Below are 278,125 nucleotides of genomic sequence, written 5' to 3'. Positions count from 1 at the left end.
GATGTATAAGACGAACTCTTTTCTTGCAACAAAACGTTAGTTTGCAATACTTGTGTTTATCTTTCGATTTATTAAATATTTTGCAACACTTACGTACGCGGTTAATAACATCACTTATATACATATATTTTAAGATCGTGGTCTTCATCTATTTCAATGTAATCATTATAAATGTCATCCTCAATATCACTTTCGATGACCGTTTAAAAATCACATACTCCATCACATTCAACTCCACTTTAATCTAAGTTAAAATTTTGATTATTAATTCTTCTAATATTTCACCAGCTATATAACAAATATTTTATTTCCGTACCTTTTATTTTCATTGGTTCAAGTCAATGTTGAAAGATTTATTTTTAGAATTGTAACTTTTTGCAGTAATATTTATATATTTATAGAAGGAGCTATCATCTACAGTAATCGAAAGTTCCTTTGTCTTTAGTTATTTCTCGAATTTCAGAAACAATACAAATTTTGTGAGTCATTATTACTTATTTAAATTTGGAATTATGAAAAATTTTAATCAATTTTATAAATTTAAATATATTGTACATTTATTCGTTTTATTCGATTATTCTACATAAAATTGTTCGAATTATTCGTTATTCGAAAATGGCCATTTTTAATTTGTTCGAATAATTATTCGTAAGAAATTATTCGATTAATCGAACGATCATTAGTCGAATGAATACCCTAATATATATACTTTAAAGGGTCTGAAATGAAAAATGCAGAAATTACAAACGGAATGACAAACTTATATATGTATACCCTTCTCACGAAGGTTAAGGGTATAAAAATAACTAAAAAAAAATATTTCGAATAGATCGGGCTACTAAAAGTTAGTAAAACTTTGATTTAAAAAAAAAATGACACACAAAATTTCACGCTAAAATTATGACATCACTCACAAAACAGCTGACAGAACAAAAACAAAAAGTCAGAATGGATTTCGAGGGAAATGTTAACAAATCTGTAACTAAAGTAACAGTTAAATTTAAATAAAAAAATTATAATAGATTTTTGAGATAATTGGTGTTTTGTAATGCATGCCTTGAGGCACTCTTGCGGGTTAGAGCGGGTTAAATAATTGTTTTTATTGTCGCCTAACGACTTATTTGTAATTCGTCTTCAAGTCTTATTATTTCTTTAATCAGTCATTTAATCAAGTTTCATGTTTAACTCTTTTGTTTTGCCATTATTTCGTTCTGTCCTTTTTTTTACTTGCATTTTATTTTCGGTATATTTCTATTCTTTTTTTTTTACAAGGAAATACATTACTTTCAATTTAAGTCCATAAATTTTAATGTTAACAATCCAATTTTTAGTATTTCAATATAAATTATTTTGTCACAGTAAACAGTACAGTAGAGTGAACAAGTAAACTCGAAGCACAGTAGCTGTATAAATGAAAAGTTGCATACAAAATGACTGATTTTTTTCAATGTATTTGTATTTGTTTGTGGCATGTAAAATAGTTAAGTGGGTATAATAGGGTGGCCCTTATTTGGGAGTTTATGGAATTTCCATATCCCTAAGCTCTAAAAATTAATCTCCAGCATAAACATTTTTAGCAAAATCCAAAAACTTTAAGAGGTTGCACATTAGATTTGAGACAAAGTAGCGACCTTTTCCCATCTTTCTGGCAACATATGGATTCCGAGCCAAATGAACTGCTCATCTTTTGAGGCCAAGAACGAATCAAGGCAATATCGGGTACTCGGTTCCAAAGTGAAGCGTATCCCATAGAGAGCGTTTTGCTTCGATCGAATATTAGGTTTCATGTCCGGCCGCAAATTCTGGACGTTTTTCGGTCAATGCTCGCTTCAAATGAATCAATTGCCTGTGAATGTCTGTTCAGATTTCAGCAGCTCATAATATATAGTACCCTTTTACTCCCAACAAATACAGAGAGTTACCCTAGCACCATGGATATTTTAAAATAAGTTCCTCCCTACTCTATAAATATACTGCTACATATTTTTTTTGGGGGGAATTTTTCACAATATGTTTATAATGAATAATTGCTTTACAATTTTTTGACTGTTGAAAAGTCTCTTGTTTAATTTACTTCGTTATAATTTTAAATAATTTATGTTTGCAGCCTAAGTTTAAACATTTTGTGTTATAATTCTTATTATTGTTTTAAGTAATTGTTTTAAATTTTGCTTTTTTCAGTTAACAGTTTATGTGTTACCTTGACTGTAGTCTAGTTTACATAAACTTTATGGCGATCTATATAAAAAAAGGTTTTTTAAATTACATATTTATAAAATTTTAATGATGTCTACAGTTTGGTGAGGGCAATTTTCAGTTAAATTTTACAGTTAAGTGTTCATAATTTTGTTTTTGGTTTTTTTCTTGATAATTCATATTTAAACGAAATCTACAATCATACACGTTTCAATGTAAATGACAAATTAATGGTGTTAAAAGGTGTTCATTAAGGTTTTAGGTTTATTACCACCACGAATTTTGTAAGAGTAATAATTTTTGTTATACAAAATTTTGTAATATTTAGTGTGTGATGATAAGAAAAGTGTGTATATGGTTTTGTCATATAATTGTCATAAATCAAAAATTTCTATATGTTTTTTCATATTCATAAAAAGTAAAAGTGATGTATTTGCCAGTGCCATATATAAAGTTATTCAAAAGAGAAGTTTTCTTTACTAGATGTGTTGCTTTTGCAATTCAATAAACACACACAACTTAAGAGAAATTGTATATACAGCAATATACAGCAGTTCTGTGTCTCACTAATTCAAGATAACATCCCTACAAGAACAATGACAGTCATTTGATGCATCATCTGATGGGTAGTGCTGATGGGTTTATACATCATTAGTTCCCATCATTTTATTAAGGGCAATATGATAAAACTGATGTAAACATTCGTGTACGTGTGACATGTTTTCTCTTTCTAACTATTGTTTTCTCTTTCCAACTTGTGCCGTATTATGCATGTGTTGGTAAATAAATTGCTAATGTGTTAGTTTCCATCAGTCATTTCTTGTAGGGATGTCTCTAACTTCATGATTCTCAGTTCTCGAATGAGTTAGAATCCATATTACAATGGATTCTAACTCATTCGAGAAGTATCATTAGAATAAAGAATAAGTACCATAAACACTCACATTTTGTATTCTGAGTCAGCCAATTCTGTTATAACCAATATTGGAAAAAATCCTGAAATAATTGTTTATCAAGAATTTTTGAAAAATGGTCCCGAATAACAGTTAAAAATAACCAATATTATTTTGGTCTTTGGTAACCATTATAAACGATTTTTATTTCATTTGGTCTTCAATAACCATTATGAAAGATTTTTATTTTTTTAGGTCTTTAATAACCATTATAAAAGATTTTTTTTGGTCTCCAATAACCATTATAAAATATTTTTATTTTTTTAGGTCTTTGATAACTATTATTAAAGGTTTTTATTTTTTTTGATTATAAACAGTTTTCTTTTAAAATGTGCAATATGTGATAGCTATGACTAATTATGGACCAATCGGCATAAAATTAAGTGACATGTCTTCTGTATATATGAAAGTTATTTGTGCTAAATTTTATTTGAATACCAACATTTTTAAGAAATCTATACTCGTTAAAATGCTTTTCGGAAGTGGGCCTTGTATGGGAGCTATGACTAATTATGGACCAATCGTCACAAAATTTAGTAGTGAGAGTTCGGCTTATATAAAACTTATTTGTGCTGAATTTGGTTTGGATATCTATATAACTAAGATATTTATGAGGGATTATCTATTTTCAGAAAGTACAATCGTTTGGGGGCTAGGAGAAATAATAGACCGATTTTAACCAAATTCAATAGACTTCGTCCTTGGGGCACTATACGCTATATCACTATGGTGGTGTAGGGTATAAATATTTGTAATGGCTGTAGTCTATCGAAGACCAAAAAAATAAAATTTTTTTATAATGGTTATCAAAGACCAAAAAAATAAAAATCATTCATAATGGTTATTGAAGACCAAAAAAATAAAAATCTTTCATAATGGTTATCAGAGACCGAAATAAATAAATATCTTTCATTATGATTATTGAAGACCAAAAAAATAAAAATCTTTCATAATGGTTATCAAAGACCTAAAAAAATTTAAATTTTTCATAATGGTTATCATAGACTAAAATTTTTTTGAGTTATTTTTAATTGTTATTACGGGACCTATTTTTTTGCAGTTATTTTTACTATAACCAATTGCTTATTTAAAAAAAATAACAGTTATTTCGGGTCCCTGTTAATTTCATATTTCTAAGTCCATTATTATAAATCATCCAAAAAGTACAATTAACAGGAAAGTTACATTTTGTAGATTCTAACTCATTCAGGATCATAAATGCCTAATTACATGATTTTAGATTCATTGTTGTAAAATATTCAAAAAGTACCATTACAATAAAGAAATAGTACCATTAATTATCCATATTGAATTCTCAGTCACTCAGAACCATAAATGGAATATTTAACTTAACTTAGACAAGATTATGTGCGTTTAATTTCCTGATTATAAACTCGAAAAGTATCGTTTATAGAATGAACAAGAGAGCTATATTCGTCTGTGCCGAATCTTATATACCCTTCACCAAATTATACTTCAAAATACAAATTTTAAATATTTTTAGGTTCACAAATTTTTTTTCCAAAGTTGTTTTTCATTTTTTGGAAAACATTTTTTTTTGGATTATTTTAAATTTTTTTTTTGTTTAAATTTAAAAAAAATTTTTTTGGTTATTTGGTGAAAAAAAATTCGGGTTAAAAAATAATTTTTCCGATTTTGACCAATTGTAGGTCCAACATATATACGTCGTTGCAAAGGTCTTTGAAATATCTATCATTAGATTTAGCTGATTTTAAATACCAGAGACCGAAAATAACGGGTTCACTTTCATTTCAATGGTAAATTCTCATTCGCAGCCATTTAAAAGTAATTTTTTCTGATATATCACTGAGTGAGTGATTTATTCGAGAACATTTTAGGTTTTGGGTTGAGAGAAACAGAAAAGAAACAAACACAAATAATCTGGATGACTGATTTATAATTTATTTTTTTCGTAAAGATCAGCTCGTGACTTTAATTTGCGAACATGTAAAATAAATCGCAAAAATGCAAAAAAAAACATTTCTGTTACTCAGATTTCATTACTTCATATTCTTTCCATAATTTGTTAAAAATTACTAACAATATAATATTGTATGTAAATAAAAGAGAAAGCAACAGTTATTAAGAACAAGAACAAATGAATTGTTTATCTCACACCAAACCATTAAAAAACAACAAAAACGAATAAAGGTCATACCAAACCATTTAAATAAAAATCATTTTGTAACTGTTATTTTCAGTGATTTATTTTTATCACAAAAATATAAATCACAATTTCGGTTTTTTGGTATATGGACGAGTTATTTTCGATCTCTGTTAAATACGAAACTTCTCGAAAGCATGTCCGACAGAATTATTGAAGATTTGGATCCCGAAGATATCTGGGGTCTTTAGAAAATTGATTTCAACAGACAGACAGACGGACATGGCTTAATCGACTCCGCTATCTAGGATCCAGAATATATATACTTTATAGGGTCGGAAATTTATATTGTGGAAATTACCAACGGAATGACAAACTTATATATACCCTTCTCACAAAAGTGAAGGGTATAAAAAGTACCATTATTTCTCCCTTTTTGGTACATACATGCCATTAAGCCATGTGTAAGTGGCAATAAAATATTTTTCTGATATTGGGGTTATATAAGAGGAGCCGCAGAACAAAAGAAATTGAGTTTTTGGTATTTTAATAATATTTGGCTTAAAATCTTCTAGAAAAAATCAATTTACCAAAATTGAGCGATCCTCACAAAAGTTGGTAGAAAGATTTAAATTCATATAAATTTATTTTAAGTCCAATTTCATCATGATAAGACAATTACGAATGTTGAAGTAATTTTTTGAGGGGGACCTTGTATGGGGACTGCAGACAAATGTTTTTATTTCCAAAAAGTTCAATTTTCCAAAACGTACCAAACACCTGTCTGCTAAACCTAAACCTTCAAAGTGGATCTACTCTCCTTAGGTGACCTTATAGTCGATATTTTATATACGAAGGCGGGTAAATAAGTCCGTGGCTTTTTGAATTTCGCCACAAACCTTAAAGGGCAACACTGATCCTGCCAACAGGCATCTGTCAGTTGACTCCTGTCAAAATTTGAACACGCTGCGTCATTTCGTTTGTGTATGTCAGTTGACTCCTGTCAAAATTTGAACACGCTGCGTCATTTCGTTTGTGTTTGATAGCCATTGGTAGCAGACTATCGCGTGAGGAGAATATGGAAAAAAGGGAATTTCGTGTGCTCAAGCATTATTTGCTAGGGGAACTCTGCACCATCAATTTCAATGGTAAGAAAGTGGTTTACTGAATTTCATTGTAGCCGTACAAGCACTGAAGACGACGAACTTTCTGGACGCCCAGTTGATGTCTCTGCACCCGAAACAATTGAAAAAAATCACGATATGATGTTGGCCGATCGGAGATTGAAAGTGCGAGATTGTGGAAGCCATAGGCATCTCACATGGCTCAGTGGTTTCAATTTTGAATGATCACTTGGGTATGAGAAAGCTTACCGCAAGATGGCTGCCGCGTTTTCACACAATCGGTTACAAAAAATTATACATACATGTGCAGTTTCCATGGCAAAAATCCATGAATTAGGCTACGAAATGTTCCCTCTTCCGCCATATTCTCCGGATTCATCTCCGATTGACTATTTCTTGTTTCCAAACCTAAATAAATGTTTCGGCGGACAGCGATTTGACTTCAAATATGAAAGCATATCATAAAAATACCTATTTTGATGACCTCGACAAATCATATTTTTTGGAAGGGATAAACAAATTGGAGGAACGTTGGACAAAGTACATACAGCTTAAAGGATTATATGTTGAAAAATACAATAAAATTATTTTGTATTGAAAAACTTGTGTTTCATTAAAAAATTCACGGACCCATCCTCCTATATTTTTGATCGTTATAGATAGAGCAGTCAATATGGGCATGCCCGTCTGTTGAATTCAGCTTTCCGAAGGCATTAAATATCATTATACATGATTGATACATCAATCCAAATTATATTGCCATTTAAACTCGAGAAAATCGTCCCACAAATATCTGAGATATAAACATAAACTATTTTTACCTATTTTTCACCAAAATATTATTTCAGATAATTTTGTTTTCTGAAAATTTTGTTTTCAATTTTCAAATGAAAAATTTATTATTTTTGGCCTCGTAAAAGATATTGCTTTAAATTGTTTGTATATAATTTTCTTATAATTGTTTAACATACACTGTGTGTAATTTTTTAAGTCATGGAAATATAACCATATACGGACACCAGTACGTGATAAAAGACCAAAAAATAGACTCGTGAGACACGTTTTGCCCAAAGTCATTCACTTTTTTTATGGGCCCCCTAAGGTGTAGGCCCTCCGTGACATTTTGGCAAAAAAGTGTTAATTTTCTCAGGCTCATATCTTGCAAACAGCTCGGAATTTTGATTTACTCTCTGAGGTAAAGTTGTAGCCCTTGTCATAAAGAACAAAAATTGTGAACAAATAAAATAAAAACTTCATCTTCAAGATCAAAACATAGTGGTGGCCGTATATGGTTATATTTTTTGTGTTGCACTGTGTTATAGAACAAATGAGGGCCAAGTTTTGGTGGAATTTTAAAATTTAAAATGTTTATAATTCAATAACTAAGAGGCAAATAGCCCACGCAACTAGGTATGTTTTTATATGCATAATCAAGGTATTTTTAAATATATTAAAATCTTTAATTTTAGACAAACCACAAAAGCATTTAAAAATTGTACATATCTGAGATGACCTACTCTGAGGCCCCACAGCACCGCTCCTGAGGGCTCTTTAGAGGCCAAAAAAAATCTGTCATTTTTATTTCCAAAATATTTTGGATTCTGCCCCACTGTGATACGTTTGATAGTTAACAAGCTAAATTAGCAATAAATTATGAAGAAAAGTTAAGAGGCACAAACTTCCTCCTTCAATTATATATGATTAAAATTGCTCTGTTAATTCTTTAAACCACAAATCTAATTAACAAACTAAATATTTCCTTAATTTAACATCAATTAACATTGAACTTGAATTCTTAACAACTTGTATAAATAATTGTTAGCCATTTTTCAAAAGCAAATCAAAATTTCTTAAACTGATATCAATTTGTTTTTTGTGATTTTTCAAAACTCTTAATAAAAAGTGCGTGCAAAAACTAATCAATATAAATTGTATATAAACAATACAAATAAAAACTCCCATAAAAAATACATGAACATGTAATGAGTATAATTTAAAATAAGCAGCCACAATAAACAAAAAAAAATTAAATTAATTTTTGTTATTTATTTTGTATGCAATTTGGCATATTAAATAAAGGTCAAGACCGGTAGTCATGCAGTGCGTAAAATACAATTTATTTGTATTTATATTACTATTATTGCTTATTGTTTATTATTGTTATTGTTTATGACTGCTTTGATTTGCTATATATTTTGATTTTACCATAATTTCATGTTTAGACATGTTTTTTATCTACTATAATTGGTTTTATGGTACGTGCTTTAAAACAAAATATAAATTGAAATTGAAAATTATTTTGCACAAAAAACTTTATACATAGAAATTGAAATGCAATTTTAATTTATGAAAAAAAAATTGAATTTCAATTTCAAAACATTAACTGTGTGTGGCCCGCTTAATTTATTCATAACAATAATTATTTATTCGTTTCGGTTTCTATTGCAAAAATCTTAATCATTAGACATTTAAAATGGATCAAGTGTGTTTACCATTTATCTACATATATATAAATGCCTTTTTAAATTTAATTATTTTATTTTATTTATAAAATATATACAAACTAGCATGATTAATATCAGTTTTTGGCTTTAATTCAAATTTGCAAAAAAAAAAACCCCAAACAAAATACTGAAATCAAAACCATATTGCTAAATTAAATTAAACTTTAAAATGTCAAAATCTTCAACGTGTGCCAAGTGACCGATTTACCGATATTGTATAAATTTTAAAGGAATTTTTTTGTTTGTTTGCTCAATACAATGAATTCACGTGTGTCTCGAGTCTGCTTGTAAAATAAAATGTCTTACAATTCTAATTTATTTATATAGACATGTTGTTAATTTTGTTGTTATTGTTGTTGTAGTCTTACATTGTTGTTGTTAAATAAATTGTTGAGTTAATGGCTTTAAGGCAGGGATACCCAACGTTTTATAATGTTTAGAGTTACAAAGAATAGAAAATGAACTAAGAGGACGGGTCAATAAGTCGGTGACTTTTTGAATGAAACTCGGGTTTTCGATAAAAAATCATTTTATTTTTCAACATAGTCTTCTTTGAGCTCTATACACTTTGCCCGAGGTTTCTCCAATTTTTGTATCCCTTCCAAAAAATAAGATTTGTCGAGGTCATTAAATAGTTATTTGTTTGTGAGATGATTTCAACGTTGGAGTCAAATCTCTTTCCTTCGAATCAAATTTTTATCATTTTCTCCTCAAGTCGCGCGGGAGTCAATCAGTGGCTGTCAAGCACAAATTAAATGACGCGGCTTGTTAAAATTTTGACAGGAGCCAACTGACAGATGCCTTTTGACAGGAGCAGTGTTTCCCTTTCAGTTAAAAGGCAGGAAATTCAAAAACCCGCCCGAATTCGGGCAATGGGTGGCTTGAAGCGCCCAGAATATACCGCTAGACATGAAAACGTAATATTTCATCATGACAGCGCTCGGCGACATTATGCAATATCAGTTGAAAATTATATAAAACAAGTAAGAGTGCTGTATTCGGCTGTGCCGAATCTTATATACCCTTCACCAAATTATACTTCAAAACAGTGTTTAAAAAGCTACGATAACTAACAAATTTTTAACTGTTGCTACAACTACTGCTTCAAAAAAGTGTATGTAGCGGTAGCAGTAGCATTTGACTTTTTTCGTTTTCTTGTTTTATTTAAAACTACTGCTACCTTCAAAATATAAAACTCTTAACAGAGCAGTAGTAAGAAAACATGAATTGTAAATGGAGTAGTAGCATAAAAATACAAATCATTGCTACTGCTCTATATCGAGTTTTAATTTTTATTATTTAGAAATAAGGTAGCAGTTAAGTAGCAATTGATGCAGCAGTTAAGGTAGCAATAAAAGTAGTTAAAAAAGAAAATCTTCAGTCATAACACCATTGACAGAATTAAACACTGTGTGTTGTTTTTGTTTTGAGAGTGTTTGAAAGAATTATTCGTTTTTATTCGTCTCAGATGTTTCATGTTGCTAACAGAAAGATCGTGTTGTCTGTGTGTATAACAAAAAAGCCGAACTTTTGTTTACAACATGACCAACTTACACAAATATACATTCACAACAACAACACACAATATACTTTCTTGGCTGAAGATTTTTATTTTGACTTATTTTATTGCTACCTCAACAGCTACTTAACTGCTACTTCTTCTACTTCTACTAAATTTTAAAAGTAGCAGAATTAATAAAAAACTAATGGCTCTGCTACATGAACATTTTTTTTAAGGTAGCAATAGAAAATAAATTACTCTGCTACTTTTAAATTTTTCTTTTATTGGTACTACTACGACTACTGCTACCAAAATGTGAAGGTAGCAGTAGTAGTAGTAATTGATTGACTCCGAGTTTTTATTAATTTTTAAACTAGACTATTTGTGTTTTTTCGTTGCTACTGCTACTTGTAGTCTAGTTTTTCAAACACTGCTTCAAAATACAAATTGTAAATATTTTTAGGTAAATAAAAAAACAATTTTTTTCCAAAGTTTTTTTTTCGAATTTTTATTTTAAATTTTGATTTATTTTTTTTTAAATTTAATTTTTTTTTTTAAATTTAAAAAAAAAATTTTTTTTTGGTGAAAAAACAATTCGGGTTAGAAAATATTTTTTCCCATTGTAAGTTCAACTTACGTCGTTGCAGAGGTATTTGAAATATCTATCATTAGATACCCATATTGTCTATATTAATGACTTAGTAATCCAGATATATGTAGGTCAAAAATCGAGGTTGTCCTGGTTTTTCCTCATATCTCAGCCGATTTGCTGATTTTAAATAGGAAACTTCTCGATAGCATATCTGACAGAATAATTGAAGATTTCGATCCCGAAGATATCTGGGGTCTTCAACAGACGGACAGACAGACAGACGGACATGGCTTAAACGACTCCGCTATCTATAAGGATCCAAAATATATATACTTTATATGGTCGGAAAATTATATTGTGGAAATTACAAACGGAATGACGAACTTATATATACCCTTCTCACGAAGGTGAAGGGTATAAAAATTGGGAAGTTTCGCCTCACCCGCCTTATAGTCAAGACCTTGCTCTGTCCGAATATTATTTGTTTCTATCGATGCAAACACTCTCTCTGTGTTACGCTTCACTTTGGAAAGGAGTATTCGAATTGGCTTGATTCGTTCTTGGCCCTAAAAGATGAGCAGTTCTTGGACTTTAGTGTTGACTCTAAGTCCGTTTGACTAGGTGATACGGTGTAATACTCTATGTGATTATTGACGGCACATAGTGGTATTAGAAACCATTAATATGTTTTGGGCAATTCAGAAACCAACCAGTTCAAATTTTGAGAGATACACGATTTAACAGATCACTGATCATGTGCTTTTAATGATTGACTGCTTTAGGTTTTTGCATGGAATGAATTAATTTTGTGTAAGATTTCAATATGAAATAAAAACATGTTTGATGTTAAATTTTAGTATGAAATGTGTCTATGCTTGGTGTAAGATTTCATTATGATATCAATCTAAGTTTGATGTAAGATTTCAGTATGAAATGAACTCATGTTTGATGTAAGATTTCAATATGAAATGAATCCTTGTTTGATGTAAGATTTCAGAATGAAATGAAACCTTGTTTGATGTGAGATTTCGGAATGAAATTAATCCATGTTTGATGTAAAATTTCAGTATGAAATGAATCAACGTTTGATGTATGTTTTCAGTATGAAATGAATCCATGTTTGATGTATGATTTCAGTATGAAATGAACTTATGTTTGATGTGAGATTTTAGTACGAAATCAATCAACGTTTGATGTATGTTTTCAGTATGAAATGAATCCATATTTGATGTATGATTTCAGTATGAAATGAACTTATGTTTGATGTAAGATTTTAGTATGAAATGGATCCATGTTTGATGTAAGATTTCAGTATGATATCAATCTAAGTTTGATGTAAGATTTCAGTATGAAATAAACTTATGTTTGATATAAGATTTCACTATGAAATTAATCTATGTTTGATGTAAATTTCAATATGAAATGATTCAACGTTTGATGTAAGGTTTCAGTATGAAATCATTCCAAGTTTGATGTAAGATTTCAGTATGAAATGAAACCAAGTTTGATGTATGTTTTCGGTATGAAATGAATTCATGTTTGATGTGAGATTTCGAAATGAAATGAATCCATGTTTGATGTAAAATTGCAGAATGAAATGAATCCATGTTTTATGAAAGATATCCATTTGAATCAATCCATGTTTGAAGTAAGATTTCAGTGTGAAATGAACTCATGTTTTATGTGAGATTTCAGTATGAAATAAATCCATGTTTGATATAAAATTTCAAAATGAAATGAGTCTAGGTTTGATGTAAATTTCAATATGAAATGAATCAACGTTTGATGTAAGATTTCAGTATGAAATGAATCTTTGTTTGATGTAAATTTCAATATGAAATGAATCAACCTTTGATGTAAGATTTCAGTATGATATCAATCTATGTTTGATGTAAGATTTCAGTATGAGATGAACCCATGTTTGATGTAAGATTTCAATATGAAATGAATCAACGTTTGATGTAAGATTTCAGTATGAAATGAATCTTTGTTTGATGTAAATTTCAATATGAAATGAATCAACCTTTGATGTAAGATTTCAGTATGATATCAATCTATGTTTGATGTAAGATTTCAGTATGAGATGAACCCATGTTTGATGTAAGATTTCAATATGAAATGAATCAACGTTTGATGTAAGATTTCGGTATGAAATGAATTCATGTTTGATGTAAGATATTTTAAAATGAAATAAATCCATATATAAGATTTCAGTATGAAATGAGCTCATGTTTAATGTAAGATTTCAATATGTAATCAATCGACGTTTGATATAAATTGCAATATGAAATGAATCCATGTTTGATGTAAGATTTTAGTATGAAATGAATCCATGTTTGAACTCGGAATCTGTTTTGGTATGTGATACGGTTTTTCATTTGGAAAATCCTTAAGAATCTCTGCCTTTAAAGTTTATCTTTATTCTCATTTTTTCTTTTGTTAACTGTGTCAATTACTTTATTTATTCTCCTTATACTTTTTTCCATACATATTTTAAAATTCATTTACAAAAACCCATTCGAACCTGTTTGTTTTTATATGTTTCAGTTACTTTAATATTCGTATTCACGTCTTGTAGCTGCTGGTTTTTTTGTTAAGATAAACCCATGATTTATGTTATTGAAATATAAGTTTTAAATAAATATTCTAACAGTAGCTAACAGTATAATCAATACAAATCGAACAAAAAATCTAATAAAATAATATGTTTGAACACAATTACTTTGCTAAAATATGGAGGAATTATTTAATTAAATAATAGCAGTATTTATTGTCGTAGAGTTTTTAAGATTAAAATAATTTATTAAAGATGTAGTAGTTAAAATGAAAGACATTAAAGGAGTGAAGAACGTGATGATGGAAGCGGTGATGAAATGACCTTTAAAAAAAATTAATTTAAGTTTAATTATTAGAAGACAGTTTAGTTAAATGGAAACTAATTGGTTGTGGTTGCTGTTTTTTTTTAAATGCGGAAGAAACTTTATTAAATTTTATATACAAATCTGATTGTTGCCAAAATTTTTTTTTTTTAATTTTCTACAAATTATTAGGCTTTCTTTTGTTTTCCTTATATAACTTTAACAATTTAAATACTTTTCATTGATTATATTTTGCACACCTGCTCTAACCAGAAAACCTCATTTTAACTACATACATCATTTAATAAACAATATAAAAATCATAAAATTTTATTAGCACCAAATATGTCTTAAAAATAAAATAAATTTATAATAAAATACTTGAATAAAATTTATCCCTTCTTACCACAATTACATCATAAATATGCAAATTGTCGGTTTATTTAACAAAAAAAAAACACTCAAACATTTTATATCGGCTATAAAAAATTTACATTTGCAGACATGTCTACAAAAATGTTTTTGTAGAAAGCAAAAAAAAAGCATATATTTTATTTCTTATTTTAAGTTTTGTGGCACCGGAAGTGTCAACATGGTTTTAAAAGCTGGTCTTTTTTATTATTTCTTGTATTTGATAAAGCCAAATGAAATGTAAAAGAAGCCATATTTAACAATTAGTCAGGCATGTAAATAAACATTTGTTGCTGTTTAGGGTCTTTACAGTTTATTTAATGTGAATACAATGGTGTTTTGGGCCATAAACTACACGACAAATAACAAATTTTTTGGCAAATAAAGCAAAAAAAAAATTGAGTTGAAAGCGTGCTTTATGATTGTTTAACAAGATCAGTGAACATAAATGATAAATAACAAATAAAGAAAAAAAAACGTTTACAACAAGGAAACTTGCACGTGCGACTTTTTGACTTTATTACGAAAGTCTGATAATAAAGCATTACAGCATATTTTGTAAGGAGTTTAAAAATTTTTAAGTATTGAACAGGAGTTTTTAGTATTTTAAAGAAGTAAAAGTTATAATCTTTAGTTTGAAATAATAAGCTAAATAGAGGTGAATTTTGCTTTAGTTTACCTCAATAAGTCTATATTTCAACTTTTAGACATAACAAACTTCTGTGTAATTCTTGCTGTATATAATACTACTCACATAACAATGCCACTACCCTGTGCCCCTCCTTTTGCAGACATTTTCCATTGACTTTACTCAAAGCCTCTCCATCCATACATAATAGGGTGGCCCTTATTTTAAACCTAAACCAATTTTCGATGCTCTCAAGGTCTAAACTCCATGATTGATGTAAGAATTCAGTATGAAATGAATCCATGTTCGATGTAATATTTCAATATGATGTGAGACAATTTGATGTAATATAAAATATTTGATGTAAGATTTCAGTATGAAATAAATCCATGTTTGAGGTAAGATTTCAGTATGAAATGGATCCATGTTTGAAGTACGAATTCATTATAAAATGAACCCTGGTTGGATGTCAAATTTCAGTATAAATTGAATCCAGGATTTGTGTAAGATTTAAGTGTGAAAATAATCCATGTTTGATGTAAGATTTCAGTATGAAATGAATTCATGTTCGATGTAACATTTCAGTATGATATGAGACAATTTGATGTAATATTTCAGTATAAAATTAATCCAGGTTTGATGTAAGACTTCACTGTGAAGTGAATCCATGTCTGATGTAATATTTCATTATAAAATGAATCCATGTTTGATGTAATATTTCAGTATAAAATGAGTTTATGTTTGATGTAAGATTTTAGTATGAAATGAATAAAATTTTGATGTATGTTTTCAATAAGAAAATCCATGTTTGATGAAAGATTTCTGAATGAAATGAATCCATGTTCGATGTAAGATTTCAGTATGAAATGGATCCATGTTTGAAGTACGAATTCATTATAAAATGAACCCTGGTTTGATATCAACTTTCAGTATAAATTGAATCCAAGATTTGTGTAAGATTTCAGTATGAAATAAATCCATATTTGAGGTAAGATTTCAGTATGAAATGAATCCATGTTTGATGTAAGATTTCAGTATGAAATGGATCCATATTTGATGTAAGATTTCAGTATGAAATGGATTCGTGTTTGAAGTATGATTTCAGTATTAAATGAATCCTCGTTTGAAGTGTGAAATGCAACCATGCTTGATGTGAGATTTAAGTATAAAATGAATCCATGTTTGATGTAAGATTTCAGTATGAAATAAATTCGTGTTTGAAGTATGATTTCAGTATCCTCGTTTAATGTATGATATCCGTATGAAATGGATACATGTGTGAAGTAAGATTTCAGTTTGAAATGCAAACATGTTTGATGTGAGATTTAAGTATGAAATGAATTCATGTTTGATGTAGGATTTCAGTACGAAAGGGACCCTGTTAGAAGTATGAATTCAGTATGAAATGAATCCATATTTTATGTAGGATTTCAGTATGAAATGGATCCATATTTTATGTAAGATTTCAGTATGAAATGGATCCATGTTTGAAGTATGAATTCATTATAAAATGAACCCTGGTTTGATGTCAAATTTCAGTATAAAATGAATCCAAGATTTGTGTAAGATTTAAGTGTGAAATCAATCCATGTTGGATGTAAGATTTCAGTATGAAATGAATACATGTTCGATGTAACATATGAGACAATTTGATGAATATTTCAGTATTATATAAATCCAGGTTTGATGTAAGACTTCTCTGTGAAATGAGTCCATGTTTGATGTAAAATTTCAGTATCAAATGAATCCATGTTTGATGTAATATTTCAGTATAAAATGAATTTATGTTTGATATAAGATTTTAGTATGAAATGAATCAAATTTTGATGTATGTTTTCAATAAGAAATTAATCCATGTTTGATGAAAGATTTCAGTATAAAATGAATTCATGTTTGAAATAAGTTTTCAGTATGAAATGAATCCATGTGTGATGTAAGATTTCAGTATGAAATGAATCCTCGTTTGATGTAAGATTTCAGTATGAAATGGACCCATGTTTGATGCAATATTTAATTATGAAATGGATCCATGTTTGAAGTTTGATTTCAGTATGAAATTAGTCCATGTTTTATGTAAGATCTAAGTATAAAATGGATCCAATTTTGAAATAAAATTTCAGTATGAAATGAATCCATGTTTTATGTGAGATTTAAGCATAAAATGAGTTCATGTTTGATTTATGATTTCAGTGTGAAATGAATCATTGTTTGATGTATAATTTTAGTATGAAATTAATCCATGTTTGATGTGAGATTTCAGTATGAAATCAATCAAAGTTTCATGTAAGATCTTAGTATGAAATGAATCCAGGTTTGAAGTATGATTTCAGTATGAAATGAATCCTCGTTTGATGTAAGATTTCCGTATGAAATGGATCAATGTTTGAAGTAAGATTTCAGTATGAAATGGATCCATGTTTGATGTAAGATATCAGTATAAACTGAATCCATGGTTTTTGTGTGATTTTAGTAAGAAATGGATCCAACTTTGAAGTATGATTTCAGTATGAAATGGATCCATTTTAGAAGTAAGATTTCAGTGTGAAATGGATCCAAGTTTAAAGAAAGATTTCAGTTTGAAATGGATAAATTTTTGATGTATGATTTCAATAAGAAATTAATCCATATTTGATGTAAGATTTGAATACGAAATTAATCCATGTTTGATGTATGATTTCAGTATGAAATTAATCCATGTTTGATGTAAGATTTCAGTATGAAATTAATTCATGTTTAATGTAAGATTTCAGATTCCAAAACGTGCCAAATAAGGGTCACCCTACTGCACACCAAGAATCAATTTTTTAAACAAATAAATAAATCAGCAACCGTCTCATTAACAACTCAATATATGTGAGGTCTGTAAATTGCAAGGTGTTGCCCTCCTTTACACAAATAAAATTGAGTATAAATAAAATTTAAAATAAAAATATATTCTCTCAATTTGGTGACAATTCTACAATTAACTCATAAATCCACTAAAAAAAATTTAGTTTCTTTAAGCGACACTCATACAATATCTACATAATTCATCTATAGTTTGTTTGTCTTAATAATTTCTCACCAGTCAAATAAAAAACCTTACAACAAACTAAAATATATTTATTTATATGTTTAAATTGATTAATTGTTATTATGATAAATATGCTCTAAAGGTGGTTGAAAAATAAAATAAAATAAAAAAACACAACTACATTACACACATGTTACAATTGTGTAGACACTTATGCAAAAATCATTTGGTTTGTACTTCATAAAGTTAGAAAAACAACTTAACACTTTACATATTCGTTGTACAACAAATAGCAAATATACCTTCTCAGACAAACATCAAAAAAATTAAAAAAAAAACTCATAGTTAATTAAGATGCGTAGGCTGTATACAAGTGTCATACGGAGTACATAATGGAGTGGCATAGAGTAAGAACGACAACACACAAAATACCATACAAACATATTTATAACCAAATACAATTCAAGTGGTGGTCGCTTTTAAGAAAAAAAACAGCGCACAGTGGTAATCAAAAATTACATTACATACTTTTGTTAATGGATCCATGTTTAGTCAATATATGATTTCAGTATGAAATGAATCGATGTTTGATGTAAGATTTTAGGATGAAATGAATCAATATTTGATGTAAGATTTTAGTATGAAATGAACTCATGTTTGATGTAAAATTTCAGTATAAAATGAATCAATGTTCGATGTAAAATTTCTCTGATATGAATCTATGTTTGATGTAAGATTTCAGTATGAAATAAATCCATGTTTGATGTAAGATTTCAGTATAAAATGAATCCATGTTTTATGTAAGATTTCAGTATGAAATGTATCCATGTTTGATGTCAGATTTATGTATGAAATGAATCCATGTTTGATGAAGGATTTCAGTATGAAATGGAACCATGTTTGATATGATATTTAGGTATGAAATAAATCCATGTTTGATATAAATTTTTAATACGAAATGGATTTCTCTTTTAAAGTATGATTGCAGTATGAAATGCATCCATGTTTTATGTTAGATTTTGGTATGAAATGGATCAATGTTTGAAGTATGATTTCAGTATGGAATGTATCCTTGTTTGAAGTAAGATTTTAGTATGATATTAGTCAATGTTTGATGTAAGAGTTCAGTATGAAATAAATCAATGTTTGATATAAAATTGCTGTATGAAATGGTTCCATGTTTGATGTAAGATTTCAGTATGAAATGGATCCATGTTTGGAGTAAGATTACAGTATGAAATGAATCAATGTTTGATGTACGATTTCAGTATGAAATGGATCCATGTTTGATTTCTGTTTGAAGTATGATTGCAGTATGATATGAATCCATATTTAATGTATGTTTTTAGTATGAAATGGAGCATTCTTTGAAGTGTGATTTCAGTATGGAATTTATCCATGTTTGAAATATGATTTCAGTATAAAATGAATCTTCGTTTTATATAAGATTTCATTATGAAATGGATCCATGTTTGAAGTAAGATTTCAGTATGAAATAAATCCGTGTTTGATGTATGATTTTGGTATGAAATGCATTCATGTTTGATATAAGATTTCAGTATGAAATGGATCCATGTGTGGAGTATGATTGCAGTATGTAATGAATCCATGTTTTATGTAAGATTTCAGTATGAAATGAATCTATGTTTGAAGTAAGATTTCAGTCTGAAATGAATTCATGTTTGATGTAAAATTTTAGTATGAAATCAACCAACGTTCGATATAAAATTTGGTATGAAATTAATCCATGTTTCAGTATAGTAGGATATCAAATGCTAAAGCTCGACCGACAATTCATTCTTAGTTGTTTTTTTTTTGATGCCCTGTGAGTTGTGATACCTTCAAAAGATGTTTTAAGTCCAGGCTGAACAAATACAAAATTTACCAATGTAGAAAATTCTTACTAAAACATCTACTTCATTTCTTCAATACTTCAGCCATCAACTGTCAGCCATCTCTGCTTATTGAATGATTTGTACCTTGAGTGTGTCTTAGGCATTTACATCAGCTCACTTTTATTCCAATCTCAACAGGACGACTTTGAAGGCTAGAAAATTGCGAGCATGTGAATGTCACGCGTTCAGTAGTTTCGTCTTCTTCAGGGCATTCGTAGACTGCAAGGTGAGTTGTCGTTTCCGAAGTGATACAAATAGCTTTTATAGACTCCTCGTCCTGTAGGAAATTAAGGCATATTGTCTCACCATGACATCTACTAATATGTGGTACTATTTTAAAGATCAAACAATCGTTAGGAAATTTACTATATATTATTTTAAAGGAATCTTTATTCTTATGTCTTTCCTTGTTAATATTAGTTAAGGTTTGTTCAGACTAAGAAATTATTCTAACTATTGCATGTGCTGCTTATGTAGAAATGATCTCTTGTTCATTTGAGCAACTCACTTAGAAAATGACTTGAACATTCACAATTGTTTATAATCTTTCTACCAATTTTTGTGAGGACAATTCTATCTATAGAAATTTCTACTTATCAACAATGATGATAACACGCTGTTATTAACATTGTTTATAAGTAGGACAACACTAACTGTTAAAGCTATTAACATTAAAGCTGTCAAAAGATGTAGGTGATCATTGTAGCAAAAGGACATTCTAGATTTTTCCTTTAGATAATTCATGAAACTACTAGAAGATGGTACTGTGTACATAAATAGTTACAGCGAGTTGCTGAGAAGTTAGTACATCAATGGCGCTGTTATAGTTAACAGCAACTATTTTTAAACGCGTGTGTTTTGAAATAGAGTGACAATTTAAATTGTTTATATTTAAATAAAAGAGTTGTTACATTTTTTAAACTACTGGTCCTTTTCATTTACAATTAAAAGAATCCGGTTTATTTAAGCAAATAAACCACCATTTTTAAAAGGTAAAAATGTAACAAAATGTATATTTTTTTTACCTTTTGTACCACTGTTCCTCACAATTTACCAGCCTTTGCAGTAAAAATCTGTTCAACTTGTTTCTAATACAAACTAATATAAATATTGTTTTATTTTGTTTATTTAAATACAAACATGTTGCCTTAAATGGTAAAAGATGTTAACTAAACTAAATAATTTGTTAAAAAAATTGTTAAAAGATGTATTGAATTGTTGCATAGAATTAACAAAAAAATATATGAATATGAATATTATTACGTTACATTAACAAGTCATTAGCATAATTGTTAATAATATTAAAGTAATAATTTGAATAGAAGTTTTGGTATAGGTGGAATTTTTTTAATTTTTAACTATTAATTTTTATCTTTTGCATCAAATATTCTTAACGAACAGCTAATTTGTATATAACTTTATATGGACAAATTCCAAGACAAATTTCTGTTTATGATTTTGAAGGCGTAATTAATAATTTAGATTTATTAGTTCGTCATTTGTTGTGCACATTTTTTATTTTTATTTTTTTGGTTAATTGTAATATATGAGCTTTCAGCGCCAGTTTGCTACTGGAGTCTTTTGTTTGGTTCATTGATTCTATATGGAAAAGGTTGTTGAATAACCTTAAATGTAAGACGTAAATGGTAGCACAGCACTCCTTTAATTTGTGGCTTAACATATAAGTAAAATTCGTTTTTTGGTAATATCATTAAACTTCTGAGGAAGTTTAGCGACTGTTGTGGGTTTATTTTTGGGGGGTTAAACTGAAAAATTAACATTTGGTTATAGTTATCTTTGTGTTTTAGATGGGTAAAGTGATAGTAGATTTGTTTGAATTGTTTAATCGGAAAAACGTTTGATTATAAATTTAGTAGAATAAAATAAAATATATGTAAATGATAAACGATTAATAAACATTAGTTGTTTAAACAGTATTTTAGATTGGTTTAAAATGGATTTTGTTAAATGTACTACGGGTAGTATGAGTGATATTAATAAATTTATTATTGCTATTTTTTCCTTGCTTTTTGGTAATCCTACAATGTTCACATAAAATGTTTAGCCCCAAACTAATTTCACTCTTTTTTCTTACAGTTCATAGCTAATTTATTACTATTACTTATAAGATGTTAAAAAAAAACCTCAAGCACAATGGTCTTAAAACTACTTTTCACAATGTTCACATCCATTGTTGCTTCAGTCAATGAATAAAAAGGAAGTGATTACTCGTTATTCAATTGACTCAGAATTACTTTCTATTATCTTCAGCTAATATTTCAATTATTTGAAATAGTTTTTTCTTTGTAGTACATACTTGTACAACATTTTTTCCAAATTTTCCCACACTACATGTACAAAACGTTAATTTGCTAAAAAGAAAGAATGAGCACAATAAAAGAAAGAAAATGCCAGACTTCAAATTAAATCGTATCGCAAATATTTTTTACGATGGTTTAAAGGGTGTTGTAATAAGATGTACCATTTAAATTTTGTATAGAAAGATACATAATTGATTTAATATTTCTGTTATTTTTAGAAAGACTCATGAACGTGTTCAAACGATTTTTATAGAAAGACTCAGGATTAGTTAAAGTGTCGATTGAGAGAATATTTTTTTTATGATAGATTTAAAATTAATTATTTAAATGTTCATTATAGGAAGTATCATGATCGAGTTTTTTTGTTGATTTAAAGTTTTTAATTTTTTTTATGATCAAGTTGAAATGTGCTTTATTGATATTAATTTGACATTTTCTTTATGATCGAGTTAAAATGATCGCTATAGAAAAACTTGTGTGTCAAGTTAAAATAAGGGTACATTGTGCTTTATTCAAAGACTAACGATCAATTTGCTATTTTCTCTATGCTCATGATCGATCACTTAAGAAAGACTCATGATCAAGTTCTTTAGAGAAAGACGAGTTAAAATAATTTTTTGAAAGACTCATTGTATATCGAGTTACAAGTTTCTTTAAAGAACCATCGATTTAATTAAAATAAATCTCCGATTGATCAGATCAAGTGCTCTATATAGAAAAATCGAGTCAAAATGATTACGAATTTACTTTATAGAAAGATCCAAGATCAATCGAGCTAAAACATTCTTTATAGAAATATCCAAAATCGATTTGGTTAAAATTTTTATTATGGTTAGATTTACGATCGAAATACAATTTTCTCCATGATATATTGAGGCAATTTTTCATTACTGAAAAATCCACGATCGATCGGGTTAAAATCTTATTTATAAAAAGGCTTTTATTATAGAAAGATTCACGATCAATCGTTATATATAAAAGGATCAACGATAGATCGAATTAATTTTTGTTTTTATATAAAGATCCTTCATCAATTGTGTTAAAATTTTTGTTATAGAATAATTCACTAGTGATCGAGTTAAAATTTTCGTGATCTACCGAGTTAGTATTTTGGTATAGACAGCCACATGTTTGATCGATTTAACATTTCCTTTATAGAAAGATTCACGATCGATGGAGTTAAAATTTGTATGGAAAGATCCACGATAAATCCTGGGGTATTATTGTGTAATTCAATTCGAAAAAAACATTCGAATTTGTAGGATTTATTCATGGAATTCGAAAATGTTTCTTCTGCTCTTGTTAATATTTTCTTTACAGAAATATTTAAAATTATTCCAGATTAATTTATCTAGATCGACGATGGAGCTAAAATGTTCTTTAAAGAAAGATTGAACGTTTCTTTATAGAAAGAGCCAAGATTAATTGATCCAGTTAAAGATTTCTTTATAGAAAGATGCATCGAGTTAAAATGTTCTTCCAAGAAATATCTACGAGCGATTGAGTTAAAATGTTCTTTCAAAGAAGATCCACGATCGAGCGATTGAGTTAAAATATTATTCCAAGAAATATCTTCGATCGATGCGATTGAGTTAAAATGTTCTTTCAAAGAAGATCCACGATCAATCGATTGAGCTAAAATATTTGTTTCCAAGATCGATGGAGTTAAAATGTTCTTCCAAGGAAGATCCATGATCGATCGATTCAGTTAAAATATTCTTCCAAGGAAGATGCACTATCAATCGATTTGGTTAAAATGTTCTTCCAAGGAAGATCCATGATCAAGCGATTGTTCTTCCAAGAAACATCCACGATCGAGCGATTTAGTTAAAATGTTTTTCCAAGAAATATCCACGATCGATCTGGTTCAAATGTTATTTATAAAAAGATCCATAATTAATTGATCGAGTTAAAATTTTTATCCAAGAAAGATCCATGATCTATCGAGTTAAAATGTTCTTCGAAGAAATATTTACGATCAATTGACTGATTTAAAATATTTTTCGAAATATATATAAGATTGATGGAGTTGTTTTCGAGTTAAAATGTTTTTATCCGTTCGAGTTAAAATGCTTTTTGTAGAAAGATCCACGATCGATTGATGGAGTTTACATTTTATTTATAGAAAAATCTACCTTCGAATTAAAATTTTATTTGTAGAAAGATCCACGAACGATCTTTAAAGTTTTATTTCAAGAAAAATACACGATAGATCGAGTTAAAATTATCTTTACATAACCAAACGGACCACGACCGAACATGTTAAAATCGTCTTTACTACTCGATCGATTTAAAATTTTCTTTACATAAAGATTCACAATAGATCGAATTAAAAAGTTCTTTATGGAAAGTTGCACGATCGAACTATAGTTAAAATTTTGTTTATGGAAACACCCACGAAAGGATCATCTTTATAAATAGATGTGAACGTGCATCTAAAGTCATCATGTAAAGTATTTTTTATAGATTCTCCATTTAATGTTTATTTTAGAATGATTTCTAATTGAATTAAAAATTTATTTAATGAAAGATTTTTAATTGTTTTAGAATATCATCGATAAATATAAAAATTTCTTTATTCAAAGACTCATTCATGATCGATAAAGTTTAAATTTTCTTTACAGAAGTACCCATCGAGTTAAAATGTTTTTGATAAATGATCGATGATCAATTAGGTTAAAGTTTTTATTAAGGAAAGATCCACGTACGAGTTTAGATTTTCATTATAAAAATATTGATGATCGATCAGTCGAGTTGAAATATACCTTATAGAACTACAAGTTATATTTCTTCATAAAACGATTCATGATATTTTTAGTTAAAATTTGTACCAATGATCGATCGAGTTAGAACATTGTTTATGGAAATAGTTACGATTGTTTGTATTAAAATGTTAAAATTTTGTTCATAGAATGATTTACGATTGTTGCACGATCAAATAAAATACATATTTATAAATCCTCGATAGAGTAATAACCTTCTTTATATAATGTGGGGGAGTATATTGAATTTGTTCTGATGTTTGTAACGCCCAAAAACCGATCGACTCAGACTCAATTTTGTCCGTCCGTCCGCCAGTCCTTCTGGATATCTGTTCATTTAAACTTGTGATAAAGTTTTGTTTAAAGAAATATCGATGTAGGATATTCTTTATAAATATATCAAGAAACTATCGTAAATTTCGCTGAAAGATAAAGATCTTCTCAAAAACAATAAATTCACTACAGTCCAATTTCTATCCAAACATAACCAACTATTCTCACACTCTATATATCTGGCTTACAAACCATTTACACTATTATTCAACGGTTGGCCATCATTTATACAAATGAAAGTAAACCAGACAATTGCACTTATTTTCTCACATACCGAATGGTGTTTGAACAAGATAAAAGCAGCTTGATTTTCCTAGTTAGTTTTTTTTATTTCCAAAACCACTTTATATATTTTCTTCATCACATACTTATACAAGTTGTAGTGGTAGACCTGGTTGGTTTAATACAATGTTTAGCTGAAAGAAATTAAAGTTTTTCTGTAAGTTTTTTAGGTCTACACAATTTTCTGTATTTGTTAGATCGGTTTTTATTATTAGGCGTTAAAAGCATACCATAAGTATCTGGCAGTAATAATCTCTAAACAATTTGCAACACTACATTGCTGTTGTAGTTTTGAATACAAAAAGTGTAAAAAAACTAACTTTTCTTATAGATTACTTATGGTATTGTGTACTATATTTAAAGTCATGTCTTAAGGGGAGATTATTGCAACACAGTCGGACCAAATTTACTTTACTTTTTTTTGTATTCATTCACAGTCATTTGTAAAGCTAAAGCTTTTGTTTTCATTGGCTTTTTTTGATACCAGACTCTGGTTAAAATTGTTTAATGGGTAACTAGGTTTTCATTGCAAGCTGTACAGACAGACAGACAGCAATATATTGTGGTGTTTAAGTTTGGCAGTGCTTGTAGCCAGCAATATTGATGGTCAGAGGAGGAATGGTCAAGGTGTTATTTAAGTGTGTACTAACTTTCAATTGTTTAACTTGTTTTTTTATATTTTGTTTGTATTGTTTTCTTAGACTTATTGAAATGATATTAAAAGTAAGAAAACAATATTGCATTATTTTTTTTTGTTTATTGTAAACAATTATGGTTTAACAAAATTGTCTTGAAAGCTCGCCTTAAGTTAAAAAGGAAACACAAAGAGTCAACTTAAAAGAGATCATGTTTTCATGTTTTGTTACACACCATTTAATAATTATGATTAATATGAAATAAATGAAAAATTAATTTCTACAATACAGCAAACCTAATGGTCTAATAAACAAAACAAATAATGGTTATTGTTAAAAAATCTCGCGATAAATTGTGTTAAAATGGTATTAAGTTAAAGGTAAATTAAGTAAATTTCTGGTTTAGATTATGACATTTCATAAGAGGTTTACTGAATGACGAAAGCGTGTCCAGATATATGTAATATGATTGCAGTAACCTTGTAATTGAAAAACAAAGAACAATTAATCAGGTTCATCTCTATAGATGTTAACAAGGTTGCCTATCGTTGCCCCTAAAATTCCTTTCAGCTCAACTAACATTACCGATAAGCTACCGTTATCTATATATAATCATAAATAGCGTTAACGATATTCTATAAATAATTGAAATTATATTGGCATAAAAATGCGAGTTTTTTTTTTAAATTTGAGCTTCTATTTAGGAACATTTGTACAATATAAATTTATTCAAAGTATTGGCAATTGTTAGCTATGACCTTTTCCCATCATTCTGGCAAAATATGGAATCCGTGCCAAAAGAACTGCTCATTTTTTGAGGCCAATAAAGAATCAAGTCAATTTCGGATACTCTGTTCTGAAATGAAGTGTTTCACAGAGAGAGCGTTCTGTATTGATCGAAAGAAATGGTAGTCGAACTAGGCAAGGTCTGGACTATAAGGTGGGTGAGGCATAACTTCCCAACCACTTATTTTAAAATGGTTTTTAACCCCCACCATCAAGAGTGCCTAAAGGCAAGCATTACAAAACAGCAATTATCTCAAAAAGTAACTATAATTTTTTTTAAAAAATTTAACTGTGACTTTAGTTACAGATTTGTTAACATTTCCCTCGAAGGTCGAAATGCATTCTGGATTTTAGTTTTTGTTCTATCAGCTGTTATGTGAGTGATGTCATTATTTTAGCACGTGGAATTTTGTGTCATATTTTTTTTTCATCAAAGTTTTACTAATTTTTAGTCGCCCGATCTATTCGAATTATTTTTTATTAGTTCTTTTTCATTAGTTTTTCAACAAAATCGTATCATGTTTTTTACACCGGCAACAATGCCCTGAGGAACTCTTCACCTTTTTGCACATGGTTCCTAAACTTAATTTGCAAATTAGTTTCTGATGGCGGTTCTAAATTTATTGGGTCATAATTACCATAAAAAAAGTTATTCGACAACTTTTTTTTTTAGCTTTTTAAAGTTTGAGGGTTAGAGGGTTAACAGGTATTGCAAAATCATATCTGGCAGCACATTCTGAGCGTTTTTCGACGAATGTTTGCTTCAAACGAATCAGTTTCTTTCGGTATAGGTTCCCTGTGGTGGTCTGGCCAATAGATAAGACGCTTTTGCTCCCACCAAATCAGAACAATTGAGAGCAAAAATTATTTTCTTTTATAGCTTTCAAGCTTAATTTCGGATATGCAAAATCATCTTTCATGGTTTTTCGTCATGGCTGCTCGCAAACATTTTGAAATTGCTGCTTTAGTAGCTTCCAATGATTTTGCAAGCTCTTGTTAAGTTTTACAACATTCTTCCAATTCTTGGTCTTCAAACTTCTCTTCGTGTCAAAATCACCTCTTCTGAACCGCATAAACCATTTCTTGCACATTGAAACCGATGGAATAAATTTTCAAATTAAAGAACTAGATCAAAACTTCCCGCATATGACGCTTTATTGGCATAAAATTCGACATTCTCGAAGCCAGAAAAACTTTGTTGTTTACTCTATAAAGTTCAATAATTTAGTGAGAATAAATGACAGATATGTACCCTTAAAAATGACATATAAGTCGCCGCTCCTGTTTAACTTCTACCTCTCTATACTGCCAGTGCCCCCACAAGGCGTGAAGATAATCACATATGTGGACGACTGCACTATATTGGCAACAGGTCACAACGTTGATGAGCTTTGCACGTAACCAGCAGTTATCACCAACGATAATAGCCTTTTTAGCTCCACAGCAAACGCCACTGCAATCACGCATAAACTGCGAAATAGGAACAAGGTCCTCAAAGCACTAGCCGGCAGTACTTGGGTTATGGACAAAGAAAGCTTACTAGTTACCTACAAGACGATAGGTCGGTCAGTGCTCAACTATGCTGCTCCACTGTCGCCTTCGTTGAGTGATACTCAGTGGAGAAATATTCAAAGCTGTCAAAACGCAGCCTTAAGGACATTCACAGGCTGCCTTCAAATTAATTCATTCACGAGGAAACCAAGGTTCTACCGGTCAAGGAACACAACGTCATGTTGACACAACAGTTTCTTCTGGGATGTCACCGGAGGAGTCATCCATACTTCAACATTACACAGTTGTAGTCTCCCCCGAGGTATGTCAGACAGGACCTACGGAAATACGAGGAGAACATACAGCGATATGTGCAGGATACATTTGATCGTCGCTCATATATGACAGCTTTGAACGACATTTAAATAAAGTAAATAAAGAAACTTGCCTTCGTATAAACGACACGACGAGTGAATCTTTCGTTTTGTACGGTTTTTACAGCCCACATTGCGACGGTGCTCCAGGGAATCAATAGAGTGTGATACCCTACTGTCACCAATAATCACCTTCGCCCTCTCCTGTACGCTCCAAAATAGTCTTTGAAGCACCGGCCTATACATGAGAGTTGTATTCCATTTTCGGCCGGATTTAGTGAGGAGATTAGATGGAGTGAAGTAATTCCTACACCGTTTCAGAAATCCGAGATACTTGAGAGGTTCTTTCGACACTTGAAAAATGTGTTTAGACAGTGGATATCAGATTGTATTCTAATGCCTAGAACATCAAGAGCGTCTGATTCCACAATATTTATACCCATAAATACAGATGAAATGACATGGTCTGCCGTTTGTTTTCATGTCAACATGCAACACTGAGTCTTGCGAGCTGAAACTTACCTTATTTGCACGACCCCAGAAGGTCAGAAGGTGCCTCATTACTCCAATCTCCGACAGTATTGATCTGTAATTGAATGAATATTAATGGCAATTGTTGCTGTCATCTGCAAAATAATAGACAGGATTGGATGTTTGACGTAGAAGATCGTTTAGAAATATAAGGAAGAGAGTAGGAGAAAGAACGTAGCCTCGTGGTACCGCTAAATTTATCTTGAACTCATTTGATGAGTTGCCATCCATAACGATCTCTGAGAAAGCTCGATATAAATCGAGAAAAGTTAATAGCGACACCAAAAGCAATAAGTTTTGATAAAAGTGCACCATGCCCCACACTCTATCGAACTCCTTGGAAATATCTACAGTCTCGACTTTACTTTCGCCAAAATGGTGAATGGTACGGTACCATTTTTCCGATATTAAGGATAGCAAGTCTCCCGTAGAGATTTTCCATACTGGCGGTCGTTAAGTAAATTGTTGGACTCCAAATATTTACCCTGGTAGATAGTTCACCATACATTCCATAACTTTAAAAAGAGCAGAACAAATTTCTATTGGATGGTAATTTTCAGGGTTATTCCCTCTACCTTTTTAGGAATTGGCGTGACATTAGCAACATACAGGAAATACGTGGGTACGGTATGAAGTACTGAAAAGGTTAGCTAATGGACAAGCTAACGTCGAAGAGCACTGCTTCAATAACAGCGCTGGTATGACATCTGGCCAAGAAGACTTATTTACGTTGAGATCCGATAAAACCCTTTTTACAGCACGAGTTCGAAAGAATACATTTGGCGTAGTCATTTTCGAGTTCGGCAGTAATTGATCACTTTCCGGCAAGTGGGTTTTACTTGCGAATAATTCTGCTAAAAGGTTAGCTTTATCGGGTTTAATGGTCAGTGAATGTTTGGTCATTCTTTAGAAAAGTCGGAATTGAGGAACTAGCATTATCATTTACTATTTTAACGAATGACCAAAAGCTTTTAGTACCCCGGGCGAGCAGTAAGAACTTTAGTACGAAGCTGTTGCTTTGACACACGAAGATCTTGCCTTTTTGCGTAGCGAGTTAGTTTTTGCGTTTTGGTTTTGCGCTAAGTTCCTAAGGATTTCTCTCTGAGCAATCATCACAATATAAAGGAAGAGTAACGTTGAAATTCTCTCTTAAATAAATAAATTGGTGTCAATCAAGTAACTATTTCCTAAAAATCCCATAATTTTTGCACACCAAAGATTGAGCAAGTTGGTAATTTTGCGCCCAATAGATAACATGGGGACATTAAAGTACCAATTGACCCTATCATAGATGAATTTGGGTCAGTAATGTGTTGTAATTTATGTAATTTTAGTTTTAAGAGTTTTAGTATTTAAGATTCTAAGTTATTACTTTTTTCATTTGCTGTTCCAATAATTCTCCTCATTCTATCACTGTCCACTAACCCATATTACTAAATGTACGACCTATTTTTGTTTCTCCAACCATAAGTAACTGCCTGTTTAACCCTCTAACCCGCAAACTTTAAAAAGCTAAAAAAAGCTGTCGAATAATTTTTTTTAGGGTAATTATGACCCAATAAACTCAGAACAGCCATCAGAAACTAATTTGCAAATTAAGTTTAGAAACCAGGTGCAAAAAGGTGAAGAGTGCCTCAGGGCACTATTGCCGGTTTAGGTGTAAAAAACAATAATTATGATACCATTTTATTGAAAAACAAATTTAAAATAACTAATAAAAAATATTTCGAATAGATCGGGCGACTAAAAGTTAGTAAAACTTTGATTTGTTTTTTTTTAAATGATACAAAATTTCACGTGCTAAAATTATGATATCACTCACAAAACAGCTGACAGAACAAAAACTAAAAGTCAGAATGCATTTCGATTTTCAAGGGAAATGTTAACAAATCTGTAACTAAAGTCACAGTTAAATTTAAGAAAAAAAAGTTATAATTACTTTTTGAGATAATTGGTGTTTTGTAATGAATGCCTTGAGGCACTGTTGCGGGTTAGAGGGTTAAGTATTTAACCATATGTCTGTCATTGCATGTTACTATCTGCCTATTAACATTTCTTTAACACTGCTTGTGTTTGAAGTTTACTAAGTATTTCTACCTCATTAATTTGGTTTAATTGGTTTCTTTAAATGTAAGTCATTAGGTTGGCTGTTAAAAATAAATCTTTCCTAATTGAGGATGTGTTAAAAATGCAATGAAATGATTGTTATTTAGCAGATGCTGGTATATTTTTTATTTGAGTGACATTTTAGCTCATCAGCCGTTAGTGTTTATTTGAAATTTTATTTGTTTTTTCTTATTATTTTTCTATTACAGTTTGAGCTTTACACAATTTCCTAAAATGTTCAAAACAAGTGTATTTTTATGGTGGCATTTTAACTGCAGTTTTTTTTGTATGTTTTCCAAATTGCTAATGAATGTTGCAATGTGTATGTGGCTGCTGTTTTAGTGCGCCATAAAATGTTTAATTTAGTAACGATTACTTCAAATTAATTTCAATTCAAATAAAGCGAAAAAGTATTAAGAAATTCACACATATTTTATTGCAACTAGATGGCATGCCATGACTATTGTACATGAAGGAATGAATAACTGACTGATTTTTTAAATGATTGCAAATGAAATTTAGTTGTTTATCAATATTTTCAATAATTTATTATATAAATTCTATGCCCATCATGCTGGTTCTACATAAAACAAGTACTTTACTTTTTAATTCTTCTTTTATTAATCATAATTGAACTCTTTAAAGTCTATCCAATAATTCATTTCTTAAACTTTGTTTTTTTTTTTTATTAATAAATTTATTAATTAATTCATTTAATAAAATTTATTATTTCAACTACAACATTTATAAGCAACTTCGAAAGAAAACAATTTTTTAATTTCAACTTTATGTGGGAAGTTGAAACCGCACACACAATTTTATTAACTCACATCATGCGACTTTTAAAAAAAAATATTAAAACAATGAAGACACCAAATAAATTTGAAAAAAAAAACTCAACGCTGCACCTTCATAAACAATAAACAAGGTGTTGATGTTAATATAAAGATAATTATACAAATGTTTTTTGCTCTCTTTTAGCTAAAATTTTTATGAAATCTATAAATTATTCAAACATTTTTTTTTGCAAAAAAACTAACATTTTATAAAAGTTAATTGTATGTCAAATACGTAGACATTTTGGCACCATTTTTATGCACATCATGCAAACTTTAACAAACCAAATTAAATTTTGAAATTGAAAAATATTTTATTTCAACAAAATATGAAATCATATAAAGAAATATTTATTAAATATTTTTAAATAATTAAGAACAAATGTTGTAAGTTCTTAAACTCATATCAATCTTTATATGCGGAAGTGTTTGTTTTATATGATTTATTTGTTATTTTTCTAAACTTCTTTAGTTTGTTTATTTATTTATTTTTTTAATAATTAAAGTAAAAATTACGCCACACGCTTTTGTATAAGTCTTAAGTGAAGACAATTGTTTAAATATTACTGACAGTATCATTATGTTATAATAATATAAAAACAACAAATATTTAACATGACATGCAGTTTTTTTTTTTTTTTTGTAAACAAGATTCTTAATTCCATATAAACACACTAGAAATTCTTAAATCTTTTCAAAGCAGTGGTCTGCTCAATGAGAACATATCACATTTTGAAATGTATTCGGTTGTATGCAATAACTGTGATTGAAAAAAGTACACAGAGAAAACAGATTCGTTGTGGCAACCGACCTTTAATTGTCACTAATGTCTCCAATTTATATATTTTGGGTCATTTGACACGTATATGTAGTGCAGAGAGAATTGTTTACTTTATACATCCCAGCGTAAAGTCAATTGTCACTTAAGTGTCTCTAAGTAATCTAGAGTGTAGTCACTTTAAGCGTTTTTTTCGTACTGCTATTTTTTATGAGTAATACGTAAAAACTGGTTTTATAAAAATTGTGTTGATTGCGTACGACTTAAAAATGAGGATTTTTTTTTAAATTTTTTGCTTTTATTTTGAAACATTTGTAAATTTCTTCTTTCTGGCAACATATGAATTCAGAGCCAAAATAACTACATAGCTTTTGATGCCAACAGCGAATCAGCATTTGTGCAATATAAATTTATTCAAAATATTGACCTTTGTTTGTTATTACCTTTTCTATCTTTCTTGCTACATGTGGATTCCGAGCCAAAAGAACTACTCATCTCTTGAGGCCAAGAACGAATCAAGCCAATATCGGATACTCTGTTCCAAAGTGAAAAGTATCCCAGATAGCGTTCTGCATCGATCGAAATAAATAGTAGGCGGACAGGGCACGATCGGGACTAAGTATAAAGCGGATGAGGCAAAACTTCGAAATCACTTCATTCTAAATACGTTTTAACGGGAATTGCCACATGTGGCCGAGCGTTGTCATGATGGAATATTACGATTTTATGTCTGGCCGCATATTCTGAGCAATTTTCGGTCAGATACAAATACATATAATTACCTTAGCGCCATGCATATTTGGATTTGTTGTCGGTTCGGCTGGTTAGCCCGGTTTTACATACGATCTCTTACGCTGCGAGTTATCGTCAAACGTTTTTAAATTGCTGATTGTGTAGCTCTCAATGCTTTTGCAAGCTCTTGTTGAATTGGACAACAATTCTCATGGAGCTAGACTTGACGATCTTTGACTTCCAACAAATCCAATATAATTTTAAAATAACTAGAATTGTGGTGCAATTGGACTTACTATCATTGTTTGTAGAATTAGACTATAAATAGCATGTGTTTGAAATTCTGGAAAATATGAGAATATTAACGTTAAATTTCGACAATTTTGTTTGTTGACATACCCATTCATCCAGAAATGTACCTCACCGTAAAATGGGCGAAGCGCTGGGAGCAGAACACCCATTTTGATAAAACAATTTTTAATTGTTGAACGCTATATCCGTCAATGTTAATTTGGCAAAACAAACTGAATAAATGACAGCCAATTCGACAGATATAGCTTCAAATAATGCTGATGGATGTAGCTTTAAATAAGGCGACACGGGAACAGGCGACATACAATTGATCATGCGAGAAGCATGGATTTTCAAGGTTATTGCCACAAACTGCCCTTGAAACTACAAGCCCAGAAACTAGGAGCCTTTGGGATCCATGGTATCATAACGTCTTCTTCTTTGTATTGTTGATCGATGACGTTATTCATCAGGATTGTTGCCTTTAAGTATTGTTGATCGATGACGTTATTCATCAGGTTTTTTTTTACCGCAAGTTGGGTGCCATTACAAAGACGTGGTTGGTTTATGATTCGTAACATTATGATTACCGATATGACTTTCAGTTGGAGATTGAGAGAGATTGAGATTGTGAGACGGTAATCCGGGTAATTCCAGCGAGTTTAAAAACTCGGTTGGATACTTGACGACATCATCTTGGGAAGTAACGGAATCCACCGACAGTCATTTCACTTTGAATCTGAAAATTCATGTTTTTTGTATTTTATGCCGGTCGTAATGTCAACGGGGATTTTGCTGTTGCCAATGTCCAGCAATTGTTTGGAAAATACTTCTCCAGATAGATCGTTCTGCAGCTCGACACGCATGTTCGCAGTCAATTTGAGTTTTTTCCACAAAACGGACGACTTCAAATATGTATTAAATCCATAGGCTGGCGTTGACTGTGGAATCTTTGGCAATGTTTGCCGAAAATCACCTGCCAATAGAATCATCGTGCCACCAAACCGGCACCTTTTTGTCTAATGCTTCCAAAGACTTTTTATGCGTCATTGTACACTCATCCCAAGCGATCAGTTTGCTTTGCTGCAAAACTTTGGCTATCGCACAGTTCTTGGAAATGTTGCACGTTGGATTCCCAATGAATGTCATTCTCTAACAATCGCAAGCATTGATACACAATTCACCATTTATAGTTCGCAAATAGCCAACACAAATAGAAACACTCATCATTACTTGGATGGACTGTGTAAATGCCACCTAATGCGCCGGTGGAAAATAAATGGGGAAACCTGACAGTTGGATTTTCCGCACTAACTCAAATGAGACATCTCACTGCCGTTGGTCGCATATTTGCATATGTGAAATTTTATGAATCGGTCCAGGCGTTCTCCAATTTTAGATAAATCGAAAAAAGTGGACGTGGCCAGTAAAAACTTAAATTTCAGTAAAACATTAAATTGGATTACTATGAACATTTAAAATAAAATTAGCGATATCGGTGCAGACGTTTACCGATTTTAGATAAATCGAAGAAAGTGGGAGTAAAAGCGGGAGTGGTCAATTTCTCGTTTTGTAAAAATCTAAGTTTGATTTTTATTTATATAATAAATATAGAAATATAGATAAATTACGCTGTGCTAGTTGAAAAAACTGCCAAGCGGGGCACCGGGTTAAACTAACTCTTTTGAGCAAAAAAAATTTTTTTAAAAAAGGGAAAAAATTGGAAAAAATTTCGGTTTTGAAAAAAAAATAAAAAATTGTATTTCTTGAGTTACAAAATATTTATTTTGATAGATATCCCACTCGCATCCAACTAAGGGACCAAAATTATCTTAAAGGAAAGGACATAAGTTTTCTTTCGAGCAAAAAAAAAAAATTTGAAAAAAGTTCGATTTTGCAAAAAAAAAAAGTGAAAAATTTTATGTTTTGAGTTACAAAATATTTATTTTGATAGATATCCCACTCGCATCTCACTAAGCGACCAAAAGAATCCTCAAGGAAAATATCTCACCTTTTGTTTGAGCTAAAAAAAAATTTAAAAAGAGTCCATTTTGAAAAAAAAATCAACAAAGTTTTTGATTTTACAAAAAAAGTTAAAAATTGTATGTTTTGAGTTACAAAATATTTATTTTGATAGATATCCCACTCGCATCCCACTAAGCGACCAAATAGGTCTTCAAGGAAAATATCTAAGCTTTATTTTAAGAAAAAAGGGCCTATTTAAAAAAAATGTCTAAAAACTTTTTGATTATTTTTTTTATTTTTTTTTTAAATATTTTTTTTTTTCAAAAGATTGAAGAAAGTGCTATCTGAACTATTTTGGGACACATTTTGCTAAGAACAATAGGTAATAAGTTACATGGATAAGAAAAAACACCTGCTTGGCCAAAATGTCAAATTTTGAGAGAGAGTTCCCGATCGGAAGACATTGATTTCAAAAGTTGGTTCACTTGACATGAAATGCCCCATATACATAATTTCAATATTAGAAAGATCCTGAACACTCAAAATTTCTTAAGAAAGCAATACTGAGCTAGTGCAGTGCAGTATTATGGATACTAAAATATAAATAGTGCCATGATAATTAGTTGATAGAATACTTTTAGTTTTCAATCACATTCCTCTTTATAGTTGTCAAAAGTTCATTAAACTTAATATTTATTTAGACAAGTGTTTAAAAAAATTTAATTTTTTGTTTAAATAAAACACTGTTTTTTTAATTTTTTGGGGAGCAGAGATGTTCCGCAGTTTGTTTGCGGTAAAGATGTATGTTGTTTTATTTAAATGTATAAAGTAAATAAATCTTTTTGTTGAATGATGTAAAAACGTGACTTGCCAGTTTTAAGTGTCAAGTTGAAGGTTTAAAAAGAGAAAAAAATTAATATAGCATAAGGAAGCTACACATAAATGTAAAATGCTAAAATCAAATAAAGGTTTCTTTACTCCTAATAAGTTAACAACAATATTTACAATTTTTAAATGGCGAAAAAATAAATCTAGACAAAATGATTTATCAGCCGGGGTGTGTCTAGATGACACTGTAAATAAGAAATAAATAAATTTTAAGCCATAAAAATTTGGTTTAATATTTAATGAAAAATAAAGGAGTGTGAATAAATAATAAAATTAATAAATTAAGTTTTATTAAAGAATTTTTTGTTAAAGGATTAAAAATTTCTAAATTCTAAATTATAATTTTATATTCAAATCAAGGTTAGGTTTGAAATAAATCATTTCATAATTTATATCACACCTTTTTTTAAATAAACAATCAATTTTGGTTTTGCTTCGATAATCTCTAGACAAGCCACCCACTTTATAATGTTTATAAAAATTTATTTCCCGAATAAAAGTGACCAGAATCTATAATAAAAGTTTAATTGTTTTATTGTGTTTCCCAACATTTAACATAATATTGTTTGGCAGTAGACGTAGCAAGGCATTTATGCAACTTGGCTGCTTTTTGCCTTTTGAAAAGTCTATAACAATGGTTTTCAATCTATTTTTTTTTGTATAACAATTCTAGCTATTTCACTCGCCTTAAACTAGAATGAAAATTTGCCAAAGTAATAAATCGATTTTAACAACTTGACACCGAAAATCTATACACAGAGCTAAAAAAAACCCGAGTCAAAAATAGTATGATAAACAGAAATTGGCACGTTCATAGCAGCAATAACAACTGCAACCTTATTGACGACAACTAAAATCTGAAAAACACCATGAATAACAAAAAAAAAAACTAAAAATCTATAACAAAATGATTGGTCAATTTAAGATTTATTAGCCAAAAGGGGCCATAATATTCAACCACATGAATTTTACATTATTATATGTACAAAACTATAGTGTTTTATGTTTCTTGGCAGTTCCTTTGTTAGCCACTATTTTTTTTTCTTTCTTTTAACAATTTACAGTTAACTGATTTCTTATACACAACAACATTTTGTGGTCAAAGTTTAGGTTAGACTTATTTAAAAACCTATAAACACATACTCGTAAAAGAGCTGGAAAATAAAAGGAGTATGTTTACTTTGATCTAACAAAATTTCATTTTTTTTTCATTGAATTTATGAAAAAAATCATAAAACAAAATTTGTTACCGTTAGTTTGTTGCTGTAAGGGTGAGTCACAATAAATAAAATCAACTTTAATAAATAGGAAAAAAAAACTAAATTAGGTCAAATGTGATTTGAAAGAAATCAAATCAAATTTCCTAAACAAAAGAGTTAAGAAATAAACTTTTTGGCATATATATGGGACAAGTCTTTAAGTATGATGGATAAACAAGAAATATTGCAACATCAAAAGGGGTTAGAATTTGTAACAGTTCAAATAAAATATATATTTTTAAAGAATTAAGATTGAAGCATGAATTGTTCTATAAATGAAATTACAATTGAAGTTGGAATTGTTCTATAAATGGAACTACTATTGATGTTGGAATTTGACTATACAAGTAAGTACAATTTAAGCTAGAATTGGACTACAAAGAAGACCACGATTGATGCTAAAGTTTGAATATAAAAAGCACCTGGATTAAAGCTATAATTGGACTATAAAAGGAACCACGATTGAAGCTAGAATTGGACTATGAAAACGACCACGATTGAAGCTAGAATTGGACTGTAAAAAAAGAGTACGATTGAGGCTAGAATTCGACTATAAAAACGACCACGATGAAGCTTGGATTGGACTATAAAAAGGAGCACGATTGAAGCTAGAATTAGACTATAAAAAGAAGCTAAAATTGGATTATAAGAAGGAACACAATTGAAGCTAGATGTGGACTATAAAAAGCTAGAACCTAGAAAGGACAAGGATAGAAGTAGAATTGGACTATAAAAAGGAGCACGATTGAAGCTAAAATTGGACTATAAAAAGGTCCACGATTGTAGCTAAAATCGGACATGAAAAGGTCACGATTGAAGCTAGAATTGGACTACAGAAAGGCCCGCGATTGAAGGTAAAATTGGACTATGAAAAGGTCACCATTGAAGCTAGAATTGGACTATAAAAGGAAGCACGATTGAAGCTAGAATTGGACTACAAAAAGGACCACGATTGAAGCTAAAATTGGACTACAAAAGCATCACGATTGAAGTTTGAATTGAACCATAAAAGGGACCACGATTGAGGCTTAAATTGGAGTATAATAGGACCACGATTGAAGCTAGTATTGGACTATAAAAAGGAGCACGATTGAAGCTATAATTGGACTATAAAAAGGACCGCGATTGAAGCTTAAATTAGACTATAAAAGGAGCACGATTGAAGCAAAAATTTAAACATAAAATAACAATAAAATCACCACGATTGAAGCTAAAATTGGACTATAAAAAGGACCACAGTTGAAGCTAAAATTAGACTATAAGAAGGAGCACAATTGAAGCTAGATGTGGACTATAAAAAGCTAGAAGCTAGAAAGGACAACGATTGAATCTATAATTGGACTATAAAAAGAAGCACGATTGAAGCTAGAATTGGACTATAACAAGTACCACGATTGAAGCTAAAATTGGACTACAAAAGGATCACGATTGAAGTTTGAATTGAACCATAAAAGGGGCCACGATTGAGGCTTAAATTGGACTATAGTAGGACCACGATTGAAGCTAAAATTGAACTATAAAAAGGACCACGATTGAAGCTAGAATTTGGTTATAAAAAGAAGCACGATTGAAGCTAAAATTGGACTATAAAAAGGACCACTATTGAAGCTAAAATTGGACTATAAAAAGAACCACGATTGAAGCCAGAATTGTACCGTTAAATGGAGCACGATTTATTCTAGAATTGGACTATAAAAAGGTCCACGATTGAAGCAGAAACTGGACTATAAAAAGGACCATTAGCCATTGTTGAAACTGGCAATTCTTCGAGCTCGAACACATTTGCCGTGGAATTAGGTTGAAATACTTCACTTAAATGTTCTGCAAATACTGAGGATTTTCCTATAGCACTTCGCGCCTAGGTTCCTTTAGCTTTTCTTAAAGCGCTTTGTGCCTCTACCGGCGGCTTAATGTTTTTTCGTTGCCTTCCAAAGAGAGAAAAGAAAGTGCAGAACCCATAAATATCAAAAACTGGCTTCACTCAGAAAAGTTTTTTGCATTGCCGGCCTTCGGCCGGTCGCTAAGGTTTTCTCCTCTGGTGTGTATCAAAAACCGGCTTCGCTCGGCCTTTGTCAGGTTGCAACGATTACTTAATCTGGTGCGAAATGAAAATTGGTTTTCTGAAATATTATAAAACCTTTCTGCAATGAAAGAAATCTTTTTTGAGTGAAGCCAGATTTTGATACACCCCGGAGGAGAAAACCTTAGCGCACGGCCGAAGGCCGGCAATGCACAAAACTTTTCAGAGCGAAGCCAGTTTTTGATACACCCCAGAGGAGAAAACCTTAGCGACCGGCCCAGAGGAGAAAAACTTATCGGCAATGCAAAACAAATTTTCTGAGTGAAGCCAGTTTTTGACATATCCCAGAAGAATAGGCCCGCAATGCAAAAAATGTTTGGTAAGCGAAGAATAATTTAACTTTTGTAGTTCCTTTTTTTTGAGTGCATAAATAAATTGCTTCACATTGGGAATTATTTCATTTCTATTGGGATTTATTTCATTGGGAGTTATTTCGCTTTTTTGGGACTAATATTTTTAAAATTATGAAACCGCCGATTACTGGGAGTAATTTCATTTTACCCTTTGGTAGTTATTTCATATTTCAAGTTTGGGAATTATTTCATTTTTGATGGGAATTATTTCACTGGGAAATAACACATGTTCTAAAATCCCAAAGCTGGGATCAGAAAACAGAAAGCAGCATTGGAAACCATGATGTGATCACTATTTATTCCCAAAGTATTTTCCCAGCCCAGAAAGAAATGTGGACCCCATTTTCAAAATTGTAATAAATACCATTTTTGGGATTTTTGCCCCAATTTTTAGGAATTGCGGGATTTGACCTTTTGACAAGTTTTTTTACATTCTGTTATTTATAATGTCAAATTTAAAAAATTGTAATGGGATTGGAAATATTAGGAACAATTTGATCCACATTTATTCCGAAAATTTTTTTTTAGATAAGTTAATTTTTGGTCTTACAAACAAATTTCAAGTCAATATCTCAATTAGACTCATAACTATGCCACTTTTAAAACTCAGTCCAGATTCTGCCCCACTGTGGACAGCCTCTGCTTTACATCAGGAGCTCTATTATGTTGTCATTCTCTTCTGAGTCTTCTCTTTTCAAGAAGAAGTCTTTCAATAACCGAATTTGAAATATTTGTTTTAGGTTTTGGGGTGATTTAGCACCTAGAGTGTTCAAGAGCTGAAATTATCAATTACGTGAAATCATTCAAGGATAAACATTTTAAAGGACATTTTTGACATCTTGTGATCCTTACAGGATAAAACAAAAATAATACGAAATATTTTACAACTCTTCTTGATCATTTGACACCAAATATGACATAGTACGATGATCAGAAGTATTTTAAAACATTTTTTTAAAAATGTACTTCTCTGAAGATTTGAAGTCCTTTTAAAAGGAAACAGGATCACGAAATGAAAAACTGAAAACGCAGTTTTTCTCCATTTAATTTATTGTTTCAGACGTATTTCATCCGGTTCGTGTCTATTTTTTTCTCTATTTGTCAGACGGTGTAATATAATTGGACTTTTCAAAGGACAATGAGTGATGGTACTGATGAGGATAGTACTTTGAAAAGATTTACGATTGATGGTAGAATTTTACTTTAAAATATATTTCAATATATGGTAGAATTTGACTTTTAAAAAGAAAGCGTTTTATTAAAGAATGGGCTTTGAAAATAACAACGATTGGTAATGGAATTGGACTTCAAAAAGAACTACGATTGGTGATTAATTTGGAGTTTGAAATAGGGTTTTTAATTTCCCGATCTTTTTTGATTCCCGGGAATCGGGAAATCTTTTTCTACATTCCCGAGTACCCGACTATTCCCGAAATATATAATGATACTGTAAATTAGGAATATTAGAGCCAAATTTCATATAAAAACTTAGTGTTATAATTTTTATATATCAGAGCTTCGAATTAATTAATAAAATTTGAGCTTAATTCACTAAAATCTTAATCCGTTGTCAGCCTTTCATTTCATAAATCCATTCCTAATGTTTAATTTTTTAGATTAAGCCTTTGTTTAAACTGAATTAATTTTAAAGTTAATTAATAACAGAATTTATTCAAACTTTGAATGATTACATTTTTGTTAAATCAAATCATTTACAAAATTAATTGAAAAAATTGCCTTAAGCCTTTTTGTACTAGATTTGAATTGAAGAAAATTTAATCAATTAATAAATTTATGATTCTATTTTGTTATGGATTTGAAGAAGAAATTTAATGAAATAAGAATGTTCAATAAGAAATAAATTCTATAAATAATGAATTCACTTTTTAAATTTTCATGCGAAAAACCCCAAATAAATAATAATAAGCGGTCTATTATTGCCGAGATATAAGCAAAAAACTTTTCACTGTTTTTTGGTGAAAAAAATAGACTACTAACTTGTTTTCTATGTATTTTTGTCAGTTTTTAATTCCCGCGATTCCCGACTAAAAATCCTGGGAATCGGGTAGTGAAAAATTGGCAAAATTCTCGGGAAATTTGTACCGGCAATTCCCGGGATAAAAACCATAGTTTGAAAATAACTACGATTGACTATAAACAACTACTATTCATTGTAGTATTGAACTCTGAAAATTACTACGATTGATTGTGCTATTGGTCTCTGAAAAGAACTACGATTAATGGTAGAATTTTATTTTAAAAAGAAAAACGATTGATGGTAGAATAGCACTTTAAATAGTACTGTGATGGAACATTTGATCTTTGAAAATAACTACGATTGATGGTTGAATTAGAACTTGAAAAGAACTAAAATTGATGGTAGTATTCTACTACTAAAAGTATGGTAATATTGCTATTTTAAAAGAAGTACGATTGATGCCAATATTTGATTTTGAAAAGTACTACGTTTGATGGTAGAATTGTTCTTTGAAAAGAACTACGATTTAAGCTAGAATAATACCATGAAAGTACTATATAAACAGAACTATGGTTAAATGTATAACTGGACATATTTTTAGTTATTCATTTTGTTATAATCTATTGTATTTTATTTATAAATCACTTTTAATTATTGTAAATTTTTAATTGCTACCACCTGTCTCTAAGAAATGTTTAATAATTCTTCTTTTTAACGATTTCTTTTAGTTTCATAAACTTGTCTAGACTTTAATTATATTTACTATAATTTGTTTGTCATATTTATGGGTTTTCTTATTACATGTTTTCAGTTATTAATTTAATATTATTAAATTACCTGTTAGGTTTTTTATAAAATATGAGGGTGTTTAACAGCAGTTGCAGTTGAAAGAAAACTCCTACTATGGTTTTCACTTAAAGTTGACACTTTATGTGTTTGCCTTATTAACTCAATGTGAGATAAATAAATAAATGAAATAATTACATTTATTTATAAACTATTACATTATCTGGGAAGTATTATCAAATGAGATAATCAAAACAATAAATAGGTATTTCAAACATTTCCAAATATATTGTATATTTTTTTAAACTTATACTCCCCTTTATAACAAGGAACTTATTAAGCATATCTCCTTAAGTCTAGAAATAATCTACCATAAACAAATATAAGTTCTTGAAAAACAAACAAAATTAGTTAAGAAAACAAAAGAGTTGAGCAGCATACTTGTTAAATTCAAGCGATCTATATCTTTTTGATTAATAACACAATTTCTGTTTTTCTTTTGTGCTTAATATGTTGTTTTTTTAACATTTAACTTGTTACTTCATTTGTTAAAAAAATAAAAAACACAATAAGATAAATAGTATTATGTATTATTTTTACAATTCTACTTCAATTCTTATCAAATTACGCAATCTGCATGAGTTGTTCTCTTTTCGGTAGAAAAGAAATTTGAAAACTCTACCAAATAAAAGACAAAAAAGAAACCCCAACTAATGTTGATGACCTTCGAAATAAAACCAAACTTTTTTTTGTCAGAATAAAAAAAAATTAAATTAAGAAAGAAAAAAACACATGAATGTACTTCCATTTTACATTATAAATAATTATTTAAACTAAAAAAAACACAAAACAAAAATTCTCACAGATATTTAAAGAATGGTTGATGAAAACAAAAAATAGAAACCATTAAAAACTAGACAGGTGATTTCTTAGAATGTAATAAAGAATTGTTGTAGATGTTTCTGATATTTTGTTTTTTTTTCCAAAAAAGTTGTCATACATTTTTGGTAATTTTAAAATATACAAGTCTTTACTCTTAAATTGCTTAAAATGTTTGTATTTAAGCAGGAAGTATGATCATAAGCCAACAATTTTAAACATAAATATTTGATGGTTTAATGCAATTAAGCTATGTTGACAGTTTAATCAAATAATTATTAATTTTTATTTTTTTTTGAAATTTATTTAAATGTTAAGTGTTTGTTTAGAAAACTTCATTCATATGTTCTTAAGGAAACTTGATTTTTAATGATTTTTTTTTTAAGATTTTTAAGAGATGATAATAAATTTTAACAACCACTTAACTACTTAATTGAATTGACTTAAAGAAACAACTCAACGGAAGACATAACAATTAAGAACGACTTTGAAAAGTACTTTCAAACAATATATCAGAAATTGTTAATTTGTTTTTTTATAATTTAGCACCTTTAGTAATGCAATACAATGCAATGCACAGGGGACAGAAACATGATATATTTTCAATAAATCTGCCATTTCTAACTGGCTTAACCTGTTGATATGAAATTTCACATAGGTGTAGCATAGGAGTATACAAGTTAAAATTTTGAGGACAGACTCCACATTCACACCATACCCACAGCTAAAATATAGTTTTAAATGTTTAAAATAACCATTTTAATATTTTTAAGAATATTGTGGTCACTATAATTATGTATATGATTGTGGTAACCATTGTTACAACAGTCAATACATCAACATAACATAATTAATACTAATACAATATATTGTTACGTTTTAACCTTTTCAAAACGTTGGTGTATTTCCTTTAAATAAACCGGATACTTTCGATTGCAAATAAAAGCCGTTTAGTAGTTTAAAAATTGTAACAGCTCTTTATTTATTTAAAACTAGCTGAACCCGGTCCGCGTTGCTGGCCCTTAGAAAACATATGTTTATATTGTATCTCGATTTTAATATACAGTGTCGGACAAAGTCGGTGATCCAACCTTCAATGTTAATACATATGGTGGCATTCCGGCCACCATATTTGTTGCATGTTCCTACAGCCAATCCGAATTGTTGTAGTTGGTTGTAAGACTTGGGAATACTTTGTCGACAACTTGTTGAATATTCATTTCCATTTGGCAGAAGTCCGGGAATGAAATCTCCTTTGTGGAGGGATTAATTGTAATTTTACCATTTCCGATGTCCGACAATTGCTTTGAGAAAGTTTCGGCAGAAGGGTATTGCAGCAAATGCACACGCATGTTCGTTGATAGCGTTCGGCTTCTGTAGCTTCATTTCCAGTGAAATAAGTTTGAAGGAACTTCGTACTTGGGAAGCGGGATCAAATTCTGTGGGACATTTGGCCTTGAACTTTAAAGGTGGGCATGAAACCGAAGTCATTTGAAAGCATGAGTTGTTCTTTTGGATATTTTGAAGAAAGTGTTTGAAAATACGAAATGTAACTTCGAAACAGCTCAGACGGCTCAATAACTGGTGGCAGAATAACTTTACCGTTCGAACAGCACATTCCCGGGGATTCCTTAGGGAACTTCAAAATGGTGCAATGTACGTAATGTTTGTTCATTGCGCCAATCAGTACATCCTTGTGATTCCTGTAATCATCATACTTATTGTAATAAAAGTATGATTTACAGTGTTACCCGCTATGCTTTTCTAAAGATTCCGTAAAATTTTATCAAAATCGGTCCAACCGTTTTTGAGTCCATATGGAACATACATATATACACACACATCTGTTTTTATATATAATGGCATTAGCGGTATAATGTAAAAATTTGATTTTGCCACACCCCTCCGCCCACAGACCGAAAATCAAAAATCTGACTTTAGAGTGTTACCGCTAGGCTATTCTGAAGATTTCCTGAAAATTTCATTAAAATCGGTCGAGCCGTTTTTGAGTTCATTCGGAACATACATCTATTTTTATATTTTAGGTGTCTAAAACCATATTCAAAAAATTTCCTTTGGAGCTAATCGGTTGGACGGTCTCAGAGTCTATAACGGACATAGGTAGAAACATTTTTTGTATTTTATATATATAGATAGATGTACAACAACAGAATTAAATAGTCATTCAGTGTTTTTTATACACGTTTATAAATTCGCAGAAATACAGACACACTTTATAATGTACACGAATTCACTTGAAAAATACAGCAAACTTTAAGGCACTCAGTTGATGTTTATTCGAATAGCGTATCTGATAAACTCACTAACGACTGCAACCTCTGCCACTATTTATAACACTGCCATCTGCATTCTAGATTGCTCTTTAACTGTCAAAGCTCGAATATTCTAGATCTTACTAATACATACGCCATCTGTGGTGTACTTTCTACAATGTTCTTTAACTGAATATTCGAATTCAAATATACGGTCGCATCAAACAGCGTTGCCAACTTACGATCAATGGTCAACTGAAAGCTTTTATTCAATGTTAATAATGCCCACAGATATGTTACAGTTTGCTATTACAGCACTGTTATTTGAAAGCATTATGTTACTTTAAAATCAGCCGTTAAAATCGTTATATTTGAATTCAAGTACAATTTCGTAACAATATATTAGTATATTGTTGTCAATAATTCCCAAACAGTTTATATGAATTCTAATTTGTTGTCAATAATTTCCAAACAGTTTATGTGAATTCTAATACAGTGAGGCCTCGATTATCCGTGATTCGATTATCCGCCAACATCAATTATCCGTGAAAGAAAAAGAAACAAATTTTGGATCGATTTCAACTTTTTTGCATCGATTAACCGTAATTACCTCAATTATCCGGGATTATAAGCAACATTTTTTTCGATTATTTTTGAACAACAAACACAATGTGAATAAAACGAAAAAGAGGAATTCCCCATTCGAAACTGAAAATATTTAAAGACTGCTGAAGAACCAAAAGTTCTGGATTAATAGTGAATGAAAAGGCTGAAATATTCCGCTCAAAATTAAACAAAAAAGCGACATGGAATTCACAAACTTAGGACAAAAATCTTCAGCTGATTATATAGCTGCCACAATTCATATCAATAGAATAGAAAAACTCAGCAATGAACGATGTATACAATTTTCCAAACCAAATGTGACGTCTTTGATCCAACCGATGGATCAGGGTGCAATATGGAGCTTTAAATGTCATTATCGGAAAACTATAGTGCAAAAACTATTCATGCCAATCAATAGATAAAAATTTAACCCTTAAATGCATGTTTTTACTTTTATTTTTCTAGAAATTATCAAATATTTAGTTGGCAACAATATGCATTAAAGGGTTAAGAAAGCGTTTAACATCAAGAAAGCACTGTTGTCAATTAATAATGCTTGGAACGCTGTTACTTCTGCAGTTTTGAAAAATGCGTAGAATAACTTACTCTGCCCAGAAAATTAAATGCTGTGGGCATATGTCCGAAAATTAATAAAATCCTTATATTATTAAAACATGTACATAAAATCCTTTAAAAAATTACTCAAAATTGGTACTCAATTAACCGGGAAAATTGATTATCCACAATGCTTCCGGTCCCGACCAATACGGATAATCGAGGTCTCACTGTATAAAACATCTAAGAAGAACATGAACAGGGGGACTAGAATCGAAGTCCCGATTCTTACTTCGTACTAATACCGTAGTTAAAATCCGTAGTTAGCCAACCGAGAGCCGAAGCATTTATCTCGTCGGATTGTATTCATTTGCTAATAAATTGTAGTAAGCCGATGAGCGCTGAAGAATTTATCTTCTTGGATTTCATCTATAAGCTGTATTTACGTATTTACGTATAATTAGTCGTTAGCCGACCGAGAGCCGAAGCATTTATCTCATCGAATTGTATTCATTAGCTAGTCATAGCCAATAAATTGTAATTAGCCGATGAGAGCCGTAGAATTTATCTCCTCGGATTGCATCCATAAGCTGTATTTACAAATAATTAGTCGTTAGTTGACCGAGAGCCGAAGCGTTTATCTCGTCGATTTCTCTATTAGAAGCTTCGCCCATTAACAAACATATTCCAAAGATCCAATGTATCAGTCTCTAGATATAAGATTTCAAAGGAAGCAGACCTTTACCCCGGCTGGAAACAAAAACTGCATCACACCATAATATGTTTCAGTTACCATTCACATCAATCGGATTAGCCTTTTTAAAACTATTTTGATTCTGTCCCACTGACAGATGGTAGACTTTGCTTATAGAAGTTCGAATTTTGTATAGGATACACCGTTCATCTATGCACTAAAAGCATTTATCGGCACAGGCATCAGTCTCTAGATATGAGCCTCTGTTCATAAGTAATTTTCAAAGGTAGTTTATATGCTATAATTTTTTTTTAATTTTAGTGAAAATTAACTGACACTGCAGTGTTGTAGGTCATTCATTCAAAGGGTCGAAAGAAATAATTCCTAATACTATTCACAAAATCAAATTAAATTTTATCTCTTAAACATTCTACTAAAGAATTCATTACGAATTAATTCATAGGTTTAATTTCTTAGTTTTTCAAATATATTGAATTTATTTATTTGAGAATTTAATTTTTTTTTAAATTCAATATTTTTCTGATATAGAGGTTATTGGGGGTATTGTCAATTATGGACCGATCCTCACTTAAGTTGGTAGAAAGATTTGTGTTGATATAAAACATGTTTATGTCCAACTTCATCACGATATTAATTATTATAAGACTTCTGAATGTTCAAGTCATTCTCTTGTGTCGAGACTACGGAGCAATATCAGAGTAATTAGAACTAATTTCTGCAAATTTTTATAAGGATTGCCGCATAATCAACATACTTATGAGTGTTCAAACAATATTCCCGGGGGGGCTAGTTGAAATCAGGGACCGATATTGCCTATTTTCAATACCTAACAAACAAGCGGAGTTTGTGGGAAATTTAAGCCAGTTAGCTTCTTTCGCTTGGGCTCTATCGTGTTTTATTGGATCTCAATCCAAATAAATCTCCAATGCTCTTCGACGTCAGCTCGTTCATTACCTAACCTTTTCAGCTTCATATCGTGTTGGTGTATTTCCTGCATGTTGGTAGGTTGCTAATGTAATGCCAGTTCCTAAAAAGGGAGAGGCTAATAACCCTGAAAATTACTGTCCAATAGCAATTTGTTCTGTACTTTCCAAAGTTATTTATATCGAGCTTTCTCAGAGATCGCACTCTAAGAATTGATATAGATCAAACCAGTTCAATATAAATTCAGGGGTATCGCAAGGCTCCGTTCTTTCTCCTACTCTATTTCTTATTTTTCTAAACGACCTTCTACTTTAAAATTCAAATCCTACACAGAGAATACAGATTCGTGATAGCAACCGAATTTGTTGCCAATCGAATGATTCTACCTTAGTGACCGAATTTAGCAGTTGTGGCTACCAAATTTTAAAAGGGGTAACAAATTTTATGTTAGGACATTCTGTTGATAGAACCGAAAAATTCTATGTTTGCAACCGAATCATTTTTGTTTTCTCTATGTATCTATTCGTTTGCAGATGACAGCCAAATTTGCCATTCATATTCATTCAGTTATAGATCAAGCCTGTCGGAGTTTAGGGCAATGAGGCAAAACATGAATTATTCTCTTAATCGGGACCTTGCGACAATATCTGAATGGGGTGGTGCGAATAGGATCACCTTCAAAGCTCGCAAGACTCAGTCAGCTCGTGTCGATTCATCTGTATTTATGGGTGGGGTAAATATTGTGGAATCAGATGCTCTTGATGTTCTGGGCAAGGTAATACATTGTGATGTCCGCTGGTCTAAACACATTTTTCAAGTGTCGAAAGAAGCATTCAAGTGTCTCGGTTTTCTGAAATGGTGTAGGAAATACTTCACTCTCCATCTGATCTCCTCACTATTTACACCACCTCTATCCGACCGAAAATGGAATACAACTCTCATATATGGGCAGGTGCTTCAAAGTCTATTTTGGAGCTTCTCGCTGTAGCACCGAGGCAATGAACTATTCTATCAGTACTAAAATCGAATGCTTTTTGATGAAATTAGGGAACTTGTTTCAGATACCCGCAAAATAATTTGTTTGCAGACTAGTTTTAAGGAATTAAACGCTGATATTTTTAAAATTGTAATAAGTAATCCGAAATTTTGCTCTCGTTCAGAGAGAGCTCTGTCTATGCGGTAGAGCTCTGTTGCTATGTTAACGTTCCACAGTAAATTTTCCTTCTTCTGTTCGACATTATGTTCGAATTTTTCCTTTGCCCAACCTGTGATTATTGATATTTGTTTGGAATACAATGACTTGGTTAACTGTCCACTCTACTGCCATTCCAAGATCCTTGCAAGGCGATAATTGCAAAGGAGGAACCTTGGAAGGACATGTAGCAGTATTCTTCATATTTCGTTGCTTCTCTGCAGCCTCTTACACTAACATTAAAATATCCTCCGATAAATGGTTTGCGTTCCTACCAATTTATCCACAAGTATATCAAAGTCAGACAATGTTATATATGGAGACATATAGGAACTGTAAATATATGTTCTTTCAATCTTAACTCTAGCGAAGCCTTCTTTCGGCAGCTTAATCCCTTCCTCCATGGCTTTATTTCCACACTGCTGATTTGGCCGAAGAACCGTATTCCCCAAAATATTATGGTTTAGGTTTTAGTACTGTTCGCAAATAACTGTGACATCTAGTTTATTATCTAGTTCAAGTACTCAATGTCTTCTGCGTTATATTCCAATATTAATCTCTTGTAAGTCGTAGCTTATTTTATATTTTAGCTTTAGATTTTTAAATTTGTTATACAAGTTTATAAAATAGTTTTTAACTTTTATTATTTAAAGACTTAATGTAGGGTATAACAACAATTAAAAGTTTTAAACATTTTCTAATGTGTTGTCAATCAAACAATCATGTTTAAGATAAAGAACTTATCATACCGTGTTACTCTATGTTGGCAACTTATAATTATCGATAAGATTTTAACGATTATTGTAAGAATGTTTTAAAAAGGTGTCTTTAGCTTAGCCTTAGGCTCTATTAACAATTAAAATCAATTACTTAAGCTTTTAAAATCAATAAATTTCAATACGAGGAAAAAAAAACAATTTATTTAAAATTCTTTTAACCAAACAAAACCGAAAAAAAACTATAATAAATTTGAAATAAATATAAAGTTGGTAACAAAAATCACCAGCTCTCTGAGTGCATACAAAAATTTGCTTTGTAGGTGGCGAAAGCGTAAATAAATTTAAATATGTGCCATTTAATAAAATATTTTTTTTTTCAACTAGAAAAAAATTGTGAACAAATTAGTGTAATATTAGATTAATTTTATTAATTGTGAAAAAGAAGTGTGGGATTTTTCCTTAATAACAAAACTACAATAATTGTTGGAAACATATTGTTAATTTTGGTTTTGGGGATTTTTTCTTGGAGTATAGATACATAAATTAATAAATATGTGTTGTTCTATAAAAATCATCATCAATCATCATCGTATTGACAATGAAAATATAAAAAAAACTTAATAATTATTAGAAACGGTTATAAAATATTAATTTTAAACGCTTAATGAGATTTGCAAAATTTATTAAATATATTTTTTTTGAAAAAAAATTTTAAAGCAGTTTTAAAACAAAAGATTTAAAACACGGCTTTATGTTAGTTATATAAAAATCAATTTAGAATACTATATTCGGGTATGCCGAATCTAAAATACCCTCCACCTAAATATGATGGGAATTATATAAATTACATTGGTATAAACACGTTAATATTTGTATTTAATGTTTGTTATTGGGACTTAGCTACGATTTCTTTAATGTTTATCTTTATTTTTTATAATAACTAAAAGTTTTTTAATGTTTATTTTATTTTTTACTTAAATAACAATAAAAGAAAATTATAGTTATTGTTCATTCGTTTAGAAATTATCCTGCAAATATTTCATATTTAGTTCTATATTATTCCTGTCCTCTAGCAGCCCTATTGCTTCTTCATCTAAGTCCCGATATTGTGCTTTCCATTGACTTTGAACGCTAGAGATGAGCAGATTTGACGTTGCACAGTGGTTTAAAAACTTTTTTTTTTTGGAAATACATAATTCGGTATCTTGGGAACTATTGGAGATATTGTTACGAAATTCAATGGCATTACGATTTTTGAAATTTTTTATTTTCAAATACTGAAATTCCTAAAACGGGGAAAATGTGTTCCAAAAACCGAGTTTTTTTTAGAAAAGTGCCTACTGTGACGTTATAACAAAAATTTATATCAAAATTTTAATAGGATTGCAAATATTAGGAACAATTTGATCCACATTTATTCCGAGCTATATTTTTTTAGATAAGTTAATTTTTGGTCTTACAAAAAAATTTCAAGTCAATATCTCAATTAGCTTCACAGGTTCTCCCGATTTGGTTATTACAAGAAAATATCAGTGCTAAATTTCACCTTTCTCGATTCATTTAAATGTTATCATGATCAAAATATGTATAGAGGTCCGAACAAAATCAGATTTAATCAATCAATTACTATTTGTGGCAAATTTAAGTTTTCTAGGTCTACTCGTATTGTAAACATTGGACGGACATTTTGATATGTTTTTTTTTTGTTATTTCTAACATTTCTAACCGACAAAGAATATTTTCGGAAAAATGACACCACGTCGCACAGTGGCTCATTAGCCTTTTTCATCGGCCAAAACTCTGTAACTTTTGAACTGATAGAGATATTTTGATCGACAGATAACTTCTTTAATTTTTCTCCAGTTTTAATTTCATTAAAATCGGTTCAGCAATTTAAGCTTAAGGTTAAAGTTGAAGTTTTAATTTTTGTATAACATCAAATTTTTTGTTTTTGATTCAGCTTAGGTACTTATTAAAATAGTTATCAGCAGATAAAAGTAAGTAAGGAAGTATGTTCGGCCAAGCTCGACCATAAATACCCTACACTATAATTTATTTTCGTGAATGATTTTCGGAAGAAGGCATTATATGGGAGCTATTACTAGTTATGGACCAATCGCCATGAAATTAGGTCGTGTGATTTATGTCTATATGGAAGTTATTTCTGTTGAATTTTGTTTTTATATTAACATTTTTAAGAGATTTATGCTCGTTAAAGTGACTTTTTGAAGCGGGCCTTATATGGGAGCTATGTCTAATTATGGACCGATCATCATAAAATTAGGTGACACTAATTCAGTTTATACAAAACTTATTTGGAGACAAATTTTGTAGATACATATGTAAATTAACCATTTACGACCGATAAAGTATAATTTCGGGAGAACATTTGTATGGGTGCTAGGTGAAATAATGCACCGATTTCAGTAATTTTCAATAGGCTTCGTCCTCGGGCCGAAAAACTGTATGTAAAAATAGAAACAAAATTTGGGAGTATTTTCATTCAAATGAAAAAAGTGTTCAACAAACAGGTCAAAACAGATGAACAAGTATACATATGTAGGCTTAAAGAGGACACTTTGGCCTTTGTCTTGTTAGTAAAATTTGTTTAACCCCTTTTGACCCTAAGCACTTTTATTCCACTGAAATTCAAATTAGACTAAAATATAGTACCTGAGAAAAAAATTTATAACACATCAGGTATAAACGGTACAATGACAAATCATATCAGCTCTTAAAGACTATTATCTTACCAATATAACAGAAAAAAGCATCCAATTATCGATAATAGTTTGCGAGTAATGATAATTTACTTCTGATCAAATTTACAAAAATCACACTTTTTATAAAATGACATAAAATATTTGACTTTAACAGCATGCACCGCACACAATAGACAATATTTTTATATAATTTTTTGGCTACCTTAGTTTCAATGTGTTTACTATTGAATGGCATTAAAATTTTGGAAATCGGAGTTGACAAAAAGTTGGACTTTTGGCCGATGAAATTGAGATATGAGCCACCGTCCGTCATATCGTTATAAAGTTATTCTTGGAAGTGGATATAATATAGCCGCTATTGTCAATTATCATCGTCACAAAAGCCAGTAGAACCGTTTTGTGATTAATTTATACATGGAACTTATTTTTTCTGAATTTTGTATATATACTGCTATATATTTAAATAAAATAGCAAACCATTTTTAAAAAATATCAATTTGTTTGGAGGTTGTCACCGATTTTGCCCATTTTCAATACCATACATTTCTTCTCACAACATTCTTCCCTCGAGAACATATCGTGTCAACAACAGATGGGCAGACGGATGCACATAGCTAAGTCGCCTTAGAATTTTATAAGGGCCCAGAATATATACATATACTTTTTGGTTCTACGACCTATATTTCGATATGTGACAAACGGAATGACAAAATCAATATAGCAATAAGTAGTATTTGGTGGTGGTTATAAAAACCTAAAAAACAAAATATTTAAGCAACAAGTAAAGTGAAGCATACAAATAAAGCAAAGCATACAAAATGGTAACAAGTAATTATTTCTGCATTTTATACAATAATTACTTTATAACAATTCAATCAATTCATTTCGCATATCAGTCAAATAATAATGCCTTGATGTTAGCCGAAAATATGTACAATATGAAATTGAAGTAATTTCAATTTAGGTGATCCTAAGTGTAATGCTTTAATTAAACATGATAAAAACCAAAGATTTAAGACAAAAATCTTGTTCACTAACAAGAATATTTAAGTAATTTTATATATTATGTTTTATAAATTTTGAGTTGTTTGAAATACTTAGGCAAACTTTTATTGTTGAAGGCTTAAAGTAGGGTGTCTTTAATTTTTACACTTTTATAAATAACAATAACTCTTAAGAAGTTCTTTATATAAAAACCGCATGTGGAAGCAATTCATTATATTTTGGCTTGTGGTCAATTTAACCGTTAAGATAAATGTCCACTTCCATTGTTTGAAAAAAAACTAGAGATATACAATAGGGTGGCTCTTACTTTTTGATGCTTCTAAAATCTAAAACTGTAAATTAAACGTTGAACATGTTAGTAAAATCCGATAAAGTCCAGCAGTTAAGCAAGTGGTCAATGCATCCCTTATAGACATAATTGTCACTTAAGTCTCATCACTTGGCTAACTCTAATTGATATATTTTGGGTCATTTGACACTCATATGCTATTTGTAGAGCAAAGTCAATTGGTTACTTTATACATCCCATTTAATCTAGCGTGAATACAATTGTCACTTAAGTGTCTCTAAGTTAGCTAAAGTGTAGTCACTTTAAACGTTAATTGTGTACTGCATTTTTTATGAGTATTTGGTAACCTATGAAGTCAATTGTCACTTTAGTGTCTCTAAGTAACCTAGAGTGTAGTTACTTTAAACGTTTATTTTGTAGTGCACTGTAGAAAGTAGTTATTTTACACACCAGATGTAATCTATTGGAGAGTTGTCGGAAGAAGGTTTGTTTACAAGCAATCGGTTATTGGACTGTCTATGAGATTCCTTTTTAACTGACTATTTGAAGTCAATTAGCACGTGTATAGGTCTAAAAGTTAAGTGCTGAAAATTGGAGCCAAATCGGACAACGATTTTGGGACGCGCATCGAGGTCAAAGGTCAGATATATGCAAAATTTTACAATTTATATGAAATAAATTTGTGAAACTCCTTAACATTCTGCCTTATTTTACAGAAATATGTAGATTTTTTTATATTAATGAAAATTACAGTAAACAAAAATATTTTGGAAATTAACTCTATATCTCCTTTGGGTTAAATGACCCACAAAAATTGCAAATCGCTATATCTCCTTTGTAAAAATTTTGCTAATAAGTAATTACTTTTCCAATTGACTGCAAAATAATCGCAGTGTGTTTGTGTTTGTAATTGTCATTGTAATGAGATATAAATGACAAAAATTGGTTAAAAAATATTAAAGTTTTTAAAAAATTCCCCAGACCATTAACGTATTATATGAATACCTCCTACAGTTTTTCTGTACCTGCGATTTAAATTTTGCGATTTTCGAGAAAAAATATTTTTTTTGCCATATTTTATCGATATAACCTTTAAAGGTCAAAAGTCAAATTTTTCAATATAATATTTGGAATTTCTAATGGAAAGATAGCCAAATGATATCGATTTTTGGGTTGATTTTAATGAAATTTTAGAAAAATATAACATAATGTCCAGAATTTACAATAACAACACAAAAATGGAAATTAACCCTTAAGAGCACTTGGGCTCCAAATGACCCTCAACTTTTGAAATCACGAAAAACACAGTCAAATTGAGGGGCATTTACAATATTTATTTATACAATTTATAATATTTCCCTTTTCCATTAGGAATTCTAAATATTGCAAAATTTGACCTTTGACCTTCACGATTTAAGGTCAATGTTTAAATAACTAGTTATGTAACTAATCAAGTAACCAGTTAGGTAGCTAGTAAGATAACTTATTCTATGTAATCGTTATCTGCTCCCATGTGCTGACTACTTCGGACTGGCTATTAGACATTCTAATTATAATATATGTAGGTCAAATTAAATATTAGAACAAGTAAGAGAGCTATATTCGGCTGTGCCGAATCTTATATATAATAATTCACCAAATTATAATTCAAAATAAAAATTTTAAATATTTTTAGGTAAACAAATTTATTTTTTTTTTCCAAAGTTGTTTTTTTCATTTTATTGGAAAAAAAATCTTTTTCGAATTGTTATATTTTTTATACCCTACACCACTATAGTGGGGAGGGTATTATGCGTTTGTGCAGATGTTTGTAACGCCCAAAAATATTGGTGTAACTCCCACCTTAAAGTATACCGATCGGCTTAGAATCACTTTCTGAGTCGATGAAACGGTGTCCGTCTGGCTGGCTGGCTGGCTGGCTGGTTGACTGGCTGTCCATATAAATATTTCGATTAAATTTGGTAAATATAATTTTTTCAGCCCAAGGACCAAGCCTATTGAAACTGGCTGAAATCGGTCTATTATTTCACCTAGCCCCCATACAAATGTCCTCTCGAAATTGGACTTTATCGGCCATTTATCGGTGTTTAATTTATATATGTATCTACACAAATTTCGCTCCAAATAAGTTTTATATATACAAAATTCATGTCACCAAATTTTGTTGCAGTCAGTCCATAATTAGTCATAGCTCCCATATAGACCCGCTTCCGAAAATCACTTTAACGTGCATAAATCTCTTAAAAATTTTGGTATATGCACAAAATTCATCATATTTAACTTTCATCTAATTTCATGGTGATCGGTCCATAACACAGTGCAACAGTGAAAAAAGCACAAGATCATGACAGTATAGGTTCGGCTCTACTACCAAAGGGTAGTAAAACTCAGTTTGTCCATTTTAGTGACAGATTTTTTTTTGTGGGCCCCCAAAGTTTCTGAAAATCAGTGGGGCCTCTAAAAAAGGTGTCATCAGTTTTTGGTTAACAGCTAATTCAGACTTTGTGATACGGCTTAACTTTATATGGCAATAATATAGCTAAGAGTCTGCCAAATAAATTTTGTTAAATTATTTTTCCAAAAAATTGCTTTTTCGTGCACTTTTGTTGAAAAAATATAGGAAGAAAAATTTTTTTTTTTACTTTTTTTAGAATAACTTTCAGGGTCTATTAATTTTTCACTAACAATATTTAGCAAAGTTGTAGCTACGGTAAAGTTGAACAACTCTTGTGAACATTTCAATGCATTCTGAATGTGTCTGTCTAGTCACTCTACATAGCACATAGCACACTTTGTACCTTAACAATTTTCGTTTTTCCTATTTTTTGACGCTAAAACAGAGATTTTTTTGTAAAAATAGTATTATCAAGTCCACACTTCTATATTGTGCTGTATTATTTACTCGGCTGAGGTGTTCGGAATGGGGTCAGTGGGTGGACCCTCAATGTCACACATTTATAAAAAAATTGCCAAAAAGTCATTTATGATCCGAATGAGCGAAAATTTCAAATATAGATAGACCTTGAAAAGGTCTACAAAAAATATGGTTTTATCTGTAATTATCTCTTTTAGTTCAAGAGATATTTAGGTTTAATATTTTTTTAAATTTTGCCCGATCTTTTTTTCGTATTTTATATTTGATGGGCGTACCGATTTTCTCGATTTTAAATAGCAATCGAACCGGAAGATATATGTTAACAAATTTGAAATCTCTTAACGTATCCGATTTTGCTCAAATTTTCAGCATTTAATTGAGCATGAAAAATCTAAAAATTGCAAAATAAGGCCCAGCCTAATGTACACTTTAAACTTTATTGTTTTGCAATTAATTTGTTTCTTATTGTTTTATTTTAATTTCTTTAATATTTAACAGTTTGCTATGTTTTATACACAATACTAATAGCAGTTATAAAAGCAATAAATTGTTTATTGCTTAATAGCCATGCATTACTCTTATTACTACTATTGTTATTATTGTTATTCATTTATAAACAAATATGTATATGAAATTGCATATTTCTTTATACAGCAAAGCATACAAATATGCATGTGTAAGCATGTCTTTAACAATGTTTCATATCACACCTCCTGCTGTTAATTTAAGTTAATGTGGCTTGTTATGTTGCAATTAAGTTCACAGCCAGATGTATATTCAAACGCATATGAATATGCATGTGTTGGGTCTTATAATTATTTGAAAAATAATTAACTGCTGTTAACATAAAAACTTTAACTTTATTAAGTTTTTTTTATTAATAACAAAAAAATCAAACTAATTTTAAAAAGAAAATTAAATTAGCTGACCTTGAGCAAAATTGTTAATAGGTGTTAGTACATACTAAGACTTAGTTATGAACACGTGTATCTGAATTAGTGAATGAAAAATATTAGTTTTTTGAAGCAAATTAACAAATTTTTAATTAAATAATATCTGTTATCTTAGTGTACAAACATGATAAGTCGCTTTGTCAAAAGTAAATTCTATTTTAAAAATTTATTAAACATTTTTGTCTAGCAATGTACTTATTAAAAAGCAGCAAGTCACTTATTAGTTTCAGCGACGATTTCATTTAGTCAAAAAAGATATTCAAATATTTCTCAGATACCACATCATCCGCGTTCGTCATATTTTGAATGCCATCTTATCTGTTGTATACAGTGTTAATGGTAAAGTTCCAGAGGAGTGGAGCCAGAAATCCCTTTTATCCCCTTTAATCAATTTACTTCTTTAAAATTCTTAAAAAAAACTTATAGCTTTATTTCTTAAAAGTCAATAAACTATTAAATGTGTGTATATTGTCGTGTTTTTCAGATTTACGAACAATGTTCAACAACGCCAGCTCTTTTAAGCGGAAGCTTGTGTTAGACAAACACAAGAAACTGTCAGAAAACATCAAAAACTTTTAACTGATTAATATTTATTTTTTGTTTGGTTAAACTCAAAACTAAACATAAACAATTATACGCATCACATAATGTATATGTTGTACTAATAAATAAACAATAAATAACAAATAAACTGAGGCGTAAAATTAAACATAAATATTTGTTTAAAACTAAAAACAAGAAAACTATTTATAAAAGCTGTGTTAAAAGTTAAATTAAAAAAGAGGCTACATAAAATCAATGTAAAAGATAAAATAGATTAAAACTAGTATTTTGCTACAAATACATATGTTTTGCATATTTTAATATTTTGATTTATTAAGTTTTTTGCTGTGTTCTTTTATACACCAAATGATTAATTTTAGTTTTTAACATTTTTTATTAAATTTTCAACCCAAAACCCATAAATTTTCCAAAATATTCTAATATTTTATTATAATTTTTCTTTTGTTTGCTGTTATTTGTTGCTATTTATTGTTGTTTGTTATAATGCCTACATTTAGGGTTTGGTTTATTGTTTTATGTTGTTTTGCCACGTTTTTGAACTTAAAGGGTCATAAGCGTGCCCATAGAATTTATAATTTATGCTTTACAAATATTATTCCTATAATGTTATAGATTTCTTTAATATTTGCCTTTAAAGCCACACATTTACAGTTTTCAATTGAAGCCTGGTTGTTTTTTTGCACATTTCTTGATTGTACTTTTAATAAGAGCAAAAGCAAAATGCAGGCAAATTAGTTGAAAAAAACGCAAAGAAAACAAAAGAGTTAAGCTGCAAACTTGCTGAGAAGGCGAATGTTGGTAATGCAAATATTATTTAAGAATACAATAATCTGGGGTTAAAAAGGGGTTTATAAATAAAAAGAGAAGTTTAGTATGAAAACTAGCTTGTATATTTATATATATTTTGATAAGTACCTTCATCAATAAAGTTTTTTCATCTTCAACCTTTTTTTAAAATGGTACCTTCTTTAGAAAAAGTAATGATTTCAAATAAAGATGTAATTTTTTTGAAAATAAACATTAACTTTTTCCGCAAAAATATGCAAACACAAGTAGAAATTTTTTTTTTGATTAAAAAAATTTTTTTGATAAAAAATAAAAATTATGTAAAAAATCAAAGTACTGAGATCGAAAAATTCTTAACACACGTTTTTCATTAAAACTTTTAACCCAAGTATTATTTGATATTTTTTTGATCATGTTACCTTTGTAAAGCATTTCCGTTATTATGTTTAATGTCAATTATGTTCATTAAGGTGGACCTTCAATGTATGTAAAAATTTAAAATTCATCTATTTCGAAAACTAATGGCAGTTTTCTGTTAGGTTAGGATAAAAAAAAGTTTGAGCTCGATCGGTTAAAAATTGGCGTGCCGCACGAGAGTTAAAGTTCATGAAAACATTTACAAGAGGAAAAAATGCTATTTTTCTGTCTTTGTAAAAATATTGCCTGGATATTAGTGTCTCAGGTCACTGGAACAAGAAATTTATGAATAAGATTAACAATTCAACCCAATTATGAAAAAAAATACGCGGGAGTTTTTTCCCTTTTCCCATGTTTCTTATTCAAATTCAATGTTAAAAATGGGAAAAGAGGATTTTTTATTCATGATTGGGCTGATTTTGAGAAATATTAAAATTAAAGCTCATTTTTACTTAAAATATATCCATAGTTACTTATATATGAGTTTTTGTCATCGTAACATAACGTTAACCTATTTGCAAGTATTACCAAAAAAATTTATTTTTTTAACGGCAGTTTCAAAACTCCGTTTTCGAATTTTTAAAAATTTTGTTAAACAAATTTCAGAATTTTTTGACCATCATACAGGGATTTATTGAGAATATAAAAGGGAATAAAAATATGAAAAAAAGATGTCAATACCACCTATAATTTTTCCCTAAATGCGATTTAAATTTTGGGATTTTCGAGAAAAACTAATTATTTGGCCATTTTGGTGAATGATCTCAATTTCCTTACTGTTATGAATTTTAAGTAAATCCCGCTTCGTTCTTCGTCCTTTTCGAAGTTGCGTCTTTTTTAAAATTTCTGTGATTTCGAAGTTGCGTCGTTTTTGTTGCAGTTTGCGTCGCATTTTTCGAAGTTGCGTCGTTAGTGCTTCGACTTGCGTCGTTAATACGAAAATGTTTATACAAAGCTAAAACAGTGCAAATTCGAAGTTGTATTTTTAAAATTTCTGTGACTTCGAAGTTGCGTCGTTTTTGTTTCATTATGTGTCGTTAATATGAAAAAGTTTTTACCAAGCTAAAACAGTTAGACAAGTACATAACAAAATCAGCAAGATTGACAAATTCCACAGTTGAAATGATAATCAATTTAGATGACTAAAGTTAAAAAAAATACATACATTCATCGATATAGACTTTTGATTTTATTCTAAGAATTCCATATTTTTAATTTTAATATCTTTGTTATGTTTTTTGGCATTATTCCCATTTTTTGCAATAATAAAAACTATTTTTGAAAAAATATTAAATATTTTTTTATTGAAAAATCAATTTTTTCAGCTAAAATTATGAATTTCGGAACCAATTAATTGAAAATCAATACAAATGTATGGAAAATCGTGCTTCGTTTTGCGTCGTTTCGGTTTGCCTCGCGTTTCTCCAGGCCCAATTAGCGACGCAAACCGGGGTATTAGTGTAGTCTGAAATTTTTACTAAAATCGGAAAACGCTAACCCTTAAACCGCGAAGGTCAGTAGTAACATTTTTCAATATTTGGAATTTCTCATGGAAAGATAGCAAAATGTTATATATTTTTTGGCCGATTTTGATGAAACTTAAGAAAAATATATCATGAAGTCTATTATTTATAATAACAGCACAAAAATGGAAATTAACCCTAAATGGGTAAAAATAATTTTGCTTTTATGTTACGGTACCGTGAAATAGCTCCCAATGAAATAACTTCCAATGAAATAATTCCCATCAAAAATGAAATAATTCCCAAACTTGAAAAATGAAATCGGCGATTTCATATTTTTTAAAATATTTGTCCCAAAAAGGCGAAATAACTCCCAATGAAATAAATCCCAATAGAAACTAAATAATTCCCAACCCGAAGCAATTTATTTATGTAATCTAAAAAAGTGAAATTATTCTTCGCTTACCAAACATTTTTTGCATTGCGGGCCTATAGCGTAGCGCAAAGTTTTACTCCTCTGGGATGTGTCAAAAACTGGCTTCACTCAAAAAATTTGTTTTGCATTGCTAAGGTTTTCTCCTTCGGGGTGTATCAAAATATGGCTTCGCTCAGAAAAGATTTCTTTCATTGCAGAAAAGATTTCTTTCATAATATTTCAGAAAGCCGATTTTCATTTCGCACCATATTAAGAAATCGTTGCAACCTGACAAAGGCCGACGATGTAAAAATAATATTTTCTGAGCGAAGCCGGTTTTTGATACACACAGAGGAGAAAACCTCTGCCAAAAACTTTTCTGAGCGAAGCCAGTTTTTTATACACCCCAGAGGAGAAAACCTTTGCGCAAGGCCGAAGGCCGGCAATGCAAAAAACTTTTCTGAGTGAAGCCAGTTTTTGATATTTATGGGTTCTGCTTTTGCAAATGAAAATGAAATAACTCCCAATACAGTGAAATAACTCCTAATTCCCAAAATAAAATGAAATAAAACCCAACAAAAATTTCATTGGGAGTTATTGCATTATGAAATAAATCCCTACAAAAATTTATGAAATAACTCCCTATGCGTTAGGAGTTGTTTCATAATGAAATAAGTCCTAAGTTGTATGAAAAATTTGTTGGGTGTTATTTCATATTTTCGTGGGGAGTTATTTCATTTGGGAGTTATTTCACGGTACCTTATGTTACTATTAGAGGGTATTATATATTTTAAAACAATAATAAGTTCTTTCGAACCATTGTTGTCCAAAATATCGAGCGAAATAAGGATATATCGTACGTGACATAAAACAGAAGTAATGACCCTCAACATGTAGAAATATGCGAAAATTTATATAATTTTATAACGTACGTGACAGATTTTTCTCTTATAGTAAATATATGTATACAAAAACTAAAAAAAAATAAATAGAAAATATACATATATTCGGTTTCAATAAACAATTTGATAATAGCAAAAAAACAATCAGAGTCAAATTCGTTTTCGCCGCAATTTTAGCCTAAATTAAAAAATTAAAAATTAAAGTCAGTTTAAACTATTATTTTTGCCCTTAAAATGTTGTATGTTGTTTTACTGTTTTCTCCCATTCAAATCATCTTGAAATAAAGTTTCAAGGGTTTTTGTTTTTTCAGTCGTGGTTGTCATTCTAGTGGAATTGCCAATATATCAGAATTACCAAGTCGTTAACATAGTAATAGATTTTTGAAAGGCCGTTCCATAGTAATCGGTAAAAATATTTTGTAATCCTAGTTTTTTTATACCCTACACCACCATAGTGGGAGGGGATTATGCGTTTGTGCAGATGTTTGTAACGCCCAAAAATATTAGTCTAACACCCACCTTAAAGTATACCGATCGACTTAGAATCACTTTCTGAGTCGATTAAGCGATGTCCGTCCGTCCGTCCGTCTGGTCGGCTGGCTGGCTGGCTGTCCATGTAAACCTTGTGCGCAGAGTTCAGGTCGCAATTTTGAAGATATTTGGATGAAATTTGGTACATATTATTTTTTTCGGCCCAAGGACGAAGCCTATTGAAACTGGCTGAAATTGGTCTATTATTTCACCTAGCCCCCATACAAATGTCCTCTCGAAATTGGACTTTATCGGTCATAAATCTTTAATTTATATATGTATCTACACAAATTTCGCTCCAAATAAGTTTTATATATACAAAATTCATGTCACCAAATTTTGTTACGATCGGTTCCGATAATCACTTTAACGTGCATAAATCGCTTAAAAATGTTGGTAAACACACAAAATTCAACATAGTTAACTTTAATATAGACATAAATCACACGACCTAATTTCATGGTGATCGGTCCATAATTGGTCATAGCCCCCATATAACCCCACTTCCGAAAATCACTCAAAAATATAAATTATTGAAATTTTAAAAGAAAATTTTTTTTTTCTCTTTTACTTAGTGTAGGGTATTATATGGTCGGGCTTGACCGACCATACTTTCTTACTTGTTTTTTCATAAATTTGTTTTTACCATAACATTTTTTCAACCATATTTTTTTCACTAATAAAACTTTTTTAAGACATTTTTGTTTTCACTAAGAAATATTTCCAAATCTTTATCTTAAAGTAATTTTGGTAAATGGTATATAAGATTCGGCACAGCCGAATATAGCTCTCTTAATTGTTCGATGTTCCAAAGGTCTAAAATTATTTTCCGTCACCTAAACCCAAATGCTGAAAACAAATAGTAGTTGAATGAGGCACGGTCTGGACCAAAAGGCGGGTGAGGCAAAACTTCCCAACCACTTAATTTTAAATAGTATTTAACATGTATTGCAACATTTGACTGAGCGTTGTCATAATGGAATATTACGGTTTTATGACTGGGCGTTTTTCGGCCAATGCTCGCTTCAAACGAATCAGTTGCATTCGATACAGGTTCCCTGTGATGGTCTGCCTAATTACAGCAGCTCTTAAATTTCGAAAATCACTTCACCTGACTTTTATAAAATTTTATTTCAAAAACTTCTTAAACTAAGATGCAATACTTTACAAAATGAGGAGTTGAATACTTAAACTTTTTTTATTATTTTCGAACCGTACAGTAGTGTTTATAAATACAGCATCCTTTAGGAAATATAACCCAGCTAATATTGGAAAGTTAGAATTCATTAAAAAGAGACTCAAAATATTCAAATAAAACGTATCTCTTATAGCCAAATTACGTTAAAGATTTACGTTATAATTTGAATGAGAGCCTTTTAACTAATACTTAAATAACATTCTCTTAAATTTGCCATCACTTAGATACTCTTTCTCCCTCTCTTAAGATTAACAAAAGCCGGCAATAAACCTTAAAAAACAAGTTTAAACTGTTTGAGCCGGTCTTTTTTCTAAAACAGCTAAGAGTATCAGTATTTTGAACACAATCAAATAAACCTAAAATGCTCATTTTAGCACAACTAAGAGTTTAATTTACTAAAAACTAAAACGGCTGTTTTTATTAGTTTTAATAAACTATTACTCTTTTTTTTTCTTATTATTAATACAGCTACAAGTTAGTTTTTTGTAATTTTTTTTCTAAAATATAAGTTGGTGTTTTAATGCTAAAACACATTTATAGGAGAAAAAGTAGAAACTGAAGTAAAAAAAAACTAAATAAGAAGCCTACATGCTACCGATCATTTAAAGACAATGTAATCAATCATGTTTTATATGAAAGATAAAATAAAATAAATTGCTAAAAAAATACTAATATATAAAATAAAAATACTTAAGTAGTGTATTAGACATAATGCAAAAGTGTTTAGTAAATATTATTATAGTTTTTGTTACAAAATGAGATGAGTTTTTGTAATTTATGGTAGTTTTTGGTGTTTTCTAGAAATGGGGAAAAACATTTGTAAGAATAATAAGTAAATCCAGGCATTTAACTCTTTAATTTATCTCGATAAGATCATGAGCAAACAATTTGACTTAATAATAGGGACTTAAACTAAAGTGATTACTTTGAAGTCACTGAAATAACTATTTGAAAGGAAATATAAGTAAGTTAATGCATGTAACTGTTGTCGGTCTAATTTTGTATTTCGGAAATTCGTTTACTAATAGAAAACTCCTGAAATTTACTAAAAAAAAAGTTAGGCCCTTCCGAATTTAAGGCCCTAATTTTGTAAATCACGTCACCAAAGTCATATTCATATTTTTTATCGAAATTTTTAACTTATGCTAAGTGTTCTAAAATCCCAAAACTGACATTCAAAAACAAGCAACAGTTTTAGATACCATGATGAATTCCAAATCATTCATAAAGGGAGTCTCAGTAAGTTTGTTATTGTATTGTAAATAAGATATTTTCCGATTAAGTGTGGAATAAAATATCCGTGAAATGGCCTCCACGACTCTGATAACAAATCACTACTTTTTTCATGACTTTTTCACAGAGATGTGACTGTATCGATTCAACAATTTTCACAAAGCCATTCAAATGGAATTGCGCTTCATCGAAGAAGATGATTTTTTTTTTTCGAAAAATTGGTATTGACTTCATTTTGTTCCATTATCCATTGAACGAATTGCCGGCGCTTTCCATGGTCTTTTGTCAAAATTCGTTGCGTAGTGCTTCGTGAAAGTCTAAGTTGTTGAGAAAGATGCGGAATTGATGTTTTCGAGTTTTCGCCGACACTCTCGTTTACAGCAGCAATGTTTTCAAAAGATCGACCGGTACGTTGACATACAGGAGTCTTACTCTTTCTTCAAATTGTTTGACCACTCTTCGAATGGTTGACACAATAAGTTTTCAAAATTATAACTCCTTGTTCTTTCATAAAGAGCTTCATTTTTATTAATCCGAATAAACATATGTGACAGCTGCCAAATTTCAGGGTTGCCACTTGCACAAAAAAATTACACTAATTTTAATCGAATGACCTTGCAGGTCGCTGCAAATTTTTGCACTTTTGAGATTTTCGATGCTCCTTAATTCGAAAATAATTGTTCTCCGTCATCTAAAAATCAGATACTGAAAATTTGAGCAAAGTCGGATAATAGACATTTTATTTGAAGTTTCGTGTTTTGGTTCAAATTAACAATATTTGAAAAAAAAATTTAATATTGAAAAATTCTGTATTTCATTTACCCAAAAATGTTTAAATATAAATAATAAACATTTTCTGACATCTATAAGCTATTGTATATAACATGATACCAAATAAAAACATAAAATTGCAAACACTAAATTTTACATTTTCAAAAATTTTTTTACACGAAATTTTAAAAAATTAAAAAAAAATTCTATTCTAATAAAAACTAAATGTAGATTGAAATGGAAATTTTAACGGTAGTACCTTTTAAGGCTTAGCGTGGGTTCCGATTTTAAATTGTCAGATTTCGCGGAAATTTTGTTTTTGGTCACAAATTTGTTAAAAATATTTCTTAGCCACTTTTCTAATATTTAATTTCAGATTGATTGTTTGGATATCTAATTTACAATTTTGTAATTTTAAATTTCTAGGACATTGTGAACCATTTTCTATCTGGGCTTTGCACAGAAAATACTAAAAAAAAGAAGTAAGAAAGTATAGTGGGTCAAGGCTGACCACTGAGTATATGAGAAAATCATTATTCTATTAAAGTTTAATTTTTTTTCGTGAGTGATTTTCGGAAGTGGGCCTTACATTGAAGAAATATCCAATTATGAACCGATGATATTAGGTTACGTGATTTCTCGCTATATGAAACTTATTTTTGTTAAAATATGATAATATTTTTAAGAAATTTTTTCTCTTTAAAGTGATTTTCGGAAGTGGGCCTTAAGTGGAAGTTATGACCACTAATGGACCGATCGTAATGAAATTAGATCGAGTTATTTATTTAATTTCGGAAGTGGGCCTTATATGGGAGATATGTCCAATTGTAAACCGATCGTCATCAAGTAAGATTTTGTTGAATTTTACATGAACGCCAACATTTTTATGATATTTAAGGTCCAAAAAAAATGTTAAATGTGTTTTTTCTTTTAAATAAAACTTATTGGGTGTATGACTTTAAAATGCGGGATATATGTCATTTGAAGGGTACATATCTGTCAATTATTCTTACTTAGTTATTGATCATTATAATGTAAACAACAAAGATTTTTTTGCTTCGAATATGTCGAATTTTGTACCAACAAAGCAAGTTTTGCTTTACTTCTTTAAATGGAACAAAAAAGTGCATCTGAAGCACACCAATTGCTCATCATAGCTTATGGTACATGTGTTCCATCGATTTTACCGTGCGAGAGATGGTTTGTGCTGTTCAGAAGTGATGTTTTTGACACGGAAGACAAAGATCACACAGGTCAGCCAAAATAGTTTGAAGACCAAGAATTGGAGACATTCTCCATGGAGATTGTTGTAAAACTAAACAAGAGCTTGCAAAATCATTGGGAGCTTGCAAAATCACAGGCAGTAATTTCAAAACGTTTGCGAGCAGCAATATTACAATAACCCGAAGTGTAAGAGGTCGTATATAAAGCCCGGCCATCTATCACAGGGAACCTGTACTGATTCGTTTGAAGAGTTCATTGGCCGAAAAACTACCAGAATATGAGGCCAGATATGAAACCGTAATATTCTATCATGACAACGCTCGTCCATATTTTGCAATACCTGTTAAAAAGTATTTAGAATGAAGTGGCTGGGAAGTCCGATTATTCTTTGTTTCGATCGATGCAGAACGCTCTCTTTAAGATGCGCTTCACTTTGGAACAGAGTATCCGAAATTGGCTTGATTCGTTCCTTGCCCTCAAAAGATGAGCAGTTCTTTTGGCTCGGAATCCATATGCTGCCAGAAAGATGAAAGAAAATACTGTCACATTTTTAAGTCATGCACCCAAAATTTGTGTAGATACCTATATAAATTAAACATTTGTGACCGGGTGGTTTAGGTGAAGTAATGGACAGAATTCCGTCAGATTCAATAGGCTTCAGGTTTTAATGGATTATCGATATCAAAAAGTGTTTATAGTTAATCATCTATGGGCAAATGAAATACAAAAACAATTTTTAATTGGATTTTTTTTCAACATTTATGTTTTTTAATATTGTTGGAAAATATTGATGAGCAACCTGCAACATTTGCTCAAATATTCAGCATTTGGTGATGGAGAAAAATGTTTGACTTAGGGAGCATCCAAAATCCAAAAAAATACAAAATAAAGTCATTGCTTAGGACAGTGGCTTTTCGTGAATGATAAGTGGCCTGTATCCGTTCAGATGAAAATCAAAAATCTTCTTTGATATTCACATTGTTTTTGAAAAATATCTTAGATGTGTTTAAATTCAATATTTTGTATATTCTCTTTTAAACATTTAATATAAAATATCACAAAAATATAAACAAATAATGAATATTTATAATTTCTACAAAACAGATGTTAAATGCATGACACTATATCAGTCATGCATGAAGCTATATTTTTATATTTTATATACTACAAGCCGAACCTATATTAATGTCTTAAGATAAAAACACGTAGGCCAACCAAACTACACCAAAGAGACCACAAAACTCTCTTGATGTTAAAGCTAAAAACGCTCTTTTAACGTGGCTGACATCATCGATGAAAACTTATTTAATGCCTGACTCCAACAGCCAACGTTTTTAGTACAGCGTTGGCGGGCATAAGCGACGGATTTCAAGACAACTAGACACACGGTAATACGCAAAGTTTTAAACAAAAGAAATAAAACTAAACTAAAATTTATTTTTGCAAAATAACAAACTAAAAAAAAGAATTGTTTAATAAAAAAAACCACAACAATAAACACACGTTTTTAGTAAATATCTGAAAAAAGCATAAAAAGAAACAGATTTAAAACAAAGTGAATGTGAGCAAAACGGTAGACTTTAAAAGATTTAAAGTTAAAAAGCCTTAAACAAAATATAATAATTAAATTAATACAAAGAAATAAAAAGAATTATTATTGATCAGCTTTTTTTAAAAAAAAAAAATAAAAGAAACAGTAACAAAAAACAATAATTATAAAAGAATCATTAGTGAGCAAGGAAAGCAAAAAATATAATAAAAGGAATAAAAGTAGCAAACAAAAATATATAAAAAAAGTGGAAAAAAGTGTATAACACTTTAGACGAGATCTCAAGCAGAACCAGTCTAAACAAAAGCACAAATGATGTCAGTTGTGGCTGAAGTATGGAAGCATCATCATCAACACCATTACCAACCACAGCTCTGAAACCACACTAGGCTTACAATACCAATAATATTTAATAACAATTTATACAAAAAAACAACGACTTTTACAAATAAAATTAAAACAAAAACAAAAAGAGAGAGAATAAAAAATCTGTCATATATAAAAAAATTGTTGAGCTTGAATTGCATTAAAAAAAAGTAAGCGTTAAAGCTTAAACCTGAAAATCATAAAGAATAAATATAAAAATCAAGTATATTTGTTTTGTTGTTTTATGCATTCAAGTAGAATTTAAAACAAATTAAAAAAATAAGTAATTAAAATTCTCAAATAAATTGAAATGAATTTAATTTCAATTTAAATAAAGATTATAAAGTAGCAAAATAGTGAATGTTTTCTTAGTTCAACAGTTTTAGCTGGCCAAAATTAGTGTGTTTCCGGCCACAAAAAAACAAGTTGATTTTGGTTTAAAATTGATTTTGATTGTTTTAAGGTAAGTTTGATGGTTGGCTTTTGTCAATAGAGAGACAAAGAGCAGAATTATAAAACAAGTTTTTCAAAATTTAAATTTATTTAACAGCTGTTATAAGATAACATTATATTTTTGCTAAATATTGAGTTTTATGATTGATTGTAAATGTGGAATTTTAAGGGTTTAGGTTTTAAATTATAAAATTTATTGGTTATAAGTTTAAATGTTTAAATTTAGCTTATTGTAGAATGTTTTCTAAGCGATGCTTAGCAATAAAATATAGATTTTATCTCATATATAGATTTAAAACACAAGAACGAGTTTTGAGAAGAGTTTTTTTGATTCTATAAAAGTTAATGAGAAAATAATAATATTTTTGTAATTCTCAATTTAAAAATTAGGCATAAATTCAGTGATATTAAGAGATAAGCTATTTCCTGTGAGTATTTATCAGGTTGCTAAGGACAGATCATTAGGAAACCTTTTTCTAATTGTTTTAGGAATGCTAAGATAATGAGGAAATTTGTATGAATATTTAAATAAATGTTTTTTTTTGTATGGAGCAAAATATTGGAGTAAAGTAATAAAATAGATGGTTTTCTCCTCGTAAAAATAATATGAAGTTTAGGCAGTTCTACCTACACTTTCCAATATTTGATTTAAAAGACAACAATTTAAGATAGACAACATTTCCAAAAGTGCAATTGAAATTTCCTTTGGCTTTATGCATTTTTTCTGAACATATTATATGACATAAAAATGCGGGATTTTTTTTTAACTATTTAGCTTTTATTTTGTAACATTTGTACAATATAAATTTATTTATGACAACATACGGATTCCTAGCCAAAGGAACTGCTCATCCTTTGGGGCCAATAACGAATCAAGCCAATTTCAAATACTTTGTTCCAAAGTGATGCGTATGCCAGGGAGAGCGACCTGCTTCAATCAGAACAAATAGTATATAGATGGGGCAAGGTCTGGACTATAAGGTGGGTGAGGCAAAACTTCCCAACCACTTCTATCTAAATACTTTTAGGTATAGTTATTGCATAATGTGGAAGAGCGTTCTCATAATGGAATATTACGGTTTCATGTCTGGGTTTTTTTCGCTCTCTGATTCATACGAATCAGTTGTGTTTGGAACAGGATCCCTGTGATGGTCTGGTCAGATTTCAGCAGCTCATAACAGATAAGACCCTTTGGCTCCCACCAAATACAGAGCATTATCTTAGTGCCATGGATATTTGGCGATGTTGTCGACTGGGCTGGTACGATCTGTTACGCTTCGAGTTATTGTAATGAATCCATTTTTCATCTCAAGTAATAATTCGGTGCAAAAATAATATTCATTTCAAGCATCATTTCGAACATTCAAACTCATCTTCCAAGATCTCTTGACTTCAGTTCGTATGGTACTCGATTTCTGTGCTTTTGCATGAATCCTGCTGCTCTCATATGTTTTGAAATTTCTGCTTGAGTAGCTCTCAATGATTTTGCAAGCTCTTGTTGAGTATGACAACAATCTTCATGGAGTAATGTCTAAAATTCTTGGTCTTCAATTTTTTTTGGCTGGCCTGGGCGCTACTTTTTTCCCGAGTCAAAATCACTACTTCTGAACCACACTAACTCTCTATTGTACGTTGAAATTGATGAAACACATTCACCATAAGCATTGGTGAGCTATCGGTGTGCTTACTAGGGCCAGAAATATGAAGGCACTCTCTGCTGCTTTAGGAAAGATAAAAACCGTATAAATTATTGGCTTCAAAAAGATATTATACAAATCAAGCTATAGAGTGAATGAGAATTACAGACACTCTTGCTTTATTTGTAAAAATATCAAAGCTTAAACAAAACTCCAACAATAAACAGTGAAAAAAATAGAAAAAAATTGTCAATTTTCACGTAAAAAATATATTTTTTGCTTCAATTTGTTATTAAAACTCCGAAATTACTGAGCCGATTAAAACGCAGATTAAAGGTTATGTAAATTTAAACTTTTCTAAGTTTATTTTGATAATATCGGACTAACCATTTTTGAGTTATCATAAATTATGCGGAGAAACGTCTAAACAAATTTAAAAAAAAACTTTTCCATAGAATTTAAAATTTGGACAATATTTGTACTACTGCATCCACAATACATCAAAATTGTGTAGTGGTTTAAAAAGCCTCTAAAAATTTTTGATTTTGTTACCCTGTGTTATGATTTAAATTAGTTCGATTTCTATTATTACAATCTTTAGCTATTTAAAATTAAATTAGTGGCGAATTGGTTTATATTTGTAGAAGACTAGTAAAAGTATATTTCACACTGGATGAGGTCACTATGACTCCATACAGCCCCACTTGTGCTTAATTTGCATGGTTACACATTTAATTTTCTAAAAAATTAGATTCTGCTATATAATTCGCCTGTACAGTAATATTCATTATAAAAAAATTTGAATTCAAAAAACCCCTTTTCTTAATCTGGTTTTATTTAATTTCATTGAAATTTAATGTGTTCATTTAAATTACTTGTTACTTTCATTTATTTATTCTAATTAGTTTTTACTTATAAACAAATCTCATTAAAAAATCTACATATATACTATTTTTTTTATTCTAAAACTGCCAAAGAGTAATAAAATCTAGCTGAACTTGGCTTAATTAAAGTTAAATGAAACCTACACAATAACTTTTTTTCTACATAATTTTTTTTATATTTATGACATTTAAACAAACAAAAAAATATAAAAAATTATCATATTTAAACAACATTTATTTAATAAGTTTTCTTAAAAACATAGACTTGTTAAACACAACCACTAGCAAACAGCTTTGGGCCAAATATAAAAACCACGCAAAAATATTAATATTGAATATAGTTAAAACCCCAGACCACAGTAAATATATATGTACGTCTAGTAACAAACTCAATTCATATAAAATTTTATAAAACTGCACTTCAACAACATCTTCAAATGCACATTTGATTTTAATAAATGATTTTTTCCAAATATTTAAGTAGAAAAAGACGCCTTCGTCTGGGTTTTTTGTTTTGTTTTAAACTGTAGGCAGGCCTTGTTATTTTATTTTATATTTAATTTCATTCATTATTTTAAGACTGCATGCAGCAGTACGATTATTTTTATATTTTTTAATTATTTAAAAAACTTAAAATTTCAGTTTTTTTACATTATTTCTATATAAAAAAGTTGCTTTTGTTTTTAACATTATTTTGCTTTACTGTTTGTTTTGTTGTTGTTGTTTTTGTTGTCTATGATAAAACAAAAGACTTAAGCTGCAAACTTGAATTCGTGTTGATGTTTGGTGTCCGCTTGTTGTTTTTGCGAGAGTGTGTTTGTTTGTGTGTTCATGTATTTTACTAACTAGTTCACCAAAAAGAGAGCAGAGGTGTTATAATTACTTGCTGTTAGTAGATTATGAAGTTGTGGCTGTATTTTCATTTCAATTTTACTTTACAGACGTCAGCAAAAACAAACACAAATAGGTTTAGTCTCCAAAATAAAAGTTGTTGATATATTTTTTTATGTTTATTTTAATATTGTTATTAGTTTTTTGCCATATTTTTGTTTTAAGATTTTTTATTTTTTTTTGATTTTTAATTTGTTTACCTTGAGGTCTAATAACGGTGTGGGTCATAATATTTATCTCTATATATGCATAAATACATATTTGAAAGTATTTGTAGCTTAAATAATACAATATTTCAAAAATATTGTTAAATGAAAACAAACTTGTTCAAAGTCTAAACAATTTAGTATTTTTAGCAAATTCAATTAAACAAATTTTAAACGATTTATAATGTTAAAACAAAAGTAAATAAAAGAAAAGTGAGAATTTGGGAATTTCTTAAGTGAGTTATTTTAAAAAAGGGAAAGTAAATAAAATATGTTTTTAAATTGCCATTCATTTAAAGTGATTAGTACTTTTATTATATTTAGGTTTACTGCAAAAGCACTGAGGTGCAAAATATAGGTTTTAACCCCTTAATGCTCATGGTACCAACATAACCTGAACAAATTGGTGGCCAATATTGTCCCTAAATATAAACTGTAATAAATTTTACCTAGATCTTTTTGTATTTTATTCGAGTATGTATACTAGGGTGGACTTAATAAACAAAAGTTGGATTTTTGCCAGTCTAACCCCCTTAGATTGGTGAACATTGGTAAAGAAATCATCCTGAACAAATTTTTAGACAAGCCCTCTAAAGTTTTGAGATGCATTTACAAGGGAAAAATGCATTTTGTTCAGTTTTTGTAAACATTTTCTCATTAAAAAATTACTTTTGCAAGTAATTTAAAAGAATAGAAACGTGTACGTAATTGTCTTACTAATGAGACATATAAAACAGAAATTGGTCAACAAATTTTAAAGTTATTAAAAATTTCCCAGGCCATTAACGTCTCTCAGGCCACTTGAACAAGAAATGTAGAAACAACATTAACATATTTTGAAAAATATTAAAAAAGCTAATTTTTACTTAAAATGTATCCATATTTACTAGTATATGAATTTTTGTCATCGTAGGATACCGTTAACCTATTCGCTGATATGGCCAACAAAATTTTATTTTTTTAACAGCAGTTCCAAAACTGCATTTTTAAATTTTTAAAAATTTTGTTAAACAAATTTCAGAATTTTTTGATCATCTCATTGGCACTGATTGTGAATATAATGGGGAATAAAAATATGTAAATATTATAAAAATATCTCCTATAGTTTTTCCGTACCTGCGATTTAAATTTAGCATTTTTCGAAAAAAAAAATATTTAGAAATATTTCGGCAAATGAACTCAATTTTCTTACTGTTATGAATTTTAAATGAAACCTATTCAGAATATTATAGTCCAGATAATTTGAAATATATTCTGAATGTTTTACTGAAATCGGAAAACGTTAAAGCTTAAATAGTGAAGGTCAAAGGTAAATTTTTTAAATATTCGGAATTTCTAGTGTAAAGTTTTGCGAAATGTTAAATATTTTTGCGCGGATTATGATGAAACTTATGAAAAATATAACATGAAGTCTAGGATTTATAACAAAAATGGAAATTAACCCTTAATGGCACTTGGGGTTAAAATGACACTCAACTTTAAACGGACAGATGACATCACTTTGTATTCTCATGCCCAGAACATCAAGAGCATCTGATTCCACATATTTACATCACACATAAATACAGATGAAGCGAAATGGTCTGTCGTTCGTTTTTGTGTCAACATACAACACAGAGTCTTGTGAGCGTTGAAAGCGACCCTATTCACACTACCACAGTCAGAGATTGTCACAAGAGAAACATTCATTGCCCCAATCTCCGACAGGTTTGGTCTTGAACTGAATGGCAAATGTTGCTGTCATCTGCAAAAAAAATAGATAGGGTTAAAAGTTTGACAAATAAGGAATAGAGTACTTCCACAAAGTTAGTCTAAAGATAAATTGAAATATCACTTCTGTTCTAGATGTCTACTAACAAAAATTTAAAATTTATTAAGGAGACGATTCGTTTACTTTTATATATTTTTGGAAATTAATCTATATATATAAAAATGAGTGAGTGTATGTATGTATGTTTATTATTATTAGTTTGGGATCTATAGACGGCTAAAAGGCTGAACCGATTTGCTTGAAATTATATGTATGTCTGGAAGGAGCTATAGGCTATTTTTTGTTTTGAAATTTTAAGTGGGCGTGGTACCTCCCATACAATATTAATTTAAAAAATCAAATATTTAGGAAACTATAATAGCTATAGTCCTCAAATTTTGCATGAGCAACCACAGAGGGCGTGGCACCTCCCATATGATGATAATTAAAAAATCTATTATATGGGATACAATAAGAGGTAGAGTCCATAAATTTTGCAGGGTTATTCTATCATCAATATTAATATTTAGGACAAGAATGGGCGGACTATCAATAGTGGGCGTGGCACATCCCATACAAACTAAATACTAAAAATCATATCTATGTGTATAATTTTGATATGTAAAGCAATGAAACTTTGTATGAATTACATATTTAGGCCAAAAATGGGCAAACTAGCAAAAGTGGGCGTTGCACCTTCCATAGATATAATGACAAATTATATATAGGGAAAGCTATAGCAGCTATCAATATTACGTAAATGTTAAAATTTGTATACATTTGAAACCCTTATATATATATAAAAGTCAATGTGTTTGACTTACAATAAGGCAATTAATGATCAATCTAATCGGAGCGACCGAATTATAACTTCGGAAATGCCATTTGATTTTATTCGATTGCAGTTTCCTATTTGGTTAGTATTTGCAATGATAATTGATAAAGCTCAACGTCAGTATTTGCAAGTTTGCGGACTAAATCTAGAAAATTCATGGTTTTCACATGAACAGAAACTAATTTCAGATAGACTAACCCCCATGTTCTCAATATCTGGTTATCGTTTTTCATAACGATAAATCTCCAATTAACATTTTTTTGTATGAGAACTGTCAGTTTATCGTCACGATAACAAATAACCAGAGATTGAGAAAATGGGGGTAAATATATTGTAAATCTTTACGGCGAAGCACACCGGGTTTTAGCTAGTATAAAATATAAAAATTGTATAACTTGATCCAAAAAAATCATAAAATTTCATGCAAATTTCAAGTTTTACATTTTCAAAATTATTTTTAATGAAATTTCAAAAAATTATTAAATGTTTGTTTGATTTAAATACACGCTAAATGAGGATTAAAACAGGAAATTTTTACGATTACAGATATTATGTGTAAGCGTGAGGACCAATTTGAAATTGTATTATTTCATAAAATTCGTTAAAATTATTATATTTTTTAAAAATGTAGTTTCTAATATATAATTTCAGATTGCTTCTTTGAACTGCTTATTTATGATGTTGTAATTTAAAGTTTGTAGGACATTTTGAACCCATTTGTTACAACATCAATACCCTGTCATCGTGACATATTGTAGCGTAAATTTGAATAGTAATATTTACAATACTTAATCATTATTTATTACAATTTAAAACATATGTGCAAATAATTTGTTTATATTATGTTTATTTTTATATTTCTTTATTTAAATATCTATGTATGTTTATGACTATTTCTTCACCAGGCATGAATAATCATGCTTATGCTTAATTGATTTCCAGTTAAATTACTAAAAATAGTCATATAGGATTTCCTCTGTTTAAAAAGTCATTAAAAAAACAACATAAAACTATAAAAATTAAAGACAGCAAAGTCATATTAATTAACATTAGCAGGTGGTAATAAATTAATGTTAAAATGTATATAAAATTATAAATTAAGAGAATTTAAAGGCAAAACTAATTTGATAAATTTGAAAGCAGAAATTTAAGTTTTAATCAAAGGCAAAATTTTAGTTATAAGATTTAAATACCTAAGAAAATAAGACAGATTCAATAAATAAATAAAAAAATTTAAAAAAATTCATTTATATTTTTGAATTAAATCCATTGCTTTCTTCTCAAACAAACAACTTCGTGTACAATTTAATAACAGTTACGAACAAATTAGTACTCAAAATTACAAAGTTTTGGGAATAAATTAGAATGAAAAATTCCCACTGTTTATGTAGAAATTAATTGCAGATATGAAATATTTTTTCAATGAAATCATCATTGCTATTTTTATTATATTTAAATATTTATGGCCTTATATGTTAGGTCATTTAACTTTTAAAGGATTGAGTGAATTTTTCATTTTAAAAACAAACTCTGTCTTTACAAGGTCATTAAAAAATAGAACAAAGAACATCAATAAAGATTTAATAATAATTTCAAACCGAAAACTGTTTAAGGGTGGCAGAAAAACGTTTATAAAATATTCTCAGAATTTAAATTGATAAAAATATTTTTGCGAATTGGAATTTAATGCGCATTTTCTAAAAATAAATAATTATTAGCTTGTAAACAAAATTTTTATGAGTTCATAGATTTCTCACTTAATTTCATAAATTTTGGTTATAATTTATAATTATTTTTTTAATGGTAATTGTAACACCTTAAAAAGTACATGAATTGTTGTTTTTAAAAAAATGTTTTGTTGTTTGTTCTAAGTAAAATGAACACGTTTTTTTGTTTGTTAAAATAGCAAAAAATAAAACGGCAAAAAAAAGAAGTTTAATACGTGACGAGACACTGTACGACGACATGTGACAGAGGTAGTCTCAAGTAAACAAACATTCAAACAAATGAGTAAAAAAAAAATTGCATAATTAATGAACAGGTTATTATTGAAAGTTAGGTATTTAAGGAAAGCTAAGAAAAATATTAAAAAAAAATTAATTAAACAAAACATAATTTTAATCTAAACTAACAACTTTTCATATTTGCATTGACAGTTTGTTAAAAACTTCCCACTTTTAACCTAGAAAGTAATTGTAAATTATTATACTTATACATACCTTAAAGTGGGTCTAGGTTATTTTATTTAGAAATTTATCATTTATCAGTTTTAACTATTGCTGTACTGTGCAGTTGAGTATGAAATATGTAGGTGTTTAAAATAAAATTTTGTTATTTTTTTAATTATTTTGGCAAAGAAAATGTTGACACAAAAGGAAAATATGTCAAATGTGTTTTAAAAAGATGATAAATGAGTTTTAAAATGTAGTTTTAAATTGAAAGTGTCCAAAACTAACATTTTTGATGTTTGAATATTGTTTTTTTTACATATTTGATGTTCGAATAGATCGAAAACTCTCCTGTCACATACCTAACTCAGTTGTCAAAAACCAAATGTCTTTAAAAAGATGACAAATGAGTTTTAAAATGTAGTTTTAAATTGAAAGTATTAGTTTTGGACATGTTTGAATATTTTGGGAACTCTCCTGTCAAAGACCTAACTCAGTTGTCAAAAACCTAAGTAGTGAGAAAGTAATATTAAACAAAACTAAAGTAGATAAACATAAATTTTAAATGTTTTTAGTACCTGTATTAGTTTAGAAGATATAAGTTAAACGAATTTAAAACCCACTCAAATATTCAAATGTAATTTTTAATTGAAAGTATTAGTTTTTGACATTTCTGATGTTTAAATATTGTTTTTCTACATTTTTGATGTTTGAATCATATTTGATGTTCAAATAGATTGGAAACTCTCCTGTTAAAGACCTAACTCAGTTGTCAAAAACCTAAGTAGTGAGAAAGTATTATTAAACTAAAAAGAAAATATGTCAAATGTCTTTTAAAAACATGACAAATGAGTTTTAAAATGTAGTTTTAAATTGAAAGTATTAGTTTTGGGCATTTTTGATGTTTGAATATTGTTTTTTTACATATTTGATGTTCGAAGAGATCGAAAACTCTTCTGTCAAAGTCCTAACTCAGTTGTCAAAAACCTAAGTATTAAGAAAGAATTATTAAACAAAACTAAAATAGATAAACATAAATTTTAAATGTTTTTAGTACCTGTATTAGTTTAGAAGATATAAGTTAAACGAATTTAAAAGACACTCAAGTATTCAAATGTAATTTTAAATTGAAAGTCTCAGTTTTTGACATTTTTGATGTTTAAATATTGTATTTTTACAATTTTTAAATGTTCGAATCGATAAAAGCACACATATCTTGAAAACTCTCCTTTCGAAGACCTAACTCAGTTGTCAAAAACCTATGTAGTGAGAATGTATTTTTGATGTTTGAATATTGCTTTTTTACATATTTGATGTTCGAATAGATTGGAAACTCTCCTGTCAAAGACCTAACTCAGTTGTCAAAAACCTAAGTATTGTGCCTATTTATGCTGAGCGAGTAAAGGTCTCCTCTTTAGATTACTACTAGATTTACAGATAATTAAACTCAATATTTCTAGTAAATTATTAAGGTGGACTTAAACTAAACTACAAATACAATAACTTAAATATCCAGCTATCAGATCAAACCTTTTTCAAAGCAAAATAACATATGTTGTTAACTTAATTATGCCTGACATTGCCAATTAAATGTTTTCAATCAGATAAACTTAATTAATATAGAAAGACATTATTCAAATCTAAAAAAATCTCTAAAATATTACAACAGTTTGAACAATTTTACGAACTTGAACTAACGCTTTGTTAAACATTTTCTATTAATTAAAAATTTTGTTTATCTTCTTTAATAGTTTCCAAGCGTTTGAAAAAAAAACCTTTACAAGTTTGTGTAATACTAAAATGAAAACAATAAAATCATTTATTTAAGGTCTTTAGGTTTTGCAATTATTTTTACATTTTCATTCATTATTATTATGAGTATTTTTTTCCAGTTTACTGAAAAAATGTTTATAGACAAGTAGTCTTTGTGTAAGTAGCTACAATAATATGTAATTTGATTATAAGGTCAATGTTAAATCAAACAAAAATTATGTTAAATATTGTAGATTTTACACTAAACTCTAATAAAAAAACATGAAACTAGCGTTGATAGTGAGTTATTTTATAAAAATTAATCAAAGTTTGTAAAAAATAAAGACATTTATTATGTTTGTAAACAAAATCCAGTTTGTATTTTATAGACTTTTGTTTTGTTAAACAAATGTCTTTATTATTAAAATAGACTTTCTTATTTAAATTAGTTCAAAGTGATGGATTTGTTTGAGATTTAAAAGGGTAGTGGATTTGAGATAAAATGTTGAATTTAATAAAAACTGTGCAGAGTTCATTTTTGAGTTATTATTGATGATATTAAAATGGTTTATACGACTATAAAATTACAACAATCTTGAAAAAAATAAAATCTTTTCGAGGTTGTTCTACATTTAGCTTCATAACTTTTTTTCTAATTAATCGATTTTATTAATTAAATAATAAATAATTTCAGTAAATTTCATAACTTTCCATTTTATATTTTTGGCGTAACAGCGATTTACACACACATGTTGAGAAACATAGCCAAATCTACATAGAATTTCTTAACAATGAAGAACTATGTAAAAACTACATCCATATACATTAAACTTATTTATATTTATTTAAAACAAAGAGATAAGCAATAACAGAGGATGTTTTATAATTTGGTTCATAACTTTTTTTCTAATTAACCAATTTTGTTGAGTTTAAATACCAAACTGCTTAGGATAATGGGAACAAATTTAAATTAATTTCATTAATTTCGGTTTAATATGTTGGGCGTCAGAGCGATTTACACACACTTGCATAAAGACAAATCTGCTTAGAATTTCTTAGCAATCAAGAATATAAATATTAACCTTTTAAAAATACAACAGCATTAATTAAATTCATTAATATATTACAACAAAAAGCGAAGCAACAGCAGTAATATTGAAAAGTTTTACATTTGTTCGAGATTGCTTTACATTTTGGTCCATAGCTTTTTTTCTGCTCAACCAATTTTAGTGATTTTCAATAGTAAGCTGCTTAGGACAATGATAAATAATTCTTCTTAATGTCATTAATTTTGGTTTAATTATTTGGACCACAGAGCGATTTACACACACATGCAGAGTAGGCTTACCTATAGACTGAGTGATAGACTTGTCTATAGACCTAGCGATAGACTTGGAGAATAAACTGGACGATAGACCTGTCTATAGAATGGGCGATAGACTTGTCTATATACTGTGACTGACCGATATGCTGGATGATAGACTTGTCTATAGGCTGGAAGATATATTGACGACTTGTGACTGGGCGATATACTGAAAGATAGACCGGACGATAGACTTGTCTATATACTGGACAATCGTCTTGTCTATAAACTGAAAGATAGACTAGTCTATTGACTGGGAGATAGATTTCTTTATAGACTAGGAGATTGACTTGTCAATAGCCTGGGCGATAGACTTGTCTATTGACTGGATTATAGACTGGAAAATAGGACACTAGACTCGTTTATAGAATGGACTATAGACTACACAAGATAGTCTTGTCCATAGACTGGACAGACTGCACTATAGAAGTCTCGATTGCAGTAGACTCGAATATAGTTGTCTCGACTATAGTAATCTCGACTATAGCATTGTCTATAGTGGACTCGATTATAGTAGTCTCGGCTATAGTCGTCTTGACTATTATTGTATAGTCAATTGTAGTCTTGACTATTGTAGTATGGACTATAGTAATCTCGACTAGTAGACTCTAATATAGTAGTGTCGACTATTGTAGTCTTGACTATAGTAGTCTCGACTATAGTATTATCTATAGAAGACTCGACTATAGTAGATTCGACTATAGTAGTCTCGACTATACTAGTTTCGGCTATAGAAAACTGATTAAGTAGTCTCGAATATAAAAGTCCCCACTATATTTTTCTCGACTATAGTATTCTCTATAGTAGACTCGACTATAGTAGTCTCTACTGTTTTTGTCTTGACTATTGTAGTCTTGACTATTGTAGTCTTGACTATAGTAGACTCGGCTATATTAGTCTAGACTATAGTAGTATTGACTATGGTAGTCTCGACTATAGTAGTTTCGAATATAGTATTCTCTATACAAGAGTCAACTATAGTAGTCCCGACTATTGTAGTCTTGACTATTCTAGTCATGACTATAGTAGTCTCAACTATACTAGTCTCGACAATACTAGAGAAGTCTCGATTTGAAAAATCTAGAATATAATAGTCCCGACTATAGTAGTTTTGACTATAGTATTCTCGACTATAGTAGTCTATAATGTTATATACACTACAAGTGATAATGGAAACAGTTCCAAATAAATCCCTAGTTATTCTATTTCAAGAAAACTTTGAAATCTTTAAACTTAAATTTATATTGTTTTAGTAAATTTAATTAGCCTCATTTATAACACTTTTCTATTTACCTTGTATCACCCACCATTAAGAAAATTTCTATAATTAGAAAATATGTTTAATTTTCTGAAAATTTTATTGTTTGTTTTACATTAAGTTTTTTTTTAATAATAGTTATAAAATCATTGAATTCTATAATAACGTTTGTATATTGTTAAAAACACATGTTACATATGAGAGATTTTTAGAAAACTAGTGTATTTCAATGTGTATTTATAATTTTCTATCCATGAAATGGTTGAAAACAAACATGATGTCTTACAACACTTACGTTGAAAAACAAATTAAAATAAAAACTAAAATAATAGATGGAAAAAAAACAACTGAAATAAAAAAAAGCTACTTTACACAATATGATCTTGATAACGGTTGTTAAGCAATTGTTGTTGGCTGTTAATTTTGTTATTACTTTAGATACCCTACAGAATAGAATGGGTGGCATGATCTGTTAAGATAATTACATAAATGATTAAATATTAGTGTCGCAAATGAAATACGTTCAGCGGTCTTTAAATACAAAGCATTAAGAATGAAAAATATGAAATAAATTCCAAAAATTGAGCCCATTGGTACCATATTTTGTCATAGTAGGAGCAATGTATTTGTTTTCTATACCCTACTATAGTAGTCTCGACTATAGATGTCTCGATGGACTATAGATGTCTCGACTACAGAAGTCTAGATTATAGTGTTCTCGACTGTAGTAGTCTCGCCTATAGTACTCTCGACTGTAGTATTCTCGACTATAGTATTCTCGGCTAGAGTACTTTCGAATATAGCGATCTCGTCAATAGTAGTCTCAACTATAGCAGTCTTGGCTATAGTAGTCTCGACTATAGTAGTCTTGACTAAAGTAGTCTCGACTATAGTAATTTTGACTATAGTAGTCCCGCCAATAGTAGTCTCGACTATAGCAGTCTTGACTATAGTAGTCGCGCTAATAGTAGTCTCGACTATAGTAGTCACGACTATAGTAGTCATGACTATAGTAGTCTCGACTATAACAGTCTCGACTATAGTAGTCTTTGCTATATTAGTCTCGACTATAGTAGTCGCGACTATAGTAGTTTCACCTATATTAGTCTCGACAATAGTAGTCTCGACTATAGTAGTATTGACTATAGTAGTGTTGACTATAGTAGTCTCGACAATAGTAGTCTCTACTATAGTAGTCTCGACTATAGTAGTATTGACTATAGTAGTCTTGACTATAGTAGTCTCGACTGTAGTAGTCTCGATTATAGTAGTCTTGACTATAGTAGTCTCGACTATAGTAGTTACGCCTATAGTAGTCTCACCTATAGTAATCTCGACTATAGATGTCTCGACTATAGAGGTCTCGACTATAGATGTCTCGACTATAGAGGTCTCGACTATAGAGGTCTCGACTATAGAGGTCTCGACTATAGTAGTCTCGACTATAGTAGTCTCGACTATAGTAGTCTCTTCTATAGTAGTCTCGACTATAGTAGTCGCGCTAATAGTAGTCTCAACTATAGTAGTCACGACTATAGTAGTCATGACTATAGTAGTCTCGACTATAACAGTCTCGACTATAGTAGTCTTGGCTATATTAGTCTCGACTATAGTAGTCGCGACTATAGTAGTTTCACCTATATTAGTCTCGACAATAGTAGTCTCGATTTTAGTAGTCTCGACTATAGTAGTCTCAACTATAGTAGTCACGACTATAATAGTCTCGACTATAGTAGTATCAACTATTATAGGCTACCACTTAGGATTTGACAACTGAGTTAGGTCTTTGACAGGATAGTTTCCGATCTATGTGTATTTAGCTCTGCTTAAAACTTCTGGGTGTAAATTGAATAAACTCTTTTTCATTTATTTGACAATTGATCGAACTTACATCAGAAAAAAAACTGTAAACTTTCCAAATTAACATTCCATTGCTTGTAAAATTTATAAGTATTTTATTATTGTAAAGGGTTTCAAATTCGTTATGGACTCATATGTCATTTGTAATTGCTTTTGTTGTTATTTTTTTCATTAAAACAATACCTATATAATTAACATAACACTAGAAAGCAAAATACATAGAAAAAAAGGCACACTTCGGTGAATTCGAAAACACTGAAAACTAAAAATGATATAAATAACAGCAAGAGAAAGCCGCCCAAAAAAAAACACACAAAACATGGGGGTGTTAAATTTTTAAATTAGAAAAAACAACTACTTCTACTAATATCTTACAAAAAGTAATTAGATTTGTAATATAGGGTAGGGAAAAAAGTAATATAAAAATATAGACATATTTAAATTTAATATTAAGTTGAAATATTGTAACAAATTTGAAATCTTTAGCTTAATATTTACTTTTGTTTTTATTTGCAGGTAAGATCATGGATTTTTATTAACATAAAGAATAAAGAAAGTGTAAGTTTATTAATAATTTGTAATAAGTCTTTATGAGAAAGTTTATAAATTTATAGACCCAGAAGTTGACTCAAGAAAATGTAGCAGTTTGCCCTAACAAGTTCATCATTTTCTTCTGTAAAAAACGACATTAGACAAAATGAGGTATTAAGTTATATTCACTAAAAACAATTTATTTAAGCAGCGAATCTAATAAATGCAGTCAAATAAAGCAAAATGTATATCTGACCTCACTTAATATTTAAACTGAACCTCACCCAATTTTGCGGAGTTTTGCTCTCCACACTGCCTTCAAATATAAAAATAATTTTATATCCAGGATAGTCGGCCTTGATATGAATTATTTTTGATATAAATTTGTCATTTTTTACAAGTTTTTTTATATTTTTTTTAATAAAAGATTAAACAAAATGATCATTAGTAAATGATTTTTTACCTCACCCCTTTTATAAACTTCAAAATATACTAAAAAAATATCTTAATCCTATTATTTACAACAGTCATATGATACTCCCAATGAAAACAACGAAAGTGTTAAACAAATATCAGATTAAAAAATAGATTTCAATTCAAATATTATAAAATACAAAAGAAACTACAAACTACAATACAATTACTTTAATCAATTTGAAAAGTTAAGCAGACAACTGTACCGTCTAACAAAAAACTGTAGTAGTTTTTTTTCATAAAAGTCAATTATAAATACATTTTAGTACAAAACTCATTAAACAAACTTATTACACACTAAATTTTTTAAATTATAAAAAAATGTAATATAAATAAAAAACAAATGTCTTATTTTTATAAGATATTTTTCAGTTTCAATTATTATTACAACTTTCACATCCAGTATTTTTACTTTCTGTCACAGTTGATTGACAATAATTTTTTTTATAAAACTAGCTACAAAAAACACTTTATAAATATAATAAAAATAGTAGAGCATTTATCAGATATTTATCATGAATTCATACAATTGCAAAGGTTTCCCTTCTTTTTTTCTTTTTGCTTTAAACTAAAAGTTGTTTGACTTAAAAGCCTGTTTGTTGTTAATATCTTTTGTTTTGTTTTAAAGGAAAATTGAAAGTTTTATTTGTATATTTTATTGACATTTCATGTTATATTAAGACAAATTGTTTATAATAAATCATATTTGTTTAATAAATTCTTATAACTATAGTGATATCAACAATATAGAACATTCGCTGTCTTAAGAAATTAGTTAGAATTTATTTTAATCAAAAGAGAACGAACTGTCAAACTGTTTGTTTTTCAAAGAGTTTTTTTTTTAATTTATTCATATGATTTAAATATAGACTTTGTGCATTTTATATAAAATTATAAAACGTTGAACTTTGTTAGAAATCGTGCCATAAGTATTTACACAGGAACTTTCAATTTAGTTTTTTAGCTGCACTTGTAGTTTTAATCCGTAGTTAGCCGACCGACAACCGAAGCATTTATCTCGTCGAATTGTACTCATTAGCTAGTCGTAGCCAATAAGTTGTAGCTAGCCGATGACAGCTGAAGAATTTATCTCCTCGTATTGCATCCGTAACTATATTTACCAATAATTGGTCGTTAGCCGACCGAGAACCGAATCATTTATCTCCTCGTATTATAATCATTAGCTCGTCATAGCCAAAATGTTTTAGCTAGCCGATGAGAGCTGAAGAATTTTTCTCCACGAATTGCATTCGAAACTATATTTACCAATAATTTGTCGTTAGCCGACCTAGAACCAAAGCATTTATCTTGTCGGATTGTACTCATTAGTCGTAGCTTGGCGATGAGAGCTAAAGAATTTATCTCTTCGGATTGCATCCATAAGCTGTATTTACCTAAATTAGTCGTTAGCCGACCGACAGCCGAATCATTTATCTCAGCGGATTGTAGTCATTACATAGTATTAGCTGTTAGCCGACGAGAGCAGAAGAATTGCATGCATTATCCATAATTACAGACCGGCAGCCGAAGCGTTTATCTCGTCGAATCCTATATTAGTAGCTCCGTCCTATCCAACTCTATTTTCACATTCTTGTTTTTGTTTTAATACACAGAGAAAACAGTTTCGTAATAGCAACCGAATTCGTTGCCAATCGATTGATTCATACCACTTCTAAAATTTTGTAGCCACAACTGCAAAATTCGTTGACTATGGCAGAATCATTCGGTTAGCAACAAATTCGGTTGTTATTACGAATCTGTTTTGTATGTGTAGGCTCCATCCAAAGTTGGTTATTGGATATTGTTACAAGACAGAAAATCCGTAAGACTTTTGGAGGCATTTGATGAGAAAAATTTGAGGATATTCATAGGTTTCATGTTGAAATTAAATAATTTGATTTTGATTTGTTTCGAAATATTAGACGATTTCAAAACTGTGATTTAACTGGGCAAATGAACTTCGTGTCTTATTTATGCGACTGGAGATATCTGAGCCACCAGATGTATCAATTGTGCTGAAGGACTTTATATTGATCGAATACGAATAAACGGCGATCTGTATTATAATTGATTCGGAGCGAGTTTGTTTTGGGTATATTTATTATCAGCCCAACCAGTTTTGCGATCTCACTGATGGTGGAAATCTCTGAGAAAGAGTTGTATCGATATATTAGACGTTTTCCTACTGGATTCAACTGGATTCAATGCACTCCATTCCTTAATTATGCGACTGGAGCCACCAGTTATATCAATTGCGCTTCCCAGGTAGCAGAAGGACTATCTATGCATCTAGGACGCTGTAAAAAAGTAGAGAAGATAAAACGCAGCCTTGTCTAACTCCAGTTTTGACTATGATCTTGTTGATTAGCTGTTTTCACGGCAAGTGGCAATCTTGCACAGGGCTTTTATTAATCAAAGGCATTCTCAAAGTCTTTAAATGCGAGATGTAATGGTGATCTCTATTCTACTATTAATCCTAAGACAATGTATTTGGTCAGCACAAGATTTTCCGGAGCCAAATCCAGCTTGCTCATTTCTGAGAGATGGGAGAATTGTTGTCGGGAGTCTTTTGTTTATAATAGGTCTGTTCATTTACTTTCCCAGTAAATACTTGCAACGAGAGAATAAAATCAAAATTTACAAAATTACTCTCTTAAAATCTCAAAAATAGTAAAAAGTAAATGAACGCTTTTCCAGTAACAATTGTTTTATACACACAATTTTCATATTTTATTCCTTTTAAAATGTATAAATACTTACATTTTCTTCAATTTTATTGAAAATTTTTTTTTTTGTATTTTTTTACCACAAAAATAAAATTGAAAATAAATAAACAATAACACAAAACATATGAAATATAAGCTGCTAACTATTAAGAGTTCAAAATAGAACTTGTAATAGTTTGCAACGAGAGAACACTCTCTAAAATTTATACGCTCTTGAATTTTTTTCTACTTGCAAGTTTTTTGAGTTAATGAACGCTTTTCCAGTAACAATTGTTACTAACTAGTAACAACTTTTAGTTATTGAACAGAGCTAATATGTACAATTTACCATGCTTAACAAGGTTATGTATCTCCAATTCTTTCTATTGTTCAAATGACCCTTTTTTGGGAAGATTTATGATCAGACAGATCGTCAGGCAATGATTCATGCTCTCCAGCAGTCGTATACTGATTGTTCGATCGGCTGTAAGCAGTTTGGTTTTATTTTAAAATATCAATAATTTATATTCGTGGGTGATTTTCGGAAGTGGGCCTTATATGGGAACTATAACCAATTATGTACCGATCCCCATGAAATTAGGTCGTGAGATTTATTTCTATATGAAAGTTATTTGTGTTGAATTTTGTTTGTATACCAACATTTTTAAGAGATTTATGCACGTTAAAATGATTTTCGGAAGCGAGTCTATATGGGAGCTATGACTAATTATGGACCGATCGTAACAAAATTTTGTGACATGAATTTTGTATATATAAAACTTATTTGGAGCTAAATTTATGGAGAGACATATATAAATTAAACATTTATGACCGATAAAGTGAAATATCGGGAGGACATTTGTATGGGGGCTAGGTGAAATAATGAGCCGATTTCAGCCAGTTTCAACAGACTTGGTCCTTGAGCCGAACAAATTATATGTACCAAATTTAATCGAAATATCTTCAAAATTACGCCCTGTAACTTGCGGACAGGCAGACATCGTGTAATCGACTCAGAAAGTGATTTTAAGTCGATCGATGTTAGACCAATATATTTGGGCGTTACAAACATCTGCACAAACGCATTATACCCTCCCCACTATGGTGGTGTAGGGTATAAAAAGTGCAGGAAATGGGCAACATTTTTTGCCTGCAAAGATACTCGAATAATGCCCCATTCAAAATTACGCCCTGTAACTTGCGGACAGGCAGACATCGTTTAATCGACTCAGAAAGTGATTTTAAGTCGATCGATGTTAGACCAATATTTTTTGGCGTTACAAACATCTGCACAAACGCATTATACCCTCCCCACTATGGTGGTGTAGGGTATAAAAAGTGCAGGAAATGGGCAACATTTTTTGCCTGCAAAGATACTCGAATAATGCCCCATTGATGAAAATCACACCATTGACTATAACGATTTCTGTAGCAGTTGTAGTGTCAAGCACTAAGAACAGGCTGACTCCTTGAATATTGATTTTGAAAATATCTGGAGCTCAGACTTAAAAATGTAACTGAATACTTCCTTTGCCATTATCTTATTTTAGTTACAGCAAAGCTGACTGTAACATTTATTTTGAAAATTTAATAAAGTCAAACTGATTGTATAGTGGTAATGTAACAGAATATGGTATTAAGGTTGCTAAATTCGAATATTACATAGCTTTTTCATTTTAACTTGAAATGACTTTTATAGCCACTAGGATGGCCCTTATTTTGCACTTCTAAATAGGAGAAGTAATCGAAAATAGGAGAAGTAAAAATTATTCTAAGGAACATACGAGTTTGGATAACCGTTTATTTATCTAGATTTAAAATAGCAATTTATATTTAGCAAGTATTCTGTTTAATAACTTTTTTCTTTTGTTATAATCTTAAATAACAAAATAAATCTATTAATATCAAACATCTGTTTGTTGGTTCAACTTGTAATATAATTAGTTATTAATAGAACTTGTTTTAAAATATCTTGTTTTTATACTGAATACATTAACACACACTAGTTAATTTTTAAGTCTTTAACCTTTTCAATTCAAAAACACTTGAAAATCCAACAAAACTCTAGTTTTATTGCTTAATTTTTGTCCCCTTTTTAGGTATATTCTCTAAATTATTTCATTTAAATAAATGTGGTTTTGCCAAATCATATAAATATTACAAAAATATTCAAATCATTATTGAAATAAGCTAATGATCATTAGTTTCTTTGATCAAATAATAAAATAATGACATATAAGGAGACACTGACATTAGTTTAAATATTAAAATGAATAACAATCTAAAATGACCGTAGGGCTTAATAGAAACATAAAATTAATTATGAGTTAAGAATGAATTAAAACAAGCCCTAGAGAAATATATAAAATTTTATAATTTTTAAACTTCTTGTTTAACCCTCATATTTTAAATAAATTCTCTGTTTCATTACAAGTCTGATATAAGTTTAAGTTATTAAACCAAGGCCACATAAAGTATGTTTAAAATAATCCAAATCCATTTTAAATTTCATGATAATCGATCTATGTTAGTCTCTCTGTTAGTGTAAATCAAGCTTACATTCAAAATTCGCCACAGAAATGATTTATTCTTTTGCAGAATATTTGCCATTGTTCTAAAGTGTTCTGTATTAAAAATTATTAAAATCAGTTCAGTGGAAGGGTATTTAAGCTTCGTTTTTTAACGAATATATAATTTTTACTTATTTTTATAAACATTTAATTGTAGTTTATTTCTTTCTTGATCATTTAAATTCATTTAAAGTCTTTAACCATGAAGGATTTTAAATTACTGGCTTGTTATACATACTTTTGTTTATATTTTTTGGCAATTGTTTGCAGTTTTTTTCTTTTTTTTCAAAATACTGTCTCAAGTTCACTTATTTGCCTTTGCTATAATGTTAAATGCTAAATATTGTTTTTGGTTACTATAAATATTTACGAAATCATATCATTGTATTTATGTTATTAGTTTTATTTTAAATAACAAACTTGTTGCTAAAAAAAATAACAAAAATCAAAATAAACTAAATATGAGTAACCCCAATACATTATAAAAATAACAAAAATTTTAACAACTCTTTAACTTATCAGCCAAAAGCAAAATATAAATAAAACCATAAACAAAATAGATACAAAAGTTTTAAACAAAAAAACCTAATTAAGCATAAAATAATGTGTTTTGATCGGAAATATGGATAAATTTTTAATCATTAGCTAATAAAAATACATTTGCATTTAATTAGAAATATTTTAAACAAAATGCAACTAAATATACAGTGATTTAAAAAAGGAAATAAACACTTAGATTAATATACCAGAAACTTTAAGTTTAAAATATAACTTTAAATATCACATTTTATAATCACACTTTTTTCGTTATCTTTTAAGAATATTTATTTAATCGGAAGTTGTTTAAAATTCCATATAAAATATTTTTATTCGTAAAGCATGCAAATTATTATTAAAGGTGATAATAACACAATGCGTGCAAATTATAATTTAAGATGAAACTAAAATTATGAAAATCGATACCAATATTAAACACTATGAACAAGTTTAAAGCGTCATATAGGCGGCTTTTTAAAACAAATGTTTGATTTGCATTTTTGAATCACGAAACAAGTTTTTATTTTCTCTAAAAAGTAAAACAAATCATTAAAATTAATGGTTATTTTTTAAGTTTAGTTTTATGTTGGAAATGCACCTTCAAAACTAGATTTTAACAAATTGTTATAATTTAAATTTGACTTCTTTATAAAGAACCAGTTCTTTGGATTTTTGCTTTATTAGCCAACTCCGTATTCGTTCTATTGAATAGAAGCGTTAGGGTTGAAACTAATGTATAACCAGTTAATTGATTTAAGAATGTCACGTTTTAATTGTCATTATTTTTTAATTTATAAAATATTGTAGCCAAATTATGCATTATTAAGCACGCACAGTGGGGCAGAATCAAAATACCCAATAGAGCGGTGCTGCGAAGTTTCAAATCAAAAATTTCACAAAAGAGCACAGAGTTTTTGACCTTGGATCTTCAAATTTTTACCATATTTTGTTACCACATGCCCTTTGGACATTTTAATTTTTATTCTTTTAAATTTCGAAAAAATCGAGATTATATTCATGATTTTTTTTAAAAAGAATCAAGAAAATTTATTACTTTAAATACTTATATCTTATGAAGCTATTGACGAAGTTTATTAATTAACCTTCATAGAGTATTAGGTTCAAATTAGTCCCATTTTGATATTAAAATTTAATTTTAATTCTAAAAGTGAGTGGTTGATATTATATGAATTTTATTAATTTCAAATGTCAACAAACACGTTTTAGGATTTTAGAAAAAAAAATTGGCCAAAAAAATATCTATAAACTTTATGTTAAATGTATTCAGAGCTCTGGTAGCACTACAATATATCTTTGGCAGCACTAATCTTTCTGTTTTCATTATACTTGCTGAACATTATACTTGAATGAAAACTCGAATTCCTCTAGCAAATACCATATATATTTTTTCTTATCCTTCATAAGGTCTTCGGGTCAAATTTGACTCCTTTTCAAATTAAAATTGATTTTTGTCAGAAAAGTGAGTGGTTGATATTTTTGATATTTTATGACCTTTATTTAATTTCAAATGTCAACAACTACGTTAGGTTTTTTTTTAAAATAATTGGCAAAACAAATATCTATTTTCTCTTTGAGTCAAATTTGACCCGAAGATTGTTAACGTCAGTACATTTTAAGACCCTATGAAGGTTAAAGATACATTTGAAAGATAATTATGTTGTGAGTTGTTCGAATTTTAAAAATAAAATAAAAATGGAAATGCCCAAATGACTCTAAAAGGTATGTGTTTATCGAATATGATTGTTTATGATGTCTTATGGAATTCTTAAATGCTTTCATTGGCATGTTTTTATAAAAATCCTTCAGAACTTTGACAGATTTGTCAAATTAGCTGTCATTTATTCAATTTGTTTGCCAAATCACAATAGTCGAATATAGCGATCAAGACCATACAAATTTAGTATCAAATGGGGGTAACGTTCGCTTTTTAATTTAAAAAAAATCACCTTCATTTCCCATTTCTGGACGAATGGCTACATGAACAAACAAACTTGTCGAATTCACATCGACGATACCAATCCACGTGAGATCTTAGAAAGTCCTTTGCATCCCGAAAAAGGGTTGGGCTAATGGCGTCTTCGGTCCATATTTCTTTGAGAACTACTTTAGCCAGGCCATTACCGTCAAAGGCGAGCGCTATAAGTCGATGATTACCAACTTATTTTGGCCTGAATTGGATGATATGGAGACCATCGACATGTGGTTTCAACAAACATTCTGCATGAGTGATTTGAGAGCATGGTTATCTCACCTGGAGGTGATGTGAGCTGGCCACGGAGATCAAACTAATTTCGGACACTCTGGTTTGAAGTGAAGCTATAAGGCTGCTAAGGCAAAAATTCCCAACCACTTCTTTCTAAATAGTTTTTAAAAGGTATTGCAACATGATGCCGAACGTTGTCATGATGAAATATTACGGTTTCGTGTCTGACGCGCATATTCTGGTCGTTTTTCTGCCAATGCTCGCTTCAAACGAATCAGTTGCGTTCGATACGGGTTCCCTGTGATGGTCTGGCCAAATTTCAGCAGCTCATAATATAAAGGACCCTTTTGCTCTCACCAAATACAGAGCATTTACTTAGCGCCATGAATATTTGGCTTTGGTGTAGTAATTCACATACGATCTCTTACGCTTCGGGTTATCGTAATGGATCCATTTTTCATCGCAAGTAATGATTCGGTTCAAAAATGATTTTCTTTTATAGCACTCAAGCATCATTTTGGACATGCAAAATCATCGTTCAAGGTCTCTCGGCCAATTTCCCTGCTTTCTGATAAATACTGCTGCTCGCAAACGTTTTGAAATTGCTGCTTGAGTAGCTCCCATTAATTTTGCAAGCTCTTGCTGAGTTTGACATTTAGCATTATATCAGACTCGGATCAAATGTGTGGCAAAAATTCCGAAATTCCTAATATTGGAAATTTATTTTAAGGCTTCCAAATATATCTTACCAAAATCTTTATTTTTTGCCTTAAACACTAAACTTTTTTAATAAATTTGTGTTTAAGTATAAAAAAAATAATAAAATATTTGTTTTGCTACAATAATAATAAAACTGTTATAAATATAACAATTAAAAAAAACTAGGTTTATAGCAAAAACTAACAGGAAACTTTAGCTTTTATGAATCACTTTCTGTAAATCCCTCTCGTCAGCCACTAAACACTAAAGGAAATAATTAAATAAATAAAGAAATTAATTATTTATTTATTTTCTTAACATAATCTTTTAACCGGACTTTATAAAAAAAATGGTAATAAAGACTTTGTTCAATAATATTTGGTATTATATTTTGTGTCATTAAAACGGTAATTTTTTTCTGTGTTATAAACAATACATAAATAAGTAATTTTTTTCAAATATAATGATTTTTCTTAAGTCAAATTTTTTTTTTAAAGGTGTGGAATTGTCTTACTTAACTGTCAAACTAAAGCTGCTTTTGGTATAAATTGCAGTCTTTTAAAACTCCAACAAAAAAAAAACATTTAAAATAAAGGTGTTGAGTACTTTTAAGAGACTCAAACCAAAAATATTTAAAATAAACAGTATTAACAAACAAAAAATTTATAAAAATCGCACGCGCCTTTGACAGTAAATCACTGAAATTCAAAACCAACTCCAACAAGAAATGCTAAATTCTTTTAATGGTGTATATAAAAACAAAAGCCAAATAATCAATTTATAAAAAAAACAATACTGAACATAAATTTACCGTTTTTTTTTTTAATAAATTCAAATTTTATTAAAAAGATTTGGGTTTTGTAGGAATTTAATTAAGTTTTAATTTTGTATAGAATTTGCTTAGATTTATGAAGGCTTAGAATTAGGTAGGTTTTAAGAATTTTATATCTTAAAATCTAATTAAAATTTCAATTAAATGTGCAGAACATTTGTCGGGAAATATTATAATAACAGCATCACATTTTTTTTTTAATATTTAAAGTTTTTAATATTTTTATATTTTAGGATTAGCAATAGTTCTCCATCATCTATAATTTAAAAACTGAAAATTGTAGCAAATTGTAGACAAAAATAAAATATTAAACGCTTAGTTTTTGAGTTTCATTTAACCATAGATGTTTAAAGATAGTGTTACGAAATTGTACTTGAATTCAAATATAACGATTTTAAGGGCTGATTTAAAAGTAGCATAATGCTTTATAACAAACTGTAACATATCTGTGGGCATTATTAAATAAAAGCTTTCAGTTGACCATTGATCGTAAGTTGGCTGTGACCGTATATTCGAATTCGAATATTCAGTTAAAGAACATTGTAGAAAGTACACCACAGATGGCGTATGTATTAGTAAGATCTAGAATATTCGAACTTTGACAGTTAAAGAGCAATCTAGAGTGCAGATGGCAGTGTTCTAAATAGTGGCAGAGGTTGCAGTCGTGAGTGAGTTTATCAGAGTTTATCGAATAAACATCAACTGAGTGCCTTAAAGTGTGTTGTGTTTTTCAAGTAAATTCGTGTACATTATAAATTGTGTCTGTATTTCTGAGAATTTATAAACGTGTATAAAAAACATTGAGTGGCTATTTAATTATGTGGTTGTTGTACATTTTGAATAAAGAGTTGTTACAATTTTTAAACTACTAAACGGCTTTTATTTGCAATCAAAAGTATCCGGTTTATTTAAAGGAAATAAACTAACGTTTTGAAAAGGTTAAAACGTAACAATAGAATATAAACATTTTATGGCATCAATAACCCATTGATCATACAATTTCATGCATCTCTCAAATTCCAAGTTTTATACTTAACAATTTTTTTTTTGGTCAAAAAATCTGTGCCATTTTGAATTAAAAAGGAATACCTTTGAGCTCTATGGATTTTGTCCAACGTTTTTCTAATTTTTGTATCTCTTCCAAAAAATAGGATTTGTCAAATTGAGTCAAATCTTTTACCTACGTCAAATCTTTTTCCAAGTTTGGAAACAAGAAATAGGTACTCGGTGCTAAATCCGGAGATTGCCATGGAAATCTACATGTTTATACCCTTTTGTGCACCTGATTGTGAGCAAACGCGGCAGCCATCTTACGGAAGGTTTTCTCATAACCAAGTGATCATTCAAAATTGAAACCACTGAGCCAGGTGAGATGCCTATGGCTTCCACAATCTCTCGCATTTTCAATATCCGGTCGGACAACACCATATACCAACCGGTCGTCCAGAACGTTCGACATCTTCCGTTCTGGAACCACAACGAAATTCAGTAAACCACTTTCTTAACATTGAAATTGATTGTGCAGAGTTCCCATAGTATTTATCAAGCTTATTTCCACAAAAAATATTGGTTAATGAGCAGACAAAATTCACTTTTTTCCAATTTTTCCTCAAGTCACGAGATAGTCTGCTATCAATGGCTGTCAAACACATAAGCAGACAAACTCAGCTTGTTTTAACAGGAGTCAACTGACAGATGCCTGTTGACAGGAGCAATATTGTCCTTTTAGTTACGAGCTAGGAAATTCAAAAAGTCACAGACTTATTGACGACCTTCTAATCTGATATTGATTAGGTTTGACTCTGCTTATTTTTCATTTGATTTGTCAGACTTACTTTCAGTCAGCTTACAAATGTTCGACATCAGTTCTATAAATTAGCCAGATGTAGTTAACAAATTTGCAATAACAGAAATGGTAAACGACTAAGCGATTAAGCTCTTCCTATTTTTAAATTTAAACAAAACAAAGTATGTGTGAGAATCATCGACATTTTTTATTCGTTTTAAAGGCATATTGATGCAAATGTCCGCCGCAGCTTTGCTTTGGGTGGCGTGCATCCGAAATGCCCAATTTTCTATGACTCTGACACATAAATCAGGCTGAATTTGACCGATGATATGGATTATGTAGGCCTTGAGGGCCGCTGTGGGTTGAGGTTTATTTACATAGACCTGCGACTTATGAAAACCCCACAAAAAAAGTCTAACGTGGTCAAATCGAACGATCTCTGTGGCCAGTTCACATCACTTCCATGCACCCAAACCGCTCGTGAAAAATGTCCCATGTTGAATTAGCTGTGTGACACGTAGCACCGACGACCTCTAGCGCTAGCCGATGATGGCCTGGTCAATGTCGTTCTCAGAGAAAAATGGAGCCCAAAATGCACACCAAACAAGCATAATGTATGGTTGTCTCTATTTCCAAATCACAACCATTTGGACATTTTCTTTAGTTTCTGTATAATTTGAGCTATTCTTTTATATTTCTGTGTCAAATTTTATTCTAAAACTTTTATTTTCTAAAAAAGTTTCTAAATTTTTGTTTACTTCTTAAATCTATTGTTTTAGGCATTCCTTTATTGTCAACAAAAGCTTTATAAAACATCTAATGCTAATTTGATTAAATCATGGCTACTGTTTTCATAAGTTGTCAGTTAACTTTAAAAATTAACAGTTATAATTACATTTTAGAAAATAAAAAAGAAACCTTTGGTTCATTTAAAAAACAAAAACATTAAAATATTTAAAATTTAATGATTGATTTTTTTTATGGAACTGAAATTTATTTTATATCCGTTTATATATGAATTTTTAATATATTTTTTTACAATTTCTCATATTTCATCATGTTTATGTCTGCAGTCTTTTGTTTTTTTTATTCATAACAATAAATAAATGACTGTTAAATGCTTTTGTTTTAACACCAAAAGATTTATTACAAAATAGCTAATAATATTTTGCAAGTTTCAATAATTATTTGCGGTTATTTAACACAAAACAAAATATAGTTTTTATATGAATTACCAGCAAAAAAAAAAAAAAAAACATACCACCAAAGTCATTTGCAAAAAACTACACAATCATGGCTTATGTTTAAAGCAAAATGTGTAACTTTAAACAATCATTAAAATAATTATAGATTTTTGTTTAATACATTAGAGTTACATATAAGAGTATAACTACTCTTTTTTATATAGTTTGTATTTATGTGTTTTTGATCATGTCTTATGTAGTTCACTTTCTGAACCTTTAAATAACTGATCTTGTTACTTAACTTTGTTAATATTGTTATGTTTTCCACCTCCCAATGCGGAACTAACTTAAGTTTTAAGTCTCAAATTTTAACTTGAAAAGAAATGTTTATTTGCCTTTTAAAATTGTTTTCGTTTTTTTTTGAGATTTTATTTTGGTTTAAAATTTCCTTTTAACCTTTTTTTCCCCCTTATGTTGGAGTTTTTCATTTAGTGAATTTTTTTGTTTGGCTTCATATCATCTTTAAAAGCTTTCACTTTTTATTTTGTATAACATTTCATTTATTGTTTAATTTTTCTTTACTAGCGACTTTTTGCTACTTGTTTAAAGAAAGCCTGCAGAAAAATGTGAGATTTTTTATTACATTTTCTTATTTAATAAAAGCCATTAGAAAAATTTAAAAAAAAACAAATATTATACCTTAGGCTTTGAATGTATGATATAAATTGTTAATAGCAAAAGTCTGTATTTAAAATTGACTGTTATAGAGAGTTTAATAGGTTGATGTTTTAATAATTGGGACTATTTTTGGACAAAGATAAAATAAATAGTTTGAAATCAATAGAAATTTATTGAATATGAAGACTTATGACCTAAATGAACCAGTTAAGGTTCTTTTAAGCCCAATAGAACTTGAAATTGTAAAAAATAACACAAAACAGTAAATTTGAAACCCAAAAATGTGTGTATTCGAAAGATCAATACACGGAATTAACACTTGACAATGATTTCGGATGTTCTTGACAAAGTCTATTCTTCACGTTAAATTTTGGGTCACTTTTTCGATCATTTCATATGTCACGAATAACACGAACACTGTTGGCCTCCAATTTTAGCTGGTTTATCAGCTAAAATCAGTGGCTTCACGTGGCCCCATAGGAAATAATCGAGAGCTGTCAAATCACACGATCTTGGAGGCCAATTGACAGATCCATTTCTCCAAAATTAAGTCATTCTGAACGTCCAATTTTGGGCCAGTTTTTCGAGCATTGCTGGTCATAAGTTACGTATAACACGATCAATATTGGTCTCCAACTCGTAAATTGTTGCTGATTTATCAGATTAAACCAGTGATTTTACATGGCCCTAATGGAAATAATCTAGAGATGTCAAACCACTCGACCTTGGAGGCCAATTGACAGATCTATTTCTCGAAATCAAGTTATCGCCAAATTATGATTTCAATATCGATGGTAGCGCATTTATGTTTAAACCATATCCATATTTTCAAACAAAAAATCATTGACCATATTGCGGTAACGATCTGCATTGACACATCTCGCCCAGATCAATAACATCCACACTTTCAAACAAAAAATCATTGATCATGGTGCAGTAACGATCTCTATTGAACGTAACGCGAGCTTTGGCTTCATTCTTGTGCATTAGAGTGACAGCCGATTTTTTTTTTTTAGATTTCAAAGAGTGCCGGGTGGAATATTGTGACACTAGGCCTAAATGTTAAGTGCTGAAAATTTAAGCCAAATCGGGCAACGATTTCTGGACGCGCATCGAGGTCAAAGTTCAGATATATGCAAAATTTTACTGTTAATATGTAATAAATAGGTGAAACTCGTTAACTTTCTGCATTGTTTTCTAGAAATATGTAAATTTATTTATATTAATGAATATTACATTAAAAAAAAAATTTTGGAAATTAACCCTGTATCTCCTTTGGTTCAAAATGACCCAAAAACTGTATTATCGCCAAAATTAGAGAAAAATGCAAATTTTTCAGTTTTTGAAAAAATTTTGCTACTAAATAAATACTTTTGCAATTGAATGCAAAAGAATCGAAATATGTACGTAATTATCGTTGTAATGAGATATAAATAACAAAATTTGATTAAAAAATTTTAAAGTTATTACAAATTCGCCAGACCATTAACGTGTTTAAGGCCACTTGAACAAAAAATTTAGGAAAAAAATTAAGATATTTCGAGAAAAATTAAAATAAAAGCTCATTTTTACTTAAAATATGTCCATATTTACTTGTATATGAGTTTTTGTCTTCGTAGGATATCGTTAACCTATTCGCAGGTAAGGCCAAAAAAAATAATTTTTTTTAACGGCTGTTTCAAAACTCCATTTTCAAATTTTTAAAAATTTTGTTAAACAAATTTCAGAGTTTTTCGATCATCACATTGGGGTTTATTGAGATCAAAATAGGGAATAAAAATATGAAAAAATTATATCAATACCTCTTACAGTTTTTCCGTACCTGCGATTTAAATTTAGCGCTTTTCAAGAAAAACTAATTTTTTGTCCATATTTAGGCGAATGAGTCCAATTTCCATACTGTTATAAATTTTAAGTAAAACCTATTCATAATATTATAGTCCTTGTAATTTTAAATATGTTCTGAAAGTTTTACTAAAATCGGAAAACGATAACCTTTAAATCGTGAAGGTCAAAGGTCAAATTTTTCAATATTATAATTTTTTCATATTTTTATTCCCTATTTTGATCTCAATAAACCCCAATGTGATGATCGAAAAAATCTGAAATTTGTTTAACAAAATTTTTAAAAATTTGAAAATGGAGTTTTGAAACAGCCGTTAAAAAAAATTATTTTTTTTGGCCTTACCTGCGAATAGGTTAACGATATCCTACGAAGACAAAAACTCATATACAAGTAAATATGGACATATTTTAAGTAAAAATGAGCTTTTATTTTAATTTTTCTCGAAATATCTTAATTTTTTTCCTAAATTTTTTGTTCAATTGGCCTGAAACACGTTAATGGTCTGGCGAATTTGTAATAACTTTGAAATTTTTTAATCAAATTTTGTCATTTATATCTCATTACAACGATAATTACGTACATATTTCGATTCTTTTACATTCAATTGCAAAAGTATTTATTTAGTAGCAAAATTTTTTCAAAAACTGAAAAATTTGCATTTTTCTCTAATTTTGGCGATAATACAGTATTGGGTCATTTTGAACCAAAGGAGATACAGGGTTAATTTCCAAAACTTTTTTTTTAATGTAATATTCATTAATATAAATAAATCTACATATTTCCAGAAAACAATGCAGAAAGTTAACGAGTTTCACCTATTTATTCCATATTAACAGTAAAATTTTGCATATATCTGAACTTTGACCTCGATGCGCGTCCAGAAATCGTTGCCCGATTTGGCTCAAATTTTCAGCACTTAACATTTAGGCCTAGTGTCACAATATTCCACCCGGCACTCTTCAAAATTTTAACAAACATTTTTTTCCATTCAACTGATTGTCACTCTATTGTGCATGTACAATTTTCTGGATGTAATGAAGTCTGTAGGGTCAGTTTTGGATTCATTAAGCCAAAAATGAGCCTTATCGCTGAACACAATTTTGCGATAAAGCTGTCGTCTATCATTTGAATAATTTGGTAATTTGTTCCAGCGTCAATCTATTCATGATGATTTGCCACAATATACTGATCAAAAATGTGAGCTTTGTATGACAGTTTGTTTGACAGTTAACCCTTTCGTAAGTTCTATCGGGCTTAAAAAAACCCCATTTCTATTCCACAATGGGATAGAATCAAAATATTCTGGAATTTCTAACTGGCTGATCCCATTGACTTTTTTGATAGCAAATGTATTTTTGGGAATTTAAAATGAAGAATAAAGATTAATACAAACTATTTAAAATAAATTGTAGTATCTAAAACTGTTGCCCGTTTTCGAATCCCTGAGATTTTAGAAAACTTAGCGAAAATTTCAAATTTAATAAATTCAATAAACAAGAAATCGCTATTGGAATATCTTGATCGTTTTTTATTTTAGAGCTATCCCCACTGATTAAATTGGGAGTCTGACTTAAAACTGCGGGATTTTTTTTTAATTTTTAGCTTTTATTTTGAAACATTTGCACAATTTAAATGTATTCAAAGTATTGGCCATTGATAGCTATGACCTTTTCCCATCTTTCTGGCAGCATGTGGATTTCGAGCCAAAAGAACTGTATCGATCGAAACAAATTGCAGTCGGACGTGGCAAGGTCTGGATTATAAGGCAAGTGAGGGAAAACTTCCCAACCTCTTCATTCTAAATACTTTTCAGCAGGTATTGCAACATGTGGCATATCGTTGTCATGATGTAATATTGCGGTTTCATGTATGTTGGATATTCTAGATGTTTTTCGATCTATGTACGCTTCAAACGAATCAGTTGCATTCGGTCCAGCTTGCCTGTGATGATCTGACCAGATTTCAGCATCTCATAATAGATAGGACCCTTTTGCTACCACCAGATACAGAGAATTACCTTAGTGTCATGGATATTTGGCTTTGGTGTCGATTCGGCTGGTTGGCCGGGCTTCACATACGCTTCGGTTTATCGTAATGGATCCATTTTGCATCGCAAGTAATGATTCGGTGCAAAATTTATGTTCCTTTATAGCGTTCAAACATCATTTCGGAAAAGCAAATTCGTCTTTCAAAGTCTCTCGGCTTCAATTCCAATGGTACCCAATTTCCATGCTTTTGGAATGATCCTGCTGTTCGAAAACATTTTTAAATTCCTGCTTGAGTAGCTCCCAATGATTTTCCAAGCTCTTGATGAGTTTTACAATAATCTTCAGTTTTGGCTGGCCTGGACGATATTTGTACATGTCAAAATCACCACTTCTGCATCGCACAAACTATCTCTTGCAAGTTGAAACTGATGAAACAGATTGACCATAAGCTTTGGTCAGCAATCGTTGTGCTTCTACGGCACTTTTTTCAAATTGAAGAAGTATAGCAAAACTTCCCGCATATGACAATTCGTTGGAAAAAAATTCGACATTTTCGAGCAAAAAAAAAAAATCGTTTGTTTACACTATAATATTCAATAACTAAGTGAGAATAAGTGACAGATGTGTACCCTTCAAAATGACATTTGAAACAAAAACCGTTGCCCGTTTTGGAATATCTGCTTTGGGATTTCAGAAAACATAGCGTAAATTGAAACCGCTATTGGTATGTTGTGGATATTTTTTATTTAAAATATATCCCTGCTGATGATGTCATAGAAAAAATTATAGTATTCTAATTATTTCCTTAAGAAACTTCTTTTCTAGGAAGCAAAAATTATTAGCAGTCTTTCGATAAACAAAATTCAATGTTTTCTTAATTTTTAAATTTATAATTAATCATTTTCGGACTCGTTAGAGATATTCCCCCTTATCGTGGTTGGCGTAAACGTCATACGCCTACGACAGTTTCGTACTAGATTAAAGAAACAGTTTGCATTTTATATTTAATCTAGTACGAAACAGTCGTAGGCGCATGACGTTTAAGCCAACCACGATAAGGGTGATTGATTTGGATTTTTTATCATGTTATTTTTATATTAATTTTTTAACTAACAGGAAGAATTTGAAATCAGTCATAAATTGTTATAGATATTGTAAAAAACTGGGCCAAGATACTTATTGTGATATTTGAAATTTCAAATGCCTATAACTTGGAATTCTTGGATTTGAATGAATAAATATTCCTTTACCTCACATTCTGACTTGGAACCAAGTAAAGATCCTTGCTACTGATCGAGCAAAAATGATAAAATTTGTAGGCGCCCTCTGTTCCCTGTGAACTTTTATTTAATTTAAATTTGTATCTGGATATTGTAAATTTTTTTGTATAAATGAAAATTATATGGGGTATTTCACCTCAAGTGAACCAACTTTTAAAATCGATGTCTTCCGATCGGGATGAAATTTGCACCAAGGTTAGACCTATTGGATAGTAATTCAGACACAATTTTTCAACAAGATCGGTCAAGAACTCTCGGAGTTAAACATGAGATTTTTCTCATCCATGTAACTTATTATCTATTGTTCTTAGCAAAATGTGTCCCAAATAGTTTAGATAGCTATTTCTTCAATCTTTCAAAATAAAATATTAAAAAAAAAAAAAAAAAATTTTAATATTTTTTTTCCGAAATCAAAAACTTTTTTGACTTTTTCAAAATGGGCCCCTTTTTTTGTTCATAAAATAAATATTAGATATTATCCTTGAGGACCTATTTGGTCGCTTAGTTGGACGCGAGTTCGATATCTATCAAAAAAAATGTTTTGTAACTCAAAACATGCAATTTTTTACTTTTTTTTTGCAAAATCAAAAACTTTTTTTCGAAATGGCCCTTTTTTTATTTTTTTTTTTTGCTCAGCAGAAAGCCCAGATATTTTCCTTGAAGACCTATTTAGTCGCTTAGTGGGATGCGAGTAGGATATCTATTAAAATAAATGTTTTGTAACTCAAAATATGCAATTTTTAATTGTTTGTTTTCAAAATCTAACTTTGTTTTTAAAATGGGCCTTTTTTAATTTCTTTTTTTTGCTCAAAAGGAAGTTTGGGTCTAGTCCTTTAAGATCTATTTGGTCGCTTAGTGGGATGCGAGTGGGATATATAGCAAAATAAATGTTTTGTAACTCAAAATATACAATTTCTTTTTACTCTTTTTAAATTTTTTTTACTAAAATGAAAGCTTAGGTACATTCCTTTAAGAGGTTTTTGGTCTCTTAGTGGGATGCGAGTAGGATGGTATCAAAATAAATATTTTAACACAAAAATTGTATGTCTTGAGTTACAAAATATTTATTTTGATAGATAGACCACTCGCATCCCACTAAGAGACCAAAAACCTCTTAAAGGAATACTGATAGGTCTAACCTTGGTGCAAATTTCATCCCGATCGGAAGACATCGATTTTAAAAGTTGGTTCACTTGACGTTAAATCCCCCATATATAAGTTGCTAACTGCAAGAGATAAATGGAACACACACAAGTGGTATTAGGATATATTAAATTCTTTGGGAAAAAACCGCAAAAAATTCGTTACCGTTAAAAAATTTTGTATGACTAAAGTTCCCTACTTTGAGAGCCCACATCGCCGCTCCTGAGTGGTGTGTAGGGTTCTTCGTCGAGAAGTAAACTCAAATACTCCTCTGCTATGCCCTTGTGTAATTTCATATTAATCGGATTTGCTAATTAGAAATTAAAGATTTATTTCCAAAGACGAAAAATCAGTATTACAATAATTGTTTGTACTTGTTTTTTTTATTGATTTTCAATACTGTATTACCCAGATCTATGACAAATATTCTAAGTGAATCTCATTCAATTCGGTTATATACTTTTAAAGGGAGCGTGTTTTACACACACATTTATAAAATCATAGCTAAATATACTTAGAATTTCATAAAAATCATTACTATCTACACTTTGTGAGGTCTTGAATTAATATTTTAAACTATATAATCCCCGTTATCACCACTATTGGTGGGATACTATAAAAATCCTACCATTTCTCTAATAAATTTCAACCAATTGACATATTTTACCTGTTTCTTTGGATTTTTTTATATTTTTTTTTTTAATTTCATTGCTTTAGTTTTATTTCTATATTGATTGCTGCACAATTTACACGTTTTGTTTTTAAATTAAATCCAACAATTAACTCAATTTGTGTTGAAATGTTTTATCATTTAAAAGAAATTACTAAAAAAAAAGTTTGCTAATTTTTTTTTTGCTTTAGCTGTGCTCTATTTCACGTACACTTTCATTCAAAACAGCAACACGAATTAAAGCTACAAAATTTCTTTTGTCCAATTTAGAATAATAATACTTAAGAAAAAGAACTTGAAAGTGTTTTGTTTAAGAAATTATAAAGCTATTCAAATGTTAAATTATACGACTGGCTGTTGTCTAAAGACTCTATAATTTTGTATGTTTTTTTTCGTCATGCCATAAATAAAAAAATGTTTTTATTTAAATTTTCTATTTTGTTTTTATTTTTTTCTTAAACAAAAGTTATAGTGAAGGAGGTTTGAAATGTTTAACATTGTTAATAAATGTTTTTTTTTATATATTTTTTTTTGATTTGTTAATCTAAGTGTAGGAGACGTGAAAGTATTTTACTTTTTTTTAAAGTCATTGTTGTTGGTTCTTTATTTATTTATATATTTTTTTATAAATATTACTTAAATTACTCTATATTTAAGTATTTAGAGCGTAGAAATATGTGTTGTTTTTTTGTAAAAAGTGACTAATTTGTAAATAATTTGTTTGAGAAATGACTTGAAGAAAAGAAAGTGTTTTTTTTTTGTTGAGGTTGTAAATTGTAAGATGTGAATTGTTTTAAATGATTAATTCGTGAGAAATATTCTTGTTAAATTGTTGGCTATAATGGATACAAAAATATCTTTGATAAATGACCTACATATGATTAAGCAAAGTAAATGTTTGGGAAATAAAACCAAATTTATATTAGAGACAAATTCAAGACTTTTCTTTAAGAACAATTCTATGAGTGTTTCAACAAATATCTATATGAAAGATCTTCTGAGTCCTACAAAACACTTTTAAACTTCAAATATTTACACAATATGTAGTCAACGAAGTATTGAAGACTGATGGAGTAATATCGTCGTATAGAGGATGCAATCAGAAGTAGGATAAAAATGTTGAGTTGATACTCTAAACAATAAGCATTTTTACTGGAATTCAAGTTGAAAGCAAGTGCATTTCAAGCATTGAGGGCAGTGTCAAGTAATTGGGTTGTAACTGTATTACAATTTATATCAGTTGTATTTTCCAGTAAAAGAAAACATAAATTAAAATATTTCTCAAGTTTAAAACATAATTATATTTGCATTCAAGTCAACAAAATGTTCAAGTGCTTGAATTTTTGGGGCTTTACGGCTTATTGGGTAGTCGGTCTAAAAACATGATTTAAAATCCAAAATTTCTGTTTTGATACGAACTCTCTCCATAAGTTTATCCAAAAGAAGAACATTAACTACTCAATTTTCAAACAAACAAAAAACTAAAATTTTGTGAAAATGAGCGAATTCACTTAATTGTAAATAAATCCGAAAAAAAATCATCGATTTTTATAATCCATATTTCATTTTGTTCCTATTACATGTGGTTTTGCAATAAAGCAATAAATCTAAACAATTTCTGCTATTTTCGATTTTTTAATGATTTTTTAAAACAAAAAAATTTTCTATTTTCACATAAAAAATATATTTTTTGCTTCAATTTGTTATTATAACTCCGAAACTACTGAGCCAATTGAAACACAATAATACGTGAAAATTTGTAAATAACATGGGGAAAATGCTTTCAAAATTCAATCAATCGAAAGAACAACATTAACTACTTAATTTTATGTATATCAAACATAAAACTAAAATTTTGTAAAAATGAGCGAAATTACTTAATTGTGAATAAATTCGAAAAGAATCAATCGATTTGTATGATCAATATCTCATTTTGTTCCCATTACATGTGGCTTTGCGATGAAGTAAAAATCTAAACAATTTCTACCGTTTTCGATTTTTTATGATTTTTTAAAATAAAAAAATTAGCAATTTTCACATAAAATTTTTTTGTTTGCTTGAATTTGTTATTATAACTCCAAAACTACTGAGCTGATTGAAATGCAATATATGAACGGATTAAAGGCTATGTAAATCACAGCTTTTCTAAGTTTATTTAGATAACATCGGACTAACCCTTTTTGAGTTCTCATTAATTATGTGGAGAAACATTTATAAAAAAAAAACTTATAATTGTACTTAAACATTTTAAAAAAAAAACCTCTCCATAGAATTGAAAATAAGAACCATATTTGTACTACTGGAATCACAATAAATCAAAATTGTGTAATGGTTTAAAAAGCTTTTAAAATTTCTTCGTTTTTGTTGCCTTGTGTTATAATAACAAGATTTCTGTTTCTTATTTAATAATTTTCATTCGTGTTTTTAACAGCTAAATAACCGATCATACTTGTATGCTTAATTGATACGACTGCCGATCACTGCTCTAAATATCTAACTCTTTATCAAAAAAAAAACATTTCCTAACTCATGTTGAGTAACATTTTCTAAAAGCACTTTCATGTTTTATGCACTTAGGTTTTTTTTTCATTTAAAATTAAATTTCTTAAAAGTCATAAACATTTTTTTTATAACCAAGACAATAAATTTCTAAATAAATAATTCAACTACAGCAATTTAAACAGCTTTTCATACACATTTTAATAGCCAACACATGTTATAGCCCAAAAAATGAGCGTGTCAAAGAGTTTTAAATGAATTTCTAAAAACTTGCTACAATTTGAAAAAAAAAACAATTGAATTTGGCAATATTTTTTAAGTAAAAACAATTAATTTTTTTGCTAAACTAAATTAAATTTCTATTATAAAACTTAAATAGCTGCATATAAAAAAACTCAAACAATTTAAAACTCATAAAAACATTTTAAAACAAGATAAAGCTTTTAACTACCAACAAAACTAAATATCAAAGAGTTTTAAATGCACAAAAAATTATAAAAATCCCATAAAGATAATAATCCTTTAGCAAATAGTTTAGCAATAAAACATCTAAGGGAATGATCTCCAAAATTTAAACAAAGAAACTTAGTTTTAAAAACAAAATCTTTAAAAGTCATACTTCCCTGGCTATATAAAACCATAAACCCTTTTGAAAAATTTCTAACCAAGGTATCTAGTTAACTTCCTTAAAAGTCTGTAACAAAAGAGGAACCTTAAGAAATCTCTTTGTTCTTGCTTCAAATTCTTATAAACATAAATAGTCTGTTGCATTATTTAATGCAAAAAGAAAAGAAAAAAAAATTACTGCTGACCATTTTAGTCTAAGTTTAAGAAAATCGTCTTTACAGAATCTAAAGTTCTATTGTAACCCAAAAAAAGAAAACAAAAAAACTTGTAATTCAAACAATACCCCAACTAGACAAAGACATTGTACATCTTGTTAGCCTTAGATTGTGATATTGTTAAAGGTATTTTTGCTGCTAAACTTATCGTAAGTGTAGTTGTAAACTGCTTTTGGTCATTGTTAAAAGTATTTACGATTCTGCTCGTTCAAACCAATTTCTTTATGGTAAAAATTGTATCCTCGAGGGTGCATGTTTAAGTAGTTATTTATGGCCACAAAAGTGTCAGCTCTTATCATCAAGAAACATCTCTATGCTGTTTTTTTCTTCTTCTTTAACTTCTCTTTATTCTTTTTTTAAAAAAAGAAAATGTTTTAAACAAAAAACGATCACCAAATAAGGTGAATAAAATTGTAAATAAGGAATAGTTTACCATATATATTGTATAAAAAAGAAATACAAAAGACTCAAGAACTAAACGAAAAAAAAATCTTGTTAAATTCTTATTGTTAGTTTTAGAAAAAAATTACTGTTTGTGTTACACAACTTAGAACAAAGCAACAGAGAAAATAGTACTTTAGGGCGATCACTAACTAGAAGCCGTGAATTATCAGACACTTTTTTAAAACAAACTTTTGAGCACTTTTAAAAGCAATTAGGAAGGCTTTTCTTACAAAACGAAAGAGTTGAAACACAAGCTTGGTATCAACTTATATTCGAAAAAATTATTGCCAAAGGCCTTGACTATATAATAAGTTTTAAAATATCGTTTTAAAATACGCTCCTATTAAAATTAAAATTACACAAATTACACTCGTTTCAACAATGATGTCTATTCACACACACCCAAGAGCATAAATGCTTGCAGTGTTTATTATTGTTGCTTTTTCTTCAACAATTTAAAAGTACAACAATAACACGGTGCTACGATGGAAAAAAACTTGGAGAACGACCTAGAGAGAGTTATAGGTCTTGCTGAGTGCATTACAAATTGTGCCGAAAAAATTCAGAAACACCCTCAAATTCAGAAGTTATTCTAGATAAACCGTTTTCTGTGATGTTCGTCAACTTTTCGACCTATAACTAAGTTAGTTTTTGTCCGATTTTTAATAGTGTAACGTGTTTGTAAAGAAAACTGATTACGCTTTATAATTACAGCATTTATTGATACATTTGTAAGTTCTATTAAGAATATCTGAAAACTAAACAAAATTTATTCAAAATTTTTTGAAAATTTTGATAAAGTTTAATAACTTTTGCGAATATAAACCAATTTTAATAAGTATTATCACGTTTTTGTGTAAATAAAATTGTCTTTAAATCGCTGTGCAAAAAAATTTGGTTTTTATAGAAAAAATTTAAATAACTATTGTTGAATTTGAGAAATTACGAAAAAAAAAATTTATTTAAACTTTTTATAAAAACTTAAACAATTTCTTGGAATATACTTTTTAAGCCTACATAGTGGTTTAAAATTTTTAAATCGGCCTAAGAATGTGTGAGTTAGATGTACTAAAGTACTACGACCAACACTAACAGTTTTTTCAAAAATTTTGAGGGTGTTTCAACCTAGGCCTATAACCCCCATTAGGTCACTTTTCAAGTTCTGACAAAATGTGTAATTTTGTAGCAGAGTATAATCAAAAGATCAACAACAACATGTTTAATCTCATATACACATTACAACAACAAGCTAAGAGATATTAACAGTATTGAAAATTGTTTTCATTGAACACATTAACTTTTTTCGAGGTTGACTCACATTGTGGTTCATAACTCTTTTTCCTTTGAACTGATTCCGCTGATTTTAGAGATACATTACATGAATATCATTAATTTATAGTTTGTATTTTGGAAGTCAGATTGTTTTACACACACACATTAATGGTCACAGCTATATCGTCTTAGAGTTTCATAAAAATTAAGAATATAGCTAATTTGCAATAACAAGATCATATCATCAACAAATAATTTCGATTTAACCAAACTCGAATGCTTTCAGACATTTTATAATTCTTTAAATAACTTTAGCATGATATTCTAACCAGAGAAACATAGAGCGGAAACTAGAAAAAATGACTCAAAGTAATCACACGTACGAGTGTTGTTTTTGTTTTCACATAGTCTTTTTTACTAATACATTCTCACCATTTTAGTTTCCGATCTAAATGTATTTTTCTATGATTCAAACAGTCTTTTGCTAAAATTTTATTTTTTCTTAATTTTTTTTTTTTGGATTGAAAGTTCATAAAAAGGAACATTTTTTCTAAACTTTTAGCTTCCATTTTGAAACATTTACAATATAAATTTATTCATGTTATTGGCCATTGTTAGCATCATATGTATTCCGAGTCAAAAGAACTGGTCATCTTTTGAACCAAGAAATAATCAAGCCAATATCGGATACTATATTCCAAATTGAAGCGTATACCAGAGATAGCGTTCTACGTCCATCGATATAAATATTAGTCGGAAGGGGCATGACCTGGACTATATAGCGGTGAGGCAAAATTTCAGTTGCATTCGGTATAGGTTGTTGTTGTTGTAACAGCAGTATTTGCTGAGTTGACAGCCCTTGGCCGAGTGAACTCGGGTCATTCCGATGCGTAGAACCGGCTGTCGTGGGAATGGATCGCTATAGGTTCCCTGTGATGGTCTAGTCAGATTTCAGCAGCTCATAATTTTTACTCCGGCCAAATTCCGAGCATTACCTTAGCACTATAGATATTTGGCTTTGGTGTCGGTTCGTCAGGTTGTCGGGCTTCACGTACGATCTCTTACGCTTCGGGTTATTGCAATGGATCCATTTTTCATCGAAAGTAATGAATTGATGTAAAAATGATTTTCTTTTATAGCGTTCAAGCTTTCGGACATACAAAATGTTCTTTCACGTTTTCTCAGCATCAATTCGTACACAGAAAAAACAGATTCGTAGTAGCAACCGAATTTTTTGCTAAAGTTTGCCACTACGAATCTGTTTTCTCAGCTTTTGGATGAATCCTGTTGAATCCACCTCTACGATTTTTTCGTACATCATTTTGTTATCGGACATCAATATCATCCAATTTAGATAGAAAGAACAAATTATATTGCCGCGAATCGAACACCATCCATTTGAGGTCCAATGATGCCTCCATTGTGGAGGCCTCCATTGTGCGGTAATATTGACAAAGCAGTCAAGGAAAAAATGTACTTTATAGATGTTTTTTTTCAAATTTTGTTCAACAGTGTTCTATCTTATAGTTCATCTTTTTACTATTCTTAACCTATCAGCTGTCAAACTGTTATTTTGTAGGCAAACATTTATTGTATGCATGTTAGTTTATCTTTAATCGTTGGTCTTCATACAGTCTTAATTTAACTTTAATATTTTCTACAATCTTTGTTAAGATTTAATTGTAGATCTTTATAGAGTCTTAGTTTAGGTTTTATCATAGGTCTTTAAACAGCAATAGTTAAGCTAGGGTGGTAGGTCTTAGTTTAGAGTTAATCGTAGGTTTTATAAAGACTTAGTTTAGCTTTAATCACAGGTATTTCGATAGTATTAGCTTAACTTTAATCGTAGAACATTAAACAGTCTTAGTTTAGCTTTAATCAAAGGGTTTATACAGCCTTAGTTAAGCTTTAGTGGTAGGTCTTTATACAGTCTTAGTTTAGCTTTAATCGCAGAACTTTATACAGTCTTAAATTAACTTAAATTAACAGTCTTAGGGCCATTATTATAACTTGCCGTTATAGTTAAAGGTAACTTTAAGGTACCCTTAAAGGTAACTTTAAAGTACCCTTAAAGGTAACTTTAACTATAACGGCAAGTTGTAATAATGGCCCTTAGTTTAGCTTCAGTCGTCTTTATACAGTCTTAGTTTAGCTTTAATCGTAGGTCTTTATACAGTCTTAGTTTAGAGTCTTAGTTCAGCCTCAGATTGGCTTTGCTTTAATCGTAAGAAACTACATACGTGTGAATTGAATTTATTTGAAAACTTATTCCAGGAAACCACCACATTTGTTATAAAACTTCTGGGAAAAGTTTTATTACTTTTTAACCTAAAAAGGCTTCAATATTAAGTCATACAAAAACCCCCAAAAATTACTAATAGAGATTGTAGAACAAGTATAAACCATATATCAAACATAATTTCTTGCTGGGAAAATTTTTATTGTTTAAAGCCAAAAAAAAACCATACCACAAAATTTTCTAAACAATATTTTTGTTTGCAAACAAAACTGAGTCAGTGCAAAATTAATGAATTAAAATATATTTCAATACTCTTGAAATTATTCATAATCATTAAAATATTTTTTTTTAATTACCTTTTAACCATAAACAATGAACATTTCTTAATACTTTTGTTATTAAAGTCTTTGTTATAGCTTTTATTATTAAGATTTTACTAAAAAAAAATATTCCAAATAATTTTGTATTTAGACCGCAAAAAAATCTTAAAATTTCCAATTACTGTTATGCAAATATCTTTACATGTATGTTTATGTACGTGTTATTTTCAGACTTCTTTCAGTTTATTCTTGGTAATTCACTTTATGATGAGTCATAATAATAAAGTAAACTTTGGAATTTATTAATAAACTATAAGAGAAAAAAAATATTTAAATTTTATTTTTTGCACTATATGACGAAATTATAGGCTTTTGTTGTTCGTGTATAACAATAACATTAATAACAATGTATGTATAACACTTTAATGTAGGTATTTAAGCAAATTATGTAAATATTTATATTTGTGGAGGGAGAGAAAAAAAAATCAGTTTGTAAAATTAAATCAAATATATCAAGCAAACATAACTGTCAATTTAATTAGCATATTCATGAGTGTTAATTAAATAAACAAACTAGCAGATTATAAATGTTTTAATAATGAATATTTAAAGATCAGTGTCTTTGGTTATGGTGATCAAATGATGGAGCTATAATTGGGAATTAAAATGTTTGCAAAAATTAATATTTTGGTCTATGAGTTGATACAATTTGATCTATATGATGACTAATCGGACTTCGGCAATATAGCATCAATTTTCCCAACGGATGCAAACATTATTAATGGTTTGGTAGAATTTGCGATCAAAATGAGATCTGCGTGATGACTAATTACTTTAATTTTTCAAAATTTCAGATTTCTGACATCCAAATCTTCTGTAATATAGCGTCATAATTATCTCAACTCCCCATTTAGTATTCCTGCATTAATTTCCAATAAATTAAGATTATCGTCATTTAAAAATATTTAGATTTTGTACTGAAGAGTCTTAAATTTTCAGAATTTCTCATATTTAATTACAAACTTATAACGTTATAAAGCTGCTTTAACCAAAAAATACCTTAAAACAACTTGAAAAATTTATTATCTTAAACACAGCCATCAAATAAGTCCAATATCAATAAAACACCCACGATTTACTTTTAAATATTTGTGATTGCAAAGAAACTCTTTATTTTCATACAAAAAACTCTCAATATCTTAATTAAAATATCAAATTTAACACTGACCATCATGCTTAAATTGTGCAATTTATATTCAATAAAACTACTACTTTACAAATTTTTAACAGTTGTTTAAAGTTTTTTTCTACAGAATTTAGCCTTAAGCTTAATTTACAAAAAAAACATGATTTGTCAGGTTTTGTCAAGTTTGGTTTTGAAACCAATTGTATTCAATATTTTATATACATTGCAGGTTTTAGGCTTTAATACCTAAATAAATTCAGTTTTTTTTTTAACATGTTTTTCTTGTGTTTAATTACACTCATATGTGTGAATTGTACACAATAAATTATTTATTCAAAGTCAAGTTCATTACAATTTTTTTTTCACTAACTTAATTTCACACTAATTAACTATTAATAAAATAATAATGAAATCACTATGATGACGTTTTCTGTTTTCATATTAAAAATTTACATTTTGTTGTTATACATTTTTTTTTTTGTTGACTTCATTTATATTCAAATTTGATTTCATGCCACATTAAAATTAAAAAAAAATTGGTTTTATGTTCAAAAAAACAGGCAAAAGCAAACAAAAGACACCAACTCGTTGAAAGAGTTTGTTAAAGATAAGTTTTACTTAGAGTTTTATTTTAACATAAACAAATAAACTTTGTAATGAATGCAATTTAACGGTGAAGGTTGTTAGAGTTTTAGCATTTTATGACAATGTTTTTTTTTTAATATCTTTTTCTTAACTATTTTGTCGCTTATGCAGGAAAGAATTAATGATGTTATGTGCTGCTATTTAGAGTGGCTGGATATGATTCATTTTAATTAAGATATATGTAGAGGAGAAATGTTCAATGAGAAGATATCCGTTTCCGGGGAAAATCAACTTATTTTCTATGATTTCTTAATAACCTATGTAAATGTTTGTAAATAAAAATTCATCAAGAAAGTATTATGTGAAGAATATTCTTTCAATTGATAAAAGCTTTTATTACGAAGAACAAATTTTTGTTTATCCAAAAAAAATTTTAATATTTTTTATGTTGTTAATTTGTATTTTGAAAATTTAATATTATCTATCTTCTATCTATCTATATATATAAAAATTAAATGGTCCATGTATGTAATGGCATCACGTGAGAACGGCTGGAGCGATTTGGCTCATTTTTTTATTCGATTCGAAATTTTCAGGAGATTGTTTGTATAGAAAAAAAATTAAAAAATTCGGGTAAAACTCGGAATTTTTTTTGAGTCCAGTCAACTGTGATAAAAAAGCTCCCTAAAGTATGCAGTACAAATTTACATATTTTATTTGCAAATAAATAAGAACAGGCAGGTAGTTGTATGTGGGTTGGAGAAACTTGAAGAACTAACATTAGTAAATGCTACCGGGCGAAGCCGAGGCGGTCAACTAGTTTTCTTAATAAAAGGAAAAATAATAAAAACTTTAATATTCATAGAAAAAAATTGGTTGGACAAAATAATCATTCAAAAAGCAATAAAATAATATGATTTTCTGCTAAAGAGCTAATGTTTTTTTTAATAAAGCTTTTAGTTTCAAATAAAGAGTTATGTAAATAACATTCAAAAAAATGTTGAGAGCTTTTAGTTAGAATAGGATAATTAAAAAACTCTTTTTGGAAAAAATTTATTTTTTGGCCTTTATTTTGTAATAAAATTTTAGTCTTTATAAAAAAAATAAATAAAAAGGAAAAGCTTTAATTGAGAAATATGATTTTTGTGCAAAAAAATAATATTCCAAAAATACATTTTGTAAAATAATTATTTTCTTAGTATAAAGCATTAATTAGAAATATGTTTTTGGAAGATGAAGCTTTTCTGTGAATATTTCAATCTACATTGAGGTTTTGTGAAAAAAAGAATTTAAAATTTTTGATTTGAAATAAGCATTTCAAGGAATAAACTCATTGTAAAATATGTATTTGTGTAAATGTTAAAATTAAAAAAAAGTTTTTAGAGATTTTTTTGTGAAAAAACTTTTGTTAAAAAAAGCTTTTGGTTTAAAAATACTATACAATTTATTTTTATTGCCAAAAAATGTTTTATAAAACTTTTCTTATAAATTAACTTTTTAACGTAAAAGCTTTATTTGACAAAAAAAAATATTTGTTGAGGATCTTTATGAAATTATTGAATTTATTAGGTTTTAACTTCTATTGTTTTGAAAGATTTGAAAATATACTTTTCTGAATATAAAGATATTTTGTAAATAATATTTATTATAAATATTTATTTTCCAAATTATTTATTAGTTGAATAAAGTATTTGTCTAATTTGTTAATAATATTTACAGTTAAATTTATGCATATTTATATCTTTTAAAACCAAATAAATTATAAATAAAATCATTTTATATTAGTTTAATCAAATTATATTGATATTTTTTAGAAAATAGTAAAATTTTATATAATCAAATAAAATAAAGTTGAATAAAATTTAAAATTATTTTATTTAGATACAAAAAAAATCAACTAATTTCTTTGGAATATTTATTCAAATAAAATACAAAAAATTAAAATTATTCAAACAAAAAATGATTGAATAGAAATAATTCTAATAAAACTTTAGAAATATTTTTATTTCTCACAAATTTGAAACAAATAAATTTATTTTTCCAAAAATTACTGAATAGAAATAATTCTAATAAATGTTAAAGAATATTTTTATTTCACAATAATACTGATGTAAAATGTCTTCTGATTGCATTCTGAGTTGAAAAAGTTATTTTCGAAACGAATTACAATTTTGTTTTCAGATTTAACTTGTTTTTTTCTTAGTTTGGGAATGGAAAAATTCCGGGAAATTCGGAACCCTAATTCTCTGATATCTATTTTTAAAAACTACTACTACACAGATTTATGGTTTCAATTGGAGGTTTATTATTAATTTAAATTGCGAAGAACAAAATTCATGAATTTTTTTTAAAAACTTTTTTTAAAGTAACTAGTTTTTTAAAATGATCGTCTGACATGGCATTCCTCCTAGGGCTATTTAATAATTCCGCAAGTGAAAATAGACGTTCAATTGTCGTTGAATTATTTTTGAGCATTGCTTTTGTTTTTCCATAGCAAACGAAGGATATTTTTCAAAATTATCGGAAGAAAAATCATCATCGTCCGAGCTCATTGTCACACACAAAAATATTTTTAATATTTGACTTTATTTTCACAAATAAAATTATTCAAAGAAAATTTCTGTGAATAAAAATATTCCAAAATTTTTTGTTGAATATTTAAATATTTTTCTTTTCTTGGAGAAATAAAATTATTCAAAGAAAATTGCTTTGAATAAAATCTATCAACAAATTTTCGAATAAGTAGAATAATATTTTATTCATAACTAGTTGAATAAACTAAATTAATATTTAATTTTAACTATAAAAATACAATTTGAAAATAATTACATGTTTTCATATTGATTAGAATATTTTAAAATCTATTCATTACATAATAAATAAAATACAACTTATTGTTACTAGAATACAAATACTATTAGTATAATTTTCTAAATGTTTATTCAAAACTTTTAAGTATAATTTATTTAATATCGTATTCTATTGAAATCAAATAATATTTAATGCTTTATATTCTAAATAGATATATGTTAATTAGTATCCTATTTTGAATAATATAGAATGATTTTAATATAAATTTATTTTTTCAAATATAACTAAAATTCAAAAATAATTAAGTTTTTGGAAATATTTTGAATAAAAATATTCACAATTTACAGCTATGGTAAATATAAACAACTTTTTGTAAAAAAATCTGCTTTACAAAAAGGTTTTTATGCAAACTTTAAAATAAATAAGCTTTTCATTGAAAGCTTTTTGTAAAATAATTATTTGTGTTAAAGTTATGATTTTTTTGTAAAAAAAGCTTTTGTTGCAAAAAGGTTTTTATGCAAAGATTAAAATAAATAAGCTTTTCATGGAAAGCTTTTTGTAAAATAATTATTAGTGTTAAAGTTATGATTTTTTTGTAAAAAACCTTTTATTCTAATATAAGATTTTTATGCGAATTTTTCTTTTATTGTGAAATGTGGAACATGTAACTTTTTGTGAAAAACAATTTATTTCTTCATAAAAAAGCTATTTTGTGAAAACATACATTTTCGATATTACCCTTTTAATGAAACATGAAACATGTTTTATAAAATTTCCGAATTTGTTGCGAAATATACATGTAAAATTTGTAAAAGTAAAATTTTTTGGGAAAAATTCGTTTTTGTGTAAAAATTCAAGAAAATGTTGTGAATTTTTTTTGATATGGGGAGCTTAATGTATAACTATAGTTTGGTAAATTATAAAAAAGCTTTTATATAGAAAAGAGGATTTTTTTTGTAACAAACGGTTTTCAAATTGTTTCCTGTAAGATATTGTGAGTAGAAGCTGGTTTGAAGTTTCGTAGTGTCAGTTGAAAGCTTTCATTTTTATTAAAATTGTTAAAAATTTCTCGTCTCAACGGGTTTACTTTATGTGACTTGATGTTGGTTTTATATAAATCTTTTATAGTTAAAAAAATTTTTTTGTGAAAATTTAAACTTTGATAAAAATGATTTTATTTAATAAAATAGCTATTTTTTGTAAAAAATAAATATTCTTTTTTTTTTTAAAAAAATATATTTTTTGTTGAAAAAGGTATTTTGTGAAATTAGTTTAAGTATTTTTTTATGAGAATATTTTCATATTGTTGAAAAGATTTATGGAGTTAGCCTCATCATGGATATATTAGCTATTGTTTTCATGTCTGCTAAGACTGATGCAAGACTTTTCTGGCTATTATTTCTTAAAACTCTTTACGAACTACTTCTAGAATAAAATTATAAGAAAAGTATCTACTATATTCTGTATATTTTATAATTAGAATAATTATCTTAACTAAACCATATACATGACAACAAAATTAGCTATTTAATAAATATTATATATTCCATAACACACGAAAATATATAAAATTATTTATACAACCAGTAGATTTCCTTTAAAATCTCAAAAAATTAAAAAAATTATCTCTAAATACCAAAAAAAAAACACGACTACCATAATTTTCTAATAATTACACACAATTATTAAAGATTTTATACCAAAAAAATTTAACAAAATACTTCAAAACATAAAAATTAAAACCAACCCACAAAACTAAAATTTTTATAGCAGCTTCAATCCATATGCTCGTTAAAGCATGCGTTTTATATTTTTATATTCATAGAATCTTTTTTTCTTAATTTTTTTATATATATTTTTATAATTTCATGTTATACAGTTTGTCTGCGTTTAATTTATTTTAATTATATTACGAATGTGTAAAATAACATTTTGAAAGCGTTGAAAACCAAATATTAATTGTTTGACCACTTATTTTATACCTCTACTACATAATTTCAAGCAAAAATTATATTGAAATAAAAAATAAAATCAAAAAGCAACTAAAAAAACAAAAACGAGTACAAGTTCAAAGTTGTTTAAAAAGAAATAAAATAATATTACACAGAAAAAAAGAACTAAGAAAACAAAAAATATAAACTTACGTGTAAAAAGAACTAGTTTTTTATATTTCATACTTTAACATAGATTCGTTTTGGTGATAGTCGTTGTTTTACTTACTCGCCTGTAAACATAATGGAGATATTGGTACTAAGCCACCAGTATGTAGGAATAGATACGTTTATACACATATTTATTTGAAAAGAAAATATTAAAAAATAAAAATTTTTAGCAGCGATTATATGTGTTTGAAATCAAATGTTAAAAGCACGCCATCATGTGTTGGACCAAAACTACTTTTATTTGTGAATGCACCCTACATTCTTCATATATTTGCTAGGTTAAACACTTGCTACATATTTAAATAATTTTATACTTTAATTGCTAGGAATTTATTTAATAAATAAACTAATTTTTTTTTCTATTTTCTTCTTATTTCAGGTAATAATATAACCAGTTTATATAATTTTCGAAATAAATGGGTATGTAAATAAATTAATTCTCAAACAGGTTAGAATATATCGAAACTTAAATATCGTTCCCCTGATTCCAGAATTAAACAAATAAAACTTCCAAAATTTCCTAAATAATGAACAACTACAAAAACAAACTGAATTGAAAATGATATTGGTTAAAAGCATATTTTTTTAAGTTGTCTCATATTTTGGTTCATTAAATTTTTTCTACAAAACAAATTTTGCTCATTTTCAATACCAAACTACCTAGGCTAATGATAAAGGCTCTAGATAAATCTCATTGGTCTCAGTATTGTAATTTATATATAAGAGTGATTTACACAAACGATCATAGATAAATCGTCTTAGAATTTCATAAATATATATTTTGTGGGGTCTTAGATGAATATTTCTCAGTGATACACTTAGCAAAGTCTACTCACTCTTATGGACTGAGTATTAAAGACTGAGTTAATGCAGAAAGTACATTCGTTCTCAAAGAAAAGCAAGCTTTTGTTTGTATTAGCTATGTAATCTCTACCACTTAGGGTTCCTATTTTCCCGGACTTTTTCCTTTCCCGGAAGGAAATTAAAAAATCTTTTCATTCCCGGGAATTTTTTAATACTCCTTTTAAAATGCCAAAAACCATTACATTTTTTTGAATAAATTGTCTTAAAATTGTTGTAAGATGTTAGTCCAACCTTTATAAAGATTTCTAATTTAATAGTGGCATCGGTATTGTCACACTAGTAGTTTTAATCGATATAAAATCAATAAATTCTATTGATTAGTTAAAAGACTTAAGAATTACGACTATGCGAAATTATTTTCGAATTATTTTGGACATAAATCTTCCATTTATAACAGACTGATCCGATTAACATTAAATTTCGCATAAGTGTAGCAAAGAGTTATTAAAGTAAAAGTTTTGACGAAGGACCCTTCAGTCTACTGAGGAGCGGAGGTTTATGGTCTCACAATAGGAAACATGAAAAGTATAAAATGGTTTCAAGTTTTGTTTTTTTGGTTTGTCCAAAGATTTTAGTATATTCGTAAAGCCCTCGATTAGGCCTTTCTCCTATAGTGACCGAGTTATATGCATTCGAATATTCAAATTTCAATATATCACCACCATAGCCGACCGATGTCCACAATATCGGATACACTTTATAACCGATTTCATTAAAATTTGTCCAGTTAAAAATCATATAATAAAAGTAACAAAAATCCCTTATACACTATGATTCCACAGAAAAAATTATATTTCAATTCAAACATTTATCCCATATTGAACTGGTAACAAAAAATAACAAAAATGTGTTTTCAATTACAAAAATTATCTATTCAATAATTTTTGTATTTGAAATTCAACCAATAACGAAAATTTTATATTCAATTGTCAAAATAATCAAATTCAAAACTCAAAATTCAATAGAAAATATCATGATAAAAATATAGAAGGTAGTTTCAATCAAAATTTTTTTTTTCAAATAAGGTTTTTTGAAGTTTCCTTATTTTGTGAGCATTATAAAAAGCGTTGCCACATTCCTAAAAATGATTTTTATTTTAGAGAAATTTTTTACAAAAAATGTGTAATTTATAATTTAGTATTTAAATAAAAATGTATTAAGTATGTTGTGTTGTATGTTAATGTATTAACTGAAATATTGCTTTTAAGGAAATGGTCGGAGCACACCTCTATCTTCAGGTATTCTTCGCAAGTTTTACATACATCCAGCCACTGTTGTCGTTTGTTAGGTAATGTAGGGACTTTAAAAAAATTTACATTTGAATTTTTGCAAAAATGTTTGGTATTTTCGCAGTTGGGGAAAATGCAACTCATGTTTGTTAAATCTTAAAATAATGTTCACAAATTAGTTTTGAAATATTTTAAAATGAAAATCTTACCTTTGATCCCAATTTGATAGTAAATATTTTTTATATTTTTTTTTATATTTTTCAAATTAATGAAAATTATGTATTAATTTTTTCACAAACTTTAAAGAATATATGGGAAAATTTTTAATTAATATGGTATTACTATTTTAACGAAAACGTCAAAATCCTTAAGCATGTCAGACGTAGAATTTTAAAAAATAAAGAGAGAATGAAACTACCTTCTATTTTTCTACTATGGAAAATATCAAGAAATTTTGTTTTTGAGCAAATGAATACTTGATTTAATTATGAAATAATTGAAACCAGTGACAAATATTTGAATTGAAACGGTTTAAGAAATAGTTTTTTCTGTGTCTTAAAAAAAAGTTTCTTTAGAAACTTATAATATTTTTTGAATTTTTGAAAGATATTTCAACAGGAAAACCTTTAAAATATAATACGAAGTTGCACTAACGATTTGAATTTAACGGCCTGTAACGGCTGCCTGCAGCATTCATCATGTTTATAAACATTTCCAGTGCACGAAACTTCTACTTATCAACAATGTTTATAACACGATGTTATTAACATTGTTTGTGAGTGTGGCAGCATTAACTTTTGAAGCAGCTAAAATTAGCATTAAAGCAACTAAAATTTCTAGAAATATAACATTATAGTTTTTTCCGTTATATATGTAGATAAAACCTGAAACTGATGGAAGATGTCACTGAGTATTAAAATAGTAACATAAAGTTGCAGTCAGTTAGTTTATCAACTGCATTACCAGTGTATTCTTGTACATTATAAAATGTGTAATATTAGTGTGTGTATTAAAAGAAAGTGTTGTGTAAATTTTAATAAATAAACTGTTGTTACAATTCCGAACTTCTAAACTGCTTTTATTTGTAATAAAAAGAATACAGTTTATTTAAAGGAAATAAACCACAATTTTTAAAATGTAAAAACGTAATAAAATACTAATATTTTGTATCGATATTTTGAATTTTACTCTTTGCTTACTATTGTAAAACAACATTTCTTTTTGAAAGGCATCTAAACAGTGATAGATTTGAAGTAGAAAAAGCAACAAATTTACGAAAAACAATTTCAAACATCCTGCTATATACAATTCATATTTGTAACTTAGACTCTTAATGTAATAAGTCTCTTTTCTCAAATTTTAAAGGAGCCAAAGAAAAACGTTCTAAAATTCTTTGTTTTAAATATTTTTCAAATCAGTTAATGCAATTTTATTACATATTTAGAAAGATTTAACATACTTTTTCGAACATTTCTGGCATGTCACAAATAACATGAACAATGTCGGCCTCCAAGGCGTCAATTGTTATCAGCATAAACCAGTAACTTCACGTGCATCCGCAGGAAATAATCGAGAGGTTCCGAATCGCACGATCTTAGAGGCCATATGAGGTCCATTTCTCAAAATCAAGTTATTTTGATTTCAATAAATCGATGTTTGCGGTCGCCGTATGACACTTAACATCGTTCTGTTAAATATCACATCCCGACCGTACCAATGTCATTCAAACAAAAAATCAATTTTTGTGGATAAAATGGAGTCTGTTGGTTTGATTTTACTGCATATGCGGCAGTTTTGTTTATTAACAAACCCGTTAAGCCAAAAATGAGCCTCATGTCTGAACACAATTTCGTTAAAATATTCCCATAAAACTATATCCAACCAAGTAGTATTAAATCTTGTAATTTTTTTTATTTTACTCACATTTATTGAGATATTAGGGTCTAGTGGGGCCAGTCAAGCGCTGTTACTTGAGTTCTTTCTGCACTAAACAAGATTTCTCATTTATTTAATTTTTGTTTGCATTACCTTTACAAAACAGTAATCGCCAATAGCTAAAATTTTAAAAGTTTTTGTTGCTTGACTGGTTTTTGAAATAAACGATTCAAATGTTAAAATGTGAGCGCAGCATGGCAATTCCTTTGACAGTTAAGCCTTTCGTTAGTTCTAGTAGCTTTCAAAAGCAATGGATCGACGTTTTTGATATCAGTACCAGTATTGAAATTATTCAATATTTTTCTTTAAAAATTTTAAGATTTAAATTTTTCGGTTAAAATTAAATGAATAAACTAATAATTAAGACAAGTAATTATACTCATTTCCATTTAACTGAGATAATAATCTTACAATTTTGAAAAAAAATGGACTTGGAACTTTTGCATTCTACAAAATGGACTTGGTACTTTTAGTATAACAGCCTCAGTATAACAACGAGAAACTATTTTTTTAAGCAAACAGTGTATTTTTAGTTTTTGAAACGTTTGGCATTCAAATCTCAATTTTCATGAAAAGTGGACTTGGCACATTTGCTCACTAAGCTAACGATATGCTTACTTTATTGCCCAATTCACAATTGATGTCGTAGTGTTGTAGCATTGTATGTCATAGATATTTTTCAAACAAATTTTTCGAAACAAAAACAAAATATTAATAAAAAAAATTACGACATACAACGATACAACGCTACGACACCAATTGTGAATTGGGCACATGCTTACTTTATTCATATTTATTTTAACTTTAAATCTCATAATTTCGACCTTTTGCTTACGTTTTTAAAATTTCAAGAAAAATGGTCACATGATTAAATCTCGTCGGTAGCAATTAATCGATTTCAAATAAAGCAACTATTAGTCTACCTAATTTCAACTTCTAAGAAACTCTTGTACAAGTTTATTTTATACCCCAGTTATCATTAAAAGTGAGCAAAAAACACAAATTACCTGGTTTACTTAATATCCAAATACAAGGAAGTGTTGACTTAATAATCTCCAACATAACTGTGCTATCAAATAAACAAATATCAGATTTATGTAAATAAATATACAAGACTTGTTTAAACAACATGTAAAACACAACAAAAAAAATCAAACAAAAATTTTATTGAAAAACGAAAATTTCAATAGATTACAGCTTAAATAATTCATTTAAATCTAAAATGAATTATAATTTTCTTTATTAAAACACCCACTCGAGAAAATTAAGCTATGATGAATTGTGATAAATTGCTTAAATCTTATTGTATTTAAGAAATCTTATTCCTCTCATTATTTTTTATTATTAATAATTTATAATTTATGGTATTTTTAATATGTTTTTCTCGTTTCTATTTATTTATTATTTGTTTTGTTTGTTTATTTACAATAAGTATATTGAAGCAATTTATACTAGACTAAATTTCATCTTGGGCGTTAGAAGCTTGATATTTGTTTTCTTATTTTTTTTTAATTTAATTTTACATAGTTTCTTTCTTCAACTATAGATTAGATTTGTTATATGTTATTAATACTTATTATTAATTATTTACTGCGTGTTTGCTTACGTTACTCGTGTTGTGCACAAAAAAACTGCTGATTTGCAAATTATATTATATTTAAAATTATATTAATTAGATAAATACTTACTTACAATGAGGGTGTAAATTTGCAGTTTTGTTGTGTTTAGAATATGGTTAATAATAAATATAATAAACAAAAGCAGCTTATACAACGTTGTTGAATACTGTTGGCCAGGAAGCTATAATTTTTAAAAGTGATTCAATTAAAACAAAAGACTTAAATAATGAACGTTTAAATGCAATAATAAATGTTTTGCTGTCATTTGCATTAGAATTGATATGTCACAATGACAGTGAAAGAAAGAGCAATTGTGTTATAACACGCCCTTTAGTTAGCTAGGAAATGATGTTTCTTATAACTAAGAAGTTTATACATTAAATAGATTCAAATTAATAATGACACAGTGTGACAAAGAAATACTACTTTCATATAATTGAAAAGCAAGTAGAAAGGTAAATAGATGTGGTTGGCGATATAATATGTCACTAAGAGACAGAAAGGTATCAAATGATCCCAAAAAATATTTTCTGAAACGACTAAATTTCCATCTCCGTAAATTATCTTCATGTTATTTTGAAAGCAAAGGTTCGTAAGAGTTAATCCCTAATACAATTTTCTAAATCAAGTCAAATTTTATATCTGAACTATTACATTATAAAATTTATTACGAATTAATTCATAGGCTTAATTGCTTAGTACTTAAGCATATTTTGTGGATTCACAAGGCGGATCGGCTTATCCGGCTCTTAGGCGTTCGGTCCAGATCTCTGCTAAAGATAGCATACAAATTAGTATTATTTTAGGGCAATTTTAGCTTGAAAGGCGATGTCAACATTTTTAAACCATTCTGAAATATTAGAACATTATGACAAAATGGAGAACTATGGACAAACCTACGATTGAAGCAAAAACATTATTGAATGCAGGCCTATGATTGAAACTAGAATATGACCATACGCCAGCATCCAAAATATAATTGCATAAAAATGTACTCTTGAAGCTTAAATATGACTGAATAAGGACATCCGATTGAATTTAAAACATGGCTAATGGAAGGCACATTGTTGAGGCTAAAATAAGACTACAAAGACCTATGATTGGAGCTAAAAATTGACCTACTATTAGAGCTTAAAAATTGCTGAATAAGGAATAATGATTGAAACTAAAATCAGACTGTATAGAGACCTACGTTTGAATCTGAAACATGATTGAAGACCAACCTACCCTATGTAATTATATATTCTGCAATATTTTACTGCTAAAATAACTTCCTTCCAAGGTTGTGTGTAAATAACGTATGAACTAACTGCACTCTTGATTACTTAGGGACTGTGAAATGGTAATTGGATCTAGGTTTGATTACCTGGGATCTGTAAAGTAGCCAATAACCTTTTCTTAAAACAAAACAAAAATATAAAACAGGCTACAATACGATTTACAAAGCGATAATGACGTATTTTATAGATTACACAACACAAAGGAATCCTTTATGACAATTAACTATCCAATAGATTACTTATGCAATACAAATGGATCGTAAGTAATCCAATATTCTAGATTTTTAAGGTTAAATGTAAACAATGTTTTAACTGACTACAGGTGCAAATTTATTATATGTTAGATTACCTAGAATGTGTTAAAAAGTTAATAGACTTCTTTTAAAATTAAACAAAAATCACTCCAGTTTACAAAGTGACAATTGACCAAGTGACAATTGATCAATAAGATTGATTTATGTCTGTTTCAAAGGGTCCCTAAGTGACATGGAATTCTTTTACTTACAAAGGCATTGTAACAAACCCAATTAGGTGCTGTCGTTCTTTTTATCCAAAAATACAAATATTATTGATTGATACTATCGGAAAAAATACTTGCTGCTCAAACGCTCTGCCGATATTAATCCTTTGATCTCATTTGATTACTTCAAGTTCTACTTATAAATCGAAATATCAAAAAAATTGCATTTTTAAGTGCGTTAAAATTTATTTCAGTAAATCACACAATGTAGCAGCCTTCTTTAAAAATAAAAATTTAAAAATTTTGTGGAAAAATAATCCCTGAATACCCAAAAATATAAAAAAAAATCCAAAAAATGGGAATTTTGGAATTTTTGCTCATTGGTACCACATTTCGTCCGAGACTGGTAAAATGTTTATATGGCATATTAAAAACATACCAAGGTTTATAAAACTATATTCCGTTTGGGATTCCGTTCTTTGGAATTTTAAAACAAATAGGCTTAATCAGAAAATTCTACACTAAATAAGTTAAATTTGGAAGGACTTTTGAGGAACACCTCTAAAAAAATGGACGCCTGTAGTACTATATTTAAAAAAGTATTAACAATAAAAAAAACATATCTAAGAACTTAAAAATTTCTGAAATATTCAACATTAAATTCACCTATTTTTGGACTCGTATAAAATATTGATTTGAAATTTTTTTCGTGTGATCAGAAAAAACTTTTTCTAACTTTAGTGGAATTCGGAGACAAAATTTCTGCGTATTTAGACAAATATTGTGAATTCGGGAACTTAGTCACGACGATATACATTTTGATGGAAAATGTAAAAGGAAATTGAGATATAATTCCCAAAAAAAACAAGAAAAAATCTAAATTTTAGAATTTTTGGGAATAATATGTAGCAAAGTAAAGGAATAATATGTATATGAATTGATCTTTCGAATAAAAAAATAGTTCGATTAAAATTTTTGTGTTATTTTTTATAATTTCAAGAATACACCCTTTACTAAAAACTTTTGGATGAATTACAGGAAAATCTTAAGAGTTTTGAAGTTTTAATATATGAGGTGCCCTACATTGAGTCGCCAATGCGTCGCTCATGAGAGAACTGTGAAGAAGTTCTTTGGAAAACTTAAATGCTTATGTGAAATGTCATGTCTATTGGATCAGTCAGTTAAAAATGGCAGATTTATTTATAACGCAGTTTGATTCTTTGCACAGTGGGACAGGGTTAACGTATAAAAAGTGGGAAAGTGAGTGCAATTAGAGTAAGGGAGTATTAGTTCTACAGTTTTTACTTAATGTGAAATATTTAAAAGTTTTTGTATACACAAAAAGTCAAAAACTAAACCAAATTAATAAGATTTATTAAGTTCTGAATGTGCTAAAACTTACATTTATTTTTCAAATAATTTATTATAAAAATTTTAACTATGAAATCTTGCATTATAGTTTAGAAAATTACTTTCAATATTAAAAGAAATTATAATAAAATTTCGACATTTGAAAAACTTAAATAGATTATTACTTTAAAAATAGTAAAATAATTTTTGAGTTTCAAATTTGACTTTTAATAGCGCCCACTATGCCTAAGCTAGTTTCGATCAAAACTCTAAAAGACTGACCTCTTCTTTATTGTTGTTCAAAATTTGAAACCGTTTGCTTTAGTAGTTTAAACGTATTTTAAATATAACCATTTGTTATTAAATCAGAACCACTGTACGTATGATTAATATTAGTTAAGCTGTATTTTAAATGAATTGATCATAACTTTGTTAAAAATATAAAAAGAAATTCTTAAATAAGCCTTAATTAAAAGTAATCAAATTTAGTCTGTCAGCTGCATACATAATTACACTAAGAATCGTTCTTAAGGTCTTACGAATCATTCAAATATATTGTTATTTAAAATAATCTTTAAATAATTTTTCAAACTTTCAATTTTGACCTACAGCAGCGTTGGATCTTTTCGAGCAATATTATAAAACCTGATCTCTTCTCTACTGCTATTCGAAATTTATTATTAGTCTGAATTCATTAGTACTTGAAGAAATATGAAAAAAAACAATTTAAACGGGGAATGTTGTTACTATCAAAATTGTTTCTGAGATTCTGAAGTCCAAATGAATTCTATTTTAAAGATTATTTTCACTGTAACAATATAATTATTCATATTTTTTCGGTAACACAATACATTTATTTAAATAAATTGCTTAATAACACAGTGCAGCAGTGCAAAAAACACACGATCATGACAGTATACGTTCGACTCTACTACCAAAGGGTTGTAAAACTCTATACTCAGTTTGTCCATTTTAGTGACCAATTTTTTTTATGGGCCCCCAAAGATTCTGAAAATCAGTGGGACCTCAAAAAATGGTGTCATAAATTTTTGGCCAAAAGCTAATTCAGACTTGGTGATACCGCTTAACTTTATATGGCAATAATATAGCTAAGAGTTCGCCAAAAAAATTTTGTTAAAATTTTTTCACAAAAAATTGCTTTTTGGTGCACTTTTTTTGAAAAAAAAATGTAGGAAGAAATTTTGTTTTTTACTTTTTTTAGAATAACTTCCAGGGACTCCTAATTGTTCACTAACAATATTTAGCAAAGTTGTAGCTACGGTAAATCTGAATAACTCTTGTGAACATATCAATGCATTCTGAATGTGTCTAGTCACTCTAAGTAGCACATAAAGATCACTTTGTACCTTAACAATTTTCGTGTTTACTATTTTTGACGGTAGTAGAGTCGAACGTGTACTGTCATGATCGTGTGATTTTCCAAAAGCCTTCATTTGTTGCATAGTGCAATAAAAAGACTAACCCCACTTAGTCAATATTATTTTTTTGAATTTATCAAAACAAATTTTGCTTTAAAATATTGCTTTATAAACCTTTGATATAACAAAGATTTCATTATGAATACAAAACTTATAATGTATTTTCTTGGGCCAGCATTTTACCTAAAAAAAATCTTTAATTTTATTTCAAAATTTTCATAATTTTCTAATCTATTATTTTTATTTCGTTACAGCTTTCATTTATTAAATTCAAACCTTAACATCAATAAACTCAAAAATATTTTACAAGAAATATTAATTAAATTAGAGCGTGAAAAATTTCTTTTTCATATGAAAAGAATCTACCAAAACAGTAGCCAAAGCTACTTTATGAAAACTACTACTACAACAACAGCAGCAGCCACAAAAAGTAATAAAATCATAATTTATGATAATAAATTAAAACAACAGACATAAAATTGAAAATAAACACAGCAAAACAGCGAAACTAGAAAAAAACTCATAAATAAAACATATAAATTAAATTAACGAAATAAAAATAGAAAAAGAAATTCTTGTTTTCTGCTACACAAAAGAAAGAAAATTAAACACAGAATCAGAAGCTTTACTGAAAACTAAAGGAAGTGCAAAACGTTTCTTTAAAAAAAAAAAACAAAATACATGCAAATATTTTACAAATAGCAAAATGGAAATTATGGCAACTACCGCAAATAATCATAATCAAAAAGAATTACGTTTGTATGTGCCAAATGAGCAGCAAACCGCAAATTCCACAGCATTAGCCAGTGGTGCTAGATCTCCCTTTCAGCGAGAGGTGCGTGAATGGCAGCGTATTGATCCGGATACAGGTGCATTGCTAACAGGACGTCTAGAAGCAGATCGTTGGATAAATGGACCATTAAATAAATATGGCAAGGTGGGTTTACGTTTTGTTTTTTTTTATATTATTATCTTACTGCTATAGCTCTTTGGTAAAGTAGTTAAATAGAAATGTAATTATAATACTGTTTGACGTGTGCTCATAGGTAGCTTAATTGATTGTTGTATACCTATCTCCATTGCAACTATTCTATAATGTTTTTTTTAAAAACGACGAGGTCTTTTTTGATGGCATGGAAACTAATTCTATGTAAGTTAATACCTCAAGTCAAGTTTAGCATTAGAGACAATTATATTTTATGTTGCAAATGAGTATCAATGAGTAAGAAGTCAACTTAAATGAATGTTTTTTTTTAAATAAATAGCAAAAGTCGTAAGATTTTTATAGTTAGTCTGTGGAAGGCAGTCATTTATTTAAGTAGCAAAAAAATAATTTAAGAGACTTTTTACAGGCAAATTTTTATGGCTGTTTAGGTTAATACTTAAAGGCCATAATTAAGCCTTTTTAATACATTTCCTGTTGTGATTTCAATTTTAATTTCTGTAATAAATAGTTTGCTACCTAAGTCTACTTAATTTAAAAGACTCCTAGCTGTAGTTAAACGTTTATAGTTACACAATAAAAATATATTAGAAATTGCTGCACAGTGGGCCAAAAGCAAACTATTTGGGAAATAACTCTTTAATTTTTAACTGGCTGATCTGATTGACATGAAATTTCTCATAGGCCTAGCAGAAGGATATTCGAGTTAAAGTTTTGAAGATTGACCTCACAATTTCCCCACGGGTGGCGCTGTTAGGTCTCAAATTAGGTACCATAGACAAGCAACATTTTTAAGGGCTTTAAAATTTAATTTTCTAAAATTAAAATATTGCAATATATTCTTAAAGCCCTCGATTTGGTCTATCAAAAATATACTTTCATGTGCTATTTATCTCTCATAGATAGAGAGTTAAACAAAATTTCACCATATCTTGGCCCTGTTTTTTTTACAATATCGAACAGAATTTAAAACCGATTTCATTAAAATTTTCCCTTGTAAGTTATTATTTTTATAGTTCTAATCAATAGTGATGAATTTATGAACCTTTTCCGGAAACCCTTTCATTAAGGTTTTTTAGAGCTTTCTGTTCGAACAGGTAGTCCATCTCCGTTTAAAATCTATCATACTTTTGGACACATTTTTTGTGCTCTTTAATTATCTTTTAACAATATCCCAATATCTCTCATTAGTCATCAGCAACATAAAAATATGCGACAAATTTTCCAGAACTTACGTTTCGTCATCCATTAAGCAGCAGGTATATTTGTTGTATAAAAATTTACTTCAAAAATATTTCGAGTACTGAGCTAACCGGACTGCTTTCCTACCGGATGTGTTGGGAGCTCTTTTGAAAATGCTTTATATTTATTGGCTTTAGAAACATCATGCTGACCATTCCTTCTACCTGAACCATGTTTTCTATCAACGGACAAGTTCTCCCGATACTGTTTAATGATATTTGAATCAGCTTGACGGCAGACCTTTGATTGTTTGGCCAATTATTTGTAGGACCAAGTTGGGTTTTGTTGAAAATATTTAATAATTTTAGAACGTACTTTTTTCTCGTCACTCATTTTAATCAGATGAACAACAAATGAACATAATTGACATTAAACATAATAACTGAAATGCTTTACAAAAGTAACTTAAGAAATCAAATAACACTTGGGTTAAAAGTTTTAATGAAAAACGAGTGTTAAAGTTTTTTCGATCTCAGTCCTTATTATCTCTTAAAGTTAGTGAGTTAGACGCATTTCGCCAGACCTTGCCCCCGATTTTTCTCAACAACGAATACAATTTAAAATCGATTTAATTAACATTTTCCCTCTAAGTTAAACAATAAATGGATAAAAATCATATGCAAAAAGTTGCAATATATTTTACGAGTCCAAAATTAATCAATTTTATATCTGAAAGTTGAGAAAATGTTGATTTTTTTGCCGAAAAACTGTTATTACTCTTTGCTATCTGGAAAAAATATCTGTGGGATTTTTTAAAATTTTTTGCATTTATTTTGAAACATTTCTACAATATAAATTTATTCAAAGTATTAGCGTATTTGTTAGCTATAACCTTGCTCCTCTTTTGAGGCCAACAACGAATCAAGATAATTTCGGATACTCTGTTCTAAAGTGAAGTGTAGCACAGAGATAGCGTTCTGCATCGATAGAAACAAATAGTAGTCGGACGGGGCAAGGTATGGACTATAAGGCGGGTGAGGCAAAACTTTCCAACCACTACATTCGAAATAGTTTTTAACAGGTATTGCAACATGTGCTCCAACGTTATCATACTAGAATATTACGGTTTCATGACGGCCAATGCAATATTCAAAAGAATCAGCTTCATTCAATACAGGTTCCCTGAGATGGTCAGGCCAGTTTTCAACATCTTATAATAGATAGGACCCTTTCGGTCCCACTTAATACAGAACATTACCTTAGCGCCATGAATATTTGTCTTTGGTGTCGAATCGGCTGGTTGGCCGGGCTTCTCATACGATCTCTTATGCTTTATGTTATCGTAATGAATGATTTCCTTTTATATCGTTCAAGCAGCTTCAATTCGTATGGTACCCAATTTCCCTGCATTTGGATGAATACAGCTGCTTGTAAACGTTTTAGAATTGATGCTTGAGTAGCTCCCAATGATTTTGGAAGCTCTTGTTAAGTTTGACAACAATCTTCCTGGAGTAATGCCTCAATTCTTGGTCTTCAAACTTTTTTGGGTGGACTGGTCGATCTTTGTCTTCCGAGTCAAAACCACCACTTCTGATCCGCATAAACAACTTCACGCACGTTGAAACCGATGGAACACATTCACTATAAGCTTTGATGAGCAATTGGTGTGCTTCAGCAGCACTTATTTCAAATTAAAGAGTTAACGCAAAACTTACCGCATTTGACACTTTGTTGGTAAAAAATTCGACGTTATCGAAGTTACAAAAAACTTTGTTGTTTACACTGTAATTTTCAATAACTAAGTGAGAATAAATTACAGATATGTTGCCTTCAAAATGACATATAAATTATTAAAAACAAAAACCGTAAAATCATGCATTGTTAAATCATTCTTGAGGGTCCCATTTTCTTTAAAAGTCCACCTGTTCATTTCAAAAGACTGCATCATTCGCGGTGCTAAAAAATTGAAGAAGTTCTTTTTCGCGACCGCTATAAAATGAGACATTCGTACCTATCATTTAACCTATCTATAGAGTTAATAGATTTCTTTCTTTGAGTTTAGATGCTAGTACCTGAGATCTCTCTTTCGAAAGGTCAAGGTCTCTTATCAAGTCACTTAAGGCATCATGTAAAAAAGTGAAGGATCCGTTAACACTTCAAAATCTCACATGTTCATCCGAAAAAACCTCCACCATATCTGTGTACGATAAATCTGATAGATGTTGAATCATAAAAGATGGTACGACATCTAAGTACAGTAAAGGCCTTTTAGCAGGTGGTAAATCAGGATATGCCATTTTGCTTTTATATTTACCATGTAATTAACATCACAAAACTAGCAGTCTTAAATGTATTTTTGTGGATCTGTCCAAATCATAGGTACACCAAACTTTAATTGACCGCGTTTATCGTTTTCCCACTGTCTTAAATGTTCACTACACACAGTACACTATAATGTTTGGAATACACGGAATATTCATGGCCTTAAAGTAATTGAAATACGTGTTTTCACTAAGTTTGTTATAGGTTTACTAAACCTTTTGACTGTTTATTCACCACAAATGTAACAATACACATTTGGGTCATTTCGACAACTTTTAGTTATACAATACGAAACGGGCACGAATTTACTTATGACAGACAATATTGGAAAATTAAGCGGGTTGTGAGAATATATTAAAATCTTTGGAGGAGTCAATAAAATTTGCTAGCGTTTAAAACTTGTGCATGTCTGAGAAGCTTTACTTTGAGATCCCTCATGGCCTCTCCTGAGAGATATGTGAGGTCCGTTGGTAAAAAAATTAAACTCAAATTATTCTCTGCTTCTCCATAGGATCAATAGAAGAAGGCAATTATAAATGGCAGATTTATTCCCAAAATATATTGATTCTGACCCAATGTGCAATATTAAATACGTTAGCCTTTATTAACATCATTTGATGACCATTAATGACCCACTAATGCACCCTAATAAAACCACCATTCATCTGAACATAAATCTTTTAAACATTTAATTGCGCCTCTTAAATCACTTTGTTTTATTTTCAACACCTTCTTTATAAAAATCCTCCGATTTTCCAAATGAACAACAAAATATTTACTCATATGTATTGTAATGACACGTCATTAAACATTAAAATGACATAAAATTAAAACAAAACAAAAAACGCCAAAGAAAATAACACTTGTTAAATGAGTTGAAAAATACATGTCTGTAATAACACTTCAAATGATTAATTATGCATTTTGTTATGTGTGCAAAATATAAATAAATGTCACTAACAATTAAATAATAATGTAAAAAGGAAATAGATCTGAAAGATAAAAAATAAATGAGAGAAAAGAAGAAATAAATTAAGAATTGAAAAAAAAATTTCAAAATTTCTAAAAAAAAGTTATATTTTTTTAAGATTCTTTAAACATTGGTTCTTGTCTAATAAATTTTTTTGTTGTTGGTTTTGTAGTTTGTTTTTTGTATCTTACGTTTTTGGCATTTACCAAGATTGATTTGCTATTTGATACTTTTCAATTTGTTAGAATTCTGGGCATCTCTCTCTTAACTGATATGATGTCATAATGAGTTTATAAGTAGACAAATATCAATTGGCCACAAATATTGTAGATTTTTTGTGAGTTGTATGTTTATGTTGTTAACTCAGAAACAAAAAAAAATCAAAGTTTTTAAAGCCGACATCAAAGAAGATTATAAAATTTAAATGATTTTTATAAGAAAAATTACAAAATATGTTCAGAAAGACCTTTTTTTTTGAGAAATTAATATCGACAAAACAATTTCGTTTGATAAAGTATAGATATATTATAAACATTTATAAGACATCACACAGTGTTACCGATGACAAATAACTGAAATAAACATTTGTGTCTTTCAGTAGTTCAACGATTAATTGAGGAGAAAAGTAACCTTTTGACCACCCTAATTTTGGCCTGATTCAGAAGCACGGACAGTCACTTAGAACAGAATCGTTTTCTTCATAATTTTTTATAGTTAGTATAATTGTAATTCTATTTTAAATAATGTATTTTAATCTCATAAATTTCGCTTTTGTAAGATAATTAAAACCAAAGAACTGTTAAAAATATCAAAATTTTTCGAGGTTCTCTGTTATTATGGTTTATAATTTATTTTCTGCTGAACCGATTTAATTGATTTTTAATACCGAAATGCCAAGGACAATAATAAACATTATAGTGGAATCACATTAATTTCCTTTATGTATTTTGAAAATTAGCATGTTTTACACACACGAGAAACTGTACCAAGGAATCCTGTATCTTGTAAATTTTTTACAAAAATTCGTTATTTTCTTACCTCATGTATATTTTATGAATAATTTTCAATCCCAAACTTCTTCAAACATTCGAAGTTGTCTCTTGTCTTGGTTTATAATTTGTTTTCTACTGAACCGATTTTATTGATTTTTGATACCAATATGCCTAAAACAATGATGAACATTATAATTGAATCTAATTAACTTCAATTATGTATTTCGGAAGTTAGCATGTTTTACACACACAAAAAAATTATACCATGGAATACTGTTTCTTGTAATTTTTCTCAACAATTCGTTATTCTCTTCTCTCATTTTTTGTATTAATGAAAAATTTTCCATCCCAAACTTCTTCAAATATGTTCAAAGTTTTAAGACACATTGGTGCCTGCTGTTAAAAATATCAACATTTTTCGATGTTGTCTGTTATCTTGGTTTATAATTTATTTTCTGCTGAACCGATTTTACTTATTTTTAATACCAAAATGCCTAGGACTATGATAAAAATTATAGTGGAATTTCATTAATTTCCTTTATGTATTTTGGAATTTAGCATGTTTTACACACACACACAAAATTCAACCATTAATATCATGTTTCTTGTAATTTTTTTGTCAAAAATTCGTTATTTTCTTCTGTCATATTTATTTTATTAATGAAAAATTTTCCATCCCAAACTTCTTCAAATATGTTTAAAGTTTTAAGTCACAACTGATGTCTGCTGTTAAATATTTTAAAATTTTTCGAGGTTGTCTCTTATCTTGGTTTATAGTTTATTTTCTGCTTAACCGATTTTATTGATTTTTAATACCAAAATACCTAGGACAATGGTGAACATTATAGTGGAACTTCATTAATTTCCTTTATGTATTTTCGAAATCAGCATGGTTTACACACACAAAAAATTTTATCATGCAAAATACAGGAATCTTGTAATTTGGTCCATTAATAAAATTACTTCAAATATTCTTTATTTTCTCGTTTCTTGTTAATTTGATTAATGAACAATTTTCAATCCCAAACTTCTTCAAAAATGTTCAAAACTTTTAGGCCTCAAACTTCACATTGATGTCTATTGATTTGCTGTCTTGAACCTCTTCATCAACACTTAAGACACGCACTTTATAGCTACAAACACAACCAGATTCATCATATTGTAGTTAAACAATTGAAATATCTTAAATCTTAACATAAATCGAATATATGGCCAAAAGAAATTTCAATTAATAAAATTGCTTTATTTTCTATACAGCTTTAAACAGAAAATTGCTTACCATTTTGTATACAAGTTAAAGTGAGTAGAATGAAGAAAAAAATATTACTTTAGGCCATGGTAACTAAATAAAGAAACAAATGTATAAAAGAAAAATGTTGTTAGAAATAAATAAAATAGAGGGGATAAAAAAAATCTTAGTTTTTTCCAATTTGCTAGAACAACATTTCAAAGTTAATGTCGTTGTTCTAAGAGGTAATTACCGGATTACTATTATTTTTTTTTATTTTTTTTTTTTGCTAAAGCTAAATAAGTTGTAGTATATAAACTTGTTGTTATATATTTTTTTTATTTTATTTTTTGTAGTTCTCTCTTGCCAATTTAAAAGTCGTCAACCTTCATATGTTGTTTTGTATCATGTTTAAAACTACACCCACTTAAGTAAGAATTTCCTTTTTTATTTATTTTTTTTGTTTGTTTGTTCATACTTTGTGTCTTAAATTAAGAAAGAAAAAAAACCTTTAAAGCTGCATTAAATTTATGGTTTTCTATAAAAATTGTACAAGAGTTATAAAGTTGTAAGTAATAATTTTAACAAGATCGTGACATTAATAGGGTTGTATAACATATACAATATTTCAGTAATAACAATAAAATATTCAAAGATTTTTGGTGTTTTAAAAAAGAGTTTTGTGAAAAATATACGACCATATAAATGTCACTAAATGTCAGTTGATTCCTTTATAACATTGATGCCCCATAAATTGTTTAGCTTAAGTCAGTGGTCGGCATTCATAGCCACCAGGAGCCGAAGTTGAACGGTTATTTACCTGTAAACAATACGAAGGCTAACAGATATTACAACAGGAAAATAACGTTTATTACATGTTATTATAATCCTTGTTCAGAGCTTTTAAAAATAATTCGATAGCTCTGGAATGATGGAAGATATCTTAATGAAATTTAGCATATTCTTTGCTGAGGTGCCTTTGAATTGTTTTGTATTTACTTCATATTATTTCTCTTATAAAGAAGTTCTTCGGGATCGTATATGTTTCTGAAAGAAAACTTAACATTAGTGCATGTAAAATAAAAATTTGGGTATTTAAAGAAACAAAGGGAGGCTGCCTCCAATTTGGAAAAAAGGCATAATTGTAAAGTTACGTTATTTGAAAGATTGCAACAACTAGAGAGGAATTATTCTGCTTAACACCGTATACAAGATACTGGCAGTCATAGTACAGGGATGATTTCAAAACAAAATAGAGAACAATCTGCGAGATGAACATGCAGGTTTCCAGACAAATAGAAGCTGCTTAGATCAGGCCAATACTCTACGCTCTACGAATGGCTTACTTCCCAGTATCTACTGTTCATAGATTTTAAGAAAGCATTCGATACCATCAGATGAACTGCCCATATGGAAAGCATCGAGTTGGAAAGGAGTACCCTAGAAAACAATTCAAATCATCAGAGCAATGTACGAGAATGCAGAATTCTCACTTTTTCATAACGGCAACATCAGTAAATCATTTCGTACTAACGTTGGAGTAAGACAAGGATGCTCATATACATGATACTGGCATACATTAGTCATAGAACAGGGTTGAATCCAAATCAAAATAGAGAACCATCTGCGAGATGAACAGGCAGGTTTACGATCAAATAGAAGCTGCTTAGATCAGGCCAATACTCTACGCATTATAATAGAATCATCTATGAAATGGCATACCCCCTGTATCCACTATTCATAGACTTCAAGAAAGCATTCGATACCATCAGACGAACTGCCATATGGAAAACTTTCAGTAGGAAAGAAGTATATTGGAATCTTCACAGCTATGCACGAGAATGCAGAATTCTCATTTCTTTACAACGGGAACATCAGTGAACCATTTCATATCACTTCAACTGTTCACCATAATGCAGGATGATCATAATGACCGAAGTTTGTTTAGATAGTCTCTCAAGCCAACTTGAGGATTTGGGTTATGGGGATGATATTTATTTATTCTCGCACAAGATCTTCCTCAGCTTGACCCAAGTCTTCCCCTTCTACGTCTTCCTTCGGGATCGAATTCGAATGATTTTCTCGCCGGAGCATTCTCGTCCATACGTATGACATGACCTAACCAGCGCAACCTTTGCACCTTGATGCGCTTAACAATGTTGATATCCTCGTACATCTCATATAGCTCGTGATTCATTCGGTGGCGATACTCTCCGTCGACGCAGATAGGTCCATATATTTTGCGGAGAATTTTTCTCTCAAACACCCCAAGAACAGCTTCATCTGCTTGCGTATGCACCCACGCTTTAGCGCCATATAGTAGCACGGGTAATATAAACGTTCTATAGAGTGTAGTTTTTGTTTGTCGAGAGAGGGCCTTGTTTCTAAACTGCTTGCTTAGCCCGAAATAGCATATATTAGCAAGAATAGTTCTTCGTTTTATCTCCAGACTGATATTATTTGTTTGGTTTATGGCGGTACCGAGATAGATAAAGTTGTTTACTACCTCGAAGTTATAGTCACCAACGTTCACATACGTAGATAGCTTCTCCTATATAGGCAGTATAGTAACAACAAATGGCGGCGCAGAAACAGACGCGACATTCGGGCGACTGCATTCAGTATAGAGAAACTCGCAAATATCCAGATGAACAAAGGTCCGAATACTCAATGCATGTGTAAAGTCTACTCTGTTGTACGGAACTAATTCTCGAACACATAAAGCAAAAATAACAGATATTCATCAGTAAGTGCCTTAGAATCATATGCAGGATATTCTAGACCATGACTTTCAGCAACACGGATCTCTGAAACTTAACCAATGAAGAGCCCAAACTGAAACAAATCAAACGCAGAAAATGGAGGTGTATAAGCCATAATATCAGGATGATGCCCGATAGTATTACAAGGATGGTGCTAGAGTGGAATCATCAAGTTTCCGGAAACCGTGATCGACCCAAGAACACCTGGAAATGCACGATACTCCAAGAACTAACACAATGCAATCTTACGTGGGAAGGCGCGAAAACAACAGCAGCAAATCGAGAATGCTGTGTTTTAAGAGGGGTAAAGAGGAAAAAAAGGAACAAAACCCTAACCATAGAGAAATACACAGAAACTGTATATAAAGCAGAAACTGGAAAAAACAAAAAAATTACTCAAAAAAATCGTTTTTATTTTCACATAGTCATAACAAAACTTAGCCAATTTTGAAGAAAAATTCGTGATTTATTTAAACATTTCTAAAAAGCCAAAGATCCAATTGTAAAACATAAATAAATAGTATTTGTGTTGCCCCTAATTTAAATACACCAAAAGTCGTTTCAATTTGGAACCTCTTTTTCAAGCATATCCGGTCTTAATTCGTCAATAGTTCATCGAATGTTGGTTTCTAAATGATCAATCCTAGCTGGTTTATCAGCATAGTATGGCATGTTGTATCGTCTTGTTTGAACCATTTCTCCTCCAAGTGATTTGCAATGGCATGAGGAATAAAAAAATCATGAATCATTTGCCTGTAGTGTTCGCCATTCACTGTAATGTTGGTACCGGTTTCTGATTTAGAGACAAATGGGCAGATGACGCATTTCGGCATGTAAACCCCACCAAACAGTGATTTTTTCGGGGCTTAATGGAGTCTCAAGAGTCTCATGAGGATTGTGCTCTCTCCAAAAACTACAATCCTGCTTGTTGACATTCAAGTTAAGCCAGAAATAAGCCTCATCGCTGAAGATGATTTGACTTGACGAAGTGCTCTATATGTTTTGGAACGAAGTTCTGGACTATAAGGTGGGTGAGACAAACCTGCCAAAACACTTCATTCCAATATTTTGTGACTACCTTGTTTCATATCTGGCCACATATTCTAAGCGTTTTTTGGCTAATTCTCGCTTCAAATGAATAAGTTGAATTCGGTACAGATTTCCTGTGATAGTCTGGCTAGATTTCAGCAGGTCATAAGATATATGACTTTTTAGGTTCCGCCAAATATATAGCAATATCCTAGCGCCATAGATATATTGTCTTTGGTTTCGCTTCGGCTGGTTGGCCGGGCTTCACATACGATCTTTTACGCTTCTGGTTATCGTAATGGATCCATTTTTCATCGCAAGTAATGATTCGGTTCAAAAATGATTTTCTTTTTAAGGACTCCCGGCTTGGTACCCAACTTGAGTAACTCCCAACGATTTGTCAAGCTCTTGTTGTATTTGACAACAATTTTCATGGAGTAATGCCTTCAATTCTTGGCCTTCAAACTATTTTGGCTGGCCTGGGCGATGTTTGTCTTCCGTGTCAATATCACCACTTTTACTGAAGTATCCATCTCTCGCAAGTTGAAACCGATGAAACATATTCACCATAAGCTTTGGTGACCAACCGGTGTGGTTCAGTGGCACTTTTCCAAATTATAGAAGTAAAGAAAAACTTCCTGCATATAACGATTTATTGGCTCAAAATTCGACATTTTCGAAGGAAAAAAAACTTTGTTGTTTACACTATAATGTCATTTATTCTCTAATTGAGAATAAATGACAGATAATATATTTAATACAATTTGATATTTGTTACAAACTGTTATCAAACCCTTAAAATACCCCCTAAATTCTATAGAGTGTAGTGCACAAAAATCTCTCTCTATCTCGTAAAACTCTATTCTGCAGTCAATCAATGTTTGAAATAACATCTTACATATAAGGATTAAATATTCTAAAATACCACAAAAGAGAACATCCACAAAAAAAAAAACTCAAACTTTAGTCAAGCATAAATAAACGATCTAAACAATACCCCTCTGAAAAAACACAAACTTCAAACAAAAAAAATTGTATGTATATTTTGTTTGTAATTTAAAAAATTCAAGAAGTCTTCATCACGATATGAACCCATTGCCATATGTAGTCATGGCTTAAACCATCTTCATCACAAAAACCAACCAACAAAAACAAAAAGCTTCCTAATATATGCCAGCAGCAACAGCAGACCTTAAACTTGACTTTTGGGTATTTCTGTGTCTTTAAACACAAAACAAAAAATCAATTTTCTTTGGTGTAGACTTATTTAAAATTCAACAACAGTTGTCTGTTGCTGGTTATTATAATATGTTTTTTTCGCTTTGGCTGTTGCTGTTCATTTCCTAAAGATTGTATTGCAGATGTCAGCTGTTATTTGAGTTTATCTTTGTGTTTGATGATCTTAAGCGGTTTATATGAGTTTAGACGTAAGTTTGGCATCGAAGGTAGTTAGTTTTCTTTCAATTTTTTTGTTTGGAATTGTTGGTGTTTTCTGGTAGATAGAGGAGAAGACCTCAAGTTCAAAATCATGACTAAGATAAAATGTGTAGTACAAGTATTTTTCTTTTATTAAAGGTTGTTATTTTTCTCCTAAAGTTATTTAAGCAAATACTTTTAAATTTATATTTCAAAGGAAATAAAGGGTGTTTATATAGAGGCGTAGATATTTAAATTGAAATAAAACAGAGAAAAACGTCTTTAACATCCATACAATTGGCTTTATTGGCATTAATGTTTAAATATGTATGTGGTCAGCCTAGAGGTCCAATATTCATATACCTTTTATAGTAAATCAGGCCGTATTTCGGCAATCATGCTTCAAATATTCCCTTCCAAGTGCGCGACCTTTTATGGATTATCTGTATAGAACTATAACTTTACATATCCTCTGAAAAAATAATCGAATCGAATAGTCTTCAATTTCTGCACAAATTGAATCTTGTAAGCACGCAAACCAAGATCCTTACGCAACATTTTTCATAAAGTGTCCTTCCACTTCCACAAGTTTAATAGTTAAGCACAATGACGTACTGATACATTCGGATCATCATTAAACAGCTGGTTCTGTGCTCACTTTACGGCATCTCTCGGGATGCGTTTTATCGTTAAAAGTAAACGTATTGTGAATACGATCCATAGTTTCTTGAATGCTCTGTTTGACGATTATGAATACATTAAAATTCACGTAAAGCCCGATGAGTTTGTTGAATTGAACCATGATTTTCAAAATAAATTTGAACAATTTACAAACGTTGCTCAGGCTGGAAATAACCCCAAACCAGCCGAGAACTATCAACACGCAGAGAAAAAATATAATTGGGCATGGTTACTGTAACCATTTATATAGTGTTACAAGTTTTTTAACTATATTATAGTCACAGTAACCATTTATATGATTGTGGTAACCATAATATGGTTAACTTACGATTCACATGATTGTCTCAACCATATATATGGTTACAGTAAACATATATATGTTTGTGGCAACCATATTTATGATGAATAATTTTATCATAATATGTTGTTCTCAGATTATGATAAGCCTTAAGCCGAGAGCACCATAATATGATAAGTCCTTCATCATATAAATAGTTGTCACAAACATATATATGTTTACTGTAACCATATATATGGTTGAGACAATCATGTGAATCGTAAGTTAACCATATTATGGTTACCACAATCATATAAATGGTTACTGTGACTATAATATAGTTAAAAAACTTGTAACAATATTGAAATGGTTACAGTAACCATGCCCAACTATATTTTTTCTCTGCGTGAAGTCAACTGTCACAGAATACAGTGTTGTCAATTTAACACACGAACACGAACAATGTTGGCCTCCAAGACGTCAATTGTTACTGGTTTATCAGCATAAGCCAGTGACTTCACGTGGCCCCAAGAAAATAATCAGATGGTGTCAAATTGCACGATCTTGGAGGCCAACATCTGACAGATCCATTTCTCGAAATTAAGTTATCATCAAATTTTGATTTCAATAAATCGATGGTTGAGGTCCTGTTGAAACCTCATCTAAACCCGAATCAAAGTCATACATATTTTCAAACAAAAAATAATTGATCAGGGTGCGGTGACGATCTCCATTAACGTAACGTGAGCTTCGCCTTTATTTTTGAAGAAATAGGTCCGATGATGTCACCAGCGTGTAAACAGCGTGGATTTATCTCACTCCATATGTGGCAATTAGATCCTTTAAGCCAAAAATTAGCTTTATCGCTGAACACAATCGTCAGTCTATAAGATGCACGAATCGATGGTTGAATCCCGGATCAATGCTATCAATATTTTCAAACAAAACATCATTGATCATGGACGCTAACGATCTCCATTGACCGTAACGCGACCTCCGGCTTCATTTTAAGGGCCGATGATGCCACCAGTTGGAAAACGCACCAAACGATGAATTTTTGTGGATGCAATGGAGCCTGTAGGGTCTATTGTGGATTGGTCTAACTCCATATTCGGCAATTTTGTTTATTTACAAACTCGTTAGCCAAAAATAAGCCAGCTTTATGTTTCATTTCATTTTACTACGATTGGACGGCAAAGCTCACCGGGTTAACTAGCACAAAGATCTCCCAGACCAGCCAAAAAAAGTTTGAAGTCCAAGAATGAAGATTGTTGTAAAACTCAACAAGAGCTTACAGCTACTGAAGTAGCAATCTCAAAACGTTTGCGAGCAGCAGGATTCATCAAAAAGCTAGGGAATTGTGTACCATACATACGCCAAGACAACTTGAAAGACGATTTTGCAAGACCGAAAAGAAAATCATTCTTGCAATGATTAATTACTTGCGGTGAAAAATTGATTCATTACAATAACCCGAAGTGTAAAAGATCGTATTTGAAGCCCGGCCAGCCAGCCGAATCGACACCAAATATCCATTGTGCTAAGGTAATTCTCTGTATTTGGTGTGAGCAAAAAAGTCCTATCTTTTATGAGCTGCTGAAATCTGACCAGACCATCACCGTGAACATGTACCGAACGCAACTGATCCGTTTGAAGTGTGCATTGGCCAAAAAACAACCAGACATGAAACCGTAATATTCCATCATGACAACGATCAGCCACATGTTGCAATACCTGTTAAAAAGTATTTAGAATAAAGTGGTTGGGAAGTTTTGTTTCACCAGCTTTATAGTCCAGACTGTGCCTCGGACTATTTGTTTCGACCGATGCAGAACGCTCTCTTTGGGATACGCTTCACGTTGGACCAGAGTATCCGATATTGGCTTGATTCGTTCTTGGCTCAAATGATGAGCAGTTCTTTTGGCTCGTAATTAATATGTTGCAAGAAAAATGGGAAATGTTATAGCCAAGAATGGCCAATACTTTGAATAAATTTTTATTAAACAAATGTTTCAAAATAAAAGCTAAAAATTCCGCATTTTTAAGTCACCCAATTGTAAAATTATAAAAAACAAGTAAGAAAGCTATATTCGAGCCGAATCTTATATACCCTTCACCAAATTATACTTCAAAATAAAAATTTTAAATATTTTTAGGTAAACAAAAATTTTTTTTTTCCTTTTTTTGGAAAAAAAAATTTTCGAATTGTTATTTTAAATTGTTTTCTTTTTTAAATTTAAAAAATTAAAAATTTGTTTTTTAATATTTTTTGTTTTTTACATTTTTTTGGGTGAAGAAAAAAATTCGGGTTAAAAAATATTTTTTCCGATTTTGACCCATTGTAGGTCCAACTTACTTTGGTCTTATATACGTTGTTGCAAAGTTGTTTGAAATATCTATCATTAGATATCCGTATTGTCTATATTAATGTCTTAGTAATCCAGATATAGGTCAAAAATCGAGGTTGTCCTGGTTTTTTCCTCATATTTCAGCCATTTGTGGACTGATTTTGCTGCTTTTAAATAGAAAACTTCTCGAAAGCATGTCTGACAGAATTATTGAAGATTTGAATACCGAAGATATCTGGGTTCTTCAGAAAATTGATTTCAACAGACAGTCGGATATGGCTTAATCGACTCCGCTATCTATAAGGATCCAGAATATATATACTTTATAGGATCGGAAAATTATATTGTGGAAATTACAAACGGAATGTGAAATTTATATATAAGCTTCTCACGGAGGTGAAGGGTATAAAAAAGAAACTACATAAACATCATGATGGAAAAAAATGTCCCGTTCGTCATGTCCCATGCGACATTGATTAAAATTAATTTTAAAAAAAGTAGAACTAATTCCTTGGTGAAATCAAAGAGACATCAGTGCAAAAAATGCATAAATCATATTGAAATACTGTCTCGGGTTTCGCTGAAACTGGCATTTGTGTTATTGTTCGCAAAAATGAAAATCAAACTTAGCACAAACTATAGGTCTAATTAAGGGCTATAAAGTAAGGCTTTTTTCAAAATAAAACTCCAATTTATTTTGACTTTTTTCACTTTAAATGTGTACGACCGTCACGTTCCACATAATAGAATTGTTCATATACCTGAACGATTAATTTCCATTCCCTGTAGTTTTCAAATAATTTGTTTCATATACATATAACTATTTGTTTAACTAGACCGGTAGTTTGTTACCATTTTTACGATCCCACTATATATTATAAATCTCCCCTTCTCTGTGAAATTTTATATTTATATTTATTTTAATTTCCATAAAATGAATGAATTTTTAAAATTTATTTCTTCATCAAAATTCTACAGAATGTTTAAATTAAGTCTGTGTTGTGTGGTGGTCAGTTTCAATGATGTTATTATTTGTTGCATATTGCATGAATTAAGTTAATTTCTTAAGACTTTTGTTTATATTTATATTCACTCTCAGCAATATTTCAAAGAACTGCAACTTCCTGAACAAAATTAATGCTTTTGTGTTTTAATTTTGACGAGAGGCAGACTAAAAAGAATTTCACATGAAATGTGGTATAAAATAAATTTAAATTTTTAAAAACATTTAACCATTTAAAAGCTAACAAAAGAAGGGAGACCAAAATAACTAAACATTTTAGAGTAAATGAGTAAATTTAATAAATTTAGGTGAAAATTTTTTTTGGCGGAAAAACTGGATGATATAATTTTTGGTTGAAAATGTTTCTATTTGTTTTAATTTTTAGTAAATAATTTAAATTTTTTTGAAATTCCAAAAATTCGAATCAAGCTTGTTTCTTAACTCTTTTGTTTTCTTCTATTAAATTTATAATTAAATCTTGTTGCTCAAGTCTTTTGTTTTTTTCTAAACATTCACTCACATTTTAGTTCAAAGAACTACAACTTCCTTAAGAAAATTAATGTTCCCTCGTTGTTGTTGCTGTTGCTTTTTAGACAAGACACGGAAATGAACCATTTCTCAAGAAATTTTTTCTAAACTTTAGTTTTTTCCAGCTTTTTTGCTTTATCTTGCTATTCTTTTAATGTCATTGGTTTTTGTCTTCTTGTTAGTCTGTCTCTCGTTTACTAATAGGAGTTGTTTACATAGAAAATATTTTTCTTGTTATTTTTTTTTCAGTGATTTTGTTACCTCTTCTTTATTAGCATTGTTTAGTTTCAATATTTTCTGAAAGAAAACTAAACAAAAAAAAACGAGCAGTCAACCGGCATATTTCAAACATTTCTTTAAGACAGCTACGATGGAAAACAAAAAGAAAATTTTTAAAGTTTTTCATATGCAAAAAGAGGTCAAGCAAATACATGGTAGGTTAAGACTGAGACAAGACAATAGCTTTAAAATGAAATCTTAGCAAAACGAAATTTCCATGTAAGGGAGTTTAACCAAAAAAAAGTTTAAAAGGTCTGTCTTGAAATCATTACAGCTTTATAGAATGCACAGTGGGGCAGGCTGAAAATATTTGGGAAATAAATGAACTTAACTAGGGAACAGATAGCCTAAGCTTCTAGTTGATCGAAGCCTTTGTCTTGAACAGTCGGCCAAAGCAACGGTACTCAACAGACGATCAAAGTCACTATATTGAACAGTTGACCGAAGCCTCTGTATTGAACAGTTGACCGAATCCTCTGCCTTAAACCGATGACCGAAGTCTCTGTATAGAACAGTTAGCCGAAGTCTCTGTATTGAACAATCAGTCGAAGCCTCTGTACTGAACAGACGACCGAAGTAATGAACATTTGACCGTAGCCCCTGAATAGTCGGTCGAAGCCTCTGTACTGAACAGACGACCGAAATCTCTGTATTAAACAGTTGGCCGTAGCCTCTGTCTTGAACAGTCGGTTGAAACCGCTGTATTGAACATACGACTGAAGTCTATGTATAGTACAGTTGGCCGAAGTATCTGTCTTGAACAGATGACTGAAGTCTCTGTATTGAACAGTTGGCAAAAGCTTATGCCTTAAACGATCGGTCGAAGCTCTCTTACTGAACAGACGACCGAAGTCTCAGTATTGAACAATCGAAAATATTTTAATACTGCCCCACTGTGCACTGCTTTAGGAAAAAAATCTTGATTTCAGAATACCAACCATAAGCGTGAGAATCTAAAGCACTTTTTTTGAATACAATTTTGTAACAAAATAATGAATCTTTTGCCATAACTTAACTTAAACTAGATACAAAATTTAGTTTAAAAATTTGCTGAAAAATGAGCTGTGTTAAGAAAATCGTGCGTTGCTTAAAGGGTTTTTGTTTTTCCTATCAAAAAAACAGTCAGTATAAAGACAAAGTAAAGCTTAACAAAATTTAAATAGAGGGTTTTTCTTTTAATACTGTTAAACAATAATAATTTAATGATCTTGCAAAACCAAAACAAAACAAAAAACAAGTTTAATAAAATGTTTATTTATATATAGATTTAAAATCATTTAAAAGAATATTGTCCTTTATACATATAAAGTTGTAGTGATTTTGTGACTCATTTTTAAAAAATAGCCATACAAAAAAAAACTAGGCTTGTTTATGTGATCGTGTATTTATTAACAAAAAACCTTTATGTCTATCAATTTTTATTTATTTATATTTATTTTGTTTTATTTATTAAAAGTTGTTTTATTTTATCTTTTGGTTTGTTGCTCTTTGACCATAAACTTTGTGTTATATACCTGGTTGATATCATTTGCAACTGCATGCATGAGCTATGGCCTCAAAACTGAAAAACAGAACAGAAAATTGTGTTTTTTTTTTTGGCTTTTTGTTTTGGAAAGATAAGTTTTGTATTTAATACATAATATTAACAATAATAACAACAGCTTTAATATTTAACAATGTAAAATGTTATACATGGTCCATAACTCCATTGTAATATGGCTTGAAATACAATGTTGTTTAGGTTTGCTGAGTCCTATGCAGATAATAGAAAATAATGGAAAAATTTTGTATACTCGAGGGTCACTCGGAAAGTTTTAAGCAAATATACATGCATTGACATTATATGCAATTTTGAAAGCTGTCACCCTATCCGGTTAAAGGTTTGCTTACAATGTGACATTGATTAGAAAAATTTTCACAATAAAGATTAGCCATTAGATTGTTTTTTATTGTATGAGATTTGGGAATTTCGAGGTATAACAGTCCAACTTAGGTAGAATATGCAATTCTATATGGGTCATTGATAAAATCTTAAACATTTTTAATATAAACATTTAAGAGAGCTATATTTGGCTGTGCCGAATCGTATATATTAGGGTATTCATTCGACTAATGATCGTTCGATTAATCGAATAATTTCTTAAGAATAATTATTCGAAGAATTTAAAAATGGCCATTTTCGAATAACGAATAATTCGAACAATTTTATGTAGAATAATCGAATAAAACGAATAAATGTTCATGTCTATTTAAATTTATTAAATTGCTTAAAATTTTTCATAATTTCAAATTTAAATAAGTAATAATGACTCACAAAAATTGTATTGTTTCTGATATTCGACAAATGACTAAAGACAAAGGGACTTTCAACCACTGTATATGAATGTTCCGATAGCTCCTTCTATAAATATTACTGCAAGAAGTTACAATTCTAAAAACAAATCTTTAAAAATTTTTAACTTAGGACTTGAACCAATGAAAATAAAAGGTACGGAATAAAATATTTGTTATTTAGCTGGCGAAATATTAGAAGAATCGCAATTAATAATGGAGAATGTGCTTTGGAACGGTCGTCGAAAGTGATATTGAGGATGACATTTATAATGATTACATTGAAATAGATGAAGGCCATGATCTTAAAATATATGTATATAAGTGATGTTATTAACCGCGTACGTAAGTGTTGCAAAATATTTAATAAATCGAATGATAAACAAACTAACGTTTTGTTGCAAGAGTTCGTCATATACTTGATTTTGAACATCTTTGTCTAACATGGTAATAAACTTTTTGCGTATTTGTAAATGCCTGACTTCAAATTAGCCATGTTCACTGACAATAATATAAAACTTTTGACAGATTCCCTTTATTGTGTAATTCCTCAAGACCACTTTATTAAGCAAAGATTCAGCAACGTTGATAGAGCTCGATGTACAATACAATTTGTTATAAATAATTTAGAAATAGTGAATAATTAATTTACTAAATAATTAGTTACTCAATTTAAACCCCAAATTAATGAACGACATAAAAAAGTTCTTATACGTTTATATTGTATTTGAATTCAGGATCATGTCCAACTAGCTCAATTATTTTAAACCATAGCTCCAAAACGGAAACTAAAGGGTTTGCTAGTCAATTGTTTTGTAGATTGTTCGGGAGTTAATCTGATCAGAATATTTATGTTGAAATTTTAATGATGGACTTTGTTTTCGAATGTTTTTTAACATTATCAATACTTGAATTGTTAACTTTAACGTTATTTTTTGTTTTTCTTTAACAATAAAATATTAAAAAACCAACATCAAAACTTCATTCTTTACTTTTTTAAAAATTTTAAATTATTCGAATAATTCGATTAATTTTAAACGTGTGATCGAATTATTCGAACAAGTTAAAATCTCTTATTCGAATTATTCGTTTTATTCGAACAAGAAAAAAATCGAATAATTCGAATACCCTTGTATATACCCTCACCAAATTATAAATTTTTAAATATTTTTAGGTTAACAAAATTTTTTTTTTTTACAAAGTTGTTTTTTTAATTTTTTGGAAAAAATTTGTTTAAAATTTAGCGAAAAAAAAACTTTTGGTGAAAAAAAAATTCTGGTTAAAAAAATTTGGTTGCTATGGTCATTGCAAAGGTCTTTGAAATATCTATCATTAGATATCCATATTATCTATATTATTGACTTAGTAATCCAGATATAGGTAAGAAAATAGGTCAAAAATCGAGGTTGTCCTGGTTGTTTTCCTTATATCTCAGTCATTTGTGGACCGATTTTTTCGATTTTAAATAGCAACCGATCAATCCGGAGATATTGATGTATGAATCGCATATGTAAGTTATTTAGGGGCTTCGGAAAGTTGATTTCAACAGACAGACAGCTGAAATTGCTGGACATTGTTAGATAATGAAGTGGAATTGCCTAGATCTAAAATAAATGTAATTAATGAATACTTCCTATCCAAATTTGCTATCGAATGTAAAATAATATTTTTTTCATGCTAAATTTTTGGGGTACTTTAAAATAAAATTCTTAAAATTATTGTTGTGTCTTATTTCTGACTTTTTCTGGTTTAATTTTCCGTTTCGGTGTTTTCGGGGACTTATAGTAAAATTTCACGGACAATATCTTTGCGAAACATTTTAACCCCTTAAATCCCGGTTTTAATGGTGTTTTTTGCTCTTTTTTAAAAGAAGGATAAAAAAGACCCATGCCTTGTGGATTTTGAGGGTTAATATATTCTACAAAAATGGCCCCTCAAATGAAATTCTGATGTAAACTTTTAAACATCTGTGTCTTTTTTTGTCTCCTCTATCAAACTTTATTGGTCAGACCTTGTAATTATTTTTTGTGTTGTACAGTGTTATTAGCTATCGGCGAAAATCCTAAAAAAATGGAAAAAGAAACTTAAATTTTAATTTTTCATTACCCCTAGATCTGCTCTTGAATTTGATTGATTGCAAGTCATTTTTGATTTGAATTGAAAACGAATTGCACTTCATTTTACAGATTCACTTGAATTGGAAACGAATTGCAACTCCTTTTTACAAATTCATTAGAATTGGAAATGAATTGAAATTCATTTCTACCCAATTCGTTTGAATTGCTTCAAATTTCATTCAATTCTTTTTTGTTGTGAAAAGAATTAATTTAAAATTTAGCTAATTCATAACGAATTAAAATCAAAAAAGAATGATTCATTTACAGCTTTGATTCTCACTTAGTTATTTAAGTAAAAAAGATTGTTTTTGCATCGAAAAGGTCGAATTTTATGAAAACAAAGGGTCATAAGTTTCTTTAATTTGAAAAAAGTGCCTCTGAAGCACACCGATTGCTCACCGAAGCTTATGGTGAATGTGTTCCAACGGTTTCAAAGTGCGAGAGATTGTTTGTGCGGTTTAGAAGTACTAATTTTGAAACGGAAGACAAAGATCGCCCAGGCCAGCCAAAAAAGTTTGAAGACAAAGAATTGTATGCATTACTTCATGAAGATTGTTGTAAAACTCAACAAAATCATTGGGGGCTACTCTATCTGCAATTTCAAAACGTTTATGAGCAGCAGGATTCATCCAAATGCTGGGAAATTGAGAAAGAGACCTTAAAATACGACTTTGCATGCCCGAAATGATGCTCGACGCTACAAAAGAAAATCATTTTTGCACCGAATTATTACTTGCGATGAAAAATGGATCCATTACGATAACCAGAAGCTTAAGAGATCGTATGTGAAGCCTGGCCAATCAGAATCGACCACAAAGCCAAATATTCATGACGGTAAGGAAATCCTCTGTATTTGGTGGGAGGAAAAGGTTCCTATCTATTATGAGTTGCTGAAATCTGGCCAGATCATTACAGGGAACCTGTACCGAATGCTACTGATTCGTTTGAAGAGAGCATTGGCCGAATATGAAACCGTAGTATTGCATCATGACAACGCTTGGCCACATGTTACAATACCTGTTAAAAAGTATTTGGAATGAAGAGTTTCGAAGGTTTTGCCTCACCCGCTTTATAGTATAGACTGTGCCCCGTCCGAATAATATTTGTTTCGATCGATACAGAACGCTAACTCACACGCTTTACAACACAGTATCCGATATTGGATTGATACGTTCTTGGCATCAAAAGATGAGCAGTTCTTTTTGGCTCCGAATCCATATGTTGCATGGAAGATGGGAAAAGGTCAAAAAATTCCGCATTTTTAAGTCATTTTTAAGAGAAAAATAGTGTAAGACGAATACAAATATAGTTTAATGTAAAATTGAAATTCATTTTGTTAAAAACCTCAAATTTTTTACGACTTTGTCTCACATTTTACATCGTAACTTTTTTTCTTCCCAGCCGATTTTGCTGATTTTCAATAGTGAACGTTTTATGACAATGATAAACTAATACTAAGTTGATTTTATTAATTTCAGTTTCATATTGAAAGCATAATCCTGTTTTACAGAGACAGAAGAGTTTACGATTCGATATCGATTCAAAATCATAAGAATACACTCAGATTACACTAGTTTACAAGGTTTTTGCTCATGAATTGAAACATATGGGGATTTGTGTAATTAGGTATTCTAACTTCAGAAAAAATATTTAAAAAAATCCTGGACGTCAAACTTTTGAGATATTTCTTAAAAACGAAACATATAAAAATTTACATTAAATTAGTACAAAAAAATTAAAAGTGAAGTGTTTTAGTTCTATTTTTATAATTATTTTCATTTGTCTCCCTCACGACACTCCAACAGTAGTCTCCTAGCATATTCTGATCCCAAAAACCTTGATAATTCCTCTCGAAAATCTTCAAATCTTGATGGAAACGCTCTCCATGTTCGTCACTCATGTATCCGAGGTTTTCCGGGAAAAAATCCACATGAGAATGTAAAAAGTGAATTTTGAGGGATATATTTGCACCCATCAATTCAAAATTATGTAATAAATTCACAACAATATCTCTGTAATTTTGACTTTTCTTATTCCCCAAAAATTCTTGAACAACAAGTTTAAAAGAATTCCATGCTGCATTTTCAACGTCGGTTAATAGACACTCAAATTTGGTATCAACCAAAATGTTTCTTATTTAACGACCCACAAATATGCCTTCTTTTAGTTTAGCCTCGGAAAGACATGGGAACACGCTGCATAAATATTGAAATGCTGGTTTTGTCTTATCTAAAGCTCTTACGAAATTTTTTAATGTAAATAAGCATTTTGCAGTGTTTGTGTTATAGGAAAACCTTGATTTGACTGAATAATTTTTCCGCAAATAAAACAAAAATGGTCTGGGTTTATTTTACACTTTCCAGAAGACATTTTAAAATAGTTTTTACTTTAGAGTTTTGTATTTAATAGCGATTTATTAACGTTTATCTACAGGAAAGATGTACTTTTAAACAGTATTTATTTTTTTCCCGTTAATTTTTTTTGGAATTTGTCAAAAGAATACAACTCTGAAAGTATCTAGTAGCTTCGCCAGAGTGTTATGTACCCAAAAACGATGTGAATACCTAATTACCACAATTCGGTACACTACAGTATGCATTAGTAGTACTCAGGTCAGGGGAAAAATAAAAACCCATATATCTCAAAATTTGGACGTATAGAAGGGAAACAAAAAATGGTCAATTAACTAGCGTCCCTAGCTCTTCTCGAAAATATAAGTTTCATTCCATGAGCAAACAAAAATGTTTGATTTGTAAACTAGTGTTATTATACTATTCAACAACCTAAAACGGCTGGTCTGAAATATAACAATATCTTTAAACCATACGTTCAGTCTTGGAGTTTTTTCTAAATTTACTTAGTTTTTCAGTTTTATATCAAAAACATTTATGCATTTAATATTGACTTTTTGAGACTAGTTAGAATATATCAAATTGATATCAATAAAAGAAAGGCGCGTTTGAAAATAATCTCTTCACTTTTTATTTCGTAAACATAAAAACAATATTAAATTCAAAGTATTTAAAAGAATAATAAAAATAAAATTGCAGTAGAAATATAATTTTATCAAAAAATAGCTTAAAGGGTGCTTAAAAAAATTTACAATAAAAAAAAATTTACCTGTATCAACTAGATGAGTTGCGAGTAGGGTGATCGATTCTTCGACATTTTTTAGAAACCGGTTTTCGGTTTCTTCGAAAAATTGCAATTTAATATAAACCGGTTTCGGTTTTTTATAATAACCGGTTAACCGGTTTTTTGGAAAAATATTAAAACGCCTAGAAATAAGAAAAAAATGTTTTATTTATTAAAATAATAGTGATTAATACAATTTTGATTACTTATTTTATCCTTCACAAGGTCTTCATCAAATTTGACCCATTTTGAAATTAATATTTAATTTTTTCTAAAAGTGAGTGGTTGATATTTTTGATATTTTATGACGTTAGGTTTTTTTTAAAAAAAAATCTATTTTCTATTTGGCCGATGATCGTTAACCCGATGACCATTTGACCCGATGATCGTTAACGTCAGTAAATTTGAAGACCTTATGAAGATAAAATAATATCTTTTTATAAAACTAGACATTAAAAATTATCTTTTACTTGGTGTATTTGTAGGACATATAGAAAACAAAGCATTGAGTAAGTTTTCAGGCTTTCCAGATCACTTGTGAGATTTTCTAAATACAAAAAGTCTTCTAAAATAGTTGGAGTATTTGTTTTATTTTTTTGAATTTTGAATATTTTTAAAATTTTTAAAACACTAAAACTCATAAAAACACACTTTTAGAAAAAACCGGCAATTTGAGGAGAAAAACCCGGTTTCTTCGATATTCGAAATGTGAGCTTTTCAAAAAAACCGACACCGACCTTAGCAAAAAAAACCGATTATAACCGGTTATTAAAAACCGAGTCGATCACCCTAGTTGAGAGTAACGGAGGGTTAAGTACCATGTATTTTTGAGTTGAATATATCATAGACTTAAATTTAAACATTTTATTATATTTGAAAAGTCTCTCTTAAGATTTAAATATTTAATATTTTTAATGCATTTCAACATTTAGCATACACCACCCTGTAATTTTATCATGATCAATCATACATTTTGCACAACAAAGAAACAATTACACGTAACAAACAACATAATTGGTATTATAATTAGATTAAAAAAAATTATGGCAAAACAAAATTAAAATTAAAACAAAAATCATTTCCTGATCCTTATCATGACACATCCTTTTCTTCTTTTCTTCTTTCAATCTCATTGCAGATATCCGATTCCCAAAATATCTCACAACCCAATGGCACCCAACAGACACAACGCAAACAATTAGAAGTATTACAAACATGCACTGCTGCTGGCGGAGCACTAAAAGTTATACGACAAACAACATCATCACGCTGGTCAACGTCCTCGGCCTCAGCATCACCATTGCTATTATCGGCCAGCACATCACCCATACCACAGCCAATAAACAGAAACCACAACAAACATAGTTTCAAACAAAAAACACATAATTCCAACACTGCCAATGCAAAAAACACCAGCACCACCTCCCCCTCCTCACCATTTCTAGCCCCAACATTATTGACTAATGGTTTTAATCATAAACCTCATCATCAACAGCATCATTTTGATCAGTTGTTGCAGCCGCCACAGCATAAGTTGCAACCACAACAATACCCTCATAGTTTAGTTAATGGTATTAGTAGTAGTCGTAATAAAAATTGGCCAGATTTAACTGAAAATATGTCCACATTGGATATTTGTGATAATGATCATGATAATGAGCATGATCATGACAATGATTATATTGTACAGCACCAACCATCAAGCGATGAACAACAAAGTGATGATAATGACAACGACAATGATCATGATGACGATTCATTAAATGAAGATAATGATCATCAGTATTTATTGAATAAACGTAATAATTTGAAAAATGTTGACTACACCAAACGTCACTCATTTACGGTATTTGCAAATAATGATCATCATCATCATCATAATAGTAATAATAATGATCATGACTCACATCATCACCACAAACACAACAGCGATCATAATTTAAGTCGTGATAGTAGTAGTGGTAGTTGTAGTAATAATAATCAATTATTTCTGTTGGATACGGCGCCAAGTTTAAAGTTAAGTAATCTAATGGTAAGTAGATGATTATCGTCATTGGTTTTTTTTTTGTTTTATTTTTATTGCAAATACCATATTGCAAAAAATTTATATACTCTTATTGTTATTAAGGTTTAGTTAATTTACATGTTAACTGAAAACAATTACGATTTCGATTTATTTTATTTTTCCTCGAAATGATCATTAGTTTTGTGCTATTACAAAAGCAGGTCAACGTAAAAGTTGTTAATGGTTTTGACAGATTATGATGTAAACCAATGGCTATATTGTTTTTTGTTAAACATATTGCAAAAAAGTTAACATTTTGGAATTGGATGACATAATTTGAAAATTACAGTACGAAAAAAAGTGAAGAGGAAATGCTAGCTAACAATAATTATGCACTAATGATCAAGCTTTGTAGTGGGGTAATATAATAAATATATTTTCAAGTCAAAGGTGAATATGTTTGGTTAATATTGTTATGTGTTTATGGTTTATTTCCTTTTAATAAACCGCATGCTTTTTATTGCAAATAAAAGCTTCAAGTTCAATTAAAAAATTATAACTATTTCCAGCATAATCTAGCAGAGACACTTGAGAATGTTCTGTCATACTCCGTAACAATGTTGTTAACACAGTGTTAGCTACATTGTTTATAAGTAGTTTCCAGTAATGGAAATGTTTATAAACACCATGAATGTTGAAAACATATTTTTAAACAAAATTGATAAATGCAATTTTGTAACAATATATTAATTAAAAGAAGTTTCCATTGAAATTGTGAAAATTGTTTTTTTATACATTTTTTCCGAATTTTTAGAAATGTGCAAAGCATAACTTTAAGTCAATTCGACTTCCACTCTAAAATTTCCAAATACTTGTGTTTGGTATCGTGGGAAAGGTAATTTAATGTATAATACTGTGAAATTACAAATATTGCAATATCATGCTCTCGGAGTAATTTGGTTAGCCCGAAGTGCTAGCTGTTTAGAGGAATTTTAAATATGCATTACTTAAGAAGTTTGACAGTTGATAGCGGCCATATTGTCGAAGCTGCATCTGTCGAATCGCCAATTTTCTCCATATCTGTAAAAAAGCCGAACGTCCACAAACAAAATTGTCGGATTTGGGACGATACCAATCCCCATGAAATCTAAGAGCATCCAATGCATAACGAAAAAGTCACTGTTTGGAGTAGATTATCTTCTGGAGGCGTTAGACAGCCCATCACGTTTACCTACAGCGGCAAGCGTTATAGGTCGATAATTACCAACACCTTTTCCCATCTTTCTGCCAACATTTGGATTCCGAGCCAAAAGAACTGCTCATATTTTGAGGCCAAGAACGAATCAAGCCAATTTTGGTTATTCTGTTCCAAAGTGAAGCATATACCAGAGATAGCGTTCTTTATCGATGAAAACAAATAGTAGTAGGACGGGTCAAGGTCTGGACTATAATGGTGATGAAACTTCCTAATCACTTCCTTATAATTACTTTTTACCATGTATTGCCACATGTGACCGAGTATTATTATGATGGAAAAGTACGGTTTCATGTCTGGTCACATATTCTGGGCGTTTTTCGGCCAACGATCGCTTCAAACAAATCAGTTGCGTTCAGTAAAGGTTCCCTGTGATGGTCTGGTCAGACTTCAGCAGCTCATAATAGATATGACCCTTTTGCTCCTACTACATACAGAGCATTACATTAGAGCCATGGATATGTGGCGTTGGTGTCGATTCGGCTGGTTGGCCGAACTTCACATACGATCTCTTACGCTTCTGGTTATCATAACGGATCTTCTGTGGGATTCGGGAGTTTTGCGGAAATCATGTCATCAATTTAAGTTGGCATGATTTTTTGATTAAGCCAAACTAAAATATTGACTTTTGACAGACCTCGCTTTTGCCATTCAGCATTGAGTTTTGCCAAATATGTGAATTTTGGTGCTGACATCCATCAGCCTAATCAACTTTTGTTTGAATATTCGGGCGAGGAGTCTATATGTTGAACTTTGGCCGATGAATAACAGGTCGGTGATGTGTTTTAATGCTGGATTGCATGTGAATGTGATGAAGAGGTCCTACATGTGACGCTGTGTATGTCGCTGGCAAGATCACCATTTGGCCAATATTCGCAGCGTTTCCATCATTGACGATCGCATCATGCAAGTGAATATATTCCTCAACGCGTAGTTTTTTTTGATTCAACCGAATGAAGAGCAAACGTTCACTTCATATGTCGAAAATGAATTGACATTTCGACAAGTATTTACATTCATTTGTCCTCATCATAATATAATAATCATAGTCAATGTTGACTCTTCATTTGCATTACGTTAAAGTGATACCCATTCTCACCCCGTGGAAAAAGCACTGGATATTGTAGGGCATCATACGACCGATGAGTTTCGACAACTCGTTGAACACTTGCGTGCCGTCGATGGATGATATCTCATCGCTCGAAGTATATATCATGCTCATCAGCCGGTGTCTTGTCAGATCTTATCACAACCTTATAATCATCAGTCGGCATCTGGTCTAGGGCGATTTTGAATAGTCAGATAAAGCTGTTGTGTTCGTGTAACATTGCTTGAAGATTCGACCGTCTGACTTCAGTACTGATTACGCAACGGTGTTCGGCTTCTGTAGCTTCATTTCCAGAGAAATAAATTTGAAGGAGCATAGGAAGCGAGAGCAACGATGCAATTCTGTTGTTCATTTGGCATTGAACTTTAAAGGTGGATATGAAGGCGACGTTGTTTACGATATTAGTTGCCCCGAAGGACCTCATTTGAAAGCATGAGTTGTACTTTTGGATATTTTGAAGGAAATGCTTGGAAATTGGAACTTTAAAACGCTGCAATATAAGCTAAGTTTGTTCATTGCTCCAATCTGTACGTCCTTGTGATTCCTGTATTCATCATCCTTATTGTAAAGATACTTTAAATCGATTCTTTCTCTTGATCGAGCCATTCGGAAGAGATTGGCTTCTAGTCTTTCGATATATTGTTGGGCTGTCTCTGCAGCTCTCGATGAAGATGCACTGTGACGCATTTACTGAAGCCGTTATTCGAGTTCTCCTACCGTTTCTGCGGCTCTAGATGTAGATAGTTTGAAACTCTCATAAAAAAATGTGCCTTCTTTGGCTGCAGTTTGGAATTGGTAAACGTTATCATGGTTAGAAAAAGTCATATCAGAGCTTTAGTGAATCATAGAAAGGTAAAACTTGCTTTGATATGTTCTTAAATATTCGGGAATAAATTTGAAAAATTTGACTTTTATATCTTTTTAAAAAGATAATTCTGTGTAGATTTCAATTCCATTATTACAAAAATAAGTGGTTAATAAAAATTTGTTTGAAAATACTGAAAATACTTAGTTTTCCCTTGGAAACGCATTTCCAAATATCAGAGCTGATGTAGCATCGTTTAAACTTATCTAATTTGACTTAAATTTCTAGACATTGCATTCGATCCACACTCCATTATATTTAAAACAAATTTGACTATTTACTCAATTTGATTTACCATATTTTCCTTGTAAACATAAAACGTGTTCATTCCCTTAAAACAAAACTATTAATCTTCTTTTTTATTTAAATCACAACTTCAAACATCTTTGCCTACAATTTCAACAAATTAAACCTTTGACTCCTAAAATTTCACTTGTCTTGTTAACAAAAAAAAATATTTTTTTTAATTTCAAACAGACAGCATTTGCTAACCAATCAATATTTTCTTAAATAAAATTATAGTACATTGAACTTTTTTTTATTTTAATTTGATTTTTTTATAAAGCCCAACAAGAAATTATTAAATTTCATTGTTTATAGTCAAGCATGAAATCAAATGATTCTTATTTAACAAAAATTCGAGAACAAGTTGAAAATAAAAAATATAATCACAAGAACAGCATGAAATGACACCTTTATTTTAATGTTTAAGACCAAAAAGAGCAAAACTAAAAAAAAAAACACCGCCATGAAACATGATGATGGAAGAGTAGAAAAGTATAGTTAATGACTGGTAATTCCGTATGATGGTAATAAGTCAAGGAGAAATGAAAACAATGGGTCGGTGTTAAAGAGAAAGAAGTAACGAACAAATGTTTTGTTGATTTAAAATGCCATTAGTGCTTATTTTGGCATTTTAAATGAAGACAAAAATAACATTAAACATTTCTTTTTAATGAAATTCTGTCTAAACACCCACAACATTTTGTTTATGTTTCTGAAATTTTTCGAATAAAAACCAATGAAACCGTTAAAATGAAATGTAAGTTGGAGTTAAAGTTAAAAATACATACAGTGATTGGAAAAATTATGAAACTGAACCCACTAAATGCAAATAAATTTTATGTAACACAAATATTGATAAATTATGCCTCATCATTGAAAGTAATTTTAAATTTATTCTTTAATAATGAGCACAACATCATCAGCATATGTCTGATGATCTCTTTCCACTTAAATTTTAAACCACTAAACTGCTTTTATTTGCAATCAAAAGAATCGGTTTATTTAAAGGAAATAAACCACCGTTTTTAAAAGGTAAAAACGTAATAATATATTTTCCGCTTATTAAAGGCTAAATTAAATATTTTAATGAAGGGAGATGGTACAGAGACTTCTACACAGCAAGTGCTAATAAGACTAAAGAGGGAACAAAGTAAATAAGTCTTTGATGCTGTATTGTTCGGCCACATATTCCTCGTCTGATCGATATTATTTGATCAAACATTTTTTAAGTTTAAAAAATAGTTAGAATTGAAGTTAAATTCCAATAATATTTGCAAGTGCTGGAATTCCATTAAAAGATTTAATTTAGCCTTTAATAAGCTGAAAACGAAAAATATAATTTTACGTTTTTACCTTTTAAAAACGGTGGTTATTTCCTTTAAATAAATCGTATTCTTTTGATTGCAAATAAAAGCAGTTTAATTGTATACAACAATTTAAAATAGTACCTCTCATTTAATACACACTGGTAATGTAGCGCTTATGATAAACTGAACTGACTGCAACCGCTGCCACTATTTATATACAGCGCCATCTTCCAGCTGTTTCATGAATTATCTTAACGGACACAATTAGAATGCTTTTAGCAGCTTCAATGTTAATGCTAGCAGCTTTAACATTTAATGTTGCCATTCTTACGCGCAATGTTAATAACTGCATGTTATCAACATTATTGTTAAGTGGAAGTTTCCACTGACAAAAATGTTTATAAATGTTCCAAGCAGTCTTTACAGACAGTTGAATTCAAATTGATAGTGCAATTTTGAGGCATTAATTTAAACAACTGAGACACATATTAATCGGTATTAAATTCGGTATCAAGCAGTGATTAACAAATCATATGATTCAAAAATAAGTCAGATGATTTTCAAACAAACAAATCAGATGATAATTCAGATTATGAAAAGCTTATGGAGCAGTGTAACAATATGGTTCTGGGTTTGTTTCTTGAATCAGTTAGTGATCTAGGATGAAGCTCAATCGTGGATCATTTAGTTATCAAAGACTTAACTCAATAGTGCATGATTTAGTAATATAGGATGAAACTCAATCATGGTGATCAAAGGCTAAGTTTTATCTGGATCATTATGCGATCTAAGATGAAGCTCAATCTGGATCATTTAGTGATATAAGATGAAGCTCAATAGTGGATCATTTAGATATAAAAGACTGAATATTTAGTGATCTAAGATTAAGTTCGATCGTGGACCATTACGAGATCTGGGATAAAGCTCAATAGTGGATCATTTAGTGATCAAAGACTAAGTTTAAGCTGGATCATTATGTGATATAATATGAAGCTCAATCTGGATAATTTAGTGATATAAGATAAAGCTCAATAGTGTATCATGTAGAGATGAATGACTAAGTTCAATCTAGATCATTTTGTGATCTTAGATGGTGCTTGATCGTGGACCACTTCGAGATCTAAAATGAGGTTCAATAGTCGAATATTTCGCGATCTTTTACGAAGCTCAATATATGATTATTTAGCGATCTTAGATAATTTGTAATATAAAATTATGCTCAAACTTGTATCATTCTGCCATAGATATTCTGGTTGATTTTTATTCGTGTGAGGATTTAGCAATGAGTAAACTTTTTCCATATTAGCATTGTAAATACACAATGGGGCACATAATACTGTAATTAATATAGCAAACCAAGGGATATAGATCACAGATATGCCCAATTAAAAAACTAAGGTAGCCCTTAATAAAGAAAAGTTTGATTTTTCCTAGTGAATTTCGTATTTGTCGTGATTTTAAAAGTTTGGCGACATTTTAACCCCAAGTGCCATTAAGGGTTAATTTAAATTTTTGTGCTGTTGTTATAAATACTAGACTTTATGTTATATTTTTCTTAAGTTTCATCAAAATCGTCTCAAAAATATATAAGATTTCGCTATCCTTCCATTAGATATTCCAAATATTGATAAAATTGACTTTTGACCTTCACGATTAAAGGTTTAATTTTTTCCAATTTTAGTAAAACTTTCAGAGTATATTTAGAATTATCTGGTCTATAATACTCTGCATAGGTTTTACTTAAAATTCATAACAGTAAGGAAATTGAGCTTATTCGCTAAAATATGGCCAAATAATTTATTTTTCTTGAAAAATTAAAAAAAAATCTATAAGAGATATTTTCATAATTTTTACATCGTTTTATTCCCCATTATGTTCTCAATAAATCACAATGTGATGATCAAAAATTTCTGAAATTTGTTTAACAAAATTTTTAAAAATCTGAAAATGGAATTTTGAAACTGCCGTTAAAAAAATTAGATTTTTTGGTAACAAAACTCATATACAAGTAAATATGGATATATTTTAAGTAAATGTGAGCTTTAGTTTTAATATTTCTCATAATATGTTAATTTTGTTCCTTCATTTCTTGTTCTAGTGGCCTGAAAAAGAAATGGCCTGTGGAATTTTAAATAATTTTTTTAACTAATTTTTGTCTTTTATATGTCATTAGAACGACAATTACGTACACATTTCTATTCTTTCAAATTAAATTGCAAACATAATTATACCCTACACCACCATAGTGGGGAGGGTATTATGCGTTTGTGCAGATGTTTGTAACGCCCAAAAATATTGGTCTAACACCCACCTTAAAGTATACCGATCGACTTAGAATCACGATTAAACGTCCGTCCGTCTGGTTGGCTGGCTGTCCATGTAAACCTTGTGCGCAGAGTACAGGTCGCAATTTTGAAGATATTTCGATAAATTTTGGTACATATTACTTTTTCGGCCCAAGGACCAAGCCTATTGAAACTGGCTGAAATCGGTCCATTATTTCACCTAGCCCCCATACAAAGTCCCCTCGAAATTGGACTTTATCGGTCATAAATGTTTAATTTATCTATGTATCTACACAAATTTCGCTCCAAATAAGTTTTATATATACAAAACTCATGTCACCAAATGTTGTTACGATCGGTCCATAATTAGTCATAGCTCCCATATAGACCCGCTTCCGAAAATCACTTTAACGTGCATAAATCGCTTAAAAATTTTGGTATACACACAAAATTCAACATAGTTATATAGACATAATATAGACATAAATCACTCGACCTAATATCAAGGTGATCGGTCCATAATTGGTCATAGCTCCCATATAAGGCCCACTTCCGAAAATCACTCATGAATATAAATTATTGATATTTTAAAAGAAAAATATTTTTACTCATTTACTTGGTGTAGGGTATTATATGGTCGGGCTTGACCGACCATACTTACTTGTTTTTTAATGGCAAAATTTTTACAAAAACTGAAAAATTGCATTTTTACCCTTGCTTGCCATAATAAGAACTTTTTGGGAAAATTTTCTGCTTTTGGGTCCTAAACATTTCTTGAGCATTAGCGGATGTGTTGAGAGCTCTTTTTAAAATGCTTTCTATTTATGGGCTTTAGAAACATCATGCGGACCACTCCTTCTACCTAAACCAGGTTTTCTATAAACGGACAAGATCTCCCGATACTGTTTAATGACATTTGAATCAATTTGACGGCAGACCTTTGATTGTTTGGCCAACTTTTTTTAGGACCAAATTGGATTTTGCTGAAAATATTTAAAAATTTTAGTACGCACTTTTTTCTCGTCACTCATTTTAATCACTCATTTTAATCAGATTAAGATTAATTGACATTAAACATAATAACTGACATGCTTTACAAAGGTAACTTGATCAAAAAAAAAAATCAAATAATTTTTGGATTAAATGTTTTAATGAAAAACGTGTGTTAAGAATTTTTCGATCTCAGTCCATAAAAACCAATTGATCACCAAAATCGCCAAACTGAGTATAGGGTTTTACTATGTTTTAGTAGTAGAGTCGAACATATACTCTCATGACCATGTGTTTTTTGCGCTTTTGCTCTGTGTAATAAACTAGTACGAACAATTTCTCCACTCACTGTACTACAATCAATCATAAGATTTTAAAAGTTTCCAAAAAAAATATAAAATGATCATGCACCACAAACAGATTTAAAGTAATAAACAGTTATTTAAAGTCTTTAAACTAAAACTATATATGTATATGACATTGTTGTTGTCTTTTGTATCTCATTACAGAAAAGTAGTTCCAGCCTATCGAATAGTTCAAATAATTCCACGACTGCATCTCAGGCAACAGCAATGACAACAACCACAACAACAACAGCAAATCCAACGTCAATGAACACCCACAAGAGTATGACAACAAACAAAATAAGCCTACATGCAATTGTTGGCAGCAGCGGCAACAATAACACAACAACAACAACATCATCGACACCATCACCAACAACGACGACAACGACACGACCATCTTGGCAGCAACCTACCTTATATAGACAAAACAGCCACAACAACAGTAACAACAGCAACAATATACATTTAATGAAATCACGCGTAGGTGACAACACTAACAATTGTTGTAGCAGCAGCAATCACAGCAGTAGTAGTGATGAATCGCGTTCATATGCTGGCAAAACTGAAACAGATCTTCGTCATCTCCAGCAAGAGCAACAACAACAACATCGTCAGTCGTCTCCCAATCAACATCATCAGCTACAGCTACAGCAGCAACAGCAAATACATTTTAAACAAAACGATAGATTGACACCAACGCATTTGCCACATTCATACCATCGTGTCGATTTGGAAAGTTTCCGGCATTATAATAATAACGACAACACAACAAATATTAACAACAACAGCAACTACAACAACAACGATACTGATGATGATGGCTTACGGTAAGATTTATTTCATATTTATAATATTTTTCTTCTTCATTTTCATCTTCGCGTACTCTTCCCCTTCACATCCTCCATTTTTTGTCTTTACTCTCTTTAATTTAGTTTTTTTTTTGTTAGTGAATGATTTTTGTTCGACTTTTCAATATTATTTTGAGTTTTTTTTTTCGATGTTGTTATTGTTATTGTATTTTTTCGTTAATGAATAATTTATTTTAAAGTGGCTGGGGGTTTTTAACAATTGTTATTTTACATTTATTTAAGTTTTAATTGTGTTTTCGAGAGGTTTGGTAAGATGATCGCTTAAAAATCAGTTTTGTCAAGCTCAAACAAAATCAATGTGAAATAAATGTTAAAATAATATTGTGAAAATATGTCAAAAAAATAAGCAATAAATTGAAGAAAAAAAGTGTGGGAGATTTTGAAAAAACTGGGTCTAGTGGAGTTATTGTGAAAAATAATATTTGTACGACTTCAATTATAAATGATGAGTTAATAAAAGTGAAAAATATTCCCAGGATCACTTAAACTTTCTTGTAGTGACAACTGTCTGAGACATAAAGCTGTGCCATTCGGAAATATCGTATCACTAATCTGTCATAATCTCCATTATTTTCCAAATCTAAATCAAGTGAATTTTGTGTAAAAAATATTATTTCTAGGTTTTGTTACCTCAATTTAAAAACTATAGTGTAAATCTATTTCTCACACCAATGTTAATTATTCAAATTAATTTAATTACTACCTATCTTGGATATTTCGGTAGTCCGAACTGTAATTACGTCAATCGATAAAAATTAATCTTATATACGACTCATAGAATTAATTTATTGACTGTTATTTCTATTTCTATTAATTCTGCTGTCATATTTTTCCATGTTGGTGTTGTGAAATATAATGTAGTTTGTGTAAATTTAATAATATTTTAAGAAAACAGTGATCTTTTGCCATTGTATGTGTTTAATTTGAATAGAAAAACTCAAGTAAAAACGTATAATAAGGAGTGAGATCGAAAAATTCTTAACACACGTTTTTCATTACATTTTTTAACCCAAGTATTATTTGAATTTTTTTTTGATCAAGTTACCTTTGAAAAACATGTCAGTTATTATGTGTAATGTCAATTATATTAATTTTTTTGTTAATCTGATTAAAATGAGTGACCAGAAAAAAGTGCGTACTGAAATTATTAAATATTTTCAACAAAACCCAACTTGGTCTTACAAAAAGTTGGCCAAGCATACAAAGGTCTGCCGTCAAACTGTTTCCAATGTTATTAAACAGTACCGGGAGAACTTGTCAGTTGATAGAAAACCTGGTTCAGGTAGAAGGAATGGTCCACATGATGTTTCTAAAGCCAAAAAAATAGAACGCATTTTCAAAAGAGCTCCCAACACATCCGGTAGGAAAGCAGCCCGGTTAGCTCAGTGCTCGGACTATTTGGTACGAAAAGTTAAAGCTAATGCAGGTTTAAAAACATACAAGGCTCAAAAAGTTCCTGACAGGAACGCTACTAAAAATTTAGAGGCCAAAAACAGAGCACGGAAATTGAAGTCAAGTTTTATAAAAAAATATTCTTGCTGCATAATGGATGACGAAACGTATGTTCTGGCAGATTTTTCGCAACTTCCAGGTCAAAAATTTTATGTTGCTGATGCTCGAGGGAATGTTGAAGAAAAGTTTAGGACCCAAAAGCAGACAAAATTTCCCAGAAAGTTCTTGGTATGGCAAGCAATATGCAGTTGCGGCAAAAGAAGCCACTCATTTGTTACAACGGGCTCTATAAATACCGAAATTTACATCAAGGAATGTTTACAAAAAAGGCTGCTTCCATTCATAAGACTTCATAATGTGTCCACTTATTTTTGGCCTGACTTGGCATCCTGTCACTATGGCAAACAAGCCCTTGAGTGGTACAAGAACAATAATGTGGTATTTGTACCAAGAGAGGCAAATCCTCCAAACTGCCCGGAGCTAAGGCCAGTGGAGAGATATTGGGCTCTTGTTAAAAGAGAATTGAAGAGTACAAAAAAGGTGTCCAAAAGTGTGGTAGATTTTAAACGGAGATGGACTACATGTTCGAGCAAAGTGACAGAAAGCACTATAAAAACGTTAATGGAAGGGTTTCCGAAAAAGGTTCAAAATTTCATCACTAGTGATTAAAACTATAAAAATAATTTTTTTTGTAAATTGTAATAATAATTTCAATCAAATAAAAAAAAAATTAAAGCTGTAAGTTTAGTGGTTTCTTTTTTATAAACATATATGTATGTTAAGAATTTTTCGATCTCACTCCTTACTATGATAAGTTTGATTTGAAACATTTATATGAGATCACAATAATTTATAAAAATTTAATACTAATTTCTCTTTAAAAATATGAATGATATTAATACCCCAGTAATTTTTAAAATGCCAGCCCAGTTATAAATATAAATACTGGTACTTCCGACTTTGGTTCCCCATATCGACTTTGAACCATTTTAAACCACAGTCAGCTCATTACTCTTCAAAGACCTCAGCATGAACAACAGTTTAAATTTAAAAAAAAATACGGTTAATGGTGAATCCGCTTTTCAGCTGAAAGAAATTTACGGTTAAATCCATTATATTAAAAAAATCTCAAAAAGAAACTCATTTAAAAAAGGAAAAACTAAGATTACATGAGTAGATTCATGATCGTACACAAAAGATAATTAAAGATAATTGTATTCAAATGTTGGCCGCGACCTGATGAAATAAAACGAACTCCACACACGACGTTGAATTGACTAGTCACGATCTTCACCCACACTCTCCGCTACAGCCCAATATTCTAATCACTATTTCTAGCTGGATGTGGTCTATTCGGTCGAAAAGCATTTCTCAGAGATCGCCGATTTTTGAAACATATAAATTCTCATCGTTCCTACAAGGAGTATAGAGGTTCAATAAAATGTTTGAACATCTCTCTATTTTGTGCTAACACGTTCACTTCTCCCCAACTCTTGCCATTTACTTCGGCCTCAATCTGTCTTCTCCATATATGAGCTGGGCGTCCCCTTCTTCTGTTCCCTTGCGGGTTTAAGTCTATGGCAGTTCTAGTGATGTTGTTAGTCTGGCTTCTATGAGTGTGACCGATCCAACGCCATTTTCGTCTCCTTATTTAAATCGATAGGGGTTTTTCCTAGAGCGTATGATTAGATATGATTCTCGGCCGGAATACGCGTACACCCAGCGAAAAAATTAACACATCCGTGTACAATTTGACACCATTCGGTGTCAATAGTGTATCAACCCCGTATGTGTACAAATTGTACACGAACGGTGTCAATTTGACAACGAAAAAATGACACCATTCCGTTGCCGAATTGACACCATCCGTTGTCGATTTGACAACGTTCGTGTACGATTTGATACCAGACCGTTGTCAATTTTACACCATAAGTTGTCGACTTGATACCGTTCGTGTACGATTTGACTTCTGAAAATTTGTCGTTTCTATTTTTTTGGTAATTAATATAAATAACAATTTCTTTATTTTTTACATTTTTTAATACAATACTTAAATATAAAACAAATATAAAAACTATAAGTTTCGATTTGGAGTTGTATGTCGTCACTGGATTCGGTGGTCTTCTCTGCCTGGATCTTCACTGACTTCACTGCCTGGATCTGCATCTGCATCAACACAAATTCGCAATCAAACACAATTACACTTTCTTTTATATTTTGGGTTTTAAACCATTTATTTGCATCACAATTACCCTTTATTATTTATTAAAATATTTTAAATTTTTTAATGTAAATAAAATTAAAACACACTTATAAAAAGCAACTCACGTTGAAATGCGTCGCGAATAATTTAACAACATTGCGTTGTCGATTCGTACCCATTTGTTTACAAATTGTAAACGTACGGTGTCGAAAAAAAGTGACACCGTATGGTGTCAAAATGACACCAACCGTTGTCGATTTTACAACGTCGTTTTTCCCTCAGTGTAGGATCTTGCGAAGACAGCGGTTCACGAATACTTGCATTTTTCGTATATCACGAGTGGTAGCGTTCCAAGTTTCGCAGCCGCATAGAAGGGTCAATTTTACATTGGCATTAAAGATTGCAATTTTCGTAAGCAGAGATAAAAAGGGGGATATCCAACTAGGTTTTAGGCTGCTAAATGTTTGACTTGCCTTCTACAAGCGATTATCGATGTTCTCTATTTCGCTTGCACTAATTGCAAATAAATTCCGGAGGTTACATTAATACATAAAGTTGTTGTGTTCGTGACAGTTATTTTCAAAACTGCTGATTTCGCTGCAAGCGATACGCTTCGTAAGTTTGCCGCGAGATCAGAGTAGCTGCGAGCAAGTAGACAAATATCGTCAGCATAATCAAGATCGTTTAGGCAATCCTAAAATCCCTACAATATGTTTCCAGAACTATATTAAATGGAATTGGTGACAGGACACATTTCTGTCGGACACCTATCCCAACTCTCACAGTTTCACTTAGCAATTTGCCATGTTTATAAGGCGTATAAGTATGAAAGGTATTCTCCTACATGCCAATGAACTCCATATCACATCGTGGTTTAGTTTATCAAAGGTCTTCTCGAAGTCTATGAAGCATAGATACATTGGTGAGCGCCACTCTACAGATTGTTCCACAATAACACGTAGGCTGTTTATGTGGTCGATGTTTGGACTTATGGGGTCTGCATCCAGCTTGTTCCTGCCTTAGAATTGGTGTTACCCTGTCGGAAATCCTCTTGGCAATTCTCTGGGCTATTACCTTATTACTTTCGTCATCTCATGCAGTGATCAATCGTTTTGGTAGGTTAATGTGGTAGCTCACGGCTCACCACGCCTCTCAATAATATCGATGAACTAGATCAAGTCGCAATTTGAAATTGAATTGGTAAAATGAGTATCATATAAAACCTGTCGTAGGCATTTATGCAATAAGGTCACACAATAATTTTTCTGATACCCTTGATAGATCGTTATGCTTAGCAGGCTTGGGCGATGCCAATTACATTTTCCATTAAATTACTTTAGGTGTAATTGCAATTGATAATTTCAAATTACAATTACATGTAATTGTAATTGAAGAATTATGATTACAATTACTGGTAATTGTAATTGCGATTTTTCAATTACAATTACATGTAATTGTAATTTGAAAAATTCAATTACAATTAACAGTAATTGTAACAATTACCAGTAATTGTAATTGATAGAAAAAGCATATGTAATTTATTAAAAAGTAATTTAGTTACTTTAAATTCAATTACATTTATAAATATTAAACCGGTTTACCGTTTTTTTCATCTTTGTAAACTCGACCGGTTTCAGGTTTCTTTAACGGTTTTAATGAAATATGTTTTTTTAAAGCTCATTTAAACATATTTTTAAAAACTTTGATACTATTTTTAAAAATATTATTTCGTCAAAGATATAAAATAATTGCATAAAGAATTAAAAAATGTAAAATTTTCGAGGATTTATTACTCAATTCTTAAGGACCATATAAGGACCATTTACGAACACATTAAGCTGCATAAATATCTAAAAAATATTAATATTGAACAAAAATTCCATACCTATCCGTAATTTATATTTGCAAATCATACTACAGGATTTTGTGAATATAGTCCATATTTGGCTATACCTCCCATATAAGGTCAACTCCCGAATAAGATCGTAATAAATTTCTTACAAATATAGTTATCAAGTTGAAATTCGAAACAAAAAATTTCAATATATATAAAAATCACTGTACTCAATTTTATGAAGATAAATTATTGTCATAGCCTTCGCATGAGAAACATTTTCGGAAAACTCATTAACCTTCACAAATCTCCAAAATAAATCTTTACTGAACCAAGTAGGTCATAGCCCCACATATGTCCCTCAACCCAAAAATACATTAACGCACATTTATATCGATCAAAAATTTAACAGAAATCAGTTTCAAATAGACAGAAATCATACTATTTGATTTTGAGACTATGGGTTCATAATTATATATTGCACGTATATAAGGCTCATATCCGGAAAATTCATTAAACGCGAATATATGTATATTCAAATTTCCGTATGCAAAATTTTGAACTATGTCTAAATATATTTGTATACCCTTTTTTATAATCGGATTCTTCACTTGAATTATATATAATTATTTTACAATCAAAATGAAATAACTTCTGCGCAAAATAGTATTTTTAACAATTTTTATATTATTTCATATATTTATTTAATAGTATTTCAATGACCTTTTCTCAATCCTCATACATAATAGGATCTTTATACCAATGTAACTTCTATAATTCTCATCATATTTCGGTGGAGGGTATTTCAGACTCGGCACGGCCGAATATAGTACTCTTACTAGTTTTTAAATGTAAATCATAACTTACAAATTTACTTCGTTTTAAAAATAGTTTGTTAATTTTGTTCAATATTCGTACATCATATTTAAAAAATGGTCAATATGTTAGTTCTGAGAAGTAAATGTTCTAATTTAGAGGGATATAAAATGATATGAAGTTGGAGTTTCGAGTTAATACGTCTTGAAATGAGTAGAATGTATACTTTGAATTTCAGAGAATTCGAAGTTGCTAAAAATCCATATACATATGTACTTCGAAAAAATTTAAAAATTATTGTTTACAAACTATACTTATATAAAGATTTTCAATCTTTTTTGGGAAACTGAAGACTAATTTAATTAATCGAGTATGCATCAGTAGATATGTATGTGTTACTATATAATATACTGGTCTTCGGCATTCTACTGCACACTATAAAAATAAGTAATTGGTAACTTCTGTAATTTTATATTTTTTTAATAATAAATACTTTGAAAGTAATCATTACATAGTTTTAGTCATATTACTATTACTTTTTCTTAATTTTGTAATTGTAATTGACATTTTTCAATTACAATTACATGTAATTGTAATGTAAAATTTTGCAATTACAATTACTTGTAATTGTAATTGAAAAATTCAATTACAATTACATGTAATTGTAATGTGCTATTGGTCAATTACACATTACAAGTAATTGTAATTGCAAAAATCCAATTACAATTACAAGGTAATGGTAATGTACCAGTAATATATTACACAATGTAATCATTACCGCCCAAGCCTGATGCTTAGACATATATGTCCTAACTTCTTTTTACCGTATTTGTCTCTACGCACAGAGTATGGTCAAATAGAAGTTCTAGCCTGGACACCTCTTCCTTAAGTTGTTTGACTAATGGTGTTTTCTTTTCTAAAAAAAATGATGCCTTATAAATGTGTAATATTATTATCATGTTACACACACCCTTGCAAAGTGAAACATTTTTTTCTATTAGAATGGAACAAAATAATTTCTTGATTTTACACTTAACACTAATGTATATTTAGCGTCCCAAATATTGAATGAATTTTGTATTAAAAAGCGATATATAACACTGTTAAAGCGACTTTCGACATTCAGTTGTGTTTGTTTGCCAACAGCATTAACAACACTGATTGTCAATAATAGAAATCAGCTGTTACTCAATTGCAAAAAAGTACTTAACGCAGTTGCAAAAAAGGGTATTATCTCACCCTGAAATATAATTGAGGGTGAAATATGTAACATATTTACCACTTATTTATGCAACATATTTAGAAAGGAAAACGGCAACTCTTCGCATGTTTGCATACATTTCTAGAATGGAACATACCCCTGCGCCAATGGTAACATAAATGGAACATTTTTCTCAGAAAAGAAAACACCATAAGTTAGAAGACGTGGTATTTAAGATTTAAGTGACACAAGTTCCGCCTGAACGTCGACAAAGATGTTAGAGCTGCCTCTAAATTTCATTTAACATAAAACTTTGCATTCCTCAGCTAGTCTGAAGGTATTGAGAACTAGTTCATTATCAAACGAATCCATGCAATTAGTTTCGAAAAGCAGATCGTTCGAATTTGTATGCATTTCTAAAAAGGTTTCTTTCGAATTGAATTGCACAATAACCGCCTGGTTTCTTTTGATAATAAACTAGGATTAAAGTTCCTAAAGGTCCTACGCTACTATACATCTTAGAGCCATCGTCTTATCTCCCCTCCATTCTCGTCTGGAAGGAATAAGAACTTTGAACATCCTACCCAAGTCCGCAAGAAGCGTTGTAAAGTCAGATTTTTTTTTAATAGTGATGGAATCATAAACAAGAACAATGTGAGTACATACATTCTCGATCTCCATCATCCAAAGGCAGAGAGTCTCACCCTAGTATAGGTAAAAGTCTATTGGAATTAGGTGCAATATAGTTTCCACAGTCTCCGATGGTCTAGTGCACCCATGATTCCGATGTAAATAGTTGATCCACAAAATATTTTCTTCTCTGCTGCGCTCCACCAATATAGACATCCATTATAAAATATTGGACTTATTATCACATTTTCCACTGATAGATATAGTAATTCACCGTTGCCCTCATCACACTGTGTAATATGTTATCCAATGAATTAGTATTATAATTAGTGTTGAAAAGCTATAAATCAGAATCCGGAAAAGCTTAATTTTAGCATTGAATATTCCGCTCTTACATACATATACTCTTACCCTCTTACCCCAAATGAAATACAAATGTTGTATTAACCTTCGGATTATGGGCATAATTTTGACTGAATATCATAATTGGAGGTCGTCAACTGACTATTTCAGAAGCCAAACAAGTCTGCACTGTCGTGGAAAACAATAGTAGTTCTAGCACAACTGATGTGTCATCCGGATTAATATTAACTGGTCCTGAATAGACATAAAGTGCCGTTCTTAACATTTGCCCAGCCTGCAGTAAAAGTCCCTATGACAACCTTTACACGAAGTTATAATATTCTGTGTTATCTTCCTCTTGGAGGGTATTATTGAAAGAATTTAGGCTCCTTGATTTCTTAATGGTATCGATAGTTAGCATGCTTAAGAGCACATATTCAAGTTTAGAGGGAGAGTTTAAAAAAGAAGAGTTATCTGGTGAAAATCACAAGAAGGAGAATTATCAGCCCTGATGTGGCTGTTATCGGAAGATACTACATAGATGACATTTCTTTCTTTTACCTTGCAATCAGCGATTGGGAAATATCTTGTAAGTCATCCAGGATATTTCAGAGTTAGTTTTCTTAACAATGCGATTCAAGGTGGAAGTCTTCCTTGACTTTGTTCCTTCGTTAAACTTTTAATAGTAGTAAACGTAGAAGAATTGTCTTTCCATGCGGAAAATCTGGGACAAGGTAGAATAAGCTGAATAATAAACCAATGTGTAATCGAATTGTCTGTTGAAAAATAAGATAATATTTTTGACCTTGTGTAAACAGCTAAATAAATTATATATTTTATAAATGCTTGAAGATTACTTCGCAAAGATTATATAACATCCAACTCAACTGAGAACTCAGAGAAAGTCAGCCATTCTATATTCTATAGTTATGAACTGGGGATTACGACCATATATACAATAGTAAACTGGATTTAATCATCAATAAGAACAATACTGATGAATTGTTTATATCAAGGGTTCTGTGACTCAAATATGATATAGCAAATTTTCGCGGGGCGGACGTTAAATATTCTAACCTATAAATCATATAATTTTATAACATTTTTTGAAGGGGAATGCATTCTACGGTTCTCCGATGTGTAAATTTGTACATTAACCTTTTTGTACAATAACCTTTTACTCTCCTCTCGCTTGAACATTTGTATGATGAGGACTATAGATTATTTTAGCTTACTTTATAGTTGAACGTATCAGTCTCTGCTGTTCATCCACAATTTTATTAGACTCTACTTATCTACCTCTTTCCATATTTTAATTAAAAATAATCTATATCTATCCTATCTATAATCTTTGTTTTATCCTTTATTTATTTTAACCTTTCTACAGACTCTCTTCTCGTCATCTGCGAAGACAACAAATACCCAACGAATCCTCAGTAAATTCCCTACAACGATCTCGCTCAATTTCCACTGACGACTTAAGCACTGAGTGGGATATACAAGGTGTTGACAGCGAAGAACCGGCCGAGTGGCGTCGTGTCAGTAAACTAAGAAGATCATTCCAATCATCTACAAAAACCAATCAGTCATATAATTCGCCAATAGCGACACGAAGACCACCACTCGATTTGCCCACTAGCTCAGTGAGCGTATCGAAAATAAGAGCTGAATTGGAAAACGGTCGCCGGCTAAATACAGTCATGCGTAATAATCATGTAGATTTGGCCGCCCTAAGTAGTATATTGAATGGCAGTGCTGATAAGGAAACCAAATCACCACTAACACCCAAGCGCAGTTCGTTCCTAACGGCAGAATCTCTAAAGGAGATTAGGGGAAAACTAAAGAAATTGTCAGATGAGTCCTTGTACAAGGAGGACTTTCTACTCAATCAACAAATACATAACGATACAAATCCCATGGTGGAACATATTGTAAATGATCAAACGAAAATTAAAAGAAATTACGAAAAAAGTCCCGACAGATATAGAGTTACCAACAAAACCGAAGAGGTAAATAATAAACATACCACCAATAGTTTGGAATCTAGATTGAAATATAGGGATACCAATTCCACGGACTGGCATATAAGACGTAAATCCTATGGTTTTGAAAAAATGTCACCTCCCGAAAAAGCCATGCTTAGAATGGATGCCTCTACCGATAGTGGTTTGGGAAGATCAGGAGAGTTGCAGAATTGGTCGCCCACTTCAGAAGCTGCCGCCGCAAATCGCACAGTAGTGCATTTTGGTGAAACTTCTAAGGTTACCACAGCAGCACCCACAGTGCAACGCCGCTATAGGCCACAAAAATCCTATGAGGAATCTGAACAGTCGCCTGAAGAGGATTTGGCGGTGTCGAAAAGACATTCCATAGCGGTAGATGAAAGTCAATATGTGCGCGACAATTCCCGGCAAACTACTCAAGTACATATAAATGGTTTCTATGAGCCGGGAAATTATTCAAAACTAATGCACACCAGTGAATCGACCACCACCAACGATAGGGGTCAACAGAAAAGAGTAGAGTTCAGCAAAACCGAAGTACATTTTGCTACCGAATCGGGCAGAGTTAATATAGTGGAGACGGATAGTAAACCACCACCCACAAATAACTTTCGCAGACGTAGAAGTCGCAGCTCTAGTGTAGGACCCCTACAAAGTTTAGTGAAATCAGCCACTACTGTTTCTACAACGAACTCAGTTAGCACGACTTCCAACAGTTCTGCTATACCTTCGGGTGTAGCTATGCCTGTTACTCTGTTCGGAGATGATAATTCTAAAAAGAAGACTATTGCTTCCACCACTGTAGCTTATCGAGCTCCTTTGGTGGGATCTCCGGAACCTAAAGATAATGGAATTAATGTTACTGTTACCATACCGACACACCATCACGAATCATTTGCCTATACCGAAAGTTCACGCAGTAGTTATGCTTCTACTAGTGGTGTGGATACCACCGATTGTGATACCGACGAAATGACTTCTCTTAGAGGTATTTTGAAAAATAAACCCGCTAAGCCCAAGCCCTATGTATTAGGAGAAAATATAGATAAACCCGATGATCTCTGGGGAGTGCAGTTAAAACCTGTGAGCAATGCAACAAAAACTGAAAGAGGTAGATTTTAAATTACATTTTTTTAATAATTCAAAATTCTAATTTTAATAATTTCTTAAAAATATTCTATTCCAGTCTACAAATCAGAATCTCCTCCTTTGTTAAACTCTTTAACACAAAAGTCGGTAGCTGAACGCATACAGGAACTAGGCTCGGCTGCCTCTACACAAACGAATGGCTTTTCCACGAAAATCAATGTTAGTCTGGGTAGTAACTCGGCAGCTCCCAATAATTGGGAAGAAACTGGTAAGTTTAAATTTATTTAAATTTCATTTTGTATCGGTTGTATTATCCTAATGTTGTGTTTTGCTGTACAAAGTAGTATTTTTATTAAATTAAGTCTTTTATGTCCGTTTATGGTTTATATATTTATTTTATTGTTTTTATTATTAAGTAAATATGTAGTTTTTTTATTATATTTCTTCTTATGGGATGATCTACTTTTATTATAAATTTACATTTATACAAAATATATTTAATTTAATGTTTTTAAACTTTTTTTATTTAAATATCTGATTGTTGAACTTTACTAAAACCAGCTAACAGCATGAGTAATTGCTAACGAATTTTAATCAATTGATATCGAAACATTTTGATAACGGTAACAGTAGTGCTAAAATGTTTTAATGTCTTAACCAAAATTGGTCATTGGCTTATCTAGCATATTAAAGTTAATAATGTGACTAATATTTTTTTTTTTTTGATAATTATATTATATTAACGTGCAAATATGGTCGAGATAAGGCCATATTTGAAACTTTAATCCATGAATAAATCTGTTGTGATAGGTAACAACACATACTTAGATGTAGAGATTCGATTCTTTATATTTCTTTTATTGGGTGTACGACTTAAAAGTGCGGAATATTTTCAAATTTTTAGCTTTTATTTTGAAACACTAGTACAATATAATTTTACTCAAAGTATTTTCCATTAGCTATGACCTTTGCCAATCTTTCTGGCAACAAATACATTCCGAGCCAAATGAACTGTTCATATTTTGAGACCAAGAACGAATCAAGCCAATTCTGGATACTCTGTTCTGAAGTGAAGCGTATCCCAGAGAAAGCATTCTGAATCCATCGAAACAAATAGTAGTCGGACGTGGCAAGGTCTGGTCTATAAGACGGGTGAAGCTAAATTTCCCAATCACTTCTTTCTAAATACTATTAAACAGGTATTGCAACATGTGGCCTATCGTCGTTATATAATATTACAGTTACATGTCAGGCCGTTTTTTATCCAAAGCCTGCTTCAAACGAATAATTAGAGTTCGATACAGATTGCCTGTAATGGTTTGGTCTGATTTCAGCAGTTCATAATATATAGGACCCTTTTAGTCCCATCAAATACATAATATTACCTAAGAGCCATGGATATTTATCTATGGTGTCTATTCGACTGGTTGGTAGGGCTTCTCATACAATTTCTTGCTTCGGGTTATCGTAATGGATCTATTTTCCATCGTAAGTAATGATTCGGTGCAAAAATGATTTTCTTTTATAGCTGCTTGAAGCATTTCAGAAATACAAAATCGTCTTTCAAGGGCTTTCAGCTTTAATTCGTATGGTACCCAATTCCCCTACTTTTGGAAAAACCCTGCTGCTTGCAAAAGTTTTGAAATTGCCATTCTTGGTCTTCAAATTTGTTTGGCTGGTCTGGGCGATATTTGTCTTTCGTGTCAAAATCAACACTTCTGAACCTCACAAACCACGTTTAAAAGATACGCAGTCTATTACACCGAATAGTTTTATTTAAAATTATTTCAGCAGTAAGTTTTCTAATGGATTATATTTCAAATATTATTCTACTTTAAATATTATGATCTTAAATTTTACTTCAAAATATTTAAAATTATATTTTTATTGTTTATAGAGAATAGTTTATTCTATATTTACTGATTATTTCCTTCTTTGTTTAATCACATAGGACTTTACGTATATTTACATATCTTTCTCCTCTATTAGCTTTTTATTTTTGGATCTTGAAAGATGTAAATTTAAATGTTAAATTATCAGTTGCCAATAAGATTAATATTCGATCATATGACGCCTAAATCATCTTTTGTAACTCATACACTTAGTTGAGTCTCTGTATAATGCTCCCAATTCAAAATTAGTATTGAGAATAGGGGATTACACAAAGCTCTTATGTCCCTCTTCAATTGCAATGTTAAAAAATGGTTTACTGAATTCCGTTGTGGCCATACAAGCTCGGAATATGCCGAACGTTCTGGACGAACAGTTGGCCGATCGGAAGTTGAAAGTACGATAGGTTTTGGAAGCCTAGGCATCTCACATGGATCATGAGAAAGCTTTCCTCAATATGGGTGCTTCGTTTGCAGTTCTAATGGCAAAAATCCATGAATTAGGCTATGAATTGCTCCCTCATCCACCCTATGCTCCGGATTTAGCCCCGAGTGACTATTTCTTCCTATTTCCAAACATGAAGAAACGGTTCGGGGGAAAGAGATTTGACTCCAATGATGAAATCATCTCACAAACAAATACTTATTTGGGTGACTTCGACAAAACTTATTTTAGGAAGATAAACAAAAGTGGAGAAACGTTGGACAAAAATAAATAAAATTATTTTTTATTCAAAAACCTGTGCTTCATTCATAAAGTCACGGACTTATAGACCCGGCCTCGCACCATACATTTTACAAGGCTCTTAAATAGCTTGAATTTTGGGTGATGGATACAGTTGCCCAGCGTAGCATCGGAACTGTACTGGTTTTGAACTACTGATGATTTTATGATCAGAAATGTGTTCTAAACATTTTTTTTACGTTGTGCAGTTAGGTCCTTCAGATACTTAAGGATCCCGATTCATGGCCTAATCTTTAACTTTTTTTGTAGCATAATCTCAAAAGGAATGAAATACTTCCTTCTAGCCGGTGACATCAATGAATACATTGCATTTTCAACTCATTTAATGTACTAATATCATGAAGTACAAGTCTTCATCGCTAGATTATCTTTAAAATCTGCATGAGTTTTCAGTTCATACACTTAGTACCACCACGTGCTTTTTAAACGATTGTTTAGACGATGTGAATTGAGTAGTTTCGTATACAAACTTCAAAGACTAATGCAGCTCGTTGAGAACTGAAGACTCATCCCAATAATCATTTTTGCTGGATTTCAAGATAAAATTAAGTGTAATTCAAGCCATGAATTCAGTGTCAAGCAATTGAAGTTTAAGTTGAGTTTCAAATATAAATAAATTAGCATTCAAGTCAAATTCCAAGAAAATGTTCAAGGGCTTTGGTGTTTATTTTGATTGTATAAAAAAGTGATTTTCTGTAGTTAATTTAGCGACAATTGGCAGCCGACTGAAGCATAAGTAGTTCACTTGGGTCCTAAACATAAGTCCCGTTATGATACATTATGCTAATCGCAGCATTCTTGTTAAGTTTTTTGGTCACCGTCAATCCCTAGCCTTGCTATTGATCCTTAGAGAGACAAGTCTTATCTTAATAAGTATTTGTTAACCAAAAATTCAATGTCTTAAGTCTCCAAATGCCGGAAATGAGGGAGAATATAAACAGTCGTCTCCTCTTGGTAGGAAAATTGGTAGGCAAAAAGAGGCATTTAATTTGTGTGCTCTTTTGGGTAAAAAATAAAATATCCACAACAACATCAAGAAACTGAATGAATTGTGTGTATTTTTACGCTCTTTTGTTCCCATTCGGGTTGTTTGACGAAAATCATCGTAACCTGAACAATATGAACGCCTACCATGGCTCTACACTAATAGGCCAGTGACTAGTAATGACCCCTAAAAGGTTCCTTACATCCATATAAGGCTAGATTTGTCTGGTCTCCTTGTAAATGGGTATTTTCTATGTCAATGAGATGAGTTTATGTGAAGTTAGCAAGTACGTCATCCCTACAGTTAACAGCAATGACACCGTGTCCAGGAACCCATGTAAGGATAACCGATTAATGTCTAGTTATCTCTTTTTAATGAGGTAAGCATATACTCTAGGGATCTAATGGCCGTTTTCTATCTCTCGATAATGTGGCTACCATAATCTGGTAGCGTCCATGTTCTGAAAGGCGCATATCGCTTAAAATTTGCGTTTTCGATTTAAAAACCCCAAACAGGTGTTCTGACAAACGAAAATGCTAAAAATTTGGCGTTCAAACCGCTAGGTTAACTGAAACCAATAGCAAATCGCGTGGTTTTCAGAACATGGTGAAATGCGTTTTTCAAACCATAAGCGATTTGAAAACGCTGCGTTTTCCAGAACATGGGCGAGGGTCTCAAATCCAATTGCTCCGTATAGATTCCACATTCGACATTTTAATATCATATTGATTCTTTGATGAATATTTGACGGATATTTTAAACAAGTCATTGAAAACTTAGTTTATTTTCTTTTTAGCTTTTTCTTTGGCATATTTTTAATTACAGAAATGGCTAATACTAAGATATTATTGCATTTTTATTGCTTTCATGTTACAAAAACTAGTAATTTATGGAATATATCTGCTAAAGCTTCGTAAGAGTCTCTATAATCATGAACTATTGTTTTTGCCACTCATTACTTCACGAATCCCATCCGCAGCTTAAAAATGTTTACAAAAAAGCTCCATAAGCTGTGTAAGTTATTTTGCAATAGGATTTCAAAAGCTTTCTATATACAGCTTTGCATGCTACACATTTCAACAATCCTTCTCCAAACACTTGAACTTTCACAGCTCTTATCTAAGTATTATCTTTGTATTTTAAAACCAATACTATTTTTTTTTTAATAAAATATTTTCTAGTTTCACTAATTCTTTTATAACTACTATTCTTCTTTCTTTAAATTCTTTACAAAAAACAAACAAATAAATAAACCAATAAATCAATAAAACACTTTCTTTGAACTTTAAAAGCTTATAATGCTATTAAATTGCGTAGATCACTCTACTACTTAGCCAACTAAAAACAATTAAAAATATATAAGAAAACAAAAACTCACTTTACTACCACTGTATGAAATTCAAATTCAAACTCTTAAAACTTATTAAACAACTTTAAAAAGATCAACCTAAAAAGTCATCCAAACAATCTATCAACTCAATCACATCTCGCTAACAGGTCTAATAACAACCACAAAACGCAGATCCAATGTGCAAGAACTACTAATGCACGATTTGAAAGAACATCAGAAAATATTGGATGAGGGTTTAAAATCGACCACCCTGATTATCAAAACAATGCGATCGGCCACAGAATTCGATGAGGCCATGAGACGTTTGAGTATGGCTTCCGTAGAAACAGCTGTAGTCAAACCCACGCCCATGTTGAGATCAAATAGTTATCAGGAATCCACACAGTCGTTTGACTACATGCAGCCAGATGTTTTAGATATGAAAAATCTATATAAATCTACTAGTTATTCCTCTACTTCATCATGGTCTTCCATGGCCTCCTCACGCAAATATTCACAAGATTCGCGTAAAACTTCCACAGATTCGGGTGCCTCATTTCCGCGCAAAGATTCTATGCCTCGCTTAAGTTTTCTAGGCAACGAACAGATGCCGGTGAGTCAGCAATTGCAACGTTTAAGATTGATTTATGATGCTGCCACCATATCCCAAGATGAAGATAGTGCTGATGAAGAGGTTAAGAGCTATTTTAAGGAACAAGTTGATAGTGATAGTGGTGGTGGTACCCAGGATAGCTCTTCGTATGAAGATGATCAGGGCTTGGAACATTCCAACAGTTGGAGTCGTTTAAAGGCTAGAAAAACTATATGGAAAATCGATACGGATAATGGTGTGGAAAGAAGTTTAAAGAAAACATTGGATAAAACAGGTAATTTTCCATTAGTTGCTTAAGGTTTAAGAACTTGAAATTTAAAGAAAAAAAAGTAGATCATCTAGATAAGAAAATGGTTAGAAAGAATATACATTTACAATGAGTTTTTTTAAGTGGATTGGGTGTTGAATAATGTTAAAGTATGACACAATTGCAACCCATATTTAAATACATTTCATTTTAAGCATTATTTAGTAGATAAACTATTCACCTTGATCTTTAACTATGAACCAATCATAAATAAAAATCAATTTCACAAGAACACCAGCCTCAAGATTTATTTAATTTATAAAGCTTTCTATTTTCTGCATTATATTGTATATTTTATCCCAAAAACTTGTTTTAACAGATCTTCCTAAATCGAATGTAATGAGCATTAAACTTCACTCACCACAAACCGCCAATGAAGTGCAGCCATCTTTAAAAGTGGTGCCTCCCAAAGCCAAGCCCAGAACCGTTACAAATAGTAAGTTCAAATAGTGTTACAATATACTCCAAAGATATTTAAGTATTCTTCCTTTTTTACTTAGTACAAGAATCTCAGCCGCCCAAACTACATACCGCCACTACCGTGAAACAGCCTTCTCCTTTCCAAACCAGTCTGCCCACAAAGGACTCTCTAAAAATCATTAAAGAAGCCCGCGGAGCCCGTCAACTACGAGAACATGAATTATCCTATTTTGGGGTACCCCAATCGACATCGGAAGACGAAAAACCCAAATCGAAATATACATCAAATTCAAATTTTAGAAATTCGCCAAAACGTTCTCTGCCCTTAAGGAAACTAAGTGAAGAAAGCTCCATTTCTTTGGAGTCAGCACAAAGAGAACAATGGCATTTGGAAAATGATAAACCAGATCTATTAAAACACAATCCCATTGAATTGAAACCAGCCGAACGTAAAAGTTTGAAAAAGAAAGCCGAACTTGATGAGGACGAGGAGCATTTATACGAGAATATTGCCAACGATATAACGCCCGTGTTTAAGGTTAAAGCAGGCACACCTCCAGAACAATATGATCGTAAAATGGATTTGAAAAGAGATGCCATGATTTTGAGTGAAATGAATAAAACTGCCGATCAAACTTTAAGGGTATGTAAAACAATTATTTACTTAATAGATAGTACATAACTAATTTCTTCCATTTAACACAGGAAATCTCCGATGAGGCTGCCCTAAAGGATCGGCGACGTCGTTCTCTACAGCGACGTAATTCCAAGCCACTCGAAACTATAGATGAAAAATCCATAGCCGAGAGAATAAATGACACCTGCATAGCGGTGAAAATATCTCGAGGCACTTATTCTTCAGAAGCCAAGAAATCGTCTCGCCACTCTACTCCCTCTCCCACCACCATTAAGGCGGCACCCAGGGAACGTACTTCTTCTCAGTCATCCGTTGAATGTTGTCCACGTGCTAGATCTCGTTCTTTGTCCAGTGAGAAAGAATATGATAATGCTAAAGCCAAACCTTCTAGAACCACACAAATGGTTAAGCATAAACCACAAAAGCCTTCACAAAGTCGTTCTAGTTCGCTGGACTCACAACGGTCGGCTCATTCACAATATTCTTCGGGTGAGGAACAGCAGCCCACACGAACTGCTGGTAGTTTTAGGCGAGAAGATCGTTCTCGCACAAAAACTAAACGTATTACTAGTTCGGCTTCTACTAATACACGAGACAAAGCTGTAAAGCAAACGTCTCAACATCAACACCAACATCATGGTGATTCAAAGCGTTTATCAAGTACCACGCATTCTTCGACACACAGAGGAGAACGCGTTGAGTGCAAACACGATAATGCTAATGGATCGTCGTCTACGACCCAACCTCACAGACATCACAGCAGCTCTACCGGACTTCAGCGTTCTACCGCTGCCTCAAGCAGTGGTCGTCGTCAGCGAGAGGATGTTAGAGATTCTCAAAGAATCAAACGTTCTTCGGCTACTGCTTCGGGCCGTTCGACCACTGAACGTCATGATAAACATGATCAGTCGTCCAGTAAACATGCTGCTATACGTTCTGTACGCGATGATGAAAGAAACAGTTCACAGCGTTCGTCGTCACATCGTTTGGAGCGTGGCGATAAGGATAAAGAGAAATCATCACGATCGACAAAGGGTGAGTGTTAGAGTTGTTAGAGTTTTAGTTTTGAAAGGAGAAAAATCGTAGAATTTAAGTTCGGATTTTGAAATTAAAAGAAATCTATAATTTGTATATTTAGGGAGCATTATTTCTAAATGACAATGGTCTTTTACAAAGATTATTTTTTAATAAAGAAACAATTCCTTTGTCTATTTGATTCCTTAATCCTTATTTTCATATTCAAATAACTAAAGCCATTCCCATTATATGTATGTATATGGACTATGTTAAATAATCATTTTATTTTCTATTTATTTTCTCAGTACACAGTTTATTCTTAATTCTTTCTCAGAATTACATACTAGATTATCCACAGATTATTTAAGGTGCTTTGAATCTAATCTATTTGTTTCTAGTTGTTTTAATATTAAAACATTTTCATAAAATTGTTATTACATCCTTCACCTGGAATAATGTAAAATTTCGTACAAAGTCTATCTCGTAATAATAATTGCCTCGCATTATCATGATAAAGAAGGACTCAAGACCTTCTTTTTCACAGACTTCCTACAAACAGTCTATGTCACTAATGACAGAGTGGCTACACGTAACATTTTGTCACAATCTTCTGGTTCATATTCCCATCAAAATAAAAAATCTAAATATTTTAGAAATCAACGTAGGGTTTATGGTTCATGCAAAGATTTTAAAATATTCTTAAAGCCATCGATTAGGCCTATAAAAACATGCTTGTGTATACATGTTATCGATTTATACGTATTTGAATATTCAAATTTGATCGTGTTTTCACAATATCGGACACAATTTATAACCGATTTTATTCAAATTGTTTCTGTTAGTTAAGAAGTTTTAGGGAACAATCTTCAAATTAATACATTTTACCAGTCCAAAAATAGTCTGTATTTTAAATTTGAAAATTGAGAAAATTTTGAACATATTTATTTTCTCGCAGAAACCCCGCTTTTACTCTTTCCTTCCTAGAACAAAAGTTTCTTAAGGAACTTATAATGTTTCTGTTTTTTTTTTTAAAGGCTGTTTTTTCGGCCAACCAGCCGAATCGATACCAAAGCCAAATATCCATGGCGCTAAGTAATGCTCTGTATTTGGTGGGAGCAAAAGATGGTTTGTGCTTTTCAGAAGTGTTGATTTTAACACGGAACACAATGATCGCCCATGCCAGCTAAAAAAGTTTGAATACCAAGAATTGGAGGCATTGAAAGAGCTTGCAAAATCGTTGGGAGCTATTCATGCAGAAATCTCAAAACGTTTGAAGGATTCATCCAAAAGTAGGGAAATTGAGTACCATATAAATTGAAGCCCATAGACATTTTAAGACGAAAAAATCCATTACGATAACCCGAAACGTAAGAGATCGTATGTGTAGCCCGGCCAACCAGCCAAATCGACTTCAAAGCCAAATATCCATGGGCCTAAGGTAATTCTGTATATTTGGTGGGACCAAAAGTGTTCGATCTTTCTGAACTGCCGAAATCTGGCCAGAACATTACAGTGGATCTATACTGAACGCAACTGATTCGCTTGAAGCGAGCATTGGCCGAAAAACGGCCAGATATCAAACTGTAATATTCCATCATGACAACGCACGGCCACATGTTGCAATACCTGTTAAAAAGTATTTTGCACGAAGTGGTTGGGAAGTTTTCCTCACCCGCTTTATAGTCCAGACCGTGCCCCGTCCGACTACTTTTTGTTTCGATCGATGCAGAACGCTCTCTCTGGAATACACTTACATGTCTGGCTGCATATTCTGATTTCGGACAGGTTCCCTGTTATTGTCTGGCCAGATTTCAGCTGCTCATAATATATAGGACCCTGTTGGTCCCACCAAATACAGAGCATTAAGTTAGCGCCATGGATATTTGGCTATGGTGTCGATTCGGCTGGTTGGCCAGGCTTACGATCTCTTACGCTTTGTGTTATCGTAATGGTTCCATTTTTATACCGTTCACCTTCGTGAGAAGCGTATAGGTCCCACCAAATACAGAGCATTAAGTTAGCGCCATGGATATTTGGCCATGGTGTCGATTCGGCTTTTTGGCCGGGCTTACGATCTTTTACGCTTCGTGTTATCGTAATGGTTCCATTTTTATACCCTTCACCTTCGTGAGAAGGGTATATGTAAGTTTGTCATTCCGTTTGTAATTTGTAACAGCCGAATATAGCTCTCTTCCTTGTTCTTCGCAAGAAATGATTCGGTGGAAAAATTATTTTCTTTTATAGCGTTCGAGCGGCAAAATCATCTTTCAAGGTCTCTTGTCTTCAAATCGTATGATACAAAATTTCCCGGCTTTTGAGTGAATCCTGCTGCTCGCAAACTTGCTGCTTGAGTAGCTCTTAATGATAATCTTCATGAAGTAATGCTTCCAAATCTTGGTCTTCAAACTTTTTTAACTGGCCTTGTGAATTGCATAAACCATCTCTAGCACGTCAAAACCGATGAAAACATTAGTTAGCAAACGGTTATTGACGAATATGTACCCTTCAAAATGACATATAAGTTATTAAAACCAAAAACCGCGTTCAAAAAATACGCCATCTATTGTAATTCCCGCATTTTGAGGCCATACACCCAATAAATTTACCATCCTAAAAATCATTTTTTTTTTGGAAATTATGGGAGGGGTCCTTCATAAAAACCTAAACTCGAATACTTCTCTGCTACGATATTTTCCTGGTCTAACCTGTGCGGCTCCGGTTCCTACCCTCCCAAAGAACCATTCACATAACTAGTTTTGTAACCCATTTCCTTTCCTTTTTGTGCCAAATTGTATTTTAATATTTCGTTATATTATTTATAAGTTAAGTAAATTATTTTCTAAATAACTTTTCTCTTACAGACCTGCTATTATTGGGCCTCTTAATAATGGGTGCCACACAGCCAACAAATTTACACAAAAGATTTAGGTTAGAAATCAAATCAAAAGTTTCTAAAGTAGTTTATAGAAACTTCACACAAAATCACACAAAAAAAAAAGCCAAATCGTTTTAAATAAGCACTCAGCACGTAGACTACATTAGTTTAGAAATATATATATGTATACAAAAATAACAGAGAATTGTCTAGAACTAATAATAGATGTGTTCATGTACTAAACATACCAAACAAATTTAAACAGATATTTAGTATGGGAACACAATAAATATTTATGTTTTTTTATAAGTTTAAAATTAAAATATACTTAAAACTAAATCCCTTTTTATTATTTCCTTAGGTCACTCCAGTCGTTCGACATCCCATCATCACCATGAACGATCAACGAATCCAGACAAACATACCAGCATCACAAAAGATTCGAAAACGAAGTCAGCAAATACTGAAAATACGACGTACGTAAGCGTAACGAATTTATCACACATACCAAACGAACAAAACGATAGTTTACAAAAACACGAAAGCACTAGTGAAAATCAGATCTATAGCGATATAGCTGAGACACAAACCAACAATGAGAAAATTCCACCTCCTAAACCTCCGCGTAAAAAACGCAAACAATCCCTTATACCCATAGCCATACCCTCTAAACCAGAAAGAGAACCTCCCTTGCCTCCTTTACCCCCCTTACCTTCACTCTTGAACTCACAAAGTCCGGCCAGTGAGTCACCCACTTATGAGTATAAAATCATAACGAAAAATATACCTCCCTCCTATTCCAATCAAAGTACGTTGAGAAAAAGTTCTTTACCCCGACCCACCAGTCGTTTGGCTATGTTGGTCAAGGCTAGAAAACCTTCTCTCAAACACACCCACTCCACTTCCTCGTCCTTTGCCTTCCTGCCCTATCTACCGGCCAAACGTAATTCGGATGTTAGTAATGTCTACGACAACTACATGTTATATGCGGTACCGGCAGCTATCAATACTAAGGCCTATAAACAAAATTTAGTTAATGATCATGCACAACTTTTCGGCTCTTCGGGTAATCGTTATCATCCCGCCTATGGAGGAGCAGGAGGACATGGAATGAAACGCAGAACTGTACGGAGTTCTGTGTCAACGCATCAACCATTTGGCATATGCACATGTTCATAGTACAGCTAAAGAATAAAAGAAAAGCTAGACAAGAAAAAGAGAGACGAAATAATGAGTTATCAAACGATCATGAGCACAACTCTCTCTTTATACTAAACTCACCTCAAACAAACTACTTTTTAAAAATGAAATTGAGCACAATCGATATTTTTATTTAAAAATAATATAAAAAAAAATGATACTCGCATATTTGTTTTGGCAAAACTACCTCACTTCTTCTTCACTTGTACTAAACACTCAACAAACTCAACTCAACAAAAAAAAATCACATTTAGCTAAATTTACACCCACCACAAACCAACCACCAATCAAAACAATCAACAAAATATTACACCATTTATTTTTTGCACCTTCTTGTATATTTAATATTACGCCATGTTTTACGATATGAACGATACGAATTCAAAATTTTTCCCATTCAAAAGAAAATTTTCAACAACGGCATCTCATTATATTTTGTTTGCAAAACTTACAAAACTATACAAAAAATTTTGGATTTATTTTTACTTTTTTACAGTGTAAGAAATGGCAAATTTTTTTTTTATTACTCTACTACTTTATTTTCAGTAGTTACTTTTTTGGTAGTGTTGTCTGTCTACATTTTGTTTTTAGCTTCACTTTAGTTTAAAGTAGTATCGTTCAGTAATTACCTTTTTAACTTAAACTATTATCTTTAATCTAATAACTTTTCAACAATTTAACTGCAATATCGAGCCTTAACTGCGAAAAAAGCTTAACCACTTTTTAATAAAAAAATCTATAATTTACGATCATTTACACACTCTGTTGAAATTTCACTGATGTAGCAAGTATCATTACGATTTTATACCAAAGGCAATTTTTTAAGTGCATATTGAAATAAAAAATTTTATAAATCACAAAAATGCTTTTCCAGCAAATTTGTGTGTTTTGGACTTAAGATTTTTTGCTGTTAGGGCTCGATATATTTCATAGTTTTATTAGCATTTTTCCATTAATTTTCTAAGAATCTTGAAATAACTAAACTTTAATCATACATTTTACATTATTTAATTTTTTTTATAATTTCGAATTTTAGCAATTTATTTACTTTAAATTTATCGTATTCAAATACTCAACATGAGTGGTTGCATCAACAAAAAGTTTATATATAGTGGAGTCGATATAGCCATGTCCGTCTGTATGTTGAAATAAACTTTCCGTAGCCCCCAAATAACTTTCATACATGATTCATACATCAATATATCCGTTATAGATCCCGTTCAGTTGCTATTTAAAATCGAGAAAATCTATTTTTTAACTATATCTGTATTACTAAGTAATTAATTTAGACAATATGAATATTTAATGATAGATATTTCAAAGTCCTTTGCAACGACGAATATAACTCCATAGTGTCTGACCTACAATGAGTCAACAAATATTTTTAAACCCGAATTTTTTTTTCCACCAAAAAAAAAATATATCATAATATTTTTTCACTATAAATTTAAAAAAAAAAAAAATTGGAATTTTGCTAACCTGAAAGTATTTAAAATTTTTATTTTAACGTATAACTTAGTGAAGGGTATATAAGATTTGGCACAGAGTTTAGCTTTACCATAGCTATAATATTGTTCGTGAAAAATTAGGAGCCCCTGTAAGTTATTCTAAAAAAAGTGAAAAAAGAACATAATTTTTTCCAAAAAAAAGGATACGAAAAAGCAATTTTTTGGCCATAAATGGCGCACTCTTAGCTATATTATTGCCATATATAGTTAAGCGGTATCGCCATGTCTAAATTAGCTGTTGGCCAAAAACTGGAGGCACCATTTTTGGAGGGCCCACTGATTTTAGAATCTTTGGAGATCCATAAAATTAAATTAGTCACCAAAATCGCCATACTGAGTATGTGGTTTTACTACCCTTTAGTAGCATAGTCAAACCTATACTGTCTGTGCACTGTGTAATTGGTCACAGCTCCCATATAAATACCACTTTAAAAAATACCTACCTGCTCTTATAATCATCGTTTTTATATTGAAATTCGAGATTAATAATCCTTATATATGTAAAAATCACCATAATAAATTCTATTGTATGAAAATCAGCCCATAATTGGTCATAGCTACCATATAAAGATGACTTCGGAAAAACACATTAACCTACAGAAATATCATATAAGTAAATATCGAACCAAAATTATACACAGATTAGTTATATATGAATATGCAAATTTCTTAATATTCATAAACCGGAGCTGTAAATGAATCATTAACTTTTTAATTAATTCGCGAATTATTCATGCACTGAATTAGCAAATTTTTAATTAATTATTTTTAAACAAAAAATTAATTGAATGAAATATGAGTCAATTCAAATGAATTTGGTAAAAATTGATTGCAATTCATTTCCAACTCAAATGAATTTGTCAAATGGATTGCAATTAGACTTGGGTAGTTCATGAACGAATTAGTTCAATTGAACGATTCCATTATTTCAACTAAATGAACTAGTTCAAATCGTATGCTCACTTAGTTCAGTATTGAACTATTGACTAAAATGGTTCATATGTACGCTATTAACTTAATGCGTGTTTTCGTTGTTTTTCCTGCTTCTTTTTATTCGAATTCCGACATAATGCCGAAAAAATAAGGGTCATAGAATCTCCGAATTATACGGCAACTGACAGCAAATTAAAAACCTCTAGTATCATAGCTGTTGTTTTAGTTCAGAACAGAGAGACAATTTTCTCGTTTCTTGTTCTTTTATAAATAGGTAGTTCAAAATTCAAAAAGAGCGATTGAACTAGAAGAGCTACCTAGTTCATATTTGAACTATGAACTAAAATGAGAGGTCATTAAAATGAACTATTAAGCACAAGTCTAATTTGCAATTCGTTTCCAATTCAAATGAATTTGTAGAATGAATTGCAATTCGTTTCTAATTCAAATGAATTTGTCAAAGGAATAGCAATTCATTCCAAATTCGTTTGATTCATTCAAATGAATTGCAATTCAAATTAATGAAATCAAAAATGAGTTGCAATCAATATTTTACAGATTCATTGGAATTGAAAACGAATTGCAACTCTTTTTTTAGTGTTTATAAAAAACCGAGTTTTTAAAAAACCGGTTTGTCGGTTAACCGAAAATTGTACTTTCGTCCTCTGCTATTAAGAATTATTATAATTCTTAAAAATGTTTAGCTTTATATTGGTTTCAAATCAGACCAAATGTTGGATATAATGTGTATACAATGAATATAAAAATTCATCAAAACATGAGAATTATTGTTTTTAGTCCCAAATTTTATAAACCGGTTAACCGAAAATCAACATTTTAAACTAACCGGTTCGCAAAAAACCGAAATATCGAAGAAAAACCGGTTTTTCGGTTAACCGGTTATCCGGTTTATAAACACTATCCTTTTTACAAATTCATTTAAATTCAATTATTTTTTGATGTGAAACGAATTAGTTTAAAATTTAGCTAATTCGTAACGAATTGAAATCAAAAAAGAATGAATCAGCTCTCTCACAAACTTATTAAATTTCGATTTATATTTATTTTAAATTTTCTAGTAAAATGAAAATAAAATTAAAGACTTATGTGCTGTTTTTCTAGGACGTTTTACATGTATTTTGTTTTTATTACAATAACAAAACACATGTTAAATTTCCACTCAAAGTACTCGTTCGCTATAGAAAAACAGCACATTATTTTTGAAATATAATGTGCTGTTTTTCTATAGCGAACGAGTACTTTGAGTGCAAATTTAACATGTGTTTTGTTATTGTAACAAAAACAAAATACATGTAAAACGTCCACTCAAAGCACTCGTTCGCTATAGAAAAACAGCACATACATTTTTTTAGTTAGATTTAGTTTTTGTGTTCTAAATTTCCAATTGAATTACAATTTATATTTTGTTTTTTGTATTTATCCCAAAGTTTTGTTATATCATTAATGTGCTGTTTTTCTATAGAGAACGAGTGCTTTGAGTGGACGTTTACATGTATTTTGTTGTTGTTACAATAACAAAACACATGTTAAATTTCCACTCAAAGTACTCGTTCGCTATAGAAAAACAGCACATTAATTTTATTTTTATTTAATTTTTAAGATTTTCATTTTCATAAACAAAATTTTTATTAATGTATATTTTTATTATTAAATAATTTTCAGTTCATCTATTCTTTAAAATTCTTATCGTAAATTTTTTACTATGATGTTTTTAAATAAAATCAACATTAATATTTATTTCTTAATAGCTATATTTTTTTATAATTTCGTATTTTATTTATTTCTCATTTTTAAAATTTTTAAATTTATCGTAAATTTTTTAATATGAGCGGATATTAAATTGAAACAAAAATTATTTAATTTCGAATAATATAGTTATGTGTCAATTTCGAATTTTTTTAGAATCGTAAATTTTCTAATTTCAGAATTTCAAAATAAATTAGTTTATCAGAAAGATAAAATTTTGATACATTTTAATAATTTTTTTAATAACATATAAAATTAAAATCAATGTTCAATCGCTTTCGCTCTCTTATTACTAATTTCGAATTTTAATAAATTTAATTTTATTAATTATCGTTAATTTTAATTTGGTATTTAAAAATTTTAAATGATATAATTTTAAATATATATTATTCTTAAGCCAAAATCTAACTAAAATCTTATATAGTTTCTAACTGAATGATCTTATCTGTACAATTAACTCATTAACAATTTTGCATTCATTTTTATATCGTATTTCGTTTTATCAACTGGCTATGAACATGTTGCTCTAAAAAATCCAAAAAGAACTACTTCCGTATATCGTTTTTTCTCTTACCTTTCTTACACAAACATCATCGTATCTGCGTTGTTTTTACTATTGCTCTCATAAGTAGCTATAACCTTTTATTAGTTTTCGAAATTTTCATCTGAAATACTATCGTATACTTTGGTAGTTGCTAAACCTAATTTAAAACTGTAGTTTAATTAAAAGAAAAATATTAACTTTTTTTAAAATAATATAATAATTTTATTTTAAAAACTTATAATCTTATAAACGTTTGTTTAATTTTTATAGCTCTAGTAAAAATGCCCCACACCATCATCAGCAGTCACATCATCGCTCCAAGGAGCGTCAAGAACGTCAGCATCATCATAAATCCAAACGAGACGAAGATCAAACAGAACATGTCCATGGTTTAAAATCGGCCATTATTAAGACCACAACGAAATTACGTGATAAATCACGCAGCAGAAGAGAAAAGAAATGAAATTAAAAGAATTTAAACAAATTAACTTTTAACTAACTAATCAAACGATTTTAATTATTATTTATTTCAAACGATACGATATTAAAATTTTAAGCAGTTCCTGGTTATCTGCCTTCCCTTTTATATAAACTTTATAATTTATTATTTAACTATTTAAATCTAACTCGCACTTATGACTTTGAAAAGTTGCATTCAGCTGTAATCCAGTATTGTCAGCTGTAGTTAAACTTTTCCCCCCAAAAACAAGTATTAATTCATTAATTAACTTACTTTTTTTCATTAGAATTATTAACTTTATATGATACTCATACGATATTATTTTTATTTTATTATAAATTTTAAGTTTTAAACAAAATTTATGTTGTTTTTTTAATGTGTGTGTTTTAGTTTTCTCGAGAAATTATTATAATTTTTTTGTCTTAAAGTTTTTTAGTGTGTTATGGTTTCATATACATAAAATGGTAATTAAATTAAGTAAAATTTTGTGTTATTTTTCTGTAATTTATTTAATAAATATTAATAATAATAAAAAAAACCTACAAAAATTGAGAGAAAATATTAAAAAAAAACACAACTGTTTTATTTGGGAATGGTAACCAAAAATGTGAATTAAATAAGGTATAAAAAACTATTTTTTATTAAAAAATTGAGAATTAAATAAAATTCGAAATTAGATAAAAGTACACTCGTTTTAATTATACTATCATTTTTAAAACTTGTTGTATTTATGTGCTTCAAATATTTACGATAAAGCTAAATTTAAATAAAGAAAAATAATATTATAGATATTTTGAGTAAGAAATTAAAATCGTAATTGGCAAATAATCTACAGATTACAAATATATGATTTTTTTTAAATAACTGATGATTTGAAAATATTTACGATAAAGTAAAATTTAAATATTTAAAAATTTGGAGTCAAAACTAAAATTCGTAATTAGCAAACAGAATGCTGACTTCAAATATATATTTTTTTTAAATAGGTGATGACTTTAAAGTTTTAAAATATTTACGATAAATTAAAATTTAAATAATTAAAAATATAATTACAAAAATTTTGAGTCAAAACTAAAATTCGTAATTTGCAAATAGTATACAAAATTTAAATATATGCATTTCCTAATTATTTGATGATTTTGCGAACTCCAAATATTTACGATAAAGAAAAATTTAAATAATTAAGAATATAATTATTAAAATTTTGAGTCAAAACTAAAATTCGTAATTAGCAAACAGTGTGCAGATTTCAAATAAATATTTTTTCTAAATAGTTGGTGAATATATGTGCTTCAAATATTTACGATAAAGTTAAACTTAAACAATAAAAAATATAATTCTGAAAATTTTGAGTAAGAAATGAAAACCGTAATTAGAAAATAATCTGCAGATTCCAAATATATACACTTCTTTGGAAAGCTATATACAAAGAGCCAAAATCTATTTATGATAAAGTTAACTTTTATTAAATCTTTAAAATAATTAAATCCGAAATTAGAATAAAATTAATGCATCACAGAAATATTTAAATTCTAAAAAAATATGATAGAAATAACCAACATTTGTTTACGATTAATACGTAATATTACTGGAAACGTAAATACTGAACCTTTAAAAGCCGGGTTACGCTTATATCTCGGCCATTTATGAGACAATTTGGAGATTAATTAAAAATGTCATTGATGTGAAATAAAACAAAAGTGCAAAATAAAATTTTGCTTGAATAATAAAAAAATATAATTGCTAAATGTTTTTTAGTAAAAATTTATTCTTTTGAAATTCGAAATTAGATAAAAGTCCATTTGTCTTAAATATACCAACTTTTTAAATAGCTGATGAACTTATGTGTTTCAAATATTTACGATAAAGTAAAATTTTAATAATTAAAAAAATAACTGTAAACATTTTGAGTAAGAAATGAAAACCGTAATTAGAAAATAATTTGCTGAATTCAAATAAATACACGTTTTTGGAAAAATATATACGAGCAGCTAAAATCTATTTACGATAAAGTTAAGTTTTTATTAAATCTTGAAAATAATTAAATCCGAAATTAGATGCATTACCAAAATGTTAAAAGATCCCAAAAAAAATATGCAAAAAACAGAAATTTATTTACGATAAATATGTAATTTTAACAGATCCATAAAACAGAGTCTTTTAAAATTCGTGATATATTTCTCTAAACAGTAAATGTGGGTTACCCTTCCTGATGTTGAAGACATTTTTTTTTTTTGCTTTAGAGATAAAATATTTTTTAATGATTTGTTTATTTACTTTTCAAAAAATGCCGCATGCTTTTAAAATAAATAAAATATTTTTATATGATTTCTTTCTTGTTATCTCAAAGTACTATCTGTTAAAAAAAAATAACAAAAATTAACATAGATAAACAAAAACCATAAATAATTTTAAATACATAAATAGTTACTACTTAATATAATTATCGTAAAAAAATTTCCTAATAAAAATTAAAAAATTTGAGGGAATGAAATGCATTTTATTAATATGTATTATTATTTCAACATTATTGTTAAGTGTTTGTTTGTAAAGCATAATTTTTTTCTAAAAAATAAACTATTTTAGAAATCTACATATTATGATCTAATTTCGGTTTTTCTAAAATTTTAAAACTTGTTTATTTTAATATATAATTTCCTATATATTTGGTCAATTCACAAGGTCTCCTATCATGTCATATTGTTATAATGTCCTAATATTTCACATTGTTTTAAAAATGTTATTATTTCCTTTCAAGCAAACAATTTCCTAAAATAATACTACTCTGTATCACACAATTTTCATATATCGTAAACTTTATCGTAAGTTTTACTCCCTTATACCAATGTGTTTCAACAAAAATGTTTATAGTTTTAAATTCCTTGCATATTTCTCTAATTTCGGTTTTAATTAGATTTTAAAAATAGTTTTTTTTTTCAAAATAATCATACGTATGCATTAAAACCAAATCAAGGGTAAGAACCTTATGTTTCTACATGTTTGTCATATATTTAACAGATACGTAGACATCTTCCCATACACTATATATTTCTTTCTATATGAATATAAATATATTATCTATTTAATTTCATTTTAACTGATAACTAACTGATAATGAGTATGTAAGTGTTTCTGAAACAAAGCACAGTCAATAAAATAAATGAAATACGTTAACGAAAAAGCTTTTACTTTTAACTAAAAAGTTGTTATCATTTCTTTGTATGTATAGGGATAAAGCTTTGTAAAAAAGTAAAACCTTTTAATAAATGAAATATAGAGAAAAAAGTTGACAGTAGAGTAAAATCGGTCGTAACGAATTTTTTACACCTTTTCAACAAACATTTTTGTAAAAATATAACAAGTATATTAAACATTTAAAATTAATTTGTTATTTCGTTAGCAAATATTTGAAAATGCTGTACTAGACAATTGGTTTTTCAGACTTCTCTTTAACAAACTTTGCTGTGAAACACCAAACCTTACCTCACTTTACTAATGACTTACCGTAGAGTATCCAAAAATATTAACTTTCCTGATATTATTTTGACACATGAGTCGTAGTAAATAATAGTACCCAGCAGTTCTAGGAGACTGTACCGAACTAGTGATTTTAACTATCATCTACCGTGACAAATAGTTACTTAACTAGCTACATGACTAGTTATTTTAACACGAACATGTCCTAAGAAGAGCGTCAATTAACCGTTACTGATTACAATGAGACTGTCTGCTAGCTGGTCCAAAGTAGTCAACGCATTGCATTCACATACCTCTTCAATATAGTAAGTTACCTTACTAGCTATCTAACTATTTATTTTAACATACAGGTGCTAATTGACCTCAAATTGACCTCAGTTAAAAACACATCTCATAGACCGTCCAATACCGACCATAACCGATTGCTAGTAATCAAACCTTCCTCCTACAACTCTCCTATAGATTACTTGTGGTGGTAAAATAACTAATTTATAAAAAGGAGTACAAAGTAAACGTTTGAAGCAACTACACTCTAGATTACTTGGAGACACTTAAGTGACAATTGGCTTCATGCTAGGTTACCTGGGATGTATAAAGTAACCAATTGACTTCTATTTGCACTACGATGAGCACACATATGTCAAAAGTGATCAGACATTAATAAGGGCAACATTCAGCCCAATTATGAATAAAAATTCCCCGAGAGTTTTTCCCTTTTCTCATTTTTCCTATTCAAATTCAATGGGAAAAAACTCCCAGGGAACAAACTCCAGCGGAATTTTTTATTCATAATTGGGCTGATTGACTACCTGCTTATCTACTGGGTACAGAAAATTTTCTTTTATTGTTCGTATTATTTGTTCATAACGTATGTCATTTTACTTATTTCCTACCAAATATCACTTGTGATTTAAATGCGGTAAATTATTGCGGTTTAGTTGATTTTTATATGTTGTAACAGTTAAACGTTTTCTATTCTGTTGCGAGAGAACTTATTTGTTTTGGAAATTAAATAGAAATAATTAAAAAAAAAACTTGAAAGATAAAAAATATTAATTAATTGTTTATATTGCTGTAATCTTTAATTAGCAAGAACGTTTTTTTTAAAGAAAAGTGTAAGTGCTAAAAGACAATGAAATATGTTCAATGAAAAGTTTTTTATATAAGTTAAAAAACATTTAAATAAATTATAATAATAAAAAATATTTAAATAAATTAAAAACAAATACATTATATTAAAATTATTTAGAATGAAAATGAAAACAACTAAATATTTATTTCATAATAAATGCTGTATTACCCGTATTAGTCAGAATTTATAGATTTTATTAAGAATTTACAATTTATATATAAAAGCAATTCAATTGAAGATACTTGTTTAGTTATACGAAATATAAGTTCATAATAAAATTATTAATTTAATATTGTTTTTATCAATCAATTAATAAAAGTCCGAGTATAGTTTGTAGGTGAACCTGATCCTCCAGAGGCCAATGCAGTGGCATAGCAGTACCTTTATTATCCACATATTCTCCTCTTCATTGTGAGAACAATTTAAACTCATTCTGATACGCTTTAATTTAATATTGATTTTTAATCAATTAATAAAAGTCGGAGTCTAGTTTGTAGGTGAACCTGATCCTCCAGAGGCCAATACAGTGGCAGAGCAGTAGCTTTACTATCCACATATTCTCCTCTTCATTGTGAGAACAATTTAAACTCATTCTGATACGCTTCAAAGGTGGAAAATTCTGTCATCATAGGTTCCGCGATAAAAAAGATGTAAGACTGTAAAGTATCTAAACCACAGAGAAATGAAAAAAGAAAAATACAACAATTTAAAGCCATATTTTCAAAAGGGGGATATAGACACCTTAAATCAGCTTTTATTCAACTATTTAGAAGTTCAATTTTTTATGGACGCACTCCTTACTGACTAACCGTAAAATGAGATCCGAAAAAATATTTAATTTCTTCGCTCCACCATGAGTTTGTAAATTGAATATATCGGGGAACAAATGTTTGTCGTCATATTATTTTATTATCGGAAACTGGTGGTGAAGTGGAAAAAATAAGGGGTCCAATAGACCAGACATGAAATTTATGGAATTTTCAAGAGTGGGATTTTCCGCATTATAATATTTTTTAGCTTTTACTGTAAAACATTTGTACAATATAAATTTATTCAAAGTATTGGCTATGACCTTTTCCCATCTTTCTGATAACATATTAATTCCGAGCCAAAAGAATTGCTCATGTTTTGGAGGCCAAGAAAGAATCAAGCGTTTCCCAGAGAGAGCGTTTTAAATCGATCAAAACAAATAGTAGTGGAACAGGGCACGCTCTGGAATATAAAACAGTTGAGGCAAAACTTCCTAACCACTTCATTCTATATACTTTTTAACTTTGTAAATCTTGTGATCCCCGTGATAATCTATGAATGCTTCCGAAAAATTAGACTAGATTTGGTCAATAAAACATCAAAAGTGTCTATAAGAATTCTAAAAAACCTGGTTCTTTCCCTTGAGAGCGAGAGCTAGAGCATTCTGGATATTACACTAGTGGCAAACAACTAAGTTCCATCTCTTTTAACGTCCATTCATCAAATCTTTGTGCCACAGATTTGTCGTTAGCAATTTCATATCTACGGATGCTATATCGACAATTTAGAATACATTTCGATCTTATTACGTATGGTCAACGACTAGACCTAAATTTCCGACTGAAAAACAGTTCTAGTATCGGCAATCGGAGAGAAAACCAGATACCAAATTCATCATCCACATCCAGTACATGTTGTCATTTTTGAACCGTCAGTATACACTGAGACTACGTCACCTATCTTCTGTGTCGGTATTCTGATCTGAAATATCCTGACAAAGTTCGATGTAGATACTACATAATGCTTCTGCTGCCTCAAGTTCAGGCTTACTTACTTACTTGATGTAGGAGGGTCTCATGAATATTAGAGCCGACTTAGCAGAGATGAATTTGAGATAGATATTAAAGAGAGAGGTTTCATTGGTGTAGGTACTATATAATACGTCTGCTTCGCCAAGTAGTCCCACTGACTCTTCAAATGTTAAAGACGACTTACCGGAGAGGAGTTAAACTCGTGGAGTCATTAATATCAAAAAAGGCTTCTCGTACAGAATGGAAAGCCGTGTTTTAGTGTCAAATGCTCTCCATCACACAACACCATCTTAAGTCAGAAAATATCATATTATGAACCCTGTGTACATCCAGTTACAATATGAGACCCCATATCTCCCTAAAAGGGTTTTTACTAAGATCACTTAACTTATTTGTGCTAATCAAAACAACCGCTCATATTTTAAGGCCAAGACGGATCAAGCCAATATCGGATACACTGTTCCAAACATAAGCGTATCCCAGAGAGCGATCTGCTTCGATTGGAACAAATAGTAGTCGGACGGGGCAAGTTCCGGGTGAGGCAAAACTTCCCAACCACTTCATTATAAATACTTTTTAACGGGCATTGCAATATGTGGCCGAGTGTTGTCATGATGGAATATTAGAGTTTCAAGTCTAGCCGTATATTCTGGGCATTTTTTTGCCAAACGAATCAGTTGTATTCAGTACAGGTTCCCTTTGATGTTCTGGTAGGAACCTTTTGAAACCACCGAATACAGAGCATAACTTTAGCGATTCGGCTGGTGGGCCAGGCTTCACATACGATCTCTTGTGCTTCGAGTTATCGTAATGGATCCATTTTTCATTGCAAGTTATGATTCGGTGCAACAATTATTTTCTTTTATTGACTTCAAGCAGCATTTCGGATATGCAAAATCGCATTTCAAGTTCTCTCGGCTTCAATTCGTATGGTACAAAATTTCCCTGCTTTTGTATAAATCTTTGAAATTGCTGCTTGATTAGCTCCCAATGATTTTGCAAGCTCTTGTTGAGTTTGAAAAAAATCTTCATGGAGTAATGCCTCTAATTATTGGTCTTCAAACTTTATTGGCTGGCCTGGGTGATCTTCGTCATCCGTGTCAAAATTACAACTTCCGAACTCGCACATTAATACCGATGGAACAAATTCACCGTAAGGTTTGTAAAGAAGTAAAACAAAACATCCCGCATATGACACTTTGGTGACAGAAAATTCGACGACTTGGAAGCGAGAATAAATGACAGTTATTAAGAACAAAAACTGTGTTCAAAAGATCTATCCGTCTATTGTAAATCCCTCATTTTAAGTCATACACCCAATAAATGCAATAATCTTAGATTTCAGTTCGTTTCCAAATCGAATTTAATTTTGCAGAGATATTACAATGTAATATACTCTGTATGTTTTCAAAAAAATCAATAACAATTACAATACAATCCTTATTTTTCAATTTAAAGGTCATTTTAAATGCTAGAATATTCAATTCTAATTGACAGCTGGTCACGAAAAGCTCTAGACAATATTTAGCAGGAGTAGGCATGCACAAACAAGCACAGAAGCTATTTAATAATTTAAATATCATGTTAATGTTTTTTTTTTTTTCTTTTTTTCTAACAGTAGTAAATAATAACTCGAACAACAAAAATAAATAAATGTTTACACATACTCCAAGAGATAAATAGAAAGTAATTAAAAGGTTGCTAAGACCATAGAAACATAGAGCGGAAACTAAAAAAGTACTCAAAATAATCACACATATGAGCGTTGTTTTTGTTTTCACATAGTTTTTTCTACTAATACATTTTCACCACTTAGGTTTCTGACAACTGAGTTAGGTCTTTGACAGGAGAGTTTCGGCTCTATGTCTATTCTCTATGGCTAAGACTTCAACCCTTCAATGGCTTTTTTTTAAATATTGATTTATAAATCTAATTGTTTTATTTTTCTTTATATTACTAATGAATTATTTGGTTTAACTCTTTTCCAAATTAAAATATTAATTTCACAATATATTTTAGAAAACAACTCAGAGCACCAGAGAGATAAGATGCACCCTTTGCCTTCCATTCCCTTACCCAATACCTGACATACATAGTATATCAGATATTGGTCAATACTTGGTGATAACTACACGTATTCTAAACTATATAAAGCTTTTTACTACATTTTATTGTTGTTTTTTTTTGTATTTTGTTTAGTAAATATTTATTTATGTGTGAATTTCAAACACTTGTGTTAATAAATCATTGATAACTAAAAAAAGCAACAAAATTTAAGTAATAAAAACGTTAACACAATCGGTAGTTAAGAGTATTAGACAAAGGTGAAAAAGCAGGTGCAGATAGGACACAGAACAAATACTTTAGCAAAAGATGGTTTGAGACTTTTTGAGTCATCAATGACCACTTTAGGTTAAATTTAGTAACAAAAAAAAAAAAATTATGAAAATAGAAAATATGTAAGAATATGGTGGTTATTTTTACCTTCCCTTGAGACATTTTTATTGAATTAATAAGTCACTGAAAGTTTATGAAGTACAGTTTAAAATAGTATCCAAAATTATTAAAATTTAAATAACTCAAACTATTTACAATGATTTTAAAAAATGTTATTGAATTAATAATACTCATACGCCACATAGGCCACACAAAATTATTATAGCAAACGTTCTCATTAAAACCTACTCTAGAGATAAATTTCTGACTACATAGTTACTGGAAGAAATAAACATAAGTCTACTGACAAAAATCTAGCGCTAAAACCTCTTTACCCTTTAATAAATTACAAATAAGACGTTATATTTAAAAGAAATTACTGAAATTTCAATATCGTTTATTTTGCTTAAATAAAATATGCCATTCCTTTATTATTTTAGTCTACACCATTTCCAATTGTATTTCAGAAATTTCTAATTATATTTCAGAAAATTCCAATTGAATTTCAGAATTTTCCAATTATATTTCAGAAATTTCCATTTATATTTCAGAATTTTCCAATTATATTTCAGAATATTCCAATTATATTTCAGAATTTTCCAATTATATTTCAGAAATTTCCATTTATATTTTAGAAATTTCTAATTGTATTTCAGAAATTTCCAATTGTATTTCAGAATTTTCCAATTGTATTTCAGAAATTTCCATTTGTATTTCAGAATTTTTAATTTATACTTAAAAAGTTTCTAATTGTATTTCAGAATTTTCCAATTGTATTTCAGAAATTTCTATTTGTATTTCAGAAATTTTCTTTTGTATTGCTATTAGAATTTTCTGAAATACAAATGGAAATTTCTGAAATACAATTGGAAAATTCTGAAATACAATTAGAAACTTTTTAAGTATAAATTAAAAATTCTGAAATACAAATGGAAATTTCTGAAATACAATTGGAAAATTCTGAAATACAATTGGAAATTTCTGAAATACAATTAGAAATTTCTGAAATATAAATGGAAATTTCTGAAATATAATTGGAAAATTCTGAAATATAAATGGAAAATTCTGAAATATAATTGGAAATTTCTGAAATATAATTGGAAAATTCTGAAATATAAATGGAAAATTCTGAAATATAATTGGAAATTTCTGAACTTCAATTGGAATTTTCTGAAATATAATTAGAAATTTCTGAAATACAATTAGAAATTTCTGAAATACAATTGGAAATGGTGTAGTTTTATTAAATATTTGCTTGCATTTATTTTATCTAATATTCGAACAAAATTAAAAACAAATTTTTCTATATATTCCCATTAAACAAAGAACTTTGCTAGACTAAATCTAATCAGTTTTTTAGTACAATAAATCAAAGTCTTTCGTTGCTTAAAAATAGGACACAAATATTTTAAACAAATGGAAATTGTTTTAAACAAATTAAATTTTATGATATCAAAGTTATATCAACCTTAAGTATTTTGGGAATATTATAAATTAAATTTAATATTTCTAAACTTTAGGTTTTAAATATTTCCTTGAAAATAGACAGTAAATGTCTTTCAACCAAAAATATCTAATCGCTATTTGTTTGCTATCTAATGAAACAAAAACAAAGTTGGAAAGCTATATTCGGCTGTTTTATATCGAATATTTCCCCAACCTTAGAAGAAAATGTAACGTTTAGGTAAACCGTGAGATAAGACCATAAATATTTCCAAAAATCGAGTAAATCGTAGCTCATAAATCCGCTATTTATGGACAGATTTTGCTGATTTTCAATAGCGAAATTCTAAAATGATATCCGGACCCTCTGGAAACTTGGCTTTAACCAATAAACTGACAGATGGTTATCATTGTATTTACGTCCCTATCTATATGGATACAGAATGTATATTCCATGTATGTACCTGGTAAACGAATGGAGTCATAATCACTTCAATCAATATCTTAATCCCCTCAATCAGTTTAGATTTGCTTCGTATTGCTTCCTGGATTCATACACTTCACGAGCAAACAATAGATTCGAGTTTCTGCTCTCTGTTTTACAAGAGAGAAAAACAAAAATATTTTGTTTCTCTCGCTTTACATACTTAAGCTCTTTTTTTGATAACCAGATTGCACTGTGGGACAGAATTAAACTATGTTGAAATAAATCTTACATTTCTAATTGGCTAATCCAATTGACATGATATTTCATGGACTTCACAGAACCATAAGGAGCAGCGATGTGTGGTCTCAAAATAGGGTAACTCAGATACACAAAATTGTGAAATTCTTGAGAAGATTTTAATATAATCTTAAAGTCCTTGATTAGGTGATTATTAAGTGACTTATACGCATTTGAAAATTCAAATTTCACCTTAACTTGCCCGAGTTTTTCACAATACCGAACATAATTTTAAAGATACATATGTATATGGTTTCCAATTCCAAATATTCACAATTTTAAATTTTGATATTGAGAAAATGTTGAATTTTTATATTTTTGCTTCGTATTCACTATAGTTCAAAGTATCACTTTTTCCGTGCGAAATTCCAATTTCGAAGTTGTTATTATTCATTATTTTTTATTGTCAACCTGTTACTAAAACTCCAATGCAAACAAATTCGCAATTGGTTCTTGTAAAATACAAAATACGGCTTGACAGCATGCCTTCAAAGTCAAAGTTTCGATACATTTTTAAAAAATTTTGAATAGTATCAATATTATATTGTAACTTTTAACCGTTAATTGTGGAAAGTGTGTGAATAATTTAAATAATGTTTAAAATGGAAAACAACGAGACGTCTAAGTACTTAATTTTGCTTTCCTAAATATTTGGAAACTATTTCCCTTTATATTAAAAATTACAATTTTTAAATATAACCTTAAAGTAATTTGTTTTGATTACAAAACTTTAACTTTATAGAAGCTTTTAAAAAAATGTTAACGTTTGTTAAACTTGAAATTAAAATAAGTAAATATACTGAAATGTTGTGAATTCATTTCACTTTATTTCATACTGCGCATTTTTGCGCTTTCTGAGTAATTTAATTTTTTCTAGGTTACTGTGCTATAAAAAAAATTAACTTTTTGAAATTTGGCTAAAATAACGCCCAAAAGACACAAAGTATGATGCTATTATTAAATATATTGTGAAGAAAATTAGTGCTCCTGTTATTCCTAAGGGCTGTAAGAAATTATTGGATGAAAAAGTCCGCCATTTTGTCTACGATTACTTAAAAGTAAAATGTCAAAAATGAAGGCTTAATGGTGATATATGCTTTCAGATTTGTATCTTAGGTTACCAATGACATCCACAGCACACAAGCTATTAATACATTCGAAGCAGATGATAGAAAACACAGACGAAGAAACAGGATCGTTTTAAAAATTGAACATACCCGAGGTGTCCTACTATGGGGACCCCTGGTCGCACCCCTGGTGGGCCCATGCGGTCAAAATTCAAAATTTAAACTCGTCAACACTTCTTCTTTGCGCATGTCAAATTTTATTAAAATCTAACTAAGGACTAAGGACTTAGAAATTACAGATTTATTTCCCTCTTTTTTTATATACCACTGTGCGAAGTTTTATTTGATTCTTCAATTAATATTTTGAATCAAATGTGTTTACAAAATGAATTACTGATTCAACTAAATTGACTGAAAACTAATATGAAATAATTTTTTTTCTGATCAAAAGCAATGAATTTACTTTATTTTTCTCCTGATGGGTCGACAGAGGGTTAATTTTTTCTTAAATTTGTTGAAAATATAAGTATTTCTACCTATGGTCCAATTTTAGTATCAAACAGTAGAATACTTTAATAGTTATTAATTTCGCACGGAAAAAGTGATACTTTGAACTATAGTGGTATTGTAGAAAAAAAGTTTCTTAACTCCCTGTCTATACTTGATACATTTTTATCATGATAAACGTCAGAATGGTTGTCAAGATAAAAAATTATCAGGTATAGTCTCCATTTATTAGTATTATTGCTTCGTTATGACAAAATTGTTAGTGCTTTTGCTAAGACAACTTTGTCTTGACAACAAATGTCATTTATTGTTATGATAAATATTTGTCAAGTATAGACAGTGGGTAAAGAACTTATAATGTTAGAAGCATGAAACGTATCTCAACAGGAATTGCTTTAAAATAGAAAACACCTAAAATATTCTATAGAGGTTTCGCTAGACCCTTACGAATTTAAACTATTGGGTATGTAGGATCTACAATAGATAGCGTTTCTTTTGAACGCACTTTTTGTTTTTAATAACTTATATATCATTTTGAAGGGTATATACTGTCACTTAGTTATTGAACATTATAGTGTAAACAAAAATTTTTTTTTGCTTCGAAAATGTCGAATTTTGTGTCAACAAAGCATCATATGCGGTAAGTTTTGATTTAATTCTTTAATTTAAAAAATAGTGCAACTTGCGAGAGATGTTTTGTTCGGTTCAGAAGTGGTGATTTTGACATGAAAGACAAAGACCGCCCAGGCCAGCCAAATATGTTTGAAGACGAATAGTGGGCACTATTCCATGAAAATTGATATAAATTTCAAAACGTTTGCAAGCAGCAGGATTCATCCAAAAGCAGGAAAATTGGGTACCATACGAATTGAAGCCGAGAGACCTTGAAAGTCGATTTTGAATGTCCGAAATGAGGCTTGAACGCTATAAAAGAAAATAATGTTTGCACCGAATCATTACTTGCGATGAAAAATGCATCCATTACGATAACCCGAAGCGTAAAAGAGTATGTAAAGCCCAACCAACCAGGCGAATCGACTTCACAGCCAAATAGTCATAGCGCTAAGGTAATTCTCTGTATTTGGTGGGAGCAAAAGGATGCAATCTATTATGAGATGATGAAATCTGGCCAAACCATCATCCCAGAATATGTGGCCAGACAGATAAAAGTTAAAAAGTATTCAGAATGAAGTGGTTGGGATATTTTGCCTCACCCGCTTTATATTGTAGACCGTTCCCTGCCTGACTACTATTTATTTCGATCGATGAACAACGCTCTCTCTGGATATGCTTCACTTTGGAACAGAGTATCCAAAATTGGATTGATTCGTTCTTGTCATCAAAAGATGAGCTGTTCCTTTAGCTAAAAATAAAAAGTCACAGATTTTGAAGTCAAAAACACTATATTTCATATCGACATTTTGAATTTAGGCTAAGTGTTCCAAACTCGCAAACCTGTGATTACAAAAATTATAATAGTTGTAAATACTATGATGTATTCCAAATCGGACCCGGATCAAATGTGCAATTTATGTGCAAAACTCCAAAAATAAAATAGGGATTTTTGGTTCGTTTTTGGGGAATTCCGGTTTTATATTCCTAAATCCTATATTTGTTTCCACCTTTACATTTGTATGTTAACGAACAAATCTTTTATTGAATATTGAATATTTATGGATTCTCTAATTTCAATATTTTGTTTCCATCTTACAAAAAAAAATTTAAATCAATATTTTGCACGAGTCAAAAAATATGTGTCTTAAAAGTTGAATATTATAGTAGAAATATTAAATTTAAAAAGGCGCAATTATATTGAAGTAACGACGCAATGGGTGTCTAAGCGGCTCCACGGCTTATTGCCTTATTCTTGTTTTGGTTGATCTATAATCAACCCATATTTGAGAATTTCCTCCTGAATATGTTTCTAATTTAAACTTTTTAACTCCTTATTGATGTTGCTGCTTCTTATTGATACATTTTTAATGGCATCATGAGTTTCCTTTTTAAATTCAAATTTAATTGGTCTGCAGTATTTCGTAGAATATGGTGTTTGATTTTTCAAATATCCTTTGTTTACATCTTATTATTCGAAGGCTCCGAGAGTTCCTTCTTGAAGTTATACCTCTGCCGAAATCGGTTTGATTGTAATAGTGTCACTTGGTGACAAACAGTCCTTCTTAGCAGCTCAGATTACCATAACTTCAAATTAATGTGAACGAATCAGATTTCACGGTTTTTCGCTTAGAATGCGAAGGAAATCTTTCATTTGTGATTGTGAAATAGACAAATATATAAAGTTTCTCTAAAAATAAACATTTGGACTAACTTTTCGATCCAACCTTATTACTCCAAGATCATGATATTGCAATGTTTTTTCGAGGATATCAAACACTTGATAACAGGTTATCTGCAAAAATATCAAAATATTGGTCGTAGAAACAAAAAATATATGTATATATTCTGGGTCCTCATAAGCTTCTAAGACGATCTAGCGATGTCCGCCTGTCTGTTAAAAACACGATAGGGCCCAAACAAAAGGAGCCAGATAACTAAAATATTCCACAAATAAAAAAACTCATTTAAAAAAAAATTTCGTCTATACATGTAAATACAAACAAAGTTTCAAAGACATGTAAATTAAATATGTCAGTTGTTATACACAGAAAAAACTATTTCTTAAACCGTTTCAATTCAAATATATGTATATCACATATTGAACTGGTTTCAATTATTTTATAATTGAATCAAGTATTCATGTGCTCAAAAACAAAATTTTCTGATATTTTCTATTGAGTTTTGAATTTGATAATTTTGACAATTGAATATACAATTTTCGTTATTGGTTGAAATTTAAATACAAAAATTATTGAATGGATAATTTTCGTAATTGAAAACACATTATTGTTATTTTTTGTGTTTTCAATTACTCAAAATTCAAAACTCAAAATTCAATAGAAAATATCAGAAAATTTTGTTTTTGAGCAAATGAATACTTGATTTAATTATGAAATAATTGAAACCAGTTCAATATGGGATAAATGTTTGAATTGAAATATAATTTTTTCTGTGTACATACTCACTAATTATGTTTATTGGATGTTCCAAAAATATCTAATTTTAATTTGAAATTTGTATTTGAATTGAAAGGTAAAAATAAATACAAAAAAATTGTTTAAAGTGCAAAAAAAGGAATTTCGGTTAATCGACACAAATTAATCGGTTTATTTGTTATTTGAAAATCGGCAATTTTAAATTATTCGAACAGTTAACCGTCCAAAATTAATCGGTTAACCGATTAACGGTTAATCGAATCCTTATAAAATTTTTCACAAATTAGTTCTAAGTACTCAGAAATTATACTGTAGAGTATCGCGAAAATCGGGCAACATTTATCCCTAGTCACCGGTCGGTCGACAAAGGGTTAATCGTTCTACCCAAAACCCTCTATATCAGAAAAATATTTTATCGTCATATATTGATTGATGGTGGGTACACAAGAATCGGCACAGCCGAATATAACATTTATACTTTTTAATTTTAAAGAATTTTAATATAAATTGCGTATTTGATATAATTATTTGCCCAAATATGTAATTTTAAAGAATAACCTGTTATTAACTTAAAGACTGGGAATACTCGTGTTTGTTATAGTGAATTTTTTTGTAAATCAGATCTGCCAGTTAGAATGGCAGATTTATTTCCATAATATTTCAATTCTACTCTATTGGATTGTAGAGTACAATATGAAAGCTTTTATTTTGGAGTACAACATATAGCACAACTGCTATATTAACTATTTTAGTGAATACTTTATCATATTCATATTTATAAACAAAAACTCAATATTAACATTTCAGCTGGCCATTTATTTTCAACATTTTTTTAATTTTATTATTAATGTTTTTAGATAAGACAACAAAAATATCAATTGATTAGGGTAGAAAAAAATGGAAAAAATATTGCTAAAATGCAAAGATTATTTTGTGTCAGTTTATTTAAGTAAATACGTTTAAAAGTATTAGACCTAAAAGCGATATTGCTAAAATAAATTTAACTAAGAAAGAATTATTGTTTAAACATATTTGTTAAAAATTATATTGCTAAACTTTAAAATTGTTTTTTTTTGCAGATATAAATTTGGATTAACAGAATGTCTTTGCTGACGGGAAGTGCAAATTGCATTAAATATGTTTTATTTGCTTTTAATTTAATATTTATGGTAAGTTAAACATAACCTTAAAAATTGTGGCAACATAATGCCAAAACTAAATATATTAAATCAGGTTGCGTTGTTTACCAGTGAATAAAAAATTTAAAAAAAAAATTTACTTTTGAAAAATGTATCCTTTAGAATACTTTTGTACAAAAACTACACGACAAAACAATTTTTAAAAATTAGTAAATTTACAATAACAGAATGTTATAAATATCACAAATTACACAGATATGAATCAGCTGACAATAGAAAACAAATAAAAGAAAATGTCAAAATGGTTGTGGTTTGGAAAGAGGGACAAATATGCATCACTCTCGTTGCCTATTGAAAGTTGTATTTTTTTCTCTCGCTCTGCAAACCTCAACCATAGAAAAGTGGTTGTAGAACCTAAAAGTATCCATACGGTTCGATATTACTTTTTTGACAACTGTCATTTGTTTCATATCTGTAATTATCGTATTTTCCAATTCAGAAACTATTATGCATTTTGCATTGAATTGAATACATAGAAAATCGAGGCTATCTTTTACAATGAATCAGCAAAATAGCGATAAACCCGACAAACCCGCAAAGTTAATTAGTCATCAAATTGACAGTATTCTCTCTCTCACTATTTTAGTTCTCTTCTCTGGATTTTTTATGTAAACAAATAGAATTCAGTAAATTCCAGTTATTCTGAAAATTATCTTGTTACTTAATTTTAAATAACTAAAAAATAATTAATTTATTTAATTTGTGGCAGATTAATTTTTTTCCCTTAATATCCGAGAAATACAAGATGGTTCAAATGGTTCGTTTCAACTGTTCCAACTAGAACTTTAGGCTTTTAAGTTTGCTCTGTTCTCAGATATTCTCTTGATATTCTTTTTTGAACTATATTCAACAGCTGTTTTTTAAGTAATTTTTAATCATTTCGATGACTAATTTTCGTAATTACAATAACACAATACATATGCTGATGACCAGGGAAACCAAAATATGCAAATGCATGTTTTTTCTGGTGAGTCTAATGAGCACATGGATAAGATATTTACACGTTTCAGAACTATTTAAGAATTTTGGCATCGATTTGTTAGTGCATATTTTTGCATATTTTACCCTTAAATACCTATTTTTGCATATATTTGTTTTAAGAGCATATTTATGTCATATTTTGCGTTTTTAGAGCATATTTGACTGTTTAATAGCATATTTTGAGTTTATCAAAAACAAATTTTGTCTTACTTATTTTTCGCTGTTGTGTTACAGGTTTTTACTTCCTTTGTTTAAAATTCAAAATTGAAAAATAGATGGCTTTTCACCAAAAAAAAAAAATTTAAAAAACAGAAATTTTTTTTTTAAATTTAAAATAACAATTCGAAAAATTTTTTATCCAAAAAATGAAAAAAACTGAAAAAAAAATTTTGTTCACCTAAAAATATTTAAATTTTTTATTTTGAAGTATAATTAGATGAAGGGTATATAAGATTCGGCACAGCCGAATATAGCTCTCTTGTTTTAATATAAAATAAGCACTATTTTAATAATAGATCCATCTAAATATCAAATTTTAGTTCTAATTCAAACTTAACCGTTCTAAGTGTTAATCAGTTGATGTCGAAAGAATATTTTCTATGTTTAAAAATGTTTTCAGATCCAATAGACAACGATTTTTATTTGAAAATTTAAGTAAATTTTTTTTGGTTAAAAATTATGTAAAAGTTTGTTTTTTTAAGAGCATATTTTTTAAATTTAAGAGCATATTTTAAAGTTTTTACTGCATATTTAAAGCGCCTAAAACGCTTTTTTTAGAGCATATTTCCGGTTTCCCTGCTGATGACACTAAACTTATGTTGATCAATTTTGCTACACAATGTCGTTTATTAACTTTATCATACTTATCAAGAATATTTATGCATTTAATCAAAAGCATTTCAAAGTTTCTTTAATGAATCATTTGTTTAAAATTCTTGCTGATAAAGTTCAATATTCTTATCTGCCCCTCCTACCTCGCAGTACGTAAAATTGCTAATCATTTGTAAAGTGCGTTATTGATTAAAGGGTTTCTATAAAAACCAAGGTGGGCGCAATATCTATTGCAAATTAAAGATATTCGTTAAAAGTTCTATAAAAAATGTGTATTTTTTTGTTTGAACAAATTCTACAGAGAAATATCAGGTAAATAACAAGTAAGAGAGCTGTATTCGACTGTGCCGAATGTTATATACTCTTCACAGAACGAAACTAGAACAGAACAGAACTAGAACAGAACTAGAACAGAACTAGAACAGAACTAGAACAGAACTAGAACAGAACTAGAACAGAACTAGAACAGAACTAGAACAAAACAGAACTAGAACAGAACTAGAACAGAACTAGAACAGAACTAGAACAGAACTAGAACAGAACTAGAACAGAACTAGAACAGAACTAGAACAGAACAGAACAGAACTAGAACAGAACTAGAACAGAACTAGAACAGAACTAGAACAGAACTAGAACAGAACTAGAACAGAACAGAACTAGAACAGAACAGAACTAGAACAGAACTAGAACAGAACTAGAACAGAACTAGAACAGAACTAGAACAGAACTAGAACAGAACTAGAACAGAACTAGAACAGAACTAGAACAGAACAGAACTAGAACAGAACTAGAACAGAACTAGAACAGAACTAGAACAGAACTAGAACAGAACTAGAACAGAACTAGAACAGAACTAGAACAGAACTAGAACAGAACTAGAACAGAACTAGAACAGAACTAGAACAGAACTAGAACAGAACTAGAACAGAACTAGAACAGAACTAGAACAGAACTAGAACAGAACTAGAACAGAACTAGAACAGAACTAGAACAGAACTAGAACAGAACTAGAACAGAACTAGAACAGAACTAGAACAGAACTAGAACAGAACTAGAACAGAACTAGAACAGAACTAGAACAGAACTAGAACAGAACTAGAACAGAACTAGAACAGAACTAGAACAGAACTAGAACAGAACTAGAACAGAACTAGAACAGAACTAGAACAGAACTAGAACAGAACTAGAACAGAACTAGAACAGAACTAGAACAGAACTAGAACAGAACTAGAACAGAACTAGAACAGAACTAGAACAGAACTAGAACAGAACTAGAACAGAACTAGAACAGAACTAGAACAGAACTAGAACAGAACTAGAACAGAACTAGAACAGAACTAGAACAGAACTAGAACAGAACTAGAACAGAACTAGAACAGAACTAGAACAGAACTAGAACAGAACTAGAACAGAACTAGAACAGAACTAGAACAGAACTAGAACAGAACTAGAACAGAACTAGAACAGAACTAGAACAGAACTAGAACAGAACTAGAACAGAACTAGAACAGAACTAGAACAGAACTAGAACAGAACTAGAACAGAACTAGAACAGAACTAGAACAGAACTAGAACAGAACTAGAACAGAACTAGAACAGAACTAGAACAGAACTAGAACAGAACTAGAACAGAACTAGAACAGAACTAGAACAGAACTAGAACAGAACTAGAACAGAACTAGAACAGAACTAGAACAGAACTAGAACAGAACTAGAACAGAACTAGAACAGAACTAGAACAGAACTAGAACAGAACTAGAACAGAACTAGAACAGAACTAGAACAGAACTAGAACAGAACTAGAACAGAACTAGAACAGAACTAGAACAGAACTAGAACAGAACTAGAACAGAACTAGAACAGAACTAGAACAGAACTAGAACAGAACTAGAACAGAACTAGAACAGAACTAGAACAGAACTAGAACAGAACTAGAACAGAACTAGAACAGAACTAGAACAGAACTAGAACAGAACTAGAACAGAACTAGAACAGAACTAGAACAGAACTAGAACAGAACTAGAACAGAACTAGAACAGAACTAGAACAGAACTAGAACAGAACTAGAACAGAACTAGAACAGAACTAGAACAGAACTAGAACAGAACTAGAACAGAACTAGAACAGAACTAGAACAGAACTAGAACAGAACTAGAACAGAACTAGAACAGAACTAGAACAGAACTAGAACAGAACTAGAACAGAACTAGAACAGAACTAGAACAGAACTAGAACAGAACTAGAACAGAACTAGAACAGAACTAGAACAGAACTAGAACAGAACTAGAACAGAACTAGAACAGAACTAGAACAGAACTAGAACAGAACTAGAACAGAACTAGAACAGAACTAGAACAGAACTAGAACAGAATTAAAACAGGAGTTTCACAATATTCCACTTTTACCTGATTTTGCCAACATTTTGCATATTTATACATTTTTTCAATATACAATTTAACAATATTAATATAATTTATATTCTTTCCAGCTAACTGGCATCATTTTGATTGCCGTAGGTGTTGCTGTCGCTGCCGTCTACTCCGAATATGAAGTATTTTTGGTATCAAAATTCTTCTCGATACCCACATTCCTCATTGTTATCGGTTCATTCATCATTATCTTCTCGTTCTTCGGTTGCTGGGGCGCTTTGAAGGAAAACTATTGTTTAATCTTATCCTTCTCCGTAATGTTGGGTTTGATTTTCATTTTGGAATTGGCAGCCGGTATTAGTGGTTATGTCTTGAGATCAGATGCCCAAGCTCTTATTAAAACATCTCTAACCGATTCTATGAAACAGTATAATACGGAGAAAGTTAATGATGTTACAGTATTGTGGGATTCTGTACAAAGAGGTGTAAGTTTTGATAAAAAGAAAATCATTTCACTAACAAATTGTCTTTTAACTAACACTGCATATGTAATTTCAGTTTACCTGCTGTGGCGTTGAAAACTTCAATGACTGGAAACCTTTCTTCGAAAAACAATTGCCCCTATCCTGCTGTTCTTTGCCCAATGGTATTGTGGGTAATTTCAGTTGTACCGTCGAAAATGAAGACACTAACCGTTTCAAGTTAGGTTGTCTAACTGAATTCTCTAACTTTGTTGAGGCTCATGCTGTTAGTTTGGGTGCTGCTGGTGTTGTTATTGCCATCATTCAGGTATGTCTATATGGTCCATCTTGATCGTTCTTTTTATAAATATCTAATATTTATTGTTTTTCTTTCTATATTTCAGTTCTTTGGCGTTCTATTTGCTTGTTATATTGCCCGTGAGATTAAGATTCGTAATGGTATCACTGGTTTTACGAGTTAAGCGCTGTAATTTCCTAAACGCTTTGAAATTATTAGTCATTTTTGTTTTTTAAGTTGTATTAACGTTTTTTTTATTTATTAATAATAATGTGTTGCAAAATATTTTTGTTAATGCTTTTAAACGAAATAATAAAAATAATAAAATAAATAACCTGTAGTTGTATTGTATTATACTGAGAGACTAGAAAAAAATATTCTAGGATGTGTCCACTGCGATATATAATCGTTATAAATTGTTCTCTAAACCGAAGTAGTGCAATTAACCGATCTTTTTTACACTGCTTAACGACAACGAAACAGTTATTCTGTATCGATCTGTGCCCAATATAAACAGTAATTACAAATTCCTGACGTCTTCTGGAGCAGAAGGAAGAGATGGTACGACACTTACTCCGTTTTAATTAATGCTTTTCACAACAATTGAATGAAATTTGAATCAATTCAAACGAATTAGGCAGAAATGAATTTCAATTCATTTCCAATTCATATGAATTTTTAAAAATGAGTTGCGCTTCGTTTTCAATTCAAATTAATCTGTAAAATGAATTGCAATTCGTTTCCAATTCAAATGAATTTGCAAAATGAATTGCAATTAATTTCCAATTCGTTTGTATTGAATTGTTTTTGAATTCATTGCAATGAATCAAAATTGGGTTGCAATCAATCAAATTCAAGAGCATATCTAGGGGCAATGAAAAATTAATATTTCTCCTACCAAAATGAAAATATTCAATAGGTACAAAGAGTAAACAAATTTTCTAAATTGTAGTAAAAGTAGTAAGAATTTCGAGTAAACTAACCCAGCAAAAATATTATGTTAAGATTCAAAATTGCTAGAATCTTTAAAATTCGATTGAAAATTTAAAAAAAAAAATTTTCCACAATATACAAATATGAGATTATTTAATAATATTTTCACACTCACCCCTATCGAGAAAAACATGTGAAATTTATGTTCCCATGAAATATACATTTCCCTCAAAGGCAAAATTGTTATATTCCCCCGAACTTTTCATTCACAATAGTTGATTTTGCTAGTAACTGCTGTTTATTGTTAACAAAAGTTCATCTAAATATTTCACAACATGGGGAATTTTTTCAAGTAAACAAAGTTTATGAACGAAAAATGAGAAAAGGGAACATATTTCATGTTAAATATTGATTCGCGATAGGGATGACAATTTGCTACAAATTAAAGTTTCTTTTAGCAAACAAACAAAATTTTCCCATTTTGATAGGATTTTCACCGATAGGTACCAAATAATTCAATTCATATTCTGCCGCTACCTGTCAATTCCAGTATATCATGGGAATTTCAAATCTAAGAATGTTTTATCTTTGGACTATACTAGGTGATATACAAAACAAGTAAGAGAGCTATGTATGTATATTCGGCTTGTCGAATCTTATATACCCTTCACCAAAATATACTTTAAAATACAAAATTAAAAAAAAAATTGAAATTCTTTTGTTTTTTAAATTAACCCTTTCGGGACGAAGTTTTATTTTGAGAACAAAAATATATTTGGTAGACATTTTTGCATATTCTAAAAGATGATTTTAGAAATCCTGAAATCGTCCTTTCATCCTGGGACATATAATCCCAATCAGTAATCTGGGTGATTCGAAATTAAAAAATTAATAAAACATCAGAATATTATTAAATTTAGATAAAAGTACACATTTATTTGGTTATTTATAGCATTTTAGAAATGTAATTAAGGATTTAATTTGTGGAATGGTCCAAAACAATTGTAACACAAAGCGTTGTTGCAGCCTGAGCATATCATCTTCGTACACTTTTCGATACCAAGTGAAGACCAGAGTGCTCTACTGGCGTACTGGTCTAATATAATAAAAATGGAGAAATTCGGGAAATATTGGGAAACATTGGGACCCTCTGCTATCAAAAAACTGGAAAAACTGGGGTAAAAATTTTGAAAATTTAATTTTCAAACACAAATATCACCTACACAGAAAAAAGTTTCAACATAAATATTATGATTCGAATTCATTGATTTCAATTCATAACATTTATAAATAATTTCTTAAATAGTATGATTTTTTAATATTTTATGTTTTGAAATAAAATCTAGAAGGCTTGAAAAATATAATTTCAATTTCATTTTTATTTTTATGTTGTTCAAAAATGTTTGAAATTTTTCATGGAAAATTTTTAGTTTTTTTATGATTTTCAGCTACAAAATGATATAAAAAGCGCGAAAATGATTAAATTGATTTAAGAGGATGAAATGCTTTTATATTTATTAATGTTTTATTATGTTTAATGATAATTTTTAAGTTTCAGATATTCTTTATTCATCTTAAAATATTGGCCAATAAATGGCAATTATTCAAATATTCTTGCACTAATTCATTATATAATACAATTATAATGCAATTTATTAAAAACATTAAGTAAAAAAAGCAAAAATTTCCGTCATGTAAAATTTTATAATATTTATGAACATGTTCTTATTTTGAATGAAATAAGTTTGGGAAAAAAAGTCAAGTTCGATTAATAATATTTATTACAAAATTCATTCCAATTATGAATTTTTTTTCTGTGTAATCTATAAGAGATATTTGATTTTTGTTATAGTGCTTGATTCTTTATTTATAATTTTTTTGAAATTGGAATCCAAACGAGGGGATCCCCTTGTTGGGTCCATGAGGTCCAATCTCAAAACTTGAACTCGACAAGACTTCCTCTTTGCGCATGTCAAATTTCATTCAAATTGAACTAAGCGTTTACGCTGACATCTACTGTTATGTTTTTATTCAAATATTATAATGAACTCTTAAACATGGTTTAGGTGTAATTTAGATAAGATCCAAAAAAAAAAAATTCAAATTTTAAAAAAAAAAAATTTCCAAATTGTTTTTTTTATTTTTTTTAATTTTTTTTTATTTTTTTAATTTATTAGTTAAAATAATTCATGACAAAAAAATTTTTTTGGTAAAAAAAAAATTCGGGTTAAAACATATTTTTCCTGATTTCAGATACAAATTACTATAGACCTATATACATATTTGCAATGGACTTTGAAATATCTATCCATATTGTATATATTAATGACTTAGTAATCCAGATATAGATCAAAAATAGGCAAAAAATCTAGGTTGTCCCGGTTTTTTCCTTATATCTCAGCCTTTTGTGTTCCGATTTTCTCAAATTTAAATAGCAACCGAATAGCAAATGAATTGCAATTCATTTTGACAAATTCATTTGAATTAGAAATTCATTCTACAAATTCGGTACCGTGAAATAGCTCCCAAATGAAATAACTCCCAATGAAATAATTCCCATCAAAAATGAAATAATTCCAAAACTTGAAAAATGAAAGGGTAAAATGAAATTACTCCCAATAATCGGCGGTTTCATAATTTTAAAAATATTAGTCCCAAAAAAGGGAAATAACTCCCAATGAAATAAATCCCAATAGAAATGAAATAATTCCCAATCCGAAGCAATTTATTTATGTAATCTAAAAAAAGGAACTACAAAAGTGAAATTATTCTTCGCTTACCAAAAATTGTTTGTTTTGCGGGCCTATGGCGTAGCGCAAAGTTTTACTCCTCTGGGATGTGTCAAAAACTGGCTTCACTCAGAAAATTTGTTTTGCATTGCCGGCCTTCGGTCGGGCGCTAAGGTTTTCTCCTCTGGGGTTTATCAAAAACTGGCTGGCGCTAAGGTTTTCTCCTTTGGAATGTATCAAAAACTGGCTTCGCTGTGAAAAGTTTATTGCATTGCTGGCCTCCTGCCGGACGTTAAGAGTTTCTCCTCCGGGGTGTATCAAAATATGGCTTCGCTCATAAAAGATTTCTTTCATTGCAGAATGGTTTTATACTATTTCAGAAAGCCGATTTTCATTTCGCACCAGATTAAGAAATCGTTGCAACCTGACAAAGGCCGACGATGTAAAAATAATCTTTTCTGAGCGAAGCCGGATTTTGATACACCCCAGAGGAGAAAAGCTTTCCGTCCCAGCCTTCGGCGGGAATGTTCGAATGAACATTTAAAAAAGCATACGGAAAACTGCACGATCTAGAAATAAAGGTGAATAGTCTTCAATGCTATGATGGACCGGTGCGAATTATTCCAGAAAACACTAGTAGAACAAAGGCCCCTACTTTTGATGGCGGCACACCATTTGGTATTTTCAAGTATAGAATTGATTTTGGCCATTTTGGTAACAATGACTGCTTCATAATGAGTGTGTTTCGCAGATGTTGTATTATAAAAATTCTCCTTTGAATCGAATAATTTGGAAATTTTCGAGATCAACATAAATTTTATCCCTTAACTATTCGGTTAAATGTATTGAATTAATTCCTTTTACTAAAAGGCTTAAACATTTTTTTTCAATTCATTTTGAAAATGATTAAAAGCTAAATAAAACTGAATGAATAAAAAACATTTGACTCAATTTGTAGTAGATTAGAATCAACAAAAGTTTAATCATTCAAAGTTTGAACAAATTCTGTTATTAATTAACTTCAAAATTAATTCAATTTAAATGAAGCTTTTGAAGGAAGCTAAAGAATCAGATATTGGGAATGGATTTATGAAATGAAAGGCTGACATTTTTTAATTACGGATTAAGATTTTAGTGAATTAAGCTCCAATTGAATTAATTAATAAGAATCTATACATATATGTAATGATTATAACACTAAGTTTTTATAAGAAATTTTGTTATGATATTCATAGTTTACAGTATTATTATATATTTCGGGAATAGCCGAGTACCCGGGAATGTAGAGAAAAATTTTACCGATTCCCGGGAATCAAAAAAGGTCGGGAAATTAAAAACCCTACTCCCAACAAAAAATTATGAAATAACTCCCTATGCGTTAGGAGTTGTTTCATAATGAAATTAGTCCTAAGTTGTATGAAAAATTTGTTGGGTGTTATTTAATTTTTTCGTGGGGAGTTATTTCATTTGGGAGTTGTTTCATGGTACCTACAAATTCATTTGAGTTGGAAATGAATTGCAATTCATTTCAATTGACTAAAATTTCCTTCAATTAATTTTTTTGTTTGAATGATTCGCGAATTAATTCAAAAATTAATGATTCATTTACAGCTCTGGACGTAATAAACATTCCGATTGATACATCAATATATCCCCTAAAATTGGGCCATAAATCTTTGAGATATAAGCACAAAACCAAAACTACCTCGATTTTTGATCTATATCTGATTTACTATGACAGACGCCATAACAATTTGGACAGTAGGTCAAAATAGGGAAACAGGAGACTGTCACTAGTTCGGGTCAGGATATTGGTGGTGGGTATATAAGATTCGGCACAGCCGAATATAACAATTTTACTTGTTCACGATTGATGTGGTCAACTAGTTCAATCTTTTTTCCAACTTTTCTCTATTAATTATTTTAAGAGATACCGTTTCAACCATTTAAGGACTTCATGCTGAGTAGTATGATGCCGATATTAAGCAATTTTAACAGTAAACAAGTACGAAAGTATGGTCGTTCAAACTCGACCAATAATAACCTACATTAAGTAAATGAGCAAAATCATTTTTCTTTTAAAATTTCAATAATTTTTATTATGGACCGATCGCCATTAAATTAGGTCGTATTATTTATGTATATATGAAAGTTATTCGTTTTAAATTGTATGTGTATACCAACATTTTTAAGAGATTTTTGCTCATTAAGTGATTTTCGGAAGCGGGCCTTATATGGGAGCTATGACTAATTATGGACCGATCATCATAAAAGTAGGTGAAATGATTTCTCTATATATAAAACTTATTTGTAGTGAAATTTGTGTATATATGTCAGAAAGTGATTCTCGGTTAGACTAATATTTATGGACGTTACAAACATCTGCACAAACGCATTATACCCTCCCCACTATGGTGGTGTAGGGTATAAAAATGACAACTTGTTGAAAATTTTCATAACCTCAAGAAAATGTAATTATATATCATCAATAAAACCAAATTACTAACAATTAATAATTAAATAAATAAATAATTATTAAGTGAACTTGAAATTGCCAGCCTACATGCGTAGTGGTAACTAAATTGGATCACAAAAATAAAATCAATAAATTCAACTTAGACATAAACCCAAAACTACATTTAGTTGTAGTGGTCTGAGACCAAAAAAAATCGGGGAGCCATGGAAACCACAAAAGGAAAACCAATAATAGACGATTTTAACAAGCATTTGAAAAATTTAGTGACAAGTGTTTGTTTGTTTGGAGTAGATGGAGTGAAGAAAAAAACACAAAAATAATATTTAGTATAAAAATAAGGCTAAATATTAATAATAATACATTTCTTTATTTGTTTTAAAAAAAGCTTTTTTTTCAAACAAAACAACAGCAAAATCGAGTTAATATTGCGAAAATAGCTGAACACACGAACAAAAACCTGAGTCTTATCATATCGATTAAATGTTTGTTATCTTTTGTGTTGTTGTTTTTTCCCTATAAAAAAAAGAAATATTTCTGTATTCAGTTAAAATAAGTACTGATAACGTTTTATGGAAAAAATATTAAAACAAATAAAAATTAACACTTGCTCATACTACCAACGGAAATAAGACAGTTTGACATACAAAAAGCTTCAATATTTTTTAGTGTTTTTGTAACTTTGCAAGCAGAAAGTTGTAATATAAAAAAAGTAATTAAAAATAAAAAAAATAAATAAATAAAATTACATAAAACTGTAACAATATTAAAACATTTAACAAAAATTCTTAATATTAATTTGTTTCAATTTAATATTTCAGTTTAAAAGCTAAAGCGGTGCCTACGGAAAGCCCCCTTAATAAATTTACAAAATGGCCTCCACCAGGGATTTACAGTTAAATTCTGGCATGCGTTGTGCTAAATACATGTTACTCATAGTTAGCTTTATGTTTGCTGTAAGTATTGTATTTTTATTATTATTAAATATTCATGTCAATTAAAAACTATACTTAGTATAGTTTAATTTGAAATTAAGTTTAAAGGAAAAACAGGCAATTTCACAATATGTTTTATGAGTTTTTAGCCTGTATTGATTTTTAGTTGTTTCGTCATAACGCCATTTTGTTTTTGTAAGAATTTTCTCATTTAAAAAATATTGTTTCATTGTTTTCTTATCATTTGCACAGTCTTTTATTATAGCTTTTTTATAATAAATGAAATGAGAGCATCCGGTGAATAAGGTTATATGAACCAAATATTAAAAGATTAGTCAGAGGAAAGAAAACAAATCGAATTTATATTCAGTTTTGACTGTGCTTTACTTTGTTTTATTTATATCTTTTAATCCGAAAACTTAAATACAAAATTTAAAATAAGACCTCACCAAGTTTGAAGAAAGAAATGCAATTACAGCAAAAACGTTCATTACCAAGTAATGAGTTGAATTAGAATAATAGTCTGACTCTTCACTACTTACTTAATAACATATTGTTATCACTCCTTAGTGATAACAAAGATCAATAATATTAGTAAGATATAGTAGGTTTAACTTCCTAGTCCCTATTAATATAGTCTAGATCCGAACCATGCCTGGCCAGTTCATCTGTTATCTCGTTTCTCTGTTTCTTATTGTGAGCTAGTACTCAACACAATCTGATTGTGTATAGTTCCAATATCGAGTGTACCATATGGCACTTCAAAGCCCTCACTACAGACCACCCTTATCAATCGGTGGCTTTCCAGATCGCTAGAATATCTACCTGGAACACACTGTATTCGTCTGGGAGTCTGTATCACACTTTGATGTTTTCATCTACTATATAAACTCCGACTCCAGTGCCTGATTCCATCTTGGACCCATCAGTGAAAACTGCTCCCCCTTCAAACAGCTGCCCAGATCCAACCCAGTCGCCCCTACTTAGAATTGTATTTGTCACAAAAGTATATTCTGGGTTCTTATGAAATTCTAAGACGATCTAGCTATATCCGTCTGTTTGTTGAAAACACGATAGGGCCCAAACGAAAAGAGCTACCCCCATACAAATGCCCCCTGGAATATTGGTCATAAATAAGTTGATTATGCGGCAATCCTAATAAGCACAAATTAGTTCCAACTACTCTAAAATTATACTCTAAAATATGGCCAATATCGAGCAACATTTGTCCCTAGTCCCCATAAAAGGCCCTCCTCTGAAAATAACTAGAACATTGTCTTATTATAATGAATATGAATGATGTAATTGGATTTAAACAAGTTTCATATGAACTTAAATCATTCATACAACTTTTGTGAGGATCGGTTCGTAATTGGCCCTACCCCCCATATAACCCCTTATATCAGAAATATATTTTATTGTCAATAAATAATTTATACAAATGTGGGTCACAAAATCCGCGAATTTTGAAATTTCTCGACTTTTAACTGAAAGGGCAACACTGCTACTGTAAACAGGCATATGTCAGTTGACTCCTGTCAAAATTTGCGTCATTTATTTTGTCTTTAACAGCCATTAAAAGCAGACTACCTCATGACTTTAGGAGAAATTGAAAAATATTTAAAATTACGGGAACTCTGTACCATCAATTTCAAAGGTAAAAAAGTGGTTAACTGAATTTCGTTGTGGCCATACAACGACGGAAGATGGCGCACATTCTGAACACCCATTTGAGGGGTCTACACCCGAAACAATTGACAAAAATGTATTGGCCAATCGGAAATTGAAAGTGTGGGAGATGGTGGAAGTCATAGGCATCTCACATGGATCAGTGGTTTAAATTTTGAATGATCACTTCGGTCACTTGTGCATTCATGGCAAAAATTTGATTGTCCTACGAAATTCTCCATCTTCACCCCTATTCTCCGGATTTAGCCCATCGTTACAATATCATGTTTCCAAACCTGAAAGAGAGTTGACTCCAACAATAAGATGATTTAAAATTTTTTTTACAAAACTTTTAAGAAATTGATCACTCCATCAAATTCTGTAGTTGGTGTTCCAAGATACCAGGGAATCAAAGAGAATTAAAAAGCTGCAGTCAATCTAAACTATGTTAAACATTTCCGGAAGTTCCAAAAAAGAATTAATGGTTCCAAATGAAACTGCCATTAAATAAACTACTCAAATACTATACGTAGATCCCGACAAGAAAAAATGAAGAGCATCCCGAATTTGAGTAGACCAGAATGAAAAAAGATTCTAGTTGTCGCCATGGTCACTTTGAATTCAAGTCGCATCTATGACACATGTGTAGAAAAGAACGAAACTCTGGAACAATAAATTAAATAAAATGCTAAGACACCGTAATTAATCTCTCTAGAATACGCAATGGGTAGTATTTTCGGCCAACTTAAGTTTAAGGGAATATTTTCTCTATTAAAAGACCAATCAAGTTTCTGTCATCAGCCTAGATATTTATGGTTTTTTTGTCAAGCCAAGGAAGGGTCTATAATTGGTAATCTGTTTTCTCATACCTTGAGGGACCATTCATTGGTGTTGGTCGACAGCACAATAGGTTGATCAATAGGTTGCCAGTTTCTTTTAAATTCATCAGGCAATTCATAACACCGAATGCCATCATATCCTATGCACCTATACTAACTTGATACTGTGGAACCAGAGATAAGACAGAGAATGATTGCAGTCGAATAGAAAAGGAGACAAATGTTATAAATGGTAATTTTCTGCAGATAAAGTTCCCGGATCTGCTTCTTAGATTTTGTCGACTTGTCAATGAAAAACAAGTAAGAGAGCTATATTCGGCTGAGCCGAATCTTGTATACCCTTCACCAAATTATACTTCGAAATAAAAATTTTAAATATTTTTAGGTAAAAATTTATTTTTTTTGCAGTTTTTTCATTTTTGAAAAAAAAAAATTTCTAATTGTTTTTTTAAATTTAAAAAATTTAAAAAAAGCGAAAAAAAACTTTTGCTGAAAAAAAAAATTGGGTTAAAAAATACTTTTTCCGACTTTGACCCAAAAAGTTTGAAGGCTGTCGCAATAATAGTTCTGCAGATATTCGAAAATACTATATACTTTGTATGGGAAGTACCACGCCCACTTATCCACTCCCGCCCATTTTCAGCTATTCTATGTAAAATGATAAGAGAGCTATTCGGACAAAGTTGGAAGAATCTAGTAATTATAGATCTCAAGATATTTAGAAATAACTAATTACTTTGTATGGGAGGTGACTCACCCCGAGTTCCGATCCTTCCCATTTTTTTTACAAACTTCTTGCACTGATAACAAATTAACTCATATGAAGTTTGAAGCCTTTTCCATTTACAGTTCTCCAGATATTCGAAAATAACTATTTACTTTGTATGGTAGGTGCCACGCCCACTAATTTAATACCGGCCATTTTCAGCCAAACCATGTAGAATAATAAGGGTGCAATTCGGACTAAATTTCAAGACTTCCACAATTATAGTTCACCATATATTTGAAAATAACTATTTACTTTGTATCCGTCCGATCCGTCCCATTTTTAGTTAAACTTCAAACAGTGATACGAAATTGATTCGTATAAAGTTTGAAGATAGTCACAGTTTTAGTTCTGCAGATATTCGAAAATAACTATTTACTTTATATGGGTGGTACAAATGTTGCCCTCTTTTGTCCCTTTCTGGTCCAAGTTAAGAAAAACTATATAGTCTATTATTGCTTCCAAGTAAATTTCAATCAAATCGGTGTAGCCGTTTACTCTTGATTGTTTAAGAACTAAGGTATCAATTTTACCGGTTTTCCCCCTTTAAATATCTTTCTGGTCCAAGTATTAAAAAAATATATAGACTATTGACGCTTCCAAGTAAGGATGTTCTATGTTCCAAATTTCAATAAAATCGGTTCAGCCGTTTAGGCGTGATACTCAAACAAACCAACAAACAAACTTACAAAGGCATTTATATATTTATATGGATATGGATTGCAAAGATCTTATTAATCCAGATATAAGTAAAAAATACGTCAAAAATCGAGCTTGTCCTGGTTTTTTCCTCATATCTCAGCCATTTGTGGACCGATTTTGCTGATTTTAAATAGCAAATTTCTCGATAGCATGTCTGACAGAATTATTGAAGATTTGGATCCCGAAGATATCTGGGGTCTTCAGAAAATTAATTTCAACAGACAGACGGACATGACTTAATCGACTCCGCTATCTATAAGGATCCAGAATATATATACTTTATAGGGTCGGAAATGAAAAATGTAGAAATTACAAACGGAATGACAAACTTATATGTATATACCATTCTCACGAAGGTGAAGGATATAAAAACTGGTTCCTATTCCCAAGAAACTAGTTCTGAGCCAGCTACCTTACCCCTAAGGTATAGACAGCTTAAAGAAGCTTCAACTAAATTACTAATACCGCTGTTTTTTTAATTTTCTTTTAATTACCTTTACCGATATAATTTAAAATGTTTAAAATCTATGTCGACAATAAGATATCAAATATTGTTATCTTTTGAATTAACCCCATATGTAATATGAAAATTAATGTGCCTTGTAAAAGCACTTGACCTAGACCTAAATTGTAATTGGAATTTGTTTAATATTTATAATTATCTAGTAAATATAATTTATATTATCTAATTTTTTAAACAACCAGAACACAAACATTTTAATAATTGAATTGGATTAATAGATAAGAAAGTTAAGAATAGTCTAATCAAATAAAACCTACAACTATTTTACAGTCAAACAGACCAAGTACTTAAATATTTTTTTATACATTCCCCTGAATTTCAATCTTAGTTTTCTCCTTAAAGTTACAGTATTATTTCTGCACAGATAAAACTAATTCGCTGTGACTTGAGTATTGGTACCCCGATAGACTAAACGATAGTGTGCTGAGGGTTGCGGGTTCAATTCCCGACAGAGACTCTGGGTGTATCTGCAGACAAGCAAAAAGCTTCGCAGTTTGTATTTGTTTTAAAAATCGTCACAGCCGAATATGTGAAAAGAGAGTAATTTTGATTAACTTTTTCATTAGCATTTCTCTCTCCTTCCCTTCTATTTCCACTAATATCCACTAAGTAGTTCGTAAATATATATAATAAATTCAGCTGAAATATTTTACCAACAATTTCAAATATCTATACATACAAATATTTCATTTACTCTAAAAAATTTTAAAACTTTCTTTCAGATCACCGCCATTTTATTGGTTATGGTTGGTTCAACCATACAAGCAATATTTGGTGATTTCCGACAATTCGTAGACGATCATTTCCTTTCGCCACCAGCTCTTTTAATAGCCATTGGTTTCATCTTGCTATTCGTAGCAACTTTGGGGGCCTATGGTGCCATCAAGGAAAGTGTAATGCTTATTAATTTGGTAAGATTACTTTCAAAAAGTTATTAAAAACTAAATTTAAATTCTATAATTATTTTTTATTTTGTCTATAGTATGGCGTTTGCTTGTTTTTGGTCTTCATTTTGGAAGTGTCCGCTTCCATTGCGGCCTTCGTTATGCAGGGTCAAGTACGTGAAATGTTGGTGCGCACCATGAATCAATCGATGGCCGATTATGAGGCCAATGAATATGTTCAGGCTGGTGTTGATTTCATGCAGAGTGGTTTGGAGTGTTGCGGAGTTGATGGTCCCAAGGATTGGGCCAAGTATATGAATCAGACCAGCAACAACATGGATGATGAAGTTTCAGTGCCATATTCTTGTTGTGGTCGTTTCAATTTGGACGATATGACAAAATGTGATTTACAGTTTGAGAATGGTTGTTATGGCCGCATGGATTTCATTATTTCTCAAAGTACTATGTTGATTGCAACTGGTGCTACCACGGTGGCTTTTGTGCAGGTCAGTGGAATAAATTAATGACTTATAAATTCCAGATTTCTGTAAAGAAAATATGAATCAGACTCTCTGAGATCATTTTCTGTACTGAAAATATGACTCGGACTCTCTAAGACACTTTGAGATTATTTTCTGTACTGAAATATGACTCAGACTCTCTGAAACGATTTTAAGTACAGAAAATTATCTTAGCGAGTTTGAGTCATATTTTCTTTACAGAAATCAGAAAATTTCTGTACAAAAAAACATGACTCAGATTTATTGAGACAATTTTTTGTACATTAAATATGACTCAGACTAACTGAGACAATTTTCTGTACAGAAAATATGACTCAGACTAACTGAGATAATTTTCTGTACAGAAAATATGACTTATGTGCTGTTTTTCAATAGCGAATGAGCGTTTTGAGTGGACGTTTTACATGTATTTTGTTTTTGTTACAATAACAAAACACATGTTAAATTTCCACTCAAAGTACTCGTTCGCTATAGAAAAACAGCACATTAGACTAATTGAGACAATTTTCTGTACAGAAAATATGACTCAGACTAACTGAGACAATTTTATATACAGAAAATATGACTCAGACTAATTCAGACAGTTTTCTGTACAGAAAATATGACTCAGACTCTCCAAGATAATTTTCTACACAGAAAATCTGACTCAGACTTATTGAGACAATTTTCTCTACAGAAAATATGACTCAGACATATTGAGACAATTTTCTGCACAGAAAATATGACTCAGACTCTTTGAGACAATTTTCTGTACAGAAAATATGACACAGACTCTTTAAGACAATTTTCTGTACAGAAAATATGACTCACTCTCTCTTAAAATTTAACAATTTAAATGCAATTTTGTAAATTTTTCTTTCGAATTCAAAATTTCTAATTTTCCTCTCTTTCAGCTTTTGGGTTCCATTTGCGCTTTCATGCTGGCCAAGACCTTGAGACGCAACAAGTCCATACGCGAAGCTCGCCGCTGGCAATTACAACAAAGTTTGGGTGTCTTAATATCCGGTGGCAAGATGGCTCCCCCCATGAACTCACCCATGACCGGTTACACCCAGTTGGAGAAATCCGAAAAGTTCTTGGAAAATGATCCAATGACCTATACACCCAACAGTCCCAGTGTAATAAATTAATAAAAAATTGAATTGAATTCAAGTTAAAATTTAAAATTTTTAATTATTTTATCAATAAATTGTAATATACATTAATTAATTAAATAATAATATTTGGTGTAAATAAAAAACCCCAAAAAACAGAAGGTTAGCAAAACATTAACAAAAGAAACCTTCAAAAATCCATCATTCTAATTTCTTTAAACCACTAATAAATTCCCCCAATAATTTCAATTGTTCTGTTACCGAAATGGTGGCAGTGCCACCTATAACATCATATTGCTCCACATTGCCACCATAGTCTGCAACTTTGGCAATGTCCACATCGAAATGAGGACAAATTTGTTGTAAGTCTCCTAAGGGAATTTCGGTAATTTCCAAAGACATACGTTCAGCATGGGCCACCACAGCGCCTATATAGTGATGGGCCTTGCGGAAGGGTACTCCCTTGCGTACCAGATAATAAGCCTAGAATTAAATTCATATTAAAATAATTTATTACTTTTTTAAAAGTACAAATTAAAACTTACCCAATCGGTGGCCAACATATCTGAACTCAAGGCCATTTCCATTTTTTGCATTTTTATCTTCATGGTCTTCACCACTCCCTCAGTTACCGCCAAAGCCAGTTGTAATTTATCAAAAGCCTCAAAACAGTAGTGTTTATCAAATTGCAAATCTTTGTTATATGTTGATGGAGTTCCCTTAATGGTCATCATGACTCCGGTTAATAGAGAACATAGATTGGCCGACAATCCTCTTACTAGCTCTAAACTATCAGGATTACGTTTTTGTGGCATTAAACTGCTGCCTGTTGAGAAATCATCGGAGATTTGTATGAAATCAAACTCTTTGGTGGCGTATATAATCAAATCTTCGGCCAGGCGTGATAAGTGCAGACCAGCCATGGAACAACAGTAAATAAAGTCCACTGTAAGGGAAGGAGAAAAGTATTTTAAGTAAAAATTAGTAATAATTTTTATAAAATTTAAAAAAAAAATGGGAAATTGAGATCAGGGGGTTATTGTGTAATTCGATTCGAAAGGAAAATCATTCGAATGGATTTACACAATAGCCCGCCAGTTTATTAAGTTTGTGATGAATGATAACTATCCGAACAGATAACTTCTCGAACATTTTTACGAATGCTGAAGAATCAAAACCAAAATGTTAAGAATTAGAATACACGACTATTTCCACTTTCGTACAAATTCTGTGACAGACCTCATAATTGTGTAGCTTCCTCTTTCAAACGTTATCCATCTCAATGACCACTCAGTGACAGGATGGGTGGTAGATTAGAGAGGATAGTGTACAGCAAAAAGCACTTACACTCGGAGACCTATTCCCCTTGAGAAGAAATTTAAAAAGTAAATGAAATAGCTTACTTTTATTTAAACCTAAAATGAAGAATAATAGCTTCCCTATTCACATTCAATGCCTTAATGAAACAGAAAGATCACCGATAATATTTTCTATTGACTCTTACTCATTAACATTCTCTTACATCCTGCAAAATTTTAAAATGTTAAATAAAGATCCCTGACCTGTTACTGCCCTTGCCCAACCCTAACAACAGTTTAGTTCGTGCCTAACGCGCTAACTGTCGTGTTCCAGGGGTGATATCCTGCTCGTGATTGGTATCGAAGGCTTTAGCAAAGAGGCGATAAATAGTGGAGATCGCCATTTCACCGATTGTTCGACAATAATACGAAGGCTAGGACTGCGGGGTGGCATGTCCGTTTAAGTGAGCCAAGTTTTTTTTACACGATTTTGCATTAAATTATCTTTCCGGATCATATAAAAATTCTATATAGTCCCGAAGAAATTTTTTTTCTACAAAAGAAAAAATATTTGGGCTTTTTGGGGAAAAATGTAAAAAATGCGGTCCTGTTTACAAGTTCCAACTTTGGATGCGTATAAGTTTTTATAGGGAAGAGATAACTGTTAGCAAGTTGTTTTTATTTTATTTAGAATTTTATCGCCAAAATAGCTGATATTTTAAAAATAAATTTGGACCTACAGAGGGCCCGCCATATCTAAAAAAAACATAAAAAGATCGAGCAAAATTAAAAAAAATAAATCAATAAACCTGAATATCTCTTCAACTAATAGAGATAACCTACACTTGTAAGCATATTTTGTAGATCTTCTCAAGGACCATTTACATTAAAAAAAGCTCATTCGGGTCATAAATGGATGTTTGCCGATTTTTTTAATAAATTTGAGACCCGAGGTGACCAACTTTGAGGGGCTACGCACTGGCCCAAGGAACCTGAAAACACCTCAGCTCATACCATGTGAAATTTCGTAATAATATCTCCAATAGTTCCCAAGATACCGAATTATTTACAAAAAAAAGATTCTTAACCACTGTGCACTGCTCAATATGTGTTAAAAAAAATCAATTAAAATTATCGTCAGAAGATCGTAATTATAGGATCATCACATGAAAAATATTTGAAAAAGTATGCCAATCATTGGCAAACTCGAGGTTTTTTTACAAACTATTATTAGATCTCAAACAATAACCCTAATTCTATAATAATATCTGTGGACTTTTGACAAAATAACTGAAATGATTTCATTTGATATTCAGCAAAGAACCAATGAAAATGAGATTTGCCATTTCGATATTAGTAAAGAACACTTGAAAATTAGATTTTTCATTTCAAATTCGGAATAGAATAATTGGAGTGAGATTTTATAATAGTAATTCAGAATATAACAAATGAAAACGATAAAAATAGCACTTTTTCTTAAAATACGATATTTGAGATTCATAGATGAAAAGATTTTTCATTTAGAAAAAGAACAATTGAAAATGAGATTTTCAGCTCAATTTCAGAAAGGAAAATTTAAAATTTGATTTTTCCTAACAAATGCTATTTGATATTTTCCTTTTGAAAATGCGATAATAATAAGTTAAATTTGGAAAAGAAGATTTGAAATTGAGAAAAAAAAATAAAAATTTAATTAAAAACATTGAATGATCGTTTGAGTAACGGAATTGTTATCAATTTTAAAAGTATAATCAAATTCATTGTTGACTTCTTAATTTCTGTTGGAAATGGTGTTGTTAACAATTAAATAGCGTGTTAACATTCTTCAAGTTACAATTTATAACTATATATATAACTTAAGAATAATTTCAGGCCTGTATTTGGTATTTTTACAAAAGTTTCCACAAAATAATTATGAAATGTTTAACAATATTTGAGATAATAAATGATAGAAGCTAATTTAAGCAGTAACATAAAAGTTTTACTTTTTTTAATCTCACACTAAATTTGTTTTATCTTTTTTGAGTCTCCCAACATTGACAAACATCTGTCCGCGAGAGTGATCATTTAGAAGATATTCTCCGAATGAGATTAAAAAGCTTGCTCAATCATGAGATTATTTATGTTTATAGCTCTTTTAAAAAAAAAGCAAAACTTTACAAACAAACTAAACAACTAATAGACAGTTTTCTTATCAGTCTGCTGTTGAAACTTGTACAAGCATCTAATGTGTGTGAAAAATTTCCTATTACAGAGATAACACCTTGAACTTGAAACACTAACAACAACAACTCACCAACAAAATCACGATCGCCCACAGCATGCATGCTGTTGGCAGTAACAGCGGCAAAACCCAAACGTTCCGCCAACCAAACACGATCTATTTGCAAAGGATTACCGGCCAGGGCACCACTGCCCAAGGGTAAAACATTCGAACGACTGCGTACATCACATAATCTCAAGCAATCCTCACGCAGGGCAAAGGCATGTGACAATAGCCAGTGGGAAAATTGCACAGTTTGAGCCCTTTGCATGTGCGTGTAGCCGGGCATTAAAACTCCCAAATGTTGTTGAGCTTGCTGGGTCATGCTTTCCATAAGCTTACGCATGCTGGAGCAGGTTTCACGTATGGCCTTGCGCAGCCAAAGTTTCATATCAGTAATAACCTGATCATTACGACTGCGTCCGGTATGCAAACGTTGACCAACATCACCCACCAATTCGGTTAAACGACGTTCATTGACCGTGTGCACATCCTCATCGGAGGGCAAGAATTTCATTAAACCCTCTATCCAATCATAGCGCACCAATTCTAGGCCCGTCAAAATCTTTTCACATTCTTCGGCCGTCAAATAGCCCGCCTTTTTCAAAGCTTCCGCATAAGCTTTGCTGCCATCTATGTCATCGGCAAAGAGTCTGGAATCCACGGGTAAACTGCAATTGAGCGTGGCTAAACACTCATTAGTTTTGCCGGCATTTTTACCAAAACGACCTCCCCACAATTGTTGTGTCATTATTGTATTCAATTTAAATTAAATTAAAATTATTTAATATATTTCCGTTAGATTTTTGAGGCGTCTGTTATTTTTTGGGAACTTTTGATTTAAAGGTCTTTGCTTATTCAGATTAAAATCACAACTGTTTTGAGTTATTATCTCGCGTGTAGTTTCTAATTTGCTGTAAAATTATTATAATAATATTTTATTTTCTGTGTTTTTTTTTTGCGTTATCTATTAAATAAGTTTCAGTTTTATTATTATTTTTTACTTTAGCTGACTCTGACTAAAATAAATAAAGGCAAAGCGATGTGTTTATTTAAATTAATTAAAAATTTTGTTCGTAACTATAGTTCTAGGAAATTAAAGTTTGAGGTTTTTTTTAAAATTATTTATGTAATTTAATTAATGAATTATTGAAAACAAAATTTGATTGTTGAATGAAAATTAATAGAATTGCAATTAAACTACAATATAAATTGATTTGTTTATGAATTTTTGTTGCTTTACAAATTTTTGTTTAACAGTCTATAACCTGATCATGTTTATAAACATTTCCATCAGTAGAAACTTCTACTTATAAACAATGATAATAACACGCTGTTATTAACATTGTTGTATGACAACATTAACTGTGAAGCAATTTTAAAAGCTCTACGTGATCATTTTGCAAATAGAACATCCTAGATTTTAGATTCGATTATTCATGAGATTTATAGATGTGTATATGAACAATAACAGCGGGTGGTTGTGAGTGAGATCGTAGGCGCTGTTAGAGTTTTTTTTTTGCAATTTAAAAGCATCAAGTTTATTTAAAGGAAATAAACCACCATTTTTTAAAAGGTAAAAATGTAACAATATTAATTTCGTCTAAGATTTTCCAAAAAATTATTTAAAATTTCAATTGTTCGCCAGCAATTTGACTTTTGCTCCAACACTTCGATGCTACACTTGAGAATAGAAACAATTTAATAAGACTTTTTCTATACAATTTGTTATTATTTACATTTATAATTTAGAACTAATACATCACGACAAGTTAACGAATATTCATTCGTAGGTACATACTTAAAAATGTACCTATACATATTTTTAAAAATAATTTAACAATTACAAATACTTAAGCTTTGAAGTGTTATTTTCATTTTAGTTCTACTCTTTAAATAATTTAACGTCATAATTTAATAAAACATACAGTTTTGATAGAAGTTATAAAAAAAATTGGGTAAAATAAGATAATTTAAAAATTTTGTATAGCAGTTTATTTAAGAGAGTAAGATGTTATAATAGATCTTAAAACACATAGAGAGCAACTCTTTACAATCAAATTTCTAATCAAACTTGTACTCAATAATCAATTTAAATAATTTGCAACCTTGACTTTGTGTAGTTGCTTAAGTTTTTTTGTTTTCTTAAAAATAATCACTTGATTGTCTTTTATAAGTTTAATGTTTAATGAAAATGATCATACAATAGCTTTTTGTTTCAGTACTTGCCAGATTTTCAGTGTATCGGTCTCATACGTAATCTATATTCTATATAAATAAAGATCAAATGTCGTTCGTTGGTAATTGCATCAGTAGAGAAATTCGCTAATGACTTGGCCAATAAGCGTTTAATCAAGAAAAACAGGTCGATCTGTGATCACTCAAGAAAAGGAGCTCGATCTGTGATCACTTTTATTTCCGACAAAAAATCGATTTTTTAAATAAAACCTCACAATATCTAAAATCGCCAATAACATGTCCAATAAGCGTTTAATCCAGAAAAGGAACTCGATCTGTGATCATTCATATTTCTGACCAAAAATCGATTTTTTAGATAAAAACTCAAAATATCTAAATTCTAATAACTTGGCCAATAAGCGTTTAATCAAGAAAAAGAGCTCGATCTGTGATCACTTCTATTTCTGACAAAAACCCGATTTGTTATATAAAAACTCACAATGTCTAAAATCGCTAATAACTTGGCCAAAGAGATCGATCCGTGATCACTTCTATTTCTGACCAAAAACCGTTTTTTTTATATAAAAACTCAAAATATTCAATTCGCTAATAACTTGGCCAATAAGCGTTTAATCAAGAAAATGAGCTCGATCTGTGATCACTTCTATTTCTGACAAAAACCTGATTTGTTATATAAAAACTCACAATGTCTAAAATCGCTAATAACTTGGCCAAAAAGCGTTTAATCAAGAAAAAGAGCTCGATCTGCGATCACTCATATTTCTAGCCAAAAATATATTTTTTATATAAAAACTCAAAATATCTAAAATCGCTAATAACTTGGCCAATAAGTGTTTAATCAAGAAAAGGAGCTCGATCTGCGATCACTCATATTTCTGACAAAAAACCGATTTTTTATATAAAAACTCAAAATATCTAAAATCGCTAATAACTTGGCCAATAAGAGTTTAATCAAGAAAAGGAGTTCGATCTGTGATCACTCACATTTCTGACCAAAAATCGCTTGGCCAATAAGCGTTTAATAGTTCAATTCAATAATCGCTCATTTTAGTTCATTGTTCAAAAATGAACTATCTAGATTTGAACTAGTTCATTTAGATCAATCAAGGTAATCGTTCAATTGAACTAATTCGTTCGTGAATTACCCAAGTCTAATGAACATTATCAAGAATGTATTTGTTGAGAATTTCATCCAGCTAGCGCCATTCGTTTGCGCCCTATTGTGTTTCCAACAGACAGATGGACGGTCGGACATAGCTAGATCGTCTTAGAATTTCATAACGACACAGAATATTTATCCTTTGGTGGGTCTGAATGAATATTTCGAGTGTTGCAAACGGAATGACAACATCAATATACCACCCATCTTCTTTGATGGTGGGTATAAAATTTGTTTGAAATTGTTACAAAATTACTCATTTATTATCTTGAATGTTTTTACGGGTAAAGTGTCCATTTTACATTTCCTTATTTTTAAGTTTTTGAGGGACAAATCTTATAGATTTCTCCCGTCTTACTAATGTTCTCCCATAATTGCCTCTTAAATTGTATATGAATTCATTCGAAAAGAGAAAAGTATTCCACTTCGTTCTTTATCAGTTTAAATGTTCATTGGCAAATCGCTGGGCAATAGCAACCAATTTGCCGTAATTTCCAATTTCAGATTATTGTTATCCTCCCGGAGAGTAATTTATGGGAATTTCTTAAATTCTCTTGTGCCTTAGTTCTTGGGTTTATCGATTGTGATAAAAAACATAGCTTTTATAAAATCGAAAATCAGAAGTCCCAACGATTTCAGAATAAAATTGCTTAATAACACAAGAGCTAAAATTATTATTAAATGATTCCCATTTAACTTTTTAAAATTCTTGTAAATATTATCATACGTTCTGACTTCCTTGTATTAATCGAGAGATATCTTAAGCATTTAGCTTTGATATTATTGTATCATTCAATATTTTATTTAAAATAATTATTACAGCCTCTAGCTATAACTTTGAACAATCCAGTAGTCAAAATAAATAAATATAAAATAACATAAATTCAATAAACCATACACTAAATAAAACAATTACGCCTCATCTAGAAAAACTTTATTAAGTTCACAGCACAAACGATGTAAAGGCAAACCCATAACACAATAAAAATCGCCATCAATACGGGATATTAAAGCACCTCCAGCTCCCTGTATGCCATAAGCACCAGCTTTGTCTCTAAGAATAAAATACAGAATAATAAAGAAAAATCAAATCAATACAATTATTTAAAATCTTACAAGGGATCTCCGGAATCTACATAATCTTGTATTTGTTCTTTTGAAAGATCACCAAAATACACATCAGCCGTGTCGGTAAAGGAACGTACACCTTTGGAATGTTTTAACACTACGCCAGTGAACACACGATTGCTTTTGCCTGATAGACTAAAAATAATAAAGTAACAAATGGAAATATATTTTAGAAAAATGTTTTTTTAAACATACTTAGTTAACATGCGAACGGCCTCTTCTGAATTTTTTGGTTTTCCATATATTTCCGAACCCATTGTAACCATAGTATCTGCTGCTATAACTAAAAGTTCCTCTGGATTATCACCATTCTTTAGGCGATTATATACCTCTTCGGCTTTTCCTAAAGCAGTAGCTTCTATAAATTGTGAGAAGTCGTTGAACATAGCCGGATCTAAGTTTTCTTCAAATGTAGAGGGTATTAGTTCAGCATTAAGACCCTGTTAAAAGAATTTTTTAAAAATTCTATACCAAAAAATGTATATGATGTATAAAACTTACCAAAGATTTTACTAATTCTTGTCTTCGTGGTGAACCACTGGCCAATATTATACGTTTGGTGTGTAAAAGGTGTTTAATGGGAGCCAACATATTGTATTTTAATAAGGAATTGGGTTTTTCTTGAATTAAGTGAATTTTCTATTGTTTACGTTTTGTTTATTTATTATTTTTTAACTTCATTATGAAGTTTGTAATGAAGGAACACAAAAAACGTGCAATAACAGCTGTTTGTCATGGAGATGTGTTTAGTTAGCATAACTGTCAACAGCTTTACAGAGTTGTATTTTTCGGTAGAGTCGTTAGAAATTACCTTTTTTAAGTAATACCAAAATGTTAAAATTTGACATTATAAGTTAAAACGTATCAGGTTTAATTATATGACCTTAAACCGCTGTTTTTTTTTTAATTTTGTCAGTTTTACTCGCGTTTCAGCTTCTATTCATTAAAATATTGAATGAAATATGACACATTAGTATTGCAACCACAAAAATAAACCACATAATTTATTTTTGTTAAATTCATATCTTTTAATTATGACATATATTAGTGACATATAGTTTAAACTTTAAATTAAGTTTTTATTGTTAATGGTCTAAAATTTGTTCCTGCTCTTTAAATTTTCGATATTACACAGTAATAAAAGTCGCTTTTTTATATGTAGAAGATGAATACGCCTTCGTGTGGACAAAAGTCGGCTATCAAGAGCCAAATTATTTTGCTAAGCGCTGATCCAGAAGTGGTTGAAAAAAGAAAATTTCGAATTTTAGTTTTAATACTAAAAAGAAAAATGTAAAATATATTTTAATTTATACCCCCAATGGTTGACACTGATCATGGCACCTGCCATGAAGTAACAGCATCTTGTCAGGAAGTACAGGTAGACTGTAGCAAAATTACATATAATTTACAGTCCTATTTTTACTAATCCTACAGAACAGTTTGGTGAGTTATTGATATATTTTACTAATTATTAGAAAATATTCAATTCCTGAATGTATCCTATGAAATATAAAAAGTTATCATATAAACTGATAACTTCTAAACGAATAAATTGTTTATTTGAATAATGACATAAATATTACTGTACACCCTGTTAATTGCACTGTTGAATTTCATTAGCAAACGTCATTAGAAAGAGACCACTATAGCATAATCCACTCAACACACTTCATTTTTACAATTTCCCTTTTGACGACACATTCGCACTGTAAAAAAATTTATTTGTCAAAGTTTTTTTTTAGTACTTTTGAGTAATTCACATCGAGTGGTTTATATGCGTGTAATAAAATTTAACGTCACTTTTTAACACAGTGTATACTTGGCGAAAAGATTTTTGGTAATCTAAAATTCCAATAATTACAACAAATTAAAGTCATTGTTTACTGAGATCAAATCAGGAAAAGTTCTGAATAAAACAAAAAGTGTCTGCCGTTTTTATTGTGTGGTCAAAACAAGTGCGAAAAATCCTATACTTTGGCAAAAAGTGAGGTTATAATTAAAATACCTAAAAAGGAAAATCGAAAACAAGGAAGTGTTAACAAAAGGAAAACAGCAGAAATTTAGACTGCCTTATGAAATTCAAAGGAAATTCCTTGAACCAAAATAAAAATTTAACTACAAATTGAGTGTTTTTTCCAAAGTTCTTGGGTGTTTTGTAAACATTTAGAGCTCAATTGTTGTTAATTTAATAAAACAGAAATACATACAAAATAGTGTTTAAAGAATTTCCTACAAATTAAATAAATTGTGAAATTTGTTTCGTGGGTTTTTCTTCTTCATTGGATTGAAAGATTTTCACAACGCCCAACTTGTTTTAGTTAGTCTCAAATGTGTATGGCTATTGTGGTAAGTTGTTTTTGTATTTATATTTCTCTTGTTTCTCTTCTATTTTCTTTGTTTTAATTATAATTTTGTTAATATTATGATTTATTTAATTGTTTATACATAGGTTATATTGTATTATATTGATTGCTTTTTCAGTTATAATAATTTTCTAGTAATAAGTGTTTCCATATTTTTGTAGAAGTTTCCATAAATAAACTGCATTATTGCAAAAGGAATTTCAATAGTTTTTGTTGTTGTTTTGTAGTTGTCTTGTGTTTTTCCTTGTTTTCTTTAATTTCTTTTGACTTTTGCATTTCTATTTTCTTTTTGATGTTTCTGCTTTTGTTTTCATTTTTCTAAACAGTGATGCCATGTGAAATGTTTTCTTTTTTATTTGGGAAACAAAGAAATCGTTTTTAGAACAATGTTAATTAATTATGTAAATTTGTTTAATTTTAAAGATTTCTAAGCAAATTTTTTATTATTTTTAATAAGTTTATGATTAAAATTATTATTTAATAAAAGTATTAGTGAGATTATATGATTTTTTCTAATGAAAATTGGTTTATTTTGCTAGATTAATTAACCCATTTTTAAACAAAGTTTTTCAATTTTGTAAATATGTTGTGTACATATTTACAATTGTTTGATAAAACTATTTTTCTCTAAACTATTTTTTTTGTAGTTATTTACTTAATAAGTTTTTTATTATTATAAATATTTCTTTATTAATTTTAACAAACACATTTTTTTTGGGTACTAAATTTACACGTCTTTGCAACGTGACTTGAAATTTGTTGCTTAGATTAACTTAATGACTAATTTATTATTACCTTTAGCTGTTTTTACATACAGTTTACAAATTTGTTCAACTGATAATATTTGTTTGTGGTTTTGATTCTTAGTATACAATATAAAATGGAGGATGATGTATCAGATAAATGTTTAAAATAAATAAGTTGTAAATACTTGTCTCTAGACTGGTAAAAATAAAACGGTAAAGATATATATACCTATAGAGCGGAAAGTAAAAACTAATCACACATACGAATGTTTTTTTTGACACCACTTCGATTTTTGACAACTGATTTAGGTCTTTGACAGGAAAGTTTTTGATCTATGTGTATTTATCTATGATGCAACTATAAGGGCCTGATCCAGAAACATAATATTCAAAATTCTGTATGAAAATCACTCAAAAATCATTTGAAAACTAAGTAAATTTTATAATTTATATATGAATTTCAGTTTCAGAGATACTAGAGGTGAGAAAGAATTATGAAGATTGAAAACTGTAATGCGACGGATTCAGGGCCACTTTGAGGTGTTATTAACCACCGGACTTACTAACAATCTTCTCTTCCTAATAAAGGCAACATTATTAATTCTCAGATAATTCAGAGAGGTGGCTAAAGAAGAGTTTCCTTAACAAAACTATCACGCAAATCGCCTATAAGAAAATAAGTGTAAAATGGTCTCTTCCTCCACCCTATTTGGACAACTCCAACAGAAATCATTGTGAGGCAGCACAAGTCTTTCAGCAAAAGTGCAATGGACGGTTATCACTACCACCATACCTCGGCCTAAAGCATACTACATCCATTTGGGAGTCTTTACCCCAGGATTTTAGACAACTCCGCCTACACTATCCCTTTTTTTGTATCCATCCCTATAGATAGATATTTCTATTATAACAGGGTAGAGACCATCATCTAGTTCTATACTGGACTGGATTGAAAAACCAAAGTTACTCCAGAACAAGGGTCTAGGAGTGCAGTAATCAATGATTGAGAATATTTTCTGAATCAAAAGTTTCTGGCCTTAGTTATTCAACTAAAATAACAACTCAGATGGTGCACAAGTTTCTTTAATGTTTATTATATATTCTAAACTTTATTTCTGTCTTATTTAGCAGCTTATTAAAAGTTTTAAAATTTCCTGTTATTATTTAATCAAGTGTAAATATTTCCGAGATTGTTTTTTGCATATATTTTGTACATTTATCCATTAATTGGTCCTATACAAAAACAAAACCTAACAAACAACTGTTTCTTGAAATATCCCAACAACCCACTTTTAGACTCAGACATAAACTTAAAAATTGTAACGTAATTTAAGACTATTTTTTAAATGACGCAGTTTTTCTTTATGTGCTTGTCTCAAAGTAATTGTAACCCTTTAATTTCACTTGATACTTGTGTTTGTAAATTAATTGCTTTACACAAAATAACATACGCCATTATAATAATGTAAAAAATCTACATACATATCTACTCACATATTTTATTAATAAAACGTTTTATTCGTTAGAAATTTATAATATAATTTGTTATCCCAATGACGTCATTATTTTAAACATGTGTATGCAACAAGTATTTTGTTTTTTGTTATAACAAATAAAATTTCAATTACAAATTTCCTAGAATTGCTTGGCGTAGTGCTAATTTTTTAAACTACATCTGCTTGTGATTTTAAATATGCTACATTAGAACTCGTAGATTTGTTATCAGATCATAATTACTTTAACGTATGAATAAATATTATTGTTTTTTATATTGGGGTTTTTTTTATAAACAATTTTGGATTCAATTCTAAAAATAAGTTCGTAATAATTATAAACTTATTTTTAGAAATATTTGATTTGCTAAATATTTTCTTGTCTTCCTTGTGCTAGGTTCGATCATATTTGTACAAACCATGACAAATGCTGGTCGATACAGTTTAAAGTTACATATTCTATCTTCTATCTTCCCTCTTTACGATTGTGTTGCCGTCGAACACAAGAAAGCCAAATGACAGACTAAACATCAGTTGATTCTAAATCCTACAAAATTTGTAAGCGCACAAAACAGTAAACCAATTTTGTTTTCTTCTACCATAAAAACTACCATAACGTGAATCTAAGTATTTTCTTCCCTGTTGTTGAAAACATACAAATTCGAGACATTCCAAATATATTGTCATTTCAAGGAATATTTTTAAGAAACTCTGAGCACTAGGACAGGAATTCCTCATCCATAACCGGAACTATCAATAAAAAAATGGGAGATTACTGACCGCTGACCGCTCATAACGCCCGATTTTCTGCTTGCCAATATCTTAGAAGCACAACGAAGCATAATTTCTCGCTAGGTACGCTCCTTTGTACTAGGACAGGAATACATCAGTTATTTCTGGAACTATCAATAATCAGATAAGAAATTACTTAAATCAGAATCGAACATCTCAATGTAATAATTCTCTTGCTTGTGATCTATTCAAACCATATGACGTCTCAAACGTTTCCCAGTTACTTAAGCAGCAGAGAGAAGGGAAATAACATGAGAGCACCACAAAGAGTATTATTTTCATATTTGTCGTATAGCTCTTTCTTCGTCATAGAATTAAATAACGACTCTTTTTTGGTTCTATTTAATGGATTTGATATATTTTTGACATTCACGACTTCGTACATTCCACTGTTACCGATTCCGTTGGTTTACCTGGTTGCGTGCCCGATCATTATTCATAGCCACCGTGTTAGACGATTTATAATATCTGGGATTGGCTGCAAATACTCCCTTGACGTTTTATCTCCAAGATGTAAATTTCTGTCACGACCTGCTTTTTGAAATTGATGCATTCCTATAATGGAGGTCTCCCAATAATGTTGAACAATTATTACATGACCTCTACAGAGAGAAAAAAAATTCGTAGTAGCAACCGAATTTTTTGCCAATCGGATGATTCGGTAGCACACATATAATTTTTCGGTTCTATCGACAGAAAGTCAGTTGATAGAGAAGAATTCCGCTTGAAGCAACCAAAGTTTTTATATCACTTCTAACATTTTGTAGCAACTAACGATTGGCTACAAATTCGGTTGCTACTACGACAATTTTCTCTGTGAATCATTACAAACGGTCGAGTGTAATATTAAGCTAACAGTATTATCCATAAATGCTCTGTATTATATATAAAAATCTTCTCCATACAATCATCAAAGCAAACCTAATTAGTCAATCTAACCGCATTATCACATTCACCTGACTCATGTGTTTGATTAAACAGCGTATTTAGCTTATTAAAAATTACCATTTTATGCACAAGCGGAAATGGCATATTATTATCTTTGCAGTGATATTTATTTGTCATATTTGATTTGTATGATAAATACAGATAATAACACTTTATAGCTTGTACCAAAAACAACAAATGAGTCATTGTGATGAGGAATACAAGGGAGCTATATTTATAGTAAATGGAGCAGTTTTAAATTTAGATAGGAGAGAAGTATTTTGTATTGGGCGAATGTCTTAAAATTACGGGATTTTTTAAAATTTTTAGCTTTTATTTTGAAACATTTGTACAATATGAATTTATTTAAAGAATTGGCCTTTTTTTGCTATGACATTTTCCTATCTTTCTGGCAACATATGGATTCCAAGCCAAAAGAACTGCTCATCTTTAGGGCACTGCTACACGTTCAATATATATTGTGATATTTGGGTGGCGAACCATTGAAATGGATGGATGTTATTGGATGGATGAGGTTAGTCTGCGATTTGGATCGCGATCCATCAATACAGTATGATGCTACACGTTCAATAAATATCGCGATACTCGATCGCGGTCAATATACATATATTGAACGTGTAGCAGTGCCCTTAGAGGCCAATAACGAATCATGCCAATTTCGGATACTCTGTTCCAATGTGAAGCATATCGCAGAGATAGCGTTCCTCATCGATCGAAACAAACAGTTGTTGGACGGGGCAAGGTCTGGACTATAAGAAAGATGAGGCAAAACATCCCAACCACTTCACTCCAAATACTTTTTAACAGGTTTTTCAATATGTGGCCGAGTGTTGTCATTATGGATTATTTCGGTTTCATGTCTGGTCGCATATTCTGGACTTTTTTCGTTCAATGCTCGCTTCAAACGAATCAGTTGAGATCGGTACAGGTTCCCTGTGATGGTGTGGTCAAATTTCAGCAGCCTAAAATACACTGAATCAATTAAGTCTCCGTACAGACATACTCATAATATAAACTAGCAATTTATGGTCACTTTTCAATACATATTTAAAACTTTTTTTAATTCATTTTATAAAAAATCTTATAAACTAGAAATCAACATAAAAAAAATACAAACGTTTTCCTTAAAAACATAAAAATTTACATAAATTCAATAATTGTACGAAAAGTATCACCAAAAAAGTCTCCGTACAGTTAACCGTTTTAAGGCTAGGAATCCCAATATTAAACTTAATTGCATTTAATATGTGGTAGGTCCTCCTTTCTAAGCAATTGCTTAATTTTAATGGCTGTGCATGGAATGGACCAGCTTTGTTGTTTTTGCTCAGAAAGGAGGACCTACCACATATTAAATTCAATTAAAATTAATATTGGGATTCCTTGCCTTAAAACGGTTAACTGTACGGAGACTTTTTTGGTGATACTTTTCGTACAATTATTGAATTTATGTAAACTTTTATGTTTTTAATGAAAATGTTTGTAGTTTTTTTATGTTGATTTCTAGTTTATAAGATTTTTTATAAAATGAATTAAAAAAAGGTTTAAATATGTATTGAAAAGTGACCATAAATATCTAGTTTATATTATGAGTATGTCTGTACGGAGACTTAATTGATTCAGTGTATATCGGATCCTTTTGTTCCCACCAAATACAGAGAATTTTCTTAGCGTCAGGGATATTTGGCTTTGGTGCCGATTCGGCTGCGTGGCCGGGCTTCATATACGATCAATTATACTTTGGGTAATCGTAATGGATCCATTTTTTATTGCAAGTAATGATTAGGTCCAAAAATTTTTTTTTTATAACGTTCAAACATCATTTCAGACATACAAAATCGTCTTTCAAGATCTCTCTTCCTTGCCTTAGGATGAATCGTGCTGCTCGCAAACGTTGTGAAATTACTGCTTGAGTAGCTCCCAATGATTTTGCAAGCTCTTTTTGAGTTTGACAACAATCCTTATGGTGTAAAACTTCCAATTCTTGGTCTTCAAACTTTTTTGGCTGGTCTGGGCGATCTTTGTCTACCGTGTCAAAATCACCGCTTCTGAACCGAATAAACGAAACACTATGAAACACATTCGCCATAAGCTTTGGTGAGCAATCGGTGTGCTTCAGCAATACTTTTTTTCGAATTAACCCTTTCAGACATTAAATAGAATTATTTGAGATAAAAAACTGAAAATTTCAGTGTAGGCTAATTTGAGGCGGCTAATTAAGAATATGAAGTCAAATTACAGGTAAATTGTCACACGTGCCTGTCAGATGAAGTCAAATATATTGGGCGAATTTTCTTAAATGACATGTATCTCATAAATAAAATGTAAAAAATTAATGTAATTAATTGCAATTAATTCACAAATATCTAAACTAATACTCAACTAATACTTACACGCTTTATAGAGCTTAAAATAATGTAATTATCATTTTAAAAAAGCACCGAATATTACTATGTCTAACACATTCTTATAGAACGCTGATGTACTTATGAAAATAATTTAATTTAACCAAAACCAATGAAAAATTAGATGTTTAAATCACATATATATATGTATACAATCTAGTAAACACTCATTCGAAAACGCTATTAACTGTAAAAATCTATCTAATTGCGTCAACGCTACATGACTTTAAAAGGAAAAATCCAAATGTCCAATATATTGCAGAAAATGTCTGAAAGGGTTAAAGAAGTAAAGCAAAACTTCCCGCATATGATGCTTTTTTGCACAAAATTCGACATTTTCGAAACATTGATTACACTATAATGTTCAATAACTTAATGCGAATAAATGACAGATCTGTACCCTTCAAAATGACATATAAGTTATTTAAAAGAAAAACCGCGTAGAAAAGATACGACATCTATTGTAAAACCCACATTTTTAAGTCATACACTCTATAAATCAGTGGTCACCACTCAAAAAGGGTCTAATATGAAACATAAATTTTCATTAGTAGCTTGTTAGCTATTGTTAAAGGGTATATTTTTGAAAAACGAGACATATTCTCTTTGTGTCAACCACTGATTGCATCTTAATAAAAACTTTCTCATTATTTCTTCTAAAATTCAGTTTTCAATAAACCTCTATTATTAAAAATTCCAATAAAATTTTATAATTTGTACTTTCAACTTCCTTTTGCTGGTTTTATTTCAAAACCAATATTCAATATTAAATTTCTGCTTTATGCTCTTTTTCCTTAAAAGCTTTCCTTGTGAAATAATATTTTTGATTTTCAATAATTCTTTATGCAATAAACCATTCAATTTATGGCTGTACTCTAATTTAATAGTTATGAATGGAAATGTTTTCTTTTTTTTTTCTTCTCAAACAGTTTCCTTCAAACATCTAACACTTTCAGTCTACAGAAATATGAAAAAAAAGAGAGCATAATAAATAAGCTGTAATAGCTAAATATGATGGATGAATAGTTGGATGGATAGATAGATGATGGTGGTTTTCATTGTTTGATTATAATAACCTGGTTTCATAGCCTCGTTTTTATTCTCAATTCTATTATTATACTATTTTTATTTTTTGCTTTAGTCTTGTGTAGAACTACATTTATCTAGCATTCATTACTTTATTTTATTTTATTCATGAGTACGAGTTAGTACAACGTAACTGTCAAAAGAGGAGTGTTTAATATGAATTTATTTGTAAGCACTCTACTTTTTATTTTTAAAGTATGAGGAATTTAACAATCCATTGGAAACTTGTAAATAAATTTTAGTTTGAGGAATGAAAATTATACTGAACTTAAGTAAATACAAAAAGTTATAAATCTGTGGTTTTATATTGAGATATTAAATGTCAAAGGACTTAGAAAATCAATTTTGGGAAGCTTAAATTTCGCTGTTGGTGATCACTGATCACTTTCTTTATATCTGTCACAAGTACAATTTAAAATATTTTTCCATTATTTTTAAATGTTCTTTTGTAATTTACATTTATGTTTTGAAGCATATTACAAATTCGTCTAAATGTTATAATACACTTCAAACCTTTTCAAACTGTCTATTTCTGACATTATTAATATCCAATGACAGTTAGTGGCTATATTCATGTTCACGTAGGCTTTATATTCAGTTATCGAATGATGTTTTTGTTTTTTGTTTTTAATTTTTAATTTTAGCTACACGTTTTGTCTATTCTCTAGCAATGTGCTTTTGTGGTTCCGCAATTAAATATTTAGCACAAAACCTACAAATCTTTACTTTGAAAACTCGTACTCATAGCATTATTATTATTATTTTTGTATTATGCAATTCAATACAAGTCTTACTTTTGTTGTAAATAGAAAAAAAAAATACAAAATCACTAACAACAAAACGAACTTGTTTTTCCTCAATATAGACTTACACCACATACTCTGTGTGCATTTCAGCCATTTACGTACAAAAGTTATATTGAGAAAATCTTGTTATTTGATAGTTAAACTGAGCATTAGAATTTCAAAACCTCTAGAGGAAAAAATTTAATTCAATATTAAAGCTTTGTGTGCACGAGTATGACTGCTGCATACTAACTGCTCTAACTTGAAAAGGAGGTTTTTATGCCAAGGCAAACCACCAGTTGGTACTAGTACTTAGATAATTATATAAAAATGTGTTTATATCGTTAAGATAGATTTTAATATTTTGTATTGTATGGAATAATGTATTCTTATATTGCTTTAGAATTTAGCTATATTTTGAACAATTTTTAACCAGCCCATCTTTATATCTTTTGTATTGAAAATGGGGAATATTGGTCAGTGATTTCACCTAGCCTCCATAAAAATGTCCCTCGGGAATACTATTTGAGCCGTCATAAATATGTTGATTGTGTGACAAATTAGTTCTAAGTACTCTACTGTGAGGTATAGCGAAAATCGGGAAACATTTGCCCCTAGTCCCCATACAATAACATACAACAAATAACTTGAACATTTATAATTATCTTATTGGGTGTATGACTTAAAAATGTGGGATTTAAAATAGTTGTCGTATCTTTTAAACGCGGTTTTGGTATTTAAAAATTTATATGTCATTTCGAAGGGTACATATCTGTAATTTATTCTCACTTAGTTATTTGAAATTTGTGACAACAAAGCGTCATATGCCGGAAGTTTTGCTTTACTTTTTTAATTCGAAAAAAATGGGTTTCATCGGTTTCAACGGGCGGTTCAGAAGAGGTGATTTAAACACGGGTGACAAAGATTGCCCAGGCCAGCAAAAACAAGTAAGAGAGCTATATTCGGCTGTGCCGAATTTTATATACCCTTCACCAAAATATACTTTAAAATATAAATTTTAAATATTTTTAGTTAAACTAAATTTAATTTTTTTCCAGTTGTTTTTCGAAATTGTTTTTCAACATTTTTTTTTAATTTTTTTTTAAATTTAATATTTTTTTTTTTTAATTTTAGAATTTTTTTTTTTAATATTTTGTGAAAAAAAATTTTGGTGAAAAAAAAATTCGCGTTAAAAAATATTTTTTCCGATTTTGATCCGTTAAGGGTCCAACTTACTATAGTCTTATATACATCGTTGCACAGGTCTTTGAAATGTCTATCATTAGATATCCATATTGTCTATATTAATGATTTAGTAATCCAGATATGGGTCAAAAATAGGTCAAAAATCGAGGTTGTCCTGGTTTTTTCCTTATATCTCAGCCATTTGTGGACTGATTTTCTCGATTTTAAATAGCAACCGAGCCGGAAGAATTTCGGAGATATTGATGTATTATTCGTGTATGTAAGTTATTTGGGGGCTTCAGAAAGTTGATTTCAACACACAGACGGACAGACGGATTTGGCTATATCGACTCCGCTATCTATAACGATTCAGAATATATATACTTTGTGGGGTCGCAAATGGAAAATGTAGAAATTACAAACGGAATGACAAACTTATATATACCCCTGCCACTCATGGTGAAGGGTATAAAAAGGTTATAGACCAAGAATTGATGGCATTACTCAATGAAGATTGTTGTAAAACTCAACAAGAGCTTGACAAATCATTGGGAACTACTCAAGCAGCAATTTCAAAACTTTTTCGAGCCGTAGGATTCATCCAAAAGCAGGGAAATTGGGTGCCATACGAATTGAAGCCGAGAGATCTTGAAAGACGATTTTGTATGTCTGAAATGTATTTTTAGACCCAATCATTACTTGCAATAAAAACTGGATCCATAACGATAACCCAATGCACAAGAGATCGTATGAGAAGCTCGGCCAATCAGCCGAATGGGCACCAAAGCCAAATATTCCTGACGCTAAGAAAATTCTCTGTAATTGGTGGGAGCAAAAGGGTCCTATATATTTTAAGCTGCTGAAATTTGACTACACCATCACAGGGAACCTTTACCGAACTCAACTGATTCGTTTTTTATTTATTTATCGGCCACATATTGAAAAACCTGTTGAAAAGTATTTGGAGTGAAGTGGTTGGAATGTTTTATAATCCAGAACGTGTCCCTTCCATCAATGCAGAACGCTCTCTCTGGGATATGCTTAACTTTGGAACAGAGTATCAGATATTGGCTTGATTCGTTCTTGGCTTCAAAAGATGAGCGTTCTTTTGGCTCGGAATACATATCTTGCTAGAAAAATGGGAGAAGGTCATAGCTAACAATCGCCAATACTTTGAATAAATTTATATTACACAGTACAACATTTTTTAGTTCATTGCTTTGGGACTCAATTCTGACAATTGCTCGTGAAAGTAGCCCCAAAAATAAGAACTTCTGCATCATTAGTTTTGTCAAGTTGGCTGCCGTAATAATTTAATGGCCATACGAATTTTTTTTCCTCATGGTGGATTTTTATCACTTTTTCTATATTTTAGAACGGTTATATCTCGTATACCGTACGGAATATCTCTTTTGTGGCTGAAGCAAAGTTGTAGATATTGAATAGTAGAAAAAAAGTACGGAACATATCTAGCCGAAAAAGGCGCATTCAGTGCCTTAAAAATCACAAAAATGACAATTTTTTTAAATTTTTTACCAATTTTTCACCTTTTTTGCTCAATAACTGGATTACAAATCCAATTATGGACCGATCACCATGAAAATAGGTCGTGTGATTTGTGTCTATATGAAAGTTATTTATCATGAATTTTGTATGTATAACATAATTTTTAACAGATTTATTCACTTTAAAGTGATTTTCGGAAGCGGGTCTTATATGGGAGCTATGAATAATTATGGACCGATCATAATCAAATTCTTTGCCATGAATTTTGTATATATAAAACTTATTTGGAGCGAAATTTGTGTAGATACATATATAAATTAAACATTTATGACCGATGAAGTCCAATTTCGGGAGGACATTTGTATGGTGGCTAGGCGAAATAATGAACCGATTTCAGCCAATTTGAACAGGTTTCGTCCTTGGGCCGAACAAATTATATGTACCAAATTTTTTTATGATCGGTTCATAATTAGTCATAGCTCCCATATAAGACACGCTTCCGAAAATCACTTTAAAGTGCATAAATCTGTTAAAAATTATGTTATACATACAAAATTCATGATAAATAACTTTCATATAGACACAAATCACACGACCTATTTTCATGGTGATCGGTCCATAATTGGATTTGTAATCCAGTTATTGAGCAAAAAAGGTGAAAAATTGGTAAAAAATTTAAAAAAATTGTCATTTTTGTGATTTTTAAGGCACTGAATGCGCCTTTTTCGGCTAGATATGTTCCGTACTTTTTTTCTACTATTCAATATCTACAACTTTGCTTCAGCCACAAAGAGATATTCCGTACGGTATACGAGATATAACCGTTCTAAAATATAGAAAAAGTGATAAAAATCCACCATGAGGAAAAAAAATTCGTATGGCCATTAAATTATTACGGCAGCCAACTTGACAAAACTAATGATACAGAAGTTCTTATTTTTGGGGCTACTTTCACGTGTAATTGTCAGAATTGAGTCCCAAAATCATGTGTTGTACTGTGTTATACAAATGTTTCAAAATAAAAGTTAAAAATTTAAAACAAAATCTCGCATTTTAAAAAATTTTGTTGTTGTTCCAGAAGTGATATGACAATAATGGTGTTCCTTTAAATTTCACCGAATTTTTGGACTTTTCTAGTTTCTTGAAACATTTTGTCATATATGAGTTCAATTTGTAACTTGAAGATGGAGAAATAAACTATTAACTTCGTTAGTTAGAAAAATAATACTTGGATGCTGCACCGGATTTGATTTTGGCTCCAGCATGTAGTTTTTAAAGGTCTTTGGATTGAGTAAAATAATTAAATGATTTCCACAACAATTGGATCTTCGCTTCAGTATAATGTAACAGAAAAATAACAAAAACTATGAAATATAACACCCCTATAAATTTAGCCGCAACCCGCAACAGTGCCCTGAGGCACCCCTTAGTTTTTGCGTTCTCAACACACTTTTTGTTAATTGTTTAACATTTACAAATGCTTAGACTGAAAGAAGAATAACTTACCTTTTAAAAGAAAATATTTCGGACTAAAAGTTAGTAAAACTTTGATTTACAAAAAAAAAAAATTACAAACAATTAGTATTGATTTCAACAGACAGATGGACATGGATATGTCGACTCTTCTATTTATAACGATCCAGAATACTTTATGAATGAAAAATGTGAAAAATACAAACGGAATAACAAACTTATATTAATTAGTGTGAATAATATAATTTGAAAGTATAATAAGGGTACTCATTTAAACGTTTAAGTTTCCCATTTGTTCAAAATAAATTCAACAAAAGCGTTAAAAAAAAGTTTTTCAAATTGCATAAATTTAAATTCTTGAAATGAAACTTAAATCTTTGGAACAAACGATTCATCCAATCATTCTGTTCCAAAGATACACAATTTTCACAAGCACAAAATAATTGTATTTTATTTTATTTTTATTTCTTATAAATAAAAGTAAACAAAAGCACAATCAATTCAAGTTTGTGAGTCTAAATTGTCGAGCAAACTTATCGGAGTTGTGCAAACGAATTTCCACACATTTTTTGACAGTTCATTTGCGAGAGTTAAAAAATGCACAGATTGCACAGTTTGCGAGGCATTTAAGCGTTTACATGAATACCCTTAATATTTATTATACGTTGCTATTAATACTTAAACCAGCCATTCATACTATCCCCAAAACGTGCAAGTAATTGGAGTATATTTGGTGTTAAAAATATTATAAACTGACTCAACATCATCATGTCTATAATGCTTAAAATAATTTAATATTTTTTTGTTGTTGTTTATTATTTTATGTAAGCTGTAAACAAAACCTTTGAGCTTGGCTTTATCATCTCACTGACTCAAACACATGCATCATACTCATCATATTTATGGTTAAGTTTTATTGTTCTGATGATTATGCTGGATTCAAAACTTCCAGAAAATGATTAACAAATGACACACGACTCCAGACTAAACAAAACGTTTAGGAATATCAAAAAACATAAAGCAACAAATCAAGGGTTTTTAAAACAAATAAACTTGATTACTGTTGCATTAAATGGTTTATATTTTTAGCACAATATTTGATAATTCCCTCGATTGTGCTGTTTTGTTTGTGAAAAGTTTATTTATATTATAGATTGAAATACAAAAAAGAAAAAAAAAAACTTTGTTTTGAATACCAGGCGCCAATTGATTTTTGCATACTAACATTTTATTTGCACTCATCTCAAAGAAAAAAAAATAGCTGCACACTTTTCCAAAAACAGACGAATCTTTTTCTGTCTACACTTGCCACACAGTTGTCGTTGGCAAACGAGGGGATTTCTGTTCATGACATGTACTTAAGTTTTGTTTATTTTTATTACAAGTCCATGTGGCGACACATGCAAACTTTGTTTGTTGGTAGAAAGAAGAACAGAAATATAAACAAGGGTATAAAATTAAACCGAAAATTGTTATAAAAATATAAAGAGAATTGTCAATATTTTGATTAGGAGATGTTGTAAACAGATCTTTGGTTTAGGAGATAAATTTACACTAAGGACCGACTCCAGTCAAAATAGTGCATCGATTTTTATTTGAAAATCTGTTAACATTGGACAATTTTAAGTAGTTTTTTTCTTTACGAAATAATCTAAGCATACAAAGATGTATTTATTATACCCTTCACCATGAGTGGCAAGGGTATATATAAGTTTGTCATTCCTTTTGTAATTTCTACATTTTTCATTTGCAACCCTACAAAGTATATGGGGGATTTCATGTCAAGTGAACCAATTTTTAAAATCGATGTCTTCCGATCGGGATGAAATTTGCACCAAGGTTAGACAAGACATACAATTTTTGAGTTAAAACGTTTCTTTTGATACATATCTCACTACGATGCCAAAAAGCTCATAAAGGAAAGATCTAAGCTTTCTTTTGAGCAAAAAATAAAAATTAAAAAAGAGTCCATTTTGGAAAAAAAGTTTTTGATTTTGCCAAAAATTGTCTTGAGTTACAAAACATTTATTTTGATATATATCCCTCTCGCATCCCACTAAGCGACTAAAACCCTCTTAAAGGAATGGACCTAAGCTTTCTTTTGAGCGAAAAAAAATTAAAAAAGGGCCCATTTTTGAAAAAAAAGTTAGATTTTACAAAAAAAATTCAAAAATTGTATATTTTGATTTACAAAATATTTATTTTGATAGATATCCCATATGGATTAGAGTGACAGCCGATTTTTTTTTTAGATTTCAAAGTGTGCCGGGTGGAATATTGTGACACTAGGCCTATATGTTAAGTGCTGAAAATTTGAGCCAAATCGGGCAACGATTTCTGGACGAGCATCGAGGTCAAAGTTCAGATATATGCAAAATTGTACCATTTATATGGAATAAATACGTGAAACTCCTTAACTTTCTGCATTGTTTTCTATAAATATGTAGATTAATTTATATTAATGAATATTACATTAAAAATTTTTTTTGGAAATTAACCCTGTATCTCTTTTGGGTCAAAATGACCCAAAAACTGTATTATCGCCAAAATTAAAGAAAAATGCAAATTTTTCAGTTTTTGAAAAAATTTTGCTACTAAATAAATACTTTTGCAATTGAATGCAAAAGAATCGAAATATGTACGTAAATATCTTTGTAATGAGATATAAATGACAAAATTTGGTTAAAAAATGTTAAAGTTATTACAAATTCGCTAGACCACTAACGTGTTTCAGGCCACTTGAACATAAAATTTAGGAAAAAAATTAACATATTTCTAGAAAATTTAAAATAAAAGCTAATTTTTATTTAAAATATATCCGTATTTACTTGTGTACGAGTTTTTGTCTTCGTAGGATATCATTAACCTATTCGCAGGTATGGCCAAAAAAAATATTTTTTTTAACGGCCGTTTCAAATCTCCATTTTCAAATTTTTAAAAATTTTGTTACAGAAATTTCACATTTTTTTGATCATCAGATTGGGATTTATTGAGATCAAAATAGGGAATAAAAATATGAAAAAATTATGTCATACCTCTTACAGTTTTTCCGTACCTGCGATTTAAATTTGGCGATTTTCAAGAAAAACTAATTTTTTTCCCATATTTAGGCGAATGAGCCCAATTTCCTTACTGTTATAAATTTTAAGTAAAACTTATTCATAATATTATAATCCTGGTAATTTTAATTATGGTCTGAAAGTTTTACTAAAATCGGAAAACGATAACCTTAAAATCGTGAATGTCAAAGGTCAAATTTTTCAATATGTGGAATATCTAAAGAAAAGAAAGCGAAATGTTATATATTTTTGGGCCGATTTTAATGAAACTTGTATATAAATTACTATCCAATAGGTCTAACCTTGGTGCAAATTTCAACCCGATCGGAAGACATCGATTTTAAAAATTGGTTTACTTGACATGAAATCCCCCATATATATGCTGGATCGTTGTAGATAGCGAAGTCGATATAGCCATGTCCGTCTTTCCGTCTATCCGTCTGTATATTGAAATCAACTTTCCGTAGATCCCCAATAACTTATAAACACGATTGATACATCAATATATTCTTCCGGTTCGTTTGCTATTTAAAATCGAGAAAATCGGCCCACAAATGGCTGAGGTATAAGGAAAAAATCGGGACAACCTCGATTTTTGGCCTATTTTCGATCTACATATATCTGGATTACTTATTAATTAATATAGACAATATAGTTATCTAATGATAGATATTTCAAAGTCAAAGGACTTGATGGTGATACAAATGGCTCTCAACTCTGCTGTGAGACTAAATGCGGGTTGTACGTGGTCTGGTAAGGACCTTGGACACTCTAGGATACTGAATTACTATGGGTTCATTTATGGTAATGTCGGTTACTGCATCGCAAAACCATTTTTCGATAAGCATTTCCATATTATGATCACGAATAGGGATTTATGGCAGAGCGGACTCTTCTCTCCTGCTGATGTCATACGGCTCTAATAGGGGTAACAGGGTCGTTGGAGGTTTCTATATTGAAAACTAAAATTCTACTTTAGGCTACCTAACTTCTGTACTGCTCTTCAGGCGGAAATTACTGCCATTAAACGCGCATCCAACTGGCTGAGGTATTATCGAATATCTGGTGATATATGTATATTTACTGACAACAAGGCTGCCGTTAATGGAATAGCGGGTGTCTTTACGACATCTAGGTTAACCGAGGAATGCCGGGAATCCCTAAATGAGATAGCGAGACATTCTAGGATAACGCTTATATGGGTCCCTGGACACGATGGAAATCAGGGTGCGAAGATGAGTGAGGAGGCGATCGACCCCTTTTCTGGTATTTCCCTTGTTAAATGCAAGATGGCTGTTCAGCAGAAACTGTATGAGACTGCACAAAACAGGTGGACTAATGAACCTTCCTGTGTTACAGCGAGGTCGACTTGGCCCGTATATGATGCCAACAGGACGAATCTACTTGTAGAATACCGGAATTCTACTTGTAGAATCAAGACACATGCTAGAAGATTAGGCCTACGGTACATTGATTACTGTAGAAGCTGTCATAATGAGGAAGATGAAGAGACTGTGTATCACCTTTTCTGTCAATGTCCGGCTCTTACAAACCTGATGGAACGCATCCTCGGATTTCCTTTCATTCATATCATGCTTGGACTAGCTATCGAGGTTGAATCTTAGACGAATCTACTCCTTCATCCGGGAATCTGGCTGGTTTAATTTGGAGGCAACGGAAGTATTATAAATACCCTGATGTCTACCCCTTGGGTATCACAATGGGATCAGATCTGAATGGACTCAAGTGAGCTGCTTGAAGCAGCAGCCCATGGAACCTAACCTAACCTATTTCAAAGTCCATTGCAACGATGTATATAAGGCTATAGTAATTTGGATCTACAATGGGTCAAAATCGGAAAAAATATTTGTTAACAAAAAAATTTTTTGTCATAGATTTTTTTCACTAATAAATTAAAAAAAAAATATTTTTTTTTAATATTTTGAAAAAAATGTTTTTTTTTAAAAATTTTGAAATTTTTTTTTTAAATTTTCAAAAACAATTTTGAAATAAATTTTTTTTTAAGTTTAGTTTGTTTAAATGAAACAAAACGTTATATAGCTATTAAGCAAAACTTGATTAACAAAAAAGCTTAGAACGAAGTAACCTAAGCATACAAACATAAATTAACAGCTAATTGCCAAGAGCCTGCTCCAATTTTTTAATAAAACTATGTGAATTTGGTTTGTTATAAAAGTATTTGAACTACTATACAATCTTAATGACTTTTTTAATTTTTTATTTTGTATGCTAGGTTCTTTCACACAGAGACTTTGATTTAATTTGTTTAATTTCCCAAATCAATTGAATTTTTGATTAACCCTGTTTCCACGAGTATAAATAAAGACACTTGTTAACAAAATGAAATATTTAATCTAAACATGCTTCAAATTGTTAAAAAAAAAGATAAGATATAAACAAAAATTAAATAAATATATAATCAAAAATGGCACAGAAAACGACATTCTTTTAACGCACACGTAAAGTAACTACAAAATAATTAAACATATTTAAACACAAATCAAATACACTTTAAAAATATAGAAAATATATTGATTTTGAATTCATATGGCTCTGTCAAGGTTAATTTAAAATAAAAAAAGAAAACAAAAATACAAAATACAAAATTACAATGACATTTTAAAATGAGACAGCTAAGTGAGTGAGTCTGTTAATACATACATTACTATTTACTTAATAATTTAGTTATTTGCTAACTAAATTATTATAAATTTTAGTTTGCCTTATTCAAGGTTTAAAGAAAAACTTCATTTTATTTATTATCACAAAACCTTCAAAAGGATGGATGTGTACGAGTGGCAAAAGGAAATATTCTTCATTTTATACAATAGTTAAACACGTGTAATGGAAACCATAGTGCAAGGTTGCATTAGTTATATAATACTATAGTTTTGTGTTTGTAGTTTCAAGTTCAAGGCTTTGAAGAAAAGTAGTTGGAAAGAATAACTTGGCAATGGATTTGACTGGAAAGAAAATATGCAGTTTCCTTGTGTTTCGAAATGAAACACAGAAACCCCCCCCTCCACTGACCGTAAAAATTTGCGTGTTATTACTAAGTGAATTAATTCAAAATAATTGGAAAATATAAATAAAAGAGGACGGACGAGTGCATAATAAAGTAGTAGAAAATGTTTGTGTTGACAATAATAAGAAAATTGAATGACAAACAAAGTAGTTGAATACAATTAAGATCACAATCACTTAATTTCAAAAATATAACAATGAGATTATTAAATTACAATATTGAAAGCTAGTGAAATTAGTTGTGGAGTCTTTATGCATTCTAAATTTATTGATACGAAGGTTAGTAAAGTTCCTAACCTAATCACTTTTATTCAATCACTAGGTATCTTCACTTGCTGATATTTATGTGTTTTAATTTGTATATCCATCCATCCCTCCATCGATTTGTATTCCTAATTACTCGGGGTTGTCATAGAATCCAATCTCTGTCGGAATCGGTTTTGAAAACTTCAGAAAAAGTACATTGGTCTCGTGAAATCGAAAGTTTTATATTCGATCTAGAATTAAAATCTTTATCGATTAAACAAAAAATTATATTCGATTTCATAAGTCAAATGTACCTTTTTTGTCGTTTTGAAAACCGATTCCAACAATGATTGGATTCTAGGACAATCCCGACTGACTAATTGCAGAAGTGTTACCTCAGTACCTTATGACCAACGAGGACTCTAATCAGTTCTGTTCAATTTTATAAAGTTTCTCATTTTGCGGCTGTTGAGATCTACTAAAAGCGTCATTATAGCCCCGAAAAAACTACCTGAATAATTCAGTTCTAGGTCATTCTATAAGTTCCTTCTTAAACATTCGTTTATATTCTGTTATAGATGTTGCTGACCATAGTTTCATAATAACTCGGCACCCGAATAATCTAAAAAATTCGCAATTCTAATGTTTAAGTTTGTAATCAAAGAGAAATTAAGATTCCACAATTTCGTTTGTTGTAGACTTCTTTAATTTGAAAAATTAAAGAAGTCTGGGGCACATCGAAGCTTATCCATTCACCATCGGTTCCAATGCGCGAGAGATCGTTTGTGAGGTTCGGAAGTGATGTTTTTGAGACGCAAGACAAAGATCTCCCAGCCAAAAAAGTTTGAAGACGAAGAATTAAAGGTCTTCAAGAGCTTGCAAAACCATTCAAGCAGCATTTTCAAAACTTTTTCGAGCAGCAGGATTCATCCGAAAGCAGGGAAATTGTATACCACACGAATGGACGACGAGACACATTGAAAGACGATTTTGCATGTTAAGATATCGTATTGTTACGTTTTAACCTTTTCAAAACGTTGGTTTATTTCCTTTAAATAAACCGGATACTTTTGATTGCAAATAAAAGCCGTTTAGTAGTTTAAAAATTGTAACAACTCTTTATTTATTTAAAACTAGTTGACCGCCCGCCCGGCTTCGCCCAGTATTACATTAGTAATACCACATAAATCTGCCTGTTCTTATTTACTTACAAATAAAATATCTAAATTTGTATTGCATACTTTAGGGAGCTCTTTTATTACAGTTGACTGTAAAAAAAAATCCCAGTTTTCCCGAATTTTTTAATTTTTTTTCTTTACAAACCATCTCCTGCAAATTTCGAATCGAATAAAAAAAAATCAGCCAAATCGCTCCAGCCGTTCCCACGTGATGACATTACATACATGGACCATTTCATTTTTATATACACATCTGCTCAAAATAATAGATACACCTAATTGGAAAAAATTTAAATGGCGGTAACATTGAAAATTTCCTCGCAAGCGTTAAGAATACATCATATTATTAAAATTTCTATCTGGCAATGTCATGTCAGTCAAAAATCTGGCAACTATTTGCTTTCATGTTGATTTTTAAAAACGAATTTATTTGAATTACAAAAAATTATTTGCTCATAAAAATAGATACACATCAGTAATTTGTAATTTGTTTATATACAATTTTTTTTTTGTGCAATTTTTTGTTCCTATTTACGTGAAACAGTAAGTATAATTTAAATTTTAGCAACAATTTTATAAAAAATAGGACTCTTTTGAAGAAAATGGGACGAAATCATCATTGTACCGAAGATGAGAAAAAAATTGTTCAAACGATGAGAAATCAAGGAAAATCATTACGGGAAATAGCAAAGAGCATAGGAAGATCTTTACATTTTGTCCAAAATGCTTTATCTAAAAAACAAAAAAGAGAAACTCGCGGTAGACCAAAGAAAACCAGTCCAGAAACAGATAGGCGGATCGTCCTTATGGTTAAAAAAGACCCTTTCATATCATCGAAAGCTATTTCTGCGGAGCTATGTAACGAAATCAGTCCACAAACAGTTCGTCGTCGTCTTTTACAAGCTAAATTGCCGGGAAGAATTGCCAGAAAAGTGCCACTAATGCGCCAAAAAAATATCAAGACAAGATTAGAATTTGCTAAAGAGCACTTACAATGGTCCGGGTGTGAAGGCGAAAAAAAATGGAGAAATATTTTATGGAGCGACGAAACAAAAATAAATTTGTTTGGAAACGACTGCCAAAGAAATGTACGCCGACCAAAAGGAAAAGAATTCCACGTTAAATTTACAAAAAAGACGGTAAAACATGGTGGGGGAAACATAATGGTTTGGGGTTGCTTTTCATGGAATTGTGTTGGTCCGATATTCCGAATAGAAGATACCATGAATGCTAGTGGGTATAGAGACATATTGGAAAACGTAATGCTTCCATATGCATCGGAAAATATGCCATTAATATGGACATTCCAGCAGGACAACGACCCAAAACATAGTTCAAGATTAGTTAAAAACTGGTTCTTGGAGAATAACGTACCTGTTTTAAGCTGGCCCAGCCAATCCCCTGATTTAAACCCAATAGAAAACTTGTGGAGTGATTTAAAGATAAGGCTTTCGAAGGAAGTTTTCAAAAATAAAGACGATTTATGGGAGAAAACGCAAAAAATATGGTACGAGATTCCATTGGAGAAGTGTCAGAACTTGATATCCAGTATGCCCAGAAGAGTGGAGAAAGTTTTACAAAACAAAGGTGGATATACTGGATACTAGCTTTACTTTAATAATAAACTAATTTTTTTAAGATAAAATTTATTAGCTTTTGTTTAATAAGAATTTTTAAAAATGTATCTATTATTATGAGCACCAAATTTTTCGAAATTTAAGAAATTTAATTTACTTTATAATATTTATTATTAATTATGAAATATTTTGTTTTTGTTTTTTACTCTCCTTTTAACTATAAATAAAAATCGACTGAATTTTTTTTATAATTTTACAATATACCATTATTTTTTTTCGTTTTTAAAAAATAAATTTTGGTGTATCTATTATTTTGAGCAGATGTGTACATAGATGTACAACAACAGAATTAAATAGTCACTCAATGTTTTATTTTATACACGTTTATAAATTCTCAGAAATACAGACACACTTTATAATGTACACGAATTCACTTGAAAAACACAGCACTCTTTAAGGCACTCTGTTGATGTTTATACGAGAAGCGTCTCTGATAAACTCACTAACGATTGCAACCTCTGCCACTATTTATAACACTGCCATATGCACTCTAGATTGCTCTTTAACTGTCTAGAGCTTTCTAATACATACGCCATCTGTGGTGTACTTTCTACAATGTTCTTTAACTGAATATTCGAATTCGAATATACGGTCGCAGCAAACAGCGTTGCCAACTTACGATCAATGGTCAACTGAAAGCTTTTATTCAATGTTAATAATGCCCACAGATATGTTACAGTTTGCTATTACAGCACTGCTATTTGAAAGCATTATGCTACTTTTAAATCAGCCGTTAAAATCGTTATATTTGAACTCAAGTAAAATTTCGTAACAGTATGTAAAGCGCGGCCAACCAGCCGAATCCACACCAAAGACAAATATCCATTGCGCTAAGATTATGTAATTGATGGGTGAAAACGGGTCCTATAAATTATGAGCTGCTGAAATCTGGCCAAACTATCACAGGGAAGCTGTACCGAACGCAACTGATTCGTTTTAAGCGAACATTGGCCGAAGAATGCGCAAAATATGCGGCCTGTCATGAAACCGTAATATTCCTTCATGACAACGATAGGACACACGTTACAATACGCGTTAAAAAGTATTTAGAATTAAATGGTTGGGAAGTTTAGGCTCACCCGTTTTATAGTCCAGACCTTGCCCCGTCCGACCACTATTTGTTTCGATTGATGCAGAACGCTCTCTCTGGGATACGCTTCACTTTGGAACAGAGTATCCGATATTGGCTTGATTCGTTCTTGGCCTCAAAAGATGAGCAGTTCTTTAGACTAAAAATGGCCAATACATTGAATAAATTTATATTGTACATTGGGATCTATAGTTGAAACAAAAAGTCGACTTTTCGACTTTTTTAAAAAGTCGACTGTTCGAACAATCGACTTATGGAACCCTATTCATTCTTGGCCTCAAAAGATGAGCAGTTCTTTTGGCTAACAATGGCCAATACATTGAATAAATTTATATTGTACATTAGGGTTTTATAGTTGACACAAAAAGTCGACTTTTCGACTTTTTTAAAAAGTCGACTGTTCGAACAATCGACTTATGGAACCCTATTATTGTCCATGTTTCAAAATAAAAGCAAAAAATTTGAAAAAAAAACAAAAATTTAAGGGTTATTAGTATTTTTTAAATAAAAGAGAGTTTAAAGATTATTTTAAAATCAAAAACGAGAAAAATTAGATCACCAAACTCAAACAAGAGATCAAAAAAAATGAGAACATCGAATTAAATCTTTCCATAATGTCACAAAAGTCAATCGTAGTAAATAAGTCATTATGTACTTTGATATCACTAAAACTTTGTTACTTTAATAACTTATTGATCGTAGGAATATAGCCATTATCAGTAAAACTAGAATGTGCTTATGCAAATGAATAATAAATATGTCATTATTCGTCTACTTTTAAGTAATGCAGACGGTATGTAGTAGTCATTGAAAAGTATGTTATTAAGTAATTTCAATTTATTACTTAGTTTTTTCTTTGACTGTTTTTAAAAAACCTATATTTTCATCACGAGTTCAAATGATTGTTAAAAATGTTTCGCAATAATCTTGATGGATGAATGACGTTCTGCTGAATATAATTAAATGTACTTAGTTTTAAACGTCATTATCTTTTTTAAATTGTATGCCAATATGACGTTTATTTCTAACATTGTTTTAATGTTCACACATTCATTCTATAACTACTCAATAAATCAATAGAAATTTAAAGAAAGATCTAATAAATTCTAATAAGCAACATACATTTACAACAACGCCTACGTAGACAGACACACACCTACCTCAGCAGTCAACTATTTATTTATTTATATTTTTAGGCATACGAATAAATAAATAAATGAAATACCGCAAAAAATATAAACAAAAAAATATATATGTAGAAAATACAAATCGCATAGCAACAAGTAGTTTCTAATGATAATATGAATGTTAGTTGGGATTTTTTTGTGTTTTCAGTTGGTCTGGTCACTTCTACTCACCACCCAACGAGGCAATGAGATAAATAAAAAACAGCAGAATAAAGCAACACAAAAACAATTTAAAATTTTAATGAAAGCCATACAAATGTTGATTATGATTGGGCCATTTTAGAATAAAATTGAAAATTGCCATACGCCAAAACACAAAAAGAACTCATACAATGAATAAACATACGTCATCAATACCGTGCACACCTCTCTTCTTAGAGGTTTCTTAAAAGATGTAGAAACGAATAAGACAGAATAGTAGAATATACAAAAGAATAAATTTGTCATAGTAAATAGATAGATAGTTGAGTTGCATATTATTCTGCTAGCAGTGTTGTTTATTGCAAATTGACCTACTTTAGTTTTCTCGAAAACAAAAAAAAAAATAATAAAAAAAACTAGTAAAAATTACTACAATTTTCTGAAAATCCTTGATATTTAGGTGTTGAAATAGAAAACTAGTTTATTATAAATGTTTGTAACAAGTTATGACCCAAAAGCCTTTAAAAAAATAAACTAAAAGTAAATTAGGGTGTTAGGTTAGTGTGTTAAGGTTAGCGATGTAATGTATGCTACCCTAGAATTTTTACTATGCTAGTTCACATGAATAGACACGCTCACATAGCAAGCATCTTTTAGAATTTGAGCAAATAAAAAAAAAATTCTCAAACCGGGTCAGTTCATTATTTAAAAAAAAAGAAGAAAAATATATAAAAAGAATGCATGAAAATAAAGTTTTGAGTGCTCTACACTTGTTATTTTGGTTTAAAACTAGCAACAGGCTCTTAAAAGTAGCATTAGTACCCAGAAATTTCGATAATTATACGGTTTTAAATAATTGTAATTATAAAATTATTGAGACAAAGTTTTAAAAATGAATTGCTTTAATTTTTTTTTTGTGATATTGGAAAATTTGAACTTAAGTTAGCAAATTGTTTATTAAGTGCAAATCTAGATATCCAAGCCTTTAAAATATCTTAAAATTTCTTTCATATTCCCGGAATGTTTGAATAAATTATTTAATAAGCGAAACTCCATTGCATTATTAAGTTTTGGACTTTTGAAATTACTAAATATGACATTTTCAATGTTCGAAACTTATAAAACTTCAATAAAATTCGTTAAAAATTAATAAATTTATATATTTTTTAAGCATTTTCGAAAATTCCTTTAAGAATCAAAATCGTATGTGTATTGAAAATTAATTCATTTCATGTTCATGGGATGTTCGAACAAATTATTTAATAAGCGAACAAATTATTTATTTATTTATTAAGTTTTCGACTTTTAAAATTACTAAATATGACGTTTTCAATGTTCGAAATTTATAAAACTTCAATAAAAGTTGCTAAAAATTATTATATTTTATAAATTTTAGTAAAACTGTATATTTTTAAAGCATTTTCGAAAATTCGAACTTAAGTTCGAAGTCCATTTAAGAACCAAAATTGAAAATGTATTGAAAATGAAGTCCTTTCATATTCTTGGGATGTTCAAACAAATTATTTATTAAGCGAAACTCTACCTACCAGTAAATTTGTATTATTAAGTTTTCGAATATGCCGTTTTCAATGTTCGAAATTTATAAAACTTCAAGAAAAGTTGCTAAAAACGATTAAATTTGTTATACATTGTAAGTATTAATAAAAATGTATATTTTTAAAGCATTTTCAAAAATTCGAACTTAAGTTCGTAAACTCTTTAATGAACCATATTGAAAATTAATTCATTTCATATTCTTGGAATGTTTGAATAAATTACTTAATAAGCGAACTCTACCTACGAGTAAATTTGTATTATAATTTGTTCGACTTTTGAAATTACAAAATATGGCTTTTTCAATGTTTGAAATTTTTAAAACTACAAGAAAATCTAATAAAATTATTAAATTTTTTATAAATTTTAAGTATTAGTAAAAATTTATATTTTTAAAGCATTTTCGAAAATTCGAACTTAAGTTCAAAAACTTTTTATTTTGTGAAAGAAAAGGTTGCTTTATAAGCACTTAACGTATGTATCGTGAAGTTATCAGTCTTCGAAATTAAGTTTGTCATTCCGTTTGTAATTTCCACAATATAATTCTGGATCCTTATAGATAGCGGAGTAGATTAAGTCATGTCCATCTGTCTGTCTGTTGAAATCAATTTTCTGAAGACCCCAGATATCTTTGGGATTCAAATCTTTAATAATTCTGTCAGACATGCTTTCGTGATGTTTCCTATTTAAAATCAGAAAAATCGGTTCACAAATGGCTGAGATTGAGGAAAAAACCAGGACAACCTCGATGTTTGACCTATATCTGGATTACTTAGTCATTAATATAGACAATATGGATATTTAATGATAGATATTGCAACGACGTATATAAGACCTAAGTTGGACCTACAATGGATCACAATCGGAAAAAATATTTTTTAACCCGAATTTTTTTTCACCAAAAAATAAAAAACAAAAAAAAAATTTTTTAAATTTTAAATTTAAAAAAAAGAAAATAAAATTCTAAAAATTTAAAAAAAAAATTTTAAATTTTAAAAATTTAAAAAAAAAAATTTTTAATTTTAAAAATTTTAAAAAAAATTTAAATTTAAAAATAATTCAAAAGAAAAAATTTCCAAAAAATTAAAAAAACAACTTTGGAAAAAAAAATTAATTTTGTTTACCTAAAAATATTAAAAATTTGTATTTTGAAGTATAATTTGGTGAAGGGTATATAAGATTCGACACAGCCGAATTAAGCTCTCTTACTTGTTTTTTTTTAAACAGCTATAACTTGTTGCTACTTAAAATATATCTTCAGAACAGAGTATCCGAATTTGGCTTGATTCGTTGACTTGGTTCGTTGATGAGCAGTTCTTTTGGTTCGGAATCCACATGTCGCCAGAAAGATGGGAAATGGTCATTGCTAACAATGGCCAATACTTCGAATAAATTTATATTGTACAATGGTTTCAAAATAAAAGCTGAAAAATTTAAAAATACCGCATTTTTAAGTTATGCACCCAATATTTTTTTTGATACATCTTATAGAGCGTTTTCGTCGGTATTGTTCGTGGGGTGCTGTTACCAGGATTGCCATTCTCCTTAATATTCTCTCGAAGAGGGTGGAATTTTGGGCCCTGTCTAGTACTTTTTAAAACTAGTTTGTCTTCAACTCAAACTAATATTGAATTTTCAAAACGAATTTATCAAACCCATTTTCATTATTATGTATACATGCTAGTGTGGAATCCGTGATAAAAACAAATCAGTTATCAAATTGTCTGTATCATTTGAGAAATTTGACAAGTTTCGAATATTATTTGCACTTGTGGTAATTCTGAAATGTTTGAAAGTTCTTTCTTAATTCTTTTTATTTTCTGAAATCTGTATGTTCTTTACTGAAAATCCCAATTTCCATTACATTGTATTTTTGTGTTGTTTTCTGGAACAAATGCAACACTTTTACATGTCCTTTTCTAAGAATGTTGCCCTAGAAAGGCAAACATGTTTTGCATTCAGTTTTGCCTTTTTAAAATCAGGCTATAAAATTTCATTTCAAAGCTTACTTTTTTACTAAAATGGGTGATGCGCAAGCCGCTGAACAGTTTGCATTTTGTAAACATGAGGGTAACATTTTAACAGTGTGAACCTTCAACATTTTAACAGTATGAACAATTTCTTTTTTAAATAGTAAGTTAAGTAAGTAAATGTATAGCACCCTGTATATTCGTTGTTAATCGTTTATTACCATCTTACATGACTTTATATATTTTTTCACTTACATGACACACTAAACGTGCCATTTTAGACACAAGCGGAATTAATTTGTAAATTGTAAAATCATATATATAGCATTTTATTTGTGACCTGGTTTACATTGAATTTAACTCATCATCATTTGCCTTTCAATATTAACCAGGACAATTAAATAGGGTAAAAAGTGGAAAATATTTAAACACACTTCCTATATGTATTTATATACAACACGTGTATTTTATAAATGAAGAAGCAACTCCCAGTTGCACAAAAACAGCAAAATAATAATGGGAGAAAAATATTTTTCATTTCAATTTTAAATGGCAATCAAAGTGGCAATAACAATATACATATATTTCTTATATATTTTATGTAGCTATGAATGTACTGAATAAAATCTATACAATTTGAAAAGGAATATAATTTTCTAATACATTTATTTCTTAACACGTGTCATTTCTAAGAATTTCCTTTCAAGGATTTTAGTGTTTTGTCCATTGCTGTGAAATGTTGTGACGGTAAACAACTCAGCTCGTGTCTTGTTCTTAAGCTTAGGAGGGAATAGAATGAGTGATATTGTCATTATTTTCTATTTATTATTTTGAATAACATACTTAATATACAATATAATTGAAGTATTTTTAAAATACAATATTAAGATTTAAATTAATTTTTATATTTAGAATATCAAAATTAAAATAACTCTAGCCTAACATTTGCAACATTTTCATCATAAATGTCACTTTTATATTAAACTTATCTATAATTTTAAATATATTATTTAATGTCATATCGATGAAGTATAAAAAAAAATCAAATCAAATTAATAATATTTATTTATTATCTTTATTTACGTCAACATAATAATTTAGTTACTACAACATTACGCTCAATTACGTTTAATACATATTCTCTCCCTCTCTGCTCTAGACTCTTTCCTAACTTATCCAAACCGTTCTTGCTCTTCAAATATTAAAATTTATCTAATCTAGTAAATTTTTTTGCGTTTATTTTTTTTTCTTTTGCTTTAGTAGATTTGTATATACACTTTTTAATAAAACGCTTTAAACAAATTTAACATGATTCAAAGAAGAAGCAAAAAAAAAAAGAACAGAATTCATAAAATCAGGCAATGTTTAATATAAATGCGCGACAGAAAACCAACCACAACAAATTATACGCAAAATAATACATGTCTACAAAATTGTATGAAGTCGACAAAATGGTAATATTTTGTGGCGTTAGTGTAGAGAATTATTCGAATCAGGTGGTAATTGGTAATCATGATTAAATGGGTGCCTACTGTAAGTATATGACGTCTTAAAAGGTTGAAAATTGGCTGATTTTAAAAGCCGTACGACCCATTTTATACTTTTTAACGGCTCCGATTTAATTGGTATTCAGATTTCTCAGATAGATCGTTCAGGGAATTAGTTCGGATAAGCAGTATTAATTCCATTATTCTTCTAATCAACAACAATCGAGTTTACAACAATCAGTCATAGTAAAGGAGCGATCACTCCACATCCAAATTGTTTTGGTTTCACGCTGTTTCCAAGACACAGTGATAAGTTTCAATATTTCGTCACTATCCGGTTTCTGTGTATAAGACGGTAGTCTTGTGTATAATACGGTAGTAGACTTGTGTATAAGACGGTAGTAGACTTGTGTATAAGACGGTAGTAGTCTTGTGTATAAGACGGTAGTATACTTGTATATAAGACGGTAGTAGTCTTGTGTATAGGATGGTAGTAGTCTTGTGTATAAGACGGTAGTAGTCTTGTGTATAAGACGGTAGTAGTCTTGTGTATAAGACGGTAGTAGTTTTGTGTATAAGACGGTAGTAGTCTTGTGTATAAGACGGTAGTAGTCTCGTGTATAAGGCGGTAGTAGTGTTGTGTATAAGACGGTAGTAGTCTTGTGTATAAGACGGTAGTAGACTTGTGTATAAGACGGTAGTAGTCTTGTGTATAAGACGGTAGTATACTTGTATATAAGACGGTAGTAGTCTTGTGTATAGGATGGTAGTAGTCTTGTGTATAAGACGGTAGTAGTCTTGTGTATAAGACGGTAGTAGTCTTGTGTATAAGACGGTAGTAGTTTTGTGTATAAGACGGTAGTAGTCTTGTGTATAAGACGGTAGTAGTCTCGTGTATAAGGCGGTAGTAGTGTTGTGTATAAGACGGTAGTAGTCTTGTGTATAAGACGGTAGTAGTGTTGTGTATAAGACGGTAGTAGTCTTGTGTATAAGACGGTAGTCGTCTTGTGTATAAGACGGTAGTAGTCTTGTGTATAAGACGGTAGTAGTCTTGTGTATAATACGGTAGTAGTCATGTGTATAAGACGGTAGTAGTCTTGTGTATAATACGGTAGTAGTCTCGTGTATAATACGGTAGTAGTGTTGTGTATAAGAAGGTAGTAGTCTTGTGTATAAGACGGTAGTAGTGTTGTGTATAAGACGGTAGTAGTCTTGTGTATAAGACGGTAGTCGTCTTGTGTATAAGACGGTAGTAGTCTTGTGTATAAGACGGTAGTAGTCTTGTGTATAAGACGGTAGTAGTGTTGTGTATAAGACGGTAGTACTCTTGTGTATAAGACGGTAGTAGTCTTGTGTATAAAACGGTAGTAGTCTTGTGTATAAGACGGTAGTAGTCTTGTGTATAAGACGGTAGTAGTCTTGTGTATAAGACAGTAGTAGTCTTGTGTATAAGACGGTAGTAGTCTTGTGTATAAGACGGTAGTAGTCTTGTGTATAAGACGGTAGTAGTCTTGTGTATAAGACAGTAGTAGTCTTGTGTATAAGACGGTAGTCGTCTTGTGTATAAGACGGTAGTAGTCTTGTGTATAAGACGGTAGTAGTCTTGTGTATAAGACGGTAGTAGTTTTGTGTATAAGACGGTAGTAGTCTTGTGTATAAGACGGTAGTAGTCTTGTGAATAAGACGGTAGTAGTCTTGTGTATAAGACGGTAGTAGTCTTGTGTATAAGACGGTAGTTGTCTTGTGTATAAGACGGTAGTAGTCTTATGTATAAGACGGTAGTAGTATTTTGTATTAGACGGTAGTAGTCTTGTGTATAAGACGGTAGTAGTCTTGTGTATAAGACGGTAGTAGTATTTTGTATTAGACGGTAGTAGTCTTGTGTATAAGACGGTAGTAGTCTTGTGTATAAGATGGTAGTAGTCCTGTGTATAAGACGGTAGTAGTCTTGTGTATAAGATGGTAGTAGTCCTGTGTATAAGACGGTAGTAGTCTTGTGTATAAGACGGTAGTACTCTTGTGTATAAGACGGTAGTTGTCTTGTGTATAAGACGGTAGTAGTCTTATGTATAAGACGGTAGTAGTCTTGTGTATAAGACGGTAGTAGTGTTGTGTATAAGACGGTAGTACTCTTGTGTATAAGACGGTAGTAGTCTTGTGTATAAAACGGTAGTAGTCTTGTGTATAAGACGGTAGTAGTCTTGTGTATAAGACAGTAGTAGTCTTGTGTATAAGACGGTAGTAGTCTTGTGTATAAGATGGTAGTAGTCCTGTGTATAAGACGGTAGTAGTCTTGTGTATAAGACGGTAGTAGTCTTGTGTATAAGACGGTAGTTGTCTTGTGTATAAGACGGTAGTAGTCTTGTGTATAAGACGGTAGTTGTCTTGTGTATAAGACGGTAGTAGTCTTGTGTATAAGACGGTAGTAGTCTTGTGTATAAGACGATAGTAGTATTTTGTATAAGACGGTAGTAGTATTTTGTATTAGACGGTAGTAGTCTTGTGTATAAGACGGTAGTAATCTTGTGTATAAGACGGTAGTAGTCTTGTGTATGAGATGGTAGTAGTCTTGTGTATAAGACGGTAGTAGTCTTGTGTATAAGACGGTAGTAGCCTTGTGTATAAGACGGTAGTAGTCTTGTGTATAAGACGGTAGTAGTGTTGTGTATAAGACGGTAGTAGTCTTGTGTATAAGACGGTAGTAGTCATGTGTATAAGACGGTAGTAGTCTTGTGTATAAGACGGTAGTAGTGTTGTGTATAAGACGGTAGTAGTCTTGTATATAAGACGGTAGTAGTCTTGTGTATAAGACGGTAGTAGTCTTGTGTATAAGACGGTAGTAATCTTGTGTATAAGACGGTAGTAATCTTATAAGACGGTAGTAGTCTTGTGTATAAGACGGTAGTAGTCTTGTATATAAGACGGTAGTAGTCTTGTGTATAAGACGGTAGTAGTCTTGTGTATAAGACGGTAGTAATCTTGTGTATAAGACGGTAGTAGTCATGTGTATAAGACGGTAGTAGTCTTGTGTATAAGACGGTAGTAGTGTTGTATATAAGACGGTAGTAGTCATGTGTATAAGACGCTAGTCTTGTGTATAAGACGCTAGTCTTGTGTATAAGACGCTAGCCTTGTGTATAAGACGGTAGTAGTCTTGTGTATAAGATGGTAGTATTCTTGTGTATAATGGGGTAGTAGTCTTGTGTATAAGACGGTAGTAGTCTTGTGTATAAGACGGTAGTAGTCTTGTGTATAAGACGGTAGTAGTCTTGTGTATAAGAAAGGTCTGCTTGATCTTGTGTTGGAAACCATTTAAATTAACCGTGTAACCGCTTCCAAAAACACACTAATTGTCTCATATCTCACAGTAAACATCTAAATGATAAAGATGTTTTAATAATAATGACGATCATTATCATTATCTTGATAATAAAAACGCAGAAACAATCTTAAATCGCAGCACATCAAAAACACTTTGCCAGTTTTTTTAAAGCTCTTTAAATGAGAGAACGTATGTGATTTATACCAAAAAAAAACCTAAATAATTAATATAAAACGCATTAAAAATTAAAATTCTACATACAAATTTAAATTTTAGTAATAAATGTATCTAATGATTAAAGATAATCTACGTAATTGATATAAATAAATTGTGATAATTCTTATGAATTGAGAGCTAATTATATAGATTTTATGTTTATTTAAAGTGATAAAAGTGATAGTAAACTAATTGTGTGTACTCGATTTGAACTTTTAATATAAAAAAAATGGCGAATAATCGTATGTTAAGGTAATTTTTCGATGTAACTACTTGTTTGTATTAAGTCGGGAGCTTGATCAGTTATGGCTCGATCATTGTATGAGAGATAGGAGAGAAAGCATTGATCGATTCTAATCAAAAAAAATCAAATTGCTTTAATAATGGCGATCTTTTGATTTGGGTGTTAGAAATATCATAACTAACTCTGCACTAGTAGGGAATTTAGAAGATCGTGCACTTTATATTTGTAGTATTGTGTTTGTTTTTTATTTTTTTTGTAGACATTTTCTCAAGTATACTGCTACCTATGTTTGCACTACTGTCAAATTTGTTTTGCTCTGAGTTTTTTTTTTAATTTTTTTTTAATAATATTTGTATTCCTTAATGTAATTTTTATTTTTATATATTTATAATTTGTTTTTATTGTATATCTGTTTTATCTTTTACATTATTTTTTATTTATTTTCTCAAACACGTATCGTATATATTTTTATTTTGTATTGAAACCCCCACAATGTTTATACAATGGTTTGCGTCAATGCTTTTCAAACAAATATGACGCGTTTGTTCACTTGACTATTTTTTTTTTAATTTGTTATTTTATACATTATAATTTATATTTAATTTTTTGTTAATTTTAAATACAAATTTTACTCTTTAATTTTGTTCAATACTCTATACTCTTTGCTCTAAATATTCTAAATATTTACATAGTTTGTGGAAATACATAATATTTACTAACAAATATTTCAATAATTTGCTATAATTTAAAGTGATTTGTTTAATTTATTAGTTAGTTGGTTTTCAAAATTTTATTGTCACACACCACATACTCGTGACAATTTAATCAGAAGCTAGAACTGATATAAATTCATAAATTATTAAATTTCAATTTAAATTGAAACTGTTGATAATTTTATTTTAAAAGAATTTGCTCAATTTATTTTTAACTTTTAAAAGTTATAACCATTAGCTTCAGATTATATGGAAAACCACATTTAAAGACGTCATCAAAATTTCTTAAAAGCCGGCATTATGGGAACTTGTTTTCGAATTTTTACATTTCTGTTTTTTTGTGTTTGTTATATATTTAAATAATTTGCTTTTATTTGGGAGAGTATTTTTTACAATTTACGTCTGTTTGTCTGTCTCTCTTTTCATAATTAAACTTTCTGTGTTGACCTTGAAAAAGTTTATTGAATTTTTTATTTTTAAATTTAATTTAATTTTAGTTCTTTTTGTTAAAAAAACATCACATTCATAAAGATGTATGTAAATACGAAAATATTATGCTATTGTTTATATTGTTTGAAAATATATTTCAAATTAAAATTGTAGTTAAGGTATTCATGTATTTTTTCATAAAGCTTAGCATTTAAGGGAAATATGAAGAAAATTATTTCTAAATTCCCAAAAGTATATTAAAAGTAAAATATTTTATGGCTCCTTAAAGTATGCCATACATTTTTATTAAATGACTAAATCAAATTAACCGAAGAGTATATCTGCCACTGTTTAGTATCCATGTTGAAATCAAGAATAGTAGCAGCAAATCATGGTAATAGCGTTAAATCCAAGCAAGTTTGACGAGGCACATCTCTGGGCGGTGTAATCTCTCCAATACTATGGCTTATCGTTATTAACTCGATTGTCATTGAACTAAACAAAAAAAGGGATAGACGTAGTCGCTTATGCGGGCGATGTGGTGATACTTGCATCAGGATTGTTTCCGGATGTGGTTAGTGATATTATGTCCACTGCTTTAGCGTTTCTCGACAATTGGGCCTTGTAAAGTGGTCTTGGGGTAAATCCAAACAAATCAAAACTCGTACTTTTCACGAAAATTACTAAGATTCTAAGCTTCAGACTTCAGCGTTTGAAAAACTTCGAAATCAACCTTACAAATAATCCTGGAATCTAAATTATCATGGGAACTGAATATTCAACACAGGGTTAAGAGGGCATCGCTGGCATATTACACCTGTATTAAGATGTTTGGTAAAAAAATGGGGACTTAGTCCTAACATATGTTGTAGATCAACATATGTTAGGACCAACTATATAAATTCCAGAGATCACTAAGATCTAGGCCTTCAGAGGCAATGAACACTATACTGCACCTTAATCCAATATATCTTCACATAATGGCCATCTCTGCCTGCAGCACAGAGAATCTTCACGCATCTGCATGTTGGATATCGAGAACATATGGTCACGCATGGATTC

At 30.2% G+C, this 278,125-nt stretch overlaps 5 protein-coding genes across 9 annotated transcripts; 3 read left to right on the top strand and 2 right to left on the bottom strand.

The window, feature by feature from the left end:
* The first annotated feature begins 69,905 nt into the window (after positions 1-69,905).
* On the top strand, positions 69,906-197,473 carry LOC135951159 (serine-rich adhesin for platelets). Of its 5 annotated transcripts, XR_010575955.1 has the most exons (13): positions 69,906-70,957; positions 131,492-132,174; positions 157,919-158,812; positions 167,390-168,054; positions 177,962-179,688; positions 179,764-179,934; positions 184,783-185,502; positions 185,855-185,971; positions 186,036-186,598; positions 186,661-187,627; positions 190,471-190,537; positions 190,846-190,960; positions 196,707-196,848. XR_010575955.1 is itself a non-coding variant. In XM_065500746.1 (12 exons), the coding sequence occupies exons 2-12, from the start codon at positions 131,944-131,946 to the stop codon at positions 196,897-196,899; spliced, it is 6,363 nt and encodes a 2,120-aa protein (XP_065356818.1). In that variant the 5' UTR covers positions 69,908-70,957; positions 131,492-131,943; the 3' UTR covers positions 196,900-197,473. The 5 variants fall into 5 exon arrangements, 3 of the variants coding, with proteins under 3 accessions (XP_065356818.1, XP_065356820.1, XP_065356819.1); XR_010575956.1 differs by lacking the exon at positions 184,783-185,502 and having other exon boundaries at positions 69,907-70,957; XM_065500746.1 differs by lacking the exon at positions 190,471-190,537 and having other exon boundaries at positions 69,908-70,957; positions 196,707-197,473.
* On the top strand, positions 190,965-191,686 carry LOC135952632 (cyclin-dependent kinase 12-like; the record flags this gene model as incomplete). Its single annotated transcript, XM_065502644.1, has 1 exon — positions 190,965-191,686. A coding segment is annotated over one exon (699 nt), but the record flags the coding sequence as incomplete, so codon positions are not given.
* A 16,113-nt stretch (positions 197,474-213,586) lies between the features above and the next one.
* On the top strand, positions 213,587-232,762 carry Tsp29Fb (Tetraspanin 29Fb). The gene is made up of 8 exons (XM_065500346.1): positions 213,587-213,682; positions 218,013-218,378; positions 218,452-218,682; positions 218,759-218,831; positions 225,652-225,743; positions 230,943-231,131; positions 231,203-231,610; positions 232,519-232,762. Exons 1-8 carry the CDS (start codon positions 213,614-213,616, stop codon positions 232,753-232,755), a joined length of 1,665 nt encoding a protein of 554 aa, XP_065356418.1. The 5' UTR covers positions 213,587-213,613; the 3' UTR covers positions 232,756-232,762.
* Positions 232,763-232,782: 20 nt separating this feature from the next.
* On the bottom strand, positions 232,783-237,230 carry Argl (Argininosuccinate lyase). The gene is made up of 3 exons (XM_065500739.1): positions 236,314-237,230; positions 233,265-233,665; positions 232,783-233,202 (listed from the first exon to the last, which is right to left on the bottom strand). Exons 1-3 carry the CDS (start codon positions 237,029-237,031, stop codon positions 232,921-232,923), a joined length of 1,401 nt encoding a protein of 466 aa, XP_065356811.1. The 5' UTR covers positions 237,032-237,230; the 3' UTR covers positions 232,783-232,920.
* A 3,261-nt stretch (positions 237,231-240,491) lies between these two features.
* Positions 240,492-241,411, bottom strand: LOC135951662 (dTTP/UTP pyrophosphatase). Its single transcript, XM_065501345.1, has 4 exons — positions 241,268-241,411; positions 240,962-241,206; positions 240,755-240,901; positions 240,492-240,692 (listed from the first exon to the last, which is right to left on the bottom strand). The coding sequence occupies exons 1-4, from the start codon at positions 241,355-241,357 to the stop codon at positions 240,551-240,553; spliced, it is 624 nt and encodes a 207-aa protein (XP_065357417.1). The 5' UTR covers positions 241,358-241,411; the 3' UTR covers positions 240,492-240,550.
* Positions 241,412-278,125: the final 36,714 nt, after the last annotated feature.

Source organism: Calliphora vicina, chromosome 2 (genome assembly GCF_958450345.1).
Source record: "Calliphora vicina chromosome 2, idCalVici1.1, whole genome shotgun sequence".
Classification (NCBI taxonomy): domain Eukaryota; kingdom Metazoa; phylum Arthropoda; class Insecta; order Diptera; family Calliphoridae; genus Calliphora; species Calliphora vicina.
The sequence above is the reverse complement of the archived record's forward strand: the minus strand, read 5'-3'. Positions and strand labels throughout refer to the sequence as shown.

What these genes read in the sequence shown, in the direction of transcription:
- LOC135951159 (XM_065500746.1), top strand. Translation starts at nt 131,944, where the DNA reads ATGGAAATTATGGCAACTACCGCAAATAATCATAATCAAAAAGAATTA. An exon ending in CATTAAATAAATATGGCAAG is followed by an intron (nt 132,175 to 157,918) that starts GTGGGTTTACGT and finishes ATCTCATTGCAG; the next exon opens with ATATCCGATTCCCAAAATAT. An exon ending in GCCCAGAACCGTTACAAATA is followed by an intron (nt 185,972 to 186,035) that starts GTAAGTTCAAAT and finishes TTTTTTACTTAG; the next exon opens with TACAAGAATCTCAGCCGCCC.
- Tsp29Fb (XM_065500346.1), top strand. Translation starts at nt 213,614, where the DNA reads ATGTCTTTGCTGACGGGAAGTGCAAATTGCATTAAATATGTTTTATTT. An exon ending in GGGATTCTGTACAAAGAGGT is followed by an intron (nt 218,379 to 218,451) that starts GTAAGTTTTGAT and finishes ATGTAATTTCAG; the next exon opens with TTTACCTGCTGTGGCGTTGA. An exon ending in TAGTTAGCTTTATGTTTGCT is followed by an intron (nt 225,744 to 230,942) that starts GTAAGTATTGTA and finishes ACTTTCTTTCAG; the next exon opens with ATCACCGCCATTTTATTGGT.
- LOC135951662 (XM_065501345.1), bottom strand. Translation starts at nt 241,357, where the DNA reads ATGTTGGCTCCCATTAAACACCTTTTACACACCAAACGTATAATATTG. An exon ending in GCCGTTCGCATGTTAACTAA is followed by an intron (nt 240,902 to 240,961) that starts GTATGTTTAAAA and finishes TATTATTTTTAG; the next exon opens with TCTATCAGGCAAAAGCAATC. An exon ending in GTAGATTCCGGAGATCCCTT is followed by an intron (nt 240,693 to 240,754) that starts GTAAGATTTTAA and finishes TTTTATTCTTAG; the next exon opens with AGACAAAGCTGGTGCTTATG.
- Argl (XM_065500739.1), bottom strand. Translation starts at nt 237,031, where the DNA reads ATGACACAACAATTGTGGGGAGGTCGTTTTGGTAAAAATGCCGGCAAA. An exon ending in GGGCGATCGTGATTTTGTTG is followed by an intron (nt 233,666 to 236,313) that starts GTGAGTTGTTGT and finishes CTTCCCTTACAG; the next exon opens with TGGACTTTATTTACTGTTGT. An exon ending in ATATGTTGGCCACCGATTGG is followed by an intron (nt 233,203 to 233,264) that starts GTAAGTTTTAAT and finishes ATTTAATTCTAG; the next exon opens with GCTTATTATCTGGTACGCAA.